Source organism: Phyllobates terribilis, unplaced genomic scaffold (genome assembly GCF_046119375.1).
Source record: "Phyllobates terribilis strain yellow unplaced genomic scaffold, ASM4611937v1 Scaffold_2__4_contigs__length_985480577, whole genome shotgun sequence".
Lineage (NCBI taxonomy): Eukaryota > Metazoa > Chordata > Amphibia > Anura > Dendrobatidae > Phyllobates > Phyllobates terribilis.
The window spans coordinates 195,367,645-195,628,546 of record NW_027362762.1 but is presented as its reverse complement, the minus strand read 5'-3'; the positions used below and the strand labels follow the sequence as shown (position 1 = coordinate 195,628,546).

Here is a 260,902-nt window from a genome sequence, read left to right as displayed (position 1 = left end):
TGCAATATTACCAAGGGAAGGCGTTGACAGACTGTTTTTAGGCCTATGTTTTACAGTCCTTGTTATGTAACACAGTAGTAGACTTTATACAGTATATTGAATTCCAAAACTTCCCAATGCATTACATGTACCTATGACAAATCCAGAAATCCTGAGATTTTAAAAAGTTGAGAAATGAAGGTGTCTACACCTGCGAGTTGTGATTGGACTACATAACTAAGTATATTGGGCTTTAGAAGAGCAGGAATATTGATCATCTATGCTTGGGATAGGCCATCAATGTATGATTGTGGACGTCAGATTCCCAACACACCCACAATCCGCTCTATGAAGGAACCATGCTGCGTTCTCGGCCTGATATTGCAGCTTAGTCTCCTTCACTTGATTGAGATGGTGCTCTGGTATCAGGCACTTTCATGTACTGTGCAATGCCCAGGTAAACAATGAAAAGGAAGCGATACTGCACCGCCAGACCCCTTATTGGTGAGGAGTGTAACCCCACTGCGCAAATATTGATGGACCGCTAAATTACAGTCCCTGAAAACCCTTTTTAACTAACAGTCCTCCTTATCCATTTCATGATTACATGGACATTTACCAATTCTATTAAATAGCTGGTTTCCCCTTCCTGAAGCAACTTTTATTTCATCCCTACATGAACACCTACTTGTAGCTGCAGCTCCGGTTTCCCTTTTAAATGTCATTTTAAAGTTTACACTTGGACTTATTAAACTTTTAATAAGTGTAATGGCTTATTTAGATGAGCTAATAGTTCGGAACACTCATTCCTGGAATATCAGCCCCTCTAGGGAGCAGACACCTGATGAACGAGCAAAATGCTTGTTTGTCAGTTGAGATGATTTTTTAGCTGTCTTAATAATCATCATTATTGACAGTACAATCCTTCACGTAAACAGATAATGTGCCACCAATAATTTGGTCATTCTGTGCCCATAGAACGTTATGTTAATGATTATGCTGTGCGCATAGACCGTTCGCCATCTAGTGTAAACAGGCCAGTATATGAGGGTCGATCAGCCTGTCTTAAGAGGCCATTACCCTTACCAGTTTTATACCTCATTTGGAGTACAGTTTGCTTTATATCCCAGGGCTGGATTGTGCTGGTGTTTTTTTTCTTGTTTCTGTCAACCATGGTAATACTCCCCTCTCTCCTGACAACCTATAGGAGCTGTGGCAACAGCAAAGCAGTTGTGTAATTGTAACCCACCGAACAAAAGGATCTGCCTTGGAAATTCCAACAGCTGGATCCTTCATTTCCCTGCCCTAATCTGGCTGGAGAGAGATTGAATGGTCGGGTTTAGACGTCTTTTCCCAAATACAGTTAGGTCTAGAAATACTTGGACAGTTACAGAAGTTTTGTCATTTTAGCTGTTTACCAAAACATATTCAAGATGCAGTTTAATTTGAGGGTATTGACATCCTAATTGGAGTAAGGGTTTAGGGATTGCAGCTCTTTAATATGTAGCTGCCTCTTTGTACAAACTAATTGGACAATTATATCAAAATCTATTTAATGCTACATGGGCTATTCCAGGCCTGCACAACATACGGCACACGAGCTGCATGCGGCCCACAGAAGGAAATTGTACGGCCCGCTGAGAATCTGGAGACTCCGGTTCCTCGTCTTTCATATGCCAGTGTAGTTAAACACTTAGGAACCGGGACTGGGGCAGAGCAGCGCTAGTCAGCCCCCGCCTGATGTGCAGCAGTTTGATGAGGTCATCACGCCAGTCTGTGACCTCATCACACTGCTGCTCTCGCCAGCAGTGCAGCGCAGAGGAGGTAAGAAGTAAGCGCTCCAGGAGGAGCCGATGATTAAGCATCCTATTGTAGGAGGAGGGGGGTTGCTGTTATGGAGAGGAGCTGTATGGGGGGGGATATTATTTAGTTTAGAGGAGCTGTGTGGGAGGGACATTATGAAGAGCTGTGTGGGAGCGGAATATTAGAGAGGAGCTGTATGGAGGGGATATTACTGAGAGGAGCTGTGTGTGTGGGGTGGGGGGGGGAATATTACGGAGAACAAAAAAGATCCTCCAGCAATTAAGCAGGGTAAGTACAAAATTTCACATTTATTAGTACATGTTAAAATCGTACATGATCATGGTAACCTTATGTAACACACTAAACCAACGCAATTCGCCGTAGAGCCGCACTCATGGTCTAGAGAAACGCTAGTGAACCACTATTGAATGTTAAAGATTACAAATCTTGGTAACCTTTAGAAAAACGCTAGTGAACCACCATTGTGTGTTAAAGATTACCAAGATTGATAATCTTATACATTCAATGGTGATTCACCAGTTTTCTCTAGACCATGAGTGCAGCTCTACGGCGAATCGCATTGGTTTAGTGTGCTTCATAAGGTTGCCATGATCATGTACGATTTTAACATGTACTAATAAATGTGAAATTTTATACTTACCCTGCCTCATCAGTGAAGGATCCTTTTGCGTTCTCCTTTAGCTTCTACAGCTGTGACCTGGGTGGCTCCGTGCGACGCTACACTGTGAATTTAAATACAGCAAGACCTGGTGACCTGACTCTCCCTCCCCCTCTTTTATCCCTGTTTGGCAATATTACGGAGAGGAGCTGTGTGGAAGGGGAATATTATGGAGAGGAGCTGTGTTGGGCAACAATATGGAGAGGAGCTGTTTGGGGGAATATTATAGAGATGAGCTGTGTGGGGGTGAATTATGGAGAGGAACTATGGTGGAAGGAATATTATACAGAGGACTTGTGTGGGGGGGGACATTATGGAGACTGGCAGTGTTGGGGGACATTACAGGGAGGGGCAGTGTGGGAGGGATATTTTGTGCAGGAAGCAGAGTAAGGGACAATTATTCAGGAGTGTAGCATGGGCGATATCTTTATTTATGGGGCAGTATAATGATACTTTTATTTTTAAGGGCACCGTGTCATCCTGAAGCCGAAGAAGATGGAAGTTCGTTGAGGCGAGTTCTGGGCAAGAAATCTCATCATGGCATCTGCACTATATGGAAACAAAAGGGATGGGAATGATGAGGTCTCTGGATGTAAATGTTTATTTGTGATCTTCCCTACAGCTTATCAGTACTGTGGTTCCTGTATGGTCCACAATCTGATGATGGCTGGTAACAGTTCCCAATATCTCCTTACCATTGTTAAGGACATACTGGGAGTTGCAGGTTTTCATGATATAAGTGTATATGAGACTGATCTGAAACTGCAATTAATCACTTTATACGCTTAGTGATTTATTAATGTACTGATGATGGTTCTGATCATGTAGCAATCCATAACGTGCATCATAATAAAACTGAAAAATCCTCAAAATTTAGTTTTGAGATTATGAGGAGGATTTAATTGAGTTTCTGCTCCAAAAACTCAGTTTAAATTTGGATGTGTTCACAATGATTTTTTGAGCAGAAACTCTCAAAATCCTTCTTAAATATTCCAAAACTTGGTTTTGCAGATGTATTTATGTAAATACTACATTAAATTTTTGCGGCCCTTCAGATTGTCATACAGAACCAATGTGGCCCTTAGACCAAAAAAAATGTTGTGCACCCCTGGGGTCTTCCCTCGTGAATCCATCATCAATTAAGCAGGTAAAATATTTGGAGCTGATTCCGGGTGTGGCATTTGCATTCGGAAGCTGTTGCTGTGAGAGAAACAGACCATCATTAGGCTGGAAAAAAAAAAAAAAAGAAATCCATCAGAGAGAGCAGAAATGTTAGGAGTGGCCAAATCCACACTTAAAAAAAGCGTATTGGTGAGCTTGGGAACTCAAAAAGGCCTGGACATCCGTGGAAGACAACACTAGTAGGTGATCACAGAATCCTTTCCTTGGTGAAGAAAAGCCCTTTTATAACATCGACCCAAGTGAAGAACTCTCTCCAGGAAGTAGGTATTTCAAAATAAATCTACCGTAAAGAGAACATTTAATGAGAGCAAACACAGAGGGTTCACCTCAAGGTGCAAACCATTAATCCCATTACACTTGAGATTGTAGGTTCCTTTTGTCAAGAACTTTAGCTACTTAAACTTGTATATGTTGAGTGAACTGGTCTAGCTGCTTCTCAGTCTTCAACCTCTGTTTTTCCTTAAAGAGGTTGTCCACTACTTTAGCATTGATGACCTTTCCTTAGGATATGTCATCATTGTCTGGTCCGGGTCCAGCACGCCGCCGATCAGCTGTTATCAGCGGCCACTGCCGGCTGAAAGTACTCACTTACAGAGCTGACCGTCTTCTGATAGTTGCCACCGCAGGGTACTGCACATCAGCCTCCTATTGATTTGAATAAGGCGGATGTGCAGTACCCTGCCTTGGCAACTATCAGAAGACGGAGCAGCTCTGCAAGTATTTGCGGTTGCCGCCGACACTGATAACAGCTAATCGGTGAGGGTGTCGGACTCCAACCAATCAGTCATTGATGACCTAGGTCATCAATACTAAAGTAGTGTACAACCTGTTTACATATCAGGGGGTTAACTTCAGGGTTTTCCCTTTTGAGAAAGTTATCACAAGTGGTAGTCCCTTCCTATTGGTGCATTCCTATTCTAATTATATGTGAAAGGAAAAGTATTAACATAAGTAATTCATGTTATTTTCCACAACCTATGATGGCACCCTTCCAATTCCTCCCAGTGGCTTGTGACTTGTATGGGGTGTCTGTCTTTCTTGTCTTCTTTAGATTTGACAGAAGCCCTCATGGTGATGATGATTTCTAATTTTTGAGTATATTTTTTGGGTTGACTCCTCTGTCAAGTACTCTGAAAACCATTGGAGGAAGTGGGTGTTGCCTTTTTATTTTGCTCTAGGCTTCCTGTCGACCAGTGGGGTGTGGGCTCCTATCTCTCATGGGTGCTGTCATGGGTCATAGAATATAATAGTACTGTAAGTAATTTCAACTTTTTCAACAAGGGGAAATAAATTGACTGAAAAGTCTTTTAAGAAACCTATGAGTGAGTGACTAGTCAGCCCCAACACCAAAATTTTCCTCAGTGGTACACAAGTGTTCAGTCTGTGATTGAGTTTGTCATTGAAATTCTCCAAAGCAGTTCTGTGATTTCTTGCTGAGCTCCATTAGAGAGAACAGCTTTATTCTGTCCTAAATTAAAATGGTGGTGATCTGTAAAATTTGGTAAACAGTGGTAGATGCTGTAGCAGATGTTACCTGCTATCTAAAATGATATTAGATGATGACACAACACTCCTCTTATTACAGATAGATGGATAAAAAGTAATTAGAAACCTTCAGCTAAATTCTGCTGGAGCTTAATACTATGAATGATGACACTTACTTAAAGGGAACCGTTCATGAGGATTTTATACCCTAAACTAATGGTATTTATGTAGAGACGCTTTAATGCTCATTAAATCCTTACCTTGCTTGTAGAAATCAGTCTTGCTATCTTAGAAAAATCCACCATTGAAATTATATGCTAATGAGTAGCAAGTGCAATGGGTTGGACATTACACTTGCAACTCTCCTGCCTCTCCCTTTTCTTTGGCTGTCACTCTTGTGCTGATCGTCCGGCTCCCGCAATGTCATCAGAACCTTACTATGCATGCACCGCCTCAGGCAATGATGACGCTTGCGTGAGATTTGGGGAACAGAAAGCAGGTTACTGATAAGGAGTGACTTGTCTGCCAGAGGAAGGAGGCAGAAGAGTTGCAAGTGTAATGTCCAAACCCGCTGTAATAGCTACTCATTGGCATACAATTTCAGTAATGGATTTCTCAAAAGTGGATTTTTACAACCAAGGTAATGAATTAATCAGCATTAAAATAGCTTTATGTGCATGCCATTAGTTTGGGGTATAAAATACTGAAGACAAATTCCGTTTGAGCTGGATTTACAATGCCTGATTATCTGGAACGGGCAATCCTAGAAATGCTCATTTCCCAATAATCGGACGGGCTGCCAATCACCAGATAAAAGAGAAAAACTCTTGTTTGTCAGGTAAAATAATTTTGAATAGTTTCAGGACCACCCATACACTTTAAAGGCCCAAGCGTTTTAGCTCCTACTGTGCAGTGACGATCAAATTCCACATGGCATAGTAGATCAACTATACCCGATTGCATAGCGGCTGGAGCAGGGACTCGGCTCTTGGAGACAGCCAACTCTCCACAAAGAAGGCACAGACCATTTATTACTGCCTATACCTTCCTAAGTGGAAAAAGAACCTTATTTATTTACAGCAATATAAGGTAGAACAAAAGACATCTAGATCCCCCTAGGCACAGAAATATAATAACTTGATTAGAGAATTAACTTATACCTACAGTGGGGAAAATAAGTATTCTTTGTAGGTGGGAAAACTTGCAAAGACTTTGCAAGTTTTCCCACCTACAAAGAATGGAGAGTGCTGTAATTTTTATTTTAGATACACATCAACTGTGAGAGACAGAATCTAAAAATAAAAAACTGAAAATAACATAGTATGATTTTTAAATAATTAAATTGCATTTTATTACATGAAATAAGTATTTGATCACCTACCAACCAGCAACAATTCTGGCTCTCTCAGACTTGTTAGTTTTTCTTTAAGAAGCCCTCCTACTCTGCACTCATTACTTGTATTAATTGCACCTGTTTGAGCTTGTTACCTGTATAAAAGACACCTGCCCACACAATCAATCACACTCCAACCACTCCATCATGGCCAAGAGCAAAGCGCTGTCTAAGGACACCAGGGACAAAACTGTAGACCTGCACAAGGCTGGGATGGGCTACAGGACAATAGGCAAGCAGCTTGTTGAGAAGGCTAGAATGGTTGGCGTAATTATTAGAAAATGGAAGAAACACAAGATGTCTGTTAATCTTCCTCAGTCTGGGGCTGCATGCAAGATCTCGTCTCGAGGGGTAAAGATGATTCTGAGAAAGGTCAGGAATCAGCCCAGAACTACACGAAAGGACCTGGTCAATGATCTGAAGAGAGCTGGAACCACAGTCTGAAACATTACCGTTAGTAACACACTACGCCATCATGGATTAAAATCCTGCAGGGCACATAATGTCCCCCTGCTCCCACCAGCACATGTCCAGGCCATTTGAAGTTCATCAATGACCATCTGGATGATCCAGAGGAGGCATGGGAGAACGTCATGTGGCCAGATCAGACCTAAATAGAACTTTTTGGTATCAATGCCACTCGCCGTGTTTGAAGGAAGAAGAATGAGTACAACCTCAAGAACACTGTCCCAACTGTGAAGCATGGTGGGGGAAACCATACTTTGAAGGTGCTTTTCTGCAAAGGGGACAGGATGACTGCAACGTATTGAAGGGAGGATGGATGGGGTCATGTATTGCGAGATTTTGGCCAAGAACCATCTTCCCTCAGTAAGAGCATTGAATATAGGTTGTGACTGTGTCTTCCAGCATGACAATGACCCAAACCACACAGCCAGGGCAACTAAGGAATGGCTCCGTAAGAAGCATTTCAAGGTCCTGGAGTGGCCTAGCAAGTCTTCAGACCTCAACCCAATAGAAAATCTTTGGGGGGAGCTGAAACTCAATGTTGCCCAGTGACCGCCCCAAAACTTGAAAGATCTGGAGAAGATCTGTATGGAGGAGTGAGCCAAAATCCCTGCTGCAGTGTGTGCAAACCTGGTCAAGAACGTCAGGAAATGTCTGACCTGTAATTGCAAACAAAGGTTTCTGTACCGATTATTAAGTTTTGTTTTTATATTTTATCAAATACTTATTTCATGCAATAAATTATTTCATGCAAATTAATTATGTAAAAATCATACAATGTGATTTTCTGTTTTTTATTTTTAAATTCTGTTTCTCACAGTTGAAGTGTACCTGCGATAAAAATTAGACTTCTCCATTCTTTGTAGGTGTGAAAACTTGCAAAATCGTCATTATATCAAATACTTATTTTTCCCCACTGCATAGTCAAAAACTAATACTTCGGCACCTGACAGGACCCGGAAAAGAAAAATCACTATTTGATTTTTGGAAAGCAAATTTGGCTGGATATGTCATCGGAAACAATTGTTTGGCCATACAGCAGAGCTTAGAAGGCAGAAGTGCTATTTGGCTTTTGGAATGCAAATTTTGCTAGAATAGTTTAAGGCTGTGTGCCCACGATGCGCTTTTTAAGCGTTTTTGCAGCGGCAATTCCGCTGCAGAAACGCTTAAAAAACGCATGGTAGAAGGCCTGCCATGTTCTCCAATGATAATCCGTGCTGTGCACATGCTGCGGAAATTTCCGCTGCGGATTATCATTGCGGAAAAAAACGCAGCACTACCAATTATTTTGCGGAAACGCTGCGTTTTCGCCGCCATTGACTTGCATTGGAATGCATGGAAGCCGCATCACTGGATCTGTAGATGAGCATTCCATGCGTTTCAATGTGTGGATGGTACCCAGGTTTGGAGGAGAGGAGACTCTCCTCCGGACTCGGGCACCATAGAACCTGTAAAAAAAAAAAAAAAAGAATAAAATAAAAAATAAATATTATATTTACCTTCTGATGGCGCGCGGTGTGCTTGTGTTCGCTTGCCGGCAGATCGCGGTGGACTGAAGGGCCTGCGCTGACGTCATTTAGTCATGTGATGGCAGGTCCTTCAGTGTACTGCGAGCTGCCGGCAAGCCAGGACGGATCAAATAAAGACTCCGGGGGCCATCAGAAGGTAAGTATAGAGTTATTTTTTTATTTTTTACCATTCTTTAAGGTCACAGTTTATAAATCCATGTCGTTTGCATGGATTTATATAGTGTGACCAAGTTGTCAAGCACTTTCCAAGTGATGCTAAAATCGCTTGGAAAAGCGCTTGACAACCCACATGCGGAAATGCATGTGCAGAATGCTTCACATCCGCTTGTCCCTGGCAGGAAAAACGCATGTACAATCCGCATGTACAATCCGCATGCGTTTTTTCTGCCAGGGAGATACAGAAATGCGCAGGGAAAAATCCGGAGCATTTCTGCATCGTGGGCACATAGCCTGAGGGTTATATTTTCAGAGCCCCCAAGGTTCCAGAACAGCAGAAATCCCACAATTTTAGAAATTACACTTGTTGATGAATTCATCTATGGCTGCAGTGACTATTTTGGCCCCACAGGTGTTTTCACTTTGTAACATCCATGCCATTTTTTTTTTGTTGAGAAAATTGAAAGTACAATTGTATACCTACCTAACTCCATGCCAATGCACATCAGCTGATGAAAAAGTCAAGTTATGAACCAGTGAGGCGATGGTTTGCACCTTGTGCAGCCGAATATATACATGAATGCCCTACTATCCAGACTTGGAGACGTTAACCTGAAAAGCATAAACTTTAGCAGAAGACTAAATCTGGACATCATCTATCTAAACCAGGGTTCCCCAACTCCAGTCCTCAAGGCCCACCAACAGGTCATGTTTTCAGGATTTCCTTAGTATTGCACAGGTGATGGAATTATTGCCTGTGCAGGTGATGGAATTATCACCTGTGTAATACTAAGGAAATCCTGAAAACATGACCTGTTGGTGGGCCTTGAGGACTGGAGTTGGGGAACCCTGATCTAAACACTTCATGCTATCCTCAGCCAAATTAGACGAGTCCGCCTCAATAGCGCCCCAATTGTAAAGTAATGCATCACAAAATCTGACGTCAGAAGATAGTGAGGGGCACTCAGCAGACTGCCCAGGATAACAAGGCGCAGATTCAAATCCAGGACTGTAAAGCTGTATCCGGAACGGTTAGGACAGATGGATTTATTTTTGTTCATTAATTCATTCTTGTAGCAGCTATAACTTTTTCATTTATATGTAAGCTTGACTAAATAAGGTCTTGCTTTTTTACGAGATGAGCTGTAGTTTTTTAAGTGCCATTTTGCCAAACAGATCTGTAAGGCTGAGTTCACACGTAGCATAAATGCTTTTTCTGCTGATATTAATCTAGATTTTTTTTCTGTAGGTGTCTGCACCAAACTACACAACAATCTTCTTTGTGATTGCATAAAAAAAGCATCAAAAACGCATTTTCCCCCCTATTTGATGCATTTTTGGTGCAATTTTGAAGCTGCGTTTTCACTGTGTTTTTTTTAGTGTTGCGCATGCACTAAAATGCTCGGGTGCTCGAAGCTCGGGCCGAGCAACGAGCCCAATGTTAGTCTATGGGAGACCAGAGCATTTTGGCTGCGGCACCCCCGGCAGTCTTTTAAAAGCCTAACAAGTGCCCAAAACGATAGTGACCGTGCTCAAATGACATGGGGACAGCATGGGGATCGCCCCAGGAAGCATTTCTGACCCCCAGGTCACTGCTGTCAACAACGTGGTCAGAGGTATTAAGCCACTTTTACCGACTCACAATAAAACGTTTAAAAACGAGACTGAAACTGTTTTCCTGTGAAATATGTTAAGGAACATCCTTTCCAGGGTAAAGACTTGTGTATAAGGTAAAATAAATAACCAAAAACAAAAATACTCCTCCACACCTTGGGCTATGTTCACAAGTAGAATTTTTTATGCGTTTTTGCACTGTTGTATTTCTTTCAACCGTGACAAATGCATTCACCGGGAAATGTCATTTTAACATTTTACAACCTTATCTGGCCATGTGCTGTGTGACACATGCATACAATGCTGAAAAGACATGGGAACAGCATGGGGAAGACCCCTGGAAGCATCTCTGACACCCAGGTCACTGCCTAAAAGTGTGCCCATCTGAAGTAATCCTTGCCGCATCAGAAGATGCAGACTTGCAACTATCCCCGTGCAAGTCCTTGTCCCAGGGCAGTGTTCAATTGTACCTCCCCCGTTCCTTGCAATGCAAGCGCAAATATGCAGCCTGCCACCCACCCACCCCCAGGCTGCAATGCCATACTGCTAGCTTGCACTTGAAATGGGGCATTTTAGTTTGGAGGAGGCCGAAGCTGGCAACCACCTCATGGCTGCTTCGGCAGCGAGGTCTCCATACTCAGTCCTCAGCCGCCACTATTTGTCCCGGTAACCTTCCCCACACTTTTCTTAGCCTGGTCTCCTTTAGGGCAGCATTGGACGAGCCTACCAGACAACCAAACTCCTCCAGTGGGCCCTGGCTTCTCCATCAGGGGAGTTGAGAGTGCCAAGGTGAGGAGCATGATGATGATAGAAGTTAGCATCTGCTTTGTTTTCTTGGAATGCAAGCATAAGTGTGCAGCCTGCCACCCGCCCACCCCCAGGCATCAATACCATACTGCTAGCTTGCTTGCACTTGAAATGAGGCCTTTTAGGCTTGTGGAGGCAGACGCCGGCCACCATGTCATGGCTGCGTTGGCGGCCTGGTATCCATACTCAGTCCCCAGCCGCCCCTATTTGTCCCGGTGCGTCTTATACACAAGCGCGCATACCAAAACATTACCTGTGCCCTCCCCAGTGCATTTAGTGGGAAGGACAGCCTAAACACAAACACGTGGACAAGTGAATGTGGCCAGGGATGGTCCATCTCACTGACGCCTTCACACTGGGTTAATATTGTGGAAGCCAGGACACAGTTGGACACTGGGATGCAACCCGTCCTCCAGACATAGAGGATTGCGGGTCCTGGGTCAATCAGGCTTCAACACGAAGTTCAGAAGGTAGACAGCAGCAGTGGTCGGCCTCCTACACAATGAGTAAATTATTCATGATCATGAGGCCATCCATTTCCTTAGCTTTCTGTTCCTTGGAATGCAAGCGCATGTATGTAGTAGCGGCTAGGCCTGAGGTGGTCAGCGTTTTGGCGCATATCCTACCTCCTCCGAGGATTGCTGGATGTTTTCCTGCTACTATCCCAGTTCTTTGACTCCCGTTAAAACAAAGCTTCAGGTGATGAATGAAGGATGAGGTGGTGGCAAAGGAGAAAGAGCAGGAGGAACAGGGACCATTCACATCAATATCAGGCCAGTCAACCACACATGTCTTGTAGGATATGTTTCTGTACCAAAAGGAACGGTTCAGCTACATAGTTATAGGGCATACAGTGAGTGCAATACCTACCAAAAATTTCAAATGCACTCCAATGCCCCTTGGAAGTGACATGGAGGTCAGAGGGCCTTAACTAAACCGTTTTTTCCATTTAAAGCAACTGGGTCTCCTGTACACTGTTGGCCTAAGCAGTGAATGGAAGGCTTTCCAAAAATTATGAGGAACTGCAATGCCCTTTGACACAGATTACAGCGTACTAAAAACCTTCTACTCATTATTGGGGAGTGGGTCTCCCTTAGTGTTCGCCTATGCATTGAAAAGCAAAAGCTGACTAAAATTAGGAGGAAATGCAATGCCCGTTGGAAGAGTCTTGGAGGTTAGAGGTAATTAAAAACAACATTTCAATGCCCCTTAGAAGAGCTGTGGAGTTCAGAGTGGTTTAACAAGACTGTTTTAATGCCCCCTTGGAAGAGACGTGGAGGTTACAGTAGCTTAACAAGACGGTTTAAATGCCCCTTGGAAGAGACGTGGAGTTCAGAGTGGTTTAACAAGACTGTTTAAATGCCCCTTGGAAGAGACGTGGACGTCCCAGTGGAATAAAAAGAAAATATCAGTGCCCCTTGGAAGTGTGGTGGAGGTCCCAGTGGAATAAAAAGACAATATCAATGCCCCTTGGAAGAGACGTGGAGGTCACAGTATCTTAACAAGACTCTTTTAATGCCCCTTGGAAGAGCCATGCAGTACAGCATATTAAAAACATTATTCCCATTATTGGGGAGTGGGACTCCCATAGTCTTTGCCTATGCCTTCCAAGCAAAAGCTGCCAAAAATTAAGACGGAGGAACTTGCAATGCTGGCAATATGGACCACGGTCACCCTGGTGGTATAGTGGTAGTGGAGGCTGAGGATAAGGAGAAGAGCAAAAAACAGCCGAAATGAGGAAGCGTATACCCATGTGTGGGTGTGAAGCGGTGCATGGGAATACACCTCCCGAAATAACACAGTGGATTTGACTTTATGTTACTCTGTTGTCATTTGGTGGTGATGAGAAGTCTGGCCCAATCCAGCCCTTGTTCATTTTGATAAGGGTCAGCTTGTCAGCATTGTCAGTTGACAGGCGAGTGCGCTTATCAGTTATAATTCCTCCAGCGGCACTAAAAACACGCTCCGATAACACGCTAGCGGCAGGGCAGACCAGGACCTCCAAGGCATACAGAGCGAGTTCATTCCAAGTGTCCAGCTTGGATACCCAATAATTAAAAGGCACAGAGGTATCACGGAGGACGCTTTTACGGTCAGCAAGGTACTCCCTCACCATCTTTTGAAACTTTCCACTCCTTGTGAGAGTACCCCACGCCTCAGGGCCTGTAAGCTGGGCGGGTCTCAGAAAACTGTCCCAGAACGTTGACAGTGTTCCCCTGCCTCTGCTGGATTGGAGTTGCGTCTCTCTCGCCTGTACACCTTGGTTGGGCAACGAACTGTGACCTCTGCCACTAGCGTGTTCAGATGGGAATTTTTTTAACAGTTCTGCAGCAAGGGGCTTCTGGTACTGCCACATTTTTGTAGACCTCTCCACCTCAGGAATAAGAGAGTGAAAGTTCTCCTTGTAGCGGGGGTCTAAAAGTGTCACCAACCAGTAATGACTGTCACCCAACATTTTGACAATGCGAGGGTCACGGTTAAGGCAGTGTAACATAAAGTCAGCCATGCGTGCCAGACTGGTAACGGGCAAGACTTCCGTGTCCTCACCAAGATGACGACTGACCACGTTCTCCTCCTCCTCCTCTCCCTCATTGTCCCCCAATGCACGTTGGGATGAGATGAGGCTGGGCTGTGTGTAATCGCTCGCTATGGCTTCTTGATCCATCTCATCATACTCTGGCTGCATGCTTCCTCTTTAATTCGCTGCAGAGAGCATTGCAAAAGACAGAAAAGTGGGATGCTGACGCTAATGATGGCGTCCTCGCCACTCACCATCTTGGTGGACTCCTCAAAGTTTGTCAGGATGGTACATATGTCAGACATCCAGGTCCACTCCTGAGGTCTTGTGTGTGGAGTCTGACCTGAATATCGACGGCCTTGTTCTGCTCACAAATCCTTTGCAACATGTGGAGGGTAGAGTTCCAACGTGTGGGGACATCACACACTAGTCGGTGTGCCGGAAGCTGCAAACGCTGCTGCAACACAGCAAGGGCGGCGGAAGCTGTTGCTAACTTCCGAAAATGAGCTGACAGGCGGCGTACTTTGACTAGCAGATCTGGCAACTCAGGTACGATTTAAGAAACCGCTGAACCACGAGGTTAAGCACATGAGTCAGGCATGGTACGTGTGTGAGCTCGCCTCGCCTCAGAGCTGCCACAAGGTTACGGCCATTGTCACACACGATCATGCCTGGATGTAGGTTCAGCGGTCTCAGCCACAGATCTGCCTGCTCTTTCACAGCTGTCCACAACTCACAAGCAGTGTGAGGTTTATCACCTAAGCTTATGAGTTTCAGCACAGCCTGTTGCCGCTTGGCTGAGGCAGTACTGCAGTGCTTCCAGCTTGTAACTGATGTGGTGATATCTGAGATGGAGGCTGAACATGAGGAGGAGGAGGAGGATGCGCAGGAGCTGTATACTGTGGGGGCAACTCTGACTGACATAGGGCCCACAATCCTCGGTGTGGGGAGGATGTGTTCCGTCCCAAGGTCCGACTGGGTCCCGGCTTCCACTATGTTTACCCAGTGTGCCGTCAGGGAGATGTACCATCTCTGGCCACAAGCACTTGTCCACGTGTCCGTTGTCAGGTGGACTCTCCCAGTAACTGCGTTGTTGAGGGCCCCTGCAGATGTTTTGGGACACGTGCTTGTGTAGTGCGGGGATGGCACACTGGGCAAAATAGTGCCGGCTGGGGACCGAGTACCTAGGGACGGCCCCCGCTTAAGGTTGAGGAAGGATTCCGTCTCCACCAGCCTAAAAGGCAGCATTTCTAACGCAAGCAGTCGTGAAATGTGCAAATTTAGGACTGTGGCCTGTGGGGCGTTGGCTGCGAATTTGCGCTTTCGTTCAAAGGTCTGGGATATGGACAATTGAACGCTGTGGTGGGACGTGGACGTGGACGTTGATGCTGTTTCTTGAGAAACTGCTATAACAAGTGAAGACTGAGAGGAGTGGGCATCTTTGCATGCAATATGGACAGGGGATTGCCTTGTACGCACAACAGGGGGTTCTCTTACACGCACAACAGCGGAAGAAGCAGTGGTGACACCCGCTGACACTGGTCGTGGACCCTGGGGTTCGCCCCACAAAGTCGGGTGCTTTGCTGACATGTGCCTGATCATGCTGGTGGTGGTCAGGCTGGTAGTTTTGTCACCCCTGCTGATGCTGGCCTGGCAGGTGGTACAAATGGCCTTTTTGGGGTTATCAGCAGAGTCTTTAAAAAACTTCCAGACTCTGGAAGACCTACTGGTTGCACTGGCAACGTCCCTCGTGTTGGTGTTACGGGGAACGGTTGCCTGCCTTCTGTCTGTGGCCACCACACTGCTTCTTCCTGCCTGTTGGGGTACTCTCCCTCCCCCTGTGTGCTGCTGGCCTCGCTCTGCGTGTCCTCCTGCCACGTTGGGTCAGTTACTAGATCATCCACCACCTCCTCCTCTTCCACTTCCGCACCACGGTCCTTCTCCTCACTTCGTGGCAATTGTGTCTCATCATTGTCCACCTCTTGTGACAAATTGCCAGCGTCGCCTTCCTGTGGCCGTGGCTGTTCAAATATTTGGCCATCGCTACATGGGATCTCCCCTTCCACCACTTCAAGCGGAGCAGGCGAGGGGCCCAAATATGGAAATGGACTAGTGAACAGCTCTTCAGAGTGTCCAACGGTGGGATCAGTTGCTGTCTGACATCACTCGGCATGGTGGGAGGAAGGAGCATCAGGGTGAGGAGGAGTATGCGGTCGAGACTCATGGCTACTAAGAGTTGACCGTGTGGAAGACAGACCGGAGGTGGTGGTGCCCAGGTGACAGGAAGTATTATCTGCTATCCAATTAATAACCTGTTCACACTGCTCAGTTTGCAATAGTGGTCTTGTTGTGTGCTTCCCTAGTAATTCAGTCAAGAACTGGAAGCGAGAAGATGTGGCTGTTGGTTGTGGCACATTTTCACCTTGGCCACGGCCCCGTCCTCTGCACGCACCATCACCAGAACGTACAGTTCCACGTCCCTTGCCACACGCCTTGCCCATTGTAAATGAAGTAAAATAGCTTACACTCGCACTATCAATGGCAAAAGGGTAATAAAAAGGAGATTAGAACCGTGGAAGAGGAAAACCACAGTTCTATTTCTCTGGCCTACACCAGAATCTTTTAAACAGATATATTTGTGTCTGAACAGTCAGCGAGACACTCAAACAGTTTTTTTTTATGGAAAAAAGGCAAAAAGGTGGATAGCACCCAGATTCGAACCGTGGAACTGCAAAACCACAGTTCTTTTAAACAGATATATTTGTGTTTGAACACTCACAGACACACTCAATTATTTTTTGGGGGGGTGGGGGGAATACCAAAAGGTTAATAAGACGGGTATTTGTACAGTCTGACTGAGGGGGAAAAAAAAGGACTTAGATGAAAAAAAAAGGATTTTTCCTGGCCCCTGAGACCTGGAGCTAAGTCTAGCAATTTGAGCAGCAGCAGCACACAGGACTGTAATGCAGTGTTTGTTGGTATAACCACTGCATCTCCTATACAGCCTGTCTGCCTGATATCTGGGATGGATATTAGTCCTGAGAAGGACTGTTTGTTTGATTTGGCAGGCTTTAGAGTCCCTACACTACCTATTTCGCAGTATAAATTTCTCCCTAGCTCGGCAGCACTCTCCCTACACTGTCTGTTCCGGAGCGACCGTGTCCAAGATGGCGGCGTCTGGTTTTAAATACTCGAGGTGACGCTGTGCGGCCAGCCAATTACTGTAATGCCCACAACCAACATGGCTGCGGCATTACAGTGACTGGCTGGCATTCCCTGCATGTTCATTGGCTCTGTAAAGAGCGCCAAACATGCAGGGCAGAGACCCGAGCTCCCGCCCGAGTAACCCGAAAATGCTCGGTGCTCGCCGAACATCCCAGGTAGTGAGATGTTCAGGAAAGTACCGAGCAGTGTCGAGCATGCTCGCTCAGCACTAGTTTTTTTTATAGTACAGAAAAGATTTGATTCTTCACTTACTAAAGCACTAATATGGGTTTTTTACATGATTTTTTAACATACTTTATTTTTTTAAGGCTCTACATCGATGACTATAGAGATAAAAAAGCACCAAAACCACACAGTTCTTTAGACACAGTGGGTAGGAGTTTTAACCCCTTAGTAACCAATAGGCGTCTTTTTACTGACCTGCAATATAAGAGACTAGCATTCCCCGACAGGTGACAACCCTGTAGCTGTCAGCTGTACATTATCGCTGACAACTTGCTGCATCACCCACTATTAGTGTTGGCACCGACCATGCACGTTTAACCCCTTAGATTCTGCCGTCAATTGTGACTACAGAATCTAAATAGTTAACAGAGTGTGGGGGCTCCCTTTTTAACCTCATTGGCACCCTGAGATCTTGATTGTGTGGTCCTGATGTTTGCCATAGCAGGTAACGGCCAAACAACGGCCTTAGAGTCTGCCGGCTATAGCGGCCTGATCAGAAGTTATCAAAATTTAGGTGGTAAAGATAAACTTTTTCATTCTTGTCATGCCACTTTTCATTACTTCCTGACAAGAACCAGAAGGGTTAATGAACTACCTGAAAGCAGTTTTAAATACGTTGAGGGGTGCAGTTTTTAAAATGGTATCACTTTTGTGTGGTTTCCAACATATAGGACCCCCAAAGTCACTTCTAAACTGAACAGGTCCCTATAAAAATAAGTCTTGTAAATTTCCTTGAAAAAATGAAAAATTACTGCTACATTTTTAAACCTTCTAAAATTCTAACAAAATAAAACAGCACTTTACAAATGGTGCTGATGTAAAGTAGACATGAGGGAAATGTTATTTATTAATGTTTTTGTGTGGTATGACTATTGAGATTAAAGGGATAGTCATCCAAAGTTTGAAAATTGCAATTTTTAAAACATTTTTGTCAAATTTCTGATATTTTTATAAATAAACGCAAAACATATCAACCTAAATTTACCATTATTATAAAGTATCATGTGTCACAAAAAATCAGTCTTAAAATCAATGGAATGTTGAAGCAGTCCAGAGTTATTACTACATAAAGTTACACTGGTCAGATTTCAAAAAATTGATCCGGTCCCTAAGAGGTTAAAAAAAACCACATCCATCGGTTTTGGGGCATTCTTTCTTTATAGAGTTTTTTGGGGGAGCCTGAAAAAAAACACATGTAAAAAAAAAAAAAAAAAAAAAACGGCAGCGGCATTTTTAGGTGCAGAATAAAAAAAAACATTACAAATGCTGCTTCAAATCTACACCAAAAATGCATGAAAAGGCATAAAAAGCAGCAAAAATGCAATAATCAGAGAGGATTGTTAATTGTGGCACCTGCAGAAAGCACGCAAATAAAATGCAACAGAGAAAATGCAACATTTATGGTACAAGTGAACACTGCCTCAACTGATGCACTGTAGAGCCAGTGTCAGTCAGTCCTGGGGTGCGGTTACAGCCGCTGCTCACTATGCACTGAGCGGTGACTGAAGCCGCGGCTGCCGCCCCTCTATGACTGGAAGCCAGAAGTTACTGCAAGGAATAAAGTTCATTTCCTCTGGTCAGTGGGGCCTTCAGTGCTGCAGCCACACGGCTTTAGAATGCTAGTAAACTGCAGATTAACCCTATATCTGCACATTAATAGTGTTTTTGGAACATGACAGGTTCCCTTTAACATTAGCAAACCGAATTCCTCAAAGTTTCAATGAATTACTGCACAATTAACCCTTTCCTGACACCTATTATTGTACAGCACTAGACAGGAGAGGGTCTATGCAATGGGTCCCATTTCCAGCATATGATGGCGTTGCTACATATACTTCATCTGTGTCTAACAGCAGCGAGTGGAGCTGACCTCTGCTCGCTGCTGTTAACTCCTTAAATGTCCCTATCAATCCCTGGCAGTGGCATTTAAAGCATCTGGACCGGAGGATGCACCATTCCACACACCCAGCTGCCCCCCCCCCCCCCCCACGACATGATCACAGAGTGTCAATGGGTTGCCATGGCATTTGGGTATCTGCTAAAGACTACCATGATGGTCCTCCATTAAAACATAGCCTGTATTGCAAATTATAGTACAAGTGATCAAACAAATGCAGGTCCCCTAAGCATTTTTGTAGTTTCTTGTGTGTGTGTGTGTGTGTGTATGTGTGTGTGTGTGTGTGTGTACAGTTTATTGTGCGTTTTTTGTGCTCTTTTGAGTGTTTTTTTTTTGCTTTATATGTCTAAGGCTATGTGTACACGATGCAGATTTGGTACGTTTTTTTCCGAGCAGAAATGCAACAGAAACACATTGCACATCTTATCCCATGACTTCCTATAACATTTTGCAAGTTCTGTGCACATGGTCAGGATTTTTTCGGCGCGTATTTTAGGTGCGGAAAAAAATGCAGCATGACCATTTCTTGTGCGTTTCTTCATGCGGATTTGCCTATACAATGCATTAAACACCAATAAATCATTTGGGCCAAATATATAATGAGTAACACCGAAATACCAAAGGCAAAAAACAACTACATAGCCCAAGTTTAAAGTTGCCAAAACTTTAATGAATACATATAAAAAACACAAGTACACAAAACAATTGTTAAAACAAGGCACACCACAGATGAAAAAGGTGAAGTGCCTGGATCCCAATAATATATAAGATAACAAGTATATCATTCATATAGCTCCCACAGGTAAGTATAAAACAGCCAGTATATGGTATGATAGGACTTTACACATTGAATTCATAAAGCAGCAAGAAAGATTACATGGATGACAAATTACATATAAAAAATCACATATACGAAAAGGTAAATAAGTGTAAATACATAAGTGCATAAAGTACTAATGAGGAAGTTATAGTTTGGACAGATAATTGAGCCAGGGGAAGTCTTTTCAAAGGGTCGGACAACAATAGGGACCTGTGTTTATACATGGACACAGAAGTGGAAGAAGCCTTTTCTCCCCACGAAATACATTGCCCTTTCAGGGGAACTGGTCCACATTTACACTAGACACCTTTTGTCCCTGTAAGGGAAACATTGCACTTGCAACAGACATATGTCTTTGAAAGTAAATATGTAATATGTTTGTAGGAATCCGATAGTGATGGGACATACATCTTCAGTGTCAGGGCTAATAGGGGAAGAAGATGCAAACTTTTTCCTAACTATAACTCCTGCCTATAGGCAGATCGCTGACAGCAGTGGGGTCATGTTTGGTCTCTGGGTAATAGTGAAATCCCAGTGGAAAATACGGCAACAATCTCGAACTTCTGTGATCATCCGAAGAGGAGTTATCACATAAATTGAGATTTTCAAAAAATCCTGAAGGGCTGAGGACAGCCCACAACCTGACCCCACATGAGGTCATCACAGGGGAAGGGGGGGTGTAACTCAGGTGCTCATAAAAGATCAAGGCAAATTATGATCTTTGTTCAATGCTAAGGAAGATACATTTCTGTGTAGGCTTCATCCCATTAACCAGACGTTTTCAACGGATTGCTTCCATCCACTAAGTTGACTCATCTCTGTGAGCAGAGTAGTTCTTTTGTTAAGCCCTTTTATTTTCTGTAATTGTATATGCTGTATTGCTTTGTCCCCTTTGTAAAATCTTTTGTAAATTTTTGTATAAACACTGCCTCCTTTTGGATTAAATATAAAATTTAATAGTTCTTTTCCTTTTCTTCTGTAAACCGCGCCCTGAAGCCATACGCTATCTGCCAGGCCTCCAGTCAGCCTGATTAAAACATGACTGATAATGGCAGCTAATAATCTTTCTAGGGTTATCGTTGAATTCGTAGTGACAGTATCGGAGGTACATATATATATTCCACGCGCTGGAATCAGAGGTGTATATACTATACGCTCACTGTTAGTTTCCCAATACCTGGTCTAGTAGTGGTGACAGCCTGTGGCCTCCTCCGTTAATCGTCGGCCAATCGTGTGCTTGTCTGGACGATAGGGGGCAGCAGAGAGCTGTTGACTCCAAAAGATAACAACGTGGTGGGTTAAGTGACGACCCCCCTGGCTGTGATCCTTGACACATGCAAACACTGCATACATGAAAAAATGTCGATCCGCTCATCCCAAACCCAGAGGAGGCATATGCTTTCCTTGCCTCTGACACTGACCGTGAGGGAAAAACTCCGACTTTCCTTCATTTTTCCTCCTCCTCTTCCTCTAGTGATATTGAACCGCCACACAGACGCTCCAGGACAGAAAATGAACCAGCACCCACCATTACTGACCCTTTATGGACCTCATTTCCCGCAAAATTATGAGCCACAAATTCCTTATTTTCTGTCGCAATCAGGAATCCAGTTTGACACCACCGCCCTCACCGAAACTTGCCTTTTTCAAAGTCTTTTTCTCTGAGGATTTTGTAAGTCTCAAATTTGTACTCCCAGCAATTTGTATCCCAAAATCCCACTTCATCATTTGCCAACTGGACCCCTGTAGACGTAGAAATGATAAAGAACATATAAATAAATTGCACCAGAGAACCATAGAGTGATAAGATGAATAAAAAAATTGTATTAAATTCTTTAAAAACATCAAGGACTAGAGTGATGAGAAGTGAAGTGACCAATAGGTGGCACTGCAGAAGAACAAGACACTGATTGTGTACATACAATAGAGTTAGCAGGAGGTGTAATCAAATACAAATGCCAAGAGGGTGTAAGTGTACGGCTATAGGAGCAAAATAACACACAGCAGTTTGAATTTCAAAAAGAATTGTATAGCCTAATAGCAGCCCCAAGCAAGTGTTATGGTGACTAATATGCACAGAAGCGCCATAATACTGGCACTAATCCTACAAAGTATATACAGTATATCAATTCAATATCAATCAGAGTTAGCTTGGTCTAGTACTGCGGTGGCACTATGCATTCTTGCAGTCTAAGGAAGAATTAAAGGGCGGTTGGGAAAACTGGGTCAGCGGCCCAAGCACTGCAGTTCTCGGGAATCTGCCCAGGGTCTAGAAGAAGTGACGTTCTGAACCGTTCCTCGCCCTGTTTCAGACCACTAACAACAGTTTAAATGCAAAAAAATTATGGGGTTGCATTACCCTTAAATCTGCTTTTCATTAAGGAGTACGGTTTTCAGCTGCTAGGAACCCTATAAAATTATCCCTTACCTAAATGATTGAAGATATAACCTGAGTCATCCAATACCAAATTTACTATAATTAAACAAGCAAAAATTAGCACAAGAAACAGATTTCTATGATGATTGTAATGGAAGATAAATATGACAAATATGCACAACTCTGGCTGCTAGGAGGATGTGGTCATGTTGGTAATTAAGTCTGATGAATCAGAAGAAAGTAAATACACAAAACATCATGAATAATTAAATAGTCCACAATCTGGATGATCCAGTCTTTGCTTTATAATACATTAGTGTCTGATGATGAGAATATAGCTGCTGCATTGTGCAGACTTTAATAGAAGCAGCCATGCTAGTCCCAGCTAAGAACTTCGCAACAGTATGATACGTAAGATGCCCGAAAATAAGGAGACAACAGGTAAAGTTTGCACAACAGGATTACTTTACTGATATCATCTTAAACTCCTTTAAATGTACCATATTTTTGTGTCTGATAAAATAGATGGACACTAACAGAAAATAGGTCAAAGTCCGAAGTTCCATATTTTAGACTGTGTTTGCCTGATTGAAGTGAATAGCTACTCTACATCTGCGGAACATCTGAATATTGGAGTGCTGAGTGGGGCAAGAACTGGTGGGAACTCAACCTATTCTTGCCAATGGAGCTGCATAGACACACCACTAAGGCTAGGTTTACATTTTCATATCAGCTTCCGCTGGGCTGCACTTCTTTTTTTTGTTCAGACTGTAAGGGATAAAACTGCACAACAATGTTCTGTTACAGTTCCAGAATGACAGAATATTTCTTCTGAGAGCTTTTTATCTCTGGCCTCCCATTGACAGTATTCTGCACTATGGTGTAGCCACCTGTGCTCCTTCCTGGTCAAATTAGGACTTCTCTAACCCTCCAGGACCGGTTTGACATATGCACTGCCTATGGGAATTACTCCTCCAACAGCTGTTTAATGCTACAGCAGGTACTCTCTGTTGGTGAAGGATCTTCTTATTAGTATAAGAGTCACATGGGTCAATGTGTTCAGGTACCGCCGGAGCGGCTTCAGGCACAGGTACTGCTGGAGCAGTGTCAGGCTCAGGTACCACCATAGCAGTTTCAGGCTCAGGAACCGCCGGAGCAGTGTCAGGCACATGTACCGCCAGAGCGATGTCAGGCTCACGTAACAAGGATAACAGGAACAGGTATGGGTATAGACTAGGCCGGCGGGTTAAGCAACGGGTTCAGGTTCTAACAGCATGGGTTCAGGGATCGGTTCAGGAACAGGTTTAGGGACCTGACAACTAACTAGCAGGGACAAACTAAAACTAACACTAATGAGGGCGTTTTCCAGGAACCTCCCTAAAGGGGAGCGTGCCTTAAATTTTTGATGGCTCCCAGCTATTGGCTGGGGGCATTTCCAAAGTTGGGGCTACTCTTTTAAGAATTGTGGTGTACGAACACACCAGGTGCATCACCGGGAGACCTGTGTGCCGTGCGCAGGCCCTTGGGGACCAGGAAGCCGTGCAGGGAACGGAGACACCACCAAGCGGCTGGGCCAGTATGTCGGCTCCCCTGCTGGGAGGAGGGGGAGGGAACATGCAGGGACGCCGGCATTAAAGTTACATATTGCAATACATTAACACAAGAAGTCTTCAGAGAGGGTGTCAGGACAACTTGTCCATGTTTACATCCCCCCCTTTAATGATTGCAGTCCTCAGTAATCCAGGACCTGAAATAGATATGAGCAGTATTGTAATATATTTAAACAACATTCAATTCTTGGACTGGTGACATCTGGATATCTTCTTCAAGTGCAGCAGCCCTTGGCACAGCATCCAGTCCTTCTCTGTTAAGGACCCAGAAACAGGAGATGGTGAAAGTCCATCACAGTCCTTAAGTACAATTGAATCTGGTCCTTCTTGGTAAGGACCCCAGAACGTGAGGAAGAACACAGTCCAGAACATCACCAACAGTCCATTGCTGAGAGTGTAGAACTCTCCAGCTGCACTGGCACCCCTAATCCACAAGAAAGGGCGCAACAGGCGCAACAAAAAAATAAAATGAAAATAATAATTTGACTGTCTTCAGGCCTATTTTCGGCCACAAGGGTAACAGAACAGCACCTTAATTTTTTTCTCCAGGAACACTGACACACCAGAGCACAGGTCTTCATGGCCATGAGGGTATTGAACACTGCCGAATTTGCCAATTTAGGTGTAAGGGACAAAACTGACTGATGTTTGTTTCATTGCAAATGGCATAACAATGATGAGTGACAGAGTATTTCTTGTGACAGCTTCTTAGCTCTGACATCCCACTGACAGAATCCTCACCTACAGTACAGCACCCCGTGCTCTTTCCTGGATAGACTATGGCTAACCCTCCATGATTGGTTTGACACCTTGCCATGTAGCCCACTCCTTCTAGCTGCCTACGGAAATGATGCCTTCGTCAGCTCTGTTCATGCTACAGCAGGTACTCATTGTTGGTGAAGGATCTTTCCTATTAGTGTAAGAGTCACACGGGACAATGTGACTTACCTTCTGTCTCTGCACTCTGGCCTTGCAGATGGTAAGCTGGTTTCTGTAACTCTGTTCTGAATTTTAACCCTTCGATTCATCAGTTTCTACACACTCTCCACTTGTGGCCTACTGATCAACAGTATTTATTTATTTTACTCACTTATATAGCACCATTAATTCCACAGCACTTTACATGCAAATTGCCTCTGCAGAGAAAAAGAGGACTTGAACTCTATAGCACCACCTATTGGACGCAGCAATCCTACAAGTTACTATCGACCCTTTAACGAGTCGTGCAATATGACTTAGGATAAACAGCACTTTGTAAGTGTGGCACCCCAGGGGTCTGGTTTCCACAGTAATGCAATGTTATGTCTGAGAGCAGGTGGGAGGTCTCTTGGTCAGGAATCCTATGCATGCCACACCTCCTGCCCAGTCCTGGGAGGGGAAGGACTTCCCCTATATAAACCTGGGGCTGAGGCAGGGTTAGAGAGTTGAGAGGGAGAGTTCAGCTAGGAGGGCTGACAGGGAGCTGTGGCTCCGGCTGGGCCCAGCTCCTGGGCCATGCCAGAAGTAGAGAAGAGAAGCAGCATAGGAAGAAACAACAGGAGCTCTGTGGGAGCAGTGTTACAAAGAGTCAGGGGCTGGCAGCTGCAGAGCTCGCCCTGACTGAGAAGATTTCTTACCGGACCCGGAGTCCGAGGCTGTGGGGACTAACTCCTACCCAGCAGCAGAATCCGTCAGGCAGGGGATTTCAGGTCCTCTGGCCAAAAAACCCGAAGGCACGGTCACACGCATGGGACCAGCACCGCCGTCGTGGAGCGGAAGCTACTAGAAGGCCCCGAGTCACCGGCCATACGGGTGAGCACCACACGGTACACTCAGGGACGTGGGCTACTTATACTCGCTTCTAGCAAGGTAGCCAGAAGAGTATCGTTAGTTTGGGAGGCCTACAACTCCGCCTGGCCAGGGGAGATCCCATCTGCTCAAGGACTGACCAGGCCCCAACCGCTAGCCAGTACTCCGGGAGGGTCTATCTTTGTCACCAGTAAAGACCCTGAACTACACCGCATCGTCTCTGAGTGGTTCCTGCTACCCCCATCATCCACGTCGGCTGCCCTGAGGCCATACCCCTCCCGTTGGGGGTTATACCATCTACGCTGCACCATCCATCCACCGGCCTCAGCGGACTGTCCTGCAGCGGCAGCTCCATAGCTGCATTCAACGGGTGGCGTAGTCGTACAACATCTACCGCTAATACAGCGCCACTTAGTCTGACTCCCTGGGCACGGACCGGGTCACCGCCACGAGACTACTACCCCCATCTGATCCGGCTGCGGGTAAGCTCCCGCGTGCGCAACGCAGCGCGACACAGGCCCAGGGGCGCGTCATAAGCATGATGACGTCTGTAATCTAGATTCCCTATCAGTATGTCTTTGGAGTGTGGGAGGAAACTGGAGAACATGGAGGAAACCCACACAAACACAGGGAGAACATACAAACTCCTTGCAGATGTTGTCCTTGGTCGGATTTGAACCGCGGACCCCAGTGTTAACCACTGAGCCACCATGCTGCCCCACCTCTTATATTTTCAAAATGTATTCAATAACTCCCAGTAGCCAGGAACAAGCTTCCTGAAAATGCCTATGTAACTCCTCTCCACCTGGGCTGACACTAACTGTTAACCCTGTCACATCCAAACTGCTGCAGAGCACAGTACATGCAAAATCACATATGAAACAGGTTATTGCAATACAAGAAGTCTTCAGTAAGCGTGTCAGGACAACTTCTCACCCTTTATAGGATGACAGACACAGTAACAAAATCCAAATGGACTGCATTAGGGTCAATGGGGTCGGTTTGTATCAGTAATGTGATGGATCTGTTTCCTTTGAGTTCCATTTTTCTACACCTATAAAAGGAATATTAAGTAGATCTCAGAATGTATGAATCTAGCCCAAGTCTATACCACCTTAAGCCAAGTTTACATGAGCGTATTTCACAGTATGTTCATGGCGTGCAATACCTTGACTGATCGCGGGTCTCCTGACCCAAACATACAGCCTCATACACACAAATGTATAAATACTGTATGCTTGGGTCAGGAGACCTGCCGTTAAGCCAGGCATTGCATTCCGTATACAGACTGTATAATATGAAATAGAAAGTAAAGAAAGAATTACAATAGTAGGAACTTAATAGGGGGAAGCTATTTTCCGAGAGGAAGAGTTTAAAGACGACGCGAAGTCAGGTGACACTTGTTTCCTAGTTACTAATTATAAAAGGCCTGGCTGGGCCAAGAAGAGGCATTTGGGCTTTGGCACCAGAACCTGGACCAGGACAGGTCGCCTGGCTGCAAGGTAGGCTTACAGCCACCATCACCACATAAGAACCTGGTAGTGATCAGATGCCAGAGAAGGCCTGAGCTGTGAGGAAGATCCGTGACCAGCGCCAGTAGAAATCCATAAGCAGTGCCAGTAGCAGACTGTAAACAGCACCAGTAGAAGTCTGTGTCCAGATCCGAACCAGGCTCAGGAGGCGATCCGGCTGGAGCAGAGAACAGTGTATGCAACAGCACGTTGCATAGATATTTTATCTAGTCGTATTGCTGTGTCATAATATGCTATATTAACCCTGTTACTGTTGCCGGCAATATAATGCTTACTTGTGTGTGTATATATCTATTTTTACTTATAAAAAGATTTTCCTTTTTGTGTTCGATAAATAAATAGTGTTGGTTAAGTATCACTGTCTCCTCATTGTCTGCACTGTTGCATCTAAGTAACCTGATTATATTTGGAGTAGTCGGCAGGATGCAACACTCAAGCACAGAAATGCTGGAACAGTTATTAACTGAATCCACAGGGGGCAGCCATCCCCTCGGAGCTGTGCTTAGCAACATACCAAAGTTTACTGGTGACAATTTAATGATGTGGGACTGGGTTGAACGCTTAAAATGTATTTTACATATGCACCCTATGACAGCTGCCTTACAGGCATAGATAGCCTTGCTGACTTTGAACGGAGAGGCCCGGCAGACGGTCATGTTCAGACAACCACGAGACATGCATGATGACACGACCGATTTAGGTAATTTGTGCATTCGCCTCTTTCATTGGGTCCAGAGAGAAGGAGAGCCAGTAACCCAATATGTTAATGCTCTGCAGGAAGTAGCGGCTCACATTACTTAGAAAACTGAAAGTGAATAAAGAGGACTAGGCTCCCTGGACGAAGTATTGAGAGATCAATTGATCGCAGGCCTGTGAGACACTTGCTTGAGGCAGGCCCTGAATTAACGTTTACGCTACAATCTTAACTTGAGCTTCCTCGAAGTCAGGGCAGAAGCTATGGAGCGAGAGCAAGAGGCTCTGACTGTAGCGGGTCTGGTCCGAAGCTAGCAAGTAACTGTGTAGCACCCTGAGGATTCGGCTGCTACAGGGGTATTGCACCTCAACCCAGAGGTGTGATATTCCACTCCCGGGTAAGGATGGAGTGTGGAACTGAGCCCAGAGAGCTGCATGCACTACACACATCCCATTTCCGAGGAACAGACCAACGGTACTCCCACTTAGAAATGTGCAGGTACGACCGAGTCTGTTCCTGGCTGGAGTGGGAGGGGGGTGGTACATCCCAAGTAGTGTAGGGGCAGATAGGGGGAGCAGCCTGGGTAAGGTTAGGAGCTCATTGGGTGCTGGTCACCTGAGCTCACACATAGAGGGAGTATATAAGGTGGGCACCATCAAAGATCAGGGTCAGTCTTTGCAGAGGAGTCAGTCTGCCACAGTCGGTCAGTCAGTCAGTCTGTCAGTGAGAAGCCAGAGGAAGAGGAGCAGAGCAGCCCCAGAGAGAGAGAGAGGAGAAAGGAAGAAAGACCCAGAGGGGGTGAAAGAAAAGGACTCTGAGAACCCAAAGTCCATCAGCGGGTGAAGAGTTGGCAATAGGGTACCGGATCCCAAACTGGTGGGGGTTTAAGCACACCTCAGCCAGAGACCGGAGGCCGTGGGCAGGATCTGCCACGGCCACCCACCACATCCACCCTGAAGGCAAACCACGTGAAGGGTCAGGGAACCCAAGGCCAAGGGTCTCCCAACAGAAGGCCCGAGGGAGCTGGACCTAGGTGGATCCCTGGTGGGGACGGCCAGAAGACAGGACAGGAAGGAGGGCTCAGGGTCACGCTCCGGACTTGCTTGGGGGTTGGCTGAATCCAGGACCTGGTGGACGCAGCACGGCTCGGGTGGTCACTTGAAGCTGGAGTGACCGGAACATCAGCAGTAAGTAAATACCCTAAACTGCACAACCCGACTCTGTCTTTAATTACCATCTATGCTGCACCACCACAACCCCCATCCTCTGCACCTGACCCCCTGAGGCCATACCCCTCCCGTTGGGGGTTATACTATCTAAAGCTGCACCAACACCATCAGCCTCAGCGGACCCTGCTGCAGCGGCGGCCGTAGTGACCGCAATCCAACGGGTGGCGTAGTCGACATAACGAACTTTATAACATCTGTAGGACTGCCACATACTCTGAGCTTGACACCCTGGGCACGGACCGGGTCACAGCCACTCGGAGACTACAACCCCCATCTGATCCGGCTCCGGGTATTCCCCTAAAGAATATGGCCCAGGGGGCGCGTCAACTTTGGCGTAGTCGGCAGGATTACGTGCCCGCAACAACCGGGTACTGCGTGCCTGAAGAAAAGAACAAGTTTACCTCAAAAAGAAGTCTCCTGCCGGTTCCGGAGGGTCCCCGCCATCGGACTCCATCACAGGTCGATTCCCGCCGGTTGTCCGCCATTAACAGCTTTTTCCCGCCATCTGCAGAGTTTCCCGCCACTGGGAGACGATTCCCGCCATTTCCAAAGGTTTCCCGCCTTGGAAGAGCGGACGCCATTATGGGCGTGCCAGAGGGTGGCAAGAGGCCGCCTCCCATCGTGGGCCAGGACCGAAAATGGCGCCAAAAATGGAAACCGCCCCCACCAACAGAGACTGTGATGCTAGAGGTGTCTGTCAGCGTGAAAGAACTGCCCCTGGAGCTGACAATCACCAAGTGGCCCCGGGACCGCCCTCGAAGTGGGAGGACTGAGAACAAGAGAGCAAAGATGGGTGTCGCCTGGAGCAGTCTGGAGAGAGCGCACCCGGAGACAAGAAGCCTAGAGCTGAGTCCAGAAGAAGCTTACCCGGAGATGGAAGAAGAGCAGAGCAGCACCGGCCCGCTGGCCAGGAGCCTACTGGAGACAACGGAAGGAGAGCAGAGCAGCACCGACCCGTTGGTCAGGAGCCTGCTAGAAGCAACGACCCCACTAGGCTTAGTGGAGGTCTTGGCACAGCTCCCCCGAGATCGGGAGTGTGCACAGACTGCGCTGGAGGGCCTCGCACGGAGGATGGCCCGGGTGCAGCGAGAGACGTTAGCAGAATGGAGCCGTGAGATGGTCCAGCAGACAAGAACTCGTCAGCGGAGCACGCCACCCGAGACGAGGAGACAGACCGCCTCTGAGGATGGCGCAGGAGGACTGAAGGCAGGAGACGGCGCCGAGAAGGGAGCCGAACGAAGGGAGGCAGGTAAAGGGGACGTCTCTACCCCAAACCGGGAAACCGCGTACCTGCCCCAGCTCCCCGTCGCAGAGCCCGAAGTACCCCCTGCCGTGCCCGTAACCGCAACGTCACCGCCGCAGACTAGGCCTCAAACGGGAGCCGCGACCCCTGTGACGTCACACGCCTCGACCCCGAGCGTGACCAAGCAGGAAGTACCACCAGCCTGGTCGCAAGGCCTAGTACCCCCGGGCGCCGCAATACCAACAGCGCCCCCTACCTCCGCGGAGCCACCGGCCTGGTCGCAGGGCCAAGTAGCCCAGGGCGCCGCCGTCCTTACGGTGCCCTTCACTTTCCAGGTGCCCCAGGCCTGGCCGCAAGGCCTGGGCAACCCGGGCGCCGCCACCACCACCGCGCCCATAAAACCTAAAGTGCCGCATCTGGGAGAAGATCTGTTCGCCCAACACACATGGCCGGACGGGCAGCCCTTTGTCTGGCCCAGGGAGTACTACGAACAAGAGCTCCAAAAGAGGGCAAGGCCCATGTGTGAACCCCTGATCCCGGCTCCAAAGCCCGTTAAGAGGATCTCGCCCCCGCTAGCAGAAGCGCAGTTTGAGTGGGACCCCACCGGAGAAGATCTCATGGGGTTCACTCAAGAGACTCGGGCAGCCGCAGCGGAGCGTGCAGAGTGCTGCCGCCAGCAGCTCGAGGTCTTTGAGAGGGAGCGGAGAGAGAGGCGGGTCCGGGAACAACAAGCCCAGATAAGGAGCGCGGAGCAGAAGAGCCGGGCCAGGAGAGACCCCCGTGCAGCGCATAGTCCCCGCACCACCGGGACTGTGATCAAGTTTAACATGCAGCATGGGTGGGGCTTCATCCGAGATCACCGCACCCCAGGCGACGTCTTCGTGACCAGGAGAGACGTTGAGTCCCACCTACCGGAGGGACACAGAGGTCGTGACCTTTACATCGGGGACGAGGTCACCTTTACCCGGCACAAGTGTGCCAAAGGACCCTACGCCCTCCATGTGCATCGCCTGACGGAGGAAGAGCTGCGGTGTGAGGAGGAAGAACAAGAGGACCCGGACGGGTCTGAAGCTAAAGGTAACCACAAAGAAAGAGCAGGAGGACGTCGTCGTTGAGTACGGCAGAGTAGAAGCTGTATATAGTTACCCGTAGGGGTACCAAAGAAACTGTTGCTGATAATATAGTCCCCGTTGGGACCAGCAAGTGTGAACTGTTTACCCGTATTTCCCTTAATCCCACTGACCGAGGACTGAGAGCGGTCATCCCTATTCCCATTACCTGGCCGAGGACTGAGAGCGGCCATATCCCTTGTAAATAGTTGCGCTTCCTAAAGCGCCCTCTACCGGTTTTATAGGAAAGCCACGAGTTCCAAAGACTGTCGCACTTTACCCGGTCACACGTTGCACAGTGACCGGAGGAGGAGCCAGAGGCGACAAGAATGTTAATATGAAAAGTTTGATGATGCTGCTAATATATGTTTTATATGTTTGTATTATGTTGTTTATAAAAAAAAATTGTATGTTTGTGGATGTTTATCTCTTGCAGCCCGAGGACGTGCTGTGATTTACCAGGGGGGAATGTAGCACCCTGAGGATTCGGCTGCTACAGGGGTATTGCACCTCAACCCAGAGGTGTGATATTCCACTCCCGGGTAAGGATGGAGTGTGGAACTGAGCCCAGAGAGCTGCATGCACTACACACATCCCATTTCCGAGGAACAGACCAACGGTACTCCCACTTAGAAATGTGCAGGTACGACCGAGTCTGTTCCTGGCTGGAGTGGGAGGGGGGTGGTACATCCCAAGTAGTGTAGGGGCAGATAGGGGGAGCAGCCTGGGTAAGGTTAGGAGCTCATTGGGTGCTGGTCACCTGAGCTCACACATAGAGGGAGTATATAAGGTGGGCACCATCAAAGATCAGGGTCAGTCTTTGCAGAGGAGTCAGTCTGCCACAGTCGGTCAGTCAGTCAGTCTGTCAGTGAGAAGCCAGAGGAAGTGGAGCAGAGCAGCCCCAGAGAGAGAGAGAGGAGAAAGGAAGAAAGACCCAGAGGGGGTGAAAGAAAAGGACTCTGAGAACCCAAAGTCCATCAGCGGGTGAAGAGTTGGCAATAGGGTACCGGATCCCAAACTGGTGGGGGTTTAAGCACACCTCAGCCAGAGACCGGAGGCCGTGGGCAGGATCTGCCACGGCCACCCACCACATCCACCCTGAAGGCAAACCACGTGAAGGGTCAGGGAACCCAAGGCCAAGGGTCTCCCAACAGAAGGCCCGAGGGAGCTGGACCTAGGTGGATCCCTGGTGGGGACGGCCAGAAGACAGGACAGGAAGGAGGGCTCAGGGTCACGCTCCGGACTTGCTTGGGGGTTGGCTGAATCCAGGACCTGGTGGACGCAGCACGGCTCGGGTGGTCACTTGAAGCTGGAGTGACCGGAACATCAGCAGTAAGTAAATACCCTAAACTGCACAACCCGACTCTGTCTTTAATTACCATCTATGCTGCACCACCACAACCCCCATCCTCTGCACCTGACCCCCTGAGGCCATACCCCTCCCGTTGGGGGTTATACTATCTAAAGCTGCACCAACACCATCAGCCTCAGCGGACCCTGCTGCAGCGGCGGCCGTAGTGACCGCAATCCAACGGGTGGCGTAGTCGACATAACGAACTTTATAACATCTGTAGGACTGCCACATACTCTGAGCTTGACACCCTGGGCACGGACCGGGTCACAGCCACTCGGAGACTACAACCCCCATCTGATCCGGCTCCGGGTATTCCCCTAAAGAATATGGCCCAGGGGGCGCGTCAACTGCATCGGGGACGCCCGATGCCAAACCAGACTGGGCCCGTGAGTTACGACAGGAGATGTGTGTGGGGAGCTACAGAGCCCAAGAAAATCCCTACAGCTACCCCAGAGCCAAACTCTGCACCGCGGTAAGAAAAGCAACCAGAGCGTGGGTATCCTCCACCCAGAGAGCAGCATTAAAGGCCTAGGCGCCCACCAGACAAGGGCAGAGTTGAATGTTAGACCTGTTTCGGTATGGGACATATGTCGAGGGACTGCCCCACTTGAGGCAGCCAACAGAGGAGATGTCCGTCAAACTAATGTGCCCCGCGGTCAGGGAGCACACCGCGGGGCTAGGTCCAACCAAATAGGGGACTGATGGCTCTGATAACGTCATTTCTGAGAGTTCAGCTATGTGGGCTGAGTTAAATGGACAGAGGATTCCCTGCTTAATGGATACCAGGTCCCCGGTGACCACAATGGCAGTCGCCCGATCCAGAGGGAGCCCAATTATCCGACTGATGGCTGCCAACCATTTACCTATACACGTGGCAGGGGTGGTATGGGTGGAGATATGTGTCTGTGGGAAGAATTTGGGAAAGAAGGGGATCATACTGGTGAAAGGCCCCATCAGAAGTGGACCCATTGTTACGGGTCCGGGGGGTGGAACCTCTGTGCTACGGTGCAAGGAGGGACCCAGAGGGGCGTAACTAAGTATCAACCCGGACCGACCCTGGTCGTACGGCGGCTAACGACTCCGTGACCAGGGAGGGACCGAGCCGAGGGACCAGGTGCTACTCTGGGGACGACCTTGTAAGGGAGCAGGTGACTCCCACGGTACAGATGGCGGGGACTGACCGGAATAGCAGGTAGGCACAGCAGGCAGGCTGGCCAGCAGAAGCCTCCAGGTAGGCTATCAGGTAGACACGGCAAGTGACGGCAGGAGTCTCTAGGTAGGCAGGCAGGTGGTCACGGCAAGTGACGGCAGGAATCTCTAGGTAGGCTGGCAGGTGGTCACGGCAAGTGACGGTTGGAGTCTCTAGGTAGGCTGGCAGGTGGTCACGGCAAGTGAAGGTTGGAGCCTCCGGGTAGGCTCGGCAGGTGGTCACGGCAAGTGACGGCGGGTGCTTCCAGGTAAGCGGGCTGGCAGGCACGGCAGGTAACAGGCAGGTGCTTCCAGGTAAGTGGGCTGGCAGGCACGGCAGGTAACAGGCAGGACTAGTCAGGCTAGCAGTGGGACCTGAGGGCTGAAGCATAGATAAATATACTGTGCGACAAATGTTGCTCGGGCACCTCCATTTTGGAGGAGGTGCCTTATATATGGGAGGTCCTCCGGCAATTGGCCGGGGACTCCTTAGGACGGCGCACGCGGCTCCTTTAAGAGAGAGGGAGCGCGCGCGGGCCCTAAGCACAGTGCCCGGGAAGCTGCGCGCGCAGGCAGCAGCAGGAAGAGGAGCGCTGGAAGACGCTGAGCGGGGAGCGCGGGGAGCGAGGAGGTGAGAGGGACATCATCTCTGCCTGGCAGGGAGCAGAGACGCTGATGCTACACCCATCATGACATCAAGTTGAACAGGTACCTGAAGTTCCGAGTACTCCTGACAAGACAACCTAAGAGTGGCCTCGAAGAACTCAGTGCATCCGTGCTGGCGTCCCACCCAGGAGAAATGCACAGGATGATTTCCTCTGGCAATGCGTAGTGCAAGAGACCCAGGAATGGGTGTGAAAACTGTGGGTATTTGGCCTGCCTCTGAAGGCTGTTGAGGGGCACAAAGACTTTTTTCACCCGAGGAGGAATGTAAGGAAGTGGACAGTTGAAGTTGATGCCTAGCTGAGTAACTGCAAGCAAACATTGCCATCTGCTGGTCAAAGTTGAAAGTAAAGGACAAATTACAGTAGTAGGAACTGAATTGGGGAAACCTATTTTCCGAGAGTAAGAGTTTAAAGACGACACCAATTCATGTGACACCTGTGTCGCAGTTACTAATTATAAAAAGCCTGGCTGGGCCGAGAAGAAGCAGTTAGCGCCAGAACCTGGACCAGGACAGGTTGTGTGGCTGCAAGGTGGGCTTACAGCCACCATTGCCACATAAGAGCCCGGTAGTGATCAGATGCCAGAGAAGTCCTGAGCTGTGAGGAAGATCCGTTCCCAGCGTCAGTAGAAGTCCATGACCAGCGCCAGTAGAAGTCCATAAGCAGTGCCAGTGGCAGACCATAAGCAGCTACAGTAGAAGTCTGTGACCAGATCCGAACCACACTCGGAAGACAATCCGGCTGTAGCAGAGGACCGTTCCTGTGAGCCATTACTTCCAGCGTAGATGTACGGTACAGGGTGTGGGTTGGGACTGTTGTGGCAATGCAGCTTAAAATCTTTATCAACAAGACATTTAGATTTGTTAATCCAAGAGAAATACACAATTATCTTTGTGTTGACTTCTATTGGTCTGTGGAACAATGAATGTTTGCTAATTATGTTGATTAACCTTTGTGGACCCTGTGGCTTATTCACTCACAAGACAGGAGGACAAACTAAGCAAATTCATTAAATGCTCAAACAATGAGATATGAGGCTGCCCTTTCCCCCCAACCTGTGGATGTATATTGAAAAAGGACATGTGCTTCTTTAGCAGGGAAGACTTGACACAGAGATTGGAAAGAGACTTTACAAGGAGAATCAAAGATCAGACTCCCTCAGACCATCAGCTTGAAAGGATGACTTTACCCAAAGAGATACAGATTTGGATTCTACATAATTCCAGCCAAAGGGTATATAGCCCTGACTGGAGAGATCTGGATCTGCTCCATTGATCATCAGAGAGCCCATGGATATGGTTGGGGAGACCAGGTTGGGATGATGAAGTCACCAGGTCCCATGGATATGTTGTTTGGGGTTGCCAGGAGGGACCATCTGGTCGCCTGGAAACCATGAAGACATTCGGAAAAGCCCGATTGGGACCAGCCGGTCATCTGGCCCCATGGAAACTCTCGGAGAGGCCAGGGTGGGACCCTTGGGTCTGCTGGCCTTGTATCTCGATGCACTGCTAGCTTCCTAAGCTTGCCGCTACCTTCTCTCTGTGGGGGCCCGCCAGAAGCGGGGGGCCACTGGTTGAGGTAGTTGGCCCTGGAATTCCCAAAGTTGCAGCTGTTCTATCCCAGGCGGGCGGAGCGGAAGGGTGAGACTGTGAAATGTTGTACCATTGGGTATTTTGCTGGCTAGGACTGTTCTATGTGTTTATTGTCCGCTTTGTGGTTCAATAAAATATTGCCACGCTGTTTTACCCTCACCCTGTATTGTCTGAGTAGTATTACGCCCACTTAAGACTCCGGATCTTCACAACTGTGCTTAAGGGAACGGAGATGGCCAGTGCGACGAGCACACTGTATACCCAGTAACTTCGATATCTAGGACTTGCAGCCTAACGGGAAATACCGGTGACCCCCACTAGGGCCAGTGTAACAATCAGAGGTGTTTATAGAGACTATGATGGGGACGTATTCCTAGTATTGAGAGTGACGCCCGTGAAGTAGAGACATAAAGGCTTTAAGAGTTGTTTAACTGCTAGATAACAAGAACTGTGTATGTAATAGAACGTTGCATAGATATCGTATCTAGTTGTATTGCTGAGTCATAATATATTGTATTAACCCTGTTACTGTGCTTACATAAGTGCTTACTTGTGTGTATATATGTACTTTTAAATAGATTTTCCTTTTTGTTAGTTAAATAAATAGTGTTGGTTAAGTACCACTGTCTGCTCATTGTCTGCACGGTTGCATCCAAGTAGCCTGCTTACACATACACATAAGCACAACTGTATGTACTAGAAACTGGATACAATTTCTGTAATGGATGCTCCATATTTTTAACACAGTGCAAACTCTATAAAGCCGGTATGACCAGCATACTTTCCAAAGAGGTTTGGTGTGTGCTGGAATCTCATGATTGAAACCACATATTCAGCGAATTATTTGCCCATTACTATACACTGGAGAAGGACATCATGGCCGGAAGAATAGAAGGAACAAGGCGAAGAGGAAGATCAGCAACGCGATGGCTTGATACTATCGAGATAACAGCGGTGAAGACCCTGGTGGACCTATCTAGGCTTGTACAAGATCTATCTTCCTACAGACTGTTCATCCATCAGACTCCTATGGCTCAAGATTGAGCCGAAAGATGTTAAAAAATAAAAAAAAAAACATGTAAACAGGTTCTCCAGGCTGGGGCAAGTTTTCACCAAGCACTGTAGCTTAGCAAATCCTAACAGTTTGTAATATACACACATTTAGGATTCGGCTCTGCTTGTCATAGCGTGACCACAAGTATGCTGACTAGAACATATTCCTGCTTGTTTCAATGAAAAGACGCAAGAAGAGTATCTTGTCTGTATGTGACCTCAAGTATGCAAATCACATGCTTGCAGTCACGTGAGGAAGTACAAATTGGCAAGCAAAGCTGAATCCTAGTAATCTGCATCTTACACACTGTTAGGATTTGGCAAGCTAAACTGATGAATATTTGTCTTCGTCTGGAAAATCTCTTTAATCACTACTACTAGTATAGGAATCAGTAAAATCTATATCTTTATTTGATGATACATACCAGTCATAGGATATATACAAAATAAAACTCTGTTCATATCTCGGTTTGAAGTTGTGTTCTATTTCAGGAATAGAAACGCATAATTCATGAGGAAAATGGATTCCTGAATGAGGGCTTCAGAATACTACTGCATCTATATTTAAAGTACTATCCATAGAGTTTAATGGGCGTTTTCTCAGTGGCGGCCAAGACTGAAAAAGGGCTCTGTGCAAAACCCGTCCATGGGCTTCTTTATGTGTCTGTCACACACGTTGCTTTCTGCTTTGGAGGTGGAAGTGGCCCCTTTATCTCTTGAGTTCCCTTGCGGCTGCACAGGTTGCACCAATGGTATGTAAGCAACCAAGTTTTCTATCTGTAAAATAAATGATAATAGCACATGCTGCATTTTTAAAAATGGACGTTAAAAAATAGATTTACATTAGCGCTATATTAAGGTCTACAAAAAGTGATGGATTCATATACAGATTTGAAAAACACATGTAAAAAAGGCCTAAATGTTACTTCTACTTTACTTTTCCAGAGGGCCCTTCATTTTTGTGTGGTGGTGGGTTATACAAATGGTTTACTGGGCCTAAAATGCAACAACAAAGTTGAACAAATATGCAACAAATAACAAATCTTTCTTTATATGTTGAGGAAAATTAGGGTTTACAGGATGGTATTTTTTACTTAGTATAATTTTCTTTTACTGCCAGGTTTTATCCATAACTGTATATGATATACAAATAATTATTAGGTTTTGTAGATGCGTTTAAAAATATCCCTTTTTCTTTCAATTTTGACTTTTTTATTTTGAAAAAATACATATAAATGAGGGTTATTTTCCTATCGTCAATGCCTAATCTACCAACAATTAACTAAAAAATGTAAAAAAAAACAACAGAAAACGGATTTATTAAATAATTCAGCCAAAAATCTCCCCTTTGTCCCATGGAGGAGGGTCAATTGGGTGGCATTCACTCAAGTGATTGCATCAATTATTCACTTTTGAAAGCACTTATATCAGCATTGTTCCTTTAAGGAGATGAGCGGGTGTGTCGGGAGTAGCTATGGAAACTTCAAGCCAAGAATAAAGACAAATCTCAGGCAAGCCGTTTAGAGGAGGCTGTAACGCACACAGGCAAGCACAGAACAGGGATATGAGGATTTTGGATGCTGAAGTTCAGGAGGGAGGGAAAGGGTGGCCATAACTCTTGAGAAGAAGAAGATCATCATCATCCATGTCACAGATGTCTCCTATTGACCCTCCCTCATCTTCTACATCTTCTGCTGGTCTCCTGGGAAAAGATGGACATCAGGTGAGAAGATGCAGGTGTTAATGGGTTTATCACACCTTCCTCATGAGCAGCTGAGTTTCCATCATTGTCTTGTATGAGTCTCTATAATGGTGAAAGGTTTAGTCACGTTTGCACTTATTACATAGCCAGAGCTAAGTATAGCTTGCCTTGCCGCCCCTTTATCTTAGACAGTCATCTACTCTATTACAGCACTAGTTCCAGAACAATTGGCATAGCCGGTTTGAAGAATTTGCAAACAACTTGGGCACAGATGTCCTTCAATGATATCCACAGCCAAAGGCTATTTCCAAATGCTCAGTTGTAGGGTATACAGAATAGTGGCACAGGCATGGTGAATGTGGAGCTACAGGAAATATTCACTGCGGAGTAAATCACGCTGTGACCCAGCTCTTAACTGACAGACAGTGCTTGATTTTTGATAATAATTCGCCCCCCTAACCACAGACAGTCACATGGCACAAATCAGCGGCCGCCAGTCTGTCCAGTGCCACAAACACAAACATTGGAGCATACTTTGTAACAGCTTTTGTCAGGCAGATTGGTGACAGATCTGTCTGTTTTTAGTTCCAGCCCGCGCTTGGCGAGCGGGTACAGTGAGAAGTAGATGATGCCAGCCATGAGAGGGTTGCTTGCTCCTCAGAATACATTCCTAGATACCATAGCGACCAGGTTCGATGGAACACGTAAGTAATACACCTATCATCTTACTTCTCTCTCATATATTTCTGTAATTGCAAGGGAGAAAGCAATCAGCGTAGGACAGCTATCGAGACTATGGGAAAAGTTAGCAATTCGGCCATAAAGAACATTCAAGAATAATTATTGGCACATTTATGGGACTGAAATGATCAGATTCAACCAATGGATCGATAAGGGAATAGATTCTAATCATTATTTATATGTTGCTGGTTATACTTAATGTAATGAGCGAGGATAAAGTGGTGTCATACATGTTCTATGATTTTGCACTCTGTAAGTGATAATTACAAGGACTAAAAACCTAGCTTGATTTTATCTTCAAGGGGTTTTCTGGTACAATTTTACTTTTTTCTATTGGGCTAAGAACTTACAGGCAGGTAGTTACTAACTACCTGACTGTTCTGTTCAGCGCCGCCCCAGAGCGGTCACAGATCGCTCGTGCTGACGATTCTGCTGCTTCACCTTAACAGAGCAGTTCTTCTTTTCCCGGGCTCCTCTGTCAATAGGGCATGACTGCCGACATCATGCTGATTGACAGAAGGCTCCCCGCATTATGCAGCAGGGAGCAGGCTGTCATTCTATGTGACATCGGCAGAGATACCCTGTCAACAGAGCAGAGCGGAAGAGAAGAAGCTGCTCTGTTGATGTGACATCACCAGAAGCCTCAGAATTGCTGGCAGGAACGCTCTGTGACCGCTCTGAGCCAGGAGGGATCAGTGCCGGTCACAACAAGCAGATAGTTAACAAATACAGTACCTGCCTGTTAGTTCTTAGGCCCGTAAGAAAAAAATTAAATAGTCCTGGATAACCCCTTTAAATATAAAAAGGTATATAGGGCATGGTCACTTTGAAACGATTTGCCATTGCCAAGAATTATATTGGTCATGACCCTAAGTCTGCATTCACACGTCCGGGTATAACAGATAGTTTTCCTCTCATGTGTCATGATTTGCATTCGTGTTGCATCTGTTTTTCTCATCCACTTTTAATAACTGAAGCAAATAGACTGTCTGATTTTTTTTTTTTCATTGTCTTCCGTGTTTCATCCAGAGATAATTTCAGGGGAATTGTTGACGCGTTTCAAAGTAAAGCAAACTTCTTCCTTAGCTTATGCTTTGAGACGCATGGACAATAAACCGCATTCCTTTATCCTGGTTCCTGCTCTTTTCTCTGGAATTATCATTGGTACACTTGGCAGCGCAGAAGAAAATCCCTTTTTCCCTACTTCTTGACTCGCTGGTTTGAACACTCAATGGCTCATAGCAGCATATAATAATAGTCTGTTATAGAAGGAGTCACAAAAGATTAGTACTTGTGTCATCCTGCAGCATTGTTAAAACTTGTTCATGTCATTGTGCACAGTTAATTGTGTAATAGGACCCTGCTGACTGCTACTTGCTGTACTCTTCCCACACTTCCAACGACAAGAAGTAAATTCTTGAAATCCTAAATCTAACCCTCTTTTATCTCCATCTAAAATGCTGTGCCATACGCTTTCCTTTCTTACAGCAGTCACTACGTTCGGCTAGGTTCACTCCAGCGAACTGAGTTCCGTATTAGGAACAGAATGAGAGAACTCATGGCAAATATGTAACATAATGGATCTTATTAGAACCAGATAAACCCCATTGACTTGAAGGGAGTATGCCACCTCAAAGATGCAAATGAAAATACTTAAACATTTATTTAGGGAACTTAGGTCTTATAAAAATCAAACATTTTAACCATACATTTTAGTGGCAGAGAAATCGACTTTTATTTCATATGGAAATGAGGGTGCTTCGGTGCACCTTTGAAGTGTCCAAGGACTCAGTGCACCAATAGGCCGTCCAATTTACGTATGGAGCACTCTCTGTGATCTTTATTGACAGCACTTGCTTGCCCAGAGCCTGCACTTGTGAGGGATGTGTGGAGAATTCCTACTCCACCGCCCTATAGAACTCTACTATTGTTTTAGTAATTCTATATGTGTTTGAGTTATCTCAAAATGGGGTATTTTGAGATATGGCCATTAGATGGTAGCAGAGGTACAGTTGGATACTACATTACCCTTATGTCAGTGGGACGCGGGGTTAACTAGTTTGGGGGCCGCCCTTAGTGAGGGTTAGGACTAGGAGCACTGGGAGTTGGTGTTGGCCATGTTTTTGGTCAGTTAAGTGAGTAGCAGTCAGGAAGTACAGAGTGCTACTAGCACAAGAGAAGAAGAGAGACGGGTGTGTGTGGGGAAGATATGGAGGATTAACAGCAACGGGCACAATACAGTAAAGTCCATACTTCAGTTGTCAATTTGTGGATTCTGACCTCTTCCAGCCTGTAGGCATTATTGGACGTGTCAGGACTAGGGAGCCTCAGAAGTGAGGTAGTCCCTGTTAGAGTCGGACAGTGGGAGCCGTGGGGTAAAGCAAGCGCTTCCCTATATGTAAGTCCAGAGGCAGTTTTCCCCTAGGTCTGCTACGCACAGTGATCAGCACTGTGTGGGGACTGTGACTGTATTTTAACATCTTTGAATGCCGTTATATGCAACTTGCATTGTACCTGTAATCCTACCTGTCTTCAAGGCCGTGCTGGCAAAGTAAACTGGTTCATGTTTTTTTTAAAAGACCTGTGTCGTCTCTTATTCAATGCTCAGAAGAACTGCACCTAAAAGGGACCGAGCATGACAGTGAGTAAAGGCTACCACCAAACCCAGCACACCACACACGCAGGGACACACAAGTCCCCATTTTCCTGTAGCGGGACAGGGTGAAGAAGAAACCATAGCATCCCTCGCCACTGACTACCACCCTGCCCCCGTTACACGCTGTCTAAACTCAATCTGCGTTTCTCCACATGTGCGCTGACACAGGAAGAGCCCAGCGGCACGCACTCAGTGTGGCTGCAGCCACACTTTGATCCCAGCCTCCTTTTTGAAGCCGCTTGCTCACTACACTTCCAAGTGCATCAGTGTAGCAAGTGGCAGCAGACAGGGGTCTGTGATCAGAGCGCTCCCGTACCCACATTGTGGGCGCGTCATTAGGCTCCTCAAGTGACAGTGCGCACACCGTAGGAACTTGGATTGAGATCAAGCAGCGCTCGCACTGGGTAAGCAAGTACTGCCAAATATAATGAGTGAAAGTGCTCTATATGCAAATTGGAGGGCGTAACAGTGCACTGAGCCCTTGGCCAAGCCAAGTTTTCACTGAAAGTGACCTCATTTGCAATAAAAGTTGATTTGTAAAAGTTGATTCACAACTAAAACACTAAAATGTACTTTATTCTGCTAGTATGATGGGGTCAAGTCCCCTATATAAATGTTTATACGATTTAATTGCCATTTTGGGGGTGACAGACTCCCTTTAAATGGGGCATGTCAACTTTCTGTTCATCATTTAACTGGAAAAAAAATAGTGCAGCATTAGTTCAGGTAAGGCCACGGCCCCACTATCAGTATTTGGTCAGTATTCGGTCAGTATTTTTTCTCAGGAGTGGGAGCCAAAACTAGAACTGGGTGATAAATTCAGAATTGGTGACTTGTTTCTATTCTACCTTTTCTCTGATTGTTCCTCACCTGATTTTGGCTCCCACTCCTGAGAAAAAATACTGACCAAATACAAATACTGATAGTGGGGCCGTGGCCTAAAACTGAGGGTCCAGCACAAATGTTAATCTAGCTAACGTGACTGTGTAGTTAAATGAGTAATTTTTTTATATTTCTTCGGTAGCAATCCTTGCAGGTCATGCAGCTGAATGTACTCCACTTGGTTGATAAACTATTGTGAAAAAATTGCTTAAAGCAGCACACCTGCATTGTTTTTGCCTATGTAGCACATAATAGACTGTTATGTAGACACTCTTGTATATCCCTGTTTTAGTTTATGTGCCATTTTTGAGTTGACTACCATGTTGACTCTTTCTTCCCCTCCTTCTTTCCATTATTCTTCCTGGCTTTGCAAGGGGCAGAGTCTCATCACATTGCAATTGCACTGCTGAGTCCTATGGATGGCAGTGATAGATGAGTGGCCAACAACTACTATCCCCTTATACAGTCAAAGTCACTCATCAGGATCACTTGTCAGACAGGGTATTTAGCCTCAAACTGACATCATTCTGATGTTTGATTTTGATATCTGATCATGTCCTAAAATGGACACTGTACCCTTACTTATATCATAGAGTTTCATTGTATCCCATGTGATACTGCTTCAGTCTGTTTCCCCTGCCTCCTGCTTGTAATAGGTTTCTTCCTGTTAGCCACTATAAGACTGTGTGCCCACGATGCGTATTTCAAGCATTTTTGGTGCGGAAATTTCCGCAGCGTAAACGCATGATAAACGCATGGTAAGCCTTCTGCCATGGTCCCCTATGCAATTCCGCACTTTCAATGCCCATGCAGCGGATTTTTCCACAGCGTTTATGCTGCGCTCAAAAATCCGCAGCATGTCCATTAATTTTGCGGAAGCGCTGCGTTTTCGCCGCCATTGACTTGCATTAGAACGCGCCAATTCCGCAAGACTGCATTTGTACTTGCGTTATTGGCGCGTTCTAATGTGCGGATGGTACCCGAGTGTGGAGAAGATGAGACTCTCCTCCACACCCAGGTACCATAAAAAGATGTAAAAACAAGAATAAAATAAAAAATAAGATTATATTCACCTTCCGACGGCCCCCGGTCTCCTTCCCTCTGCTTGCGTGCAAGACTGAAGGACCTGAGGTGACGTCACAGTCATGTGACCGCAGGCCCTTCAGCGCAGTGTCTCGCGATATCCCGGCAGCCAGGAACGAGCCAGGAACGAACGCGGCAGCACACGCCGGGCCATCGGAGGGTAAGTATAGCTTTATTTTTTTATTTTTAAACATTCTTACGGTCACACTATATAAATCCATGCCGGTTGCATGGATTTATATAGTATGACCTAGTTGTCAAGCACTTTCCAGGTGATGCTAAAATCGCCTAGAAAGCGCTTGTCAATCCGCATGTGGAAACGCATGTGAATCCGCATGTATTACGCAGGAAAAACGCATGTACAATCCGCATGCGTTTTTTCTGCCAGGGAGATGCAGAAATGATGCAGAAATTTTCTGCTTCATTTCTGTATCGTGGGCACATAGTCTAAGCATAAGTCAGGGAACGGATGCTGAAGATGCATCTCAAAGAGTACATTGGAGATTCTGGAAAGTGATATAGATTATATACTGGACTGTTAGTAAAGCTGACACAGACACCGATAATGAAATGTCTCAAAATAGCAACTGATCTAGGATGAAACCAATAACACTGCTAGAATATAGCTAGTGCGTTAGCATTATATGTGAGCAAAAAATGGTGGAGTAGTATTTTAAGCAATAAATACTTCTCAGAAATCTATGCCGTGTCAAACATTTTTTTCTTACAAAGTTTAACCCCTTCTCCTCCCAGCCTGTTTTCACCTTCCTGACCAGGCCAAATTTTGCAATTCTGACCAGTATCATTTTATGTGGTAATAACTCTGGAATGTTTCAATGTATCACAGTGATTCTGAGAATGTTTCTTCAATACACATTGTACTTTCTGTTAGTGGTAAATTTAGGTCAATATTTTTTGCATTTATTTGTGAAAATATCTGAATTTTAGCGAAAATTTCGCAATTTTCAATCTTCTAATTTTTATCCCGTTAAACCAGATATTTAGCACATGTCTACTTTACATCACCATCACTTTGGAAACATAACTTGTTTTTGTTAGAAAGTTAGAAAGGTTAAACGTTGATCAGCAATTTTTGGGGTTTTTTTCCAACAAAATTTACAAAAACAATTTTTTTAGGGATCACATCCCATTTGAAGTGGCTTTGAGGGCCTATGTGACAGAAAATACCCAAAAGTGACACCATTTTAAAAACTGCACCCCTCAAGTTGGTCAAAACCACTTTCAATAGGTTTATTAATCCTTTACGTGTTTTACAGGAATTAAAGCAATGTGGAAGAAAAAAAAATGAACATTTTACTTTTTCCCACAAAAATGTTGCTTTAGTCCCAAATTTTGCATTTTCACAAGGGAACCTGAGAAAGTGGACCATACAATTTGTTGTGCAGTAGTACGCCAATACCCCATATGTGTGGGAAAACCGCTGTTTGGGCGCACGGCAGGGCTCGGAAGGGAAGGAGCACCGTTTAACTTTTAGAACTTAAAATTGTCTGGAATAGATAGTGGACACCATGTAGTGTTTGTAGAGCCCCTGATGTGCCTAAACAGTGGAAAAAACCCACATTTTTATAATCCTGAGGCGTGAAAACGAAAAAATACATTTTCCCACTAAAATTTTGCTTTAGCCCCAAATTTTTCATTTTTACAATGGTAACAAGAGAAAATGGACAGTATAATTTGTTTTACAATTTCTCCTGAGTACGCCAATACCCCATTTGTGGTGGAAAACTACTGTTTGGGCGCATGGCAGGGCTTGGAAGGGAAGGAGCACCATTAGACTTTTGAAGCTCAAAATTGGCTGGAATTGATAGTAGATGCCATGTCGTGTTTGCAGGGCCCCTGAGGTGCTTAAACAGTGGAAACCCCCCACAAGTGATGCCATTTTGGAAAGTAAACCTCTCTAGGAATTTATCTAGCTGTGTGGTGAGCACCTTAAAGCCGCAAGTGCTTCACAGAATTTTATAACGTTCAGCCGTGAAAATGAAAAAAATATTTTTTCCTGCAAAAATTTTGGTTTTGCCCCAAATTTTTCATAATCACAAGGGTAAAATGATAAAATGGGCCATACAATTTGTTGTGCAATCTCTCCTGAGTACACTGATACCCCTTATGTAATGGAAAAGCACTGTTTGGGTGCACAGAAGGGCTTGGATGGGAAGAAGCGCCATTTGAATTTTGGAGCTCCATTGTGCCAGGAATAGATTGTGGATGCCATGTCACATTTGAACAGCCTTTGGCATGCCAAAACAGCAGAAACCCATACAATTGACCCCATTTTTGAAACTACACCTCTTGAGAAATTCATTTATGGGCATAGTGAGCATTTTTATACCTCAGGCGATGCACAGAATTGTATAACAGTGTGATAAGTAAATGGAAAATTGCAATTTTTTCCACTAAAATGTTGCTCTGGCCCCAAGTTTTTAATTTTCAGAAAGGATAATAGAAGAAAATGAACATTAAAATGCAATTTCTCCTGAGTACGCCAATACCCAATATGTAGTTGATAACTACTTTTGAGGCATAGTACAAAGCTCAAAAGGGAAGGAGCGCCATATTGGAGTTCAGATTTTGCTTATTCTGAAAATTTTTTGAAGCCAGACATTGAGGTATTTGGAGATGCAATTGGAATCTGCAATATCCTGCTTTTATACTGTTGTCTGCCTTAAGATCAAGTGTATATATATCCAATAGATCCAATAGAGGCTAAAAAGTTTTTAGTTGCTCTATCTGACCTATATTCAAGCCAATTGATATCCGGGGCTCAAAACAAAATGGTGACCCTCCTGCAACTGAAAATCAGAAAGAAAAGTACATGTGTGCACTTAATAACTACACTTAAAACAAAAGTAGTAACTCAGTTCCAGTATAATCGTGGAACATGATACATTTCTTTATTTTCTACATAAAGGAAAATATGGAAGGTAGTCTAGTGCCGTCCATTGAAAATAGAAATCCTAAAATGTTATTGTGTCAACCTGCCATATGACTTAGGAGAGAAGTGAAACCACAACTGCAGACAGGTAATTCAAGGGGTGTTTGGCTTGGAGAGAGGCCTATGACAGGTGTCTATAAAGTTGTGCTCAAAAGTTTACATACCCAGGCAGAATTTTTGCTTTCTTGGTCTTGTTTCAGAGAATATGAATGATAACAAAAAAAACTTTTTCTCCACTCATGGTTATTGGTTGGGTGAAGCCATTTATTGTCAAACTACCGTGTTTTCTCTTTTTAAATCTTAATGACAACCAAAAACATCCAAATGACCCTGATCAAAAGTTCACTTACCCTGGTGATTTTGGCCTGATAACATGCACTGAATTTGACACAAATGGGTTTGAATGGCTACTAAAGGTAACATCCTCACCTGTGACCTGTTTGCTTGTAATCAGTGTGTGTGCATAAAAGCTGAGTGAGTTTCTGGGATCCAGACAGTCTCTTGCATCTTTCATCCAGCCACTGACGTTTTTTGGATTGTGAGTCATGGGGAAAGCAAAAGAATTGTCAACGGATCTACGGGAAAAGGTAGTTAAACTGTATAACACAGGAAAGGGATACAAAAAGATATCCAAGAAATTGATAATGCCAGCCAGCAGCGTTCAAACTGTGATTAACAAATGGAAAATCAGGGGCTTTGTAAAAATCAAACCATGGTCAGGTAGACCAACAAAGATTTCTGCCAAAACTGCCAGGAAAATTGTTTGGGTTGCAAAGAAAAACCCACAAATAACATCAGCTGAAATTCAGAATTCTCTGAAAACTAGTGGTGTGGCTGTTTCAAGATGCACAATAAGAAAGCACTTGAAGAAAAATGGGCTGCATGGTCAAGTCGCCGGAAGAAAGCCATTACTGCGCAAATGCCACAAAGTATCTCGCCTACAATATGCCAAACAGCACAGAGACAAGCCTCAAAATGTCTGGAACAAGGTAATTTGGAGTGATGAGACCAAAATTAAACTTTTTGGCCACAACCATAAACGTTACATTTGGAGAGAGGTCAACAAGGCCTATGATGAAAGGAACACCATCCCTACTGTAAAGCATGTGTGGCGCCCCTGAGGGTTCGGTCGCCACAGAGGTATTGCATCTCACCCAGAGGTGTGCTATCTCACTCTCGGGTAAGGAAGGAGTACACCCCGGGACCCTAACACCTGCATCCAACACATTCCACTTCAGTGGGGGCAGGGCGAGATTGCTCCTAAGGGAGAGCACAGTCCCTGGTCCCTAGCTGAAGAGTGGAACTATGTAGAGGGTGTGGGTTGAGGAAGCAGATTAGGGGAGCACATGGAAGGAAGTGATATAAATACAGAAGCCATCTTGAGAGGACAGATCAGTCTACAGTGAGAGGAGTTGGGAGCAGGAGCTCTGTAGGAGCTCTGCTCAGGAGGAGGGCCTGAGGAGAGGCCCAGGACTGAAGGAGAAGGAAAGGAGCAGAAAAGGCTCCAGGAACGAGGAAGGGACCCCAGGGGTATGGGCAGTGCTGTAGACCACCCGTACGCCCAAATCTACCAGGAGGTGGAGGGGTCAGGCCACACAAAGGGGAGCGGTCCCTCAACTAGCAGAGTACTTTATGCCTCAACTAGAAACCGGAGGCTGCTGTACTTCAAGTCCTGCAGCCAACAGTCCACATCAGTCTCTCCAAGAAGGTAGCCATAGAGGACCCAGGCGACGGAACAGACGTCGCCCAACAAGGCCCGCGGGTATCGGATTGGGACACTAGGTGTGAGGTGTAGGAAGACGGCCAGAGAGAGAGAACACACAGAAGGGGGTCCCGCTAAGTACTCCGGAGATATCTGAGGTTTGGCTCAACCCCTACCTGAGTAAGCGCAGCACGACGAGGGAAGTTACACCGGTACCTGTAACTTGGATTGCAACAACCGTGAGTAAATACCCTGAAGACTGCACCCCACTGTCTCTGTGATTATTATCTGCGCCATCACCCCTGCACTACAACGCCCAGCATCACCTATAACATCTACAACATCTCTACGCTGCCCTGGAGCTAAGCTCTACCTGTGGAGGGCCAAACCAACTCTGCTGCATTAAACACCAGCTCCAGAGGACCTGCTCCGCAGCGGCGGCTCCATATAGCCGCACATCACAGGTGGTGTCACGAATTATATATACAAAAACTATAAATCCCCTGTAAATACTCCCCGTTTATTGACCACCCTGGGTCACGGATGGGGTCACCACCACTGTGACATCTCGCCTAGCAACGACCGGCCAGGCACCGAGTACCCCACGGCCCAGGGGGCGCGTCACATGGAGGTGGATCGCTGATGTTTTGAGGATGTGTGAGCTACAAAGACACAGGAAACTTGGTAAAAGTTTAAGGAAAGATGAATGCAGCACGTTATCAGCAAATACTGGAGGCAAATTTGCACTCATCAGCCCGGAATCTGCGCATGGGACATACTTGGACATTCCAACATGACAACGATCCAAAACACAAGGCCAAGTCGACCTGTCATTGGCTACAGCAGAACAAAGTGAAGGTTCTGGAGTGGCCATCTCAGTCTCCTGACCTCAATATCATTGAGCCACTCTGGGGAGATCTCAAGCGCGCAGTTCATGCTAGACAGCCCAGGAATTTACAGGAACTGGAGGTTTTTTGCCAAGAAGAATGGGCAGCTTTACCATCTGAGAAAATAAAGAACCTCATCCACAACTACCACAAAAACTTCAAGCTGTCATTGATGTTAGAGGGGGCAATACACGGTATTAAGAACTGGGGTATGTGAACTCTTGATCAGGGGCATTTTGATGTTTTTGGTTGTCATTAAGATTAAAAAAGAGAAAGCACAGTAGTTTGATAATAAATGGCTTCACCCAACCAATAACCATGAGTGGAGAAAAAGTTTTTTTGTTATCATTCATATTCTCTGAAACAAGGCCAAGAAAGGAAAACTTCTGCCGGGGTATGTAAACTTTTGAGCACTACTATATATGCAGTCAGAAAGGTATACGGTATATGAGAAAGTCTGTTACATGTTACATATGTTGAAAAAAGATATAGGTCCATCAAGTTCAAACTTTCTCCACCCATTATACATTTTCTATCACTAGATTATTTATAATCCACAATGCCATTTGTTGTGAGCAAAGCATCCAGACCTTTTTAAAATGCACATACAATCTCTGCCATTACTACCTCTTATGGTAGGGCATTCCACAGTCTGACTGCTCTAACTGCAAATAATCCTTTCCTTTTATAGATGTAACATTTACTGGTCATTACAGATCTTGAGTCTTCAGTTCTCCATGGAATCGCTTTCTGATGAGGATGTGAGACTTCTCTATAGATATTTCCCAGTGATTACTATCTCACATTATTATAGATCTACAGAATAGATGTCTACTACAGTTAAATAAGATGGAATAAACTGTGAGGTTACCAACACTGTAATTTACTATACAACTCCTGAAATTCCTGTATTTTCCTATTTACCTACACACGCAGTCTGTGCATTTTATGAGGACATTCATGTAATAGAGATGTCAGTAGCATTATGTGGATTCAAGTCCAAGGAAAAACATTTAGATCATATGGTGAATGCGGCGCCTCCTTAATTATACAGTTCACAATGTCTTTTTCCACAAGTGTCGGCGAGGCACCTGTTCCAGATAACTAGCCGAGAATTTGTAGAGAATCCACTGAAGTTTAATCAGAGGCTCTGTGGCAGCTTGTGCCGAGCACAGACACTTTTAAGCCTGTTTGGTTTCTGTCCTCCCCCTGTGTAACCAGAGGTGATAGGAAGGGCTGTGAGCCAGCAGTAATAATACTCTCTGAGAACTCTCACTCCCCCGGGAGCACATCAATACATGTTATTTAGATGAAGAATTGCATGGTGTAACAAGTCAACAACAAGAAAAATGTTTTACAAATGCAAGCAAGAGACGGGCGATGCCTGCTTTGCATAGCTGAATTTACTTTTATGCCATGAATTTAATTTCCTGGGAAGTGGTAAAGACACATGCTAGAATGCATCTAAAAGAAAAAAAAAGATTTTTGGTACCGTGTTAGCCAGTTGAAAAAAGATTGATTTCTCTCAATGGGAGGAACAAAATAAACTTGTAGTTATGATACTTTTATAATGGCTGACAAAAATAAAGTAAGTGATGTTACAAAGCAAGTTTTCAAGACTACTTAGGTCTCCTCATCAGGCATGGGTATAACAAAGTAAAACCGAAAGATATGAACTGGAGTATAAGTTGGTATACATGCAACATGTAGGAGAATGTTCACACTGGCCATTAAACAGCCGAAACCTAAGATAGAGACAAAATGAACATATACCCTGCGGTAAGTAAGTAAAAGCAATTATGTATATAAATAATATAGGATACTTACTAAACATTGTTTTTGATTAAAAAAAAAAAGTGTAAAAGCCATCTCACCAGCGTCAAAGTGTACGGCGTCGGGACAGTCCTAACCTCTAGTATTAAAACCTTGCTATGTATTAAAAATGACCTGTATGTGAATAAGGGCCGAGTAGGACCGGGGCCCGACTATGAACACTCAGCAATGGGAAGCTATATAAACGTAATGCCCAGCTCAAAGAAAGGGAGGTCAAGCCCTTGCGTGTACGGAGTGTGAAAACCTAAAGCAAAACCAAACAAAATGAACTGGAGTATAAGTTGGTATACTTGCAATGTGTAGGAGCATGTTCACACTGGCCATTAAACAGGCAAAACCTAAGATAGAAACAAAATTAACATAAACCCTGCGATAAGTAAGTAAAAAGCAATAGTGCATCTAAATAACACAGGGTACAAAGTAAACACTGTTCTTGATCAAAAAAAGCATAAAAGCCATCCCACCAGCATGGTATAACAAAGTACCTGAAGAAACACAAATATATACACAAGAAGAGCAGAGATAGTGAGGGCATCAGGTCTCTGATCTTAGGCCATGGCCCCACTATCAGTATTTGGTCTGTATTTTTTCTCAGGAGTGGGAGCCAAAACCAGGAGTGGGTGATAAATGCAGAATTGGTGACTTGTTTCTATTCTACCTTTTCTCTGATTGTTCATCACCTGGATTTGGCTCCCACTCCTGAGAAAAAATACTGACCGAATACTGATAGTGGGGCCGTGGCCTTACTTGGATACCGGCGTTAGACCTCAGTAAGGCTTATGCAGTCGTAACGTGGTGTTTTTTTAATAGAAAGTATTTTTTACAAAATACTTTTGTTTTATCTTCGCTTATCGGATCCATTTGCCTTTTCATCTCGACGGGAGTGCCCTTTATCTGGCTTATTTCACTTCATTCAGCTCTGCTGGAACTTCCCATGGAGGATATTTCCACAGTACACCTGGCTGCACCCACTGGAATCCACTATAGAGCAATTGGAGTTGTGCCTAATCCTATATTTCAACTTTGCCAGGTGAGAATATTTTCTTCTATTGGTTTTATAGTTTTAACTTACTACGCTCAGAAAGCGCTCTTCTCCCTCCTTTTTCCACCCAGCCCAGTTTGCTTTTGCTTTTGTCTTTTTAAAATGTCCATTTATTATGCTGTTTCTGCTCTTTTTGTGTATATATTTGTGTTTCTTCAGATACTTTGTTATACCATGCCTGATGAGACCTGAGTAGTCTGGAAAGCTTGCTTTGTAACTTTATTTAATTAATTTTTGTCAGCCATTAAAAAGGTAACCACTACAGGATTGTTATTTTGTTTCTCAGAATGATTCTAAGGATACCAATATACAGTGGGTACGGAAAGTATTCAGACCCCTTTAAATTTTTCACGCTTTGTTTCATTGCAGCCATTTGGTAAATTCTAAAAAGTTCATTTTTTTTTCTCATTAAAGTACACTCTGCACCACATCTTGACTGAAAAAACGGAAATGTAGAAATTTTTGCAAATTTATTAAAAAAGAAAAACTGAAATATCACATGGTTATAAGTATTCAGACCCTTTGCTCAGACACTCATATTTAAGTCACATGCTGTCCATTTCCTTGTGATCCTCCTTGAGATGGTTCTACTCCTTCATTGGAGTCCAGCTGTGTTTAATTAAACTGATAGGGCTTGATTTGGAAAGGCACACACCCGGCTATATAAGACCTCACAGCGCATGTCTAACCAAATAAGAATCATGAGCTCAAAGGAACTGCCCAAGGAGCTCAGAAACAGAATTGTGGCAAGGTACAGATCTGGCCAAGGTTACAAAAGAATTTGTGCATTATTCAAGGTTCCTAAGAGCACAGTGGCCTACATAATCCTTAAATGGAAGAAGTTTGGGACCACCAGAAGTTTTCCTAGACCTGGCCATCCAGCTAAACTGAGCAATCGTGGGAGAAGAGCCTTAGTGAAAGAGGTAAAGAAGAACCCCAAGATCACTGTGGCTGAGTCCCAGAGATGCAGTAGGGAGATGGGAGAAAGTTCCACAAAGTCAACTATCACTGCAGCCCTCCACCAGTCGGGTCTTTATGGCAGAGTGGCCCAACGGAAGCCTCTCCTCAGGCCAAGACATATGAAAGCCTGCATAGAGTTTGCTCAAAAACACATGAAGGTCTCCCAGACTATGAGAAATAAGATTTTCTGGTTTGATGAGACTAATATTGAACTTTTTGGTGATAATTCTAAGCGGTATGTGTGGAGAAAACCAGGCACTGCTCATCACCTGCCCAATACAATCCCAACAGTGAAACATGGTGGTAGCAGCATCATGCTATGGGGGTGTTTTTCAGCTGCAGGGACAGGACGACTGGTTGAAATTGAAGGAAACATGAATGCGGCCAAGTACAGAGATATCTGAATGAAAACCTCTTCCAGAGTGCTCTGGACCTCAGACTTGGCCGAAGGTTCACCTTCCAACAAGACAATGACCCTAAGCACACAACTAAAATAACAAAGGAGTGGCTTCAGAACAACTCTGTGACCATTCTTGACTGGCCCAGCCAGAACCCTGACCTAAACCCAATTGAGCATCTCTAGAGAGACCTGAAAATGGCTGTCCACCAATGTTCACCATCCAACCTGACGAAACTGGAGAGGATCTGCAAGGAAGAATGGCAGAGGATCCCCAAATCCAGGTGTGAAAAACTTGTTGCATCATTCCCAAGAAGACTCATGGCTGTACTAGCTCAAAAGGGTGCTTCTACTCAATACTGAGCAAAGGGTCTGAATACTTATGACCATGTGATATTTTAGTTTTTCTTTTTTATCAAATTTGCAAAAATTTCTACATTTCTGTATTTTTCAGTCAAGATGGGGTGCAGAGTGTACTTTAATGAGAAAAAAATTGAACTTTTTAGAATTTACCAAATGGCAGCAATGAAACAAAGAGTGAAAAATTTAAAGGGGTCTGAATACTTTCCGTACCCACTGTAAAGCCAAGTTCTCTCCATTGCAGTGGTCTTCTCGTTGAAGGCATAATTAAAGGGGTTGTCCACTACTTTTACAACCCCTTCTTGAACTAAATGTTTGACCCAGATAAGTGCGGTGTCAGCACTTGCGGTCCCAGGGTTGCTGTGCGGTTGTTGTGACACGTGACGCCGGTGCCTAATCAACAATGACGTCACTGTCTCCGTTAACTAACTATGTTAGTTAAAGGGAATCAATCATCAGGTTTTTGCCATCTAATATGAGATTAGCTTAATGTAGGGGCAGAGACCCTGATTCCAGCAATGTGCCACTTACAGGGCTGCTTGCTGTAGATAAGATAAAATCCCTGTTTTATGAGCAGGAAACTACCACTAGAGGACTAGTAATCCTGCTGCCATGTAGTTCTCCATAACCCCGTCGCATCACTGATTGGCAGCTTTCTGCTTATGCACATTGTACTCAAAGCTGCCAATCAGTGGTGGGGGCGGGGTTATACATAGCTCAGCATTCAAAATACTGCTAGATCTGCAGCAGAAAAAACAGTGATTTCACCATAACTACAGCAAGCAGCCCAGTAAGTGGAATTAGGGTCTCTGCACCTACATAATGCTGCTCACAAATGGGGTAGCAAAGATCTGGTGACAGATTCTTTTTAAGGCCAGGGCCCCACTATCAGTATTCGGTCAGTATTTTTTCTCAGGAGTGGTAGCCAAAAGCGGTAATTAGACTTAGGCTATGTGCACACGATGCAGAAATGAAGCAGAAAATTTCTGCATCATTTCTGCATCTCCCTGGCAGAAAAAACGCATGCAGATTATGCATGCGTTTTTCCTGCAGAATACATGCGGATCCACATGCAGATTCACATGCGTTTCCGCATGCAGATTGACAAGCGCTTTCCAGGCGATTTTAGCATCACCTGGAAAGTGCTTGACAACTAGGTCACACTATATAAATCCATGCAAACAGCATGGATTTATATAGTGTGACCCGAGAGAGTGTATATACTTACCTTCGATGGCCCGCGCTGTCCTGCTCACTCCGTTCTCCCGGCTGCCGGCAACTTTGAATTGAAAGACCTGCCGACGTCAGTGTCACGTGACCCGTCACATGACTCTGACGTCACCGCAGGTCCTACAACTCACTGCAAGTGCCGGGAAGCAAGCAGGAGCGCTGCGCGGGCCGACAGATGGTAAGTATATATATATTTTTTATTTTATTCTTGTTTTTACAGCTTTTTTAATGGTACCTGGGTGTGGATGAGACTCTCCTCTCCTCCACACCCGGGTACCATCCGCACATTAGAACGCACCAATTACGCAAGTACAGATGCAGTCTTGCGGAATTGGCGCATTCTAATGCAAGTCAATGGCGGCGAAAACGCCGCGTTTCCGCAAAATTAAATGACATGCTGCGGATTTTTGAGCGCAGCGTTTACGCTGCGGAAAAATCCGCATCATGGGCACAGCACATGCGGATTTCAATTGGGGAACATTGCTTCCCTTCTACCATGCGTTTTTCATGCGTTTCCGCGGCGTTTACGCAACTGCAAAAACGCCGCGGAAACGCATGAAATACGCATCGTGTGAACTCAGCCTTACCAGTAATTGTATTTCCAGGAGTCCATCCTGACAGCACCATGGAGGACGTCCTTCTTATCCTTTCAGGGCAAGAAATCACCGAGAGGTTAACAGCCCTCCCCTCCCTCCACCCCTCAGTGTCTTTCTAAGTACCACACCAGGATGGTTGCAACAAAATTTATTAATCTCTACATACCAATGTCACTTCACATTGCACAGAAATAATCAAGGGAGGGAAACTAACTGTGCTGTCAGGATGGACTCCTGGAAGCACAATTATCGGTTAGTCTAATTACCGCTTTCCAGGATGTCCCCTTGACAGCACCATGGCGAATACCAAAGTATTGCCCTAGGGTGGGACTACCGCTTGGAGAACCTTCCTACCAAACGCCATTCTGTGTCCTGCTCGTACATCTAGCTTATAGTGTTTGGAAAATGTACTCAAACTTGACCATGTTGCGGCAGTGCATATCTGTTCTACCCATGATGTGGAGATTGATCAGGTTGAATGGGCTTTCAACTCTTCCGGGGGGGGGGGGGGTTTCCTTCTGCTGTATAAGCGAGACCTATCGTGGACCTAATCCATCTCGTGATCGTTTTCTTAGATGCTTTTTTCCCTTTATTTTTACCCCCATACTAGATAAACAGGTTGTGATCCTGCCTCCAGTTCTGGGTGGCCCCTAGATAATCGATGACTGTCTGCCTGCCATCCAGGCAATGGAAAAAGTACTCTTTCTGATTTTTAGGGCACTGACAGAATGATGGCAGGACAACCTCCTGATTTATGTTTCTTGTAGACCATACCTTAGGTAGAAAGGCCGGGTTGAACCTAATCACTATCCCGACCTCATAAATCTGTAAATATGGATTTTCAATAGATAATGCCTGTAACTCTCCCACCCTCTTAGCGGTGGTGATAGCCACCAAGAAAGCTGTTTTAAAGGTAAACCTGTTGATGCTTAATTCAATTGCTCATATGGGTGTTTGTGACGCGCCCCCTGGGCCATGTTGGGCAGCGTTGCGCATGCGGGGGAATACCCGGAGCCGGATCCGATGGGGGTAGTAGTCTTCTTGTGGCGGTGACCCGGTCCGCGCCCAGGGTGGTCAAACTAAGTGGCAGTGCTCGGCATTAAGATGTTATAGAGTTCGACTACGCCACCCGTTGATTGCGGCTATGAAGCCGCCGCTGCAGGGCAGACCGCTGAGGCCGGTGGTACGGTGGTGCAGCGTGGATGGTATAACCCCCAACGGGAGGGGTATAGCCTCAGGGCAGCTGGTGAGGCAGGGAGGAATGATGGTGGTAGTGGTAGTGTGGCAAGGAATCACTGAGACGTGCAGTTGCAGTTTTCACAGCTTTACTCACAGTTCTTTATCAGGTCACTTGTGCACAGCAAGGACCACCCGAGCCGTGCTGCGCCCACCAGGTGAGGGACTCGGCTAACTCCCAGGCAATTCCGGAGCGTGGTCCAGGGCTCCCCTCTCTTCCTTTCTACTGGCCGTCCCCACCAGGGACCCACCTTTGTCCAGCTCCCTCGGGCCTTCTGGTGGCGAAACCTTTCCCGGCTCCCCTGACCCTATACGTGGTATGCCTTCCTGGTGGATATGGTGAGGGGTCGCACCAAGGCTTGACCACGACCTCCGGTTCCTGGCTGAGGATAATTGGCCTCCACCAGTTTGGGATCCGGTACCCTGTTCTGCCAACCCTTCACCCGTTAACTCGTGGGATCTCAGGGTTCCCTCTCTTCTTGCGTCTCTGGGCCTTTCCTGGTGTTCCTGTTCCTCCTTCTTCTTCTTTCTCTCTCTCTGCCTCAGGCCTCCACTTCAGGCCTGGCTCTGGAGCTGGGCCCGGACTGAGCCACAGCTCCCTGTCAGCCCTCTCTGGCTGAGCTCCTCTCCGAACTGACTGACCCAGATTTCACTCACTTAAGATGGTGCCCACCTTTTATACTCCCTTCTGACACCCGAGCCCAGGTGACTAGCACCCAATGGGCTCCTACCTATGCCCAGAGTCCCTCCCCTCTCTGCTCCTACACCACTGGGATGTTCCTCCCCCCTCCCCACTCCAGCCAGGGACAGAAGCTGTCGTACCTGCACATCTATCTGGTGGGAGTACCGTTGGTCTGTCCCCCAGAAATGGGGTGAGTGTAGTGCATGCAGCTAACTGAGCTATGTTCCACACTCCATCCTTACCCGGGAGTGGAATACCGCACCTCTGGTTCGAGGTGCAATACCCCTGTAGCAGCCGAGCCCTCGGGGTGCTACATTCCCCCCTGGTAAATCACAGCACGTCCTCGGGCTGGAATAGAGCAAAACAATTAGACATACAAAAATTTTAAAGTGCACTCACATATAAGATATTAACTATGAACTCATCCCTTTATGGGAGGTACTCTTTTCTTTTTAAACGTTACAGGTATAAAACATTTTCCTATGACATTATAAAATATCTGGCTAATGCCACCGGAACTCTTTTGTAAAACATTATGCAAGACTTTGGCATTACTGTTTTAGCAGCATAATAAACTTTCTATTATAAGACATTTTCACATACAACGTTTTCAGAACATATTCTTGATTTCTGGCCACGGTGCAACTTGTGACCAGGTAAAGTGCAACAGTCACTAATTCCGTGATAGAAAAACAGTTCTTATAAAACCAGTAGGGGGCGCTTTAAGAAGCGCAACTATTTACAGGGTGTTGACCGCTCTCAGTCCTCGGCCAGTGGGAATAGGGAATGGCTGCTCACAGTCCTCAGCCTGATTAGGGATTAGGGCACACAGGTAACAGTCCCTTTAATAACTCCATACTAGTCCCAACGGGGACCACACTCCAATTAGCAGTATGACAGGTACCCTTACGGGTAACCACATACAGTTTCAGTTACCGTTCATTAGTAACAATGTCCTCCTGCTCCTTCCTGAGGGTAGTCTTTAGACCCGTCCGGGTCCTCTTGGTCTTCCTCATACTGCATCTCCTCCTCAGTCAGCCGGTGTACGTGAAGGGCGTACGGTCCTTTAGCACACTGATGCCGGGTGAAGGCGACCACATCACCCGGGTAGAGGTCACGTCCGCGGTGTCCCTCCGGCAGGTGGCTCTCGACATCCCTGCGGGTGACAAAGACGTCGCCGGGAGTTCGGTGATCCCGGATAAAGCCCCAGCCATTCTCTAGCTGGAACTTTATTACGGTCCCGGTGGTGCGGGGGCCGTGGGCCGTACGGGGGTTTCGTCGGGCCCGGCGTTTCTGCTCCGCGCTTTGGGCCTGCAGCTGTTCCTCGCGGATTCGCCTCTCTCGCCGTTCTCTCCCAAAGACCTCCAGCTGTTGACGGCAGCACTCCTCACGCCGGGCTGCGTCTGCCCGGGTCTCCTTGGTGAACCCCATGAGGTCCTCACCGGTCGGATCCCATGCAAATTGGGCGTCCTCCAACGGGAGTGGAACAATTTTGGCGGGCGCCAGAGCCGGGATCAGGGGCTCACACAGGGGCCGTCCCTTCCGGAGTCGGGGGTTGACGTACTCCGGTGGCCACACGAAGGGCAGCCCGTCCGGGCTAGTATGCTGCGCGAAGAGATCTGCGCCCAGGGGTGGCACTGTGGAGGCAGAGGGCGCGGTGGGAACCGCGGCGCCCGGGGGTACTCGGCCTTGCGTCCAGGCCGGAGGCATCCTATTTGGGTCTAGGAATGGCACCTTTGGGGAAGAGGGCGCTGGCGGTGGCTGTGGCAGTGAAGCTCTCCTCTGTATCCGACATCCTCCTCCCCCCTAGTGGACCGTGGCCTACCTTGCGATGATCCTCTTCCGTAGGCCGCGGCTCCACAGTGGATCGTCAGGGTTGAGGACCTTCCGTCGCGCACCTGTGACGTCAGCGTCTGCTGGGCTCCTTCCAGGACCTTACGCAACGTCCGGACGTGAGGCGGAGCTTCAGTTCTCGCGCGCTTTCGGAGTCCACGCCCCTCTTCTTCCCGCGCGGTGTCCTCAAGATGGCGTCCAATGGCGGGAAAACTCCACGGATGGCGGGAAGAAGGCAGAAGATGGCGTCGGATGGCGGGAAAACTCCACGGATGGCGGGAAGAAGGCAGAAGATGGCGTCGGATGGCGGGAATCTTCACCACAGGTAAGTTTAACAGTCTTTTTCAGGCACGCAGTACCCGGTGGTTGCGGGCACGAAATCCTGCCGACTACGCCAAAGTTGACGCTCCCCCTGGGCCATGTTGGGCAGCGTTGCGCATGCGGGGGAATACCCGGAGCCGGATCCGATGGGGGTAGTAGTCTTCTTGTGGCGGTGACCCGGTCCGCGCCCAGGGTGGTCAAACTAAGTGGCAGTGCTCGGCATTAAGATGTTATAGAGTTCGACTACGCCACCCGTTGATTGTGGCTATGAAGCCGCCGCTGCAGGGCAGACCGCTGAGGCCGGTGGTACGGTGGTGCAGCGTGGATGGTATAACCCCCAACGGGAGGGGTATAGCCTCAGGGCAGCTGGTGAGGCAGGGAGGAATGATGGTGGTAGTGGTAGTGTGGCAAGGAATCACTGAGACGTGCGGTTGCAGTTTTCACAGCTTTACTCACAGTTCTTTATCAGGTCACTTGTGCACAGCAAGGACCACCCGAGCCGTGCTGCGCCCACCAGGTGAGGGACTCGGCTAACTCCCAGGCAATTCCGGAGCGTGGTCCAGGGCTCCCCTCTCTTCCTTTCTACTGGCCGTCCCCACCAGGGACCCACCTTTGTCCGGCTCCCTCGGGCCTTCTGGTGGCGAAACCTTTCCCGGCTCCCCTGACCCTATACGTGGTATGCCTTCCTGGTGGATATGGTGAGGGGTCGCGCCAAGGCTTGACCACGACCTCCGGTTCCTGGCTGAGGATAATTGGCCTCCACCAGTTTGGGTTCCGGTACCCTGTTCTGCCAACCCTTCACCCGTTAACTCGTGGGATCTCAGGGTTCCCTCTCTTCTTGCGTCTCTGGGCCTTTCCTGGTGTTCCTGTTCCTCCTTCTTCTTCTTTCTCTCTCTCTGCCTCAGGCCTCCACTTCAGGCCTGGCTCTGGAGCTGGGCCCGGACTGAGCCACAGCTCCCTGTCAGCCCTCTCTGGCTGAGCTCCTCTCCGAACTGACTGACCCGGACTTCACTCACTTAAGATGGTGCCCACCTTTTATACTCCCTTCTGACACCCGAGCCCAGGTGACTAGCACCCAATGGGCTCCTACCTATGCCCAGAGTCCCTCCCCTCTCTGCTCCTACACCACTGGGATGTTCCTCCCCCCTCCCCACTCCAGCCAGGGACAGAAGCTGTCGTACCTGCACATCTATCTGGTGGGAGTACCGTTGGTCTGTCCCCCGGAAATGGGGTGAGTGTAGTGCATGCAGCTAACTGAGCTATGTTCCACACTCCATCCTTACCCGGGAGTGGAATACCGCACCTCTGGTTCGAGGTGCAATACCCCTGTAGCAGCCGAGCCCTCGGGGTGCTACATTTGCATAGGGCCTTAAGAACTAGATTAAGATCCCAAGGTGGGACTGATTCCTTTACCCAAGGCTTTAGTCTCTGAACTGCCCTAGAAAATCTAGCTATTCAGGGATGAGAGGCTAGGTGGGTGTCAAAAAACGCGCTTAGGGCCGAAATCTGTACCCTCAGCGTACTTAGTCTCAATTCTTTGTTGAACCCCGCCTGCAAAAAATCTAAGATTTTAGGAATATCAGGATTCGATGTATCTACTGCTGAATCCCCACATTCTAAACAGAACCTCTTCAACAGCTTCCTATATATAGCCAAGGTAACCAGTTTTCGACCAGCCCGTAAAGTCATTATTACTTGATCTGATAGCCCCCAGGACCTCAAAATCTGCCTCTCAGGATCCACGCCGAAAGATGCAATCTGTCCACATTCTGGTACAAGGCTGGTCCCTGGTGAAGGAGATCCTTCCTTAAGGGAAGCAATATGAGTTCCTCCAGGGCTAATAGAGGAAACCAGCTCCTCTTTGGTCAGAAGGGAACTATCAGGATTATTTTCACCTGATCCTCCTGCACCTTTCTTTACAATCCTTGGAATTAAGGGTAGTGGAGGGAAGGCATATGAAAGGTCCTTGGTCCATACTTGGGATAGCGCATCGATTTCCACAGGGATGTCCCGGGGATTTAGGGAAAATAATTTTTAGACCTTTACGTTCTCTCTGGTTGCAAAAAGGTCTATCTGTGAGACACCCCAACAGTGACACAATCTGAGAAATACTTCCCCATTTAGTTCCCATTCTGTGGGTAAAATCTCCCGTCTGCTTAGGAAGTCTGCCAACTGATTTTCAGCCCCTTTTAGGTCGACTGCCGAGATTGATAAGGCCGTCTTTTCTGCCCAAATTAATATTTTTGTAGCAAGGCCCTGGAGCATTGCATGTCTTGGCCCTCCTTGGTGGCGTAGAAAAGATACTGTCATCATATTGTCCGACAGGACCTTTATATGTTTGTTCTGTACTAGAAACAGATTGCGCCGAAGGACTTCCCATACGGCACAAAGTTCCCAGTAGTTTGATGACCTGGAGCGAACCTCCAGAGACCAAATCCCCTGAAGGAACCTTCCTTCTATGTGGCCGCCCCAACCTGACTGACTCACTTCGGTGGTGATGAGTACAACTGGGGAGGAGATCCAAGCTATCCCCACCTGAAGGTTTTTTGGAACCGTCCACCAAATCAACGACCTTCTTACTACTCGAGATAGGGGCATTACCTTGTCTAGGGATATCTATTTTCTGTCACAGGCTGACAGGATAGCTTTTTGAAGTTGTCTTGAATGAAACTGACTCCATCTTACACATGGAATGCAGGCCGTCATCAAACCGAGAATTCTCATTGCACTCTTGATTGAGCAATGATCCCTTGAGAACTGACATATACTGTCTCTCATTGCCCTCTGTTTTACTACTGGCAGAAACGAGGTTCTTAGGTGGGCGTCTAAGGAAACCCCCAAAAAGACTTTCTGATCTCTGGTGTTAAACCTGACTTTTCCCAATTTATTAACCAACCCAACTTCTGAAGAGTGGAAATTGTAAATTTTATGTGATCTAGTAGCTCCTGATGAGAACCTGCCACTAGTAGAAAATCATCTAGGTAAGGGACCACGATAACCCCTACTTTCCTTAAGTAGACTACGATTTCTGCTACCAGCTTGATGAAAACCCATGGAGCCAAGGCTAGGCCAAAGGGAAGACAACAAAACTCGAAATGATGAATTTGATCCCTGGATCTTATGGCGAATCTGAGATATCTTTGATACTGCTGATGAATGGGAACATGGTAGTTTGCCTTTCTCAGATCTAATGTGCACATCATCCCATCTTTGTCTATTAGGGGAATGGTGGACCTGATTGACTCCATTTTGAAACATTTGTATCTTACCCAGCGATTTAATGGTCATAGGTTTATAATTGTACGAGTCTCCCCAGAGGGCTTCCTGATAGAAAAGAGCCTTGAGTAGTGCCCCTGAAATGTTACTCCTCTTGGAACCGTAACTATGGCCCCTATTTTTAATAGGTCCTGAACCTCTGACCACATGAGAGAGGAATCGGCCGTGGGCTGGGAGTTGGTTAGGATAAACCTTTCTGGTGGGAACTTGGAGAACGCTATCCTATACCCTGATGATATAGTTCCTAGAACTCACTGATCCTGTGACATCTCCTGCCAACCTCTGATGAATGACCTCAGCCGTCCTCCCACACGCATGGCGTCATTGTCTTCCTGAACCCGACCCTGAGCCTAAAGGTGGGCCTCTACCCCTACCTCCTTTGGTGTATCTCCATTTACTGGATTTTCCTTTTCCTTTATACTCTGGTCTGTGGGAAGGACGGGCTCTACGAAAGGGCTGATATCTATTAGACCTATCCTCCGGGAAGAAAAAGTTTTCCAGCGAAGTGGTATCCAATTTCCAAAATTTATTATGCAAAAAATAAAATCTTCAATCCAAACAGGGAGTTACACAGTGCTTTAGCACTGTTGATTACTGGTCACAGGACGGTGTCCATGTGAGTGAGTATCTAATGGGACAGATTTATACTACTGGCTGGGGAGCTGCATCACCTCCTTTTAGTATATATCCTCTGGGAACCCTTTCTTTTCATCTGATGCCTTTTCTAGAATATAATCTATAACACTCTAGCTTCTGAGAAGGGAATAGAACAGAGCTTATTTTTTGATTGACTGTCCCCAGACCATGTTTTTAACCAGATAGCTCGCCTGGTTGCTTTTGATATCGCGCTATTTCTGGCAGCAAAACTGACAGACTCAGTCGATGTGTCTGCCATGAATCCCGTTGCCAATTTAAGTAAGGGAAGGGAACTTAGAATAGTATCCCTAGGAGTCTTAGATCTCAATTTTTCCTTAAGATGGTTCACCCACAAGTGCATGGACCTAGCGACCGAGGTTGAAGCTATATTAGTTTTTATAATGGCTGACGACGTCTCCCAGGTTCTCTTCAGAAGGCCATCCGCCTTCCTATCCATAGGGTCTTTTAGGCTGGATGAGTCCTCAAAGGGGATTGAAGTCTTCTTAGCTACTTTTGCCACAGGGACGTCAATCTTAGAAATTTCATCCCAGGGTTTAATGTCCTCTGGCTCAAACGGAAGACAGAGTCTAAAGTCCTGTGGAATGACCAGTCTTTTCTCCGCATCCCCCCACTCCTCAAGGATCATGGCTCGGATGTGGTTGTTTACGGGGAAAACTCTGCTCCTCTGAGATCTGACTCCCAAAGATCTCATCCTGGATGGAATGAGATTTCTGAACCTCCTCCACTTGCATAGTGTTCCTGACAGATCATAGGAGCTCATCTGTATCCTCTGACGAAAAGAGGTATCTCTTCCCCTCCTCTGGTGCATTTGAAGCCATCTCTTCCTCCTTGTCATCTTCAGATCTGAAGGACTGTAGCTCTTCCTCTGAACTGAATTCCATTTCCCACCTTGGCCTCTTTGCTCGGGGCCCTGGCTGAGATGTCTGGGGTGAGACTAGACCGGAGATAAAGGCTCGGACCTCCGCCCTAATCATGGACCTCATGTCCGTGAGAAAGGACGGCTACTCTTCCCTGATGATTCTGGAACTACAGCTCTCACACAATTGCTTTCCCCATGCTTCAGGTAGCCTGCTGTTACAAATGGCACAGCTTTTCAGCTTTTGCATCTTTTCTTATTATCCTTTTTAACTGTTGTTGATGTGACGTGCCCCATGGGGCCGTGGGGTACTCGGTAGCCAGGCCGGTCCTTTTTGGGATAGTCACGGTGGCAGTGACCCTGTCTGTGGCCCAGGGCGGTCACTAAATAAAGTCAATTGAGGAATAAAGATTCATGACGCCACCCGTGGTATGCGGCTATAGATGGCCGCCGCTGCTGTGCAGATCCACTGGGGCTGTTGGTGACGCAGCAAAGATGGCTCAGCTCTCCACGTATAGAGCTAGGCCTCAGGGCAGTTAAATAAGAGATTTAGGATGTTGTTGTGGTGCAAGTCAGATGACGCAGCAATTAAGTAAAGGACACAGTGGGGTGCAGTCTTCAAGTTTTTACGCACAGTTCTTGTGGAGTTCCAGGTTACAATGGCCAGATTATAACAGCCCTCCGAGTCCTGTGTCCTCCGGGGAAGTGATCCAGCCAACTCTCAGATAACATCCTTTCTGTCCCCTTTGTCCTATATGGCCACCTTTTCAGCGAATGTGTGTGGTTTGTGGCTACGGCACTTGAAGATACCGCAACCTTCAGTTTGCTAGCTGAGTCTTGCAGTCCTCCACTAGTCTGGGGCCCGTCCCATACTGAGGCCTGATCCCTTCACGGTCAGCGTGAACTCAGGCGCACGGGTGGACTCCACACTTCCCGTGCCCCTAGGATCCTCTCTCTCTCTGGAGCCTTTCTCACTGCTCTGGTGTTCTCTCCTCGTTCTCCGACTGGGCCCCCTCGCCATCTGAACCTTACTCCTCACAGTCCTCACTTACTGAACTGAATGTTCTAGATGTTTCTACCCTGCTTTTATACTCTCCCTTCAGTGCTCCCCTAAACTACTTCCTCCACCCACCTCCTCTACTTAGTTCCATCCCCCTGACAGGGACCAGGCCTGTGCTCTCCCTCAGGAGCTATCTGGACCTTCCCTAATGGAGTGATGTAGTGTTGGATGTGAGTGGTTAGGTCCCGGGGAGTGCTCCCTCCTTACCTGAGAGTGGGGTGCCACACCTCTGGCTGAGATGCGGTACCTCTGTGGCAACTGGACCCGCAGGGACGCCACATTCCCACCCACGTTAAACACAGCACCTTCGCGGGCTGGAACAGAGTAGAAAAACAAGAATTTAAGACATGCAAAAATTTTTAAAATGCTTAAGCAGATAAACACAGTAAAATAAATAACTTTTCTTCCCTTTATGGGAGGCACTTTTTCTTAAACGTTGTATATAACTACCCGGTATATAAAACAATATAAGATCACTTAAAATAACATTTTATCAACCATAAAACATTTCATCAATTTTTCAAGTAAGTTCAGAAGGCTGTAGTGAGATCCTTATCAGGGTGTCCATCTCACTGTTTCAAGTGCAATATGAGGGACCCGTTCTAAAACCCCCAATGTAGGCCCTGGGCGTGGCTGCAGGGCATAGCTGATCCACTCTTTAGACCAGGTGTTCGGCCACGCCAAACAGGTTTTTGTTCAGTAGTCTATAAAACCAACAAGAAGCACCTTAAGAAGTGCTAACTTTTTACAATAAAAGTTCGGGCTGCTGAACGTCCACAACCACAGTGTCCTTTTCCTTAACCGGGTACTACGAAGTTATCAGTTTATAACTTTTCCTTTAACAACACCCAACCTGGTAACTATTTAACATTTAGTCTGCTCAAAGACGCATCAGCTCACAGCTCATGCCGCTGTCGGGGTGGAACTTTTAATTGGTTCTGACGCGCCCCCTAGGCCGTGGGGTACTCGGTGCGGGGCCAGTTGCTGCAGGGGATGTCACAATGGCAGTGACCCGGTCCGTGACCCAGGGCAGTCAATAAAAGGGGATTATAGTTTTTATAGTTTAATGTTCGTGACACCACCTATGGTGCAGTGCAGATCCTCTGGAGCTGATGGTGACGCAGCAGAGTTGGGACAGCTCTCCACAGGCAGAGCTTAGCTCCAGGGCAGTAAGTGATGATAAATGAGGTAGATGTTGCTGTGCAGTGTAGTGCAGGGGATGGCGCAGATAATAATTCTAGGACACAGTGGGGTGCAGTCTTCAAGGTATACTCACAGTTGTTCAAGACTCCAGGTTACCAAGGCCAGTGTGTAACCTCCCATGTCGTCCTGCATTCACCAAGAAAGGGGTTCAGCAGCTCTCAGGTATCGCAGGAGTACTTAAACGGGACCCCGTTCTATGTGCCTTCCTCGGTCATCTTCCTGCGCTGGCTCTCACCCTCTTGCCCTGCTCCTCAAAATCAGTGTCCCAAGCCAGTAGCCTCGGATCTTGTCGGGCGACCTGCTGTCCCCTGGACCCTCTGTGGCCACCTTTTCGGCGATGTAATTGTGGTGGTTGGCAGCTGCACCTTGCAAGTACAGCAGCCTCCGGTTTCTAGCTGAGCCTTGTAGTTCTCCATTAGTTAGGGGCCGGTCCCCTCTGCGGCCTGATCCCTCCACGTTCCTGCAGATTCAGGCGCACGGGTGGCATCTGCACTTCCCGTGCCCCTGGGATCCCCTCACTTCTGGAGCCTTCCTCTGCTCCCTTCCTCTCTGTCTTTCCTGGGCCTCTCTTACTAGGCCCCACTCCTCCCAACTCCTGCTCCAAGCAGTGGAGCCAGGAGCCTGGACCTCCTCCACTGCTCTCCTGAGCAGGACTGGTTGCTTCTAGATGGTTCCTTGCTTTCTTATGCTCCTACTGAAGTGCTCCCTTAAACTACTTCCTCCACCCACACCCACTATATGGTTCCACCCTCCAACCAGGGACCAGGGACTGTGCTCTCCCTTAGGAGCAATCTTGCCCTTCCCTCTGAAGTGGAGTGTAATAGATGCAAGTGTGTGGGTCCCGGGCAGTACTCCATCCTTACCTGAGAGTGGGATATCACATCTCTGGGTGAGATGCAGTACCTCTGTGGCAACTGAACTCGCATGGGTGCCACACTTCCACGGCAGAAGCTGAGGGCGAGCTCTCTCTCCCTGTTCGGGGAGCTCACCTGATCGTCTATCACTAGACGGCAGATCTGGGTATGTAGCTGCAGCTGGAGCAGAAGCTGCTGCTTGTGGACGTTCAGGATCAGCGACACCAGAAGTCAGGGGCATGTCCTCCGCGCTCGCCTTACTTACATCAAGCGCGTACCACCCCCTCTCTCCTCGATGCCGGGTGTAGGTGACTCGGTCACCGGGATATAGGTCGCGGCTGGGATTACCCTGCTGGAGGTACGACTCCACATCCCTCCTGGTCACAAACACATCCTGGGCTCCCTTGGGCTCCCGGATGAAACCCCAGCCCTTGTCCAGGTTGAAATTGACAACCATGCCCAGTACTCTCTGACCCCGGTCGGCGGGTTTGGACTTACGAACCTGGGCCTTGACTCGCATGTTCGCTCCTCCATAGTCTGCGATTGGATCTGCCACACCTCCTCCTCCGCCTTCCACTTTAGGATTTGCTGCCGGCAGAACTCCTCTCTCTGTAGGGTTTCCTCCCGGGTTTCTTTTACTGGGGGCTCTCTAGGGAATCCCATCAGGTCCCCTCCTGGGTTCTCTCATCTGCATTCGACTCGGCCAGTGCAGACGGCCTGGGGCGTTGGCGCAGGAATTAAGGGAACCGCCAGCCTTCCCTCTTCTTGCACCGACCAGTCCCATTCCACATTACATTTCATCCAGCCGGGTGTAGGGACTGTTGGGGGATCTAGGGGCCCAATTAGAGTGTCATCAGTCACCGGGGCAGGGGTGTTACCTGTTGCAGCTGCCTCTCCGGTGCTGCTCATCTCCTTCTCATCTCCCTCCGGGACTGGAGTTGGAGACGCAGACTGTGCCTCCGTCCACTGCCGGGAGATCTTCTCCAGCAGCGCGTCCTTCCATTTTTCGACGGCGTCTATCTGGGCCTGCCTCATCTGCTGGTCCAGTTCCTGGATCTCGGCCTGCAGGAACTTTGGGACTCCCTGGGGCATCTGCTCCAAAGCTCCCTCCGGGTTGCTGGGGTAGCTGGGGAAGTCTTCCATATCCACTCCTCGCACCGGAGCCTTTCCACCTTCATTCGCCATCACGCGTACCGGGTTTATGGTAACTTCTCCGCAGCCGCCAGCGTATCTATCCTTCTCCCAGGACTTCTTCTTCCCTCTCACCTTTTGTAGGCGGATCGTTCTCATTTTGCTGTCGGCCACACCAGAAGGCGGGTCCCCCTGGCTGATGGACAAGTCTATTGATATGGCCCTGGTTGCAAAGGATGGGCATGGCTCTTCGCGCCATCTTCTAGCCCGTCCCACAATGGGAGGTTGCTTGTCTTCCTTAGACATACACATGACACCTGTACTTTCTGGGCGGGTGCCAATAGACAGTCGGTGTAACGGGTCGGTACATCCTGTTCGTGACGCCAAAGTTGACGCGCCCCCTGGGGCCGTGGGGTATTCGGTAGCCGGGCCCACTTTTTTTGTGGTAGTCACGGTGGCAGTGACTCGGTCCATGGCTCAGGGCGGTCACTAAATAAAGGCAATTGGGGAATAAAGATTCGTGACGCCACCCGTGGTATGCGGCTATAGATGGCCGCCGCTGCTGTTCAGATCCACTGGGGCTGTTGGTGACGCAGCAAAGATGGTTCAGCTCTCCACGGGTAATGCTAAGCCTAAGGGCAGTTAAATAAGAGATTTAGGATGTTGTTGTTGTGGTGCAAGGCAAATGACGCAGCAATTAAGTAAAGGACAGAGTGGGGTGCAGTCTTCAAGTTTTTACTCACAGTTCTTATGGAGTTCCAGGTTACAATGGCCAGATTATAACAGCCCACTGAGTCCTGTGTCCTCCGGGGAAGTGATCCAGCCAACTCTCAGATAACTTGGGTGCACTTGAACGGGACCCCTTTCTTATGTACCTTCCCGGGTCGTCTCTCTGCGCTGGCTCTCGCCCTCCTGCCCTGCGCCTCACACACAGTGTCCCGAGCCAGTGGCCACAGGCCTTATTGGGCAACATCCTTTCTGTCCCCTTTGTCCTATATGCCACCTTTTCAGCGAATGTGTGTGGTTTTTGGCTACGGCACTTGAAGATACCGCAACCTCCGGTTTGCTATCTGAGTCTTGCAGTTCTCCACTAGTCTGGGGCTGGTCCCCTACTGCGGCCTGATCCCTCCACGGTCAGCATGAACTCGGGCGCACGGTTGGACTCTGCACTTCTCGTGCCCCTAGGATCGTTTCTCTCTACGGAGCCTTTCTCACTGCTCCGGTGTTCTCTCCTCACCCTCCTACTGGGCCCCTTTGACTGGGCCCCCTCGCCATCTGGACCTTACTCCTCATGGTCCTCACTTACTGAACTGAATGCTCAGATGTTTCTACCCTGCTTTTATACTCTCTCTTCAGTGCTCCCCTAAACTACTTTCTCCACCCACCTCCTCTACTTAGTTCCATCCCCCTGACAGGGACCAGGCCTGTGCTCTCCCTCAGGAGCTATCTGGACCTTCCCTAATGGAGTGATGTAGTGTTGGATGTGAGTGGTTGGGTCTCGGGGAGTGCTCCCTCCTTACCTTAGAGTGGGGTACCACACCTTCGGCTGAGATGCAGTGTGACGCCCAGCTGCGCTTGGTATCACAGATCCTAGAAGTGTGCATTGATGGATTCCTCCACAAGAGGCCCCCATAAAGCTGCCGTTAGTGTGTATAGCCTAGTGAGGGCCCGAGTAGGCCGAAGGCGAGTGGAGAGTTAGTACATAGGGGTCAGAGGAGCTTAACCAGCTCACCCCGAAGCATTTACCGGACACCGGGTCCGAAGCTTACCGGGATCTCTACGACTCAGTAAGGCATAACCGGAATCCCTGGAGAACTATAAGTCCCAGGATCGCTAAAGTGCTGATACGTAACAGAGCCGGGAGACACATAGGCCCCACAAGCTGAGGAGCGTGTATTCCAAGAAAAGGCCCTACCACAAGGTCAGCCAGCGCAGGACAGAGACAAAGTTAGGCCTAGCTCCAGGCAGGTCAGAAACTTACTACGCAGAGGCAAGTAACAGGAGGCCCTACACCCGCTCATTGGGGAGGATCCTGACATGCACCCTTCACCCTACAGTGCTCCAGGACGTGCCTGAATTTCCATCAGTAAAAGGTACTGAAGTGACTATCGTGTCTGTCCCTGTTCTTGCTCTGACCCGGCTGGGTCTCACCTATCCTGCATTCCCCTCTCCGTACGCTGCTCTGAGGCCCAGCTCCACCTGTGGGGAGCTATACCATCGAGCTGCCTTATCATCGGCCTCAGTGGACTGCGCAGCGCTGGTGATTCTCACCAGAAGCCACAGGTGGCGTCACAAACTTTCATAAAACTAAGAAATCTATTAGCCCCTTTTTAAAGAGTGACCTCCAGGGTACAGGCCCGGGAGCTGATCACCGCGACATCCCCAAGGCCAGGCAAAGGCCCGGGTACCTAGTCATCCCCATCCCCTGGGCTAGTCAGCTTCTTTCTGGCGTCACGAACAGGATCGCATGCCCGCTGCAACGTCGGAGTGTTGTGCCCTTTGCCACCGGGTACTGTGCACCTTTATTGAAGTGAATTGTATATTTGACTGTGGTGAAGATTGCCGCCATTGTTGGGCCGCCGAGCGAGAAGAAGGGCGTAACGGCGGGAAACTGAGGGGCGTACCTGCAAAAGAGCGCGGAGCCCCCGGACACGCCCCGCGCCTCAACGTCAAACCAAGAAGCGCCAGGTCCTGTAAGGAGCGTCGCTGAACGCTCTCTGACGTAGGACGCAAGCGACGCAAGGTCCTGAAGACGACAATCACCTGCGGAGCTGCGGCCTACCGGAAGAAAAACTAGAAGGTAGGCCACGGTTAGCTAGCGGGGCGCTAGAATGTCCAACGAACAGCACAACGCCGGGATACCGGCCAACGTCCATGATGTTCAACCCGCGCCCGACGCTGGGCAGGCCAAACGGAAGATATGCGGTATCTTAGACATGTACTCTATGACAGGCAAGCAAAGAGCTGCTGTTGTATTGGGACAACTGACTGATGCTGCAGAACGGGAAGTGGAAACATGGTCGGCCGCAGACCAGGAGTCAGTGTCCACAATATTTCAAAAGCTACAGACTGTCTTTGAGGATCTTACTGAGGCAGACCTCCGGATGAGGTTCTACAGCTGTTCCCAACAACCGGAGGACAATGTTCGGGACTACGCCTGGCGTATACAGGGGGCCCTGCGTGCTCTGAAACAGGTTAGTCCAACCAGCATAGAAAATGAGAATAAAATGCTGAAGGACCAGTTTGTCCGGGGACTGAGGTCTCCAGAGGAGAGCAGGACTGTGCGTTGGTGGTCCCTGGATCATCCAGATGCCACCTTTGATAATCTTAAGGACATGGCTATAAAAGGACTGCAGCCCCTGGAGACAAATGCCATCCAATGTTACCAGGGTGGGGCTACCCCAGTACCTGCTACACCCACCTTTTCCCCAGTGGCTGCTGACGCTAAGGTTCCAGCAACGTCCCCTAGAGAACTGGATAGTCTGCGCTCTGAAGTGCGTCAGTTGAGCAAAACCCTGACCACTGTGCTGAGTGCCCTGCAGCTGCGGACGGAGCCCGAGGAAGGAGGGAAAATCCTGTTAGCCGATAGCCCTGAGGATGTCCCCTGGATGCGAAGGAGGAGGAGGCCAACACCACCCTCTATGAGGACCAGTGACCAGCGCCGTCCGCCGAGGGACCCTACCTGCTACCGCTGCCGTAAGACCGGACACACCGCCCAGAATTGTCCTTTAAACGAGAAAACCCTGGGGCCGAGGGCCGACACCCAGGAGTAAACTCACCAGGCCCATCAGACTGGTACAACAGGTTCGTCGGAGGAAGACCTTTCCTGTCTATTGTGTTGGACGGGATCCCGACGCATGCTCTGCTGGACACAGGATCTCAGGTAACCATCATGCCTGACGTCCTCTACAAGAGGTTCTGGTCCATGGACGACCTACGTCTGCCAGCTCCAAATCTTTCTGTTTATGCCTCAAACGGACTCCCCCTTAACCTAATCGGGGTTAAGAATGTGACTGTAAAGGTGGGGAGAGTGGAGCTGAAGGACCAGGAGCTAATTGTAGTAGAGACTAATCCTAATGACACCAATCCGTATATGGTACTAGGCACTAACATTGTTGGTAACTGTTTGGGAGAAGTTGTGTTCTTGCTCCAACAGATAGCCGACACTACCAGACCAAGACAGAGGAGGGCACTGCAGAAGGAGATCCGAGTCCTGATGTACCAACAGCAAGTGAGGTTAACAGAAGGTGAAATCGGTAATGTGCGGGTAACGGACCCCATACCCATTGTCATCCCCCCAATGAGTGAAATGCTCATCTGGTGTCGAGCTGCTATAGGTCTTAGAGGACAGAGCTACCAGGTGGTAGTAGAACCCCTTTGCTCTGAGCATAGACCCACGCTCTTAACCGCCAGGGGGGTGGTAGATGTACTCAATGGGAGGGTGCCCGTCCGTCTTCTCAATTGTGGGGAAGACGAGGTCAGATTGCCCTGTTATGCCACTGTTGCCAAATTACATGCTGTAGATAACAACTGCATTCACAGGGTGGAGTCCTTAACCTCACCAGATGAAGTGGAGGATAATGACCCTGCAACCTAGGGGGAGGATTGGTGTCAACAGCTCCATGTTGGAACAGACACCACTCCTGCCCATCAAAAACAGGGTGTACACCGGGTGGTTTAAGAATACTCGCAGATGTTCAGTAAACATCCACTTGACTTTGGGAGGGTTAAGGGGGTTCAACATCATATCCCCAGAGGCGACCATCCCCCAATCAAAGAACATTATAGGCCTATACCACCAGCTCACTACCAGAAGGCAAAGGAAATGTTGCAAGACATGAGGAAGGCGGGGTAATAAGGGATAGTTGTATTCCCTGGGCAGCTCCCCTAGTGCTAGTTAAGAAAAAGGACGGGAGCATGAGAATGTGTGTAGATTACCATCAAGTAAATCGCATTACACATAAGGATGCATACCCTTTACCACGCATAGAGGAGTCCCTAGCTGCCTTAAAGTCTGCAAATTACTTTTCCACCCTTGACCTCACTAGTGGGTATTGGCAACTAGCTGTGGCTGAGGAGGATCGGGAGAAAACGGCCTTCACCACCCCGATGGGACTCTGCGAGTTCAACAGTATGCCTTTTGGACTCTGCAATGCCCCCGGAATGTTCCAGAGATTGATGGAGTGCTGCCTGGCACACCGCAACTTCGAGACTGTGTTACTTTACCTGGACAATGTAATAGTGTACTCCAGAACGTACGAGGACCACTTGAAACACCTGGCAGAGGTATTTGAGTCACTGTCCTGGTACGGGATGAAGTTGAAGCCCTCAAAGTGCCACCTGCTCAAGAGAAAGGTACAGTACCTGGGGCACATTGTCAGTCCGGAAGGGGTAGCACCAGACCCGGAGAAGGTCACAGCCATCCAGAAGTGGCCGGAGCCGAAGAACCTCAAGGAGGTGCGTCAGTTTTTGGGACTAGTAGGATACTACCGGAGGTTTGTAAAAGACTACACCAAGAAAGCAGCTCCTCTGCAAGACCTCCTGGTAGGGCAGTCCCCCAAAGACAGAAATCCCCCATTCCACTGGGGTAAGGAGCAAGCCGAGTCGTTTCAGGAGATGAAGGAGATCCTGACAGGCGATGAGATCCTAGCCTACCCTGACTACAGCCAACCGTTCCTGCTGTATACAGATGCCAGCAACGAAGGACTGGGTGCTGTCTTAAGTCAGAAGCAGAATGGCCAAGAGAAAGTGATCGCATACGCAAGCAGGAAGCTCCGCCCAACTGAGAGGAACCCAGAGAATTATAGCAGCTTTAAGTTGGAGTTCCTGGCCTTGGTTTGGGCCATCCCTGAAAGGTTTAAGCACTACGTGGCCTCCAGCAAGTTCACTGCCTTCACTGATAACAACCCCTTGACCCATCTTGAAACAGCTAAGCTCGGGGCACTGGAACAACGATGGATGGCTCGGCTGTCAAACTACCAATTTACAATTAAATACCGGGCGGGCCGCAAGAACGTCAACGCCGATGCCCTGTCCAGGATGCCTCACCAGTCAGACACAGAAGAAGAAGTGGATGACCTGGAAGAGATAGAGCTACCTGCCTTTCACCGGAATGGGATGATCCACGAGCAACGAGCCTCCAGGAGACAGCGTGTAACGACGTTAAACCCCCTGCCTCACCACAGCTGGAAAGAGACCCAGGACAGTGATCCGGTTGTCAGCCGCATCAAGGAGCTGATAACCCAAGAAGGTGCCTCCCTAGAGAAGGAAGCGTCTCTCCAAGCAAAGCAGCTGTGGAACGAGAGAAGCCGGCTGTTTATCTACTGTGAGAAGCTGTGCCGGAGGTACGTCAATCCAAAAACCCATGAGATGGTATGGCAGATAGTGGTCCCCAAGACAGACATCCAGATGGTATTAGAAGCTTACCACGATCAGGCGGGGCACTTTGGCTGGAAAAAGCTAGAGACCCTGCTGAAGTGTCGATTCTACTGGGTAGGAATGCGCAGCTCCATTGAACGGTGGTGCCGAGACTGTGGACCCTGTGGCCTTAGAAGAAAAGACTACAGCAGCCAGAAGGCACCCCTACAACACATCAAGATGACTCGGCCCCTGGAGATCGTGGCCCTGGACCATGTCAAGTTGTCCCCCAGCAGGTCAGGATACTCTTATGCTTTGACCATGGTGGATCACTACTCACGTTTCCTGGTGGTCGCCCCCGTCAAAGACCTGACGGCAGAGACAGCAGCAAAGATGTTCCAAGCGTATTTCTGTAGACCCCATGGTTACCCTGAGCAGGTGCTGACGGACCAAGGCCCGGCCTTTGAGGCTGAGTTGTTCAAGGAGTTCTGCCATTTGTACGGTTGTAAAAAGATAAGAACTACACCATACCACCCACAAACCAACGGTCTCTGCGAAAAGATGAACAACATCATCATCGACCTGCTAAAGACCATACCACTTGAGGAGAGAAATCAGTGGCCAGACCTACTACCTGACCTAGTGGATCTGTACAATCATATACCAGTAAGTTCCACCAATTGCACTCCGGCATACCTCATGCGGGCAAGGCCAGGAAAGCTGCCCATGGATCTGGAGCTTGGTGTTGTTGAGCCTGAAGCTGATATGACCACTGAGGACTGGGACACGACCAGGCAAGAGCAGTACAGAAGAGTACAAGCCTGTGTCGAGGACAGTCTCACTCGGGTGAGAGAAAAGCAGGAGGCGCACTACAACAAAAACGCGCCCGCAGAACTCTTCACACCTGGCGAAACAGTATTGAAAAGGAAAAGAAGAAATCACAAACTTGATGACCAGTGGGAGAGAGAACCCTACACCGTGTTACCGTCAAGATTTGATAACAAGAAGACCTGCATAATCAGTCGAGACAGAGGAAGGACGACTGCAACAGTGTCCAGGGACCACCTAAAGTTGTGTCCAGACTTACTGAAACCCCAGGAAGAAGTGCCTCTCACAATCCCGGAAGAACCTGAAGAAGCTGTTCTACACACTGACCTAGGAGATTTCCCGGCAGATTGGCCTCAAATAGGAGGTGCAGTAATCATTCCAACACTCCAATTCTATGAACAGCCAGAAGACCCTCCACAGCAAGTTGAACCTGTAAGTGCTGCAGAAGAGCCAGCTCAAGAAGTATCCCCGGACGAAGGATCCCCGGTAGGAGCAGAGCAAGAGGGCCCAGCCAATGGTGAACTTGCCAGTCCAAGAGAGAGGTTAAGGCAGTTTTACAACTTAGTCACACGTAGAACTGGTAGGGTAACTGAAAATACAGATTCTGATACCCCACAGACCACCGCACTACGCAGATCAACACGTAGCACGAGAGGCAAAACCCCTGTTAGGTACACTCAGTAAATAGTCAAATTTCTGAAAATGTAGATAGTTACCCCTGGGGTATTAAAATTGTAATGTGCAGTATTAATTGTGTATTTTCATGCATATGTATATTACTTTGTGTTTTACCTAATGATTTCCTTTATTGTTTATCTAAGAACTGCGTGGCTGAGGACTATGTGCAGCCCAAAAACTGCTATTGTATATAATTGCGCTCCTTGGAGTGCCCCTTTAGGTGACCTCAGAAGGAAAACCTGTCTGGAGTGGCTCTCTTGGAGGTCCGACTCGGGATCTTCATGCCCTGCAGCCACCCAAGGGCCTATGTTGAGGGTTTGGGACAGGTCTCTCAAACCACCAAGTACTCTACCCTGTGAGATGGACATCCTGTCTGGGAACCTCACCACAAGAGACTTGAATTCTGAGGACACTTAGTATTTGTTTATATTGTTATGTAACATTTAAGCTTGGTGCCTCCCATAAAGGGAAGATTGTTATTGCATTGTTCATGTTTCTCATTGTTGTTTTAAAATGTACTTCAGCCCGGGAGTGCTGAGCTTTGCTAGGGGGTATGTGACGCCCAGCTGCGCTTGGTATTACAGATCCTAGAAGTGTGCATTGATGGATTCCTCCACAAGAGGCCCCCATAAACATTCACACATTTCCACCTTCCACCTCAGACCAGCAGAGGGAGCCCGTTAGGGACATAAATAGGGAAGGTGGAGCCAGGCAGTTCAGTTCCTCTGAAGAGTTCAGCAAGTGCATGTCTGAATGCAGAGTAGAGCTCAGTTCAGTTGTAGCTCAGAATAGTGAGCTTAAGGTGTGCCGGCGCCATAAGATCGGTGAAGTGCGGCAAGCTGCCGTTAGTGTGTATAGCCTAGTGAGGGCCCGAGTAGGCCGAAGGCGAGTGGAGAGTTAGTACATAGGGGTCAGAGGAGCTTAACCAGCTCACCCCGAAGGATTTACCGGACACCGGGTCCAAAGCTTACCGGGATCTCTACAACCCAGTAAGGCATAATCGGAATCCCTGGAGAACTACAAGTCCCAGGATCGCTAAAGTGCTGATATGTAACAGAGCCGGGAGACACATAGGCCCCGCAAGCTGAGGAGCGTGTATTCCAAGAAAAGGCCCTACCACAAGGTCAGCCAGCGCAGGACAGAGACAAAGTTAGGCCTAGCTCCAGGCAGGTCAGAAACTTACTACGCAGAGGCAAGTAACAGGAGGCCCTACACCCGCTCATTGGGGAGGATCCTGACATGCACCCATCACCCTACAGTGCTCCGGGACGTGCCTGAATTTCCATCAGTAAAAGGTACTGAAGTGACTATCGTGTCTGTCTCTGTTCTTGCTCTGAGCCGGCTGGGTCTCACCTGTCCTGCATTCCCCTCTCCGTACGCTGCCCTGAGGCCCAGCTCCACCTGTGGGGCGCTATACCATCGAGCTGCCTTATCGGCCTCAGCGGACTGCGCAGCGCTGGTGATTCTCACCAGAAACCACAGGTGGCGTCACGAACTTTCATAAAACTAAGAAATCTATTAGCCCCTTTTTAAAGCGTGACCCCAGGGCACAGGCCGGGGAGCCGACCACCGCGATATCCCCAAGGTCAGGCAAAGGCCCGGATACCGAGTCATCCCCATCCCCTGGGCTAGTCAGCAGTACCTCTGTGGCAACTGGACCCGCAGGGGCGCCACAGATGGGTTACTGGGACCCCTGTCCTCTAAAAACATAGAGAGACACAGATCTTTTTATTTAGGGGGGGGAATTTATAACCATAAGCACTGCAAATTTCACCCCTCCCTCAAGAGGGTGTTAACTAACTACTCCCACACATGTGTACTATAGACAGCTCTGATGGGGTCTCTGCCTTCACAGATTCCTCCATCCTAGACTGTCTCCAGCTCAGCAGGGAAATCAGACAAAGGTAATTCCTTTTATACTTCCTGTCTGACATCTTCTCTGCTTGCTTCATGCATTCCACCCTGGAACGCACGCCGACTGTACCTTTTTAAATTTTCAAATAGCACACACTGCCTCGCGCACCCGGATGACGTCAGTGGGATTGTGCCGCAGGGCTGTGAAGTCGGTAAGCCAAACCTCCGATTCCAATTCTGCCTCTTCAATTTACATGACTCCCACTCCCTCATACATGGCTTATGTTTAAGTGATAAATTTACTGTAGCACAGATTCATCTCAGCTAAAAGTCTAGACCCTTAGATCATGAATAGGACAGACATTTATAGGACATTTCATAACTTTCCCAAATTCTTATGAAAAAATATTCCCCACAAACTGCATTGAACTACTCTATCCAATTTATTATATATTTTAGGAGTTGGAGTCGGTCCATTTTACACCGACTCCGACTCCACAGCCCTGGTGCACCGCACACATGGATCTGGATCTTCAGTATGTGGGAGGCCTGCGCCGGAGCCGAGAGCCCCCTCCGGAGGGAAGCGGCTGGCAAGCCAGGAGCAGCGCTACACTGGCTGAGACTGAGGAACCCCACTTCAGGGGGTGTCGACCGCAGACCTCTTGACAGGGGGAAGGAGAAGCTGGGCCGCCCGATCCTCCTGAGTCCGCCATAAGATATCAATCTTCGGATCCTTGAATCCTCTGCTCCTCTCGCTGTTCCTATTCTCACAGGGACAAGAAAAACACTGAGGGGTGGAGGGAGGGGTGAGGCTTTTAACCTCTTGGTGTTTTCCTGTGCCTGAAAGCATAAGAAGGACATCCTCCATGGTGCTGTCAGGGGGACGTTCTGGAAACCAGGAGTGGGTGATAAATACAGAATTGGTGACTTGTTTCTATTATACCTTTTCTCTGATTGTTCCTCACCTGGTTTTAGCTCCCACTCCAGAGAAAAAATACCGACCAAATACTGATAGTGGGGCTGTGGCCTAATGGTCACACTTGCCATTTTGGCTATAATTCAATCTGCAGATTTTTGTGCACACCCAAACTGCACCATGTGAACATCCCCCTAGAACTAATGTCTGTGTTAATGACCAGGAGATAGCTTCTACAAAGAATTGCAGCATGTAAGCAACAACCTAAAATCTGGAAAGGGCCATAACCCAAAGGGCAGTGCAAGGGATTTGAAATTGCAAAAAAATGCACTTTTACCGTTAATCTTTGACTAGTTGGGATGTATATCCTCGTGGAGCCCAACATATGATTGAAGTGGAATCAGCAGCAAGTATCTGAGCCTGATCCTTGATTTTTGCCACAGAATTATAGTTTAATCTGCCCCAATCCACACACTGACCCCATTCACTCATGCTAAACCATGTGTGGCTACCCACCATGGTTACCATGTGGTGTTCATGCAAAAAAGGCTTCAATGCGTGGCAGGTTACTTATTGAAACCGTTTTCAAATTTTCAGTGAAAGAAATCTGATTCTTTACGAATGGCAAAACATGTTAATAGGAACATTTTATGCATTCAGCAAAACAGAGAGAAAAAGAAAGTCCAAGGATATTCAGTCTGCACTCAACCAGCCTAACTGATGACTCCAGCATTTACTAAGCAGTGTGAGATTTCAGCCTCAGAAAGTTGGAAGAACACTGAGAAGCTGCCAATCGGGCTAGGTGGGCAGAGATTGGGTTTAAAGTTTCAAAAAAGGATTCTACAGCCTTATATTCAGCTCTGCTGGATATTTCCACAGTATACCTGGCTGGCTGCACCCGCTGGAATCCACTATAATAATTTATATGCACAAGGGCTTTCAAAGTAAGAACACCAGCCTCAGGAGGTATATGAGATCTGTTTAATCATTTATGTAGTATTGTAAAATCTGGTGACAGATTTGGTTAATAGGGACTGTTGTAATTGTATATTGCAACAAACAAGTTATTCAGTACTTTCTAACAAAAGGAAATAAAAGAATTAAATATGGAGGTGCAAGAAAACCAAAAAGATCCAGCAGTATTCTGCAAACACTAAGACATATGTGACGCGCCCCCTGGGCCGTGTGTGGGGGAATACCCGGAGCCGGGTCTCTGTGTAATGTCAGGGGTTGTAGTCTCCGTGGCGGCGACCCGGTCCCGTGGCTCAGGGTGGTCAAACCAGTGGCGGATCTGTTTACTTGGTTTTTAATGTTGAAATGTCTGACTACGCCACCCGTGGATTGCGGTCACTGAGAACAGCTGCTGCGGGGCAGACCGCTGAGGCTGATGTTGTGTGCGCAGCAGAGGGTAGTATAACTCCCCATGGGAGGAGTATAGCCTCAGGGCAGCGTGGGAAGATGGTGAGGGTTGTGGTGCATGGGCGCAGCAGAAATGACTCAGAGTCCGTGCAGTGCAGTTCAGGGTCTTTACTGTTGGTAATGAAGAAGGCCCTGCCGGGAGTACTGGCTAACATTAGTGGCCTGGTCAGTCTGTGAGCGAACAAGAGTCCCCCTGGCCAGGTGGAGGTGTAGGCCTTCCCGTCTGACTGCACTCTTCCTGGCTACCTTGCTGTAGTCGTGTAGTAGCCCACGTCCCTGAGTGTACCGTGTGGTGCTCACCCATATGGCTGGTGACTTGGGGCCTTTGGTACCTTCCGCTACCTCGATGGCGGTGCCGGTCCCTTGCGTGTGACTGAGCCTCCGGGCTTTCTATGGCCAGAGGACCTGAAATCCCCTGCCAGGTGGTTTCTGCTGCTGGATGTGGATATCCTCACAGCCTCGGACTCCGGTGTCCGGTTCTCTGCGTCTTCTGCTAGGATGAGCTCTATCAGCTCCAATCCCTGGCCTTCAGCTCCTGGCTCCTACAGAGCTCCTTGCTGCTCCTCTGTCCCTTCCTCTGGAACTAACTTCTCTCCTAACCCCGCTCCAGATCCAGTTTATAAAGGGCAGGTTCCTCCCCTCCCTGGACTGGGGCAGGAGGCGTTGCATGCAAATGTGCTCCTGACCAGGAAAACCCATGCTCGCTCTCAGACATGGTATTTCTACCACTGTGGCAACCAGACCCCTGGGGTGCCACATATGCAAATATTTAAAAAGGACTTGTTACCAGGTCAAAAGTGGCCAGTTTTTAATTATTTTTTTCCCACTGCTCCCAAGTACTCAGTTTTTTATTTATTTTTATAAATCTACCATATGATTCCAGAGATATAGTTCTTTCATTTAGTGCTAATTTTTATGGTCTTTACAATGGGGCGTTGCTCACAGGATTCTCTGGAGCCATGTTGTTAGGCAGCTCTGCTTTATTACCCTGTGAGCAACGCCTCTTTGGAAAAGACCATAAAAATCTGCACTAAACAAAAAGGCCCATATCTCTGGAACCGTACGGTGGATTTATGAAAAAAATAATACTCAAGAGAATACTGAGAATAAAATAAATTAAAAACTATCCACTTTTGACCTGGTGACAAGTCCTCTTTAATCTATGGATTTTTTTAGATTACATGGCTGCTATATTTACTATAATTATATTTTGATCAAACTGTGTGAGCTCACATTTAGCGAAAATGCACTGTGTATTAATGCAAAACACATTCTGTGAGCACCTTCTATCTCTGGTATAGTTGTAAAGAGACCGAGAGCAGTAGCCATAGACGAGCTGCTGCTCTATAATGCCCTGGTACTCTTCAGAAAAATCGTGTCCCAGTCCCAATGTGCTTTTTCGGTGTAGCACATTCACTTGTAAGCCGCTGGCCTCCGCTGTCCCAGGGCCTCAGTCTCCCAAAGTCACTGCACATAACTCAGGGGACAAGCAGTTCATTTCAACACACAAATTTACTAGACAGTTAAAGTTCATCTTATTGGAACACGTAGTTTTGGGCACAACACTTCTTATTTCTTGTTTCCTTAATACAGTACATTCTTAGCATTGCTATAAGTTCCTCCTGGACTGTCTCCAACTCTCCACGTTTACTGGCTCTGTCAGCCCCAGGGATTTCCCGTCCCATTCCGCTGTACACTCGGGATCCTTCACCTTCCCTTAACGGGGTTCCACGTCCAACTTCCTCTGTACGCCAGAGGATAAGGCACTTTACATAGTACCAGTCCTTAAGCTCCGGATGTTGCAGAAATGTCCTCAAGAGATCCTAGTAAGGCTTTCCACTGCCTCGAACGATAGATTCTTGCTTACTGCAACTTGAACTTGACCTTGGTTAACGAATTTCCCTATCTGACTGCCTACTGGGAAGCAGCCAGTTTTTACTGGGACTTTCTCCTCCCATTATAGGCTAGTCCCAAACTTTAACTGTCTGTCCCTATGTCTGTAGCTGACAGATCTGCTTCATAACATTATGCATTACATTTACGTACATTAAACATATTACACCTATAATTCTTACCAAAGTCTATCCTACACTATAGTCATTACCTTATGTCCTAAACCTAACCTATGTCTTACTCTATACTTTATACATTACCATATCACAGTCTATATCACCATACACACTAGAAACCGCAGGGCATAGTTCACACTTCACAGGACACAATATATGTATATAAACGAATGACATCATTTACATAACACGATTGTTGTCTTCAGGGGCAGGAATGCGACAGCACAGTCCACCACTCTTACATAGGCACAGTAAACACAGATCTACAAGAGAGCGGAGATCTCTTGTACAGCATTATGGTCAGCGAGGCGCTGCCTCCAGCACCAAGGACAGATCATTGGCCTCTGTAGCAGTCAAACACCATTCTACTCAAAGTGTGAATATCTACTAAATGGTTATGCAAAACTTATATATTTTACTCCTAAAGCAACAATGACTATGGCGCTATGGCATGTTGGAGCTTTAAATTTAATAGCTTTAGAATAAATATTTTTTTCTGCAATTATGTAGCTCTTATATAATTTGATCTTCACCACGGTACATGAGAATCCAGCATTCACAATCATTACCTTGTCTACAATGTAATAGTTAATTCTGTGTTCATTGTTAGGACTATATGGAAAATAAATAGGGTTAAAACTGAAAACTGGCTACAGGGTAAATCAATCGCGTTTTCCTAAAAACTCCTCCCTCCAGCAAGGAAAATGAATGTCTTCAGTGATTTAGTGGTACATTAAGCTGGTCGTTGATATAAAATCCTGAGCACAAACAATATATAGGTGATATTTATCAAGCTGTTCAGCAGCGGAGCAGAAGAATTGAAAACAAATTGCTGGGCAATAATTTGATCTATGGGAGCGAGCCCAGCAACTCATCAACCAATAATAATTATATCGCTGGAGATGCTGCTAATATTTTTGTCCTTGGAGTGTCCAGTAATTGCCAGTGATGTGTTCTGGTTTACAAGCTTTTTATTCCCCATCAATTGCTAGCACTATAGGGACGTTACTGCAAACTTTGTGTTCAAGTTCTGTTGGAATAGGAACAAGATAAAGCTGCACTTGAGAATTATTGGACTTTTAACATTCAATCAACATCCTGGAGAATTATCTTTCTAGGCTTCTGCACAAGGTCATTTCCAAGGCATCCATGGAGGACTGCTAGGGGGGATTGTCACCACAGACAAACCCTGTAGCATGAGAGCTGTTGTGACAATCCGTATTGTTCTTGAGGGCTCCAACAAACATGATTTTGTTGCAACTACTGAAGGGGTAATATAGCATTACATGGCGCCCAAGTAGAATATTCCGCTATGGCTGGTAGACGGATGTCTTGAACAGCTGTACTATAATGTCTTAATAGGACATGTGTAAATGGTACAGTACAGACCAAAAGTTTGGACACACCTTCTCATTTAAAGATTTTTCTGTATTTTCATTACTTTGAAAATTGTACATTTACACTGAAGGCATCAAAACTATGAATTAACACATGTGGAATTATATACTTAACAAAAAAGTGTGAAACAATTGAAAATATGTCTTATATTCTAGGTTCTTCAAAGTAGCCACCTTTTGCTTTGATGACTGCTTTGCACACTCGTGGCATTCTCTTGATGAGCTTCAAGAGGTAGTCACCGGAAATGGTTTTCACTTCACAGGTGTGCCCTGTCAGGTTTAATAAGTGGGATTTCTTGCCTTATAAATGGGGTTGGGACCATCAGTTGTGTTGTGCAGAAGTCAGGTGGATACACAGCTGATAGTCCTACTGAATAGAATGTTAGAATTTGTATTATGGCAAGAAAAAAGCAGCTAAGTAAAGAAAAATGAGTGGCCATCATTACTTTAAGAAATGAAGGTCAGTCAGTCCGAAAAATTGGGCAAATTTTGAAAGTGTCCCCAAGTGCAGTTGCAAAAACCATCAAGCGCTACAAAGAAACTGGCTCACATGAGGACCGCCCCGGGAAAGGAAGACCAAGAGTCACCTCTGCTTCTGAGGATAAGTTTATCCGAGTCACCAGCCTCAGAAATCGCAGGTTAACAGCAGCTCAGATTAGAGACCAGGTCAATGCCACACAGAGTTCTAGCAGCAGACACATCTCTACAACAACTGTTAAGAGGAGACTCTGTGCAGCAGGCCTTCATGGTAAAATAGCTGCTAGGAAACCACTGCTAAGGACAGGCAACAAGCAGAAGAGACAAGTTTGGGCTAAAGAACACAAGGAATTAGACCAGTGGAAATCTGTGCTTTGGTCTGATGAGTCCAAATTTGAGATCTTTGGTTCCAACCACCGTGTCTTTGTGCGACGCAGAAAAGGTGAACGGATGGACTCTACATGCCTGGTTCCCACCGTGAAGCATGGAGGAGGAGGTGTGATGGTGTGGGAGTGCTTTGCTGGTGACATTGTTGGGGATTTATTCAAAATTGAAGGCATACTGAACCAGCATGGCTACCACAGCATCTTGCAGCGGCATGCTATTCCTTCCGGTTTGCGTTTAGTTGGACCATCATTTATTTTTCAACAGGACAATGACCCCAAACACACCTCAAGGCTGTGTAAGGGCTATTTGACCAAGAAGGAGAGTGATGGGGTGCTACGCCAGATGACCTTGCCTCCACAGTCACCAGACCTGAACCCAATCGAGATGGTTTGGGGTGAGCTGGACCGCAGAGTGAAGGCAAAAGGGCCAACAAGTGCTAAGCATCTCTGGGAACTCCTTCAAGATTGTTGGAAGACCATTTCCGGTGACTACCTCTTGAAGCTCATCAAGAGAATGCCAAGAGTGTGCAAAGCAGTCATCAAAGCAAAAGGTGGTTACTTTGAAGAACCTAGAATATAAGACATATTTTCAGTTGTTTCACACTTTTTTGTTAAGTATATAATTCCACATGTGTTAATTCATAGTTTTGATGCCTTCAGTGTGAATGTACAATTTTCAAAGTCATGAAAATACAGAAAAATCTTTAAATGAGAAGGTGTGTCCAAACTTTTGGTCTGTACTGTATGTCAAGTTAAGACAACAGTTTTAAATATGATCTGATGATTTCCATCTATAACACAATATCTGCTGATACAAGTTATACACTTCAGGTAATATTACGTCTGTGTTTAGACCCTGAAAATTCTGGATTGTGAGAAGATTTCAGATGAATTCTGAGTTTGAGATGATTTTACTTGACTAACTGAAAATCTACATCTTCATCTAAAGACTGATTAGATAAAATTTACTATCAAATTAAAAAGTAGTTGATGATATTACCCAAAATATACTGCACTGCACTGTGAGGATTCTCCGATGCTGGGAGCGGTGGTCATGTGATCACAAGTATGCAATATGCATATTCCCGGCCACATGCTGACTAGACTGTTTCTGGCCTTGCTCAATACACTTGCATTGAGCAAGGCCGCATCCGTCTAGTCGGAATGTAGCCAGGAGTATGCATATCCTCGATGTGGTGAGGATTTACAAGTCTGCAGTCACATACAGTAGAGTGACTGCAGATTTGTAGTTTAAGACAAACAACCCCGATAATGATATGCAGATGATAAAAAAATGGAAGCAAAGTTTTCAAAACTACTCAATTTATTAAGTATGAGCTCTATTGCAAGAAATACACACATTTACACGCCTTGGCTGCTATCAATGAGGTTATTAATGGTTGCCTCAGAAATGTTCTGCCACTCGGAATGCACTTGGACATTGAAATCATCAAGATCTGCTGCTCACAGTTGGCACACAATGATGCCCCATATGTGCTCGATGGGAGACAAGACCGGAGACGCTGCAGGCCATAGCAGCACGTTTAGGCCATAAAGCCTGCTCAAAGTAGCAAACGCAACTTGCATGCTGGCGTTGTTTTGTTCAAAAATGGCTCTTTCATGTTCTCTCATGATGGCCTTTTCATGGAGTTGCTACAGCTATTATTGCATCCAAGACATTTTCCTCCTGAGCACAAAATAATTTTTCAAGCCGTGTGAACCCTTATTGTTCTTCTGATATCCAAGACATAAGCGGGACTCGTAGCGGAAGAGGATAGACCTCCTTTCCAACCTACATTGTCATCTTGGTCTGCAACATGATAGCCTTTGAAACGGGGATGTAAGATCAATTGAAGCCCTGTAGCTGGACGCTTGGCTCGTAGTCAAATGTTTTGCAAACGCCTTTCGATGGTTTGTTTGATGCCTTCTACTTGGTTTTATTACATCTAATCTCATTTGCAGTAAAGAATGGATCACTATGCGCCATTTTTTTAATCTGACATGACCACTTGGACAGCGCCATGAAGAAACGTTCACAAGGTAATATCACACTGGTCCTACTCCCAGTATTATGATTAATGGTAGCGGGAGTCCTTTAGTCTTCATTCTAGTTACACTAATAGCTCAGCATTAGATAGATTTGGTTGTGGCCCCAAAGGTACAATGATTTCTCTCAAGTGTCCAAGGGGCCATTTTTCAACACGATAACACCAGGTGGCATGTTCTTTGTGCTACTGTGAGTAGTCTGTGTGCCCTACACGTGCTACCATTGCCTACAGCGTCTCCGGACTTGTCTTTTATTGAGCACATCTGGGAGATGATTGGTCGCCAATTGCAAAGTGAGCTGCCAGCAGTGGATATTGATGATTTGCGTGCCCAAGTGTATTCAGCATGGCAGAACATTCCTCAGACAACCATTATTAACCTCACTGATAGCAGCCAAGGTGTCTAAGTGTATGTATGTGGTGTTCATACTCGATATTAATTAAATTGAGATGTTTTGAAAATGTTTTTTCATTTTTTCATCAATTGCATGTCATTAACATGCCCATCCTGTGATTTCCATGATTTTTCCTTCTTGGTGTTGTAATTTCAGTGTTGAGGAGAGTATATAATTCATTAATGTGGATTTATCAATGTACTTACACCAGTGTCTGGCATAACGAAGTTGAAACATTTGACATTTTATGGTATATTTATGAAACCCTCTACACACAACTATGTCATAAAACTGTGGGCTTCAGAGTGACTTATGTACGGTCATTGATCTGAAGCAGTTTATAGTGTGGGCTTTGTAGATGAATGTGGCACATAGTACATTGTCCAGGCACGTGCCATCATCATTTACAAATGCTTGGTTGTTCAGTTTGGCAAATTTGAAATTCATGCTCCAAAAAACAGGCCGTTAAAATGAAACAGTTACACATACATTACATTGATAATGCAGATATATCGTCCTTTATATATCATGATTTGCACTTTTGGCTGCTGATAGTCCTAGTATCTCATCAGTAAAAATGTAAACATCCTAAATGTTCACTTGCATAATAAGTAAAAAAAATTAAAGGAAATGTTAAAATAATGTCTAATTAGCTAGAATGAGCTGCAAACCTTAAAATGCAGCTCAGAAGAAGAGCAATTGCAGTCATTCATATGTATATAAATGTTTCTGGAGGTTCTCAGGACTAGAGATATGTGAGAAAAAGTAGTGATCCCGGGGGATGATATTTTTCTGAATTTCTTGCCAGTGGTATAACAATATTGTTAGTGTCTATCTTGGCCAAAATAGATGATCAAAGGCAGGAGCAGACACAGACAGAAGAGGGACTCTGTAAAAACAATATTTGGGCCCTTTGCAGTCCAATAGCTCATCATAATGCACAATTCCACCTTCTGTGGAGATGGATGGGGCTCCCTTACCCCTTGCGTCCATATACAGCTTCACTGGTTGCCCCAGTGATATGTCAACCCCTGATTAAAGGTACCTTTATAGTTCAAATGGAATATGTCAGCAAGTTTTTGTTGTGTAAACTGAGCAGCATGATGTAGGAAAAGAGACCCTGATTACAGCGATGTGTCACTTACTGGGCTGTGTGTTGTTTCAATAAAATCAGTGTTTCATCACCCGGAGATTATCATTTTAGGACTGTGTTGTCTTGTGCTATGTAGTCCTCCTGATCTATTATAACCCCGCCCCCATCACTGATTGGCAACTTTCTGCCTATTTACAGTGTACAGAGAAAGCTGCCAATCAGTGACGTGGGCGGAGTTATACAGAGCTCAGCATTCAGAGAACTGCTCGATCTGCAGCAGAGAAAACAGTGATTGATTATATCAAAATGGTAGCAAGCAGCCCAGTAAGTGATACATCACTAGAATCAGGGTCTCTACCCCTACATCGTGGTGCTCATAACGTAGCAAAAACCTGGTGACAGATCTGCTTTAAAAAAAACAAACCAAAAAACATTGTGATTTGAAGCTGCTTGCCAATGCGGTTTCACAAAAAAATTAACAATTTGTGGCCAAAATGCACACTACTGCTATGTGTATGGGCACCCTAGTAAAATAATATGTAGAATTCATCTATTACTGTAGACACAATAAATGTGGGTAAAATCTAGCTCAATTTCTCCATATTAACTCAATCACTCCATCTTTTGCTTTCTCCGTGTTTCCATCCTCCCCTGTCTGTCCCTCTCTCCTCTCCCCGCTCTCTTTGTCTATACAGACAGCAACTTTGTCCTTGGCAATGCTCAGCTGCCGCACTCCTACCCTGTGGTGTATTGCTCAGATGGGTTTTGTGAGTTGACTGGCTTTGCCCGTGCGGAGGTCATGCAGAGGTCCTGTGCTTGTACCTTTTTGTATGGCACAGATACCGGAGAACAGGTCAAGCAATGCATCCAAAAAGCCCTGAATGACAAGCAAGAGCTGAAGTCTGAGTTACTGCTTTACAGGAAAAATGGTGAGTGAATGGACCGGAATTAACTATGTAAACTATTACTACAGTAAATCAGAATACTTATCAGTATGCTATGTAAAAACTGGGTGTGAGTCAAACAAAGAGCTCTATACATTGGTATATTTGTTGTCTATCCATGTATCTATCTAGGACCAGAGTTGTGTTTGAAGTCTATTGGATGACTGTCCACTTCAATAACTAAGCCAGCCCCCTTCCCTCTAACAGCGGATGTATAGACAGAGAATGGGGCTTACCAATTCAATGAGGCTTTCATACCAATATCTCAGCAACAAAGATGTGAAATTTACAAAAATAAAATGAAAAAGATTTATTCTGCCCTGCAACCACTATTACATAATGTGTACAGTTCAACATGAAATTTTTGGTGAAAGGTCCTCTTTAATAACACTTTTTATATCTGGACAGTAGGGTTGCAACTAGTGTTGAGCAAGCACTAAAATGCTCGGGTGCTCGAAGCTCGGGCCAAGCTCGCCGTGATACTCGGGTGCTCGACCCGAGCAACGAGCCCAATGTTAGTCTATGGGAGACTCGAGCATTTTTGCGGTGGCACCCCCGGCAGTCTTTTAAAAGCCTAACAAGTGCCCGAAACGATAGTGACAGTGCTCAAATGACATGGGGACAGCATGGGCATCGCCCCAGCAAGCATTTCTGACCCCCAGGTCACTGCTGTCAACAACGTGGTCAGAGGTATTAAGCCACTTTTACGGGCTCACAATAAAACGTTCAAAAACGAAAGTGAAACTTTTTTCCTGTGAAATATGTTAAGGAACATCCTTTCCAGGGAAAAGACTTCTGTATAAGTTAAAATAAATGACCAAAAACAAAAATACTCCTCCACACCTTCGGCTATGTTCACAAGTAGCATTTTTTATGCGTTTTTGCACTTTTGTATTGCTTTCAACTATGACAAATGCATTCACCGGGAAATGTCATTTTAACATTTTACAACCTTATCTGGCCATGTGCTGTGTGACACATGCATAAAGTCCTGAAAACACATGGGAACAGCATGGGGAAGACCCCTTGAAGCATCTCTGACTCCCAGGTCACTGTCTAAAAGTGGGCCCATCATAAGTGATTCTTTCCGCATCAGAAGATGCAGACTTGCAACTATCCCCATGCAAGTTCTAGTCCCAGGGCAGTGTTCAGTTGTACCTCCCCTATTCCTTGCAATACAAGCGCAAGTATGCAGCCTGCCACCCACCCACCCCCAGGCTGCAATACCATACTGCTTGCTTGCTTGAACTTGAAATTAGTCCTTTTAGGCATGTGGAGGCGGAATCTGGCCACCACGTCATGGCTGTGTTGGCGGCCTGGAATCCATACTCAGTCCCCAGCCGCCCGGCGGCCGGGTGTCCATACTCGGTCCCCAGCCGCCCCGCGGCCGGGTGTCCACACACGGTCCCCAGCCGCCTGGGGGCAGCCGGGTGTCCATAAACGGTCCCCAGCCGCCTGGGGGCAGCCGGGTGTCCATAAACGGTCCCCAGCCGCCCCTATTTCTCCTTGGAACATCCCCCCACACACTTTTCTTAGCCCGGCCTGCTTTAGGCAGCATTGGACGAGCCCACCAGAGAACCAGACTCCTCCGGTGGGCCCTGACTTCTCCATCGGTGAAGTTGAGAGTGCCAAGGTGAGGAGCATGATGATGATGAGAGAAGTTAGCATCTGCTATGTTTTCTTTTAATGCAAGTGTAAGTGTGCAGCCTGCCACCCACCCACCCCCAGACTGCAATTCCATACTGCTAGCTTGCACTTGAAATGGGGCCTTTTAGTTTGGAGGAGGCCGAAGCTGGCCACTACCTCATGGCTGCTTCGGCAGCGAGGTATCCATACTCAGTCCCCAGCCGCCCCTATTTGTCCTGGTGTGCCTTATACATAAGATTAAGCGCGTATACCAAAACATTACCTGTGCCCTCCCCAGTGCATTTAGTGGGAAGGAGAGCCTATTCCGCTGTAGTGTGTGCATGCCAAACCCCTGTTCATGGTACATGCGAAGATGCCTCCCACCTTGCACCTGTCGTTGCAGACTTGCAACTATCCCCATTCAAGTCCTTGTCCCAGGGCAATGTTCAATTGTACCTCTCCCATTCCTTGCAATGCAAGCACAAGTATGCAGCCTGCCACCCACCCACCCCCAGGCTGCAATACCATACTGCTTGCTTGCTTGCACTTTAAATTGGGCCTTTTAGGCATGTGGAGGCGGAATCTGGCCACCCCGCCATGGCTGTGTCGGCGGCCTGGTATCCATACTCAGTCCCCAGCCGCCTGGTGGCCGGGTGTCCCCGCTTGCTCCCCAGCCTCCAGGGGGTGGCCGGGTGTCCATACTCGGTCCCCAGCCACCCCTATTTGTCCCGGTAACCTTTCCCACACTTTTCTTAGCCTGGCCTGCTTTAGGGCAGCATTGGCCGAGCCCACCGGACTATCAGACTCCTCTGGTGGGCCCTGGCTTCTCCATCAGGGGAGTTGAGAGTGCCAAGGTGAGGAGCATGATGAGGATGATAGAAGTTAGCATCTGCTTTGTTTTGTTGTAATGCAAGCGCATGTATGTAGTAGCGGCTAGGCCTGAGGTAGTCAGCGTTTTGGCGCATATCCTACCTCCTCCGAGGATTGCTGGATGTTTTCCTGCTACTATCCAAGTTCTATGACTCCCGTTAAAACAAAGCTTCAGGTGATAAATGATGGATGAGGTAGTGGCAAAGGAGAAAGAGCAGGAGGAACAGGGACCATTCACATCAATATCAGGCCAGTCAACCAGATATGTCTTGTAGGATATGTTTCAGTAACAAAAGGAGTGGTTCGGCTACACAGTTATAGGGCATACAGTGAGTGCAATGCCTACCAAAAATTTCGAGGCACTCCAATGCCCCTTGGAAATGACATGGAGGTCAGAGGGCGTTAACTAAACCTTTTTTTTCCATTTATAGCAACTGGGTCTCCTGTGCACTGTTGGCCTAAGCAGTTAATTGAAGGCTTTCCAAAAATTATGAGGAACTGCAATGCCCCTTACAAGAGCCATGTGTGGCACCCCAGGGGTCTGGTCACCACAGTAATAGAGATATTACATCGGAGAGCAAGTGGGAGGTTTCCTGGTCAGGATCCCTTAAACATGCAACATCCTCCTGCCCCAGTCCTGGGAGGAGAGAATTCTGCCCTTATAAACTGGATCTGGGGTGAGGTTGAGTGAGTCAGAGAACAGAGAACAGTCAGAGTCAGAGTGAGAGCAAGGGAAAGTAACAGCAAGGAGCTCTGTAGGAGCTAGGAGCTAAAGACCAGGGGCTGGAAGCTGAGCAGAGCTCGCCCTGGCAGAAGACAATAGGAACCGGACACAGGAGTCCGAGGCTGTGAGGACTTATATATCCAGCAGCAGAAACCAGCCGGCAGGGGATTTCAGGTCCTCTGGCCATAGAAGCCCGGAGGCTCAGTCACAAGCAAGGGACCAGCACCGCCGTCGTGGAGCGGAGGCTAACAGAAGGCCCCAAGTCATCAGCCATACGGGTGAGCACTACACGGTACACTCAGGGACGTGGGCTACTTCTACCCGCTTACAGCAATGTAGCCAGGAAGAGTGCAGACAGACGGGGAGGCCTACAACTCCACCTGGCCAGGGGAACTCCTGCTTGCTCACAGACTGACCAGGCCTCTTATGCTAGCCAGTACTCCCGGGAGGGTCTACCTTATAATCATCAGTAAAGACCCTGAACTGCACTGCAAAGACTCTGAGTCGTTCCTGCTGCGCTCGTGCACCATCACCCCCATTATCCACACTCACTGCCCTGAGGCTATACTCTTCCCGTGGGGAGTTATCCCATTCTCTGCTGCGCACACAACACCAGCCTCAGCGGTCTGCCTCGCAGCGGTGGTACTCCCTGACCGCAATCCACGGGTGGCGCAGTCGGACAATTAACCTCAAAACCTAAGAAAGACTGCCACTGGTTTGACCAGCCTGAGCCACGGGACCGGGTCACCGCCACGGAGACTACAGACCCCAGAGACCCGGCACCGGGTATCCCACACACGTGTACACACGGCCCAGGGGGCGCGTCACATGCAGTACAGCATATTACAAACATAAGTCCCATTATTGGGGAGTGGGTCTCCCATAGTATTTGCTTATGCCTTGCAAGCAAAAGCTGCCAAAAATTAGGACGGAGCAACTTGCAATGCCCCTTACAAGAGCCATGCAGTACAGCATATTACAAACATAAGTCCCATTATTGGGGAGTGGGTCTCCCATAGTATTTGCTTATGCCTTGCAAGCAAAAGCTGCCAAAAATTAGGAAGGAGCAACTTGCAATGCCCCTTACAAGAGCCATGCAGTACAGCATATTACAAACATAAGTCCCATTATTGGGGAGTGGGTCTCCCATAGTATTTGCTTATGCCTTGCAAGCAAAAGCTGCCAAAAATTAGGACGGAGCAACTTGCAATGCCCCTTACAAGAGCCATGCAGTACAGCATATTACAAACATAAGTCCCATTATTGGGGAGTGGGTGTCCCATAGTATTTGCTTATGCCTTGCAAGCAAAAGCTGCCAAAAATTAGGATGGAGCAACTTGCAATGCCCCTTACAAGAGCCATGCAGTACAGCATATTACAAACATAAGTCCCATTATTGGGGAGTGGGTGTCCCATAGTATTTGCTTATGCTTTCCAAGCAAAAGCTGCCAAAAATTAGGACGGAGCAACTTGCAATGCCCCTTACAAGAGCCATGCAGTACAGCATATTACAAACATAAGTCCCATTATTGGGGAGTGGGTGTCCCATAGTATTTGCTTATGCCTTGCAAGCAAAAGCTGCCAAAAATTAGGACGGAGCAACTTGCAATGCTGGCACCCTGGTGGTATAGTGGTGGTGGAGGCTGAGGATAAGGAGAAGATAAAATAGCCGAAACGAGGAAGCGTATACCCATGTGTGGGTGTGAAGCGGTGCATGTGAATACACCTCCCAAAATAACACAGTGGATTTGACTTTATGTTACTCTGCTGTCATTTGGTGGTGATGAGAAGTCTGGCCCAATCCAGCCCTTGTTCATTTTGATAAGGGTCAGCTTGTCAGCATTGTCAGTTGACAGGCGAGTGCGCTTATCAGTTATAATTCCCCCAGCGGCACTAAAAACACGCTCCGATAACACGCTAGCGGCAGGGCAGGCCAGGACCTCCAAGGAGTACAGAGCGAGTTCATTCCAAGTGTCCAGCTTGGATACCCAATAATTAAAAGGCACAGAGGAATCACGGAGGACGCTGGTACGGTCGGCAAGGTACTCCCTCACCATCTTTTGAAACTTTCCACTCCTTGTGAGAGTACCCCGCGCCTCAGGGCCTGTAAGCTGGGCGGGTGTCAGAAAACTGTCCCAGAACGTTGACAGTGTTCCCCTGCCTCTGCTGGATTGGAGTTGCATCTCTCTCGCCTGTACGCCTTGGTTGGGCAACGAACTGTGACCTCTGCCGCTAGCGTGTTCAGATGGGAATTTTTTTAAGAGTTCTGCAGCAAGGGCCTTCTGGTATTGCCCCATTTTTGTAGACCTCTCCACCTCAGGAATAAGAGACTGAAAGTTCTCCTTGTAGCGGGGGTCTAAAAGTGTCATCAACCAGTAATGACAACGCGAGGGTCACGGTTAAGGCAGCGTAACATAAAGTCAGCCATGCGTGCCAGACTGGTAACGGGCAAGATTTCCGTGTCCTCACCAAGATGACGACTGACCATGCTCTCCTCCTCCTCTTCCTCCTCCCCCCTGTCCTCAGGCCACCCACGCTGAACCAACGGTATGACACTTGTACAGGTACTACCGTCTACAACGCATGATAGCAGCTCCTGTTCTTCCTCCTCCTCCTCCTCCTCCGCTCACTCATTGTCCCCCAATGCACGTTGGGATGAGATGAGGCTGGGCTGTGTGTAATCGCCCGCTACGGCTTCTTGATCCATCTCATCATACTCTGGCTGCAATGCCTCCTCTTTAATTCTCTGCAGAGAGCGTTGCAAAAGACTGACAAGTGGGATGCTGACACTAATGATGGCGTCATCGCCACTCACCATCTTGGTGGCCTCCTCAAAGTTTGTCAGGATGGTACATATGTCAGACATCCAGGTCCACTCCTGAGGTCTTATGTGTGGAGTCTGACCTGAATATCGATGGCCTTGTTGCAGCTGGTACTCCACAACTGCTCTCTTCTGCTCACAAATCCTTTGCAACATGTGGAGGGTAGAGTTCCAATGTGTGGGGACATCACACACCAGTCGGTGTGCCGGAAGCTGCAAACGCTGCTGCAACACAGCAAGGGCGGCGGAAGCTGTAGCCGACTTGCGAAAATGAGCTGACAGGCGGCATACTTTCACGAGCAGATCTGGCAACTCGGGGTACGATTTAAGAAACTGCTGAACCACGAGGTTAAGCACATGAGCCAGGCATGGTACGTGTGTGATCTCACCTCGCCTCAGAGCCGCCACCAGGTTACGGCCATTGTCACACACGACCATGCCGGGATGTAGGTTCAGCGGTCTCAGCCACAGATCTGCCTGCTCTTTCACAGCTGTCCACAACTCACAAGCAGTGTGAGGTTTATCACCTAAGCTTATTAGTTTCAGCACAGCCTGTTGCCGCTTGGCGGAGGCAGTACTGCAATGCTTCCAGCTTATAACTGATGTGGTGATATCTGAGATGGAGGCTGAACATGAGGAGGAGGAGGAGGAGGATGCGCAGGAGCTGTACACTGTGGGGGCAACTCTGACTGACATAGGGCCCGCAATCCTCGGTGTGGGGAGGATGTGTTCCGTCCCAAGGTCCGACTGGGTTCCGGCTTCCACTATGTTTACCCAGTGTGCCGTCAGAGAGGTGTACCGTCCCTGGCCACAAGCACTTGTCCACGTGTCCTTTGTCAGGTGGACTCTCCCAGTAACTGCGTTGTTGAGGGCACGGCAGATGCTTTGGGACACGTGCTTGTGTAGTGCGGGGATGGCACACCGGGCAAAATAGTGTCGGCTGGGGACCGAGTACCGAGGGACGGCCACCGCCATAAGATTGCGGAAGGATTCCGTCTCCACCAGCCTAAAAGGCAGCATTTCCAACGCAAGCAGTCGTGAAATGTGCGAATTTAGGACTGTGGCCTGTGGGGCGTTAGCTGCGAATTTCCGCTTTCGTTCAAAGGTCTGGGATATGGACAATTGAACGCTGCGGTGGGACGTGAACGTGGACGTTGATGCTTTTTCTTGAGAAACTGCCATAACAAGTGAAGACTAAGAGGAGGGGGCATCTTTACATGCAGTATGGACAGGTGATTGCCTTGCGCACACAACAGGGGGTTCTATTGCACGCACAACAGTGGAAGAAGCAGTGGTGACACCCGCTGACACTGGTCGTGGACCCTGGGTTTCGCCCCACAAAGTCGGGTGCTTTGCTGCCATGTGCCTGATCATGCTGGTGGTGGTCAGGCTGGTAGTTTTGTCACCCCTGCTGATGCTGGCATGGCAGGTGGAACATATGGCCTTTTTGGGGTTATCAGCAGAGTCTTTAAAAAAATTCCAGACTCTGGAAGACCTACCGCTTGTACTGGCAACGTCCCTCGTGTTGGTGTTACGGGGAACGGTTGCCTGCCTTCTGTCTGCGGCCACCACACTGCTTCTTCCTGCCTGTTGGGGTACTCTGCCTCCCTCCCCCTGTGTGCTGCTGGCCTCACTCTGCATGTCCTTCTTCCACGTTGGGTCAGTTACTAGATCATCCACCACCTCCTCCTCTTCCACTTGCGCACCACGATCCTCCTCCTCACTTCCTGGCAATTGTGTCTCGTCATCGTCCACCTCTTGTGACAGATTGCCAACGTCGACTTCCTGTGACCGTGGCTGTTCAAATATTTGGGCATCGCAACATGGGATCTCCTCTTCCACCACTTCAAGCGTATCAGGCGAGGGGCCCAAATATGGAAATGGACCAGTGAACAGCTCTTCAGAGTGTCCAAGTGTGGGATCACTTGCTGTCTGACGACACTCGGCATGGTGGGAGGAAGGAGCATCAGGGTGAGGAGGAGTATGCGGTCGAGACTCACGGCTACTAAGAGTTGACCGTGTGGAAGACAGACCGTAGGGGGTGGTGCCCAGGTAACTGGAAGTATTATCTGCTATCCAATTAATAACCTGTTCACACTGATCAGTTCTCAATACTGGTGTTGTTCTGTGCTTCCCTAGTAATTCGGTCAAGAAGTGGGAGCGAGAAGATGTGGCTGTTGGTTGTGGCACATTTTCACCTTGGCCACGGCCCCGTCCTCTGCACGAACCATCACCAGAACATCCACTTCCACGTCCCTTGCCACGCGCCTTGCCCATTGTAAATGAAGTAAAATAGCTTACACTTGCACTATCAATGGAAAAAGGGTAATAAAGAGTAGATTAGAACCGTGGAAGAGGAAAACCACAGTTATTGTTTACTGGGGTATACCACACTTTTTTAAATAGAGATATTTGCGGTTGAACAGTGAGCGACACACTCAAACTGCATTTTTTTAGATACCAAAGGCCCAAAACTGGATAGTACAGCGATTTGACCCGTGGAACTGCGAAACCACACTGGGATGTCGGGCCTACACAAGACTATTTTCAACAGATATATTTTTGTGTCACAACAGTCAGGAGACACTACTGTTTTTCTTTACGGAAAAAACTACCAAAAGCTGAATAATAGAGATTTTTTACCGTGGGATGGCAAAACCACAGTTATTGTTTACTGGGGTATACCACACTTTTTTAAATAGAGATATTTGCGGCTGAACAGTGAGCGACACACTCAAACTGCTTTTTTTTTAGATACCAAAGGCCCAAAACTGGATAGTTGTAACGGGTCTGGGAGGTGGAACCTCTGAGCAACTATACAAAGGGGCAGTCCCTGTAAGGAAGCGGGTGGCTCCCAGGGAAGGCGGGCAGGTAGTCACGGCAAGTGACAGGGACAGTCTCTAGGTAGAAGGGCAGGAGGTCACGGCAAGTGACAGGGACAGTCTCTAGACGGGCAGGTGGTCACGGCAAGTGACAGCAGGGAAAGAGTCTCTGGATAGGCTAGCAGGCAGGTAGCAGGTGAGCGCTCCCAGGTGAGCGGGCAAGAGCCTCTGGACAGGCAGGTGGTCACGGCAAGTGACGGCAGAGCCTCCAGGTAGGCTAGCAGGCAGGTAGCAGGTGAACGCTCCCAGGTGAGCGGGCAAGAGTCTCTGGACAGGCAGGTGGTCACAGCAAGTGACGGCTAAGCCTCCAGGTAGGCTAGCAGGTAGGTAGCAGGTGAGCGCTCTCAGGTGAGCGAGTAAGAGTCTCTGGACTGCCAGGTGGTCACAGCAAGTGACGGCTAAGCCTCCAGGTAGGCTAGCAGGTAGGTAGCAGGTGAGCGCTCCCAGGTGAGCGAGTAAGAGTCTCTGGACAAGCAGGCAGGTATCAGGCAGGTATCTGGCAGGTACTTCCTGGTCCGCAGGCGGACTGATCCATAGACAGACTGGCAGGTGCTGGTAGGCAGACTGTCGGACCACAGGATTGCAAGCAGGTAAGCCGATAACAGGCAGGTATCAGGCAGGTATAAAGCAGGAATATGGCAGGTGACTGGCAGGTAACTGGTAACGGGACCTGAGGGCTGAAGCAGAGTTGAAAGGCTTAGCAACAACATTGCTCGGGCACCTCCATTTTGGAGGAGGTGCCTTATATATGGTGAGGTCCTCCGGCCATTGGCCGGGGACTCCCCAGGACGGCGCGCGCGGCCCCTTTAAGAGAGGGGGAGCGCGCGCGCCCTAAGCACAGAGGCCGGGAAGCAGCGCGCGCTGCCAGCAGAGCGGGAGGAAGATGCCGGGCACGGAGCGGAGAGGTGAGGGGAACGGCGTCCCTGCCTAGCAGGAGGCAGGGACGCCGACGCTACAGTACCCCCCGTTTAGGCCCCCCTTTTTTAGGCCAGACAGAAATTTATCAAGGATGAGAGGGGCATGGATGTTCTCCCGGGGCTCCCATGTTCTCTCCTCAGGACCAAACCCCTTCCAATCCACTAGAAAAAAGGTTCTTCCTCTTACCCTTTTGGTGGCCAGAATGTTCTCTACCTCAAACTCGTTTTCAGCGGAAACCGGAGCAGGAGGCGTACCTGTAGACTTGGAAAAAGAGTTAAGTATCACGGGTTTGAGTAGAGATACATGGAAGGAGTTAGGAATCCGCAAATTGGCCGAGAGTTTCAATTTATAGGCCACCGGGTTGATTTGTTTGATAACTTCCAGTGGGCCGATGAACGGAGGCCCTAACTTGTAGGAAGAAATCTTGAGCTGGACATATTTGGACGAGAGCCAGACCTTATCTCCAGGACGGAATTGTGGTGGATCCAGACGTCTCTTGTCAGCCTGTTTTTTCATCCGCTCGGATGACTGAAGAAGTGCGGATCTGGTACTTTCCCAAATGGAGGAAAATTCGTTAACGAGAGATTCCGCAGCCGGTTTGTCCACCGAGGCGGAGACTGGAAACGGTATCCGAGGATGCTGACCGAAGACTACAAAAAACGGGGATTTGGAGGAAGATTCGCTCTCGTGATTATTGTAAGAAAATTCGGCCCACGGTAAAAGATCCACCCAGTCGGAATGGTGAGCATTAACAAAGTGCCGGAGGTAACTGGTTAAAATTTGGTTGATCCATTCTACTTGGCCATTGGACTGTGGGTGATAAGCAGAAGAAAAGTCCAAGGTGACCCCCAGCAGTTTACACATGGCTCGCCAAAAACGAGAGGTGAACTGAACCCCTCGGTCGGATACGATGTGGAGAGGAAGACCATGAAGACGGAAGACATGATGGATAAAGTCTTTAGCTAATTCTGATGCAGACGGAAGACCCGGCAGGGGAATAAAGTGAGCCATTTTGGAAAAGCGGTCAGCGACCACCCATATAACCGTACAACCGGCAGAGACAGGGAGGTCCGTTATAAAGTCCATAGCTATATGCTGCCACGGGGCAGCAGGTACAGGAAGAGGAAGGAGACGGCCGGCTGGCAGATGTCTCGGAACCTTGTTACGGGCGCAGGACACACAGGCTGAAACAAAGTCTATTACGTCCTTGTGCAGGGTAGGCCACCAGTAATGCCGGGTAATAAGCTGGAGGGTCTTTTTCTGACCAGCGTGGCCAGCTAGCTTGGATGAGTGTCCCCTGTGTAGAACCTTCTCACGATCAGGAACAGTTACGAACGTCTTACCGGGTGGAAGACGATTTAGATTCACGGGGGCCACCTGCATTACTTTGGCTGGGTCTTTGATGTGTTTAGGCTCCTCCTCAAGATCAGAGACCAAAAAGGATCGGGATAAGGCATCAGCTTTGATGTTTTTGTCAGCCGGGCGAAAATGGAGAATGAAATTAAAGCGGGCGAAGAGCAAGGACCACCGGGCTTGGCACGGGTTAAGTCTCTGGGCACTCTGGAGGTAAGCCAAGTTCTTGTGGTCCGTGTAAATTATTACCGGGTGAAGAGCCCCCTCGAGCAGGTAACGCCACTCCTCCAGTGCCAGCTTAATGGCCAACAATTCTCGGTCTCCTATAGAATAATTGCTCTCAGAGGAGGAGAAGAGTTTGGAGAAGAAGCCGCAAGTTACCATTCTTCCGGAAGACGACTTTTGGGTAAGTACTGCTCCGGCTCCGGAGGAGGAAGCGACGACTTCTAGAAAGAATTGTTTGTTGCTGTCCGGACGATGCAGCACAGGGGCGGAGGAAAAAGCTCCTTTTAAGGAAAGGAAGGCCTCCTCTGCTTCGGGGGGCCATTCTCTGAGATTAACGCCCTTACGGGTGAGCGCCGAGATAGGGGCAGTCCGGGAAGAGAAGTGCGGAATGAAGAGGCGGTAGTAGTTGGCGAAGCCCAGGAACCGCTGTATAGCCTTCAACCCCTCTGGTCGGGGCCACTTCTGGATGGCAGACAGTTTCTCAGGGTCCATTTGTAGGCCGGTCTGAGAGATTATGTAGCCCAGAAACGGAAGCGAGGTCTGCTCAAAGAGGAACTTCTCATATTTAGCGTAGAGGTGGTTCTGCCTGAGCCTGAGCAGGACCTGACGAACGTCCCACCGGTGAGTGAGAAGATCCGGAGAGAAGACCAAGATGTCGTCCAGGTACACCACCACGCAGGAGTAGAGAAGGTCACAGAAGTTGTCATTGACCAACTCTTGAAAGACGGCGGGAGCGTTACAGAGACCGAAGGGCATTACAAGGTATTCATAGTGGCCGTCCGGGGTGTTGAATGCCGTCTTCCATTCATCCCCCTGACGGATACGGACCAGATTATACGCCCCACGGAGGTCCAGCTTGGTGAAGATTCTAGCCCCCCTCAGACGGTCAAATAATTCAGGAATGAGCGGAAGGGGGTATTTATTCTTCACTGTGATCTGGTTAAGGCCTCTATAGTCTATACAGGGACGGAGTGAGCTGTCCTTTTTTTTTGACGAAGAAGAAGCCTGCTCCCGCCGGGGAGGTGGATTTCCAGATAAATCCCCGGGCCAGATTCTCCTCAATATATTCAGACATGGACCGGGTCTCAGCAGCGGACAAAGGGTAAATACGCCCACGGGGAGGAGTAGCGCCGGGCATCAGGTCAATTGGGCAGTCGTATGGTCTATGAGGGGGTAATGTCTCTGCTTCTCTTTTATTAAAGACGTCCGCAAAAGACCAATAGGGAACCGGTAGGCTGGGTAGATTGGCTGGGGTAGGAGAAGGACGAGCAGGATGAACGGGAACTAAACAAGTCTTATGGCAGTCCTGTCCCCAGCGAAGAACTTCTCCGGTCTGCCAATCAAGCACGGGTGCATGTTTCTGGAGCCAAGGTAGGCCTAGCAAGAGGGCGTGAGAGAGTCCAGGCAGAACATGGAAAAAGATGCTCTCAGAGTGCAGCATTCCCACCTGCAGAGTTATGGATTCGGTGATGAGTTGGATGGGATGTGGTAAGAGGCCCCCATCCACAGCGGCGACAGATAAGGGTATAGCCAGAGGTTTGGTGGGAATGCGGTATTTCTCTACCAGGGACTGAGAAATGAGATTTCCGGCAGCTCCAGAGTCAAGTTGAGCCAGATCAAAATAACGGTTCTCCCCGCAGATGATAGAGACCGACAGCATTAGAGATGGAGAGGGTTTATTTCTGTCTAGGATGACCTCTCTGAGCGATCCTAGACACAGGCGTTTCCCGACCTCTCCGGGCAGGAACGGATCCGGTGCTCCTTACTGCCACAGTAGAAGCAGCTCCCCTCAGCACGGCGTAATTCTTGACGGGTCTTGACCATCTTGGTCTGGTCGACCTGCATATGCTCGGGTGAGTGTGCCGGGGGAGTAACGGAGGAAGTGACGGGTCTCTGGAAGGTAGGGGCAAGGCGTGGAAACCTCCTCTCACGGGTGCGCTCCTGGAACCGGATGTCAATCCGGGTGGCAAGTGTAATTAAGTCGTCGAGAGTGGTAGGAATGTCCCGACCGGTGAGTTCATCTTTAATACGGCCGGACAGACCCTCCCAGAAGACGGACACCAGGGCGTCGTTATCCCAGGCAAGCTCCGAAGCAAGGGTACGGAACCGTATGGCATATTGGCCCACGGTGAGACTTCCTTGGCGGAGGCGTAGCAGAGATGAGGCGGATGAGGTCTTCCGTCCTGGTTCGTCGAAGACCTTCCGGAAAGCCGTGAGAAAGGCTGGCAGGTTGGACACCAGGGGGTCCCCTCTCTCCCATAGAGGATTTAGCCAAGCCAGCGCCTCCCCCGTGAGATGAGACATGATGAAGGCTACTTTGGCTCGGTCAGTGGAAAACTGGTGTGCCAACAGTTCGAAGTGCAGAGTGCACAGGTTAATGAAGCCCCGTGCCTGCCCGGGATCTCCGCCAAAACGAGGCGGGGCGGTGAGGCGGGGACCGGGAAGATATGCCATGGAATTGATGGGCAGTGACGCTTCCGGGGTAGGAGTCGTACGACTGGAAGCAGGTCCCGAAGATGTAGTCAGTGTGTCCAGGCGGGAGTTAACACTACGCAGGTGGCTCAGGATGGACTCCTGTTGGGACCTCTGACGGGACAGTTCATGGCATAGGTCCGAGAGCGAGGGAGCTTGGGTGCCACAGGGTTCCATGGCCCGAGCAAACTGTAACGGGTCTGGGAGGTGGAACCTCTGAGCAACTATACAAAGGGGCAGTCCTTGTAAAGAAGCGGGTGGCTCCCAGGGTAGGCGGGCAGGTAGTCACGACAAGTGACAGGGACAGTCTCTGGGTAGAAGGGCAGGAGGTCACGGCAAGTGACAGGGACAGTCTCTAGACGGGCAGGTGGTCACGGCAAGTGACAGCAGGGAAAGAGTCTCTGGATAGGCTAGCAGGCAGGTAGCAGGTGAGCGCTCCCAGGTGAGCGGGCGAGAGTCTCTGGACAGGCAGGTGGTCACGGCAAGTGACGGCAGAGCCTCCAGGTAGGCTAGCAGGTAGGTAGCAGGTGAGCACTCCCAGGTGAGCGAGTAAGAGTCTTTGGACTGGCAGGTGGTCACAGCAAGTGACGGCTAAGCCTCCAGGTAGGCTAGCAGGCAGGTAGCAGGTGAGCGCTCCCAGGTGAGCGAGTAAGAGTCTCGGGACTGCCAGGTGGTCACAGCAAGTGACGGCTAAGCCTCCAGGTAGGCTAGCAGGTAGGTAGCAGGTGAGCGCTCCCAGGTGAGCGAGTAAGAGTCTCTGGACAAGCAGGCAGGTATCAGGCAGGTATCTGGCAGGTACTTCCTGGTCCGCAGGCGGACTGATCCATAGACAGACTGGCAGGTGCTGGTAGGCAGACTGTCGGACCACAGGATTGCAAGCAGGTAAGCCGATAACAGGCAGGTATAAAGCAGAAATCTGGCAGGTGACTGGCAGGTAACTGGTAACCGGACCTGAGGGCTGAAGCAGAGTTGAAAGGCTTTGCAACAACATTGCTCGGGCACCTCCATTTTGGAGGAGGTGCCTTATATATGGTGAGGTCCTCCGACCATTGGCCGGGGACTCCCCAGGACGGCGCGCGCGGCCCCTTTAAGAGAGAGGGAGCGCGCGCGCGTGCGCCCTAAGCACAGAGGCCGGGAAGCAGCGCGCGCTGCCAGCAGAGCGGGAGGAAGACGCCGGGCACAGAGCGGAGAGGTGAGGGGAACGGCGTCCCTGCCTAGCAGGAGGCTGGGACGCCGACGCTACAATAGTACAGCGATTTGACCCGTGGAACTGCGAAACCACACTGGGATGTCGGGCCTACACAAGACTATTTTCAACAGATATAGTTTTGTGTCACAACAGTCAGGAGACACTACTGTTTTTCTTTACGGAAAATATACCAAAACCTGAATAATAGAGATTTTTTACCGTGGGATGGCAAAACCACAGTTATTGTTTACTGGGGTATACCACACTTTTTTAAATAGAGATATTTGCGGCTGAACAGTGAGCGACACACTCAAACTGCTTTTTTTTTAGATACCAAAGGCCCAAAACTGGATAGTACAGCGATTTGACCCATGGAATTGCAAAACCACACTGGGATGTCGGGCCTACACAAGACTATTTTCAACAGATATATTTTTGTGTCACAACAGTCAGGAGACACTACTGTTTTTCTTTACGGAAAATATACCAAAACCTGAATAATAGAGATTTTTTACTGTGGGATGGCAAAACCACAGTTATTGTTTACTGGGGTATACCAGACTTTTTTAAATATATAGATTTGTGGCTGAACAGTGAGCGACACACTCAAACTGTTTTTTTTTTTAGATACAAATGGCCCAAAATGGATAATACAGAGGTTTGAACCGTGGAAGTGCAAAACAACACTTCTGTTTCTCTAGCCTACACCAGACTATTTTCAACAGTTATATTTGTGTCTGAAAAATCAGAGACACGCTTTTTTTTGGGGGGGGGACACACCAAAAGGTTAATAAGACGGGTATTTGTACAGTGTGAAGGAGGAAAAAAAATGAGGATTTAGATGAAAAAAAAAGGATTTTTCCTGGCCCCCGACACCTGGTGCTAAGTCCAGCAATTTCAGCATTAGGAGCACACAGGACTGTAATGCAGCGTTTGCTGGTATAACCACTGCGTCTCCTATACAGCCTGCCTGCCTGGTATCTGGGATGGATATTAGTCCTGAAAAGGACTGTTTGTTTGTTCTGGCAGCCTTTACAGACCCTACACTAACTATTCGCAGTTTATATCTCTCCCTAAATCAGCAGCGCTGTCCCTACACTGTCTGATCCGGAGCGACTGTGTCCAAGATGGCGGCGCCCGGTTTTAAATACTCGAGGTGACGCTGTGCGGCCAGCCAATCACTGTAATGCCCACAACCAACATGGCTGCAGCATTACAGTGACTGGCTGGCAATCCCTGCATGTTCATTGGCTCTGTAAAGAGCGCCAAACATGCAGGGCGGAGACCCGAGCTCCCGCCCGAGTAACCCGGAAATGCTCGGTGCTCGCCGAACATCCCGAGTAGCGTGATGCTCGGGCGAGTACCGAGCAGTGTCGAGCATGTTCGCTCAACACTAGTTGCAACCTGATATTTTACGTTTTCTGGACAACGTATCCAAAAATCACAGACAACCAACATTTCTTTATGGACAAATTAGAAAATTCTAATAGGTTAAAAAAAAAATTAAGAAGTACATGTCTAGAACTCAATATACTGATGTAAATATGAGCATTTAATATGAGCTTTAAAAAGATACAAAGGTTTGAAACCAGTCTAAAACAAATCATAGATCAATTTTTTTTAAAGGACACTGAAAGAAAATCTCCTACTCTTATTGACTTCTCAGGAATTTATTAATAGATGACAACTCTTCTCATCAGTCCCATTTATTAAAGAGAACCTGTCATCAGGATTTTATACTCCAAACTAAGGGCATGTATGTGAAGGGCATGTATGTATAGGTGCTCTATTGCTGATTAAATCCCTAACTTTCTTTTAGAAATCCGTTTTTCCGTTTTAGAGAAATCCATAGTTGAAATTGTATGTTAATAAGTTGTAAGTGCAGTGGGTGGGCGCTGCACTTACCGCTCTCTTGCTTCTCTCCGTATTACTCGTCCACTGTCTGCCCCTTGTATCTGACTGACAGGTCACTGATGTTTCACTGACCTATAAGTCAGAGACAGATGGCAGGTAGCAGGAAGGGAATATGGAGAGAAGCAGGGAAGCTGTAAGTGCAGCGCCCACCCACTGCACTTACAGCTCATTAGCATACAATTTCAACTATGGATTTCTCTAAAACAGCAAAATGGATTTCTACTAGAAAGGTAAGGAGTTACTCAGCATTAAGCAGGTTTATATTCATGTCATTAGTTTGGAGTATATAAAATCCTGATGACAGGTTCTTTTTAAGTAATGTCTTGGATTAAATATTTACAGCATTGTACTTGGTTCCTAAAGCTCCTATACACAATAGATGTCTGTCAGCTGAATGATGTTTTGATGATCATTCAGCTGGGAGCTATATTTTCCGATTCCTCCATAGCATCAGTCAGAGAAGAATTAGGTGGACCCCATACACATTGGACAGAATTGGTGGATACAGCAGACATTGGTTTACTCTAATGTGTATGGGGGTCTTTATTAATTAATGTTTACTTGCCTGATACCATTTTATGTTGGCAAGTAGAAAAATGCTATAAATTAGATCACTGCATGGATGTCTCATCAATTCAAGCAATTTTATATATTTAATACATTTTATCAAAAAGAGAGGGTTTTTTCATGTAATTTTTTTTTTTTTTTTACTTCCAGGCTCACAATTTTGGTGTTTGTTGGATGTTGTACCAATCAAGAATGAAAAAGGAGAGGTGGTTCTCTTCCTAGTTTCATATAAAGATATCACAGATGCCAAGAACCGTACAGGAACAGCGAGCTGGAAAGAGACAGGTGCACAAAATTTGTCCTGTCACCTGAGCAATATGGCCCCGATTCATCAAGACTGACATTTAGTATGCCAGTCTTGATGAACAGTACATTGGAGTAACATGAGCCAAACTGATTAAGAGGCATGCACCCCTTAATGGAATTGGCGCATCTTTCAGTTTACATGCGCCAAAACAAGAAATTAAAGGGAGTCAGAATCTGGTGTACATTTCTGTTAAAATACACTCCACTTTTGTGGCATAAAAAAATGTATGAATTTGTTAAGTGTGCTTAGCCAACCACTTTAAAAAAATGTACAGAGCTGGCAGGGACTGGCGTTGAAATGACAAAAGGTAACAACATTTTTGCATAACTATGAGTTGCGCAAAAATTTTTGCAACACTTCAAGCAGTTTTACTCCAGAAAACTGGTAAAGTGCTTGATGGATTTCCCCCTATATATCTTAGATTTCAGTTAGATTGACAGTATGAAATTGACTGATGTTTAATGTCCTCTCTTAGCAGGAAGGGGGGAGCAGCCTTCTCGTGCCATAGGAAAAGGTTTTAATGCCAATCGTAGACGAAGCCGAGCTGTACTTTACCACCTTTCAGGGCATTTGCAAAAACAAAATAAAACTAAAGCAAAAATTGGAAAGGTATGGACACTGTTCAGTTCTAAATGTGTGTTTATAGATTAGTGAGAAGACCAGAAATAAACCCACATGAGCCATAGTTTGTGTCTGTTTTATGCTGTGGAAACCACAAATTATTTCAATCCTCCAATCAATCAATTCATTAATTAATGTAAATATAGAAGTAGATGAAGCAAAGATAAAACAAATCTGTGAAGCAATAGTTAAATGGGTAGCATGATTTTATAAAACAAAGGTGTTACTTTGTGTCTGAGCTGCAATATTAGGCCACAGCCCCACTATCAGTATTTGGTCAGTATTCGGTCAGTATTTTTTCTCAGGAGCGGGAGACAAAACCAGGTCAGGAACAATCAAATAAAAGTTATAATAGAAACAAGTCACCAATTCTGCATTTATCAACCATTCCTGGTTTTGTCCCCCACTCCTAAGAAAAAATACTGACCGAATACTGACCGAACACTGATAGTGGGGCTGTGTCCTTAGACATATCCTACGCACTCTGTTTTGGAAAAAAACAGAACTTTAGATCCATGAACTAATCTCTTACAATTCCTTTAAAAGGAAACTATCATCAGAAAATGACCACATGCTTTTCTGTTAAATATATTTTTTTTTACAATTTTTGGCAATGCATTTTCGTTTTGTGTTTTTTTTTTTACATATCCAAATTTGTATAAAAAAATATTGAAATCCTGCAATTTTCACATTGGCCACTGGGGCTTTTTTAGACTCTAACTTAATTTTATTTTGGGAAATAATACATGTATGTACATGAGCCACAATTGTCAGACCCCGACTCTATCTTTTGTATTAAAGTGTCTAATGAGCGTGAGCAAAGGTCATTGGTGAAGGGAGGGGGAGCAGGGTCAGCTGTAACATCACCTATTGTGATTGGTGGATCCTGTGTTATCAGCTGTGTATAGAGGTGTTACCTGTCATTGTAATCCTGCCTGTGATGATAATATGGCGCCTTGCTGAAAACTCTTCCTGACATGTGTCCAGTGTGAAAATTTTTTCATAAAGATCATAATATGATAAAAATATTGGAAACATTTTTGTAAAATACATTTAACACAAGTAATTTCCTGATGATAGTTGCCCTTTTCAAGGGTGCGGTGAAATGCTGCAACTGACCACACCGACAAAACTATTCCTCCTGCAGTGGGCCAATTGCCGCACATTTGTGGAACAAAATCATACAGCCATTGACACCCCACAGATAGGCAGAATTTCAGCCGCAGCATGTGGCTGCACTCTTAAGCATTCTAAAAAAGATTTCGCTAAGTTTATCATTAAAGCACCACTCCTGCATGTTTTTTTATTCCAATGCTGGAGTGGCGCCACTATTGTAAGTTATGAGCAAGAAAGCGTGAAAAGCTAAATGAGAGTGATGCTCACCACTGGTACATGGAAAAAGCAGCACTTTTATATGGCCGTCAGATGAGGAGAGGAGAATCAGACAAAAAAAGCGTAGTTTACGCGAAACAGCTGTCACTTACTTACCTCTTTAAGTCTCCTCATGTTGTAGGGGGATGGGCACATTGCCCCCACCCCTTGAGATTCCTTCATGTAATGTTGTACAGTGTAATGTGTAGTGTGTATTGTGTGATACGTAATGTAATGTGATGTTAAGTATAATGGCCACAAGATGGCAATAACTCTGTGATAATCTGCCCAGCAACAGACAGGGAGTAGGGTAAGATAGAGTTAAGTCCAGAGTTTAACCCAGATAGGGAGAGGCTATTCAGCAGGGTCAGAAAGAAGGTGCTGGTAGTTAGTCAGAAAGAGCCCAGAGTGTGCAGAGAAAAGACCTCAGGTTTAGTGTGAGCTGTGCTGCATGCTGTGGGTGTTCCTGTGGCAAGAGAGGAACTACTGAAGAAGATAGTAAGAGCCAGTAAGAGAAGAGATAGCAGAGAAATGACCTCAGGTTTAGTGTGAGCTGTGCTGCATGCTGTGGGTGTTCCTGTGGCAAGAGAGGAACTACTGAAGAAGATAGTAAGAGCCAGTAAGAGAAGAGATAGCAGAGAAAAGACCTCAGCTTTAGTGTGAGCTGTGCTGCATGCTGTGGGTGTTCCTGTGGCAAGAGAGGAACTACTGAAGAAGATAGTAAGAGCCAGTAAGAGAAGAGATAGCAGAGAAAAGACCTCAGGTTTAGTGTGAGCTGTGCTGCATGCTGTGGGTGTTCCTGTGGCAAGAGAGGAACTACTGAAGAAGATAGTAAGAGCCAGTAAGAGAAGAGATAGCAGAGAAATGACCTCAGCTTTAGTGTGAGCTGTGCTGCATGCTGTGGGTGTTCCTGTGGCAAGAGAGGAACTACTGAAGAAGATATTAAGAGCCTGTAAGAGAAGAGATGGCAGAGAAAAAAAGCAAGTCGCAGTCCGGAATCTGGACAGAGAGAGTGAGTGAGAATAGGAGTCTTTGGTCAGAGACAAAGTAAAGGGAAGCAAAAGGAAGAAAATATGTATGGCATTGTAGCTATTAAGTGTTTATAGTAAAGAAAGTCAAGTGTCGCCATATTGGGATACATCCTCTCCTATGAAGAAATCACAGGATGCGTTAATACAGGATGGAGTCTATGACTCTTGTGGACTGAAAACTGAGAGTAGCTGTGAGGGGCCGTAGTATAACACCTCAACCTGTGCGGTCCCCACCGAGGAAAACGGAAGCTCCCAAGATAGTGTCTGGGCTTTATAAGGAATAGAGGAGTAGGCGAAGAAGATAGTGTTTTCAGGGAAGAAGGAGATGTGTGTGTTCATGTTGCTTGTGGTTAAAGAAACGTCTTGACAATAAATGCCTACTATCTGCTGCATATAGTTCATATCACATTATGTTTCAGTAAAAATAAGTTGAATTCTAAATGGTGGTCTCCTTTCATGAACTGGTTAACATCTGATCTTGGCAAACTTGCATCATTGGTCACATGCGGCCTGCATGTACATACCCCTACAACACCATTCCAGAACCCCCACTTTCATGTAAAGTAAGGAACAGGAGACGAGTACCTCGCCCACGGCTACCGTCCCATGCCACGTTACTGTCACATGTAGGTTTTCTCAAACATCTCCAACTGTCATGGTGGTGTCAGGGTCTGTGGATTCCACAGATCCAGACACTCCTCCTTGTGACTCCATAGATAGCTATGGTCAGCACAGAGTGACTCGGGCGTCGACTTCTAGAGCTGCAGATCCTAGGCAGGTTATAAGGAGTTAAATCTTTGCTGGACTTAGCTTGTTGCTTGCCTGTGGTCACATGCTGCAGGAGAATCAGTCATGTCTGCTCTTTCCCTATTTAAGCTGGCTCCACTGGTCAGGTAATGCCAGCAATAGTTTTCTCTATCCTGGTCTGGATAGGTGGACATGTTCTGGTTTAGTGGTTATTTCCAAAGTTGTTGCAAGCGATGTTTGGTTAACCCTTTTCTTTTTCCCTAGGTGTCTTCACATCACTTTGTTGCCACTCAGGCTGTACACTTTATATCTCTTTGTGTATTTCCCTGAGAGTGTGTTGTGCGACTGTGTTTCAGTTCTGCAATGCCTGTCTTGTATTTTCCCCATACACTTTACAGACTAGTGCTGCTTAGGAGCATAGTAAAGAACAAGGCCCAGGTATCTCCACCTTCAGGAGTAATCCTGGGAACAGGGATAGCTAGGGTCCCCTAGTCAGAATAGGAGCACACTTGCTATCCCGCAGTCACACCGTGACAGTTACAATGTGACGACCATAATAAAGTGCTGCTTTTTTTCACATACCAGTGGTGAGTGCCACTCTCCTTTTGCTTTTCATGCTTTTTTGCTCACAATTCTGTACTGCTTTATCTCAAGCTGAGCAGCCTTATATCTGTTAATCCGCATTAAATGTTTGCCTGAATGTATTCCTGGAGGGTGTGTAAGCAGTGTCAATATTTCTGCCTCTTAACATATTTCATTATCGTAAGTTCCCTGGCCCTAACAATATATTTACCAGCCGCCACTTTGAAAACAATTGCTGAAGTGGTGCTTTAAATAACCACAGTTATCATCAAGTAATCTTCTTCCCTTCGTCTTATCTTAGGGTGTTTTTGGCGAGAAGCCTCGAGTTCCAGAATATAAAGTTGTCTCTGTGCGTAAATCTCCTTTTATTCTCCTACACTATGGTCCATTCAAAGCTTGCTGGGACTGTTTAATCCTCCTTGCCACCCTCTATGTAGCGGTGACTGTACCATACAGTTTCTGCTTCAATACTGGAAAAGAGGAAGGTTCTCCGAGTCCTAGGAGTCCACCAAGTGCATGTGATATTGCAGTGGAAATCCTGTTCATTTTAGGTACGTATGATACAAAACAGTTTTGTATAGTATTACAAGTCCAGGACTACAAATAGATAAGAAGGGGGCGCAAATAGTGCCGTTACCAAGATATAACCAAGGTTAGAAAGTGGAATAACTTTGCTTCACCTCATCTATGGAGGGAGGGTTTACAAGGGCATTGTCTTTTATAAAAGATATATTGAAGATTTCATTTTCATTATAGACAGAGACATCATTTCACCAACCGTCTTTATTAAATTTATAAATGACAACAACTGGGGGATCTCATTTAATTCTGAGATTAATGAAGGGAATATAAATTTTCTAGATCTCACTTTGTTTATAAAGGACGATCTGATCCTCACCAAAGCCCGTGTTGTTTTTAGCCTTATCATGTTTGAATGAATAAATAAGTTATTAATTTACTTAATTTATTGATCCACTGTTTCATCACACGGAGGAGCGCGGAGTTAGAGACACGTCTTCATCTTTTCCTTGGTACAAGTCCAGGACTAAACAGTGACTTTTAGCCTAGTGACAGCAGATTGCCATGTCCCACTGCCATGATGGCAGGACTGAATTCTGTTGACTGTCAGGCTGTTATCATGGCCCCTTTATGTGTTTGGAGCGCAACCCAATTCGCTATAATTAATAGTCACTGCCACAAGTTACCATGCAGCCCAAGCCTAAAAAATTATTAGAAAACCTGTATTAATTGCAATACAATATTTCTATAGCACTAGAAATGAAAGCACAGTACATAACATGGAAACACAGTTAATATGCCATTTCTAATGATTCCCATAGCTCAAACTGAAGAAATATTTGCACACAAGGATCCTCAAGGACTGACGAGGAGTATGAGTTCCACCTTATTAAAGAATGTATAGTATACCACATGATATACAGTATGTTCTTGTATATAGTAGTATTGAAAGACAAACTTAACTCTGCTTTTCCATAAATTCAAATCTGCATGATCTGACATACAGTACTATGCAGAAGTTTTAGGCAGGTGTGGAAATAATGCTGGAATGCTGCAAGAAAGCTTTCTAAAATAGAAGAGTTAATAGTTTATTTGTATCAATTAATAAAATGCACAGTGAATAACTAATAGAGAAATCTAAATCAGATCAATATTTGAGGTGACCACCCTTTTCATTCAAAACAGCATTAATTCTTCTAGGTACACTTGCAAGCAGTTTTTGAAGAAACTCAGCATGGAGATTGTTCCAAAGATCTTGGAGAACTAACCACAGATCTGTGGATGTAGGCTTGCGCAAATCCTTCTGTCTCTTTATGTGATTCCAAACAGACTTAATGATGTTGAGATCAGGGCCCTGTGTGGGCCATATCATCACTTTCAGTAGTCCTTGTTTTTTTGCAGAAGATAGATAGTTCTTATTGACATTGGCTGTATGTTTGGGGTCGTTGTCCTGCTGAAGAATACATTTGGAGCTAATCAGATGCCTCCATGATAATAATGCATGATGGATAAGTATCTGCCTTGATTTCTCAGGATTGAGGACATCAAGAAATAGGCAACGATGTGGACCGCAGGCAAAGTGATCGACTAAGGAAACTACAGTAGCTGAAAGACACATGCTTGCTTCCCTTCAAAATTGGAAGATGTGCATCAGCGCCATCAGCTCAGAACTTTCAGCAGCCCATGAGTCTCAGCTACGCCCATCTACTGATTGGGGAAGTCTGTCCAGAAATGGCCTTCATTGACAAATTGAAGCCAAGTAGCCATACATTCGACATAAAAACAAGGCTGTGACTAAACTATGCATGCATAGGAATTGGAATACAGAAAAATGGCAGCAAGTACTCTGACTGGTGATGAGTCAGAATTTGACATTTTTGGAAATAACAGAAGACAGTTGTTAAGGAACCGGGGGTGGAACCTCTGTGCTGTGATACAAGGAGGGACCAGAGGGGTGTAACTAAGTGCCTACCCGGACCAACCCTGGCCATACGGCAGCTTAGTTGACTCCGTAAACCAAGGAGGGACCGGGAAGGTGAACCAGGTGCCACTCTGGGACCGACCTTGTGTGAAAGCAGGCAACTCCCACGGGACTGATGGCCGAGGCCGACAGGCACAGCAGATGAGCATGACTGGTAGACAGGCAGGTGATGCGGGCAGACAAGCAGGCAGGCACGGCCGATAGGCAGGCAGGCAGGTAAGGCTGATAGACAGGCTGGTGGGCACGGCTGATGAACAGGCTGGTGGGCACGGCTGATAGACAGGCTGGTGGGCACGGCTGATAGACAGGCTGGCGTGCACTGGAACCTGAGGACTGAGGAGAGTGTTAGCACACAAACAACAATCTTGCACAGGCACCTCCATTTTGGAGGAGGTGCCTTATATAAGAGCAGTCCTCCGGCCATTGGCCGGGGACTATTTAGGATGGTGCGCGAGGCCCCTTTAAGAGGGAGGGAGCGCGCGCGCCCTAAGTACAGTGCCCGGGGAACTGCGCGAGGTGCGCGCACCCTGGGCAGACGCAGGAGGGGAGCCGGAGGACGCTGGACCGGGACCCCGACGGTGAAGGGATCGGCGTCTCTGCCCGGCAGTAGGCTGAGCCACCGACGCTACAACAGTTTGTTCTTTGAAGCACTGGAGAGCAGTACAGTAATGAGCGTCTACAGGCAACAGTGAAGCTTGGTGGAGGTTCCTTGCAAATTTGTGTAAGCAATTCAGCAAATGGAGTTGGAAATTTGGTCAGGAATCCTGGTGTCCTCAATGCTGTGAAATACAGGCAGATACTTATCCATTATACAATACCATCAGAGAGGCTCTAAATTTATTCCGCAGTAGGACAACGACTCCAAACATGCAGGCAATGTCATTAAAAACTATCTTCATTGTTAATGTGTGACGCTCGAAAGCCCTACCCTGGGAGATGGGGGACTCGGAGCCGGTTCCTGTGTTGTAGATGGGGTGCAGCCGTGGCCCGGACCCGCTCCGTGCCCAGGGCCGTCGCACTTAAAAAAGGATGGTATGGGCTTATCTGGGTTGAGTGGCTGATCTCGACTACGCCACCTGTGGCACCTGGTGAAGGCCACCAGCGCTGCTGCAGTCCGCTGAGGCAGGGTGTTATTGCAGCCATAGTTGTTACTACTCCCCACAGGCGGAGCAGGGCCTCAGGGCAGAGAGACAGGATGGAGGGGGTTGTAGTCTAGAAGGTCTGGTGCTGCGTAGCGCGGTGTAATGCAGAATAAAGAGTCCAGAGGCCATAGGGGTTAACTTCCAGGGTTTTTACTCACAGTGGAGATTGCAGTTGAAAGGCTTCTCCCTGCTCCTCGCGGAGTTTTGCGGTCACCAGAGATGGGGGGGGGGTCCGACAACCTCCGAGTAAGTCCAGTGTTCAATCAGGACCCCGCACCATAGTGTTCCTAGACTTCAGACCGGGTCCTTTCCTGTCTGTGTGTGTGTAGATAGGCCGGGTCTCCCTCTGAACTTCACTCAGAAAAAGGGTACGGGTGGCAGCTCCGCTCTTTCCGTTACCCGGTGGGATCCTCAGGGCCTACCGGGCTTCCCTGACCAGGACATAGAGTAGCAAGGTCAGGTGTCGGGGGCCGGTACCCCTCTTGCAGCCGGAATCCCTCTGAATAGATCAGCTAGGCGAGGACAGGTGGCATATACCTCTCCGTCTGCATCCTCCCCGGGATCCATTTGCGGTGGAGCTACACTCCTGAGCTCCGGGCCTTCTTGGTCATGGTCCTTGACCGGGCTGAGACATTCATTATCTGCAACCTGCCCCTCGACCCAAGGCCAAGGTACGAGGGCCGTGTCTCCATCCTCTGCAGGTCCACACAGGAGCCACGTTCAGGGAGGGAGGACACGATGAGAGTATGATCAAAGAACCATCAAAAGACCATGAACCAATATGGCTGTGTATTAAAAATGAAATTTAAAGTGTCACTAAAATGTGAATCCTCCACCCTCACCCACTTATTGGTTCCCCTATCTCTTGGTTCCCCAGTCTCCCAACTTCCAGTAGGGGCAGCACCTGGTGCCTACTTGCCCCCTCTGTTGGGAGAAGTGTGGTGTTGGATGTGGAGGTAGGGTCCTGACCATCGCACTGTTCTTACCTCAAAGGAGGAACACTACACCCCATTAAAGAGGTGCAGCATCCCTGTAGCGGTCGAACCCTCAGGGGCGCCACATTAAGAACAAAGAGTCCTGGAAGAGATGATTTGGCCCCCACAGAGCCCTGATATAAACAACATCAAAAGTGTCTATCATTACATAAAGGGACAGAATGATTTACTCAAACCTACATCCACAGAAGATGTGTTGTTAGTTCTAAAAAGACTTTTGAAACAACCTCCCAGGCAAGTTCCTTCAAAAACTGTGTGCAAGTGAACCTAGAAGAATTGGTGCTTCGGTGCTGTTTTGAAGGCAAAGGTTGGTCATACCAAATAGTGATTTGATTTAGATTTTTCTTTAGGTCACTTTTTTCTTAATTGCTAAATAATAACTTTTAACACTTGTAGCATTTTTTCAAAACCTGCCTAAAACTTTTGAACAGTGCTGTATATAGGCCAACTGTGTGGCAAAATTACACCAAATGGCATGCATTTGACCATGGAGGCAACAGTGCATACATTAAAAGATTTTTCTGGTGTACATGCCAACAGTGTACCACGGGCGTGGTCAGAATCGCTTCTTTGAAATTGATTACTTAAAATACTCACAGGAAATGTAGATTTCTGGATGGTCAGTTCATGGCAGAGTGGAGAAGATGATTAGCATTGATCGGTATGTAATGATTAGTTTGTTTGCGTGGAACAAATTAATTTCTGCATCGACTTTGAATGGTGAAGCAAGGGTGAACGTGATCAATAAGATATCAGTAAAATATTATTCTTTCACAATTAGTAAATTAATTAAGAAGTTTCAGAAATTTGCCTGAAACTACATTAGTTATTAGGACCCCTATTGGTAAATCTTTTTTAAAGAAAATCTGTCAGTTGCTCAAAACAATTGAGCGAAATATCTTTTAAAAATCCCTGAGCTCCCCTAATTCTGCCACTATTCTTCGTTTTGTGCTGTGTCACTCCATGATAAAGATAATGACATTTGCTTCTTATGAAGCACAATATGTGAAATGTCTACTTTGCAGTGCAACTGGGCATATGTTCACAGTCTTCTCTGGAGACATGTACTTTCAGCCTTCCCTCCCAGATGTTGCCAATCACAACTCAGCAGCAGATCTAGCAGTCCATCAGTTTCAGATCTTGCTGAGCTATTGTTGGCAGCGTCTGGGAGGGAAAGGTGAAAGTACACGCCGCCAGAGAAGACTGAAGAAATGACCAGTTAGATTGGATTGCAAGCAGAAATTTCACATACTGCGACCCCAGAGGATACAAATGTGAATCTCAGAAAAAAAAAGCAGAATCAGGGGAGCTGGGGGATATTTATGAGGTATTTAACTCAAGTTTTTAAGCAAGTGACAGGCACCAAATCAAAGCTTCTTTTTCTTGCTATTAAACCCATACAACGATACACTGTGTTTAAAGAAGCACTCCCATCAAAATGTTTTTCTTCTTAATATATTATAGTCATCATATTATATAGCACTGTGTACTTACAATTGCTCATTTTGCCTTTCTTCCCAGCTAATTCTTCTCTTCTCCGTTAGGTCTATGATATCACGTGATTAACAACTGACTAGCTGATTCTTTCTAAGCTCTATGTAGAAACATGAGGTCAATTTTTCCTGTATAGAGTCATAAGTAACTGCAAAGGTCCCTGGAGCGGAGCAGCTGAATCAGGAGATGAAGAAGGGAATAATAAATGCAGGGACAAGATACTTCCTATTTCTACATAGAGCAGAGAAAAGAGAAAAATTTACTGAGTAGAAAGACAAAATGAGCAATTGTAAGTACACAGTGCTATAAAATATGATGGCTACAATATATTAAGAGGATAAAAACTTTAATGGGAGGAGGAGTGCTTCTTAAAGCACCTTTTCATGTCACAGGTCTGGTGATGTCAGTAGTTTTCCAAAATCAAATCTTCTGACAAAGTCCCTTTAATGTCTAAATAGTCAACATCTGAGCATTTAGGCGTGTCTTCAGTTAAGCCTAACATCTTCCTTGTTTGTCATATATGGTGCCGAGTAGCTGAGATATGTGAACGGTCTGTTCATGTCTGTGACAATAAGAATCCAGGTTATCACTGATCACAAGCTATACACTGCTAACACTGCAGACATACTTTTTTGCAAGTAGGCAAAGGTAATTTTCCTCCATGTCAAAGTCAACCATCATTTTATAATAAAAACAGCTTTACAGTGCAAGATCCGCACTAATTCCCCATAGTTTAGCTTCTTGAATCTAATCTGGGGAACAGGATATTGGTTTCTGCTGCGATCACACCAAACTTAAAGTGGTGTTTCCTGAATCAAAACTGACCACATATCAACAGGATAAGCGTCTGATCACTGGGGGTCACACTGAAAGGATCCCCATTGTTCACGAGAATGGTAATCATAAAGCTTGTAAAAAACATACCTATTGATTGCCTATCCTTGAGATAAATCACCTATATCAGATCAATGCAGGTTTGGCACCCACTTTACCCACGGATCAATTGATATCTGCTCCTGTAGTGACCAGATGTAAGCCATGTATGGAGTCGAACACTGAGTACTTCAAGTTTATCTCCTATTTAGCTTTTTGGCAGTGCCAGGGATGCAGGATGTTTGACCCCCACCAATCTCATATTATAGGTCATCAATATGAATGTCCCATGCAACCCCTTTAACAATATTTATGGCTAAGAAACAAATGTATTTAATTAACGTATAGAGATTTTCCTACAATAGTGTATCGTTCAACAGATATCATCTTGAATTTCCGCACAACATTCGTCAGTGAGTCAGGACAGGTCGTGTTCTCTTCACGTCTTATCTTCCTCCATTACATCAGGACATGGTTTCTGTTGGATCTTCTAGCTGCCCTTCCTGTGGATCTGCTCTACAGCTTCAACGTCAATATAGTGAGTTTATATTTTATAATCAGATCTACTTTCTGTAGTTTATATTATATCAGAACTGTTCCACTGTCTGGGTGACTTGTACATAAATATCAGCTCTACCAACTAGGGAATTTCACCTAAGAACAAGGTGAAAGAATCCAGACATGAGATGTGATCTTACTAAATGTATTTGATATGTTTAACTATGGAAGGATATGAAGCCGGCGTCTACATGAAAGCATTATGATGTAGGTATTGATAATAAATGCTGTAGCAGAGGAGTAACTTATACAAAACAAAGCATCTAGATTCCAACACAAAATCTTTGCTAGGGCAACCCACCTACCATGTGTTATTTATTATTCTTGTGTCTTATAAATTGGCAGAAGGATCCTAAACCCCCCCATACACTATAGATAGCTGTCAGCCATCTACATCGTTCGGCTGACCACTATCTCTCCTGATTCCTCCATACACAGAAGAGCCCGGATCAGCCAACTGCTGCCATACTCCTCTGTTGGCTGCTTATCTCCCAGAAAACAAAAAGATTGTTAGTCCGAAATCAGATATGCTAGATCCTTCACAGCCTCAACATTATATGTTAAAGGAGAGTTGGGAGACCCTCATACATATTAGACTATTAGTTGATCCCACCGATACTGGTGGATTCAGTCAATGTTAGTCTGTGTATGGGAGCATTATGACTACCCTTTGGTTCTAGGTCCCAGGTGCAACTGCTACATCTACACCGCCTACAGCTATGTTCCTGTGCAATAGATATAATGCATTGTACAAGACCCACGCACATAGCATTTGAATCTCATTAGTTAAATACCTGTTTGCCCACTGTTGTACTTTCCCATACCCATGTCAAAAATTTTAATTTCCACTAATATGATATTTCAGGTTGACATTTCTGAGGTTTTGAAAGCACTTACTAGTTTTCCATTTGTGATATTTTGGATTTACAATGGTTGACTTACCCTGTGTGCACAATTATTAGGCAATTGATTATTTTGACCACATTGTGAGGGGCTCAGGGTGGTAGTTGTGGCGAGAAACTGCTGTGTTCCTACACCCTGGCTCCCTACAAAAGAATAATGTACCATTTCTCCTGTGTTGTGCATGTGGTGCGTAACAATCATGTTTTGGTTGCAGATCACTGCTTTCTTCGGTTCTTCCACTTCAGGAACCGCAGCACACATATTAGAGGACTTCCACTCCGTTGTATAAAAAAGAACTTTACTTAAGTGTCCGAATTCAACATAATGGAACACGCAGTATTGGGCACAAACTTTTCCATGTTCAATGTCCATTGCACACCACAAATTGATGTTCACTGTCTGTTTGTCCTGAGCTGTCCCTTCCATAGCTGACCTTTTTGGCCTCTCAGATGCTCGGCAGTTTTAAGAGTCCCATACCGTCTTCTCTGTGCTATTCCTCGTCTGACTTCCCCTTTTGAGAAGATTTTGAGACACGCTTTTCTGTAAACCCTAGGCCCCGAACGTTAAGGGAATGTCCGCTTTAGAGTTTCTGGCAGACGTTATCCTTCTGCTGGACAGCCCATGCTCTTGGTACCCCCTGGACCTCCAACTACTGCTCTGTCACATCTCTCTCTCTGACCCTAACTTCAACTGACTGTAAACAGGAAGTGTCCCAGTTCTTCACTCAACCTGCTCATCCCACACTAGAGCAGATCCTAAACCCATTAAGTATTTCCTGACTTATAACTAAATACTTCCTATTCTATAGTGCCCACTGCTGCACTTTCCCATGCCTTCAAAGCCAAATGCACTACCAGGATGCAGCAGACCCACATAAAGATGGCGGCTACACAAGTGCAAAATACTGATGAGACAATCACTCACAACCTACCATTTCATGGAGGGGGTGACTGCTTAGTATTTGAATTGCACACAAAAAGGGTTGTATAGGGTGCTGTTCACACTAGGGTAGTGCACAGTGTCCGGCTTACAGCCTATTAGTTACGCCCATACTATTAGACTAGGTGGGCTGCCCGGTACTATCAAAATGCATCCCCTGGGAACAGACACCCCAGTTTACAATGCCCGCACTGATGGGTCTGGCTGCACCCTGGAATAAAAATGTGCACCCTGGAATAATAGTATCTTTATGTGGGTGTGCTGCATCCTGGTAGTGCATTTGGCTTTGAAGATCTGGGCAGGTAAACATTGCTGCCCTTGTTTGCTGTGATTTCTTGCACTTTCCCATACCTAATCTAATACTCTATCTATACCTGTCCTATACTGACCCTGTAACTAACACATCAGACATTAGGCAATATTAAACACTCATATATAAACATAGTGTACAACGTTATATTCTCACAGGGAGAAGAGGCGCATGACCACTCAGGTCACTCTCTTACAACATCATTATTTTTATGCAAATTTTCCAATTTTCTGCTGTATAAACTTGAATGCTTATTGGATGACGCAGATCAGGTGATGTGTATTTGTGTAATGAGGGAGGGTGCGGCCTAATGATATCACCACGCTTTATCAAGGTGTGCAGAATTATTAGGCGGCTTGTTCTCCTCAGACAAAATTGCCAAAAAAAGAGATTTAACTGACTCTGAAAAGTCAAACATTGTTCCAAGTCTTACAGATGGATGCAGCACACTTGAAATTGCTCAGATATTGGGGTGTGATCACAGAACCATCAAAAGTTTTGTTGTAAATAGTCAACAGTGTGGCAAAAATTGTGTTGAAAAAAGCCACACATTAATTGGCAAAAATGTAACAATAATCAAATGTAAAACAACCAGGAAGCCATTATGCTCCAATGTTGTCATATTCCAGAACTGCAACCTCCCTGGAGAGCCCAGAAGTACAATGTGCTCAGAGACATGACAGAGATAAGGGAGGCTGAAACCAACCACCGCTGAACAAGACACAGAAGTGGAAACGTCAAGACGGGGCCAAGAAGTATCTTAAGACAGATCTTTCAAAGGTTTTATGGACTAATGAGATTAGAGTAACTCTTGACGGACCAGATGGATGGGCTCGTGGCTAGATCAATAACGAGTGCAGACCTCCACTTCAACTCAGACACCAGGTAGAGTACTGCTATTGGATGGTATTATTAAAGATGAGCCAGTGTTTAGAAGATACTTTCTTCAAGCAGTGGTACAAGAAAAAGTCTGCATCTTTCAAGAAAACCATGATGAAAACCCATTATGCAGGATAATTCTCCATCGCAGCATCGAAGTCTCTACTGCTTGGCTGCCAGTAAAGGCCTTAAAGATGAAAGAATAGCAACACTGCCCCTTCCTCACCTGACCTAAACCCTATTGAGAACTTGTGGGCCCTTCTTAAATGGGAGACTTACAGTGAAGGAGAACAGACACCTTTCTGAACAGTGTCTGGGAAGATGTGGCTCGTGTTGCCCAAAAAGTTGACTGTCAACAGATTAAGAAACTGACAAACTCCATGGATGGAAGACTTATGACTCTTATTGAAAAGAAAGGCGGCTATATTGGTCGGTGATTTTTTTTTTTAAATATCAGAAATGTATTTTTGTACATTTTAACTTGTTTGGTTATTCTCACTTTATCAGATGAAAATAAACATTTGCAATGGGAAAATTTACTTTTTTTTAATTTAGTTGCCCAATAATTCTGCACACATACAGTGAAGGAAATAAGTATTTGATCCCTTGCTGTTTTTGTAAGTATGCTCACTGACAAAGACATGAACAGTCTATAGTTTTAACATTGAGAGATAGAATATCCCCCCAAAAAAATCAAGAAAATCACATTGTATAAATTAGATAATTTTTTTTGCATTTTGCAGTTAGAAATAAGTATTTGATCCCTCTGGCAAACAACACTTACTACTTGGAGGCAAAACCCTTGTTCGCAAGCACAGCAGTCAGACTTTTTTTGTAGTTGATGATGAGGGTTGCGCACATGTCGGGAGGAATTTTGGTCCACTCCTCTTTGCAGATCATCTCTAAATCATTCAGATTTTGAAGCTGTCAATTGGCAACTCGGTGCTTCAGCTCCCTCCATAAGTTTTCTATGGGATTATGGTCTGGAGACTGGCTAGGCCACTCCATGACCTTACTGTGCTTCTTTTTAAGCCACTCCTTTGTTGCCTTGGCTGTATGTTTTGGGTCATTGTCTTGCCGGAAGACCCAGCCACGACCCATCTTCAATGCTGAGGTAAGGAGGTTGTTGGCCAAAATCTCGCGATACATGACCCCATCCATCTTCCCTTCAGTACGGTGGAGTCGACATGTCCCCTTTGCAGAAAAGCACCTGCAAAGTATAATGTTTCCCCCACCATGCTTCACGGTTGGGACGATGTTCTTAGGGTTGTACTCATCCTTCTTCTTCCTCCAAACACGGCGAGTTGAGTTAATGCCTAAGAGCTCAATTTTTGTCTCATCTGACCACAGCACCTTCTCCCAATAACTCACAGAATCATCCAGGTGTTCATTGGCAAACTTCAGACGGGCCTGCACATGTGCCTTCTTGAGCAGGGGGACCTTACGGGCACTGCAGGATTTTAAACCTTTAAGGCGTAATGTGTTACCAATGGTTTTCTTGATGACTGTGGTCCCAGCTGCCTTGAGATCATTAACAAGTTCCCCCCGTGTAGTTTTAGGTTGATCTCTCACCTTCCTCATGATAAAGGATACCCCACGAGGTGAGATTTTGCATGGTGCCCCAGATCGATGTTGATTGACAGTTATTTTGTATTTCTTCCATTTTCTTACTATTGCACCAACAGTTGTCTCCTTCTCACCCAGTATCTTACTTATGGTTTTGTAGCCCATTCCAGCTTTGTGCAGGTCTATGATCTTGTCCCTGACATCCTTAGAATGCTCTTTGGTCTCGCCCATGTTGTAGAGGTTAGAGCTGACTGATTAATTGAGTCTGTGGACAGGAGTCTTTTATACAGGTGACTATGTAAGACAGATGTCTTTAATGCTGGTAACGAGTTGATTAGGAGCGTCTAACTGGTCTGTAGGAGCCAGAACTCATAATGGTTTGTAGGGGATCAAATACTTATTTCTCACTGCAAAATGCAAAAAAAAAATATCTAATTTATACAATGTGATTTTCTTGATTTTTTTTTTTGGATATTCTATCTCTCAATGTTATATTTAACCTACCCTTAAAATTATAGACTGTTCATGTCTTTGCCAGTGGGCAAACTTGCAAAAACAGCAAGGGATCAAATACTTATTTCATTCACTGTAGATATTCTCCTAAGAAAGACAAAACCTCATTTTTACTTTCTTAAGAATTCAGATTTCAGGTTAATTAACCTTTTGAATTGACCGACAACTTTGTAGTTGTTCAATAATAAAATTCATCATCAAAAATACAAATTGCATAATAATTGTTCACACATTGTGTATGTGTGTGTGTGTGTATATATATATATATATATATATATATATATATATAGATACATATACAAAGACAGAGAGAGAGATAATACATACACTGCGTACATTTATTATGCAATTTGTGTATACATACAGTACAGACCAAAAGTTTGGACACACCTCATTTAAAGATTTTTCTGTATTTTCATGACTTTGAAAATTGTACATTCACACTGAAGGCATCAAAACTATGAATTAACACATGCGGAATTATATACTTAACAAAAAAGTGTGAAACAATTGAAAATATGTCTTATATTCTAGGTTCTTCAAAGTAGCCACCTTTTGCTTTGATGACTGCTTTGCACACTCTTGGCATTGTCTTGATGAGTTTCAAGAGGTAGTCACCGGAAATGGTTTTCACTTCACAGGTGTGCCCTGTCAGGTTTAATAAGTGGGATTTCTTGCCTTATAAATGGGGTTGGGACCATAAGTTGTGTTGTGCAGAAGTCTGGTGGATACACAGCTGATAGTCCTACTGAATAGACTGTTAGAATTTGTATTATGGCAAGAAAATAGCCGCTAAGTAAAGAAAAACGAATGGCCATCATTACTTTAAGAAATGAAGGTCAGTCAGTGTGAAAAATTGGGAAAACTTTGAAAGTGTCCCCAAGTGCAGTTGCAAAAACCATCAAGTGCTACAAAGAAACTGGCTCACATGAGGACCGCCCCAGGAAAGGAAGACCAAGAGTCACCTCTGCTTCTGAGGATAAGTTTATCCGAGTCACCAGCCTCAGAAATCGCAGGTTAACAGCAGCTCAGATTAGAGACCAGGTCAATGCCACACAGAGTTCTAGCAGCAGACACATCTCTACAACAACTGTTAAGAGGAGACTTTGTGCAGCAAGCCTTCATGGTAAAATAGCTGCTAGGAAACCACTGCTAAGGACAGGCAACAAGCAGAAGAGACTTGTTTGAGCTAAAGAACACAAGGAATGGACATTAGACCAGTGGAAATCTGTGCTTTGGTCTGATGAGTCCAAATTTGAGATCTTTGGTTCCAAACACCGTGTCTTTGTGCGACGCAGAAAAGGTGAACGGATGGACTCTACATGCCTGGTTCCCACCGTGAAGCATGAAGGAGGAGGTGTGATGGTGTGGGGGTGGTTTGCTGGTGACACTGTTGGGGATTCATTCAAAATTGAAGGCATACTGAACCAGCATGGCTACCATAGCATCTTGCAGCGGCATGCTATTCCATCCGGTTTGCGTTTAGTTGGACCATCATTTATTTTTCAATAGGACAATGACCCCAAACACACCTCCAGGCTGTGTAAGGGCTATTTGACCAAGAAGAAGAGTGATGGGGTGCTACACCAGATGACCTTGCCTCCACAGTCACCAGACCTGAACCCAATCGAGATGGTTTGGGGTGAGCTGGACTGCAGAGTGAAGGCAAAAGGGCCAACAAGTGCTAAGCATCTCTGGGAACTCCTTCAAGATTGTTGGAAGACCATTTCCAGTGACTACCTCTTGAAGCTCATCAAGAGAATGCCAAGAGTGTGCAAAGCAGTCATCAAAGCAAAAGGTGGCTACTTTGAAGAACCTAGAATATAAGACATATTTTCAGTTGTTTCACACTTTTTTGTTAAGTATATAATTCCACATGTGTTAATTCATAGCTTTGATGCCTTCAGTGTGAATGTACAATTTTCAAAGTCATGAAAATACAGAAAAATCTTTAAATAAGAAGGTGTGTCCAAACTCTTGGTCTGTACTGTATACTGTATATCTATATATATATATATATATATATATATATATATATATATATATACAGACATGTATATATACATACACACACACACATAAACATCAATAATATGTACACACACATGTTTTATGTCTGTTCACTTCTACTATCTGTTAATGTTTTGTCTTCTTCAGTATTTTGGGGCTCACCTCCTGAAGACTGTACGTCTTTTAAGGCTGCTGCGCCTCCTCCCAAGACTGGACCGCTATTCTCAGTACAGTGCCGTTGTTCTCAGCCTCCTGATGGTTGTCTTTGCTCTCCTGGCTCATTGGGTGGCCTGTGTCTGGTATTTCATTGGTCAGCAAGAAATTGAAAGCAATCAGTCAGAAGTCCCAGAAATCGGTAGGTCTATGAATCTTTGGATCTCAAATAAATTTATTTTTGTAGGACAAATAAATTTTTTTCTGTCATACAGTATATCATATTAAAATAGTTAATTTAATAACTTTCTATTGCATTTTATCGGTAGGTACTTTTCTTCTTTTCCTGGTGAGAATTTTTTAGAATAGGTTGAAAAAGTTAACTAATTTTTAAATTTTTTTTTAGACTTTTGTATGAAAAGAAATACTAGGATAAGTTCACAAGATCATATAATAAATAGTCTGATTTTCATCCAGAAAAACAGACAACAGAGACAATAAATTGTTTTCAGGAACCAAATGTAAAAGTTTGTACACGCAGTACCCCAAATAAAAGGCTAGGTAAGGCTCAAATGATACAAATAGTGGAAACTGCATAGCAGAAGTAAGTATAATGAATATACATATAGTGCGTAATAGCAAAATAATGACACAGCTTCTAATATTGAAATAGTTTTTCTTATTTGAAGTACTCAAGTAGAACAAAAAAGGCATTTAGCAGAGAAGTATAGGTAAGAGCGTCCCTTAATGCACGACCATTCAGTCATTTGAAGTCAGACATACTTATTTTTGACAATTTTTTTGAATACGAAAGGGGAAATGAAGAATATCAGATGAGCCCTAATAGAAATAGGAGAATTGCCTCCTAGGTCAGGATACTTGGAAGCTATTTTTCCTCCTGGTCACTCCATTCAACAGTTTTTTGTCTTGGGAGTGTTCATCCAAATGCAAAAAAAATTTCGAAACTATAGCAATGTTTCAGATATGGTTGTCCCATTTTTTTCTGCATTTGGATGGACTTTCCTATGCCTTTTATACATAAGTCTTAATTTGGTTGAATACCATAGTATTTCACCTCTACCTTTCTTTTACCTTTCAGGTTGGCTACAAGAATTGGCCCGACGTTTGGAAACTCCTTATTACATAGGAAGAAAAAATATTACCAGAGTATTACCGGCTCAAAACAATTATAGTGAGGAGTCCTCCAATGAGACTGGTTTGATGTTATTAGGGGGACCTTCTTCCAGGAGCTCATATATCACATCCTTATACTTTGCCCTCAGCAGCTTAACCAGTGTTGGCTTTGGGAATGTATCGGCTAACACAGACACTGAGAAAATCTTCTCTATCTGTATCATGCTAATAGGAGGTATGATCATATTTCTTTATCATTCACAATGTGTGCATTGTTGAAAAAAAACAGTACATTAAATGACATAAAAATTAGAGTATTGGAAAACATTTAGAAGAATTTGGGAAGATATATCCTTATTTCAGAGATTCAGCCATAGTCAACATACGCAGGTGCAACTCTCTTTTATGACATTATTGAACATTAGCAGATTTTGGCATTGCTAGTCTTCTAAATTCATGCTACTTGTATGTTCTACTTGTATTTTCATAAATGATTCTAAATAGGGCACATTCACACATGGCAGATTTGTTGAATACATTTCTTTTACTGTTCTATTAATCGGAACAAGGCTTACAGAAATCCATGTGCTTCCTGCCAAAAGAAACCCATTCAAATGTATGAAACAGATTTTCAGCCCCAGAAATTTCTGCAACAAATCTGTCGAGTGCGAAAATATTAGATGCAGAAAAAGCAACACTGTTCAGATATCATAACAAACTTTTTTCTTTTGTGTGTATTTCTACAACCTATGCCAAGATTTTTTCTAAAATTCTATTAAAATGCTAGACAATAAGCCTCTCATAACCATCATATTACAATTTTACCATACTAACAGATGACATTTTAGCTCCCTGTGGCCGCTGCTTTATAGGGATAAACTGTATAACTGAACACACATTATCACTTTGACATAGAGGTAAAATCCACATCATATTTCTTGCTCTGTTAGACCAACTGGTGTTAGAAAATATATCCTAGGTACTGTAGCCGCGTGTTTCTCTGATAGGTACTGTAGCTGTGTGTTTCTCTGATAGGTACTGTAGCTGTGTGTTTCTCTGATAGGTACTGTAGCTGTGTGTTTCTCTGATAGGTACTGTAGCGGTGTGTTTCTCTGATAGGTACTGTAGCTGTGTGTTTCTCTGATAGGTACTGTAGCTGTGTGTTTCTCTGATAGGTACTGTAGCGGTGTGTTTCTCTGATAGGTATTGTAGCTGTGTGTTTCTCTGATAGGTACTGTAGCGGTGTGTTTCTCTGATAGGTACTGTAGCTGTGTGTTTCTCTGATAGGTACTGTAGCTGTGTGTTTCTCTGATATGTACTTTAGCCGCGTGTTTCTCTGATCAGCACCATAGCCGTGTTTTTCTCTGATAGATATCTTTGCCATGTATTTCTTTCATATGCACTGTATCTGTGTGTTTCTCTGATAAGTACTGCAGCTATGTGATTCTCAGATAGGTACCGAGAGCTTTAGGCTTCTCTGATAGGTACCATAACTATGTATTTCTCTGATACAGTGGGGAAAATCAGTATTTGATACACTGCCAATTTTGCAAGTTTTCCCACCTACAAAGAATGGAGAGTGTTAAGGGTCCAGGTGGTGGAACCTCTGTGCTTCGGTGCAAGGAGGGACCAGAGGGGTGTGACTAAGTGCCTACTTGGCCTGACCAAGGTTGCACGGCGGCTCAATCCAAAAACCAGGGAGGGACCCAGCAGGGGGACCAGGTGCCACCCTGGGACCGACCTTGTGTGAGAGCAGGTGACTCCCACGGGTCAGATGGCGGGAACTGACCGGCACAGCGGATGAGCACGGCAGGAATGCTGACGGGTGGTCCGGATAGATAAGCAGGCTGGTTCGGCAAATAGCCAGATGGGTGCTCCGGGTAGGCGAGCTGGCGGGCACGACAGGTAACAGACAGGTGCTTCCAGGTAAGCAGGCTGGCGGGCAGAACTATAGACAGGCTGGCGGGCTGGACTGTAGACAGACTGGCGAGCAGGACTGACAGGCAGCGGGACCTGAGGGCTGAAGTAAGTGTTAGCTCACAGAACAACAACCTTGCACAGGCTCCTCCATTTTGGAGGAGGTGCCTTATATAGGAGAAGTCCTCTGGCCATTGGCCGGGGACTCTTTAGGACGGCGCGCGCGGCCCCTTTAAGAGGGAGGGAGCGCGCGCCCTAAGCACAGTGCCCGGGAAGCTGCGCGCGGTGCGCGCCACAGCAGCAGGGGAGCGGGAGGACGCCGGACCTGGACCGTGGCGGTGAGGGGAACGGCATCTCTGCCCGGCAGGAGGCAGAGACGCCGATGCTACAGTACCCCCCCTTTACGCCCCCTCTTCTTCAGGCCCACAAGAAATTTTTTAAGAAGATGAGAGGCATGAATGTTCTCCCTGGGTTCCCCAGACCACTCCTCAGGGCCAAACCCCTTCCAATCCACAAAAAAGAAAGTCTTTCCTCTTACCCTATTGGTGGCCAAAATGTTTTCTACCTTAAAGACGTCCTCAGCAGAGACTGGAGCTGGAGCGGTACCTGAATCGTCAGAGAAAGAATTAAGGACAACAGGTTTGAGGAGGGATACATGAAAGGAGTTTGGAATCCATAAGGTGACCGGGAGTTTCAGCTTGTAAGCCACGGGATTGATTTAGTTCAGAACCTCAAATGGACCGATGAACCGCGGACCCAACTTATAGGAAGGTATCTTGAGACGAACATATTTGGAGGAAAGCCAGACCTTGCCTCCCGGACAGAATTGAGGCAGATCCAGGCGTCTCTTATCAGCATGTTTCTTCATCCGCTTGGAGGGCTGAAGAAGTGCAGATCTAGTGTCTTCCCAAATAGCTGAAAATTCGCTGACCAGAGACTCTGCGGCAGGATTGTCCACTGAAGAGGAGACGGGAAACGGAATCTGGGGGTGTTGACCATAGATCACAAAGAACGGGGATTTGGAAGAGGACTCGCTTTCATGGTTATTATAGGAGAACTCAGCCCAGGGCAGGAGCTCAACCCAATCGTTATGGTGAGCGTTGACAAAGTGCCGAAGAAAGCTTGTAAGAACCTGGTTGATACGTTCCACTTGACCATTGGACTGAGGATGATAAGCAGAGGAGAAATCCAAGGAGACATCCAGCAGTTTACACGTAGCTCTCCAGAAGCGCGAAGTGAACTGAACCCTGCGATCAGACACAAAGTGGAGGGGTAGGCCGTGGAGACGAAAAATGTGATGAATGAAGTCCTTAGCCAGCACAGATGCAGACGGAAGACCAGGCAGAGGGATGAAGTGGGCCATTTTAGAAAAGCAGTCAGCAACCACCCAAATAACAGTACAACCGTCAGAAACAGGGACATCCATAATGATGTCCATTGCAATGTGTTGCCACTGAGCGGAAGGCACGGGAAGAGGAAGAAGACGGCCGGATGGAAGGTGCCTGGGAACCTTGTTACGGGCACAGGAGGAACAAGCCGCGACGAAGTCCGCAACATCCTTGCGCAGGGAAGGCCACCAGTAATGTCGGGTGATGAGCAAAAAGGTCTTCCTCTGGCCTGCATGACCGGCTAGTTTGGATGAATGGCCCCAGAGTAGAACCTTCTTACGATCCGGAACCGCTACAAAGGTCTTACCGGGTGGAAGATGAGACAGGTCAAACGGGACCACGGTCATTACTTTGGAGGGGTCGATGATATGTAGAGGTTCCTCCTCTTGGTCGGAAGACAGGAATGAGCGGGATAAAGCGTCAGCTTTAATGTTCTTGTCTGCCGCGCGGTAATGCAGAGTGAAGCAGAATCTGGCAAACAAAAGAGACCGCCTGGCGTGGATTTAATCTTTGGGCGTTCTGCAAATAAGCGAGGTTTTTGTGGTCAGTGTAGAGAGGCAGGGACGCCGACGCTACAGTACCCCCTCCTTTAGGCCCCCCCCTTTTTTAGGCCAGAGAGAAATTTATCAAGGATGAGAGGGGCATGGATGTTCTCCCGGGGCTCCCACGTTCTCTCCTCAGGACCAAACCCCTTCCAATCCACTAGAAAAAAGGTCTTTCCTCTTACCCTTTTGGTGGCCAGAATGTTCTCTACCTCAAACTCGTTTTCAGCATAAACCGGAGCAGGAGGCGTACCTGTAGACTTGGAAAAAGAGTTAAGCACAACGGGTTTGAGTAGAGATACATGGAAGGAGTTAGGGATCCGCAAGTTGGCCGGGAGTTTCAATTTATAGGCCACCGGGTTGATTTGTTTGGTAACTTCCAGACGGCCAAGGAGAAGATGGCTTTCTCAACACCTGATGGGTGCTTTCCATACACCTGGATGCCATTCGGACTACAGGGAGCCCCAGCCACCTTCCAGAGGGCTATGGATCGGATCCTAGCTCCACATAAGAAGTATGCCGCAGCCTACCTTGACGACATTGTGGTCTTTAGTCCAGACTGGGCTAGTCATCTACCTAAACTACAGGCCGTTCTGGATGCTCTGAGGAAGGCGGGATTTACCATAAATCCGAGAGAATGTGCCGTCGGAAAAGAGAAGGCCAAGTATTTAGGCTATGTCGTCAGGAGAGGCGAAATAAAACTGCACGTTAATAAAGTGGAGGCAATCCAGACCTGCCCGCAACCGCTCTCCAAGAAGCAAGTAAGAGCATTCCTGGGAATGGTGGGATATTACCAGCGGATTATCCCAAATTTTGCCATGATGGCCGCGCCACTGATGGATCTCCTAAAATACTCCTCCATCCACTTCACCATGGCTGATCTGGTAACAGAGACCGCGTTTCAACAGTTGAAGCTAGCACTGTGTAAGCAGCCGGTCCTGGTTGCACCAGACTTTAAGAAAGAGTTCGTGGTTCAGACTGACGCTTCAGAGATTGGTCTAGTAGACATACTCTCTCAAGAGATAAATGGAGAAGAACATCCCATTCTCTATCTGAGCTGGAAGCTTTCGTCCTGTGAGAAGAACGACGCAATAGTAGAAAAAGAGTGTTTAGCTATAAAGTGGGCCGTAAATACTCTGAGATATTACCTACTAGGCCGGAAGTTTAAGTTGGTGTCATACCATGCCCCTTTGAGATGGTTGAGGGAAAAGAGGGTAAAAATGCCAGGGTAACTAGATGGTTCCTAAGTCTTCAGGACTTTAACTTTCACGTGGAGCATAGGCCCGGGAAGTTACACAGGAACGCTGATGCCCTCTCTAGGATTTCCTGTCTGGTATCGAAAGGATTTCCCGGCTTTGAGCAGGGGGGGGGGGGGGGTATGTGACAGATTCACTGGTATGATATACGAAGGGAGGTACAGTGCCTACAAGTAGTATTCAACCCCCTGCAAATTTAGCTGGTTTGATAAGATGCAAATAAGTTAGAGCCTTCAAACTGCAAACGAGAGTAGGTTTTATGAACAGAAGCATAAATCTTACAAGCCAAAAAGTTATGTTGCTCAGATGAATTTTATTAAATTTTAAACATAAAAGTGTGGGTCAATTATTATACAACCCCTATGTTTAATATTTTGTGGAATAACCCTTGTTTGCAATTACAGCTAATAATCGTCTTTTATAAGACCTGATCAGGCCGGCACAGGTCTGTGGAGTTATTTTGGCCCACTCCTCCATGCAGATCTTCTCCAAGTTATTTAGGTTTGGGTGTCTCATGTGGACTTTATTCTTGAGCTCCTTCCACAAGTTTTCAATTGGGTTAAGGTCAGGAGACTGACTAGGCCACTCCAACACCTTGACTTTTTCCCTATTGAACCAGGCCTTGGTTTTCTTGGCTGTGTGCTTTGGGTCGTTGTCTTTCTGGAAGATGAAATTACGACCCATCTTAAGATCCTTGATGGAGGAGCGGAGGTTCTTGGCAAAAATCTCCAGGTAGGCCGTGCTATCCATCTTCCCATGGATGCGGACCAGATGGCCAGGCCCCTTGGCAGAGAAACAGCCCCACAGCATGATGCTGCCACCACCATGCTTGACTGTAGGGATGGTATTCTTGGGGTCGTATGCAGTGCCATCCAGTCTCCAAACGTCACGTGTGTGGTTGGCACCAAAGATCTCGATCTTGGTCTCATCAGACCATAGAACCTTGAACCAGTCTGTTTCAGAGTCCTCCAAGTGATCATGAGCAAACTGTAGACGAGCCTTGACATGACGCTTTGAAAGTAAAGGTACCTTACGGGCTCGTCTGGAACGGAGACCATTGCGGTGGAGTACGTTACTTATGGTATTGACTGAAACCAATGTCCCCACTGCCATGAGATCTTCCCGGAGCTCCTTCCTTGTTGTCCTTGGGTTAGCCTTGACTCTTCGGACAAGCCTGGCCTCGGCACGGGAGGACACTTTCACAGGCTGTCCTGGCCGTGGAAGGCTAACAGTAGTTCCATAAGCCTTCCACTTACGGATGATGCTCCCAACAGTGGAGACAGGTAGGCCCAACTCCTTGGAAAGGGTTTTGTACCCCTTGCCAGCCTTGTGACCCTCCATGATCTTGTCTCTGATGGCCTTGGAATGCTCCTTTGTCTTTCCCATGTTGACCATGTCTGAGTGCTGTTCACAAGTTTGGGGAGGGTCTTAAATAGTCAGAAAAGGCTGGCAAAAGAGATCTTTAATTCACACATGTGAAGCTCATTATTCTTGGTGCCTGAACTACTTCTTAATACTTTAGGGGGACCAAACAGAATTCTTGTGGTTTGAGGGGTTGAATAATAAATGACACTCTGAATTAACTTTTTACGTTTTAAAAAAACAAACAAAAAAAAAACAAAATTTGCTGCAGTGCATTTCCCACTTCCAGGCTGATCTACAGTACAAATGTCACAATGCCAAGTTAATTCCGCATGTGTCAACCAGCTAAATCTGCAGGGGGTTGAATACTACTTGTAGGCACTGTATGTGTCACTCAGGTTGCTCTCCTGTGTGAACTTAAACCTACTAAATTTCTGCCAGCATATTATATGCTAGGATTAACTCTCTTAAAGGGTGCGGTTTTATGGGAATGGCAAAGAGGGTGGGATGCCATTCCCCTACCTCCCCTCAGGGTGTGGCTGAGCAAGGTTAAATACTCAGAAACAGAAAAAAACTGTCCAGCACTTCCAAAACAAGAAATAGGTGTGAACAGGTGCTTACTAGGAGAAGCTACCTCCATATACAACTAACAAACAAAGCAGCACACTGTAACGCTAAGTATGCAAACATGAAATATATGAAATTTGAATAGCATTACTGCTGTAGAAAAATAGAAATAAATGAGAAATCTTAGCGCATAAATTGGCCAATTCATGTGCGCCTGGTAGCCATGCTAAGGCATTTCTCAAAAATCTCAGGACCCTATCAATGTGAAATCCTCTCTAAGTGACTATGTCTGCTTGTGTGTGGGATAATAACATCCTCCAGCGCTAATTTGATGGCCAGCAGCTCACGATCTCCTATGGAGTAATTGCGCTCAGACTAGGAGAAGAGCTTGGAGAAGAAGCCACAGGTTACCATTCTCCCGGACGAGGACTTCTGGGTGAGCACCGCTCCGGATCCGGAGGAGGATGCATCAACCTCCAGGAAGAACTGCTTGTTGCAATCTGGACGGTGTAGCACAGGGGCGGAAGAGAAGGCTTGTTTCAGGGAGACGAAGGCCTCCTTCGCTTCGGAAGTCCATTCCCTGGGATTTGCTCCTTTACAGGTGAGCGTGGAGATGGGAGCAGTCCGGGAGGAGAAATGTGGAATGAAGAGGCGGTAATAATTTGCGAAGCCCAGGAATCGCTGAATCGCCTTCAACCCCTTCGGACGGGGCCACGTTACAACGGCAGAGACCTTCTCGGGATCCATCCGCAGACCAGTCTCAGAGATAATATAGCCCAGGAACAGTAGAGAGGTCTGCTCAAAGAGGCATTTCTCGAACATAGCGTATAGGCGATTCTGCTGGAGCCTTAGCAGAACCTGACGAACATCCCTCCGGTGTGAGGGCAGATCTGGAGAGAAGACAAAGATATCGTCCAGGTATACCACTACGCAAGAATGCAGAAGATCACGGAAGATGTCGTTAACCAGCTCCTGTAAGACGGCTGGAGCATTACAGAGACCAAAGGGCATCACGCGGTACTCGTAGTGACCATCCCTGGTGTTGAATGCTGTCTTCCACTCGTCTCCCTGGTGGATCCGGATCAAATTATATTCCCCACGAAGATTGAGCTTAGTGAAGATATTCTCGCCTTTAAGGCGGTCGAACAGCTCGGAGATGAGAGGCAGGGGGTACTTATTTTTTATGGTAATCTGGTTAAGACCCCTGTAATTGATACAGGGACGTAGGGAGCCATCTTTCTTCTTGACGAAGAAGAATCCTGTACCAGCCGGAGAGGTGGATTTCTGGATAAATCCCCTAGCAAGATTCTCCTCTGTGTACTCAGACATGGCCCGGGTCTCAGCCAGCGACAAGGGGTAGATATTCCCGCGGGGAGGAGAAGCGCCAGGTACCAAGTCGATGGGGCAATCATGCGGGTTATGAGGTGGTAGTGTCTCTGCTTCCTTTTTGTCAAAGACATCCGCATAGGACCAGTAGGGTGCCGGCAGACCAGGTAGATTAGCCGGAGTTGACGGGGGTCGAGCTGAACGAACTGGAACCAGACAGGACACATGGCATTCCTGACCCCAACGGAGCACTTCACCAGATCTCCAATTCAGGACGGGCTCATGTCTTTGTAACCAGGGTAGACCAAGCAAGAGGGAGTGAGAGAGACCGTACAGCACATGAAAGGAGATCTTCTCCATGTGCAGCATTCCTACCTGAAGGGTTACAATCTCTGTGACGAGTAAGATGGTTTCCGGAAGAAGCCTCCCATCCACAGAGGCAACCGCCAACGGTTCAGCCAGGCGTACAGTAGGAATCTGATACCGCTCCACAACTGCCTGTTGAATAAGATTCCCAGCGGCTCCGGAATCTAGATGGGCAATCTTGAAGAAGCGGGTCTCACCACTGGAAAGGGAAACAGATAGAGCCAAGGACGGAGAGGATTTACTCTTGCCTAGGACGACCTCTCCGAGCGGTCCTGGACACTGGAGTTTTCCGGCCTCACCGGGCAGGAACGGATCAGATGCTCTTTACTGCCACAGTAGAAGCAACTCCCCTCGGCTCGGCGCGTCTCCTGGCGAGACATGACCATCCTGGTTTGGTCAATTTGCAGGGGCTCAGGCGAACATGCCCGGGGAATTGCTGGTTGCGAGGCTGGCTTTTGGAATACAGGAGCGAGACGCAGAAATCTTCTCTCCCGGGTAGTCTCCTTAGCACGTTGCAGAAAACCGATGTCAATCCGGGTAGCTAATGACACCAGGTCCTCCAGGGTGGAAGGGATGTCACAACCAGCTAGCTCATCCTTGATCCGTCCGGAAAGACCCTCCCAGAAGGTGGACACCAGGGCCTTGTTGTTCCAGGCAAGTTCAGATGCGAGGGTTCGGAAATGTATGGCATACTGGCCCACGGAGAGACTCCCTTGGTGGAGACCGAGAAGTGAGGAGGCAGTAGAAGATTTTCGTCCGGGCTCATTGAAGACCTTCCGGAAGGCAGCGAGGAAAGCCGGAAGATCGGACACCAGGGGATCCCCTCTTTCCCATAGAGGGTTTAGCCATGCTAATGCCTCCCTGGTGAGGTGGAACATGATGAACGCCACCTTGGCCCGGTCAGAGGTGAACTGGTGTGCCAGGAGTTAAAAGTGCAGCGTGCACTGATTTAAGAAGCCATAACATGGGGTCACCACCAAAACGTGGAGGCGCAGAGAGCCGGGGTCCAGAGCTGGGTGCCATAGCGCCAGTAGGTTGAGGTGCTGCCGGAGCGGGTGCCGCTCGGCTAGAGACGGACACAGACGGGGTGAACAGCGTGTCCAGGTGGGAGTTGACAGTCCGCAGATAGGACAGGATAGTCTCCTGTTGGGATCTCTGACGTGAGACCTCCTGGTACAGGTCAGAGAGTGAAGGAGCCTGAGGGCCACTGGGTTCCATGGCTTGTGCAAACTGTTACGGGTCCGGGTGGTGGAACCTCTGTGCTTCGGTGCAAGGAGGGACCAGAGGGGCGTGACTAAGTGTCTACTCGGCCTGACCAAGGTCGCACGGCGGCTCAATTGACTCCGTGAACCAGGGAGGGACCGAGCAGGGGGCCCAGGTGCCACTCTGGGACTGACCTTGTGTGAGATCAGGTGACTCCCACGGGTCAGATGGCAGGAACTGACCGGTACAGCGGATGAGCATGGCAGGAAGGCTGACGGGTGGTCCAGGTAGATAAGCAGGCTGGTTCGGCAAATAGCCAGACGGATGCTCCGGGTAGGCGAGCTGGTGGGCACGACAGGTAACAGGCAGGTACTCCAGGAAGGCTGGCTGGCGGGCTCGACAGGTAACTGGCAGGTGCTCCAGGTATGCAGGCTGGCGGGCACTACAGGAAACAGACAGGTGCTTCCAGGTAAGCAGGCTGGCGGGCAGAACTATAAACAGGCTGGCGGGCTGGACTGTAGACAGACTGGCAAGCAGGACTGACAGGTAGCGGGATCTTAGGGCTGAAGCAAGTGTTAGCACACAGAACAACAACCTTGCACAGGCACCTCCATTTTGGAGGAGGCGCCTTATATAGGAGAAGTCCTCCGGCCATTGGCCGGGGACTCTTTAGGACGGCGCCTGCAGCCCCTTTAAGAGGTAGGGAGCCCGCGTCCTAAGCACGGTGCCCAGGAAGCTGCGTGCGGTGCGCGCCACAGCAGCAGGGGAGCGGGAGGACGCCGGACCTGGACCGCGACGGTGAGGGGAACGGCGTCGCTGCCCGGCAGGAGGCTGAGACGCCGATGCTACAGAGAGGTCTGTAATTTGTATTGTAGGTACACTTCAATTGTGAGAGACAGAATGTAAAAGTAAAAACCAGAAAATCACATTGTATGATTTTTAAATAATTAAATTGCATTTTATTGCATGAAATAAGTATTTGATCACCTACAAACCAGAAAGAATTCTGGCTCTCACATACCTGTTAGTTTTTCTTTAAGAAGCCCTCCTACTCTGCACTCATTACCTGTATTAATTGCACCTGTTTGAACTCATTACGTGTATAAAAGACACCTGTCCACACATTCAATCAATCACTCTCCAACCTCTCCACCATGGCCAAGACCAATCTGTCTAAGCACACCAGGGACAAAATTGTAGACCTGCACAAGGCTGGGATGGGCTACAGGACAATAGGCAAGCAGCTTGGTGAGAAGGCAACAACTGTTGGCACAATTATTAGAAAATGGAAGAAACACAAGATGACTGTCAATCTTCTTTGGTCTGGTGCTCCATGCAAGATCTCGCCTCGTGGAGTAAGGATGATTCTGAGAAAGGTCAGGAATCAGCCCAGAACTACACGGGAGGACCTGGTCAATGACCTGAAGAGAGCTGGGACCACATTAGTGTGTTACATTACCATTAGTAAGACACTACGCCGTCATGGATTAAAATCCTGCAGGTCACGCAAGGTCCCCCTGCTCACGCCAGCATATGTCCAGGCCCGTTTGAAGTTCATCAATGACCATCTGGATGATCCATGGGAGATCATCCAGAACATGGGAGAAGGTTATGTGGTCAGATGAGACCAAAATAGAATTTTTTGTATGAACTCCACTCGCCATGTTGAGAGGAAGAAGGATGATGAGTACAACCCCAAGAACACCGTCCCAACCGTGAAGCATTGTGGGGGAAACATCATACTTTGGGGGTGCTTTTCCTGCAAAGGCGACAGGACGATATCACCATATTGAAGGGAGGATGGATGGGTTCATGTATTGTGAGATTTTGCCAAAAACCTCCTTCCCTCAGTAAGAGCATTGAAGATGGGTCGTGGCTGGGTCTTCCAGCATGACGATGACCCGAAACACACAGCCAGGGCAACTAAGGAGTGGCTTAGTAAGAAGCATGTCAAGGTCCTGAAGTGGCCTAGCCTGTCTCTGGACCTGAACCCAATAGAAAATCTTTGGAGAGAGCTGAATCTCAATGTTACCCAGTGACAACCCCCAAAACCTGAAAGATCTGGAGAAGATCTGTATGGTGGAGTGTGCCAAAATCCCTGCTGCAGTGTGTGCAAACTTGGTCAAGAACTACAGGAAACGTCTGACCTCTGTAATTGCAAACAAAGGTTTCTGTACCAAATATTAAGTTCTGTTTTTCTATTGTATCAAATACTTATTTCATGCAATAAAATGCAAATTAATTATGTAAAAATCACACAATGTGATTTTCTGGATATTTTTTAAGATTCTGTCTCTCACAGTTGAAGTGTACCTACGATAAAAATTATAGACCTCTCCATTATTTGTAGGTGGGAAAACATGCAAAATCGGTAGTGTATGAAATACTTAATTTCCTCACTGTAGGTACTCTAGCTGTATGCTGCTCTGAAGGATACCACAGCTGTATGCTCCTCTGATAGGTACCGTAACTGTATGCTTCTCTGATAGGTACCGTAACTGTATGCTTCTCTGATAGGTATCGTAGCTGTGTATTTCTCTGTTGAGTACTGTCATTTCGATATCATAAGGCATTTCAGTTTTGTGAAGTATTCTCGAAAAAGTGACCTAACATGAAACAAATTCCTCCAGTTAGAATAAAGTTTTCATAATTTTGCTGTGAAAGACATGACATTCACAAAAGTTGAAATGAAAGAATTGATTGAGTACATTCTCCATTTTAAGACGAAAATAATATAAAATGGAATAGAAAACTGTTGATTTATATCAAAATACATAATTGTGGAAAAATGTAAATTTAAAAAAAGACCTATTTAAGTGCAAAGGACTTCTTTAGCTTCATAGCTCAGTGTTTCATATACTGTGTACTTTATATATGAAGAATGATAGGGGGTCAATGACTGGTGTGACATCTGATAACATTCATTATAAAAGGTCATATACATTGCAGGTTTCAGTATGTTGGTCTTAAAAGACAGAATATAACTGAAGTATAAAAATGTCAAAAGTGCATGTTAGACTGCCCAGCAGGTCTCCTTGACATTTTTTAATGTGGTTATATACATAAGAGATATATACAGTACCACTGATAAGTTTGGAACCTTTGCAAAATGTAAAAATTCCCATTAAAACTTTTATCTATGAAAGGTTGTTGATTTATTAAAAAAAACTGTATAATCAAGAAAAAAACTGTTTAAAATAAAGATTTATGCTGGAAAAAAAAACAGTTAATCCTTCAAACTTTGATTCCGTCTAGTAAACCTCAGTTAGCAGCAATTATAGCCCTGCCAACATCTTAGCTGTCACATCAAGGTAATGTGCAGATATTTTACTCCATGCTTCCTGAAGCCTGTCCTACTCTGCTGTGTTTCAGAGAAAATGTAGCTTATACTGGGTTAAGAAGCAAGACCATTAGTGATTGAGGTGGGACCCCACCAACTTCTATCCAAACGGCTCTGCATGACTGACAGACAGGTCAATGTGTTTATAGTGAGAAACCTGTCAATTTTTCTGAGCGTGACAGGACGAAGCAAGCAGGGACTCACCCCATTGACTAATATTTTCAGTCTCTTCATTCCTGGCCACTTTTTAAAAGCCACAGTATTTTAGAGTAAAATCTACATATTTGCAATGAGCAAGCATGTCCCTGACTAATGACGCCTGAACCATGGGCAGCAGGAACCTAACACATTCCCTTTAAAGGGGTTGTCCACTACTCGGTCAACTCCTTCTGAATACCTATGTTTGCCCCCAATAAAATAATAACATTTATACTTACCTCTGTTTCTGACATTGTATTAGAGATTTCAGCACTGGCTCTCCCGGGGATCGCTTGACATTATGTCATGCGATCCCTGCAGGAAATCAGCGCTGGCTTCACTGTCCCTGCCTTCAGACAAATCAATTATGTCCATAAGAGAGGGGACTGAAGCCAGCGCTGATTTTCTGCAGGGATCCTGTGACCATAGTGACATGAGCCCTGGGGGAGCCAGAACTGACACCTCTGGAACAGCTTTGGCAACAGAGGTGATTGTAGCTGTTACTATTTTACTGTGGTCAAACATAGGAATTCAGAAGTCGTTGTCTGAGTAGTGGATAACCAACCCCTTTAACTCATAACCTTTGCAGTCAATTTTTGTTTTTGCATTTTTTTTCTTTTGCCCTCCACTAGTGATGGGCGAGCACTAAAATGCTCGGGTGCTCGAGGCTCGGTTCGAGCAAATTGGAATGCTCGGGTGCTCAACCAGAGCAATGAGCCCAATGTAAGTCTATGGGAAACTCGAGCATTTTTCAGGCGGCTCCCCCTGGCGGTCTGCAGAGGGCCTAAAAATTGCCCAAATCGATAGGAACAGTGCTCAAATGACATGGGGACAGCATGGGGAAGACCCCTGGAAGCATCTCTGACTCCCAGATCACTGCTGTCAGCAATGTTGTCAGAGTATTACACCACTTTTACGGACTCACAATAAAACATACAAAAACAAAACCAAAATGGATTTTCCTGGGAAATATGTTAAGGAATATCCTTTCCAGGGTAATGACTTGTATATAAGGCAAAATAAATAACCAAAACCAAAACTACTCCTCCACACCTTGGCTATGTTCAAACGTAGCGTTTTTGATGCGTTTTTGCACTTTTGCATTGCTTTCAACCAAGACAAATGCATTCACTGGGAAATGTCATTTTAACATTTTACAACCTTATCTAGCCATGTGGTGTGTGACACATCATCAGACACATGCATACAGTGCTGAAAAGATATGGGAGCAGCATGGGGAAGACCCCTGGAAGCATCTCTGACTCCCAGGTCACTGCCTAAAAGTGTGCCCATCATAAGTGATCCTTGGCACATGCGAAAATGCCTCCCGCCATGCACCTGTCGTTGCACACTTGCAACAATCACCGTCCACATCCTTGTCCCAGTGCAGCGTTCAGTTGTCCCTACCCCATTCCTTGGAATGCTAGCGCAAGTATGCAGCCAGCCACCCACCCACCCACACGCTGCAATACTATACTGCCAAATTTTTGACAGCTGCTTCCACTTGAAATGTGTCCTTTTAGGCTCGTGGAGGCGGAAGCTGTCCACAATCTTATGGCGGCAGTGACCGGGTATCCATACTCGGTCCCCAGCCGCCACTATTTCTCCCGGTATCGTCTCCGCCTTCCACAAGCACGGGTCCCACAACATTACCTGTGCCTTCCCCAGTGCACTTACTGGGAAGGACCGCATAACCACAAACACGTGGACAGGTGAATGTGGCCAGGGATGGTACGGAGCCAGTCCACAGCTTTTTTTGCTGAGAGTTGTATTTCACCACAGCCATATTCTTTAGCTTGGTGAAAGGACTTTGGAAACCATATCTACTCAAGCTGTCATTTCTCCCAGGAAGTCCTCTAAAGCTGCTTTCACTTGAAATGTGGCATTTTAGGCTCGTGGAGGCGGAAGCTTTTCACAACCTCATGCCGGCGGCGGCCAGGTGTCCATACTCGGTCCCCAGCCGCCACTATTTCTCCCGGTATCGTCTCCACCTTCCACAAGCATGGGTCCCACAACATTACCCGTGCCCTCCCCAGTGCACTTACTGGGAAGGACCACCTAACCACAAACACATGGACAGGTGAATGTGGCCAGGAATGGTACGGAGCCTGTCCACATTAAAAATGCAGCCATAGAGTGTCCGGGAACCTTCCCACACACTTTTCTTAGCCAGGGCTGCTTCTCAGCAGGGTTGGACAGGCCCACCAGAGCATCCTCGGGTGGACCCTGGCTTCTCCATCAGGAGAGTTCATGATAGCGCTAACTTTGTGTTATGATCTGCAACAAGTACTAAGGAAAGATAGGGGAAAGCTATCCCTACAGTAAGACTAAGCTGAATCTCTACGATGTAGCGGGCTGCCTGTTCCTAGCGAACAGACCCGCCTTTGTCCTCGGCTAGTCTGAACGAAGACCTATAGCATAAGGGGAGGGGTGCCTAAAAGAACTAAGGACTGGGACAAAAATGGGACACCTCCTAAACAGAGAAGTTGTTGCAGAACACAAAAAAAACTGACAAAAGGGTACTAGAGGTCCCAGAAGGACCAAGCGAACTGACAGAGAAAGGCACCGAAGCACCTGGTTTGAGAAACAGTCAAACACTGACGTCCAGCACAGCCAAAAGGGCGGAGCTGGAATATAAAGGCAGATGGTCACGTGACAGCAAAACACAAGATGGAAAAAAACAAACAGGAGGGTTCTAACAGTACCCCCTCTTTTATGAGGATCCTCCGGATCCTCCAGGCCCAGGCCTATCCGGAAACCTCTTGTGGAAAGCTTTAACAAGCCTAGGAGCAGAGACATCATCCGTCCTTACCCAGGAGTTGTCTTCGGGACCGAAACCCTTCCAGGAGACGAGATACTGTAATCTCCCTCTATGCCATCTAGAATTCAAGATACGAGAAATTTCATATTCGCCGTCTTCCACCACAGGAGGAACTGTGACAGTGGCATCCCTATCAGACACATCAGCCTTTTTCAACAAGGAAACATGAAACACAGGATTAATCTTCCAGGAAGTAGGGACATCCAACCTAACAGCAGAAGGGTTAACAACCTGAAGCACTTTAAATGGACCCACAAACTTAGGACCCAGTTTTTTAGAGGGAATCCTCAACCGCAGGTTCTTTGAGGACAACCAAACCATGTCACCCACAGTAAACAAAACCTCCTTACGTTTCCTGCCAAAATACTTCTTGGACTTCTTGTTAGCCTCTTGAAGGTTTCAACGTACATTAGTCCAAACTCTCTCCAAATCACCCAAAAAATTCTCCTCCTCCGGCACCGCCGAACCCAATTTGGAAAACGAACCAAAAGACAAAAGTCTCCCAGTACAACAAAAAAAAGGAGAACACCCAGCAGAGGAGGATGTATGATTCAGAGGAGGATAGCAAATTCCGCGAGAGGCAGAAACTCAGACTTGATTGTCCGCCACAAAACAACGCAAAAACTGTTCTACATCCTGGTTCTTTCTTTCAGTCTGTCCATTAGACTCAGGATGATACCCAAACGAAAATGACAAATGGACTCCCAACCTGTCACAAAAAGCACGCCAAAAGCGAACCACAAACTAAGGTCCTCTATCAGAAACAATATCCGTGGGAACGCCATGAAGCTTGACAATCTCCTTAACAAACGCCTTAGCAAGTGTCTTGGCACAGGGAAACTTAATGAATGGAACCAAATGACGCATCTTACTAAAACGGTCCACGACCACCCAGATGACAGTAAAACCCTCGGACACAGGAAGATCAGTAATATAATCCATTGTGAGATGCGTCCAAGGCGCACTAGGAACCTCCAGAGGACAAAGCAACCCCGCAGCAGGAGTATGTGAAGTCTTTGACCTAGCACACACCGTACATTGACTCACCCACTTGATGACTTCTTTCTGCCATCCAGGCCACCAAAAACTGCGACTGATAAGTCTCTTAGTCTCCGAAATTCCTGGATGATCTGCCAACTGAGACTCATGACACTTCACAAAAAAATCTCTCCTAAAGGTTCTAGGCACGAACAACCTCCCATGGGGAGTGTTAGATGGGGCATCATCTTGAGCTTTCAGAATCCCATCCTCCAAAACGGAGTCCAATGCCGCCACCACAACTCCTTTCTGTAAAATGCTCTCCTCCTCCTCGGCACCGACCGTAGGAGAGAAGCTGCGAGATAAAGCATCGGCTTTAACATTCTTAGTACCAGGGATATAGGTAACAGAAAAATGAAACCGAGAAAAAAAAGTGTCCACCTAGCTTGACGGGCATTCAAGCGCTTGGCAGCATCCAGATAGATCAAATTCTTATGATCTGTGAAAACCTGAATAGGAAATCTAGCGCCTTCCAAAAAATGACGCCAATGTTCAAACTCGAGTTTAATAGCCAGCAACTCCCAATTTCCAACATCATAATTCAGTTCGGTTTCCGAATTTTTTTTTCGAAAAGAAGGCACAAGGATGTACTCCATCCCTGTTCTCCTGAGACAAAACTGCTCCGACCCCCACCGATGAAGCATCGACCTCGACCAAAAAAGACTTGGTCTCATCAGGCTGCATAAGGATAGGGCAGAACTGAACCTCTCTTTGAGATACTTACACGCTTCAATGGCCTCAGTAGTCCACTGTTCCGTATTCGCACCTTTCCTGGTGAGATCGGTTAGAGGTTTAACAATTACAGAAAAATTCTTAATGAATTTCCTGTAATAATTGGCAAAACCCCAAAATCTCTGCATAGATTTCAAACCAATAGGCCTAGGCCATTCCTGCACAGCCTGAACCTTCGCAGGGTCCATCTCAAAGCCCTCGCTGGAGACAATGTAGCCCAAAAAACTAATTTTCTGCACAGCGAACTCACATTTCTCCAGCTTAGCAAAGAGTGAATTATCACTCAATAACTGCAAAACTTCATGTACACTCTGTCAATGGGACTCTAGATCTGGTGAATAAATCAAAATGTCATCCAAATACACAACCACATTCTTACCAATCAAAGGTCTCAGGATGTCATTAATAAGGTTCTGAAAAAATGCAGGTGCATTGGTAAGACCAAAAGCATCACCAGATTCTCAAAATGACCTACCGGAGTGTTAAACTCAATTTCCATTCATCACCCTCCTTCATTCGTAACAAATTGTATGCCCCCCGAAGATCAATTTTAGAGAACCACTTGGCCCCCACTAACTGGTTAAACAAGTCAGGAATTAACGGCAATGGGTAGGAATTGCGTACGGTAATCTTATTAATTTCATGAAAATCCAAACATGGACGTAAACCCCCATCCTTTTTTTTAACAAAGAAAAATCCAACTGCCACAGGCGACTTAGAAGGTCTAATGTGACCAGCAGCCAGGCTAGTCTGTATGTATTCCTCCAAGGCCTTTCTTTCAGGGATAGTCAGATTAAACAAGCGACTCTTGGGAAGAGTAGCTCCCGGAACAAACTCAATGGCGCAATCATAATCCCTATAATGAGGTAAAACTTGCGACTCCTCCTCCAAAAAACCCCTCCAAAAATCTTGAATAGGTACAGGCAATTCCCCTTTTTCCACAGCCGCAATGTGACCATTACAACATTTATCATAGCACTTAGGACTCCAAGACTTAATCACATTAGTAGACCAGTCCAGTAAAGGATTGTGCAGTTTTAACCAAGGCAATCCTAGAACAACCGGAGAGGGTAAATTATCTAAATCAAGTAAGTCCAAAATTTCTTGGTGAACTCCATTGATAGTGAGGGGAAATGCAGCAACCTTGTGAGTAATATATTTCAAGGGAGTGTTATCAATTGCAATCACAGAAATAGGTGATGTCAAAGGTTTGGATTTCAAGTTAAGTTTTTCCAAAAACCCTTTACCAATCACATTGTGTTGAACCACAATCCAGAAATACCTGAAATTTAATCAAATCTCCCTGCAAAGTAGTACTCCCAGAAAGAAATACTCCTGCATAGTGTAAACAAGCAATACGGGCGTACGTGACCTTTTTTTTTTCTTTACTTAAACGAAGCTCACAATGCTTAATCAAATGGTCAGCTTTACCATAATAAAGACACAATCCCTCAGCGAACCTCCGGTCTCTTTCCTTAGAGCGGACTAACATTCCCCCAACCTCCATCGGTTCTCCGCCGTCTGAGCAGATTTTCTGGGGACTAGGACCTGACATTACAGGAGTCTTTACCTCATTCAGCCTGAACCTCAGCCTCCTGTCCACATGAGCAGCTAATTGCATGGCATCCTGCAGAGTCTCAGGTGCAGGGAATGCAATTAGCAGATCCTTAACCCTTTCACTGAGACCAGCAAGAAATAAACATTTCAGAGCCGGATCATTCCATAAGACTTCTGAAGCCCATCTTCTGAAGTGTGTGCAATAATTTTCAACATCACCTGACCCCTGATTCAAACGCCTGAGTTCGGCCTCAGCAGATGAGATTTTATCAGGATCATCATATAATAGACCCATAGCAGAAAAAAAATCTTCTACAGACCTTAAGCATGGATCATTAGGTTGGAGAGAAAAGGCCCACCCCTGTGGTTCATTGCGCAAAAGTGACATAATAAAACCAATGCGCTGTGATTCATTCCCAGAGGACCTTGGTCTCAAATGAAAATATAACAAACAAGCATTTTAAAGGAAAAAAAATCTTGCTGTTTACCATAAAAACCATCAGGCAGTCCTACCTTGGATTCCACAAAATGCACTCCAGAAAAGCTACTCACGAACTAAGGACTGGGACAAAAATGGAACCCCTCCTAAACAGAGAAGTTGTTGCAGAACACAAAAAGACAAACTGACAAAAAGGTACTAGAGGTCCCAGAAGGACCAAGCGAACCGACAGAGAAAGGCACCGAAACACCTGGCTAGAGAAACAGTCAAACACTGAAGTACAGCACAGCCAAAAGGGCGGAGCTGGAATATAAAGGCAGATGGTCACGTGACCGCAAAACACAAGATGGGAAAAAAACAAACAGGAGGGTTCTAACACTTTGCAGCTGCTATGGGGCTCTTGAGCTGGGGAGAAAGGTTAGCCCTCAGAATCAAATCCTCTGGTGGACCCAATGATTTTCAATCTGAAACAGCTTCCCAGCGGGAGTTGTATTTCACCACAGCCATATTCTTTAGCTCGGTAAAAGGACTGGCATAAAGGGAAACCGTATCTACTCCGGCTGTAATTTCTCCGTCACCAGGTTCCGCCCATTGTCACACACGACCATGCCTGGCTGTATGTTCAGCGGTGAGAGCCACAAACCAGGCTGCTGTGTTACAGCTTTCAACAACTCTGCAGCGCTGGGTGGTTTGTCACCTAAGCACTAAGCATGTTATCTTCAGCACAGCCTATTGCCGCTTGGCCAAGGCAGTGCTGCAGTGCTTTCAGCTTGTGACTGATGTGGTCATTTTGGAAATGGAGGAGGAGGTGCAGGAGCTGAACAATGTGATTACATTGAGGTTACATCAGCGACTCTTTTTTTATACTAAAGAAAGATCCTACTGTTTTTGGGGGGTTTTTTTACATTATTTTTTTAAAAAGAAATGCTTTCACCGGGAAATGTCATTTAACACTTTACAACCTTATCTGGCCTTGTGGTGTGTGACACATCATCAGACACATCCTGTTTTATTTATGATGGAGGGACTCTGAAAGTCACAAAGCGTAGTTTTCTAGGGCCATCAGGCGGCCCTTACTATTCTTAAAAGGCCAGCAGTCGGCCCTCGCTATTGTTAGAGAGCCATCAGTCGGCTATGCTTTGTTGTTCCCATTTTTAACGAGTGGGTCTCCTATACTGTTATTGCGTGTACAGTGACTGCAAGGGCAGCCAAAAATTTGGACGCAACCCAATACCCCTATAAAGAGACATATAGGAGGGTCTCAGTAAAAAAAATGTTCCCATTATAAAGGAGCGGCTCTCCTATAGTGGTAATGCCCATGCTGTGACTGCAAGGGCTGACAAAATTTAGGAAAAACCCCACTAGCAATGTAAAGACACATAGAGCAGGGCCACAGTAATGACGTTTCCATTACAAAGGAGTGGGTGTGCTATACAGTTATAGGTTATGCAGTGAGTCCAACGGCTGACAAAATTTAGGAAAAACCCCAGTAAGAATTTAAAGACATATAGAGCAGGGCCACAGTAACGAGTACGACATATTCCCATTAGAAAGGAGAGGGTCTGCTATACAGTTATAGGGTATGCAGTGAGTTCAACGGCTGACACAATTTAGGAAAAGCCCCACTAAGAATTTAAAGGCACATAGAGCATGGCCATGTTAACGAGTACGACATGTTCTCATTAGAAAGGAGAGGGTCTGCTATACAGTTATAGGGTATGCAGTGAGTCTAATGGCTGACAAAATTTAGGAAAAACCCCACTAACAATTTAAAGACACATAGAGCAGGGCCACGGTAACGAGTACGACATGTTCCCATTAGAAATGAGAGGGTCTGCTATACAATTATAGGGTATGCAGTGAGTCCAATAGCTGACAAAATTTAGGAAAAACCCCACTAACAATTTAAAGACACATAGAGCAGAGCCACAGTATTGACAAATTCCCATTAGAAAGGAGAGGGTCTCCCATACTGTTTGCCTATGCAGTGAAGCAATGGCTACCAAAAATTTGGAGGAAATCCAATGCCCCTTGGAAGAGACGTAGAGGGCCTCATGAAAATTGTTCCCATTATTAGGAAGTGGGTCTCCCATAGTGTTGGCCTATGCAGTGAATGCAAGGGCTGCCAAAAATTGGGAGGCACTCCAATGCCCCTTGGAAGAGACGTGGAGGGCCTCATGAAAAAATGTTCCCATTATTAGGAATGGGGTCTCCCATAGTGTTAGCCTATGCAGTGAATGCAAGGGCTGAAAAAAAAAATTGGGAGGCACTCCAATGCCCCTTGGAAGAGACGTAGAGGGCCTCATAAAAAAATGTTCCCATTAGAAAGGAGCGGGTCTCCTATACTTGTAATGCCCATGCACTAAGTGTATGGGCTGACAAACATTTACCCCTGGGGGGTATACATGAACATACTGTATATAAAAAAAAATTTTTACGGGCATCATAAACACCCTTTAAAAAAATTATGTGGGTGTTGCATCACAGACCACGGTCACCCGGGTGATATGGTGGTGGAGGATGAGGATGAGGAGAAGGAGGAGGACAAGAGCAAATAGCCCAAATCAGGAAGCGTATACCCATGTGTGGGTGTGAAAAGGTGCATGGGAATACACTTCCCAAAAAAAGACACTGGATTTGAGTTTATGTTACGCTGCTATCATTGGGTGGTGTTGAGAAGTCGGGCCCAATCCAGCCCTTGTTCATTTTTATAAGAGTCAGCCTGTCAGCATTTTCAGTTGACAGGCGGATGCACTTATCAGTTATAATTCCACCAGGGGCACTAAAAACTCGCTCTGATAAAATGCTAGCTGCAGGGCAGGCCAGGACCTCTAAGGTGTAGAGAGTCAGTTCATTCCACATATCCAGCTTGGATACCCAATAATTATAAGGCACAGAGGAATCACGGAGGATGTTGGTACAGTCAGCAAGGTACTCCCTCATCATCTTCCCAAACTTTACCCCGTGCCTCGGGGCCTGTGCGATGGGAGGGGCTGAGAAAATTCTCCCAGAACTTTGACAGTGTTCCCCTGCCTCTGCTGGATTGGAGTTGTGTCTCTCTCGTCTGTAGTCCTTGGTTCTCCAACGAACTGTGACCTCTGCCGCCAGCTTTTTCACATAGAAATTTTTTTAATAGTTCCGCAACAAGGGCCTTCTGGTACTGCCCCATTTTTGTAGATCCTTGGCGCTGGGAGGATGTGTTCCGTCCCAAGGTCAAACTGGGTCCCGGCTTCCACTATGTTAACCCAGTGTGCCGTCAGTGAGATGTACTGTCCCTCCCCACAAGCACTTGTCCACGTGTCCGTGGTTAGGTGGACTTTCCCGATAACTGCGTTGTTGAGGGCATGGCTAATGTTTTGGGACACGTGCTTGTGTAATGCGGGGACGGCACACCGGGAGAAATAGTGGCGGCTGCGGACCGAGTACCGAGGAGCGGCCGCCATCATCAGGTTGCGGAATGCTTCTGTCTCCACGTGCCTAAAAGGCAACATTTCGAGCGCAAGCAGTCGCGAAATGTGGGAATTTAGTAGTGTGGCCTGTGGGGCGTTGGCTGCGTATTTGCGCTTGAGTTCCAAAGACTGGGGTATGGACAACTGAACGTTGCGCTGGGACAAGGACGTGGATGTTCTTCCTGATGCTGCTACTTGAGAGTGTGCAACGACAGGTGCAGGGCAGGAGGTATCTTCGCATGCACCATGGACAGGGGATTGGCTTGCATGCACAACAGCGGAAGAAGCAGTGGTGACACCCGCAGACACTGTTCCTGGACCCTGGGGTACGGCCCACAAAGTCAGGTGCTTTGCTGCCATGTGCCTGATCATGCTGGTGGTGGTCAGGCTGGTCGTTTTGCCACCCCTGCAGATGCTGGCCTGGCAGGTGGTGCAAATGGCCTTTTTGGGGTTATCGGCAGAGTCTTTAAAAAACAACCAGACTCGGGAAGACCTAACAGTTGTACTGGCAACTTCCTTCGTGTTGGTGTTACGGGGAACGGTTGCCTGCCTTCTTTCTGCGGCCACCACACTGCTTCTTCCTGCCTGTTGGGGTGTTCTGCCTCCCTCCCCCTGTGTGCTGCTGTCCTCGCTCTGCATGTCCTCCTGCCAGGTTGGGTCAGTTACTATATCATCCACCACCTCGTCTTCCACTTCCACACTCTGGTCCTCCTCCTGACTTTCTGGCAATTCTGTCTCATCATCGTCCACCTCTTGGGACTTTTTCCCACCATCGCCTTCGTGTGACCGTGGCTGCTCAAATATTTGGGCATCGCTACATGCGATCTCCTCTTGCCCCGCTTCAAGTGGACCGGGCGAGAGGCCCAAATCTATAATTGGAAAAGTGAACAGCTCTTCGGAGTGTCCAAGTGTGGGATCAGTTGTCTCTGGACACTCGGCATGGTGGGAGGAAGGAGGTTCAGGGTGAGGAATATGCGGTCCAGACTCACAGCTACAGAGACTTGACCGTGTGGAAAACAAGGTGGTGGTGGCTAAGTGACTGGAAGCATTATCTGCTATGCAACCAATAAACTTTTGACACTGCCTGTGTTCAACAGTGGTGTTCTGCAGTCCCCTATTAATGAACTTATATGTGATCTGTGTGACGGACAAACCACAGTTTTGAATATCTGGCTTGTAGGTAACTATTTTGACCAGCAAACTGGTGTCAATAGTTTCACTGACACACTGAAAATTTTTTTTAATGGCGGCCAGAAATGGCAGTATTTTCTGAAAACGTATATGTGATCCGTGTGACGGAGAAAACACAGTTTTAAATAACTGGCCTGTAGGTAATTTTTAATGGAGGCCAGAAATGGCAGTATTTTCAGCGCAATTATATGTGATCCGTGTGACGGACAAACCACACTTTTAAATAGCTGGATTTTTATCGCTGTAATATGCAAAGGACCTGGCTGTATTCCGCAGTGCGAACAAGCAAATAGCGCAGAAAAACGGTGTTCTCTGGATTGCTTTTTAAGTAAATAATGAGGATTAAGATCCAAAAAAAAATTATTCCTGGCCCCTGATACCTGAGCCTATTTCTAGAAATATCTAACAGCAGCAGCAGACAAAACTGGAACGGAGGCTCTTGTGCTATATGCACTGCAGTCTGCTATATACCCTGCCTGTCATATGTCTGCAGATGGATTAGTCATCAGTAGGACTGTTTGTTGAGATGGATATGTGTCTCTAATATAGTTTGTACACCTACACTAACTAGAAACAAGCAAATCTCTCCCTAGCTCAGCAGCAACTCTCCCTACACTGTCTGATTCCGGAGTGACTGTGACGAGCATGGCGGCGCCAGGTCTGATATGAACCTGATGACGCTGTGCGGCCAGCCAATCTCTGTAATGCCACAACCAACATGGCTGCAGCATTACAGTGAGTGGCAGGCAATCCCTGCATGTTCATTGGCTCTCTAAAGAGCGCCAAACATGCAGCAAGGAGACCCGAGCTCCCGCTGAGCAACCCCGGAAATACTCGGCGATCGCCAAGCATCTCGAGCAGTGAGATGCTCGGGCGAGCACCGAGCAGTAGCGAGCATGCTCACTCATCACTACCCTCCACCACTTCAAAGAGCCATAATTTTTTTATTTTTCCGTGCACATAGCTGTATGATATTTTGTTTTTTCCAGGGTGATTTGTAGTTTTGAATGTCGTCATTCATGTTACCATTCAATGTATTCCAAAACGTGGAAAAAAAAAATCCAAGTGTAATGAAATTGGGGAAAAAATTCAATTCCGCCATAGATTTTTTGTGCTTTGTTTTTAGAGCATAAATTCTGTGGTAAAAGTTACTCTAAATCATATTTATGTCAGTTCGGTTACAATCATGTCAATAAATAAAAAAATCTATACAAGTTTGATAAGTGGCAAAAAATAGAAATTTGTAAAAAAAATTAAAAAAAATTAGGGGGTTTACATGTCTATTTTCTGGATTTTTTATTTTTTTCTTCATTACGGCATTTACCAATAGGGTTAAAAGTAATCTGTCAGTAGGATCAACCCTCCTAAGCCATCTATAAGGGCATATAGGTCATAGGGAGCTAAATAAAATGATACCTTGATATCTGTAATCCAATGTTTTATTCAAGAGAAATCCATGGACGCAGTAGTGACTGACAGTGTCCTCTCCTGATCTATATGTCTCACACAGATAACGGCACCTTTAATTTTAAAATAAGCTTCAGATGCAGATTCTCATGCAGATCTGTGTTCCGCCCATAGATCTTAACAGCTTATTTACAGAATTATTAAGAAAAATATGGATTTCTCTGGAACAAGACATCAATTCGCAAATATAAAAGTATCATTTTATTCAACTTTCTATGACTTACATGCCAATATAGACTGCTTAGGAGGGTTGATCCTACTGACAGATTCCCTTTAATTCATTTTATATTTTGATAGATCAGATGCTTATGAACATATCTTTATTTTCAAGGGGGGAGGGGGAATGGAGTAATTTGAACTTTTATATTTTCTATTTTTATATCTTTTAAAAATGCTTTTTTTATTTTTTAGTCATCACAGGGGATTTGAACCTGTGATCGTCTGTTTGCTTATTCTATATACTGCATTACTACAATATTGCAGTATAAAACCTAAATCTTGGCCTTTTTTGAAGCTCAGCACATAGCTGAGCTTCAGAGGAGCACTTTGATGGGGTATAGACCCCCGGCTACAATAGTAACCCATCTATGTCCCGCAATTGTGTCAAAAGGCGCTGATGCATGCATTGGACCGCATATCATTTAAATGCCGCTGTCAGAGATCATTTCCGGGCGCTGATGTTAGAGACAGATAACAGATATTTAATATAGCCTGCATCAGCCGTGTGTAGATGGAGCTCAGCTGTTGAGGCTTCTCCAAATGTGATCACCAATGCAATCATGTACATGTACGTTATATTGCGTTAAGGGTTTAAGCAGCAAAAAAATTATCTATGATAACATATTTGCACAAGAGGCATCTTCATTGCCTAGAGCACAGGATTCACCATAATCACAGACTGGGATTCTTTACAGTAAGAGCAGTGAGACTTTGGAACTGCCTGACACACAATGTTGTGATGATTGATTCACTGAATTAGTTCGAGAAGGACCTGGATGCCTTTCATAAAAATATAATATTGCAGGTTATGGGCACTTAGATTTCTGGAGACGGGAAGTAATTGAGGAATTTATTTTTGTATTTGAAGTTGAGAAATACCTTTTTCCTCATATAGCAGCATCCGCCTTTTGTGATTTTTGTCTCCCATTGAATCCACAATTTACTTGATGGGCCTGTGACTATTTTAGCTCTGGTGAATCACAGGGCTGGCAGCGTTATTTGACAGATCTCAGTGTCAGCACGAACAACCTATAGCCAAACACAAGAGCAGATGTGTGAGCAGATTTTTGAAAATAAATAATTATTAATTTATGTAAAATTCCGTATTGATGTGATGGATATAAAGGGAAACAGCTCATAATGTGGAGAAAGAATTAAGGATGGTGCAATAAGTCTACTATTCTATACTGTCCAGACGTAAACAGACGGAGGGTATTGGGCTCATTGTAACATTGTAACGTTACAGATAAATATGTCTATACAAACATAACATATCCATCCTACTTGTTCTACTAGGTATTATGTTAGTGGCAATGCATCTATACTGTATATACTTGCATTATATTTTCCACGTCGCTATACGTTTTTCAATTACAAGTTGCTTTGTAACTTTACGTGGGTGGATTTTATTACCGGAGCTACATTTAACCCACAACTCTTGTCTTTACTTTGTATCAAGATCAGAGTACTCCTTGTAGCTAAAATCTTCAGATTCAGACGATATGTACTTTTACCATACAATGAGGGCGAGTGTGAGAGATCTCATTAGTTACCGTCTTCTTTACACTACCTGTCATTATTTCTATTACTAAATCCTTGTTGATTGGAAATTTTCAGAAGTGGGCAGATTTCTGAGCTGCGTGTGTGTGGGACAAGCGTGGGACATTACTATGGAGACGGCGTGTTCATACGTGTGCGTAGGCGTATGTGTCTGCATGTGCTGGCTGGTGGGTTATGACCCAATTTGTGTATTAATAGCTTCCCCTGAAGCGGTAGTGCTCAGAAGAGCAATCAATAATAGTGTTATAATAGTACATCTAACAGCTAATATACTACGCTGTTTGGTATATCAATCTACACACAGTCCTCAGTTAGAAATTCACCATGGACACCTTGAAAAACATTTGTGTGTACCTAGCCACTTCACATATATCGAAATCGCAGCCATGTACTGTATCCTTGTGATTCACATACATCAGGCATTAATGGATCATTGATTGTCGAGGTACATTTTTGTGGGACAGTTCTTGTTTTTAGGTTTGTGTTCTTTTTCCCTCTTCTGACCCCGTACTTATCTTTTGACTGTGTGTCTCCTTTGTACTATAGAATATTTTTATGCATTTTTATATTATAAAATAAAATAAAGTATTTTAAATATGTTAACGTGTTTGATTTATAAATTTAGCATGAGCCTAGCTATTGGCAGAGCAGAACCTAGCCATTTTAGTGACATGATGTGTACAGCGATTGGTGAAATATGTATGCAATCTGTAACATCTTCCCAGCATGAGTGTAATTTTTAGTAATCTATTAGTTCTTTTTCAAGGCCCTGTAAATGTTTAAATATGTGTTAATGCCGAAAATGTTTCATACATGCTTAAAGCGGTTATTCAGGACGTTGGTTAAGAACTTACAGGCCAGTAACCTCAAAAACAAAGAGCAGCTCCTTAACTTCTGCTCTGCTCTGTTGATGTGACTGCCAATGTCATGCTGGTTGAAAGCCAGCTTCCCACGGCATAACTGCGGGGAGCCAGTTGTCAATCAGTATAATGTCAGCAGTGATGCCCTGTTGGCAGAGCAGACTGGAAGAGGAAGAACTGCTCTGTTGACGTGAAGTGAAATGCGGCAGCAGAATCGCAGGCAGGAGCCAGCAGAGATTGTTGTCTGGCAGGTATTTAGCAACTATCTGCCTGTAAGTTCTGAGCACCAAAGCAAAAAATAAGCAAAGTCCCTGATAACTCCTTTAATATTATGGTGACTTAAATTCATGTATAATAGTTATACGACTGTGCGTTCCATTTTAGTTTAAACTTTATGAAGTTTGTAAGTTCTTCTCAAGTCTGATTGGTTTCTTCTCAGCAGTTCAGTGTTGTGCCATAGTCATAAACAAATACTAACTACACTGCTCAAAAAAAATAAAGGGAACACTAAAATAACACATCCTAGATCTGAATGAATGAAATATTCTCATTGAATACTTTGTTCTGTACAAAGTTGAATGTGCTGACAACAAAATCACACACAAATGATCAATGGAAATCAAATTTATTGGCCTGGATTTGGAGTCACCCCCAAAATTAAAGTGGATAAACACACTACAGGCTGATCCAACTTTGATGTAATGTCCTTAAAACAAGTCAAAATGAGGTTCAGTATTGTGTGTGGCCTCCACGTGCCTGTATGACCTCCCTACAATGCCTGGGCATGCTCCTGATGAGGTTGCGGATGGTCTCCTGTGGGATCTCCTCCCAGACCTGGACTAAAGCATCCGACAACTCCAGGACAGTCTGTGGTGCAACGTGACGTTGGTGGATGAAGCGAGACATGATGTCCCAGATGTGCTCAATCAGATTCAGGTCTGGGGAACGGGCGGGCCAGTCCATGGCTTCAATACCTTCATCTTGCAGGAACTGCTGACACACTCTAGCCACATGAGGTCTGGCATTGTCCTGCATTACGAGGAACCCAGGGCCAACCGCACCAGCATATGGTCTCAAAAGGGGTCTGAGGATCTCATCTCGGTACCTAATGGCAGTCAGGCTACCTCTGGCGAGCACATGGAGGGCTGTGCGGCCCTCCAAAGAAATGCCACCCCACACCATTACTGACCCACTGCCAAACCGGTCATGCTGAAGGATGTTGCAGGCAGCAGATTGCTCTCCGCGGCGTCTCCAGACTCTGTCGCATCTGTCACGTGCTCAGTGTTAACCTGCTTTCATCTGTGAAGAGCACCGGGCGCCAGTGGCGATTTTGCCAATCCTGGTGTTCTGTGGCAAATGCCAAGCGTCCTGCATGGTGTTGGGCTGTGAGCACAACCCCCATCTGTGGATGTCGGGCCTTCATACCACCCTCATGGAGTCGGTTTCTAACCGTTTGTGCAGACACATGCACATTTGTGGCCTGCTGGAGGTCATTTTGCAGGGCTCTGGCAGTGCTCCTCCTGTTCCTCCTTGCACAAAGCCGGAGGTAGCGGTCCTGCTGCTGGGTTGTTGCCATCCTACGGCCTCCTCCATGTCTCCTGGTGTGCCGGCCTGTCTCTTGGTAGCGCCTCCAGCCTCTGGACACTACGCTGACAGACACAGCAAACCTTCTTGCCACAGCTCGCATTGATGTGCCATCCTGGATGAGCTGCACTACCTGAGCAACTTCTGTGGGTTGTAGAGTCCGTCTCATGCTACCACGAGTGTGAAAGCACAACCAACATTCAAAAGTGACCAAAACATCAGCCAGAAAGCATTGGTACTGAGATGTGGTCTGTGGTCCCCACCTGCAGAACCACTCCTTTATTGAGGGTGTCTTGATAATTGCCAATAATTTCCATCTATTGTCTATTCCATTTGCACAACAGCATGTGAAATTGATTGTCAATCAGTGTTGCTTCCTAAGTGGACAGTTTGATTTTACAGAAGTTTAATTTACTTGGAGTTATATTCTGTTGTTTAAGTGTTCCCTTTATTTTTTTGAGCAGTGTATATTAAAGTCTTACTACTGACAAATTAAAATGTAGCAAGTATGCGTTGACGCTGCGTAAATGAATTTTAAAAGAGATACAGACCAATGTGATCTGCTTTTGCTACTTACTTTATCACTTCACAGTTGCCCTTAACAATTAATCTTTTTTCTCACCAGCCCTGATGCACGCACTGGTGTTTGGAAATGTCACAGCAATTATCCAGCGTCTCTATGCAAGGAGATTCCTGTACCACAGCCGTACACGGGATCTGCGGGATTACATCCGTATTCATGGGATTCCCAAACCTCTAAAACAGCGCATGTTAGAGTATGTCCAGACAACATGGGCAATGAACAATGGTATCGATACCAATGCGGTAAGAGAATATTACCTTTCTAAATGCTTCAAAGTGATTATTTGGACCAACATACATATGAATATGAATGATAACAAAATAACTTTTTCTCCACTCATGGTTATTGGTTGGGTGAAGCCATTTATTGTCAAACTACTGTGTTTTCTCTTTTTAAATCTTAATGACAACCAAAAACATCCAAATGACCCTGATCAAAAGTTCACATACCCCAGTTCTTAATACCATGTATTGCCCCCTCTGACATCAATGACAGCTTATGATAAAGCTATGATAAAGTCTGGTCTGTAAAGAATATAATGGTGCTATATACGTGAATAAAACAAACAAATAACTCTTTGTCATATTAGCAGATATATGCATCTACTTTCAGGTTTTCCAGGTATTATTTATACCAGTTAAAGGGAATCTGTTAACAGTTTTTTTCTATTTAATGTGAGAACTGTATGCTGTAGGGGCAGCGACCCCGATTCTAGAGATGTGTAACTTACTGGGCTGCTTGTTGTAGTTTCAATAAAAATAGGGTTTTATCAGCAGAAGATTATCAGTAGAGGACTAGGTGTCTCCTGCTATGCAGTCCTCCTTCTCTGTGTAACCACACCCCCACCACGGATTGGCAGCTTTCTGGCTATGTACAGTGTCATAGAATGCAGCCAATCAGTGGTGTGGGCAGGGTTATAAAGAGCTTTGCATTTAGAAACCTGCTAGATCTGCAGCAGAAAAATTGTGATTTTATGAAAGCATCAGCAACCAGAATTGTAAGTAACACATCACTGGAATCAGTGCTTCTACCCCCATATCATGCTGCTCTCAGATTACATAAAAACCTTTTGACAGATTTCCCTTAAAAAAAAAAACAGGTAGAAAATATATTCAAAGCCATTATTATTGAAACAGAGTTCCCCAAAATCATAAAATAAGAACTGCAATGGTTTAGAAAATGCCCTCCACCTTTAATCCTTATACTTCAGCATGCAAGATAAAAAGTGATTAATCAACTCTACTATGAATCCTCATTAACACCAGGGGCGGACACAGACTGTAGTGGGCCCTTGTGCAAGAATTTTTTGGGGGCCCCCCTGCCCTTCATAGGGGGCATGAAGGGCCCCCCCTCCCCCGTGCATCTCTCATCCCCCCGTGCATGTCTGATTCCCCCCACTCCTAGTTAATTAATTGTATTTAAAAAAAATAAAACTTGGTATACTGTACTTACCCCCAGGGCCGGCTCCAGGTTTTTGTGGGCCCTGGGCGACAGAGTTTCAGTGGGCCCCTTTAACACATACCATGATTCATGATGCACAGATACCACAGAGAAATATATATATAGTACAAGGCCAAGGATTTCACTTCTTACATTACATGAGCGATATCTATCGTAAATTCTACAATAGCTCAGAAACCGGCGAATCCTCACAGTGCACAGTGCAGACCGGACAGTATAGTCCTCCATACAGTATTATGGGCACCATATAATGCTCCATACAGGATACTGACCCCCTTATAATGCTCCATACAGGATACTGGTCCCCATATAATGCTCCATACAGGATACTGACCCCCTTATAATGCTCCATACAGGATACTGGTCCCCATATAATGCTCCATACAGGATGCTGGTCCCCATATAATGCTCCATACAGGATACTGGTCCCCATATAACGCTCCATACAGGATACTGGTCCCCATATAACACTGCATACAGAATACTGGCCCCCATATAACGCTCCATACAGAATACTGACCCCCATATAACGCTCCATACAGAATATTGGCCCCCATATAACGCTCCATGCACGCTGTTCCCCCCTTATAATGCTCCATTACACGAGCGATATCTATTGTAAATTCTACAATAGCTCAGAAACCGGCGAATCCTCACAGCGCACAGTGCAGACCGGACAGTATAGTCCTCCATACAGTATTATGGGCAACATATAATGCTCCATACAGGATACTGACCCCCTTATAATGCTCCATACAGGATACTGGTCCCCATATAACGCTCCATACAGGATACTGGTCCCCATATAACACTGCATACAGAATACTGGCCCCCATAAAATGCTCCATACAGAATACTGACCCCCATATAACGCTCCATACAGAATACTGGCCCCCATATAACGCTCCATACAGAATACTGGCCCCCATGTAACGCTCCATGCAGGCTGTTCCCCCCTTATAATGCCCCATGCAGGATGACACCCCCCTTTTAATGCCCTATGCAGGATGTCACCTCTACCACCCATAAAATGCCCCATGCAGGATGTCACCTCTCCCCCCCATATAATGCCCCTTGCAGGATGTCACTTCCCCCCTTTTCAATGCCCCATGCAGTATGTCAGACCACCCCCTCCCTTATAATGCCCCATGCTGGTCACACACCCCCCCTCCTTATAATGCCCCATGCAGTATGTCACACACCCACCCTCCTTATAATGCCCCATGCAGGATGTCAATTCCCCCCTCCCCCTCTTATAATGCCCCATGCAGGATGTCACACCCCCTCCCTTATAATGCCCCATGCAGGATGTCACACCCCCCCTCCCTTATAATGCCCCATGCAGGATGTCACTTCCCCCCTTCCCCTCTTTTAATGCCCCATGCAGGATGTCACTTCCCCCTTCCCCTCTTATAATGCACCATGCAGGATGTCACACACCCCCTCCCTTATAATGCCCCATGCAGGATGTCACCCCCCCTCCCTTATAATGCCCCATGCAGGATGTCACCCCCTCTTATAATGCCCATGCAGGATGTCACTTCCCCCCTCCCCCTCTTATAATGCCCCATGCAGGATGTCACTTCCCCCCATCCCCTCTTATAATACCCCATGCAGTATGTCACCCCCCCATATAATGCCCCATGCAGTATGTCACCCCCCCATATAATGCCCCATGCAGGATGTCACACCCCCCTTCCTTATAATGCCCCATGCAGGATGTCACCCCCCCATATAATGCCCCATGCAGGATGTCACCCCCCATATAGTGCCCCATGCAGGATGTCACACCCCCCTCCCTTATAATGCCCCATGCAGGATGTCAACCCCCCATATAATGCTCCATGCAGGATGTCACACCCACTCTCCCCCCACCATATAATGCCCCATGCCCCCATACTTAAAAAAAAAAATCAAATACTTACCTCACTTCTCACCTGATACTGATCCGGACTCCAGCATCGCCCGCGTCTTTGCGCTGTGACAGCTCAGGAGCGATCGCGCGCGGTGTAAACATGTCACCCTCTGACCTGAGATGTCACAGTCAGAGGACGTGGAAGACGCTGCGGAGGCACGGGGAGGGGTAAGTATTGTGACGGCGGGGGGTCTTGCGGGGGGGCCCCATGAGAAGACGCACAAGAGGGGGGCCCCAACGGGGCTCCGAGGGGGCCCTGACCAGCCGGGCCCCATGCTGGAGTCAGGGCAGTCATGCCCTGATGGCGGCCCTGCTGGAGGCTGGAGGGGCCCCCTCTCCCTCGGGGGCCCCCGTTCAATGAACCGGCTACACGGGCGGTAGGTCCGCCCCTGATTAACACAGTAACATGAACTTTGCCTCTTTGCCAAAACTCAGGAGGCATTACGGTAATTTAGCCTTCCCTCCAGAGTCTGCAGCTGAGGCCCCCTTCACACGTCCGTATAAAAACAGTACCGGTGCCATCAGTGTTTTGGATCAGTGTGTCATCTGTTTTTTCCAGTATGGCTTAAGAAAAATCAATTCCAAAGCTTCTCCTATACTTTGCAATGTTAAACACGTACAGCACCATCCATGTGCTGTACTCAGCGTCTGACTGGAGTAGTTTGGGCCCACCAGAGAAAATCATTCTTGGGGCTCACCATGGTTTTGGGGTACTAGCTGCAGACTGTTCCCTTAGCTCACATCTAGTTAAGCTTATAACTGGGGAATTGGTTCTAACTATCGACCTGTCCAAACAATCACCTGACAAACTCAGCAGCAGATAATTTTGTGTTTACAAGTCAAGTGCTGCCGAGAACAATGATATTCTATGTGCACGGAAAGGGTATTAACTAGACACGTGCCACATACACACCAGTCACACACTACACACATGACACATACACACCAGTCACACACTAGACACATGACACATACACACCAGTCACACACTAGACACATGACACATACACACCAGTCACTCACTACACACACGACACTTACACACCAGTCACACACTAGACACACGATACATGCACACCAGTCACACACTAGACACGTGCCACATACACACCAGTCACTCACTACACACACGACACATACACACCAGTCACACACTAGACACGTGCCACATACACACCAGTCACACATTAGACACATGACACATACACACCAGTCACACACTAGACACGTGCCACATACACACCAGTCACACATTAGACACATGACACATACACACCAGTCACACACTAGACACATACACACCAGTCACACACTAGACACACGATACATACACACCAGTCACACATTAGACACATACACACCAGTCACACACTAGACACACGATACATACACACCACTTACACACTAGAAACATGACACATTCACACTAGTCACACACTAGACACATACACACCAGTCACACACTAGACACACGACACATTCACACCACTCACACACTAGACACGTGCCACTTACACGCCAGTCACACTCTAGACATGTGCCACTTACACGCCAGTCACACACTAGACACATGCCACATACACGCCAGTCACACACTAGACACGTGCCACATACACACCAGTCACACATTAGACACATGACACATACACACCAGTCACACACTAGACACGTGCCACATACACACCAGTCACACATTAGACACATGACACATACACACCAGTCACACACTAGACACATACACACCAGTCACACACACGACACATACACACCAGTCACACACTAGACACACGACACATACACACCAGTCACACATTAGACACATACACACCAGTCACACACTAGACACACGATACATACACACCACTTACACACTAGAAACATGACACATTCACACTAGTCACACACTAGACACATACACACCAGTCACACACTAGACACACGACACATTCACACCACTCACACACTAGACACGTGCCACTTACACGCCAGTCACACTCTAGACATGTGCCACTTACACGCCAGTCACACACTAGACACATGCCACATACACGCCAGTCACACACTAGACACGTGCCACAGACACGCCAGTAACACACTAGACACGTGCCACATACACTCCAGTCACACACTAGATACATGACACATACACACCACTCACACACTAGACACATACCATCAGTCACACATTAGACACATACACACCAGTCACACACTAGACACACGACACATACACACCACTCACACACTAAAAACATGACATATACATTATTATTATTAGAGCGCCATTTATTCCATGGCGCTTTACATGTGAAAAAGGGGAATACATACAAAAACAATTACAATAATCTTGAACAAAACATGACGGCGACTGGTACAGGAAGAGCAAGGACCCTGTCTGCGAGAGCTCACAATCTACAAGGGATGTGTGAGGATACAGTAGGTGAGGGTAGGGCTGGTCACGGAGCGGTATGGTGGAGCGATGGTTAATGCAGATTGTAGGCTTGTCGGAAGAGGTGGGTCTTCAGGTTCCTTTTGAAGGTTTCCACGGTAGGCGAGAGTCTGATACGTTGTGGTAGAGAGTTCCAGCGTAGGGGGGGATGCACGGGAGAAATCTTGTATGCGTTTGTAGGAGGAGGAGATAAGAGCGGAGTAGAGAAGGAAATCTTGGGAGGATCGGAGGTTGCGTGCGGATATGTACCGTACATACCACGGAACATATGCCACATATGCCACCCACACACTACACACATACACACCACTCACACACTAGACACGTGACACATACACGCCACTCACACACTAGACACATACACACCAGTCACACACTAGACACGTGCCACATGCACATCACCCACAAATTAAACACTAAACACATACACGCCACTCACACACTAGACATATACGCACCAGTCACACACTAGACACGTGCCACATACACACCACTCACACACTAGACATGTGACACATACACGCCACTCACACACTAGACATACACACCAGTCACACACTAGACTCATGAGTGTGTCATGTGTCTAGTGTGTTACGTGACTGGTGTGTATGTGTCACATGTCTAGTGTGTCACATGAATGGTGCGTATGTGTCACATGTCTAATGTGTGAGTGGTGTGTACAGTACAGACAAAGTTTGGACACACCTTCTCATTTAAAGATTTTTCTGTATTTTCTTGACTATGAAAATTGTACATTCACACTGAAGGCATCAAAACTATGAATTAACACATGTGGAATTATATACTTAACAAAAAAGTGTGAAACAACTGAAAATATGTCTTATATTCTAGGTTCTTCATAGTAGCCACCTTTTGCTTTTTGATGACTGCTTTGCACACTCATGGCATTCTCTTGATGAGCTTCAAGAGGTAGTCACCGGAAATGGTTTTCACTTCACAGGTGTGCCCTGTCAGGTTTAATAAGTGGGATTTCTTGCCTTATAAATGGGGTTGGGACCTTCAGTTGTGTTGTGCAGAAGTCAGGTGGATACACAGATGATAGTCCTACTGAATAGACTGTTAGAATTTGTTTTATGGCAAGAAAAAAGCAGCTAAGTAAAGAAAAACGAGTGGCGATCATTACTTTAAGAAATAAAGGTCAGTCAGTCTGAAAAATTGGGAAAACTTTGAAAGTGTCCCCAAGTGCAGTTGCAAAAACCATCAAGCGCTACAAAGAAACTGGCTCACATGAGGACCGCCCCAGGAAAGGAAGACCAAGAGTCACCTCTGCTTCTAAGGATAAGTTTATCCGAGTCACCAGCCTCAGAAATCACAGGTTAACAGCAGCTCAGATTAGAGACCAGGTCAATGTCACACAGAGTTCTAGCAGCAGACACATCTCTTCAACAACTGTTAAGAGGAGACTTTGTGCAGCAGGCCTTCATGGTAAAATAGCTGCTAGGAAACCACTGCTAAGGACAGGCAACAAGCAGAAGAGACTTGTTTTGGCTAAAGAACACAAGAAATAGACATTAGACCAGTGGAAATCTGTGCTTTGGTCTGATGAGTCCAAATTTGAGATCTTTGGTTCTAACCACCGTGTCTTTGTGCGACGCAGAAAAGGTGAACGGATGGACTCTACATGCCTGGTTCCCACCGCGAAGCATGGAGGAGGAGGTGTGATGGTGTGGGGGTGCTTTGCTGGTGACACTGTTGGGGATTTATTCAAAATTGAAGGCATACTGAACCAGCATGGCTACCACAGCATCTTGCAGCGGCATGCTATTCCATCCGGTTTGCGTTTAGTTGGACCATCATTTATTTTTCAACAGGACAATGACCCCAAACACACCTCCAGGCTGTGTAAGGGCTATTTGACCAAGAAGGAGAGTGATGGGGTGCTACGCCAGATGACCTGGCCTCCACAGTCACCAGACCTGAACCCAATCGAGATGGTTTGGGGTGAACTGGACCGCAAAGTGAAGGCAAAAGGGCCAACAAGTGCTAAGCATCTCTGGGAACTCCTTCAAGATTGTTGGAAAACCATTTCTGGTGACTACCTCTTGAAGCTCATCAAGAGAATGCCAAGAGTGTGCAAAGCAGTCATCAAAGCAAAGGTGGCTACTTTGAAGAACCTAGAATATAAGACATATTTTCAGTTGTTTCACACTTTTTTGTTAAGTATATAATTCCACATGTGTTAATTCATAGTTTTGATGCCTTCAGTGTGAATGTACAATTTTCATAGTCATGAAAATACAGAAAAATCTTTAAATGAGAAGGTGTGTCCAAACTTTTGGTCTGTACTGTACATGTACGTGATAAAGTGTTGAGGTGTTGAAGGAACCTGTGACATCCAAAAACTAAATTTACCTGTAGGTATAGGGATAATCTGGAGGTAAATAGTGTTTCCTGTGTAGCCGGCTTACTGGAGCAGTGGGTACAGGGAGAAAATTAAGCTTTATTCTCCCTGCAGCCGCTTACTTCCAGTCATCAGGGCGGTGAGGGGAGCGGTTACAGTCAGTGTTCATTCCACATTGAGTACAGCTGTTATCACTCCCAGGCACATTGATTGCTAGCCCGCTCTGCAGTGTACAGTCATGGCCAAAAGTATTGAGAATGAGACAAATAGTAATTTTTCAAAGTTTACTGCTTCATTTTTTGTAATGGCAATTTGCATATACTCCTGAATGTCAAAGAGTGATCAGCTTAGCAGCAATTACTGAACTTGCAAAGTCAATATTTGCCCAGAAAATGAACTTTAACCCCCAAAACACATTTCAACATCATTGCAGTCCTGCCTTAAAAGGAGCAGCTAACATTGTTTTAGTGATTGATCCATTAACACAGGTGTGGGTGTTGATGAGGACAGGGCTGGCGATCAATCAGTCATGATTAAGTAAGAATGACATCACTGGACACTATAAAAGGAGGCTGGTTCTTGGTATCATTGTTTCTCATCAGTTAACCATGGTTATCTCTAAAGAAACACGTGCAGCCATCATTGCACTGCACAAAAATGGCCTAACAGGGAGGAGTATCGCAACTACAAAGATTGCACCTCAGTCAACAATCTATCGCATCATCAAGAACTTCAAGGAGAGAGCTTCCATTGTTGTCAAAAAGGCTCCAGGGCGCCCAAGAAAGACCAGCAAGCGCCAGGACCGTATCTTAAAACTGTTTCACCTGCGGGATCGGACTACCAGCAGTGCCGAGCTTGCTCAGGAATGGCAGCAGGCTGGTGTGAGTGCTTCTGCACGCACTGTGAGGCGGAGACTCTTTGAGCAAGGGCTGGTTTCAAGGAGGGCAGCAAGGAAGCCACTTCTCTCCAGAAAAAACATCAGGGACCGACTGATATTCTGCAAAAGGTACAGGGAGTGGACTGCTGAGGACTGGGGCAAAGTCATTTTCTCTGATGAATCCCCTTTTCAATTGTTTGGGACATCTGGAAAACAGCTTATTCGGAGAAGAAGAGGTGAGCGCTACCACAGTCTTGTCTCATGCCAACTGTAAAGCATCCTGAAACCATTCATGTGTGGGGTTGCTTCTCAGCCAAGGGAATCGGCTCACTCACAGTCTTGCCTAAAAACACAGCCATGAATAAAGAATGGTACCAGAATGTCCTTCAAGAGCAACTTCTCCCAACCGTCCAAGAGCAGTTTGGTGCCCAACAATGCCTTTTCCAGCATGATGGAGCACCTTGCCATAAAGCAAAGGTGATAACTAAATGGCTCATGGAACAAAACATAGAGATTTTGGGTCCATGGCCTGGAAACTCCCCAGATCTTAATCCCATTGAGAACTTGTGGTCAATCATCAAGAGACGGGTGGACAAACAAAAACCAACAAATTCTGGCGAAATGCAAGCATTGATTATGCAAGAATGGACTGCTATCAGTCAGGATTTGGTCCAAAAGTTGATTGAGAGCATGCCAGGGAGAATTACAGAGGTCTTGAAGAAGAAGGGGCAACACTGCAAATATTGACTTGCTGCATTAACTCATTCTAACTGTCAATATAACCTATTGGTACTCATAATATGATTGCAATTATATTTCTGTATGTGATATAAACATCAGACAAACACTACTAAAAACCAGAGGCCAGCAGATCATGTGAAAATATAATTTTGGTGTCATTCTCAAAACTTTTGGCCATGACTGTATGTGTCTCTGCGGCTATCAATCAGACTTCTGGCGAGTGATTACAGCACGGGCACTGTGTAATGAGCAGTAACTGTAACCGCTCCCTGCACTGCCCCGATGACTGGAAGTGAGCAGCTGCAGGGAAAATAAAAGTTAAATTTATCTGCAGGTAAATAGTATTTCTGGATGAGACGGTTTCTCTTTATGGTCTTTGAATGCCTCAGGTTGTAAAAAGGTTCTCAAAGGGTTTAAAAAATATATATTTAGTGTTTCTGTTTGAGTGACACATTATTGAAAGTGCATATGATTTTCATTCTGCTACATGTTCTGCAGAACTAACATTCTCATTTTATATACTGTGACCCTTTTTAAGTTATTTTTTGTGTTGCAGCTCTTGCGCAGTCTTCCAGATGAACTACGAGCTGATATTGCCATGCACCTCAATAAGGAACTTCTCCAAATGCCTCTGTTTTCCCTAGCAAGCCGCGGCTGCTTGCGCTCTCTGTCGCTAAATATTAGGACTTCATTCTGTACTCCAGGAGAATACCTCATCCGGCAGGGGGACGCTCTGGAAGCTCTGTACTGTGTGTGCTCCGGATCCATGGAAGTCCTCAAGGATGGAGTTGTGTTGGCGATACTGGGTGCGTAGAGACAATGTGCACCATCTATATATATATAATCGTCTTATCCCGTCTGTCTGTCTGTCCTGGAAATCCTGCGTCGCTCATTGGTCCGGCAGCGGCCAATCAGCGCCGCGGGATTTCTGAAAAAAGATGGCGGCCGTTAGCGGCTCATCTCCCGGCCGGTAGCAGCTGAAGGACCCCAACCGCCGGAGCCGCTGACCTCCATGCGGAAGGGACGACCGGGGAGCGGTGCTGCGGGTCGGGATACTTCTGCGAGCAGTCGCTCATCTCCCGGCTTCTCGCAGCGGAAGTACCCGCACAGGCAGCGGCGCTGACATCCATGCGGAAGGGAGGACCGGGGAGTGCCGCTGCGGGTCGGGATACTTCTGCTGCGAGCAGTCTCTCATCTCCCGGCTTCTCGCAGTGGAAGTAGCCGCACAGGTAGGGGCGCTCCCCGGTCCTCACCAATACGATTCCGCTCCCCTGTCCTGACCAATACGATTCGATGATTGGTCGCGCTCTCCGCCCGCGACCAATCAGTGATCTTGGCGCTAAAGTTAAACACCGCTCTGCTGATTGGTCGCGGCCGCTGCCCACGACCAATCACCGATTTGGGCGCCACATTTAAATAGCGGCCGCGACCAATCACCGATCTTGGCGCCACATTTAAACACTGCTGTGCTGATTGGTCGCGGACGCTGCCCGCGACCAATCAGCGATTTTGGCGCCACATTTAAACACTGCTGTGCTGATTGGTCACGGACGCTGCCCGCGACCAATCAGCGATCTTGCCGACACATTTAAACACTGCTGTGCTGATTGGGCGCAGACGCCAGCCGCGACCAATCAGTGAGATTGGCGCCAAATGTAAACAACGCTCTGCTGATTGGGCGCGGCTGCCAGCCGCGACCAATCAGCGAGATTGGCGCCAAATTTAAACACCGCTTCGCTGATTGGTGGCGGTGGCCGGCCGCGACCAAGCAGCGATATTGGCGCCAAATTTTAACACCGCTCTGCTGATTGGGCGCGGCTGCCAGCCGCGACCAATCAGCGAGATTGGCGCCAAATTTAAACACCGCTTCGCTGATTGGTGGCGGTGGCCGGCCGCGACCAAGCAGCGATATTGGCGCCAAATTTTAACAACCGCTCTGCTGATTGGTCGCGGTTGCCGGCCGCGACTAATCAGCATTATTGGCCCCAAATTTAAACACCGCTTTACTGATTTGTCGCGGTGGCCGGCCGTGACCAATCAGCGATATTGGCGCCAAATTTAAACACCGCTATGCTGATTGGTCGCGGTTACCGGTCGCAAATAATCAGCATTATTGGCGCCAAATTTAAACCCCTCTTTGCTGATTAGTCGTGACCGCCAGCCGTGACCAATCTGCGATATAGCCGCCAAATTTTAACACCGCTTTGGTGATTGGTCACGGTTGCCGGCCTCGACCAATCAGCGATTTCGGCGCCAAATTTAAACACCGCTCTGCTGATTGCGCACTGTCGGCCGCATACATATTCTAGAATACCCAATGCATTAGAATCGGGCCACCATCTAGTTGATAATAATGGCTCATAAAGCCCTTGAAGGGAACCTTGTACATGGAATCCAACCTGAGGACAGTATGATATAGAGAAGGAGAAACTGAGCAAAATTGTATATAGGTTTGTAAAAAATAAAGACTATACTTTTATTACATTCATTGAAATCCCTGGTGTCTGTATGTATGAGTCCAGTGGTCAGTCCTACTAGTGACTGAGCTATCTTTGCATGCACAGTCATACAGGGAAGGCTGCCAATCACTGAGCAGGACCGCCCACTGGACCCATATTCATATAAACATCATTCTTTTCAATGAATAGAATGCAAGTTTTACTGAAAATGTTCCCATCTGATCATCTCCTAATGATCTATATAACATCCTGCCTGCAGATCAGATACCATTTTCAACATGACAGATTCCCTTTAAACTCATCTTATTTTATGTCATCACAAAACATACATTTAAAAGTCCTAAATAATTGTTTGGGGAGCGTTAAAACATGTTTTGCAAAAATTAAATGCAGATAGATATAATCATGCAATTGACTTTAGGACACTTATTTACCCTATCCTGCCCTGATACTTTCACATATTTAGAATGTTTTGATGAGCTTTTGATGACTTTTTGATTTAGCGGATTTTCTGCATCTACTAAGTACATTAAGTTACTTGCATTTTTTCATTGCATTTTTTTTACATGCATTCTTTTGACACTGTTTTTGTCACTTGGTTTTAAATAAAGCTGTTTTGTTTTTGATACTTCCTGGTATTTGGCTTTGACAAAACTTTATTGATATAGTCATGTGCGGATTACGTGCGTTTTTGATGTGTTTCCATAGCGGAGAAACATTAAAAACACGTGCAAATTTTTTTTTACCGGTGGATTTTTTGCATCTAATGCAAGTCTACTTGAAAAATCAGCACATAAAACTCAGCGTACCTGCAAGAGAAATTGACATGTTGCGGATTTCAAACACGCACCGCAGGTCAGTTTACACTGAATAAAAATAAAGCACAGAGGACATGAGATTTCTATAAATCCCATCCACTTTGCTGGAACTTTAAGACGCTGCGTTTTTGATGCATCGTGGGCACACAGACTAAAAAGTGTGTTAATATGGAGCATGGTTGTCCTCCGAGGTTTAAGTGATACCCCCAGTCACTTTAACCTTACCATTTATATGTTCATGAAGTTTTCTTTAATTATTTAACTCCCTGCATTCTATTCAAGGTTTAGCCTTTATGTTTTCACATATCTTTACCCAGAATATTAGCAAAGAAAATATGTTACTGAGTACTGTGTACACTTTCAAGCAGGGATTTGGAAAATATATAAAGTGACTTAATAACATAGTAGTTTGCGAGCGTGACTGGGCCAATGGGTGATGGGTCCCACCGGGTCCAGTGATATTTTCAACTAAAGGTGCATCAGAGGCCGCTGCTGCAGAGCACTACATCATTATCAGGGCCGTATTTGGTGTTCATGCTGCCCTGGGCACTTTAAGTTGTCACACCCCCTACTTGTAGGACGGACTAAGGGTATGTGCACGTGACATTTTTTCAGCCGGATACATTCCATAACTCGCCTGAAAAAACGCTAAATAAACTCTAAAAAGACAGACTATGTGCTGCAGTGTAACAATGACTTGCTGATCATATGTTCAGTCTTTTGAGCTTCTTTTAGCCGCTTCAGGTTTCCAAAGCTCCAAAGTGGTTAAACGAAGTGACCCAACCATTCCTCAAGCAACTTCAGCTTGGAAGCTGATCACTAGTTTTTTAATACAATTTGCTTAAAAACCACACCCCAAAAGATGTCAGAAAAGACAAGTGAAAAGAAGCACGAAAAATAGCTTTAGCACAAAAGACGCCGGCGCGTTCTAAAGCGTTTTCTGCCTGAAAAACTCATGCAATTCGCAGAAGTGTAAAAGACACGGTGTGCACATACCCTGAAAGTGCCCATACCCTTTAGATAGTAGTTAAGTCCTCCCGTACCCATTAGACTAAAGTTGTCCAAATCCGCCAATATCAACAGGTTCGACTCAGAGTCTAATGTGTATGGGATCCCCTGACTGATGATGTCGTGGAGATAAGGATCCAGCATGTCCGATTAAGGACTGAAGATCCTTTTGTTCCCTAAATGATAAGCCTCCAGAGATGTCTGGCAGCAGCTCACTTATAGAGAATACAGGAGCTCTCAGCAAAGTGAGCGGTCCTTTATATGAGAGAGTTGGGCGAGATAGCTGCCGGCCGAATGAACAGACAGCTGTCTATAAGGTATGGGTGCATTAGTCAAAAACTTGTTCGGCTGACAAATAAGACCTAATTAAAAAGGCTGTATGATTAATCCGGCACACTGAACCTATAATGATAAAGTATTATGTCTAATAAATTAAAGATTACAACATCCACATCAATCTACATTAATAAATTACCAAAACCACCATCAGTACACGACTGCATAATCAGAACCACCATCAGTACATAAATGTGTCATGAGGACCACAGTTCATACATGACTACATCACCAGAACAATCATCAGTGCAGAAATACAGCACCAGAACCACTGTCAGTACATGAATACATCACCAAGGTTAGCACAGTGATCACTTGAAATGACAGGTTAGTCCCTAGCATATACACTTGTATACACTTGTATCGCATGAAACTGCAAATGCCAGTATGTCCTTAACAATGGTAAGGAGAAGATTAGCGTTGTTGTTTCCAGGAAAAATATATCTTTATGTGTTAGCTGATACATAGAAAAATATTAAAATTTGTTAGTCCTCAGTGGTTGATACCTTTTAATGGTAACAGAAAAGATGGTAAAAAATGGCAAACTTTCAAGACTACTCAGGTCTCTTCAGCAGACATAGAATAACACAAAATCTGAAGAGACATATTATACACAACAGGACACAAGAATAATGCAGTAAATAAGACAAGTGACATGAAGCAGAACTATCAATGTGGGATGTGGAGTAAACCGTTGTGCCAGTAAATATCGAAGGAGTTCATAGAGAAGGAGTGTGCGATCACTGCAGAAGCCTCTGCCCTCTCACTGAGGCAAAGCATCATCAGTGACGCTAGTGACGTCACTGCATTCTGGGTCTTCTACGATATCGTAGGTCTGGGTCTTCTTACGATATCGGAGAGAATGAGACACAGGACAGGATGTAGGTCTGGGTCTTCTTACGATATCGGAGAGAATGAGACACAGGACAGGATGTATGTGTCAAACAAGCTCTAACTTTATTACAAAGCATAGGGTTTATATGCACCCTGGAGGCAGGAAACGGATTTACCATATATGGTTCGATTATACAATTTAACTATGCAAGCAAAAAGAAAACTAGTTTCTGTTCTCGTGATGCTTATACCTTGAAACATTTAATTAGGCGTATCTGGCTAGGAAGGACACGTTATCTTCTAGCAAGGACACGTTATTGATACAAGGAAGGAACATTCAGCTGTTGTTGTTTTGACCTAAAGTAACTGTCAAACTTATATAGCATAGATGGGGTCTTTGAACTTGAGGGGCCTCATCTTCTGCTATAACATTCCATCCTTTTGTTCCTTCATTGATCAATATGAATCTCTATATTTTCTTTTTGGTACAACACTGAATACACATTAGAAAAAGCTTAAAAACCAAATAAACCGCAAGACACATTAGCAAAACCTGAAAAATAGCTTGCACTATACCAGCCAACCACCCACCGATACCTTTAAACCAATTTGCGGGATTTAGAAAGGAAAAGGTGTTTGCCCACCAGGAATCCTGATTCTTGAGGTTGGCCTCATCATAAAGCTTCCTTAATTTTACGTCTTCTAACTTATGCTTCAGCGTCAGTACACTAGAATTGTCTATGTAATGGCAGCATGCGGGCCCTATTATCTGGCACATCCCTCCTTGTGCTGCTGTTAAATAATCTAGTACAAGGGTATGTTGGTTCGTGACAATAATCAATTGATTCTGTACTGCAAGAGAGCCGTTAACTACTTCTAAAATATCACAAATCTGATCATCAAGACAGTCCGTAGCTTCTACTAATTTATCCCACATTTGTGTCAACAAAGGGTATATAAACAATGCACTGAAAAATTTGTTTACCCCTCCCATTTGAACTATATGGGGTCTCCCACTTGGTCTTTTTTTATTGTCTGCTGATCGCTTATGCAGTGTATGTTTTGGGATAGACAAAGGATCTAGCTGGTCTGGAGTAACAATATAAGTTGCGGGTGTTCCTGTTACTCCTACTGGGAGCCACTTGAAAGCCTTGTCTCCACATACCGAATACATGGATGAGGGGAGATTCCATAATGCTGAATGTTGCAGTATTAGGCGGTGAACTAAATCAACAAACTTAGAAACATTTGACATCATACACCACCCAGGCCCTTGACCTATAGGGGAACAATAGCCAGCATCAGGATTGCCACACATAGGTGCACCTTTCTGATAACTTGAGCTTTCGTTACACTGTAGATTGCCAGGTACGTTGGCACAGGTATCACTTTTCCTGTTTTTAAAATAGACATTATTCACCCAATTAGAAGTGTGTAGATATCTTTCCAACAGGGAAAGTTTAAAGGCATCACTGCTTCCTGAAGTGGCATTAAAACTTATTTTTAATCCTTGTTCAGGTATTTTCCCTAGATCAGTAATTTTTGTTTTGTTACGAGGTACCCACTCCCCTCCTTTAAATGCTAAATACAACCTGGGAATTATTTGACCCGTCAGGTTCCCTTGCCACCACGGAAATTTTGTCCATCCTACTACGGGAATCCCAACAGTGGTATTCCACAGTCTCTGTGTGGCATTATTGGCCCAAGTATCTGAACAGTTCACCCAAAAGTTTATCTCTTCCCATGAGACTGGAACAGCGAGAAAGGGTATGCTAGTGGATGTCACAGGGGCATGTGTACATATCCAACAATTAGCAATGGTCTGGTTTTGCTCCTTTAGTCCATCGATTAGAGCAAGATGGTGTTTAATGAATCTACTGTTGTCTCCATCTGTGGTGCTCAACCTAGTCCATGCACCTGTGGTTGTAAGTATGCAGGTAAGTATAAACAATGTCATCATTCTTTGTCCGCTGGTTCTCCTAAGTATCTTTTTCCAATGGTATGCGTGGATCCAGGTCTCTTTTCCCTCTAGCTTAATGGCTGTACTTGTGGTCAGCAGAAATTGAAAGGGTCCGTCAAACCGTGGATCTAGGCTTTTCCTCACGTGTCTTTTTATAACCACCCAGTCTCGAGGTTGCAGCGTATGGCTGCTAGAGTCTTGATCTGGATCTGGAAGAGAACTGAAGACATTATCATGTATTTGCTTAATCTTTTTGTGTAAAGCCTTCACGTAGGAACTTAGCACATGGTTGTTTATTTCTAATGCTTGCGGATAGAAACACCCTAGGCTGGGTACGTTGCCAAACAATATCTCATATGGAGAGAGTCCAGTCTTTTTATTGGGCGTATATCTTACTGAAAACAGAGCAAGCGGTAAACAATCCGGCCATGGTTTTCCTGTCTCAGCCATGGCTTTCTGAATTTTTAATTTCAATGTCCCATTCAGTCTTTCCACTTTACCACTACTTTGCGGGTGATATGGGGTGTGGAATGCTTGTTGAATTCCTAGAGCTGACATGACTTCATTCATTATTTCACCTGTGAAGTTGTACCTCTGTCACTCTCAATTACCTCTGGTACCCCATACCTGCAGACCACCTCCGCAAGCAGTTTCTTTGCGGTTGCCGCAGCCGTGGCTTTGGCAATCGGGAAAGCCTCTGGCCATCCTGAGAACAAATCAATACAGACCAACACATATTCCCATGATCCTGACTTTGGCAGCTGAATATAATCAATTTGCAGTCTCTGGAATGGATAGAGGGGCCGGGGGGTGTGTTTGGGTGGTGTTTTAACTACTCTACCCTGATTATGTGTAGCACATATCATGCACCCTTGTATCAGGCTTTCTATACAGGTGGAGAATCCGGGTGCCAATGTTTCTGCATCACACTCATCACAGCCATTTTAGATTGGTGTGTCGGCCCATGTAGTATCTGGGCAGCCGCTGGGTACAGTGCCCTTGGAAGGCATCGTCGTGTCCCTTTCCCCCATACCCTATTTGCTTCCTTCAGGCATGCACCTTCCTTTAACCACTTATCAACCTCCTCCTTTTGAGCCTGAGCATGCATTTGGGATAAGATGTCCTCCGACACAAAGGGGTTTTTAGGGGCACTTAACTGACGTACTGTTGGCCCTTGTTGCGGCTTACAGGCTGCTGTTTTTGCCGCTGCATCTGCCATCGCGTTTCCTCTACTCACCTGGTCGGTGCGTCTGGTATGTGCTCTTACCTTTAGGACGGCTACTTTTTTGGGTAGTTGTAGTGCATCAATTAACTTCTGGACCGCATCAGCATTCTTAATGGGGTGTCCTGCTGCCGTCAGGAAACCTCTTGACTTCCATATGGGACCAAAATCATGCGATATACCGAATGCGTACCTAGAATCCGTGTAAATGTTAACAATACTACCTTCTGCTAGTTTACAGGCCTCGGTTAGGGCCCTAAGTTCGGCCTCTTGAGCCGAATGGTGTGGGAGCATTGGTTCTGCCTTGATTACTGCATTGAGGGAGACAACTGCATATCCAGTATGGAAAGTACCTGAATCGTCCTGATGACGGGATCCATCTACAAAAAATTCAAAATCTGCATTTTCTAATTCATGTTCAAATACAGTAGGTAAACCTGCCGTTTCTTGTGCCATCATTTGTACACAGTCATGAGGAACTTCCTCTCTTGGATCTTCCTTAAAAAGCACAGTACCTGACCCCTCCTTTAGATCCGAGGTAACAAAGTTGCTGGGTTCAAAGTAGTACACCTCTGTAAAGAAACATTGGGAGGCATTAACAGTGCACATTGTAACCTGAGATGACGTGCTGCTGAGAGGTGAGCAGGTTGCACTTGGTTTAATATAGTGTAGATGACGCGCCCCCTGGGCCTGTGCTGTGCAGGGGATACCCGGAGCCGGGCTTTCTGTAAGATGCTGGGGGTTGTAGTCTCCGTGTGGCGGCGACCCGGTCCGTGCCCAGGGCGGTCAAACCAGTGGCACTATTAGTAATGTGATAACAAATGTCCGACTACGCCACCCGTGGATTGCGGTCAATGGGGACCGCCGCTGCGCTGCAGACCACTGAGGCTGATGTTGTAAGCGCAGCCAAGTATGGGATAACTCCCCACGGGAGAAGTATTGCCTCAGGGCAGCTAGTATGGTTGATGGGAGTGATGGTGTGAGCGTCCCAGTACTGATTGTGCTGGTGCGGCGATGAAACACAGAGACGTGGGGTTGCAGTTTCCAATGCTTTACTCACAGTTGTTATTCGTGTCAATCCTGCAGGCGATGACTGCCCAAGCCGTGCTGCGTCCACCAGGTAAGGGACTCGACCAACTCCCAGGCAATTCCAGAGCATGGCACAGGGCTCCCTTCCTTTCCTTTCTCTGGTCGTCCCCACCAGTGACCCACCTTTGTCCAGCTCCCTCTGGCCTTCTGTTGGCGAAACCTATCTCCGATTTCCCTGACCCTATGCGGTATGCATTCCTGGTGGATGTAGTGAGGGGTCGCACCAAGATGTGGTCACAACCTCCGGTCTTTGGCTGAGGAATTTGTTGCCTCCACCAATTTGGGTTCCGGTACCCTGCTCTGCCAACCCGTCACCCGCAATCTCCTGGGTCCTTAGGGTTCCCTCTGTCCTCGTGTCTCTGGGCCTTTCTCTGTGTTCCTTGCTTCCTTTCTCCTCTGTTCCAGTTCCTTTCTTACTTTCCTTTCCGTTCCTTCTCCTCTCTCTTTCTGCTGTTTCTGGCCTCCACTCCAGGCCTGCCTCTGGAGCTGGGCCCAGACTGAGCCACAGCTCCCTGTCAGCCCTCTCTGGCTGAACTCCTGACTGAACTGAACTGGACTGAACACTGTTCTAAGATGGTGCCCACCTTATATACCTCCCTCTATGTGTGAGCCCAGGTGACTAGCAACCAATGGGCTCCTACCTATGCCCAGAGACCCACCTCTATCTGCTCCTACACCACTGGTTGTACTTTCCCCTCCCCACTCCAGCCAGGGACAGATGCTGTCGTGCCTGCACTCCTGTCTCGTGGGAGCACCGTTGACCTGTCCCTCGGAAATGGGGTGTGTGTGGTGCATGCAGCCTAACGAGTCCTGGTCCACACTCCATCCTTACCCGGGAGTCAGGGGCGGACACAGACTGTAGTGGGCCCCTGTGCAAGAAATTTTGGGGGGCCCCCCCTGCCCTTCATAAGGCAACAAAGTTATGTAAACATAACCCCCCATGTGCATCTCTCACCCCCCCATGTGCAGCTCTCATCCCACCCATGTGCAGCTCTCACCCCCCGTGCATCTCTCATCCCCCCCATGTGCATCTCTCATCCCCCCCATGTGCATCTCTCATCCCCCCATGTGCATCTCTCATCCCCCCATGTGCATCTCTCACCCCCCCATGTGCATCTCTCACCCCCCCATGTGCATCTCTCACCCCCCATGTGCATCTCTCACCCCCCCATGTGCATCTCTCACCCCCCCATGTGCTTCTCTCACCCCCCCATGTGCATCTCTCACCCCCCCATGTGCATCTCTCACCCCCCCATGTGCATCTCTCATCCCCCTGTGCATCTCTGATTCCCCCCACTCCTAGTTAATTAATTGTATTTAAAAAAAATAAAACTTGTTATACTTACCCCCATGCAATCCCTGCAGAATCCTGGCGCTCGTCCACGTCGCTGCCACCAGGTTCTCCTGATGTTCTGCCATGTGACGGCGCCACATACATAGCCATCAGCTTTTGTTTTGGCCAAAAGATTTTTAAAGCCGCCACCACGATAAGGTAGACTCTTCTGGGCGGGCCCTACTCTAACCTATTAAAATTTTCTTAAAATATCCAATACTCTTTTTAGATATATTTTTATTTAGTTTTCTTTAAGGGAATGTGTCATATACATTTTTTTTTTAAATGACCAATAATACCACATACAGGGAATACCGCCACACCATGACCAGACCACATATTACCACAACATAGTGACCGAATAATACCACACAGAAGGGAGAAAAACTGCCACACCATGACCAGACCACATATTACCACTACATTACTAATATTACCACCACATTACTAATATTACCATAAGTGTCATTATACACGGGAGCTCTATACATGATATGTATAACGTAAGTGTCCAGGTAATATAGTGATCACCAGTGACATTATACACAGGAGCTCTGTATATAGTGTCAGTGTACAGGTAATACAGTGATCATCAGTGACATTATACACAGGAGCTCTGTATATAGTGTCAGTGTACAGGTAATACAGGGATCACCAGTGACATTATACACAGGAGCTCTGTATATAGTGTCAGTGTACAGGTAATACAGTGATCACCAGTGAAATTATACACAGGAGCTCTGTATATAGTGTCAGTGTACAGGTAATACAGTGATCACCAGTGACATTATACACAGGAGCTCTGTATATAGTGTCAGTGTACAGGTAATACAGTGATCACCAGTGACATTATACACAGTGTACATGTAATAGACTGACTCACCGGTGACGTCTCTAGGTGAAGTCCTTCATCTTCGCTTTTCTCCTTCATCCAGCACAGACCGCCATCACGTCTTCCAGCCAGGACTCGTCTCTGCATAAAATAACACAGTTATCTAGAGCACATTCCCCAACTTCTACATTACGCAGCTGAATACAGACGTGCATCCACCATCAATATATGGTTAGTTATTATGCAACCTACCATTCCAAATATAAATTGTAATCCACCACTGTGCCCCCATTAACTGTAAATAGGCACTTAATATATAATTTAATTAGAACCTCTACTCTTTCCGCCAATTTGTTACCAGTCACACTCCTGCATCCGCAACGCCCCCTACTCTATACTTCCTGCTCCCCGCATTCAATATTTACATGCACCCCCTGCCCCAATTCATTATATCATGTCCGTGCTCTCCCCACCCCATCATCATTTATCATTTACTCTCCCCCACCCCACATTCGTTATGTGCAGCTCATTATCCCCCTACTCCCAATTCCCCCATGTGCAGCTCTCAAACCCCCCCATGTGCAGCTCTCATCCCCCCCATGTGCACATCTCTCACCCCCTCCCCCACATGTGCCCCTCTCTCATCCCCCTCCACCACATGTGCACCTCTCTCACCCCCCCCACATGTGCATCTCCCATCCCCCCCACCACATGTGCATCTCCCATCCCCCCCCCACACATGTGCATCTCCCATCTCCCCCCCCCACACATGTGCATCTCCCATCTCCCCCCCCACACATGTGCATCTCCCATCTCCCCCCACACACACATGTGCATCTCCCATCTCCCCCCCCACACACATGTGCATCTCCCATCTCCCCCCCCCACACACATGTGCATCTCCCATCCCCCCCCACACACATGTGCATCTCCCATCCCCCCCCCCACACACATGTGCATCTCCCATCTCCCCCCCCACACACACACATGTGCATCTCCCATCTCCACCCCACACACACACACACACACACACATGTGCATCTCCCATCTCTCCACTCCTAGTTAATTGTATTTTAAAAAAAATAAAACTTGTTATACTTACCCCCATGCGATCCCTGCAGAATCCTGGCGCTCGTCCAAATCGCTGACAGCAGGTTCTCCTGACTTCCGGCCATGTGACGGCACCGTCACATGACCGGAAGTCAGGGGAATCATGAAGGCGCTGCTGCAACAGCGCAGCTCAGCGCTGAAATGTCCCGGACCCGGCGCATAGCATGGGGCCGGGGGCCCCATGAGGAGAGAGACGCACAAGAGGGGGGCCCCCGAGGGGGCCCCTACCGGCCGGACCCCATACTGGAGTCAGGGCAGTCATGCCCTGATGGCGGCCCTGCTGGAGGCTGGAGGGGCCCCCTCTCCCTCGGGGCCCCCGTTCAATGAACCGGCTGCACGGGCGGTAGTTCCGCCCCTGCCGGGAGTGGAATATCACACCTCTGGTTTGAGATGCAATACCCCTGTAGCAGCCGAGCCCTCGGGGTGCTACATAGACATCATGAGGTGTTAGCACGGTGAGCGGGTGGTCAAGAACAATGTCTGCGGATTTATGGAGTAATAGTCCAACAGCATGCAGAGCACGTACGCAGGATGGTGCACCTCTGGCTACCGCATCTAATCTGCCACTAAAGGCAACAGGTCTCTGATTATCACCGTGTGTTTGAGTTAAAACTCCTGCTGCATGTCCAGCTTGTTCATGAAGGTACAGAGTAAATGGGAGCTCATAATTAGGGGTACCAAAAGCTGGAGCGGCCAAAATACGTTTTTTGAGAGAATGAAAACAGTCTATTGCCTCTGGTGTTAGTACAAAAGGTGTTGGAGTAAGACAGTCATAGAGGGGCTGCATTAAAACAGAGACGGCATGAATCCACTGTCTGCAATAGGAAACAAGTCCAAGAAAAGTTCTGAGGGCTGCAACATTAATGGGGACGGTGAATGCCTGTACTGCTTGTTTGCGTGCATTTGTTAAATGGCGGGCTCCTGGTGTAATGCAATGTCCCAAAAAGGTGACTGAAGATTTACAAAACTGAAGCTTATCTTTCGATGCCTTGCAGCCAGCGTGATAGAGAAACAACATAAGCGATATAGTTGCACTATGACATTGTTTCCTAGAAGGGGCACAAATGAGCAGGTCATCGACATATTGCAAAACAACGATATGTGGTTCAGACCATCCCTCCAGTATTTCCTGCAGACTTGCAGTGTACATTGTGGGTGAATTCTGGGCACCCTGTGGCAACACTGTCCATGTATATTGACTACCCTGGAATGTGAAAGCAAACAGGTACTGGCAGTCAGGATGTAATGGTACACTGAAAAATGCGTTTGCCAAATCGATCACTGAAAAGCAAAGAGAGTTAGAAGGTATATGTGACAGAAGAGTATGAGGGTTGGGCACAACTGGTGTTAGAAGTTCTGTGGCTTTGTTAACCAACCGGAGGTTATGGACCATTCTATATGCGGCTGGTTGTCCTGGCACGCTCTTTTTCTTTACTGGGAACAGGGGAGTGTTGCAAGGGGACTGGGTTTTTACTAGGACTCCCCTGTGTAGTAATTTTTGGACTTGCTGGGCTATGGCATTCTCCTGAGCCGAGCTAAGGGGATACTGCCTCTGTTGAGGTAAGATTGCTCCTGGTTTTAATTTTACCATTAGTGGTTGAACTCTTAACCTACCAACATCTGTTTTGTCTGAAGCCCAAAAATCATGTGGCACAGCATACTCCAATATCGGGGGAAACTCATTTGTCTCTTCTATGCTGGCAATATCTAGTGACATAATTTTGCGAAGGGTACTTGGTTTTAAACCTGGGGTCATGGTGACAGTGCCATCGGGATGATATTCAATATGTGCTTGTAATTGGGACAACACATCATTTCCCAAAAGGTTACATTGGCCTTGGGGCAATACCATGAGCTGGCTATGTACAGTCATGGCAACATCCGGGTCACCAGACAGCAGAAAGATTTTTTGGACATGCGCAGTTCATCTCCAAACAATCTTCTCCCTGTCCAGCGTTGACAGCCTGCATGGCACAGGGATGGTGCTGCATTCGTGTGCCATGCATGCGATCAGAGAAAAAAAAGTGAAAGTCCCATAGTGGGACAAAGTAATAAAGTATAAAAACTATCAGAAAGTGAGAAAAAAAAAAATAATAATCCACCAAAAATAAAAATATAATGTACCCATCAATAAATATTATTATAAAAAAAAATAAAAAAAAACAATAAAAGTACACATATTTGGTATCGCCGCGTCCGGAACAACCTGACCTATAAAACTGTCCCACGAGTTAACCCCTTCAGTGAACACAGTAAAAAAAAAAAAAAAAACAAGCAAAAAACATGCTTTATCACCATACTGCCAAGCAAAAAATGGAATAACACGCGATCAAAATGACAAATATAAATAAAAATGGTACCGCTGAAAACGTCATCTCGTCCCACAAAAAACAAGCCGCAATACAGCTCCATCAGCCGAAAAATAAAAAAGTTATAGCTCTCAGAATAAAGCTATGGTAAAAAATATTTTTTTCTATAAAATTGCTTTTATTATGTAAAAGTGCAAAACATAGAAAAACTATATAAATGTGGTACCGCTGTAAACTTACTGACCCGAAGAATAAAGCTGCCTTATCAATTTTACCACACGCGGAACAGAATAAAAAAAAACAAAAAAAACAATTCCTGAATTGTTGGTTTTTGTTTATTCTGCCTCCCAAAAATCGGAATAGAAAGCGATCAAAAAATGTCACGTGCCTGAAAATGGCACCAATAACAACATCAACTCATCCCGCAAAAAACGAGCCGTCACATGACTGTCTCCCAAAATCTGGAAAAATTATAGCTCTCAAAATATGGCGATGCAAAAACTAGATTTTACAAAAAATGCGTCTTTTAGTGTGTGACAGCTGTCAGTCATAAAAACCCCATATGATTCTGGTATTGCTGTAATCACACCGACCCGAAGAATAAAGTCGTCTAATCACTTATACCGCACGAGGAACGGCGTAAAAAATAAACTCTCGGGTTAGGGTTGGGCTAGGGTTAGGGCTGGGTTTGGGGTTAGGGTTGTGATGGGGTTGGGATTTTTTTCAAAAGTAAGAAAAAAAGATGACGATATGGCGACTAGTGTTGAGCGCAAGTGCTCGCTACTTGAGTTTGCATCGGGTGCTTGGGTATGCATTGAGTATCGTGGGTATTTGAGTGACATGCTCGAGTCTCCGCCCCATATGCTTCGCGGCCAAAAAACTTTGCGGGGATTGCCTGCCATGCACGAGCGATCCCCGCATGGTTTTTTTTGGGTGTCTAATAACCGTGAAACATGCGGAGCAGGGACTCGAGCATGTCACTCGAGCACACGCTGTACATGGTGCATACCTGAGTACCCGATGTAAACTCAAGTAGCGAGCACTTGCGCTCAAGACTAATGACAACTTATTCAATATGATGACCTAATGTTATCAAATTCTGTGTCGTACCTCTGGGTTCAAAATGTTCACTATACACCTTAATAAAATCCTTGAGGGGTATAGTTTCTAAAATGGGGTCACTTGTGGGGGAGCTCCACTGTTTAGGCACATCAGGGGCTCTCCAAACGCAACATGGTGTCCGCTAACAATTTGAGCCGACAATTTGTTAGCGGATACCATGTTGCATTTGAAGAGTCCCTGTGTGCCCAAACATTGGAGCTCCCCCACAAGTGACCCCATTTTGGAAACTAGACCCCCCAAGGCACACTATGCATCTAGATAGGTGCCTTGGGGGGTCTAGTTTCCAAAATGGGGTCACTTGTGGGGGAGCTCCAATGTTTGGGCACACAGAGGCTCTCCAAACGCAACATGGCGTCCGCTAATTATTCAAGCAAATTTTACAATCAAAAAGTCAAATGGCGCTCCTTCCCTTCTGAGCCCTGCCGTGCGCCCAAACAGTGTTTTTTCCCCACATATGGGGTATCTGCGTGCCCAGGGGAAATTGCACAACAAATTTTGGGGTCCATTTTTTCTTGTTACCCCTGTGAAAATAAAAAAAAATTGGGTCTAAAGTAACATTTTTGTGAAAAAAGTTAAATGTTCATTTTTTTCTTCCACATTCCGAAAATTCCTGTGAAGCACCTGAAGGGTTAATAAAGTTCTTGAATGTGGTTTTGAGCACCTTGAGGGGTGCAGTTTTTAGAATGGTGTCACTTTTTGGTATTTTCTGTCATAAAGACCTCTCAAAGTGACTTCAAATGTGATGTGGTCCCTAAAAAAATGGTTTTGTAAATTTTGTTGGAAAAATGAGAAATCGCTGGTCAACTTTTAACCCTTATAGCTCCCTAACAAAAAAAAATTTTGGTTCCAAAATTGTGCTGATGTAAAGTAGACATGTGGGAAATGTTATTTATTAACTCTTTTGTGTGACATATCCCTCTGATTTAAGGGCATAAAAATTCAAATTTTGAAAATTGCTAAATTTTCAAAATTTTCGCCACATTTCCATTTTTTTCACAAATAAATGCAAGTGATATCGAAGAAATTTTACCACAATCATGAAGTACAATATGTCACGAAAAAACAGTCTCAGAATCAGGGAGATCCGTTGAAGCGTTCCAGAGTAATTACCTCATAAAGTGACAGTGGCCAGAATTGTAAAAATTGGCCTGGTCATTAACGTGCAAACCACCCTCGGGGGTTAAGGGGTTAAACAATATTTTACCTAACAAAATGAATCCTCTGTGATCCCCTGCTGTAATGTCTGTATTGTCTTTTGCTTCTTCCCCTGCCCAGGAGATGTGATATGTTCCGTACACGGTCAGACACAGACAATTATTAAAATGAACTTTTGTTCATGGGAAAAACCCTTTAAGGATTGGAAAACTGTTCCTGCTATAATGTTAACTTGTGTTACAGATGAGGACATTAATCGTATAAAAGGTACATGTGGCATTTTAACAATAACTGTTATTGAATGTATCTTTGATTGTAGGCAAAGGTGACCTGATTGGATGTGAGGTTTCTTTTGAGGACTCCGTGATTAAAGCAAATGCGGATGTCAAAGGATTGACATATTGTGACCTTCAGGGGATCAGTCTGAAGGGACTTCGTGACACGCTATCACTATATCCAGAATATTCATATAAATTCACAAGTCAGATCACACAGCAGCTCAGTTACAACTTGGGAAGCAGCAGATGTGAGCCGGAGGTAAGCACCACCAACCAGCAATACAGCCAAAATGGCAGTGATTTCTATTAAAGTGGATCTCATGTTACGGTACTAGAATTTCTCAAATATTCTTAAAATGTTCTTAATATTTTCAAATTCCTTCATCTTAAAGACTTTCAAAAAAGAAATTTAGCTTTCCAGGCTAAAATAGATTTTTGCACTGTTAAAGGGCATTAAACCAATGGCTGACTGCAGTGATATGCTAATCCCACTGATAAGAATGTGGCTATTGACTGGCAGCAGTAGTTACATGCTGAAAAGTATCCTTAGAGACAGGTAGAAAATGACCAGGGAAAAGACATTTTGTAACTGGCAATGGAATACAGAGTATTTGAGGCATGTACGAGAAATGTTCCATTTTAATTAATCGGAGTTGAAGCAAAGGAGGAGAATATGGAAGTCTAGAGTACCTAAAATTGGTTTATAAAGCGGATCTGCCAGTTTCCCAGACATGGCTGCTTGAAATGTTTCACAAATTTTGCTACTTTTGTCGTTTTTGGTCAGTTCTGGACAGCTACATCAACTTATTTAAAAGTAAGTAGAGCTCGGCAAGACAAGACGTGGGTGAGTGCGCCCGACTAATTTAGCATAATTTACACGCCAAAGGTGATGTAAATTACTACAGAAATGTACGCCAGTCCCTGAATGGCATACTTTTATAACGGTGGCGAACCGCAGCTAAGAGATGCGCCAAATTCATAATGAGGACAATGCTTAATTAATTTGGCGCATTTCACTCCAGCGCTTCTTTCATCATGACTAGCGTTAGCATTCCTCTTGGCAATAGGGTTTGGATAGTATATGAAAGTATATGAACGTACATTATTGACAAGAGGCTATATTGAAGAGAATCTGTCACCATGAAAATGCCGTACAATCTGCAGGCACCATGTTATAGAGCAGGAGAAGCTGAATAGATTGGTATATAGTTTTTGTGAGAAAAGAATCAGTATAACCTGTGTTTTAATCATTTTAAGCCTCTGCTCTTTTCTGTGATTTTCGGTACTATGTAGTAACTGCTCAATGGTGCTCTATGTTCTAGAGTGAAATCCATATGCAGCAGTATCGCATGAAGGATCCAGCAGAAGACGTGTCATCGAATGTAAATGCTTCTCTGCTTACCCCAAAGTCATCTCCCCGACTTCGATTCTCCCCATCTCGGTTTTCGAATTACAGCACTGAAAATAGGTCTCAGGAAGTGACTCCCATTCACACACCTCGAAAGAGTTGTGCTACTGAACTGCAAATACCACTTATCCCTTGTACCCGGCCACCAGATCTAAGCCCAAGGTAAGAGGTCAGGAAATGGTTTACTTCTAGCTAGGAAGGCTCGAAATCAAGATTGTCAAGAGTTATGTATAAACATTGTGGGTTTTGTTTGAAATTTCTAAAAATCTCTGATGGGAATGAAATATTGCACGTGTTCTTATTAGAATTATGTGCACAAGACTTGGCAATCATGCACATGTCCCTGTTGGTATCTATAAATGAGACGTTCCTGGCCCCATTCACATTCAAATAACGCTTTACATACAGTGGGGAAAATAAGTATTGGATACACTGCCGATTTTGCAAGTTTTCCCACCTACAAAGAATGGAGAGGTGGGTAATTTTTATTCTAGGTACACTTCAACTGTGAGAGACAGAATCTAAAAAAAAATCAGAAAATCAAATTGTAAGATTTTTACATAATTCATTTGCATTTTATTGCATGAAATAAGTATTTAGAAAAACAGAACTTAATATTTGGTACAGAAGCCTTTGTTTGCAATTACAGCGCTCAGAAAGTTTCCTGTAGTTCTTGACCAGGTTTGCACACACTGAAGCAGGGATTTTGGCTCACTCCTCCATACAGATCTTCTCCGGATCTTTCAGGTTTCGGGGCTGTCGCTGGGCAACATTGAGTTTCAGCTCCCTCCAAAGATTTTCTATTGGGTTCAGGTCTGGAGACTGGCTAGGCCACTCCAGGACCTTGAAATGCTTCTTATGGAGGCACTCGTTAGCTGCCCTGGCTGCCAAGCTATCTCCCCCATCTGCTTATTATTCCACCAAATCCCCACCTATGTCCACGTTTACCATATTTCCCCCCCTCCCCGCAAGTCACAGGGTCCTGTGACGTGCACTTTTTTCCCTCACCTCCCGGCGCATGCGCAAAGCGCGGCTAACAGGGAGCGTGCTATGTTTCCTCCCGGGCCCGTTTGGCTGAGCACAGTGCCACAGTACTCTATTGCGCAGGCGCCAGGGAGTCACTGTGACGTCACAGTGCAGGGAGGGGCGGGGAATATGGTAATCATGAACATAGGTGGGGATGTGGTGGAATAATAAGCAGAAGGACGGAGATAGCTTGGCGCCCGGTGGACTCCAAGCCTGTGAAAAACCAAGGAGATAAAACTACATTTCCCTGCATTCAGACCTCTACCATGGGCCATACAGGTAAGTATAGATTTACTTTTCTATACCTCGTATGGCCATAGTAGAGGTCTGATAAATCCAAAGTGGTGACAGATTCCCTTTAAATAATGGCAGAATTTTGGTGCAACTGTGGCAGCGCTAAAATTATGTGACTTTTGGCGTTCTCACGCCATTTGCACCCACCTCTGGAGCTTGAACAGGATAGGGGCATGTTATTGGCTTCATCACAAGCCTTACTCCAGCAGAAGCTGTTGTACGATTTGTGGCGAGGCGCACACGGAGATGTGCGCCACTCATCCGGCACTCCTGATTCAAGAAGAGGCATACACGACTTCATGAATCATAAGTGTCTGACTACAGCACATCTCCTCATCAAGACCGGCGTCATCAACATCAGATTTGATAAATCGGACCCTTAGTTCAACCACAATTTTAAGGGCAACCTCTGCTTAAACTAAAAATGACTATAAACTATTGTAAAGTTGTTTTCTGACTAGGGATATTTACCTCTTATCCACAGGATAGATAACACATGTCTGATTGATGGGGGACCCACCAATTATTGGAAAAGGGGCCCATTAGTCAAACAAAGAGAAGGCGTTTTATTTAATTTCTATGGGACTGATGAAGACAACTGAGGGTTGCGCTTCCAACACATACTTAGCCTTTTTCAGCAGAGGCTAATTATACAGCCCTGTCCTATACACAGAGCTTACAAAAGTTAATTTTGTATACGGTAAAGTTAATGAAAATCACATGTTTACTGTTGATCTTTTTACAGGGTCGTGGATGGGAAAGAAGGGACTACTGGGTTGGTCCAGCAGAAATTCACATTTTCAACCTGCAGCAGCCTTCAAAACACTTCAGGTAAGACAAACGTGGAAACAAGAAATGAATCAGGCTATACACTGGGAAGAAGGCCAAGCCTGCTAAAACCAATAAGAAAGGCTGCTAACATCAGAATTCTGGAAAGAAATGCAATGAAAAGAACATTCTTGTATCAGTACTTTGATGTTCCTGTCTAGAAAAATATATAGAAGACTCAGTCTATCAGTGGGATGAGCAATGATACGCAGTCTCTGAAGCTGTGAGAGGATAGTTACGTTTTGGGATTAAGGATACTATTCTAACAAAGAGGTTCATAGGCCCACACTTGATATTTCTTCATGTAGACAGTAGAAACATTTACAGTCATATGAAAAAGTTTGGGCACCCCTATTAATCTTAAGCTTAATGTTTTATAAAAATTGGTGTTTTTGCAACAGCTATTTCAGTTTGATATATGTAATAACTGTTGGATACAGTAATGCTTCTGCCTTGAAATGAGGTTTATTGTACTAACAGAAAATGTGCAATCTGCATTCAAACAAAATTTGACAGGTGCATAAGTATGGGCACCTCACCAGAAAAGTGACATTAATATTTAGTAGATCCTCCTTTTGCAAAAATAACAGCCTCTAGTCGCTTCCTGTAGCTTTTAATGAGTTCCTGGATCCTGGATGAAGGTATTTTTGACCATTCCTCTTTACAAAACAATTCCAGTTCAGTTAAGTTTGATGGTCGCCGAGCATGGACAGCCTCTTCAAATGATCCCACAGATGTTCAATGATATTCAGGTCTGGGGACTGGGATGGCCATTCCAGAACATTGTAATTGTTCCTCTGCATGAATGCCTGAGTAGATTTGGAGCGGTGTTTTGGATCATTGTCTTGCTGAAAGATCCATCCACTGCGTAACTTCAACTTTATCACTGATTCTTGAACACTATTGCCAAGAATCTGCTGATACTGAGTGGAATCCATGCCTCCCTCAACTTTAACAAGATTCCCAGTGCCGGCATTGACCACACAGCCCTAAAGCATGATGGAACCTCCACCAAATTTTACTGTGGGTAGCAAGTGTTTTTCTTGGAATGCTGTGTTTTTTTGCCACCATGCATAACGCCTTTTTGTATGACCAAACAACTCAATCTTGGTTTCATCAGTCCACAGGACCTTCTTCCAAAAAGAAATAGGCTTCTTCAAATGTGCTTTTGCATACCTCAGCCGACTCTGTTTGTGCGTACTTGCAGAAACGGCTTCTTTCGCATCACTCTCCCATACAGCTTCTCCTTGTGCAAAGTGCGTTGTATAGTTGACCGATGCACAGTGACACCATCTGCAGCAAGTTGATGCTGCAGCTCTCTGGAGGTGGTCTGAGGATTGTCCTTGACTGATCTCACCATTCTTCTTCTCTGCCTTTCTGATGTTTTTCTTGTCCTGACACTTCTGGCCTTTAGAAGAACTGTCCCTATGTTCTTCCATTTCCTTACTATGTTCCTCACAGTGGAAACTGACAGGTTAAATCTCTGAGACAGCTTTTTGTATCCTTCCCCTGAACAACTATGTTGAATAATCTTTGTTTTCAGATCATTTGACAGTTGTTTTGAGGAGCCCATGATGCCACTCTTCAGAGGAGATTCAAACAGGAGAACAACTTGCAAGTGGCCACTTTAAGTAGCTTTTCTCATGATTGCATACACCTGGCTATAAAGTTCAAAGCTCAATGAGGTTACAAAACCAAAAAAAGTGCTTTAGTAAGTCAGTAAAAAGTAGGCAGGAGTATTTAAAACAAGAAAATGATAAGGGTGCCCATACTTATGCACAGGTCAAATTTTGTTTGAATGCAGATTGCACATTTTCTGTTAGCACAATAAACCTCATTTCAAGGCAGAAACATTACTGTGTCCAACAGTTATTACATATATCAAACTGAAATAGCTGTTGCAAAAACACCAATTTTTATAAAACATTAAGCTTAAGATTAATAGGGGTGCCCAAACTTTTTGATATGACTGTACACACCTTAACAGTGAAATTGCAATTCCAAGAAAAAGTCGTGGAATTATGAAAATCGCAGGAATGATAGACATTTTCACGTTATACAAATGATAAAAAAATGGAACAAAGTTTTCGAAACCTCTTGATTAATTTAGCATCATGTATTAGTCTCACATGCAAAAATGCTTGTGCTTGCATGCCTTTCCACGCTATCATTGAGGTTATTAATGTTTGTCTGTCATGCTGAGTGCACTTGGGCATGCAACTCATCAAGATCCGCTGCTGGCAGCTGCCTTTGCAATTACGTGAAAGACAAAAGTGGGACTCAATGTTGAAAATAGACCTACATTCCAACCTCAAATGCCATCTTGCTCTGCACCATGATAGTCTTTGAGGACAGTGGTGTGAGGTCAGTAGAAAACCTGTAGCTGGAAGTCTTACTCGTAGCCCTACGTTTGACACTGTTTGACACTTTAGGCTTGGTATAGGATGTTCAATTTTATGTGCAGAACAGAATTGATCACTACACACCATTCTTCTAGCTTGATAACCTGATGAATAGTGATGACGAGCATGCTCGTTACTCGAAACTTATGAGCATGCTCGGGTGTTTTCCGAGTATCTTCAGCGTGCTCGGGTGTTATGTTTGAGTCACTCCATGCGCATTAATTGCGACTGACAGCTTTAATACATGTGAGGAATGCCTAACAGTCGCATGGAGTGACTCAAACATAACACCCGAGCACGCTGAAGATACTCGGCAAGCACCTGAGCATGCTGTTTCTTAGGCATCCCTCACATGTATTAAAGCTGTCAAACAGTCGCAATTCATGCACACGGGAGTTACTCAAACATAACTACCGAGCACGCTGAAGATACTCAGCAAGCACCTGAGCATGCTCTCCGAAAGGGTTAACAGAACATATTCGCTCATCACTACTGTCCATGCAGAGGTTCGCCTGTGTGCACCTCTTTTCGTTGTTCCATGTTGCCGTTTTTCTGCCAACCACTGGGACATACGACGTTGCACAGTGCTGACATCCCGTAGTATGTGCATAGCTAACTGTCAAAGTGATAAACTAAGTGATAATTGGCACGTCAAACAGGGGGCATCGCACAATCATCCCACAAGACTTGAGTTGATTTTTGAGGTTTCATGTGGCTATAAAAGTTTTTGCTTTCAATCTTGCTTTTTTGCCTCTCCAACATGCCACGGTTTGGAGCTAGATGCTTAAACATTCGATCATTTGCGGCTCTTGGCGACACCCAATACTTCTTCAATTTGCATAACCTTATGGCGTGTACTTTTTGTTGTTACAATTTCAATGTTGAGGAGTGTATATTTTTTAAGCTGATGAGGGGGATTATGTTAGTTTTTATGACAGGAAAGCAAACTATAATATAAAACTGGCTTCAGCCGAGCTGCCCTACGGCCCAGAAGTTATAAAAATTATATAAGATATCTCGTTTTTCTAGAAGTGAGGACAGGTAACACATTGAGTGGATACTAAGGAAAGCCGAAGAATAGAAAGAACTGATCACCTTTGAGTGCACAAACCAGGAATCACAGTGTCTACTTGAAAAGGTCACATATAAATGAAATACATAATGACCACACTTGGGCGGTGCGTGAAAATGGCATGAGAACGCAAAAATGAATACACTAGGTATTCAATAAATCTGGATAATCATTGACTCAAGAGGCAGACAACTGGTTGAGGTAGGGAGATGGGAAGAGAAATGGAAGGGGATGTAATAAAATGTATGTATGTATGTACAGTCATATCAAAAAGTTTGGGCACCCCTATTAATCTTAAGCTTAATGTTTTATAAAAATTGGTGTTTTTGCAACAGCTATTTCAGTTTGATATATGTAATAACTGTTGGACACAGTAATGTTTCTGCCTTGAAATGAGGTTTATTGTGCTAACAGAAAATGTGCAATCTGCATTCAAACAAAATTTGACAGGTGCATAAGTATGGGCACCCTTATCATTTTCTTGTTTTAAATACTCCTACCTACTTTTTACTGACTTACTAAAGCACTTTTTTTGGTTTTGTAACCTCATTGAGCTTTGAACTTTATAGCCAGGTGTATGCAATCATGAGAAAAGCTACTTAAAGTGGCCACTTGCAAGTTGTTCTCCTGTTTGAATCTCCTCTGAAGAGTGGCATCATGGGCTCCTCAAAACAACTGTCAAATGATCTGAAAACAAAGATTATTCAACATAGTTGTTCAGGGGAAGGATACAAAAAGCTGTCTCAGAGATTTAACCTGTCAGTTTCCACTGTGAGGAACATAGTAAGGAAATGGAAGAACATAGGGACAGTTCTTGTTAAGGCCAGAAGTGTCAGGACAAGAAAAACATCAGAAAGGCAGAGAAGAAGAATGGTGAGATCAGTCAAGGACAATCCTCAGACCACCTCCAGAGAGCTGCAGCATCAACTTGCTGCAGATGGTGTCACTGTGCATCGGTCAACTATACAACGCACTTTGCACAAGGAGAAGCTGTATGGGAGAGTGATGCGAAAGAAGCCGTTTCTGCAAGTACGCACAAACAGAGTCGGCTGAGGTATGCAAAAGCACATTTGAAGAAGCCTATTTCTTTTTGGAAGAAGGTCCTGTGGACTGATGAAACCAAGATTGAGTTGTTTGGTCATACAAAAAGGCGTTATGCATGGTGGCAAAAAAACACAGCATTCCAAGAAAAACACTTGCTACCCACAGTAAAATTTGGTGGAGGTTCCATCATGCTTTAGGGCTGTGTGGTCAATGCCGGCACTGGGAATCTTGTTAAAGTTGAGGGACGCATGGATTCCACTCAGTATCAGCAGATTCTTGGCAATAGTGTTCAAGAATCAGTGATAAAGTTGAAGTTACGCAGTGGATGGATCTTTCAGCAAGACAATGATCCAAAACACCGCTCCAAATCTACTCAGGCATTCATGCAGAGGAACAATTACAATGTTCTGGAATGGCCATCCCAGTCCCCAGACCTGAATATCATTGAACATCTGTGGGATCATTTGAAGAGGGCTGTCCATGCTCGGCGACCATCAAACTTAACTGAACTGGAATTGTTTTGTAAAGAGGAATGGTCAAAAATACCTTCATCCAGGATCCAGGAACTCATTAAAAGCTACAGGAAGCGACTACAGGCTGTTATTTTTGCAAAAGGAGGATCTACTAAATATTAATGTCACTTTTCTGGTGAGGTGCCCATACTTATGCACCTGTCAAATTTTGTTTGAATGCAGATTGCACATTTCTGTTAGTACAATAAACCTCATTTCAAGGCAGAAACATTACTGTGTCCAACAGTTATTACATATATCAAACTGAAATAGCTGTTGCAAAAACACCAATTTTTATAAAACATTAAGCTTAAGATTAATAGGGGTGCCCAAACTTTTTCATATGACTGTATGTATGTATATTTATGGAATAAGGTTGGCTTGTGGTATAATTTAAAAAAAAAACTTTTATGAAACTAAAAAGTGAATACAGTACTTATTAAGAAAGACAACTGTGATTAGACTGAAGTTGGTAAATCCAATATTACCAATTCATTTATGAAGACAAGGACAGAAGGAGACAATAATGAATAGGATGTGGCCTTCTTTTTGGCTAAGACAATTAAATAAAGATCCAGGGTCTCCTAAATGTTTTGCTTCATTGTGTACTCCAGAACCATAGTCCTGCTGCTTGGATAATAAAATATAAGGTCCCAGGATGCTCGGAGTGAAACAAATATGCATGTTAAAGAGAAGCAATGAGATGTTTAAAACTATTTTGGACGTCCTAGTGTAAAGGCGTCACAGTGAGGTTTCAGATACTGAAAACTTCATTACCTGAGGGTATGGGAGTTGTAGTATGACAATACCTAGAGAGCCAGAAGCTTGAAATCACAGCACTGGACTATGTGTAACATTTAAAAAAAGCCAAAACCTTTTAAATATGATCTTTTTTATATCCCTCCTATAAACATAACAAGGCAATTTCTCATCTCTATTCTGTTAACAGATCATTTATTGTTGACATCAGAACCAAGAGCCACTGAAAGTATGGATCGTCTCAGTCAGGCGGTAAGAGACTCGTGCTCTGATTACAATTGTATTACACAGATATATCTATGGCAATGAAAGTTGGCAGTAATTTTTTTTTACAGAAAAAAGGCCATCATATATTGCTCTTTTCTCCCAGGTATCTGATCTCTCGTGCCAAGTACAGGAGCTGAGAGAAGGCCTCCAGACCCTCCGTCATGCAGTTCACGTTTCCTTAATGCCATGCAGTCCATCATCCTGCCACCATGGAGGAGACTTCCATTCACACTATGGGGCAGGAATACATTCACCAGTAGATGCAACAAGTACATGTCCTTCACTTTTTCATCCTGTTCGAGTAGAAAAACCATCTCAGGTCTGCTACATACACAGTGCTTCCCCAGCTTGCTCAGAAGGACATTTATCTTGGCTTTGGGCTCCCCCTACCCCTATGTGGTTGCATTGCACAGGATTTGAACAAAGAGACCTTATCCAGCCAGGTGCAATGGGGGAGCCGTACCCTGCTACCGACACGCACTCTGTAGAAATGCATTTTATCCTTCCACAAAGAGGAAACACAGATTCGGAAAGCTGGTCCAGGGAGGAAGGAACAGGAGTGTGAGGATGAGACAGAAGTGTTTTAGTAAAGATACAAAGGTTGTGCAATATGTCACGTTTTGTAAGAGAAGACTGTATACTGAACTGTTCAATGTTCTGCTTAACAAGAGGCGAAGAACGAAGGGTTGTACTTGGCGGAACGTGACAGCTTAGTCATTTATACTTAAGCCAATACTTTTCCTAAGTATACCTTTGTAGAAACCCTGAAAAGCTGGATTTTTTTTTTAAATTAAAGGTTTTCTATATCTTCTATTAAAGGGGTGTTGTAAATTTAAAAATATTGTTGCTTTCTTCATCTCTCATAGGTGGGGTTTGGTATTACAGCTTTACCGCATTCATGTAAATGTCCATTCTGCAATGTTAGCGATGGAGGTATATCACATACAGTGTGTAAGAGGGTGACCAGGATCTGGTCATGCACCTTGTCTGTATGTGTACATATAATGTCATGTCCTGTTTGCAATATGAAAAGGTTTTATGATTAATTGCCCTACATGTTAGTAGAGGGTAGTGTAGGAAAGGGTTAAGGAGTTTGGGAGCTGCTGAGTGTGGGAGGAGCAGATTCAGTGGATCAGAGAGCAGTTTCCTGGTTGCAGTCAGTTCCTGGGAGAAAGAGAAAGATGTAAGACAAGTACAGTTGGTGGTCCAGGGGGGCACCTTTGGCACAAGTTGTCCAGCAGGGAAGAACCTGTACTCAGATAATCTGAATAGACATTTCCGTACGTTCGGGACCTACTGTCCATAGGATTCACAGTGAGTTGTGTCTCCACAAGCCTTCAGAGAAGGGGAAGCCGGACGGGAAACAGTCCGTACAGGGATTCTTACTACTGCAAGGGTCTTATAGACCAGGAGTGTTCACTATGAAAGGGACAACTCGGGACAAATGGACACTGAACATCTCTACGTGCGGTGTGTCAAACGGTGACCCTGGTGGAGTCGGTATGCAATGTAATGTGCTGTATGAAGATATTTACCAATGTTCTAGTAAAGCTCTTTTTTTATAAAATGGAACAGAACTCCTTAAATGTGTGTGCGGCCGTTCCTGAGATGAGAAGACTGAAGACGGCAGAGATCTATGATCCAGATGTGAGTGTTCTGCACCACACACACAACATGGGAAAATGTGTACTTTTATCTTTGTCAGGGGACCAGGGTATGGGAACACATCAGCCTCTGGCCATAACTACCACCCTGAGTCCCTTACAAAATTGGCATAGTCGGCAGGATGCGAGTACCTCGCATGAAGAGAGCGGGGTGGAGAAGACCCGCGGCGCAGATGAGACGCCTGAAGATAAACAAATGCAACGGAGAGAATTGAAGAATGTACGAAATGAGATTGCGGATGAACATGGCAATGCCAAGATGGTGGCCGGTAACGTGAGTCCAAAGATGGCGGAGATTGGCGAAGGTCCCGCCCATCGTGGGCATCCTGAGCACAAAACGGCGCGGAAAGCAGTATGGTATGGACGCCGGCCCAGATGGAGACTACGGCCCCCTGTGAGCGGTATCCGCCCACGGTGGGCGCGGCGAAGGAAGAAGAAGTTCCGCCTACCACTGAAGATCCCAGAGACAGAGTGGGAAGATTTGCCGAAGGCAGCCCCGCCCATGGAGGGGCGGAGTCTTGAAAGAGGATCTCGTGTGATGAGCAGTGCAGCGCGTTTGCTGAAAGGAACGGAGAAGCAGCGACAGCATAACAAGATGGCTCATCGTGGCGGCTGCGGGAGGATGGAGTGGAGCCAGCGCAGGGAGCGCGAAGAGAAGGAGGGACGTTCAGGAGGTCGCTGGGGGGTCTTTGACCTCCATGACTATCCCGTAGAGAGCGGCTTACCATTCGTACCAGGCTGGTACCCCTTCCACGATCCGCATGAGGATGCCGTCTCCCTTGCAAAGGCCTTAAAGGGGCTCGTGGTCGCAAGCAGCAGAGAGAAACAGGAAGCGGTCCAGGAGGAAGCGGCCGGAGAAGCAACGACCGCGGAGGTGCCATCAAGTGACGGCGAGCCAGCCCCGATGACCGTGGTAGCGGTGAGTCCCGATGCGGGCCCTGTCCCCGGCCCCCAACCCCCTTCTTACCAGGAAGTAGTAAGAGCCCCTGGGGAAGAGGAGACCCTGTGGATCGCCGGGGTAATCGCAGAGAAAAAGAGGCGGGAGCGCCGCATCCGCGAAGAGCTGCGGAGGCCGGGGGGAGGAGCAATGTCCGGCCGGATGACTAGCGGCATCGTGCGGCATTTCGATTCGTCCCGCGGCTACGGGTTCATACAGGAAGTGGGGACCGGCGAGAAGGTCTACGTCAACCAAGGGTCTGTTGACACCCCCGGTCTCTTGTTTATCGGTAACCGGGTTGGGTTCATTAAAGAACGTGGGCCCCGAGGCCCGTATGCAGTGGCCGTCACCGTTCTGTCTGACAGGGAAGAACAGGCGATGGATCGGCCTGTACGGCCGACTGTAGTTGCCGCAGTACAGCTGGCTGTGGGCCAGAGTGACAGAGTAAACTCCAGAGGGGGATCCCCTGCGCTGGAGTCAGTGGGGGCAACGGCCGGTTCACAGGGAAGCGTGCAGTCGGGAGCCTCGAGCATGTCAGCATCGGAGACAAGGAGCCGGAGCAACAGCGGAGGATCGGTCTCCAGTGATTCGTCCTCTGGGACCACCATCATCTATATCCAGGGTCAGGGAGTGGCCCACTACGGTGGTCCCAGGGGAATCCCTGAGTGAGCGGCTGCTTTAAAAAGAAAAAAAAAAAAAAAGGAAAGCATCTGGTTGTGCTCATTGCACGGAGGAAGATAAGGAACTGTTCTGCGTTCCTAGGGGCAGGAGCCCCTGTTCAGCCTGGTGATGAAATTTTCATTTCCTGGACTCCATAGGCAGCACATAATGGGTTAATACTTTACTCCTAGCCAAAACATAAGATGGGTTAAAATAATTAACTACATCACAGTGACCACTTCCATACTCTATTCAATAAAGGGAGTAAGGAAACCACACACCGTGTATATATTTGCAGCAATAAACAAAATGTATTTAATAAAGAATGGGGAAGTCTGTGCTTCCTACGGACTCAAGGAAATTAAAATTTCAGTTGAGTAGTTTTTAGACTTTCCGGGATGTCATATGGCAGCACCTAATGGGATTTGTAAAGAAATAAAGCAAAAAAAATCTTTAGGGTAGGGAACAGGAACCAATTGCTTTCTCTAGCATACTTTTGATGAAGGCTGAACCCTTTGTAGCTGAGATGTCTAATCCGTAATGTTTCACAAAGGTAGACGACCAGGTGGCCGCTCTACAAATGTGTTCTAGTGAAACGTGACAACTCAACCCAAGAAGCAGAGGTTGCTCTAGTAAAGTGAGCCGTGACGGGAAGGGGTGGATCTTGCCTTTTTTGCCTTGTTTTGAAACGGAACTGAACAAACAGATTTTCATCCGTCCTGAAAACTTGAAACTTCTGAAGATAAAAAGGAGCAGGATTCTTCTGACATCTAACAAATTGAAACTCTGTTGCCTGTCCCCTGTTGGATTAGGGGAAAACAACAGCAATACCACTTCCTGATTGATGTTGTAGGCCAAATTGACTTTAGGAATAAATCCTGGCATGAGCTTGGAGGAGGTATGATCTGGGAATATGCGTGAGTAAGGCTTTCTTGAAGACAAGGCTTGAATCTCCCCAACACGTTTAGCGGTTGTAACGGCTACCAGAAACAGTGTCTTCAATGACAGATTTTTCATAGATAACAGATCTGCTGGTTAAAAAGGACATTCCTGCAAGACCCTCAGCACAAAGGCCAGATCCCACAAGGGCACCGGAGCTAGAAAGGGAGGTCTGAGGTTTTTGACAGCTTTGAAAAGTGTGCTTATAAGGTGGTGAATTGAAAATTAGCAATTCAGATAGGCGTTGACTGCCAAGAAGTGAGATTTCTCGAATCCTGCCTGGAGAAACTGCAGAATGGAAGCTAGAGCTTTCTGATCCAGCTGCTTCAAAGAACACCTGGCATCATAGATTTTCCATATTCTGGAATAGATCTTATGTGAAGTTGGTCTTCTGGTGGCAGACAAGGTTGCAATTACCTGTTCCGAGCTGCCTTGAGTCACTAGATTTTCTCGGACAATCTCCACGGCTTCAGATATAATTTGGCAGGATCTGGATATTAGTTGCTCTTCTGTATGAATAGGTCTGGTAGGAGAGCTAACGTCCAATACTTCTCCTTTGACAAATGCCATACAAGTGAAAACCTGGCTCTCTGAGGCCAAAAGCGAAGGGTTGGTATCGTCTCTGATTCTTCTTGTCTCATCTTGATCAGCACTTTCATAATTAATGGAATTGGAGGAAACATGTAAATCAGCATGCCCTTCCAGGGAAAAGAGAGACCATCCACCTTCCACGGATGATTGAGAGGACGGAGAAAGCAAAATTGACGAGTCTTCACTTTCTGGAATGTAGCCATGATGTCTAGATCTGGGACCCCCATCTTGTGGGTGACCTGCAGGCGTCAGAGAGCTGCCCTTCCACAAGCGGCTTGGAGATCACCACCAACCAAGATCTTGTTTGGTGGACCTCAGAAGAAACATCTTGGAATTTAGGGAAGCGAGGCTCCTGTTCCACTTGCTCAGAACTTCTCACTGTAGAGAACGGAAATGCACTCGAGCCCAAAGTACTGCCTCAATGGTGAAAGTTAGGGTTCCTAGAACACTCATTGCTAATCTGACGGTGACATAGGGGCTGCGGATAAGATGCCTCACACTGGATTTTAGCTTGTGGATTCTCTCGTCACATAATCTGATTGAAGGTAGGTTCTTGTGGATGATAAACCCAAGGAATTTTTGTTCTTTGGAGGGCAAGAGATGGGACTTGTCCTGATTGATCAGAATTCCATGGGACCTGAATAACTTCAGGGTTATTTGAAGGTGACCCAACAACTCCTCCTTGGACGATGCTTTCACTAACCAGTCATCCAGATATGGAACTACATGTATTCCTTGTAATCTCAGGACTGATGTTACTACTAAGACCTTGGTGAACACTCTTGGAGCTCTTGCAAGACCAAATGGAAGACACGTAAACTGTAAATGGATTATTTGAGAGCTCATTTAAATGGCCAATTGAAAAAAATTGTGATGGGCTGGTAGAATTGAAATGTGTAGGAATGCATCCTGAAGATCTATGGTTGACAGGAAGTTTTCTTTCTGAATAATTGCTGTCACGGAACAAATGGTCTCCATTTTGAATAAACCCCTGACCTTTCTTGCTGATCTGGGACATGTTCCAGGGCCCCCTTCCGAAGGAAGTCTTGTATCAGATGCCACACCACTGTATTTTTGCTCTGATTCAACATGAAGCGATTTGCTAGAAATTCTCTTAGTTCCAGAGATTAACCCCTCCTTATTACCTGTAAGACCCAAAGTTCAGAGGAAGTAACTGACTATGCTGAAAAAAAAAAAAGGATAATCTTCCTCCTAAAGGTAGCCGATTCTCAGCATCATAACTGTGAAGATTTATTAAAGGATGTCTTGTTTTTTGCGATAACCGCTTCAGGCTTTGGTTTGTACTGCCTCCTTCCCGAATAGGAGCAACTCAGAACATCAAGAGGAGCATCACATAGGAAATCCGAAGCGGACTTCATAATTGACAACTTATCCAGAATTTCTTCTTGTGTGACCCATTCCACCAAATCATTCGATAGCTGACTAAGCCATTTTCTCATAGTTTTGGCGACCGGAACAGTGGCCAAAGCGATCTTTAGAGACAGAAGCCAATGCCATGTAACTCTTCTTTAAAAAAATAATCTGCCTTCCTGTCCTTTGGGTCCTTTAAAAGGGAAGAGCCCACTGGAGGAAAAATCGACTTCTTTGACAGCCTTGCTACTGCTAGATCCACCTTAGGCGGTGCTTTCCTGAATAATGTATGATTAGAGTCTACCTTATAGACAGCTCTAAATAAGACTCAGAGATCCAACTTTTGCTCATTCTTTCTACCCACATTTAAAATGGGGTGCACGGAAAAAAAGTCTGTCCTTTACTGAAGGAAAATAAAACAGCCTTTGTTTCTTTGCCTTGCTATCTATGTTTTTGTCTGACTTAACAGTTCTTTTTACAGCTTTAATAAGCAGACTCTCTAGGCAGCAGATACAGGTCCTCCATAGACATATCAAAACTGGAGCAAGTCGCATCATCTTTATGTTCAGACACAAAAATATGAAGCATACAAAGAAAAGAACATTGTACTTACTGTGAAACATGGAGGAGGCTCGGTTGTTTTGGGGCTGCTGTCACAGGTCATAGGTCCTCCAAAGAGATAGTGACTAGTGATCATCGAGTATGCCTCATTAACCCTTTTGGCGAGCACACTCGGGTGCTCGCCGAGTATTTTTGCATGCTCGGCGTTTCATTCCTCGTCGCCACGCCTGCAAGTGTCACGGCTGTTAGACAGCTGTGACACTTGCAGGCGCAGCGACAATGAATGAAACGCCGAGCACTCCAAAATATTCGGCGAGCACCCAAGCGTGCTCAACGAAAGGGTTAATGAGGCACTTGATCATCACTAATAGTGACCCAAAACACATAGCTAAAAACATCCAAGAATGGCTGAGAGCAAATCACTGGACTATTCTGAAGTAGCCTTCTAATGAGCCCTGATCTAAATCCTACTGAACATATGTAGAAGCAGTTGAAACATGAGGCTGGAGAGGCCATTCTTTAAACGTGAGCCAGCTGGAGCAGCTCTTGAGGAGTGAGCCTAAATATCTGTGGACAGGTGCAGAAGTCTCATTGAGAGTTACAGTAATCGCTTGCAGTGATTGCATCAAAAGGTTGTCGAACAAAATATTAAGGGTACAATCATTTCTGTCTTGGCCATTTTGATTTGTTTATTTTGTTTTTTTTTTCTGTTGAACTACAATTCAAAAACAATGTCTGATTTTCATTAGTTGATATTCAGTAAATTTAAATTGAAAATTATTATTTCAGTTTCAAGCTATTTCAGTGACCTTTGTGGGTTTTTCTCTCTATCAGAAAGATATCATGTCTGTAGTTCACCAATCACCTTATGTTACTGGTGGTCACAGAAGTGAGAAGTTTAGTAATATTTAACAAAAGAGGAAATATGGTGGACTGGCACCAGTCATACTGCAATAGATGGATAAATATCAAATTCAATACTTTGTATAATACAAAAAAGTCTTTATTCAAAAACAAATAGACATACAATTAAAAAAAACAAGAAATTACCTTATGAAGAAAAATATATTACATTGTTTCAATGCCAATATATGTTAAGAGGGTACTCTTCAAATTACAGATGGCACATATAAATTTTAAATATGGTGTATAGACCTAATTCAGGTCCATTAGATATCCCCACTAAATAGTTTAAAGTGTAAATAAATATATCAATTCAAGGGTTACGTTAAATACACTGGGGAATATTAAGGGCAAAAGTGCCCAAAGGAAAAAAGGTACAATCTTGATACTATATACACACCTCACATGTACATCACCAAAAAGCTCTGGGAGAAGGGATACCAGACCTTACGCGTTACTCCACCATTGTGGCTTCTTCAGGGGTAATGTGCTAAAACCACATATAGGGATGCTATAAATAGATATGAGACAGATGTGTTGAGTAAATCCAAGATGGCTTAACCCTGTAGATCCTGTCATCGCTGATGTATTATGTATAGGAGGCAATATGGATAGGCTACAGATGTCCTTAAATAACTCTGCGGTAACTCAGCTGTATGCTGAATCCAGGAAACGGGGACGCACGCCTCAATACGGCATGCGGTCCAGCCTGGAAAGCAGAACCAGAAGTGGCGTCCGCCAGATGCAAAGCGTGACCGGAAGTGACATGTGTAGGAGTGGGGGGAGTCAGTGTGCACCTTGCACCGCCGAAAATAAGAATCCGGCCTATCTGCGGTCCAGCCTGGAACGCAAGGCCAGAAATGACATCTGCCGGTGCATCACATGACTGCAGAGATAGGCCGGAACCAGCATGAGTTTCATAACAGAGCCCACCGCCGGAGACTAAAAAATACCATATTACTGGCCAGAAGGTGGATATGCTCAGTACATATAGTGGATTAACCCTATAAATTTTTTGATGTAAAGAACAGCAATGGGGCCTTCAGAGAACAGTCTTAGAGGATCATCATTAGATTACTGAAAAAGTGTAAAAGATGGAAAAATGGCAAAATGAAAATTTATGACTCAGAATAATAACTGAGTATACCAAAATGAGTAAGTATTGTAGAGCTAGCCCCTGAGTTGATAAAAGGGATAAACCAAAAATACATGAATCCAAAGCAGCATCTTATAAAAACTGGCAGACTGAAAATGAATGGCTCAGAGTGATAACTGAGTACGCCACAATGATTAAGTATTATAGAGTTGACCCCTGAGTTAATAGAGGGGATAAGCAAAAAATACATGAATCCAAAGCAGCATTTCATAAAAGGCATGCCAATATAGAGACATAGCAGATTGTAGCATCAGCGTCTCTGCCTCCTGCCCGGCGTCTACCGCTGCGGTCCTGCTCCGGCGTCTTCTGGCCTCCCTGCAGCTGCTGCTGGTGCACGCAGCCTCCCCGGGTCTGTGCTTAGGGCACGCTCCCTCCCTCTTAAAAGGGGCCGCGCGCGCCGTCCTAAAAAGTCCACGGCGAATGGCCGGAGGACTTCCCCTATAAAAGGCACCTCCAATATGGAGGTGCCCGTGCAAGGTTGTAGCTTTGTGTGTGATACTCTGCTTCAGCCCTCAGGTCCCGCTGCTAGCCTGACTACAAGTCCAGCCTGCCAGCCTGAGTACAAGTCCAGCCCGCCAGCCAGACTACAAGTCCAGCCCGCCAGCCAGACTACAAGTCCAGTCCATCTGCTTGTCTACTCGCCAGCCTGACAGTCTGTCTACAGTCCAGTCCGCCAGTCTGTCTATGGGCTCTGTCCGCCTGCTTACCTGGAAGCACTTGTCCGTTACCTGCCGTGCCTACCAGCCAGCCTACCTGGAGGCTCCTGCCTGTTACCTGCCGTGCCTGCCAGCCCGCTTACCTAGAAGCACCTGCCTGTTACCAGCCGTGCCTACCAGCCAGCCTACCTGGAGGCTCCTGCCTGTTACCTGCCGTGTCTGCCAGCCCGCTTACCTAGAAGCACCTGCCTGTTACCAGCCGTGCCTACCAGCCCGCCTACCTGGAGGCTCCCACTTGTTACCTGCCGCACCTGCCAGTCCGTCTGCCTGGATCACCCGTCAGCCTGCCTGCCGTGCTCATCTGCTGTACCGGTCAGTCCCTGCCTTCTGACCCGTGGGAGTCACCTGCTCTCATACAAGGTCGGTCCCCAGAGTAGCACCTGGTCCCTCTGCTCGGTCCTTCCCTGGTCACACAGTCGATTGAGCCGCCGTACGGCCTTGGTTGGTCCGAGTTGATACCTAGTTACGCCCCTCTGGTCCCTCCTTGCACTGCAGCACAGAGATTCCACCACCCGGATCCGTAACAGTTTGCACGGGCCATGGAACCCGGTGGCCCCCAGGCCCCTTCGCTTGCTGACCTGTACCAGGAGGTTTCTCGTCAGAGATCCCAACAGGAAACCATCCTGACCTACCTGCGGTCTGTCAACACTCGCTTGGACACACTGCCTGTCCCACCTGTGTCCGCCTCAAGTCGAGCGACGCCCGCTCCGGCAGCGCCGCTACCTACCAATACCAAGGCATCCAGCCTAGGACCCCAGCTTTCTGCGCCCCTCCTCGTTTTGGAGGTGACCCCATCCTATGTCGGGGCATTCTGAAGCAGTGCACGCTGCACTTTGGACTTCTGCCAAATCAGTTTCCCTCCGACCGGGCCAAGGTGACGTTCATCATGTCTCACCTCACCGGGGAAGCATTGGCATGGCTAAACCCTCTATGGGAGAGAGGGGATTCCCTGGTGTCCGATCTTCTGGCCTTCCTCACTGCCTTCCGGAAGGTCTTCGATGAACCCGGACGAAGAATCTCTACTGCCTCCTCATTGCTCCGTCTCCGCCAAGGGAGTCTCAGCGTGGCCCAGTAAGCCATATGGTTCCGTACCCGCGCTTCTGAGCTTGCCTGGGACAATGAGGCCCTGGTGTCCACCTTCTGGGAGGGCCTTTCCGGTCGGATTAAGGACAAGTTAGCCGGCCGGGATGTTCCTACCACCCTGGATGACCTGGTGTCACTAACAACCCGAATTGACCTCAGTTTCCTAGAACGTGCTAAGAAGACTACCCGGGAGAGAAGATTTCCTCGTCTTGCTCCTGCTTTCCAGAAACCGGTCTCCCAATCAGCAGCTCCCCGGGCAAGCTCGCCCGAACCTATGCAGATCGACCAGACCAAGATGGTCAAATCTCGCCAAGAGACATGCCGAGCCGAGGGGAGCTGTTTCTACTGTGGTAGTAAGGAGCACCTGATTCGTTCCTGCCCGGTGAAGCCGGGAAACTCCAGTGTCTAGGACCGCTCGGAGAGGTCGTCCTAGGCAAAAGTAAATCCTCTCCGTTCTTGACTTTATCCGTCTCTATTTCCTGTGGAGAGAACTGCTTCTTCGAAACCGCACATCTGGATTCCGGAGCCGCTGGGAATCTCATATCCCAGTTCCTTGTAGAGAAGTATCAGATTCCTACCAAACCTCTGGCCGAACCATTGGCAGTCGCTTCCGTGGATGGAAGACTCCTTCCGGTGACCATCTTGCTCGTCACAGAGCCCGTAACCCTGCAGGTGGGAATGCTGCACTCAGAGAGGATTTCCTTCCATGTGCTTTCCGGCTCTCTCTCACCCCCTTTTGCTAGGTCTACCCTGGCTACAGAAACATGAACCCGTTCTGAATTGGCAATCCGGTGAGGTGCTCCGTTGGGGGCAGGATTGCCATGAGACCTGTCTGATTCCGGTTTGCCCGGCTCGACCCCCATCGACTCCCACTAATTTACCCGGTCTACCGGCACCCTACTGGTTCTATGCTGATGTCTTCGACAAGAAGGAGGCAGAGACTCTGCCACCCCATAGGCCATATGATTGCCCTATCGACCTGATACCCGGTGCCACTCCACCCCGTGGGCGTATCTACCCATTGTCGTTGGCCGAAACCCGGGCCATGTCGGAGTACATCGAAGAAAATCTGGCTAGGGGATTCATCCGGAAATCTTCCTCCCCGGCTGGAGCCGGATTCTTCTTCGTTAAAAAGAAAGACTGTTCACTACGTCCATGTATTGATTATAGAGGACTCAACCAAATCACTGTCAAAAACAAATACCCCCTGCAGCTCATCTCTGAGCTGTTTGTGCCTTTAAGGCGGTCAAAGATCTTCACCAAGCTCGATCTTCGTGGGGCGTATAACCTGGTCCGGATCCGCCAAGGAGACCAGTGGAAGATGGCATTCAATACCCGGGACGGTCACTATGAATACTGTGTGATGCCCTTCGGTCTCTGTAATGCTCCCGCCGTCTTCCAAGAATTAGTTAATGACATCTTGCATGACCTCTTATATTCTTGCGTGGTGGTGTACCTGGACGACATCTTGGTCTTCTCTCCGGATCTTCCCTCATATATCGGAGGGATGTTCATCAGGTCCTGCTTAGGCTCAGGCAGAATCACCTATATGCAAAATTTGAGAAGTGCCTCTTCGAGCAGTCTTCTCTTCCGTTCCTGGGCTATATTATCTCTAAGACAGGTCTACGGATGGACCCCGAGAAGGTCTCTGCCGTCTTAAAGTGGCCCCGTCCGTAGGGGTTGAAAGCGATTCAACGATTCCTGGGCTTCGCCAACTATTACCGTCTCTTCATCCCACATTTCTCTTCCTGGACTGCTCCCATCTCTGCGCTCACCCGAAAGGGAGCAAATCCTAAGGAATGGCCGTCCGAAGCGGAGGAGGCCTTCCTCTCCTTAAAACAAGCCTTCTCTTCTGCCCCTGTGCTGCACCATCCGAATAGCAACAAACAGTTCTTTCTGGAGGTTGATGCTTCCTCTTCCGGAGCCGGAGCGGTGCTCACCCAGAAATCTCCATCCGGGAGAATGGTAACCTACGGCTTCTTCTCCAAGCGCTTCTCCTCGTCTGAGCGCAACTACTCCATAGGAGACCGAGAACTGCTAGCCATCAAATTGGCGCTGGAGGAGTGGCGTTACCTGCTCAAGGGGACTCTGCACCCGGTGGTCATCTATACTGACCACAAAAACTTGGCTTATCTTCAGAACGCCCAAAGACTCAATCTGCGTCAGGCCCGGTGGTCTTTGTTCTACGCCCGCTTTAACTTTACCCTACATTACCACCCGGCGGACAAGAACGTTAAAGCAGATGCCTTGTCGCGATCCTTTCTGTCTTCTGATCAAGAGGAGGAGCCTATGCATATCACCGATCCCTCCAAAGTGATGAATGTGGCCCCCTTGGATCTCTCTCGTCTCCCACCCGGTAAGACGTTTGTAGCAGTTCCGGATCGTAAGAAGGTTCTTCACTGGGGTCATTCATCCAAATTAGCCGGCCATGCTGGCCAGAAGAAGACCTTCCTGCTCATTAACTGGCATTACTGGTGGCCTACCCTGCGCCAGGATGTGGTAGACTTCGTCATGGCCTGTTCGTCCTGTGCCCGCAACAAGGTTCCCAGACATCTTCCTGCCGGCCGTCTCCTGCCTTTTCCCGTACCTGCTGCCCCGAGGCAGCACATTGCTATGGACTTTATTACGGATCTCCCCGTTTCTGCCAGTTGTACGGTCATTTGGGTGGTCTCTGACCGCTTTTCTAAAATGGACCACTTCATCCCTCTGCCGGGTCTCCCGTCTGCATCTGTGCTGGCTAAGGACTTCATCCACCACATCTTTCGTCTCCACGGCCTACCCCTCCACATTGTGTCTGATCGAGGGATCCAGTTCACTTCGCGTTTCTGGAGAGCTACGTGTAAGCTGCTGGATGTCACCCTGGATTTCTCCTCCGCTTATCATCCACAGTCCAATGGCCAAGTGGAGCGTATCAACCAGATCCTTACCAGCTACCTCCGGCACTTTGTCAACGCTCACCATACCGATTAGGTGGAGCTCCTACCATGGGCCGAGTTCTCCTACAACAACCATGAGAGCGAATCTTCTTCCAAGTCCCCATTCTTTGTGATCTAAGGTCAACATCCCCAGATTCCGTTTCCCGTCTCCGCTTCAGTGGACAACCCGGCTGCGGAGTCTCTGGTCAGCGAATTTTCCACTATTTGGGAGGACACTAGATCCACACTTCTTCAATCCTCCGAGCGGATGAAGAAGCATGCTGATAAGAGACGTCTGGATCCACCTCAATTCCGTCCGGGAGACAAGGTTTGGCTCTCCTCCAAACATGTTCGTCTCAAAATACCCTCCTATAAGTTGGGTCCACGGTTCATCGGTCCGTTTGAAGTCCTCAAGCAAATCAACCGAGTAACCTACAAGTTAAAACTCCCGGCCACCTTACAGATTCCCAACTCCTTTCAAATATCTCTCCTCAAACCAGCTGTGCTTAATTCTTTTTCCGACAATCCAGGTACCTCCCCAGCTCCGCTCTCCACTGAGGATGCCTATGAGGTAGAGAACATTCTGGCCACCAAGAGGGTAAGAAGAAAAACTTTTTTCTGGTGGATTGGAAGGGGTTTGGCCCAGAGGAGAGAACTTGTGAACCCAGGGAGAACATCCACGCCCCGCCAGCCAGACTACAAGTCCAGCCCGCCAGCCAGACTACAAGTCCAGCCCACCAGCCTGACTACAAGTCCAGTCCGTCTGCTTGTCTACTCGCCAGCCCGACAGTCTGTCTACAGTCCAGTCCGCCAGTCTGTCTATGGGCTCTGTCCACCTGCTTACCTGGAAGCACTTGTCCGTTACCTGCCGTGCCTACCTGCCAGCCTACCTGGAGGCTCTTGCCTGTTACTTGCCGTGCCTACCAGCCAGCCTACCTGGAGGCTCCTGCCTGTTACCTGCCGTGTCTGCCAGCCCGCCTACCTGGAGGCTGCTGCTTGTTACCTGCCGCGCCTGCCAGTCCGTCTGCCCGGATCACCCATCAGCCTGCCTGCCGTGCTCATCTGCTGTACCGGTCAGTCCCTGCCTTCTGACCCGTGGGAGTCATCTGCTCTCATACAAGGTCGGTCCCCAGAGTAGCACCTGGTCCCTCTGCTCGGTCCTTCCCTGGTCACGGAGTCGATTGAGCCGCCATACGGCCTTGGCCGGTCCGAGTTGATACCTAGTTACGCCCCTCTGGTCCCTCCTTGCACCGCAGCACAGAGGTTCCACCACCCGAATCCGTAACACTGATCATCATATGTATTCATCATGTATAAAAATTCCTCATACAAAAAGGATATATTCTTACATACAAAGAACAAAAAGCAATTGAGTGCCAGTGAGAGTCAATTAGTCCACTGAAGCAACTATATATAGAGGAAGTTATAATAAAACATGTGAAAATTCATAATTGGATAGAGTGTCAAAAGACACTTTCACCAATATCGATCAGTACTGATTCTGTATAGAGAAAGTGTAAACCTAGAGTATTACCGAATTATTTCTTGTAAAATCCTGTGAACAAAAGATTCTCGTTAATACCTGATGGAGATACACAGTTCAAATTATAAATCCAGCGGGATTCAGACCTAAGTAAGGCCGGAGTAATGTCCCCCCATGAATATTGAAGGAAATAAGCTCTAGGCCCACCCCGACTTACAACGATGGTACTGCCTGTAATTGAGGGCAACTGTAGATAACGTCTTGCCCGTTTCAAAATGGACTTCGGCCAGAGCAATGTTGGAAAAATGTTGCTGAATTCTTTTGCGCATCTCCTGCGACATTTGTCCCACTTATACTAGTGGACTTGGACATACCAATGCGTACACCACATTCCTTGAACGGCAATTAATATATTGCTTTAATACAAATTCTCTGTTGTCCACTGGGTTAATAAACGTGTAAGTAGACAGTAATGATGAGCAGATGGAGCAGTTCCCGCAGGGATGTGAGCCTCTCAACGTGATCCCTCGTGTCAAATTAGTAGTTGGACGGACAAAGTGGCTCCACATAAAATTGTCCCGTAGATTCCTCGCTCTCCTTGCCACCAAGGATGGTACCTTTGGAACAATGTGTTTCAATCTGGGTTCTGACGTAAGGGTAGACCAATTTTTTCGTAGAATATTGTAGATATCACCCCACTGATTATTGTAATTTGTGATCACTCGAGTAGCTGAATCCTCAACTTTCGGTTTGGGTCGCAACAAATCCCCTCGATCTAAGCGTGTAACGCGATCACGGGCATGTCCAAGTAATCTCTTGGGGTATCCCCTGGCTTTGAAACGTAACGTCATATCACTAATCTGTAGGGAGAAATCACGATCATTATTACAATTTCGTCTAGCTCTCATAAATTGACTAAATGAGATACCTCTCTTCTGATGTAACGGATGAAAGCTACTGAAATATAGAACACTATTAGTAGAGTGCTCTTCCTATACAAATTGGTGTCTATATTGCCATCTCTCAGGGTCAGTTCCAAATTGACTGAAAAAAAACAGAAATATAGAAATTTTTGCAAATTTATTAAAAAAGAAAAACTGAAATATCACATGGTCATAAGTATTCAGACCCTTTGCTCAGACACTCATATTTAAGTCACATGCTGTCCATTTCCTTGTGATCCTCCTTGAGATGGTTCTACTACTTCATTGGAATCTAGCGGTGTTTAATTAAACTGATAGGACTTGATTTGGAAAGGCACACACCTATCTATACAAGACCTCACAGCTCACAGTGCATGTCAGACCAAATGAGGATCATGAGCTCAAAGGAACTGCCCAAGGAGCTCAGAGACAGAATTGTGGCAAGGCACAGATCTGGCCAAGGTAACAAAAGAATTTCTGCAGTACTCAAGGTTCCTAAGAGCACAGTGGCCTCCATAATCCTTAAATGGAAGAAGTTTGGGACCACCGGAAGTCTTCCTAGACCTGGCAGTCCAGCCAAACTGAGCAATTGTGGGACAAGAGCCTTGGTGAGAGAGGTAAAGAAGAACCCCAAGATCACTGTGGCTGAGCTCCAGAGATGCAGTAGGGAGATGGGAGAAAGTTCCAGAAAGTCAACTATCACTGCAGCCCTCCACCAGTCGGGCCTTTATGGCAGAGTGGCCCGATGGAAGCCTCTCCTCCGTGCAAGACATATGAAAATATGTAGCGAAAAAGTGGTACCAAATATAGGATATTAATTAGCAATAGATAAAACAATGTTTCTTTATTATACCTTTTTATATATAAAACAGCTAAATGCTGGACAAAACTGGACACAAAGCATGTAAAAAGATACACACAGTGTACTAATAGAATAAATGATTGTAAGGTCAGCCTTGTAAAGACTTGACCTGACTGAAACAAGTGGTATGATATGCTGGAACCCCTGAAAATATAGGGCCCTGCAGAAAAAATGCGTCGCACCAAAAGTCATAAAGACCCATACAAAGTGAAAAATGTGACACATACACTACCACAAACGAAGGACAGTACACAACAATTAACGCACTAAATGCATAATAACAAATAATTATTAGAGTATGTTAATGGATAGTGGTTAAACAATGTCATATACCACTCAAACCATTCAAATCTACCATCTCTAATACTGCCTAGAGGTTGGACCAGTGCACATTGAAGGCTGCCTAGTAGTGTTGACTGAGTATGTTCTGGTCCGAGTATGCTCGGGTGATAAGGTTAAATCGCTCCCATGTGCATGATTTTCAACTGTTTGACAGTTTTATTACATGTGAGAAATGTGTAAGAAATAGACATTCCTCCCATGTAATAAAGCTGTCAAACAGTTGCAAATCATGCACACGGGAGCGATTCAACCATATCACCGAGCAGCTGTAAATACTCGGAGCTCAGCCCTAGCATACTCGGCGAAAGGGTTAATAGAACATACTCGCTCAACACTACAGCCTAGTCATATACACTGTGTTCCAAATTATTATGCAAATAATATTTTCTCAGATTTTCCCAAATTACCTATATGAATTGCAGTCATTGTAATTTTCCAGTCAAATAACTATTAGAGTACAATGGAAAGGTTTTTGTACAAACTGCCTATGATAACAGTATATTTTAAAAAACAAAAAACAAAACTCAAACTGCACTCAAAATGCATGTTCCAAATTATTATGCACAGCAGTTTTCAACCTTTTCATTTTAATAAAGAACAAAAAAATGGTCATTTTTGAAATTATAAGCATTAGCAGGTTATTACAAGCTGAAATCAAACAGTTTTCAACTCAAAACTTTATTCTAGGTTATGTTACATTTGCACATAGGACCGCTTGTTCGAAAGGAGCGTCTGAACTGTCTCGTCCATTGAATTTGTCAGGTTTTGGATGGTTTCTGCTTCAATTGTTTTGCATGAGGACAGAATACCCTCCCAGAGCTGTTTCTTAGATGTGAACTGCCTCCCGCCATCATAGACACTCCTTTTGATGATGCTCCAGAGGTTCTCAATGGGGTTGAGGTCAGGGGAGCATGGGGGCCACACCATAAGTTTGTCCCCTTTTATGCCCATAGCAGCCAGAGATGCAGATGTGTTATGTGCAGCATGAGACGGGGCATTATCATGCATGAAAATGATCTTGCTGCGGAATGCATGGTTCTTCTTCTTGAACCATGGCAGGAAGTGCTGTTTGAGAAACTCAACATACATTATGGAGTTCATCTTTACCCCTTCAGGAATCCTAAAAGGGCAGACAATCTCTCTCCCCATGATTCCAGCCCAAAACATTACTCCACCTCCTCCTTGTTAGCGCCGTAGCCGTGTTTGCATGGGGTGTCCATCAACCAGCCATCCTCCACTCCATCCATCTGGACCATCGAGATCACTTCATGCATGATAATGCCCCGTCTCATGCTGCACATAACACATCTGCATCTCTGGCTGCTATGGGCATAAAAGGGGACAAACTTATGGTGTGGCACCCATGCTCCCCTGACCTCAACCCCATTGAGAACCTCTGGAGCATCATCAAAAGGAGTGTCTATGATGGCGGGAGGCAGTTCACATCTAAGCAACAGCTCTGGGAGGGTATTCTGTCCTCATGCAAAACAATTAAAGCAGAAACCATCCAAAACCTGACAAATTCAATGGGCGAGAGAGTTCAGAAGCTCCTTTCGAACAAGGGGTCCTATGTGCAAATGTAACATCACCTAGAATAAAGTTTTGAGTTGAAAACTGTTTGATTTCAGTTTGTAATAACCTGCTAATGCTTATAATTTCAAAAATGACCATTTTTTGTTCTTTATTAAAATGAAAAGGTTGAAAACTCTGCTGTGCATAATAATTTGGAACATGCATTTTGAGTTTTTTATTTTTTTAAAAATATACTGTTATCATAGGCAGTTTGTACAAAAACCTTTCAATTGTACTCTAAAAGTTATTTGACTGGAAAATTACAATGACTGCAATTCATATAGGTAATTTGGGAAAATCTGAGAAAATATTATTTGCATAATAATTTGGAACACAGTGTAATCTACCATCTCTAATTGTACCAAAAATTAGACCAGTGCACATTGAAGGCTACCTGGTCAAATAATCACAGCAATATATCAGAGTCAGTGGGTACAGCTCTCTCACACACACTGCTGTATATCCACAAGATCAATAGATTTGCGAAAAATAGGAGACACTCATAACTCAATATTAAGAAACCATTACTTAGCTTTCCAATATTTTTAGCAGTGCTCCATTAACAAGGCGGGCTCCCGACGCGTTTCTCCTTCATCAGGGGAGTGCATAGCCCATTCATAGCCCAGTTTTCTGCACCATCATAAAGGTACGTATATTGAGAAAAGATTGATCCTGTGTCTTTTATACATGCTGCACGCTGACCGCCGGCGTGTGGCATGCTTCTGGATTGTCATGTGTCAGCTAGGTGACGCACATCCTGCCGGATTCATACTCACATCCGGCTCTCGTAGCGCACCGTGGAACGCATGGTGCTGCGCAAGCGCGGGCAACGATCCCGCAGTCATCTCTTGCGCGCGCGCACCCGCTCAGATCAGAGGCCGTATACCTACAAGCAAACCGCCATGGAGGCAGCTCCAGCCCCCAAATATAAACCGCATTAAAGGGACCGCCTTATAGGACAGTAGCAACACAAATGTAGATGATCATGCCGGCCAACATGGACCTGTCAAAATGATCATGAACCACAGGGAAGGTCAATTCCTTGACATGATAATTAGACATCCAACACACCAGACCAAAAGGTAGCGGACAGAAACAAACATGTAGAGGCCAGGAGGTCAGTCTCATCAATTAGGACCAGATATAAGAATATGGTGCATAGGGGTCACTGAACTCGCATGTCGTGCTTAAGGTGTAACTAAAACGTGGGAAAAGGCATAGTAAGGGAGTAGGGGGAGGGGAACAGAAAGAGGATCTATTGCTGGTACTATGAACTAGGCCCTCTCTAAGCTGGTCCCTACCTATCGTGGAGGTTGGCACCCTAGGGGGACTACACAAATGGCGCCCCTACTCAACGGCGGCTATCCCTCATTAACTGGGTCCCTGTACTGACCCTATTATAAAAAAGAGGTGAAGGAAAGTTGTTCATTAAGGCCATGAGGCTGCATAGTTCTCAACCAAAAGATCCATTTACATTCTTTCGGAAGGATCTTTTGATTCCAGTTCCCACCTCTAACTGGAGGTCTAATTCTGTCAATGCCTACAAATCGCAAGCAGTCTAAGTTGCCACCATGAGCATTGTTAATATGATTGGCAACTGGGGTGTCCCTTTTATTGATGATGTCACGTATATGTTCCCTAATCCTCCTCCTATACTCACGTTTAGTCTTTCCCATATATTCGACACCACAGTCACAAGTGGCCTTGTAGACCACCTCAGCAGTACGGCAGTTAATGAACTGTCGGATGGCATGTTTACCCGTCACATTACTGGTGAAGCCTTTGGCCTGTGCCACCGATACACAGGCGCTGCAATGACAACACTTAAAGCACCCCTTGACTTGGGTGCTTAACCAAGATGGATGTGATTCGTCTGTGAAATGACTGTGGACCAATCTGTCCTTTAAGGACCTACCCCTGCGATAGGTGACCTGTGGAAGGGCCCCAACTGTATCCTTGATGTCTGCATCCATTAACAACACTGGCACAATAGCGTTTAAGGATCTCCCTAACCCCATTAGTTCCATTGGAGTAGGTAGTAATAAAACGGGTTAGGTTAGATTCATTATTGTTGACCCTGGAGATGAGCAGATCCCTGCATTCTTTTTTGATGGAATTCTTATAGGCCTCAATCAGGATTTTTTGAGGGTATCCCCTCTCAATAAACCGTTCACGTAAATCATCGGCTTGTGCTTTAAACGTGCCGATGTCAGAACAGTTTCTGCGAATCCTTAGGCATTGCCCCTTAGGGATACTTTTTTTCAGTGGGCCTGGGTGTCCACTCTCCCACCTCAATAAAGAGTTAGTGGCCGTGGGTTTCCGGTAATTGCTCGTGGTCAATTCACCATTATCACCTTTACGGATGCAAACATCAAGAAATGGTAGGACAGCATTGTTACATTCATGCGTGAAGAGTAAACCAATGTTGTTAATGTTAAGCTGCTTGAAAAACTCACTAAAAAGGGCCTCAGATCCCTTCCACACAACAAAGATGTCATCAATATAACGTAACCAAATGATAACCCTGTCACATAGGGGGGCCGGAGGTTCGCTAAAGACCATTGTTTCCTCCCACCAGCCCAGGAGCAAATTTGCATACGAAGGGGCGCAGGGACACCCCATCGCTGTGCCCCTGAGCTGGTGGAAGTACTTATTGTCAAATAGAAAAAAAATATTCTTCAGACAAAACTCCAAGGATTGTAAGATAAACTTGTTATGTCTGGTAAACTGACGGCCTCTCGTACTCAGATAGTGGTCCACGGCCCGAAGACCCTTGTCATGTGGAATTGATGTGTATAGTGCCTCCACGTCTATACTGCCCAGAATCATATCGGGCTCTAGACAAATACCATCCAACTTTCCCAGTAGATCTGTGGTGTCACGGACTAGCAAGCTCAAGGACCCCAAAAAATGGTTTTAATATCTGGTCCAGATAAATCCCCAAGTTCTATGTGAGACTGTTAGTGCCTGCAACAATAAGTCTACCCTTAAGGGGGTCAAGTCCCTTATGTACCTTAGGGAGACAGTAAAAAGTGGCCATGGTGGGGTATGTGGGGCAGAGGAAGTCTCCCTCCTTCCTATCAATTACACCATTGTGCATTCTCTCCTCAACGAGACGCTTAAGTTCCTTCAGGAGACCAACCATGGGATTTCCCGCCACAACTTCATAACTGGTATGATCTCTAAGCAGAGTTATGCAAATCTCTTTATAGGACGAGGAATCCATGATAACGATATTACCGCCCTTATCAGATGGTTTAATCGTGACAGTACGATCGTTCTCAAGATTACAGAGACACTGCATCTCCTGTTTAGTGAGATTGTGTTTACCCAGCAGCTTAGACTGGGATAATTCTAAAATGTCCTTGGTGACCAAATTAAGGAAAACATCTATGGACCCAGGATCCCCTGATTGCGGAGTCATGTTTTTACTCTTATTTTTAAGTGATGTAAACGGGCCATCCCCGTTACTATTAGGATCGGTGTCTCCCAAATGAAAGAAGGAAACGTACATCCTCAAGAAGGTTCTCTGCAATACCAAGTTCCATACATTATCTTTTATCCTCCCTACTGAAATGTTTTTTCCACCTTAACTTACGAATGAAAAGGTGGAGATCCTTGATGGTCTCAAAACAATTAAAATCAGTGGTGGGGACAATGGACAATCCCTTGCTAAGAACACACATCTCCAAACTATTAAGTGGTCTCGAAGATAAATTAATAATGCGTGATTCTCGTGAGGAGGAGGTGCTCTCTGTGAAGATAGACTGGTGAGTGACAGGTACAGCAGGAGTCACTAATTTACCCACTGAACCAAAGGAGCTATAGTTCAAATACCTCCGTTCAGATTTAAACGATTTCTCAATGGGCAATTGTACTCTAAAAAAGCGTCTCTTTGGGGAGATCTTCTCCTACCCCCTCTATTCCCCCGATGGGCACTTCTTCCTTTGCCGCTGCCTCTCTGATATCTTGGCCTGCTCTCGGTATCTGAGATCTCGGTTTCTCATGAGGAGATCTCTGTCTCAGGTAATCTTTGACCACGGCCAATAGAAATAGAATATGCTTTATTCTCTCAAAATTCCTATAGGTCTCTATTAAACAGTTTGTGCTTACGTTCTTTAAGAAGATACTGAAACTTTTCCAAACTGTTTTGAAGACCAGTTTCTTTAGCAGCAAAGTCAGGTTCAGAGGCAAACTTTTTTTGTGATTTCAATGTGTTCCTTCAGAGACTCATTCAGATTATTCAGGGTGACCCTTTCCTCCTCTAAAAGGAGATTCATAAGTCTCAGGGAGCTACCTGTTGCTTCTTTCTCCCTCTTAGCTACCAGAACAGGGTTTTTATATCTGTATCCTGGTGAGAGAGCGATTCTAAGGTGACGTGGGACAATTCCTGATCTAATATAATTGTCCAAACTTTGCACCTCCCACCATGATGTAATTTGGTCCCTATACACCTTGGTGAGCTCCTTGAAGGCTGTACCAAAGGACGGGGTATATCGTTTTTGTACAAAATTACGATCAGAGAAGACCTCCTTGGCTTCTGTGATCCAGGTGTTCGTGTCAATTCCTGTTGACAGGAATCCTGCCATCCCAAGTATAAAGAAAATATGTAGCGAAAAAGTGGTACCAAATATAGGATATTAATTAGCAAAAGATAAAACAATGTTTCTTTATTATACCTTTTTATATATAAAACAGCTAAATGCTGGACAAAACTGGACACAAAGCATGTAAAAAGACACACACAGTGTACTAATACAATCATTTATTCTAAGGTCAGCCTTGTAAAGACTTGACCTGACTGAAACAAGTGGTATGATATGCTGGAACCCCTGAAAATATAGGGCCCTGCAGAAAAAATGCGTCGCACCAAAAGTCATAAAGACCCATACAAAGTGAAAAATATGACACACACTACCACAAACGAAGGACAGTGCACAACAATTAATGCACTAAATGCGTAATAACAAATAATTATTAGAGTATGTTAATGGATAGTGGTTAAACAATGTAATATACCACTCAAACCATTCAAATCTACCATCTCTAATACTGCCTAGAGGTTGGACCAGTGCACATTGAAGGCTGCCTAGTCATATAATCTACCATCTCTAATTGTACCAAAAATTAGACCAGTGCACATTGAAGGCTACCTGGTCAAATAATCACAGCAATATATCAGAGTCAGTGGGTACAGATATCTCTCACACACTGCTGTATATCCACATGATCAATAGATTTGGAAAAATAGGAGACACTCATAGCTCAAAAGAAAGAAACCACTACTTAGCTTTCCAATATTTTTAGCAGTGCTCCATTAACAAGGCGGGCTCCCGACGCGGTTCTTCTTCATCATCGGGGTAGTGCATAGCCCATTCATTTGCTAATTAATATACAAGACATATGAAAGCCTGCATAGAATTTGCTCAAAACACATGAAGGACTCCCAGACTATGAGAAATAAGATTCTCTGGTCTAATGAGACGAAGATAGAACTTTTTGGTGATAATTCTAAGCGGTATGTGTGGAGAAAACACTGCTCATCACCTGCCCAATACAATCCCAACAGTGAAACATGGTGGTGGCAGCATCATGCTATGGGGGTGTTTTTCAGCTGCAGGGACAGGACGACTGGTTGCAATTGAAGGAAACATGAATGCGGCCAAGTACAGAGATATCCTGGATGAAAACCTCTTCCAGAGTGCTCTGGACCTCAGACTTGGCCGAAGATTCACCTTCCAACAAGACAATGACCCTAAGCACACAGCTAAAATAACAAAGGAGTGGCTTCAGAACAACTCTGTGACCATTCTTGACTGGCCCAGCCAGAGCCCTGACCTAAACCCAATTGAGCATCTCTGGAGAGATCTGAAAATGGCTGTCCACCAACCTTCACCATCCAACCTGACGGAACTGGAGAGGATCTGCAAGAAAGAATGGCAGAGTATCCCCAAATCCAGGTGTGAAAAACTTGTTGCATCATTCCCAAGAAGACTCATGGCTGTACTAGCTCAAAAGGGTGCTTCTACTCAGTACTGAGCAAAGGGTCTGAATACTTATGACCATGTGATATTTCAGTTTTTCTTTTTTAATAAATTTGCAAAAATTTCTACATTTCTGTTTTTTTCAGTCAACATGGGGTGCAGAGTGTACTTTAATGAGAAAAAAAATAAACTTTTTAGAATTTACCAAATGGCTGCAATGAAACAAAGAGTGAAAAATTTAAAGTGGTCTGAATACTTTCCGTACCCACTGTAGTTCAGTAATATGCTGTACTCAATACATCAATGAATTTACTCAGCCTGTGAGTGTGCATGCAATTCTGTATTTAAGTGTCCTCACTTTGCCAGAGAAGCACTTTCTCCTGTAGGTAGAAAACCACTCATAACATGTGTAATTAAAGATTGGTTCACCAGTTCCCTCTACCTGCACCTATGTAAGTAGCAGCCAATAAATCTTCTACCCTGTAGAAAGTAGTACACCGTGCACACTGGAAGGATTGTGACAACTGTAGAATAATCTAACAAGTGCTGCTTTTAAAGCAGCAGTTACTTCTTCAGTTAATTTATTTCAGTTCTTCAATACAAAAAGTGAAACTCATTATATAGAGTCATTACAAACAGTGATCTATTTCAAGCGTTTATTTCTGTTAATGTTGAAGATTATGGCTTACAGCCAATGAAAACACAAAAATCATTAACTTTAAATTAACTTTTTGATGATATTCTAATTTTGTGAGAAGCACCTATATATGTATTTATGTATATTCTGAAGCTCAGGCAAAAGTTTTTTCTAGGTCAATGGTCCACTCTTTGATATATGTGGCCCACTATGTTAGGCCAGTTTCACACGTCCTGATATTTCCGGTACCAGAAAAACCAGTACCGGAGATGTCCGTGTGCACCTGTGTGGCACACATGGGGCAGTTGTGTACCGCATCAGGAGCACACGTACCGGAGCTTGGGAATCAGCGGTACAGTTAGCGCTGTTCCCAAGCACCGGGTGCTGAACACTGCCGTCATCATTGTCCCCTGATGGCGCTGCGATCAGCGCAAGCAAGGGGCCACGTTGAGAGTAGTAGTCTGCTCCCACTGTGTCCTGGTGTAAAAAAATAAGAATAAAATAAAAAGACATAGTTACTTACCGGTAACAGGATTTCTCAGAGCCCATGACGGCACCATGGAGAGCAGGGATCCGCCCTTCAAGTTCAGGAAACCTACAGATAAAAAGGGTGGTACCTCTCTCCGGCATCAGTTGTTCACAGTGTACTAGAGGACCTCCGGGTTAATAACACAATATTCAACATTATTATGGAGCTTATCAGAAACACCATGTGACTACATATAAATAATGAAATAAGTGTGCACACTCACACGTGAAGGGAGGGAATGTACGGGTGCCGTCATGGGCTCTGACAATTTCGGTTACCAGTAAGTAACTACGTCTTTCTCCTTCCCCCACACGGCACCACGGAGAGAATTGCAGAGAAATATATCATTAGGAAGGGACCACTACTTCCAGAACCCTTCTCCCAAAAGTAAGGTCTGATGAAGAGGCTAGGTCCAGCCGATAGTGTTTGAAGAATGTAGAGGGGGAAGACCAAGTTGCAGCTCTACATATCTGTTCTATCGAGGCACTTGCTCTTTCCGTCCATGAGGCTGCGACTGCCCTTGTCGAGTGAGCCTTCAGATTCTCCGGCCCAGCTTCCCCACTCGACGAGTATGCCAGGGAGATGGTGTCTCTTATCCATCTTGCCAATGTGACTTTGGAAGCTTTTTGCCCCTTCCGAGGACCCTGGAAGCACACAGAGAGCCCTATCCTTCCTACATTCTCGTGTGGCCTCTAAGTACTGGATTAGGCACCTTCTGACATCTAACGTGTGTAGGTCCTTTTCTCCCTTGTTCTTGGGATTAGGGCAAAATGAAGGGAGGGTGACCTCTTGAGAGCTATGAAAATGTGACCCTACTTTAGGTAAGTAGGCTGGGTCGGTTTTAAGAGTAACTCTATCCTCCAAGATTTGTGTGAAAGGAGGGCCTGCAGATAAAGCCTGTATGTCGCTGACTCTACGTGCTGACGTGAGAGCTACTAGGAGTGATGTCTTAAGGGATAGGATTTTTAGAGATGTATCTGCCAAACGTTCGAAGGGTGGCTTGGTTAGAGCTGAAAGGACTAAGTTTAAGTCCCAATGAGGAGTATTCCGAGAGGGGATAGGCCTAGATCTAGCTGATGCCTTGATGAATCTGGATATCCATCGATTCTTGGCCAGGTCGCAATTGTATAGCCCCTAATGCTGCGACTTGAACTTTCAAGGTGCTTGTGGCTAGACCCTGTTCCAACTCCCTTTGTAGAAACTCTAAAATGGCTGTTAGTGGAACCCCACCTTCTAACCTAGAACCCGAAGATGAAAGGAACATTGTAGTAACGTGGAGATTAAGTTCGGGGAAAACCCTTTATCCCTTAAGAGAGCCCTCTCAAATTCCAGGCTGTCATGTGCAAGTTTGTTACCTGAGGATGAAGGACCGGTCCCTGGGAAAGAAGATACGGAAGTTCCGGGAGTACCCAGGGGTCAGAGATGGACATCATCCTCAGCCAAGAAAACCACATCCTCTTTCGCCAGAAGGGGGCTATCAAGATTACTTTTGCCCTGTGTTCCCTGATCTCTCTCAGAACTGCTGGAATCAGGACAATCAGAGGAAAAGCATAGGCTAGAGGGTGGTTCCATGGAATCATGAAGGCGTCTAATGCTACTGGGTTCCCTTTGAGGTCTATTGAGCAGAACCTTCCTGTTCTGACTGTTGGTGAATAGATCAATGGTAGGACGTCCCCACATTTCTGTGATCTGATTGAATACTGACTGATTCAGTTCCCACTCGACCTATCTCAGCTGGGTCCGACTTAGGAAGTCTGCTCTGAGATTTTCTGTCCCTCTCATGTGGAGAGCAGATAGAGACCCCAGATTGCTCTCGGCTAACAGGAAGATGGATTTTGTTACTTGCATTAGAGAACTGGACCGGGTTCCCCCTTGATGATTCAAGTATGCTACTACTGTCCGATTGTCTGAAAACACTCTTATGTGGTGACCTTGCAGAGTGTCTAAGAATTCTAAAAGGGAGAATTTCATCGCTAGTAACTCCTTCATGTTTGAGGATACTAATCTTAGGGTTCTCTGTCCAGACCCCCTGAGCTAACTGGTCATTCAAGTGAGAGGTATTGGAGAGGACAGGGAAGCATTTTTTATCATCCTCAGCTTTGTCGAGAATATCGAGTGTAGACCCAAACGAGAATTTGCCCTCACAGGGAATGGAGCACAACTTTAATTTTGTCTGGAGGTCTCCTGGCCAGCATTTAAGCCAGAAAGCTCGCCGGGCTGCGTTGGAGAATCCCGCTGCCCTGGCTGCTAGCCTAACCGAGTCAGCGGATGCGTCAGCAAGGATGGCAGCTGCGCCTTTCATTAAGGGGATAGAGCCTAGTATAGTATTCCTGGATGTTTTTTCTTTTAGCTGTTTCTAGATGGTCTAGCCGTGCACGTGGCTGCTACCGCGGGTTTCAACCTTCCCCCAGCGGCCTCCCAGGAACCCTTTAGGAAGGTATCCGTTTTTTTGTCCATGGGATCTTTCAGTACTTCCATATCCTCGAATAGAAGCGAAAAATTTTTAGTGGCCTTGGCAATCACGTCTAATTTTGACGCCTTTTCCCAGAATGAACATAACGGGTCACCAAAGGGGAACACTCTTTTTGCTACGAAACAGCTACGTCCGCCTCTATCCCCAGAAGAAGATGAAGACTAAGATGAGTCGGACATATCTGAATCCTCGTCACCCTCCTCTAGACTCTGATACGGGGGATAAATTTCTGGACTTTTTCTGTTTCTTTCCTTTCTTCTGAAGGGATTTAAAAGGTATTTTCTACCTGGGACTTTATTATGGTTCTGAGCTTCGAGGCAAACTTTGGGGTTTCCTCGCATATTGTTTGTTCTATACAAGAGCTGCTGAGCCTTTTCTCCCATTAAGCGAGTAACTATTATGCGCAAAGTGCACAGTTCCTGTGTTAAGTCTTGCCCGCACTTTTCTTTACCTGATAAAAGAAGAGAGAGAAGGGGACCCTAGTTACATAGTGAACTTTCATGATGATCACTTACCATCACTTCCGCTGTTACCACACTCGTGATGATGGGAAGGGTCTTCCTGTCGTGCTGGTTCCTTCTCTCGCTTCTTCCTTTGCTGCTGCTGTCGTTGTGGTGACTGGGGATGCAGAGACTGCACCTCCTGTTGCTCCTACTCACTCATGCTAATGGAGAGACTGCTAGAAGTTTCAGAGAAGCACCTTCCCAGTGCTAGCTAGTGCTATATAACCCTTAGGGCACTCTCCCTCGAGCTGATTGCCAGTGTTTATTTAAATACAATTATTTTTTTATATTTAATCATATGCCCCTGGTGCTTATAGGGCGCCTCCTGCGCCTCGTCCCAAATAGAGAGCACCAGCAGACCTCCCAGTACTGCACCGCGGCCCGCGTCATAGAGAGGCGCCCGGCGCGTATGCGCAGCGAAAACCGTAAGTTCCCGGATCGCTATAGTCACCACGCCGGCCTGGAGCAGGCCATGGAAGTCCTAGGAGAGGTAGCAGGCCCGCAGCAGATTCTGCCTCCGTGGAGGGACCCCATCTTGGACCACTTCTCTCCCCTCCACCCTGGAGGCCCGCTGACCTCAGCGGTGGTGCTTCAGGCGACTGCACCAGCTGAGGCAGGGACCCCCCGCTGCTTGTGACGGTCTGGCATCCCACGACGATCTACTCTTCTGGCACCCCTCAGGTATGCCTTTCTTCACAGGTACGCAATTGTAGGTCCCCCGTCAAGGACAGGAAACCAACTGATGCGGGATGCGCCCTTTTTATCTGTAGGTTTCCTGTCCTTGAAGGGAAAATCCCCTCTCTCCGTGGTGCCGTTCATAGGGGGTATGGGGGAGAGGAGAAAAATCCTTATACTCACCTGTCCGAAGATGTCCCCCACTGTAATCCACCTGACTGCTCACGCCGAGGAGTCGGAGAGAATGACTCGCTGCGGCGATTGGGTCCCGGAGCTATGCTGAGCTCAGTGAGCGGTGGGTGTCCTGTCACTCACTGATCACAGCGGAGTTCCAGGCCCGCTTGCTGCAGCAGTCATTCTCCCCAGCTCATCGGCGTGTGCTGTCACTTCAAGACAAAAAAAGGATTTATTTTATTTTTATAGCTTTTGAAGACATCGGTAGCAGAATAGAATAAAATTATCTACATTGTCCCTATTTTGCACTGATCGCAGCGAAGTCAGGGGACAATGATGAGTGAATGCTTCAGCACCCGGCGCTTGGGAACAGTGCTAACTGTACCGCTGATTCCCAGGCGCTGGTACATGTCACACGGATGTCATCAGTGTGCCTGTGTGCGGGACGTTTTGCGGCCCGTTCAAAGGGTAAAACACGGACATGTCAGCACGTTTTGCCCACGGTCCGTGGAAACACATTCATTTGAATGGGTCTACGTGTGTCAGTGTCGCCAGTATGTGTGGAAACTGTCAGGACACGTACCGGACACACGGACGTGTGAAAGAGCCCTTAAAAAGAGTCTATACTTGAGAGAATATGGCCTTATTGTTTAACTAGAAACAAAGCAAACCATTAACTTAAAATGATTCCATAAGATATGTATCTAAAATTTGGTGCCGCTGCAGAATTACTCGCCTGTAGGAATACACTGTAAAAAAAAACACCTAATCCATAAAATTAAGAGGTTTTTTTTTGTTTTGTTTTTTATTACTGACTACGGCCAAGGAATTTTTCATGATTATATTTTACAGCGATGAGTGATAAATAAATGTTTCTTGTTTTTTTAAGCCTGCAGTAAACACACATTTGTTTACAAAGAACATGTTATTTAATTAGAGAGCAACGCCATTAAGAAAAGCATATAACAAAGACATCCAAAAATATTAACAGAAAATCCGCTATACTATATAACAGTGTTATTAAATCTGTATGAAGAATGCAGGATGGGTCTATCCCTGTCCTCAGTAACAGTCTCTGGTTACCCACTTAGATAGTACAGACAGTAGTTGAGGGTCTAACTGAAAAGCATTTAAAAAAGTTTTAAAGGAAATAGACACCTTTAGGGAACATTTTATTTTTTCTTTTAACGGAAATTAATGTATTTTGAGCTACATTTTTTGCAATTTGGTTTCTTTACAAATAATGCAAAATTTGTCTTCTGTAGCCTCTGTTGCACTGTCTATTGCTGTCTGCAGAATGAGTTATCTAAAAATCAGTCAGTGAGTTCATTCTGATAGAGTTTGTAACTCTAAGGGTTTGATGCAGACATCAATGGATCTCGAACCGAAATGCACGGACTGGTCGCGGCTTCCCCGACCCGAGCGTGACAGCTTCATATATTTCTATAAGGTTGTCACACTCGGATGGAGAGAGCCACAGCCAGTCCGTAAATCAGTGGTCTGTGCTCAGACAGATTTGCACAGACGTCTACATGAGCCCTTAGGGTTCATTTAGATATCAGTGAATTTTCTTGGACACAAAAAACAGTTTAAGTTTCATCAGGTATTGGTCGGAGTTCATAACTTTTTCTCAGATTGAAAATAAAACAAAACAGAGGGAGGTTTCTCAATCTTTTCCTATGAAACAGACTGTGAAAAACAGACAGCATCAGAGTGCTGTTCAATTATTCATGGACCCAAAGAATTGCGCTGGCGAGTTTGATCCAAGACTCAGATCAAAATCAGTCATGTCTTCGTGATGTTGTGCAGGTCAATCAGTCTGCAAAAATACATGGACATGTGAACAACTCCATAGACTAACAGATACGAGTTCTATCCATGAAAACCACAGATAGAACTCGTGCAAGAAAAACTGATGTCTGAATGAGCTCTTTTCTGACTCTCAGCTGCTCTATGATCACATAAAAGTTCAGTTCAACTTTGATGTGGTCGGAGGTTAAAAAAAAAAAAAAAAAAAATCAGTACAGGAGGAGTTTAGCAAAAGGCAGAGAAAAGTCACAAACTCTCATCAGGATGAGCTCAAAGATAAAATGTCCTTTGTCCCTTATTTCAAACTGCAGCCCATCCTAGCCATGTCAGGATGGGTTGCAGTCTGAAGAAACACAGCTTGAGACGTATGACAGAAGAGCTGTATCGTAAACACACACATCTATGTCAGCCATGGAGCAGGACTATGACGTGAGAAGAATTTATCTCCTCGTTGATTGAGCATCATGGGGGTTTTAGCTTCATCCTCCTCTATGCTTATTTGTATACCTGCTCTGCTCCATCGTAGAGAGCTTTATAGGAACTGCGCACAGAAGACTGAGGCTGGAGTAAAAAAAAAAAAAAAAAAAACCTCACTAAGTGAAAAGATTTATTTTTTCTCATGTCACAGCCTTGCTCCATGTATGACAGGTATGTGTGTTTACAACGTTCCTCTTCTGTCAGTCGAGATACACGTCGTGAGCCCAAAATACATGAATAAACATTAATAAAAATTAAATTAGCTGCCCAAAACGTCCATATCATTTAAGTAGAGTGTAAGGCAAACAAAAGCTATCTTCCAAAACAGCTCATGTACTGCAGATTGAAAACCAGCTTTCTTCAAGACTGAATCATCTTGGCAGCTTCAGCTTTAATGAGAGCTATGAGATCCTGATTGATTAGGAACACAAAGCGGAGGCCAGAAATCTATGGAAAACAAGTGGAGAGACAAATCATGAATTAATTGATTTAAAAGAAATGCATCGCCAAAGGTTTTTTTTACGAATTAAAACCAGATACAGCTACATATTCTATTTCTAATAGTGAATTTTTAAATTCTATTTTCTGTAAGCGATTATAAGGGCAGACATCTTGTCTGAGCTTCTGTTAACAGCAGTTGCATGTACCATACAAACCAGTAGTCTGGAGATGTTCACTCACTTCTATAGGACAGTTGTGTGTGTGCTGTGAGACTGATACAGAGGACATTGTGCAGAGAGGGAGAGGAGGCAAGCTGTGAACATTACTATTGGGAACAGTATGACCCTGGGGTGTGTGCTTAAGCCTTACCCTTCATTATTATCCAGCATGTGATAAATGAAAACTACAATATTTCAGTATTTTTTTCTTGCTATTGTCAGATGAAAAATAAAACTATATGTAAAAATTGTTAAACAGAAATACTTGATTTAAAAGGGCCGGTTGTCTCTCCTGAACCTAAATAATTTTAATGCTGTGACATAACAATTAGGGTGCATATTTTCTTAGAGCTCTATATTGTTCGGTTCCCCTGTTATTCCTCCCAGAAATGTATTATCAAGTTGACCTGTGTGTTACGAGAAGGGAGTGTTCCTGCACACTGACACTGTCCCACCAGTGCTGGCTATGAAGAGACACACCCACTGACAACAAGAATGGTAACACCTAGTTGTCAATTTATTAAGAAAAAAAAGAGGAATACAAGTATTTACTATAACAGACATGTTAGGGGAGCCAACACATCCTCTTTCAATAATAGGTCATTTTCTGATGAAACATTACTTTGTACTGGTGCATCTAATGCTTGGTACCTGAGCCTGCACTATACCCAGCAGCTGCCAGCTGTGTTACACAGCCAGCATCTGCCTCCCTCTAACAGCAGCAACAAAAACACTGCTCTTAACCGAATAAACTCTGCTGTCAATCTCGGACACTACTATCTATGGCATGGGGGCACATCTTTGCATGTGCCTAAAGGTTACCCCCGTGATTCCAAGAGTGCTGACATGCCGCCATCGCAGCCAGGTGCATGCTCCCATGTTGGTACTCCTATGAAGCTCAGCCACAGACTAAGTTTCATAGGAGACCATGGCTTTAGCTACATAATGCAATAGGTTTAGGTTCAAGTCCCACTCAAGGGAACTAATGCAATAGGAGTTTTATTTTTGGTTTCAAAATTACAAAAAAAGAAATAAATTTTTTTTTTTTTTAGTATATCTGAATTTCTGGCAAACTCAGGAATGGATTAAAATACTAGAGGCACAACTGTTATTATGGCCAAGTTTCCGACATGGTGCTATATTTAGGACACTCATTTTTGTGGTGATAAACTCACATTAAGGCCTCATTCAGACATCAGTGTTATTCACGTAAAACCGGTACGTGTCATCAGTGTTATGGATCTGAGCGTCATCAGTGCTTTTCATATATGGATAAGTACAGATAAAGTACAAAGCTTCTTCTATCCTTTGCAATGTTAATCACGGATAGCACAAGGATGGCACACTGATGCCATCCGCATGTTGTCTGTGATTTTCACAGACCCATAGACTTGTATTGATACTTTTCATCTGTGCTGCTGGAAAAAAAAGACCAGTCTCCGCGATTTTTGTACAGATATGGTCTTTAAAAAAACACGAACATGTGAATAGCAGCATAGATTTTAATGGGTATGTGTTTTATCAGTGAAAAATGAGGCCTAAGTAATACATCCAATAAACCATGAAGTGTCGGAAATACAATAAATATAAAAGCAAAAGCCCATTTACCTCCACCACAGAGTTGTGACTCAGCTTCCATTTACTCCCGGGTAATACAGGACGCCCATCAATATAAAGAGCTCTTCTTCCTTCATTTGCAATGAAAAATTCACCATTGTTCTTCAGCTTTATAACACCTGCAATACAGAAAATGCAAAAGTGTTTGCCATTTTAAGCAGACTGGAAGGTTGTAAAGTTTTCATTTACAAACTACAAAAAGGTCCAATCATCCACACTCTTCATACCTCACAATCCTTAGGCCACGGCATTATGGGGAGGTTTACTAAGATTGGTGTCTCATAGACCAGCAGGGAAATCACTTGTGTATGATTGTGTGATCTTAATGCCTCAAATTTATTAGGAGCTGCGTACTTCTTAAAATTAGCACACCTTTTGGCTGTGCCAGTAAATGTACTATACACCTGCAGGGATAAATTTGTGCCAATTTCTAGCTTAAAGGGTTAGTGCCATCTTCATATATGTGATTAGTAAGTACTTGTAAAAACAAACAATTTTTCAATTACTTTAGCCCTTCTTGAGATATTAAAGTGTTTTTGCGCTTATTATGGCTTTTATACTGACTATGTGGGGTATGACTATTTTTTTTTCCTTTTTGTTATATATCCCCATACGGTTCCAGATATAGGGGGCCCAATTTAATATTGCATTTGCATCTTTTTAAGTGCTTTGCACATTCATTGTTCGCGCCATATTCACCTTTGCATTTAAAGCTTTTTTTCCAAGTCTATTTTATGTGTGTTCTGTTGGTTATTTCTTTCAAGTCACCACTTAGTGTTTCAGAAGTTTTCGGGCTAATTAATTACTTGTGACTTTTCTAAAAGTTACTCCATTCCCACCCAGTAACTTTATATACGCTGGATAATTTGGTGCAATTTTTTTGTACCAATTTGAGAAACTTTAACTTTTTTTTGCAACTTTTTAGTGTAAAAAAGTAAAGACAATACTAAAGACCATTTTTGACTTTGCACAAGATCAATAAACCCCATGGGCCATTTAAAAGACCCTGCCACAAATGATGACAAAACACCACAAGACAAAAAAGTGACTTAAAAACCCCCGCAAATGATGAATCAGGGCCATGGACTTTTTATGTGATGGCATTTATGGACTTTATGAGGGGGTATTGTTCACAGGATTCTCAGGGGGCGTGTCTTTAGGCTGCAGGGCAGTACCATGTTATCTCCGCCCCTTTGGTGATGGTGATGCTACATGGGTAACTCCTCCCCTCCTACCAAACCCCACCCACTTTCCTGACACTGTTGAAGATGAGCAAGACGTGTGCTTAGTCCTAAATTATAGCTCAAATATGGATTGCCCCATGATTTGAGACTTTAGCATGCCATATAAGAGGTGCAAGGCCTTTGTAAATTCGCACCAATCTTCAACAAGACCAAAAGTACTAGAAGCACCTACAGTCATGGCCAAAAGTTTTGAGAATGACACCAAAATTATATTTTCACATGATCTGCTGGCCTCTGGTTTTTATTAGGGTTTGTCTGATGTTTATATCATATACAGAAATATAATTGCAATCATATTATGAGCACCAATAGGTTATATTGACAGTTAGAATGAGTTAATGCAGCAAGTCAATATTTGCAGTGTTGCCCCTTCTTCTTCAAGACCTCTGTAATTCTCCCTGGCATGCTCTCAATCAACTTTTGGACCAAATCCTGACTGATAGCAGTCCATTCTTGCATAATCAATGCTTGCATTTTGCCAGAATTTGTTGGTTTTTGTTTGTCCACCCGTCTCTTGATGATTGACAACAAGTTCTCAATGGGATTAAGATCTGGGGAGTTTCCAGGCCATGGACCCAAAATCTCTATGTTTTGTTCCATGAGCCATTTAGTTATCACCTTTGCTTTATGGCAAGGTGCTCCATCATGCTGGAAAAGGCATTGTTGGGCGCCAAACTGCTCTTGGACGGTTGGGAGAAGTTGCTCTTGGAGGACATTCTGGTACCATTCTTTATTCATGGCTGTGTTTTTAGGCAAGACTGTGAGTGAGCCAATTCCCTTGGCTGAGAAGCAACCCCACACATGAATGGTTTCAGGATGCTATACAGTTGGCATGAGACAAGACTGGTGGTAGCGCTCACCTCTTCTTCTCCGAATAAGTTGTTTTCCAGATGTCCCAAACAATCGAAAAGGGGATTCATCAGAGAAAATGACTTTGCCCCAGTCCTCAGCAGTCCACTCCCTGTAACTTTTGCAGAATATCAGTCGGTCCCTGATGTTTTTTCTGGAGAGAAGAGGCTTCTTTGCTGCCCTCCTTGAAACCAGCCCTTGCTCAAAGAGTCTCCGCCTCACAGTGCGTGCAGAAGCACTCACACCAGCCTGCTGCCATTCCTGAGCAAGCTCGGCACTGCTGGTAGTCCGATCCCGCAGCTGAAACAGTTTTAAGATACGGTCCTGGCGCTTGCTGGTCTTTCTTGGGCACCCTGGAGCCTTTTTGACAACAATGGAAGCTCTCTCCTTGAAGTTCTTGATGATGCAATAGATTGTTGACTGAGGTGCAATCTTTGTAGCTGCGATACTCTTTCCTGTTAGGCCATTTTTGTGCAGTGCAATGATGGCTGCACGTGTTTCTTTAGAGATAACCATGGTTAACTGAAGAGAAACAATGATACCAAGAACCAGCCTCCTTTTAAAGTGTCCAGTGATGTCATTCTTACTTAATCATGACTGATTGATCGCCAGCCCTGTCCTCATCAACACCCACACCTGTGTTAATGGATCAATCACTAAAACGATGTTAGCTGCTCCTTTTAAGGCAGGACTGCAATGATGTTGAAATGTGTTTTGGGGGTTAAAGTTCATTTTCTGGGCAAATATTGACTTTGCAAGTACAGTAATTGCTGTTAAGCTGATCACTCTTTGTCATTCAGGAGTATATGAAAATTGCCATTACAAAAAATGAAGCAGTAAACTTTGGAAAAATTACTATTTGTCTCATTCTCAATACTTTTGGCCATGACTGTATTACTCAATATTAGTGACCATAATGGATCTCCACCAGAAATCCAGCTTTGACATCCACCAATCCATCTACCTTTACAGTGCTGCAGCCCTACATCTCAAACATCGCATCTTAACAAATGATTTATTAAGAAACCTACAGAATAAAACAAACTGAAAAAGGTCCCGCACACCTTTAGTATTAAATTAATGTACAGGAACCCAAATATGCTGAGGCCAATATACAATCATACAGATATGCGATGCGTCAGCACACCGCGATTTAGGACTACATGAACTCCGCCATTGCTATATACGTTAAAAATGTAAGGCACTTTGTTAGCGTCCAACGTCGTCAAGGTGTACCTAAACATGGAGGATCCCAGTCACTCATGTCCTATCTCTACATGTGCCAAACTAGGCAATTTTTCCTCTATATTTTTAACTCTTGAGATTTTGTTCTCTGGTACTAGTGTGTTCGAGAATGTGAAGAAAAAAATTTCTATAAACTTCAGTTGCTTTTTTTTTTGTTTTTTTTAATTAATTTTCAAAGTTTTGATGTGAATTTCTGTGTTGCATGTCTTTACGTTTCTCCTCATAACTCAGGCCAGAACCAAGATAGAGAAACTGGAAAAACACCATTACACTCAGAACCATACAGGCTTTCACCCAATTTGTCACAAGAGTATCTTTGTTAATATTTTACCATGCAGACTCACGCAAAATTTTGAAAAGCATTTCCAAAAAAACTATAAGCTATAAAAATTTCAAAAAAATTCACGTGTCTCCTAGGCTCCTAGCCACATCTATAACAAAATTCACGTTGGGATCTCAAAGGGATCATACTTCAAAAAATAACTATATGAAGAGTTTCAATTTGAAAATCTCGAAATCAGAGCTGCTCCGCCTGTGGTCTGAAAGTGCAGGGTCTGTGTTTTCCAAATAAAATAGAAAAATTAAAGTTTCATGACTTGTCCTGATCTTAAACTAGTCAAATCATTAGATAAATCTATAGTGGATACAGTGAAAGGTTTTTACAATAGTGATGAAGTGAGCCAAATTATACCAGGCAAGAAAGACTGTGTCTATGAAAGTGAACGGTAAGAAAACCCATGTGCATAAGAGGCTGGTTCTTGCCAATTTGAAAGAATCCTATGATTTTTTTTTTAATTCAACTTCTGCAAAACAGGATTTCCAAAATGTGCTGGCCTGCGACCCAAGACTTGTGTCCTGACTGGTGGTAGTGGCGCACACTCAGTATGCGTACGTACCGCACGCCAAGACACTAAGCTTATGATTGAAGGAGGTAAGCTGAAAGATATTCAGATTGGCGAGTCCAACCTTGGTGATTACAAAGTATGTGACTCACATAATGTGTCCAGAAGAGAGTTCAAACCGTTACCTAAATATCTGCAAAACATGTCCTCCAGTAATGGCTCTCCACGAAAAAATACTAAATCATCTCAAAGAGGCTATGGTAGATAGTATAACTTATAGATAGTGGATATTTGGTGACAGATGGACATTTGACACGGTTTCTAAAAGCGCAGAGGAATTTGTAGAACATTTTTGTGACCAGCTGATAGTCCTTAAAGGGTTAGTCCATAACCCAAAAGTAAATTTCAATTAATAAATCTTTAAAAACAAATAACTTTTGTAACTCAAGTCATGGTAAAATTCCCTCCCATTCACTTAGTACTGCAACTTAGGTTCCCATTTATATTACCTACTTCCAGGGCTGTGGAGTTAGTAAGCCAAGCCTCCGACTCGGTCTCCTCAACTTCTATGACACCGACTCCCTCATACATGGCTCATGTTTAAGTGATAAATTTACTGTAGCACAGATTCATCTCAGCTAAAAGTCTAGACCCTTAGATCAGGAATAGGACATTTCATAACTTTCCCAAATTCTTATAAAAAAAATATTCTCCACAAACTGCATGGAACTACTGTACCCAAATTATTATATATTTTAGGAGTCGGAATCGGTCCATTTTATACAAACTCCGACTCAACGACTCCGTAGCCCTGCCTATTTCCTATGACGATTCGTTTGAGAATCCCGGTGCATGATGGGATACTCAAAAGAATCATCATTTGCTGGTTGATACTGCGGTCACTCCCCTTTCCTCCCTGAAACGAAGCGGTATCGATGGGGAGGGGGCTGGGACATCCTAACACTCCACTTGCTTTGTTTGCCACCCTGAAACGAAGCATCCATGACGCTCGGTTCGGGTGCTGGTCCTTGTTCTGTCTCTGCGGTGTGTTCTTTGTGCAGTCTCCCTGTGCAATGAGTGCAGCGTCCGGTCTACTATCTGCTTAGATGAATAGTAATAAGCCGGCAGCGGAGCGCTGTCACTATGCCTGACAAATCAGTAACATCACTATTTAAAGATGTATTAATTGAAATTTACTTTTGAGTTTCGGACTAACCCTTTAAAAAAAAAAAAAAACACTCATTTATAGCTCGCCAACAGTCGGATTACTACAATCACCTCAAAGAAAACAGAGTGAGGCAGTAATAAGCTTAGACTCGTCAGAGAACTATTCCTTTGTTGTTCAGAATGAAGCAATCAGAAATAAAATGCAAAAGTTTAGTTCTGATATCTGAGTGCTTACTTCATGATTCAATAGCTGTTAGTTGTTCCAAAAAAGTTAATTTCAGTGATAAAAACTGACATCCTACCAAGTTTGATCAAGGTCTTCTACTTCTCGGATGGCTCTTCTGCACAGTTTAACAACAGGAGAAACTTTATATATGTCTGCCATCACAAGAAAGATTTTGGGGTGGAAGCTGAATGGCACTTTGGGTTTACATTACACCCAGTAGAAGGGACAAATGGATGATAAAAGGTCAGTGTAAAGACTTACAATTAACTGTTTAAGACTAGTTCATATTTTATACAGCATGATGATTTAACTACTGTATTATTCTTTTTAAAAACTTGAAAAAGAACATTTTTAGTGACATAATAATAAAAAAAATGTTACATGTACAGTACAGATCAAAAGTTTGGACACGCCTTCTCATTTAAAGATTTTTCTGTATTGTCATGACTTTGAAAATTGTACATTCACACTGAAGGCATCAAAACTATGAATTAACACATGTAGAATTATATACTTAACAAAAAAGTGTGAAACAACTGAAAATATGTCTTATATTCTAGGTTCTTCAAAGTAGCCACCTTTTGCTTTGATGACTGCTTTGCGCACTCTTGGCATTCTCTTGATGAGCTTCAAGAGGTAGTCACTGGAAATGGTCTTCCGACAATCTTGAAGGAGTTCCCAGAGATGCTTAGCACTTGTTGGCCCTTTTGCCTTCACTCTGCGGTCCAGCTCACCCCAAACCATCTTGATTGGGTTCAGGTCTGGTGACTGTGGAGGCCAGGTCATCTGGCGTAGCACCCCATCACTATCCTTCTAGGTCAAATAGCCCTTACACAGCCTGGAGGTGTGTTTGGGGTCATTGTCCTGTTGAAAAATAAATGATGGTCCAACTAAACGCAAACCGGATGGAATAGCATGCCGCTGCAAGATGCTGTGGTAGCCATGCTGGTTCAGTATGCCTTCAATTTTGAATAAATCCCCAACAGTGTCACCAGCAAAGCACCCCTACACCATCACACCTCCTCCTCCATGCTTCACAGTGGGAACCAGGCATGTAGAGTCCATCCGTTCACCTTTTCTGCATCGCACAAAGACACGGTGGTTGGAGAAAAAAAATCTCAAATTTGGACTCATCAGACCAAAGCACAGATTTCCACTGGTCTAATGTCCATTCCTTGTGTTCTTTAGCCCAAACAAGTCTCTTCTGCTTGTTGCCTGTCCTTAGTGTGGTTTCCTAGCAGCTATTTTACCATGAAGGCCTGCTGCACAAAGTCTCCTCTTAACAGTTGTTGTAGAGATGTGTCTGCTGCTAGAACTCTGTGTGGCATTGACCTGGTCTCTAATCTGAGCTGCTGTTAACCTGCGATTTCTGAGGCTGGTGACTCGGATAAACTTATCCTCAGAAGCAGAGGTGACTCTTGGTCTTCCTTTCCTGGGGCGGTCCTCATGTGAGCCAGTTTCTTTGTAGCGCTTGATGGTTTTTGCAACTGCACTTGGGGATACTTTCAAAGTCTGCCCAATTTTTCGGACTGACCGACCTTCATTTCTTAAAGTAATGATGGCCACTCGCTTTTCTGTACTTAGAATTTGTATTATGGCAAGAAAAAAGCAGCTAACAGTCTATTCAGTAGGACTATCAGCTGTGTATCCACCTGACTTCTGCACAACACAACTGATGGTCCCAACCACATTTATAAGGCAAGAAATCCCACTTATTAAACCTGACAGGGCACACCTGTGAAGTGAAAACCATTTCTGGTGACTACCTCTTGAAGCTCATCAAGAGAATGCCAAGAGTGTGCAAAGCAGTCATCAAAGCAAAAGGTGGCTACATTGAAGAACCTAGAATATAAGACATATTTTCAGTTGTTTCACACTTTTTTGTTAAGTATATAATTCCACATGTGTTAATTCATAGTTTTGATGCCTTCAGTGTGAATGTACAATTTTCAGTCATGAAAATACAGAAAAATCTTTAAATAAGATGTGTCCAAACTTTTGGACTGTACTGTATATTTGAAAAGATGTTAAAAATATTGATTCTTTTAATTGAGTATTAAACATATGATTATAATGAAACGATATTTAGAAAATCACACTTCAAAATATGATCCTACGGAGATCCCAACTTGAATCCCTGAACAAATGTATTCAAGAACACAAGTAACACACATGCATTTTTTGAAAAATTTATAGAGTTTTCCTGAAATCGCCCCCATCAAAATTTACAATTTGACTCTTCAAGAACAAAATATCAAACATACTCTTGTGACATATCAAATTAAAACCTGTACAAAATTTTACCTCTCCCATCTCTTTATCTTAATTCTTGCTTGAGATATGATAAAAAAATGTAGAGTCATACAAGCTGAAAAGTCAGGCTTTCAAAACTTTAGAAATCAATAAAAAATTAGCTAATGAAGATAAAAAAAAAATCAAAGCTTATTATGTTTAATTCACTAAAGTAGCACTTCAAAAAACACCAGATAAAATAAATATCCTAAGATGTCAGGTAAAAAAATATTCAGATTTGGATCACTTGTTAATGGGGAGTGAAAGGAAACCAGGCGTAGCTCGAAATTTACCCCTTCACCACCTTGCGATTTTCCGTTTTCGTTTTTTGCTCCCCTTCTTCCCAGAGCCATGTGTAGCCCGCTATTGAAGCTCATGAATATTCACTACAACCCACTCCCATGGGTTGTAGTGAATATTCATGGTCTTTAACAGCGGGCACACAGACCGCCGAGCGCAGCAGGAGCAGCGCTGCAGACACAGTGTGCGTGCTATTGAAGAGAGTGAATGGTCACTGCTCCCCACACAGCAGCAGCAGACCTAGTAATCTTATCACACCCAAAGGTACCTTGTTTGCGGGAAATCTTCCATGCTGGGCCCTCTAGTGACAGGTCCACATCAATCTGGTTGTCCTTAGTGGCTCTACCTAGCGTTATCTGGTAAGAAGATAAAACAAACAGATATATTCAGAAAATAGACCACAATAAAAGCCACATTTTTTAAATAAGTATATTACCTCTCGAGACCTCATGAGATATCGCACCATGCGCCCACGTAAAACTGCCAACGTCTGTGTGTCGAAATCTGGAGAGCTCATTCCTAGCACAACAAAACTCATAATGGTCACATAGTAATGTAATAGTATCCAATAGATACTTGTCCCTGTAACTATTGTATACTGGCACTGATATATGGGTCTCATACACTGTCAAGTCACTACCTCAGCACTTAAAGGGAACCTGTCATGTTTGCAAATATGCAGGTCAACCGCTCTATACATTTATCCAGCTGCTATACTGAAAGCTCAGCTGCCAGGATGAATTTAACTATTTCTGCGTTCGGCTTTAAGTAAGCACATCTTATACTATAGGTAGTCACTGAGTGCAGAAAAGTCACAGCATTATCTGCTGCATAGCTTCAGTTATCATTGCACTATAGGGAAAAAAAATATCAGGGATGTATCTTATGAAAAATACATTAATGAGTTAACCTGTTATGCTATCCACCAGAACTTGCCAGCGATGCAGTTCTTGCTCTAGCTGACGAATTTCACGCTTCTGGCGACGGTCCGCAACAGTAAGTTCTGTAAAAAGAAAATTCTATATGTACATAAATACATATATGGCCTGTCCGAGAGACTGAAAACTGCAGAACAATTTAATAAAAATACTAACTAGCAAATTATAGTACATGTACAGTAATGAAGTGTAAAATAGCAGTAAACTGCATCTTCGCAGTTCTTGTTTGCCGCTGCAGCCAGTCACACCAGATTTGCAGAGACTCATTTCATTCACTTTGACAGGAGGTGATTAACTTTGCATTCTGGAGAAAAAAAATAAAAAACAGAAAAAAAAAAAAAAACTTACCATGTTCCAAAACTTCATCTCGGGAATCTCTACAAAAATAATCACAATGTCAAAATGAAAGAAAAATGACGGCAGCATAAGAGAAATGAAATCATCAATCAATACACACAATATTACTCCACTATTAAAGTGAACACATCTCACCAACTTTTTAGATTTGGCCAATCAGCATCAAGAAATACACTATGGACCTAGCGAGGTCACAGAGCAATATCATCTTATTGTTGAAATTGTCACCAAGACTTGGACCAATAAGTGGAGCAGCTAATTTCTACATGTATGTATCATATATACACATACGGTGAGTAAATGTAGGTGATAATATGAAGACAGTGAGAAAAACCCTTTGAACATGATGGAAGGACTACAATTTAACAAAGTAAGTTTAATATCCAATGTTCCACTTTCTGCAGTTTTTTAGTACTTAAAAAAAACAAACTCTTACCTAAGCTTAGTATCATCAAGCATGTCTTCTGCATCAGAAAAGTTTAGAATTTGATCCCCTTTGGGTAAAGGCTGAACTAAAATATGGACAAAGGTAAAAAAAGAAGAGATTACTCCTGGTATGAGTATTTAAAAGGGATTGGGGTTCAGTTAAAAGGTTTCACTTTCATTTAATGCTCATCCCCAGGCGGAGTTGGTGTATGTATGTATATCCATCTATCTATCCACAGCCAATGCAGACATTGGAAGGAGAGCTGGAGACTAACCAGCTGACCTGAGGACAATGAGTATAGTGCACTTTCTTTTTTTTACACCAAACTCCACCCTGGAACGAAGATTGACTAATAGGTGACAACCCCTTTAATTTGTATCTTCAATACAAGAGGCCGGACATGAGCTACATACCTGTTTGATCCTCCAGTAGATAATACTGCTTCATAAGCTGCCAGTGCACCTGCAGAGACTTAGCTGTGCGTGACATGTAGAATACCTCCGGATGCTTGTTTAGTAGATCCTGAAAGGTCTCCAGCGTGGGCTGAGAGCTCTGTAAGTAGTAGCACCAGCAATTTAATAGAATGTGGATAGCAGTCGGTGTTTCAGGATATATCGAAAATGATAATCAACAAACTCTATCCTGATTATGGGTTCAGGTGAACTTTGTATGAATGCAGCTAGAACACTTACTGTCAGGGCTGGGAAAATGAAGGCGAGACGGTCATCAGACTAGAATCACCCTGGTAGCTGCAGACTATACCCATGTGGGATAGATATGTTAGAATCAGTTTTATCACTTTATTTTAGGGAGGAACGTTGACCGGAAAAAAAACGCAATTCTGCCAATCTGGATCTCAGAGGATGATCACAGAGGATCCTCTCAGAGGATGTTCATTCAGTTGTTTAATGTTGTTGAAAAAAAGCAGATCACAGACATGGCACAAAACTAAAGTAATTTCAAATGACAACTTTAGGGCTTTAAGAAACACTAAAAGAAATCAAGATTAAAAATGTGGTACTCAGTAAGGGTAATTTTTTTCAGACCAAGCAGAGGGAAAAAATTATGGAATCACCCTGTAAATTTTCATTTCCAAAACTAACACCTGCATCAAATTAGATCTGCTTGTTAGTCTGCATCTAAAAAGGAGTGATCACACCTTGGAGAGCTGTTGCACCAAGTGGACTGACATGAATCATGGCTCCAACACGAGAGATGTCAAATGAAACAAAGGAGAGGATTATCAAACTCTTAAAGGAAGGTAAATCATCAAGCAATGTTGCAAAAGATGTTGGTTGTTCACAGTCAGCTGTGTCTAAAATCTGGACCAAATACAAACAACATGGGAAGGTTGTTAAAGGCAAACATACTGGTAGACCAAGGAAGACATCAAACCAAGGAAGACATCAAAGCGTCAAGACCGGAAATTTAAAGCAATATGTCTCCAAAACAGGAAATGCACAACAAAACAAATGAGGTATGAATGGGAGGAAACTGGAGTCAATGTCTGTGACCGAACTGTAAGAAACCGCCTAAAGGAAATGGGATTTACATACAGAAAAGCTAAACATAAGCCAACAGAAAAAAAAACAAGGTTACAATGGGCTAAGGAAAAGCAATCGTGGACTGTGGATGACTGAATGAAAGTCATATTCAGTGATGAATCGCGAATCTGCATTGGGCAAGGTGATGATGCTGGAACTGTTGTTTGGTGCCATTCCAATGAGATTTATAAAGATGACTGCATGAAGAGAACATGCAAATTTCCACAGTCATTGATGATATGGGGCTGCATGTCAGGTAAAGGCACTGGGGAGATGGCCGTCATTACATCTTCAATAAATGCCCAAGTTTACATTGATATTTTGGACAGTTTTCTTATCCCATCAATTGAAAGGATGTTTGGGGATGATGACATCATTTTTCAAAATGATAATGCATCCTGCCATAGAGCAAAAACTGTGAAAACATTCCTTGAAAGAAGACACATAAGGTCAATGTCATGGCCTGCAAATAGTCCGGATCTCAATCCAATTGAAAATCTTTGGTGGAATTTGAAGAAAATGATCCATGACAAGGCTCCAACCTGCAAAGCTGATCTGGCAACAGCAATCAGAGAAAGTTGGAGCCAGATTGATGAAGAGTACTGTTTGTAACTCATTAAGTCCATGCCTCAGAGACTGCAAGCTGTTACTAAAGCCAGAGGTGGTGCAACAAAATACTAGTGATGTATTGGAGTGTTTTTTTGTGTGTTTGATTCCATAATTTTTTCCTCAGAATTGAGTGATTTCATAATTTTTTCCCTCTGCTTGGTCTGAAAAAAATTACCCTTACTGAGAACCACATTTTTAATCTTGATTTCTTTCAGTGTTTCTTAAAGCCCTGAAGTTGCCATTTGAAAATTAATTTAGTTTTGTGCCATGCCTGTGATCTGCTTTTTTTCAACAACATTAAACATCTGAATGAACATCCTCTGAGCCCGGAAATTCCATAATTTTTGCCAGGGGTTGTACTATATATTGCAATGCTACAGTATTGCAGAAAATAGTGTAAATCTGATACTCCTGTGAAGCTCAGCCACAGGCTGAGAGTCATAAAATATCATAAGATCTATGGGTGCCTTGCAGTCGCCAATGGGTGGGGGAGGACACCGCCGTCATAGACTGACAGTTTCATCCAAATGGTCATCAGCAGCAGCAATCAGATGGGCACAGTTGTTAGACACAGCTGAAGGATATGTAGCAAATGTACCCAGCTACTAGTTCCCCCAACTGCCCGGGTCCCCAGCTTGTCTTACTGACCTTGAGGCTAAGTGCCCACGATGCAGAAATGCTGCATATTTTTTGCGCTTCTCCCTGGCAGGAAAAACACATGCGGATTTTACATGCGTTTTTCCCGCCAGGTAGAAGCGTTTGTCAAACGTTTTTGCATGCATTTCTGCATGCAGGTTATCAAGCAATTTTAGCATCACTTGGAAAAGTGCTTGACAACTTGGTCACACTACAGTGCTGGCCAAAAGTATTGGCACTCCTGCAATTCTGTCAGATAATACTCAGTTTCTTCCTGAAAATGATTGCAATCACAAATTCTTTGGTATTATTATCTTCATTTAATTTGTCTTCAATGAAAAAAACACAAAAAGAATTGTCCTAAAGCCAAATTGGATAGAATTCCACACCAAACCTAAAAAAGGGGGTGGACAAAAGTATTGGCACCCTTTGAAAAATCATGTGATGCTTCTCTAATTCGTGTAATTAACAGCACCTGTAACTTACCTGTGGCACCTAACAGGTGCTGGCAATAACTAAATCACACTTGCAGCCAGTTAACATGGATTAAAGTTGACTCAACCTCTGTCCTGTGTCCTTGTGTGTACCACATTGAGCGTGGAGAAAAGAAAGAAGACCAAAGAACTGTCTGAGGACTTGACAAACCAAATTGTGAGGAAGCATGAGCAATCTCAAGGCTACAAGGCCATCTCCAATTGACCTGAATGTTCCTGTGTCTTCCGTGCGCAGTGTCATCAAGAAGTTTAAAGCCCATGGCACTGTGGCTAACCTCCCTAGATGTGGACGGAACAGAAAAATTGACGAGAGATTTCAACGCAAGATTGTCCGATGGTGGATAAAGAACCTCGACTAACATCCAAACAAGTTCAAGCTGCCCTGCAGTCCGAGGGTACAACAGTGTCAAAAAAAGAGGCATTCAAAGAAAAGAACACGGTCCATATAGTCAAACATGGCGGAGGTTCCCTGATGTTTTGGGGTTGCTTTGCTGCCTCTGGCACTGGACTGCTTGACCGTGTGCATGGCATTATGAAGTCTGAAGACTACCAACAAATTTTGCAGCATAATGTAGGGCCCAGTGTGAGAAAGCTGGGTCTCGCTCAGAGGTCATGGGTCTTCCAGCAGGACAATGACCCAAAACACACTTCCAAAAGCACTATAAAATGGTTTTAGAGAAAGCACTGGAGACTTCTAAGGTGGCCAGCAATGAGTCCAGACCTAAATCCCATAGAACACATGTGGCAGTTTGGAGAAGGCACCCTTCAAATATTAGGGACCTGGAGCAGTTTGCCAAAGAAGAATGGTCTACAATTCCAGCAGAGCATTGTAAGAAACTCATTGATGGTTACCGGAAGCGGTTGTTCGCAGTTATTTTGGCTAAAGGTTGTGCAACCAAGTATTAGGCTGAGGGTGCCAATACTTTTGTCCGGCCCTTTTTTGGAGTTTTGTGCAAAATGATCAATGATTTGATTTTTGCTTCATTCTCTTATGTGTTTTTTCCTTGCAAACAAATTAAATGAAGAGAATAATACCAAAGAATTTGTGATTGCAATCATTTTCAGGAAGAAACGGAGTATTATCTGACAGAATTGCAGGGGTGCCAATACTTTTGGCCAGCACTGTATATAAATCCATGCAAACGGCATGGATTTATATAGTGTGACCAAGTAATAGTTAAAAAAAGAAAGAATAAGAATGGTAAAAAAAAATAAAGATTATACTTCCCTTCCGATGGCCCCCGGTCTCCTTCTCCGATGCGTCTGGTCTCCCGGTTGTGTAAAAGGACTTGCCATGACGTCATTTAGTCATGTGACAGGTCACGCGACCGCAGACGAATACACGAAGGTCTTTTCACACCACCGCGAGCCGCCCAACACACCGGACGCATCGCTGAAGAGGCCGGGGGTAAGTATAATCTTTATTTTTTATTTTAAATTCTTTTTTTTTTTTTTACAGGTACCATGGTACCCGGGTCTGGGGGAGAGTCTCCTCTTCTCCAGACCCAGATACCATCCGCACATTGAATCGCTTAATATCCGCATGTGCAGATGTAGTCATGCGGATATCAAGCGTTTCAATGCAAGTCAATGGCGGCGATTACGCTGCGTGTCCGCAAAATTAATGGACATGCTGCGTATTTTTCCGCAATGATAATCCGCAGCAGAAATTTCCGAAGCATGTGCACAGCACATGCGGATTATTATTGGGGACCATGGGGCACGTATCACCAAGCGTTTTTTAAGCGTTTTCGCTGCGGAAATTCCACGGCAAAAACGCTTGAAAAACGCATAGTGGGCACGCAGCCTGACAGTGAAAGGTTGGTCACCAACACAGTCAGGGATTGCTCCTTGCCCAAAAGTAAAAGAAACTGGTGAGGACCCGGATAGAAATACGCAGGATCAGTAGGAGCGTCTATGTATATGTACAATTTTTTAGCTCTATAATTTGAAAGACATGAGTGCATATTTTTTTGTGGAAGAACTTTGCAGTTTTTAAATAACACCACGATGGAGGTACGTAACCGGAGCCATAATGATTTTATTTTTAACAGAGCTGTATGAGGCTTGGTTGTTTGTTTTTTTAAGAAAGAAATATAGTTATTTTGTAACCAGAGCTTATTGATTACTTCATTCCATCTTCTGAGAGGCAGCACGAACATAAGAGGTAATATGTAATGGTCACCTTGCATGGGATGAATAACGTTAATTGTGTTATCGGATCACTGCGAATAACAATTGTGTGATTGTTTGTATTTTTTTCCCCATAATATAACATTGTATAAAGGCAAAAAGTGTTTTAGCTTTTTTTCACCATTTTTCTTTAACCCCACCATGGAACTTGATCATGTGATTGTTTGGTCACTTAAATAAACTGCAATCTTTCCAAATTTAAGTGTCCTGCGTCTGTCCATACTATACTGATATGCAGTGTAATAGGCAGGGCCACATTGGATTAGATTCACAGGAGTCTTTGTTAGGCCGATTGCAGTCATGACAGCCCATCTGCAATCAGCAATTGTATTGTGAGAGTAGTAAAGGGCTTACAGAGGGGGGGCCCTTTCCTTATGTAATATCACTAAGGCACAGAGGTCACTATGGACTGTGGAATTTAAAAAGAGAATCTATCAGCAGGTTTTTGCTATGTAATCTGACAGCACCATGATGTAAGGACAGAGACCCTGATTCCAGCAATGTATCACTTAATTTACTGGGTGCTGCAGTTGTGATAGCGTAACAGTTTAGTTTTCTCTGCTGCAGATCTATCAGAGCTCAGTTGTTGAGCCCTGTGTATAACCCTGCACACAGCACAGCTTTCTGAGTACATAGTATAGTGACAGAGAGCTGCTAATCAGTGCTGGGGGTGCGGTTGGACTAGGAGGCACGAGGCCAGTTGTCCTCTAGTGATAATCTTCAACTGATAAAACACTGACTGTATTGAAACAGCAACACACAGCCTAGTAAGTGACACATTGCTGTAATCAACATCACTTCCCCTACAAAATAGTGCTCTCAGATTCTCTTTAAAACTGCCAAGATTGGAGCCTTTACAGAAGAGAGTCAGCTGTATGCCAACACTGGCACCAACTGCTGATCGCACAATAAATTTATAAAGAAGTTGTCAGACACGCTCTCACTCACCGAGCTGATTGTACATAGCAACTGTTCTTCTGCTTTATTGAACAGCACTTTACTTTGGATGGCAGCGATAGCTTCTGGATGTAGCTGTCGGATTGCCTGGCATGCTAGTCTACAAGAAAAATGTAAAAAAGAAAAGCACTCGTGACTCATTTTGCCCATCCTGACTACATTTAATGCTAAATTACACTTTAAATAAAATCATTTTTCTGATAGCAGACCTAAAAATGAAACAATACTTACTTAGAGATGACGGGGTCATACAGAAGAGCATACCACCGCTCCTGGATTTCATTAAGAGTGAAGCGGCAGCTGAACTTCACACCGAGATGCACGGCCTGAAGATCATTTGTCTGAAGATCAAGGTGACAAACTCGTGTTACAATGTGGTAGGAATAACATAAAGCAGTTTCTCAGGTCACAACATGACTAAATTAAATCCTGAAAGAACAGAAGTGGAATCCTACCTGCAGTACTGTGTTGATAAGCAGCAAGTCATCAGCCGGCTTCCATCTGCCCAGGTCCTTGGTCACCTGCAGCGGCTGCTTACTCTTCTTTATCCTCTTGGTGATGCTGGGGCTCGGTGCAGGGGATGGAGGAGCCGGAGTTGGCACGGTCTTGCAAACTTGCTTCAATAAAAGACATAATGAGACATATTTATCTACATAAATGTGCCAGAATTCTTAGATAATGTGCACCATATTTATGGAATTAGGGCATGCTTCATCAAAAAAAAGGACCTAACATGCAACATTATGCTCCAAAAAAGTGACAAAATTGTGGAGCACATTTTTAGCACAAATTAAGCTGAATAATAGGTGGTGTAAACAGACTAGACAGTGCTAAAATACGACAGATGTATCAAACACCATGATAAATCTGGCACACTAATCTGTCTAGTCCAAGTTTCATAAATATGCCCCAATGACTTGTTCCAGTCACATATGTGAAAGGCTATTATGCATTTAAAGGGAACCTGTCAAGTACAGAATCGCCATATACTTGTGGTTAATCGGCAAGTAATTACTGCTAAAATAATTCTGCCTGCCTTAGTCAAGGTTCACATGACTGCATTTCACAGTCCAGATACAAATCATAATGCACGTACTGATCTAGGGTCCCCCAACCGGAACTCACAGCCGAATACATACTGCGTTACTGGAAGCATGGCTACTTCAACATAGTGTGAGGTGGCTGTAAACACTCCACAGCACCTTGATCGACAGTGTGTGCAGCGCAAGCTGTCAATCAAAATTCCAGGGAGTGATTAGAGGCACTGCACACAGTATAGTGAGAGGTGACTGTAACCGTTCCCTGCACCTCCCTTATCACTGAACATGATCGGCTACAGGAGGGATAGAAGTTCACTTTCTCCCAGTATCTGTACTTACAGTAAGGCAGACAGACCAGTTTAGCATTACCCTATAGCTGCAAGTACATAATGCTTACAGACATGACAGATTTCCTTTAATGGGGTTGTCCAATGCTTTAATATTGATGACTTAATGTTAGGATAGAGCATCAATATCTGTGGTAGGGATACAACACGCGGCTCCTCTGCCCGATCATACTGGTGCCGGACAAATCTGATGAGCTGCGAAGACGCACAGCGCCATCATCTGTATAATGACCGCAGCAGGGTCCTATTCCAATGAATGCGGGTGGATGTGCTTCACCCTGCTGCGACCCCTGCAATCAATCACATCCGGCTGCTGCTGGGAACAGCTGATTGGCGGGGGAAGATTACAATTGCACCCCACCAATCTGGTATTCATGACCTATCCTAAGGGTAGACTATCATAATACTGTACAACCAGACAGAAATGAAGAACTGAGGACAGACTATGGTCCGTACCTTACTATGGATGCACTTTATGTGATTTTTTTTTTTAACTTGACCTCTGACATGCTGTCGGCACATTCCTACTGCAGTGGCAGGATGCAGAAATGAACCACTAGAGGTTACACGACCTGCTAAACATGAGCTCCACACAACCTATCTACACACATCCTAATAGGACATTGGGACAAACTCTCCATGGAGACAGATATCACCAAGCACGGCCATGGATGGCACTCACCTTCTTCTTCTCGCTGGAGGAAGGTTCACTGCCCGATAGTCTTCCCGATTCTCCTCCACTGGGGCCTCGTGCACGACTGGAGGATTTGGCAAGACTGCTCTCCACCAATTCATCATCGAATTTCTTACGTTTAATAAACCTGACAATACAGGAAGCAGAACATTATAATCAGACGTCATATACAGATTGGACGCAATCTTAGGTTTTGTCTGTTTAGTGGCCAGTGTGAACATGTGCCTACACGCTGCATGCACACCAACTGATATCCCAGTGCATCTCTTTAGGTAAATTGCGCACAGTGGCCGTCATATAGTGGGGAGGGGTTACTGGCGCCAACAAGGGGGTGAGGGGGTCACTCTGGCGCCAACAAGCGGGTGAGGGGTCTCTTTGGTCACCTGAGCAGCTGGGAGGCGCTGAATGCCACAGCACAACCTCTCTGACCGGCTACTGATCAGTAATCACTTTACAGCTCCTGTGGAACTACAATCCCATCCAGCCCAGTGCCGTATTCTGAGGCTTATAGAGGCACTGCAGCCGCTCCGTTCACACTATGGTGGGTGTGTATGCGGTCAGCAGGCACCGGGCGGCGCTGTACGTCACCTGGACGAGCTCCTCCTCTTAGGAATGAGGCCGGACCCCTGGGTGAGGCTCCTCTTGTGTCCGGCGGAGGAATCCTCGTCCTCAGAGCGACTGGCGGACGCGAGCAGGGAGTCCATCCGCTCCGCTATTCTCCGTAGCACATCCGGTCACCGTTCTACCGATTAATCCACCATTGTCCTGTCCCGTAGAAACGTCCTTCCCTGGCCGCTGACGTCACTTCTGTGAGCCGGAAGTGAGACCATCAGACGGGGCAGTGACTCGTCTGCTGGAGCCGCCATGTTACTGGTGGGGAGGCTTCTGTGTAATGTGATGCATACTGTGCTAATGTCTGTAGGTTCTCAGAGCCGGAGGGTTATGGCGTCCATCAGGCGGACACCGGGCTCTGGTCAGTAACACAGCTCTGAACGGAGAGCACAGTGACCGGACAGCCCTGTCTTCAGGAGGCAGCCATGGCTTATAATGGCTGTTTGCAGCTACGGTGGTGTAATAACACTGGTTACACCTCATCACAGACCTGGTATACACTGCGGGGAGATATAGGAGCAGGCTCCTCCAATTAAAGGGGTATGCTAGTAAGAACAAGTTATTCACAGTAGGTAATACGGATCAGATCTGTTGGGGTCCGACCACAAAGACCACCATGTGAATGGAGCAGATGTAGCATAATCATTAGACGAGTATTCCCATCTCTGAGATCCTATCCCAATATGTAGTAGGTGTAATAATAATATTAGCAAATACCTCCAATTAGAAATGTAGTATAGTTCTTCTGATTCACTGTGTCACCTCATGTGCAGGGCATTGCAATAGCTTAGGTATCCATGGTTATGACGAGTGGGTGTAACCATGGATATCTAAGCTACTGCAGTGGCCTGCACATGAGGTGACACAGTGAATCAGAAGAACTATACTACATTTCTAATTGGAGGTATTTGCTAATATTATTACACCTACTACATATTGGGATAGGATCTTGGAGATGGGAATAACCCTTTAAGGAAAACCTAATGCTAATATAATATTTTTTATTTCTATAGCGCCAACATATTCCGCAGCACTTTACAATTAAGCGGTAACATACAGACAAATTCAATACAAGGTGAGACAGTTTAAACAGTTACATTAGGCGTGAGGTCCCTGCTCGCAAGCTTACATTCTACAATGAAATGGGGGGATACAATAGGTGAAAAGTGCTTGTTATTTCAGATCTAGCAACTATAATAAAGCAGCACAAGAGAAGTCTTGGAGGCGGAGGTGTGAGGTTCAGATTATGGGGGATGTTAGTTTTAATTATTATTACACCTATTATATATTGGGATAGGATCTCTGAGATGCGACTGTCCCTTTAATGCTCCATTCTTTATGGTAGTGCTGGAGAGTACAGCGCTGCTCTGCTGTGAGCCTGGTGTCCTCCCATTAGATATGTCATGTGATCGCAGCAGCAATCAACTGATGTCTGCTGTGATGGAATAGTAACCACTGCAGCCAGTCAATGGCCACTGATAGGCTGCAGTTCCCATGTGACATAAACAATGTAACAGGACCGGTGGGATTACACAGGGCTCAGAGGAGCGGCACCGATTCAGGAGGCGAGAATGTTTTATTTAATTTTATGATGCATTTTGGGGATATTGAGAAGGTATAGTCCAGCAGTGACCATCCCCTTTATTTCCAGTAAATGTTTTTAAAACCGTTCAGTTGTTATTTTCCTGCTTCAGCTAACAATAAATGATTCAGTAAAGATGATACTCGACCAGCGCATTAGATAAATCATGATATAACGGCTGCAGAGAAGATGGAATCATTATTTATGCAAAGCTGCACAACCAAGCATCATTATAATGAGTGATTTCAGCTCTCACAGGATATTACATTTTGTAGACTGCAAATTCTAATGGATGTGTAAATATGAGACTGTATGTGCATCGCTTAATCATCGCTACCTGCATTTGTAATTCAGTAATGCACCTTTTTTTTTTTTGCACAGTTATTATGTAGGGCGCTGTTCACATGTCTGTTTATCTTTTTTTTTGCTTGTTTGTTTTGTTTTTCCTTGTGGAGAGTGTCAAGCCGGCATAAGGAGACTTGTAGGACTTGTAATACTCCGCTGGGAATTTAAATATGCAAATAGCCTCTTCAAGGAGGTAGAGGACTGGAGATCTTGTGTCGTGATAGGATGTTCTCAGTAGATCTGGTACAAAGAGCCGACAAGCCACTTGCAGTTTCTGAGTGGCTCTAACTGGGGGTAAAATCGTGATTTTCGGCAGTGGAGGAGATGGGGTTTTGTTTGCAGCAATTTTATCTTAAATACAGTGGGGGAAATAAGTATTTGATACACTGCCGATTTTGCATGTTTTCCCACCTACAAAGAGTGGAATGGTCTGTAATTTTTATTGTAGGTACACTTCAACTGTGAGAGACAGAATCTAAAAAAAAATCCAGAAAATCACATTGTAAGATTCTTACATAATTCATTTGTATTTTATTGCATGAAATAAGTATTTGATACAATAGAAAAACAGAACTTAACATTTGGTACAGAAACCTTTGTTTGCAGTTACAGAGGTCAGACGTTTCCTGTAGTTCTTGACCAGGTTTGCACACACTGCAGCAGGGATTTTGGCCCACTCCTCCATACAGATCTTCTCCAGATCTTTCAGGTTTCGGGCTGTCGCTGGGCAACTTTGAGTTCAGCTCCCTCCAAAGATTTTCTATTGGGTGCTGGTCACTCCTTAGTTGCCCTGGGTGTGTGTTTCAGGTCATTGTCATGCTGGAAGACCTAGCCATGACCCATCTTTAATGCTCTTACTGAGGGAAGAAGGTTATTGGCCAAAATCTCACAATACATGACCCCATCCATCCTCCCTTCAATACGGTGAAGTCGTCCTGTCCCCTTTGGAGAAATGCACCCCCAAAGTTTGATATTTTCCCCCACAATGCTTCACGGTTGGGACGGTGTTCTTCGGGTTGTACTCATCCTTCTTCCGGTGAGTGGAGTTCATACCAAAAAGTTCTGTTTTGGTCTCATCTGACCACATGACCTTCTCCCATGCCTCCTCTGAATCATCCAGGTGGTCTTTGGCCATCATACTATTTGGAGTTGTATTTTGGAGGCCATCATTTTATTTGTGTGGTCTTCATACTATTTGGAGGGCTATTTGTGAGGCCATCATACTATTGGGTTTGCCATCGTGCTATGTGGTGTGCTTTTTTGGGGCCATCATGCTACATGTGGAGCCATCATGCTATTTGTGGGGCCATTATACTATTTGGAGGGCTTTGTGGGGGCCATCATTTTATGTAGGGGTCCATCGTGTTATTTGGTGGGCTAGGTGTGGGGCCATTATGCTATTTGGAGCAGGGCTATGGAATTGGAGTCCATCTTGGTTGGGTCGGAGACCGAGTTGGAGTCGGTATAAAATGGATAAGTTAGGAAAGTTATGAAATGTCCTATAAATGTCTGTTCTGTTCCTGTTGTGTTCCTGATCTAAGTGTCTCGGCTTTTAGTTGAGATAAATCTGTGCTGCACTTTATGTACAGTACAGACCAAAAGTTTGGACACACCTCATTTAAAGATTTTTCTGTATTTTCATGACTTTGAAAATTGTACATTCACACTGAAGGCATCAAAACTATGAATTAACACATGTGGAATTATATACTTAACAAAAAAGTGTGAAACAACTGAAAATATGTCTTATATTCTAGGTTCTTCAAAGTAGCCACCTTTTGCTTTAATGACTGCTTTGCACACTCTTGGCATTCTCTTGATGAGCTTCAAGAGGTAGTCACTGGAAATGGTTTTCACTTCACAGGTGTGCCCTGTCTGGTTTAATAAGTGGGATTTCTTGCCTTATAAATGGAGTTGGGACCATCAGTTGTGTTGTGCAGAAGTCTGGTGGATACACAGCTGATAGTCCTACTGAATAGACTGTTAGAATTTGTATTATGGCAAGAAAAATGCAGCTAAGTAAAGAAAAACAAGTGGCCATCATTACTTTAAGAAATGAAGGTCAGTCAGTCCGAAAAATTGGGAAAACTTTGAATGTGTCCCCAAGTGCAGTTGCAAAAACCATCAAGCGCTACAAAGAAACTGGCTCACATGAGGACCGCCCCAGGAAAGGAAGACCAAGAGTCACCTCTGCTTCTGAGGATAAGTTTATCCGAGTCACCAGCCTCAGAAATCGCAGGTTAACAGCAGCTCAGATTAGAGACCAGGTCAATGCCACACAGGGTTGTAGCAGCAGACACATCTCTACAACAACTGTTAAGAGGAGACTTTGTGCAGCAGGCCTTCATGGTAAAATAGTTTCTAGGAAACCACTGCTAAGGACAGGCAACAAGCAGAAGAGACTTGTTTGGGTTAAAGAACACAAGGAATGGACATTAGACCAGTGGAAATCTGTTCTTTGGTCTGATGAGTCCAAATTTGAGATCTTTGGTTCCAACCACCGTGTCATTGTGCGACGCAGAAAAGGTGAACGGATGGACTCTACATGCCTGGTTCCCACCGTGAAGCATGGAGGAGGAGGTGTGATGGTGTGGGGGTGCTTTGCTGGTGACACTGTTGGGGATTTATTCAAAATTGAAGGCATACTGAACCAGCATGGCTACCACAGCATCTTGCAGCGGCATGCTATTCCATCCGGTTTGCGTTTAGTTGGACCATCATTTATTTTTCAACAGGACAATGACCCCAAACACACCTCCAGGCTGTGTAAGGGCTATTTGACCAAGAAGGAGAGTGATTGGGTGCTACACCAGATGACCTGGCCTCCACAGTCACCAGACCTGAACCCAATCGAGTTTTGATGCCTTCAGTGTGAATGTACAATTTTCATAGCCATGAAAATACAGAAAAATCTTTAAATGAGAAGGTGTGTCCAAACTTTTGGTCTGTACTGTACATACTCAGAAGTTAAGCTTCTCCTACCAGTGCTCTGGAGTCATAGTTGGAGTCAGAAGGTAGGTACCAGAAGTTAATGGGGTACATTCTACAATATGGAGGGCCATGGGGCGCATTATACTATATGGAGAACTATATGGTGTACATTCTACAAGATGGAGGACTATGGGGTGCATTATACTATGTGTAGGGATATGGAGTGTATTATAAATTGTTAGAAATTATTATAGATTGTAAGCTTGCGAGCAGGACCATCACTCCTCCTGGAATCTGTTCGTTTATGTGATTATTGTTATTCTGCAATGTCTTTTATTATCTGTACAAGTCCCCTCTAAAATGTAAAGTGCTGCGGAATATGTTGGAGCTATAGAAATAAAAAATATTATTTTTACTAAACAAGCAAAATGCTGCCTGTTCATCGAGTGATTGGATTGTTTATGCTGGAACAAAAATCATTGTTCTCAGCAGCACATCGCCTGGTGAAAACTGCAGATGTGCTGCTGATAACATGATGCTGTATGGGGACAGATTGATCTAGTGATTGTTCTGTCCTTATCATTGTTCCTCAGCCGGTGTAAAGAGGCCGGGAAACAAGCGTCGAAAGACTTCAGTATTGTCGATCACTCGTTTAACGGCCTAAACTCCGCATGGAAATACAACCGAAATGTATCTGTGTGATGGTGCAGTATGTCAGCATTTGGGGCCCCACTATGTCTAAAACCAGCCCCGACTACACTAATATCCTGTCTATAAAGCTACAAGGTACTATAAAAAAAAAATCTGAAAAAAACGGACGTTGACACTGCGATGTCAGCTCTCCCAATGCCCCATCTATAAAGCTTGGTACTAAAACGATTATTTTTTCTCTGCAAAAAGGAAAGGGAAGCCACTAACACTGCAACATCTACTCCCCTAATGCAGTACCTTTACCCCCGAGGGAGGTTTGCACATTATTGACCAGGCCAATTTTTACAATTCTGACCACTGTCACTTTATGAGGTAATTACTCTGGAACGCTTCAACGGATCCCGCTGTTTCTGAGATTGTTTTTTCGTGACATATTGTACTTCATGATTGTGGTAAAATTTCTTCGATAACTCTTGCGTTTATTTGTGAAAAAAAACAAAATTTGGCGACAATTTAGCAATTTTCAAAATTTGAATTTTTATGCCCTTAAATCAGAGAGATATATCACACAAAATAGTAAATAAATAACATTTCCCACATGTCTACTTTACATCAGCACAATTTTGGAACCAAATTTTTTTTTTATTAGGGATCTATAAGGGTTAAAAGTTGACCAGCGATTTCTAAATTTCCCAACAAAATTTACAAAACCATTTTTTTAGAGACCACATTACATATGAAGTCACTTTGAGGGACCTTTATGACAGAAAATACCCAAAAGTGACACTATTCTAAAAATTGCAACCCTCAAGGTGCTCAAAACCACATTCAAGAACTTTATTAACCCTTCAGATGCTTCACAGAAATTTTTGGAATGTGGAAGAAAAAAATGAACATTTATTTTTTTTCACAAAAAAGTTATTTAAACCACAATTTTTTTATTTTTGCAAGGGTAACAGGAAAAAATGGACCCCAAAATTTGTTGTGCAATTTCTCCTGAGCACACATATACCCCATATGTGGGGGCAAACCACTGTTTGGGTACACGGCAAGGTTCGGAAGGGAAGGAGCGCCATTTGACATTTTTAATGTAAAATTTGCTAATAATTAGTGGACGCCATGTTGCTTTTGGAGAGCCCCTGATGTGTCTATACTGCGGAAACCCCCCACAAGTGTCACCATTTTGGAAACTAGACCCCTCAGGGAACTTATCTAGATGTGTGGTGAGCACCGTGAACCCCTAGGTACTTCACAGAAGTTTAGAACATTAAGCCGTAAAAATAAAATGTTCACATTTTTGCAACAAAAATGTTTTTCAGCCCCGATTTTGCATTTTCATAAGGGTAACAGGAGAAATTGCATCATGCAGATTGTTGTGCAATTCCTCCTGAGCACGTCGATACCCCCATATGTGGGGGAAAACCACTGTTTGGGCACACGGCAGGGCTCGGAAGGGAAGGTGGGCCATTTGACTTTTTGAATGTAAAATTTGCTTGAATAATTAGCGGATGCTATGTTGCGTTTGGAGAGCCCCTGATGTGCCTAAACAGTGGATACCCCCCACAAATTACCCCACTTTGGAAACTAGCCCCCTCAAGGTACGACGCAGAATTTGATAACATTAGGTCATCATATTGAATAAGTTGTCATTAGTCTTGAGCGCAAGTGCTCGCTACTTGAGATTGCATCGGGTACTCAGGTATGCACCATGTATCGCAGGTGCTCGAATGACACGCTCGAGTCCCCGCCTGCATGTTTCACGGTTATTAGACACCAAAAAAAAAACAACATGCAGGGATCGCTCGTGCATGGCAGGCAATCCCACAAGGTTTTTTTGGCTGTATAACAGCTGCAAAACATATGGGGAGGAGATTCGAGCATGTCACTCCTGCACCCACTATACTGTCTTTATACCCGAGCACCCGATGCAAACTCAAGTAGCGAGCAATTGCACTCAACATTAGTCGCCATATTGTCGTCATTTTTTTTCTTTCCTTTTGAAAATATCCCTAACACAACCCTAACCCTAAAGTGATTAGACGACTTTATTCTTCGGGTCGGTGCGATTACAGCGATACCAGATTCATATCAGGTTTTTATGATTGACAGCTGTCACACACTAAAAGACGCTTTTTTTTTTGCAAAGACTAGGTTTTTTTTGTATCGCTTTATTCTGAGAGCTATAACTTTTTTATTTTTCGGCCGATGGAGCTATATGGCGGCTTGTTTTTTGCGGGACAAGATGACGTTTTCAGCGGTACCATTTTTATTTGCATTCGTCTTTTTGATCGTGTTTTATTGCATTTTTTTATTTGGCGGTATGATGATAAAGCATGTTTTTTTTTACCGTGTTCACTAAAGAGGTTAACTAGTGGGACAGTTTTATAGGACAGGTCGTTCCGGATACGGCGATACTATATATGTGTACTTTTATTTATTTATTTTTTTTCTACAATAATTTTTATTTATGGGTATAATATATTTTTATTTTTTTGGATTATTTTTTTTCATATATTTTTACAACTTTTTATTTTTTTTTTCACATTCTGACTCTTTTACTTTTACACCTTGTCCCACTTTGGGACTTTCACATTTTATTTTCAGGTCACCTGTATAGCAAAGAGAGCAGTAGCAGCTCCCTGTGCTATACAGGCTATACAGTCACTGCTGCAGAGGGAGAAGATACTTTGGTCATGCACTGCGCATGACCAAAGTATCCTCCTGCTGTCTGGAGACCCGGATGTTGTCATGACGACATCGGGTCGTCATGGCAACATCCGGGAGCCGCGGCAGACAGCGTTGGACGCCAGCAGGAGAGATGAGTATCAGCGATCACCTCCCCTTGCCCCCGCAATGCTGCGATCGACTGAGGTGCAGGCTCAATGAGGTAAAGACTCCTGTAATGTCAGGTCCCAGTCCCCAGAAAATCTGCTCTGATGGCGGGGAACCGATGGAGGTTGGGGGGATGTCACTTCGCTCTCAGGAAAAAGACCGGAGATTGTGTCGTTATTGTGGTGAAGCTGACCATTTGATTAAGTATTGTGAGCGTCGTTTAAGTAAAGAAAAAAAAAAGGTCAGTTACGCCCGTATAGCTTGTTTACGCTCTGCAGGAGTATTTCTTTCTGGGAATACTACTTTGCAAGGAGATTTGAGTGAATTTCAGGTATTTGTGGATTGTGGTTCAACACTTAATGTGATTGATAAAGGGTTTTTGGAAAACCTTAAATTGAAATCCAAACCTTTGTCATCACCTATTTCTGTGGTTGCTATTGATAACACTCCTTTGAAATGTATTACTCACAAGACTGCTGCATTTCCTCTCACTATCAATGGAGTTCACCAAGAAATTTTGGACTTGGTTGTTTTGGATAATTTGCCCTCTCCAGTTGTTCTAGGATAGCCTTGATTAAAACTGCACAATCCTTTATTGGACTGGTCTACTAATGTGATTAAGTCTTGGAGTCCATTTGTCATTTTCGTTTGGTTATAATCCTGAGTCTAATGGACAGACTGAAAGAAAGAACCAGGATGTTGAACAGTTTTTGCGTTGTTTTGTGGCGGACAATCAAGAGGCTAACAAAAAGTCCAAGAAGTATTTTGACAGGAAACATAAAGAGTTTTTGTTTACTGTGGGTGACATGGTTTGGTTGTCCTCGAAGAACCTGCGGTTGAGGATTCCCTCTAAAAAACTGGGTCCTAAGTTTGTGGGTCCATTTAAAGTGCTTCAGGTTGTTAACCCGTCTGCTGTTAGGTTGGATGTCCCTACTTCCTGGAAGATTAATCCTGTGTTTCATGTTTCCTTGTTGAAAAAGGCTGACGTATCTGATAGGGACGCCACTGTCACAGTGTTATGTTCTACTACCAGAGCTAAGGAAAGAGAGGAGATCTGTCCCTACGATAGAACTCAGCTTAATCCCTACGATGTAACAGGGGACCTGATCCTGCGATCAGACCTGCTAAAGTCCTAAGCTAGTCTGTACGGAGACCTATAGATGTGGGGAAGGAATCCCTACAAGTACTAAGGACTGGGAGGAAAATGGGACACCTCCTAACAGAAATAGTAGCAGACAGACGAACAAACAAAATATATAGAACATAGAGGTCCGTAGACCAAGCAAACTAACAGAGTTAGATACAGAGCACAGGCTAGCTAGAAAGTAGTTATACAATGAAGTCCAGCAAAGCCAGAAGGGCGGAGCAGGATTAAATAGGCCAACAAGGTCATGTCACCAGCAAAGGAAAAAAAACTAAGAACAAGGTTCTAACAGTACCCCCCCTTCTAAGAGGATCCTCCGGATCCCCTAGGACCAGGCTTATCAGGAAATCTGTGAAATGCTCTGATAAGTCTGGACGCGGAAACATCATCCGACCTCACCCAAGAGTTATCCTCGGGTCCGAAACCTTTCCAGGCCACAAGATACTGCAAACTACCTCTATACCGTCTAGAGTTAAGGATGCGAGAAATTTCATATTCCCCGTCCTCCACCACCGGAGGAACAGAGGCAGAGGCGTCACAATCCGATACAACAGCTTTTTTCAACAGAGAGACATGAAATACCGGATTAATTCTCCAGGAGGTAGGAACCTCCAACCTAACAGCAGATTGGTTGACAACCTGAAGCACCTTAAAGGGCCCTACAAACTTGGGACCCAATTTCTTAGAAGGAATCCTCAACCGCAGATTCCTAGAGGACAACCAAACCATGTCACCAACAGCGAACAAAACCTCCTGTCGTTTCCTATCAAAGTAGTCTTTAGATTTTCTGTTGGCCTCCTGAAGATTACCACGCACATCCGTCCAAACTCTCTCCAAATCACCGGAAAAATTCTCCTCCTCAGGCACGGCAGATCCCAACTTGGAGAACGACCCAAACGACGGATGTCTCCCAGAACAACAAAAAAAAGGCGAACAACCAGCAGAAGAAGATGTATGATTGTTCAGAGCAAATTCAGCAAGTGGCAGAAACTCAGACCACCCCTCTTGATTGTCTGCCACAAAACAACGCAAGAACTGCTCAACATCCTGGTTTTTCCTTTCTGTCTGGCCATTAGATTCAGGATGATATCCGGACGAGAACGACAAATGAACTCCCAACCTGTCACAAAAGGCACGCCAAAAACGAGCCACGAACTGAGGACCTCTATCAGAAACAATGTCAGTAGGAACGCCATGAAGTCTGACAATTTCCTTGACAAAGGCCTTAGCGAGAGTTTTAGCGCAGGGCAGTTTGACGAAGGGAACCAAGTGACACATCTTGCTAAAACGGTCCACGACCACCCAGATGACAGTAAAACCCTCAGAGGAGGGAAGGTCAGTTATAAAGTCCATAGCCAAATGTGTCCAAGGAGCACTGGGAACCTCCAAAGGACAAAGCAACCCCGCAGCAGGAGTATGTGAGGACTTAGATCTAGCACAAATAGTACATTGGCGCACCCACTTAATGACTTCCTTCTGCCATCCAGGCCACCAAAAACTGCGACCCACCAGTCTCTTGGTCTCAGAGATTCCGGGATGACCTGCCAACCG

General features: G+C 45.5%; 2 protein-coding genes across 3 annotated transcripts; one reads left to right on the top strand and one right to left on the bottom strand.

The window, feature by feature from the left end:
- Positions 1 to 38,565: 38,565 nt before the first annotated feature.
- KCNH3 (potassium voltage-gated channel subfamily H member 3) lies at positions 38,566 to 197,790 on the top strand. 2 transcript variants are annotated; one of them, XM_073663768.1, is made up of 16 exons: positions 38,566 to 38,934; positions 39,499 to 39,617; positions 89,954 to 90,187; positions 107,914 to 108,048; positions 108,549 to 108,679; positions 112,724 to 112,973; positions 119,807 to 119,964; positions 127,252 to 127,459; positions 128,357 to 128,626; positions 159,399 to 159,598; positions 169,718 to 169,967; positions 187,068 to 187,285; positions 188,349 to 188,596; positions 190,500 to 190,585; positions 196,562 to 196,623; positions 196,742 to 197,790. In XM_073663768.1, the coding sequence occupies exons 2-16, from the start codon at positions 39,539 to 39,541 to the stop codon at positions 197,201 to 197,203; spliced, it is 2,991 nt and encodes a 996-aa protein (XP_073519869.1). In that variant the 5' UTR covers positions 38,566 to 38,934; positions 39,499 to 39,538; the 3' UTR covers positions 197,204 to 197,790. The 2 variants fall into 2 exon arrangements, with proteins under 2 accessions (XP_073519869.1, XP_073519868.1); XM_073663767.1 differs by having other exon boundaries at positions 108,546 to 108,679.
- A 30,879-nt stretch (positions 197,791 to 228,669) lies between these two features.
- Positions 228,670 to 250,100, bottom strand: MCRS1 (microspherule protein 1). The gene is made up of 13 exons (XM_073663766.1): positions 249,843 to 250,100; positions 249,243 to 249,381; positions 247,629 to 247,790; positions 247,405 to 247,514; positions 247,165 to 247,273; positions 241,154 to 241,292; positions 240,750 to 240,825; positions 240,305 to 240,333; positions 239,929 to 240,021; positions 239,455 to 239,537; positions 239,287 to 239,374; positions 230,845 to 230,972; positions 228,670 to 229,024 (listed from the first exon to the last, which is right to left on the bottom strand). Exons 1-13 carry the CDS (start codon positions 249,956 to 249,958, stop codon positions 228,938 to 228,940), a joined length of 1,359 nt encoding a protein of 452 aa, XP_073519867.1. The 5' UTR covers positions 249,959 to 250,100; the 3' UTR covers positions 228,670 to 228,937.
- Between the last annotated feature and the right edge of the window lie 10,802 nt (positions 250,101 to 260,902).

Coding starts and splice junctions, on each gene's coding strand:
- KCNH3 (XM_073663767.1), top strand. CDS start 39,539: ATGATGCCAGCCATGAGAGGGTTGCTTGCTCCTCAGAATACATTCCTA. Junction 187,286..188,348: donor GCAGCAGATGTGAGCCGGAG/GTAAGCACCACC, acceptor TCTATGTTCTAG/AGTGAAATCCATATGCAGCA. Junction 190,586..196,561: donor CAGCCTTCAAAACACTTCAG/GTAAGACAAACG, acceptor TTCTGTTAACAG/ATCATTTATTGTTGACATCA.
- MCRS1 (XM_073663766.1), bottom strand. CDS start 249,958: ATGGACTCCCTGCTCGCGTCCGCCAGTCGCTCTGAGGACGAGGATTCC. Junction 247,791..249,242: donor CCTCCAGCGAGAAGAAGAAG/GTGAGTGCCATC, acceptor CTTTTATTGAAG/CAAGTTTGCAAGACCGTGCC. Junction 240,022..240,304: donor AGATGAAGTTTTGGAACATG/GTAAGTTTTTTT, acceptor TTCTTTTTACAG/AACTTACTGTTGCGGACCGT.